The sequence below is a fragment of the Myotis daubentonii genome, chromosome 3, assembly GCF_963259705.1.
Source record: "Myotis daubentonii chromosome 3, mMyoDau2.1, whole genome shotgun sequence".
Taxonomy (NCBI): Eukaryota; Metazoa; Chordata; class Mammalia; order Chiroptera; family Vespertilionidae; genus Myotis; species Myotis daubentonii.
Window position 1 is genome coordinate 207,718,893 of NC_081842.1, and position 265,508 is coordinate 207,984,400.

The window sequence follows — 265,508 nt, forward strand, 5'->3', positions numbered from 1 at the left end:
AAATTCTGGTCACCTAGTGACACTGCAGCAGTCATTAAAGGGAAAAAGTTGCAAAAATCAACAAGTTTGTGACTGAGATGACAAGCAGCTTTAACCTGGGTGTGGTTGATGACATTGAAGCACTCCTAGTGTGGCTCCGGAAGAATGAACTAATGAGGAGTTGTTGGTACTAGAACAGGACACATAGCTGAAGAAGAGGCAAGAGAAAGGAAACCGCAGAAGAAAAAGAAGAACCTCCAAGAAAGTTCACCATGAAGGCTTTAGCAGAAGCATTTGCAGACCTCAACAAGCTCCTTGAAAAGTTTGACAACATGGACCCCAATACTAAAAGGTTTACATTGAATAAAGAGGAATGTGCATGGTGCATTATCTGCTTACAAACAAATCTATAATAAATTTTAAAAAAAGAGCCCTAGCCGGTTTGGCTCAGTGGATAGAGCGTTGACCTGCAGACTGACTGGTCCCAGGTTCGATTCCGGTCAAGGGCACATGCCCAGGTTGTGGGCTCAATCCCCAGTGTGGGGCATGCAGGAGGCAGCCAATCAATGATTCTCTCATCATGTTTCTTTCTCTCCCTTCCCCTTTCTCTCTGAAATCACTAAAAAATATATATTAAAAAATAATAATAAAGAAACCAAGCAAACCACCACAGACATATTTCTGAAGAGTGACACCTCCTCAAGGAGAGCCTCTGTCAGCTCCTTCAGGAGATATTCCAGAAGGCATTGCTGTCGAAGCTGATGACAGCTCCATCCATTCCTCTTGTTGCCCTTGGAGGCCTTCCAGTGCGACAAAATGTGAAGGTGGAAAACAGTGATATTGATAATCCTGACCCAGTGTAGGCCTGGACTGATATGTTTGTGTTTCAGGTTTTAACAAGAAAAGTTTAAAAAGTTAAAAAAATGTTAAAAGTAGAAAAAGATTAACAGATAATGATATAAAGAAAATACTTTTGTACAGCTATACAATATGTATTTTAAGCTAATTGTTAATATAACAGAGTCAAAATGGCTAGTTTGTTTTTTAATGCTCACCTGAGGATATGTTTTTATTGGTCTCTAGAGAGAGAGGATGGAAGTGAGAGAGAGAAACATCAATGTGAGAGATAAACATTGATCAGTGGCCTTCGTGTGTACCCCAATCAGGAAGCGAATCCACAACCTTTTGGAATATGGGATGATGCTCTAACCAACTGAGCCACCTGGTCAGGGCAAAAAAGTTTTTAAAAATTAAAGTTTACAAAGTAAAAATGTTACAGTAAGCTAAGGTTTATTTATTATTGAAGAAAGAAAGATATTTTTGTAAGTTTAGTGTAGTCTAAGTATAGAATGTTTATAAAGTTTACAGTAATGTACAGTAAGTTGTAGACCTTCAAATTCACTCATTGACTCACCCAGAGCAACTTTTGGCCCCGCAAGCTCCATTCATAATAAGTACATATAAGTGGATCTATGCAATTCAAACCTATATTATTCAAGGACAACTGTATTATACCTTTTCTATATTTATATACTAGAGGCCCGGTGCACAAAAATTTGTGCACTCGGGGTTGGGAGAGGAGGTCCCTCAGCCTGGCCTGTGCCCTCTCACAGTCTGGGACCCATCAGGAGATAATGACCTGCTGGCTTAGGCCTGCTCCCGGGTGGCAGAGGGCAGGCCCAATCCCTAGGTGCAGCCCCTGGTTGGGCTCAGAGCAGGGCCAATTGGGGAGTTGGGGCACCGCCCCCTGTCATGCACAGAGCACGGCGGATTGGGAGGTTGCGATGCCACCCTCAGTCACGCTCAGGGTAGGGCCGATTGGGGGGTTGGGGCACCGCCCCCTGTCACACTCAAGGCAGGGTCCATAGGGAGGTTGCAGCGCCACTCCTGTCATGCACAGAGTAGGGCCCATCAGGGGGGTTGGGGCTCTGTACCCTGTCACACACAGAGCAGGGCCGATCAGAGGGTTAGGGCTCCGCACCCTGTCACACTGATCCCGGTGCTGGGAGGCCTCGCTGCTCTGCTGATCCCAGGGCCAGGACACCTCTAGGCTCCCCTGATCCCTGGCCTGGAGGCCTCTCGGCTGCTGATAACCATGGCCTGTAGGCCTCTTGGCTCCGCTGATAACTGGGGCCTGGAGGCCTCTCGGCTCCGCTGATCTCTAGCCAGGAGGACTCTCGGCTGCTGATAACCTGGCTGGGAGGCCTCTCGGCTCCGCTGATCATGGGTCCGGGAGGCCTCTGGGCTCCGCTGATCACGGGCCTGGAGCGGGCCGGGAGGCCTCTTGGCTGATCACCAGGGCCGGGAGGCCTCTGGACTCCGCTGATCACCAGGGCTGGGAGGCCTCTCGGCTCCGCTGATCACCGGGGCTGGGAGGCCTCTTCGCTCCGCTGATCGCAGGGCCTCCGACTCCTCTGATCGCGGGGCCAGGAGCGGGCCGGGAGGCCTCTCGGCTGATCACCGGGCCGGGAGGCCTCTGGACTCCGCTGATCACCGGGGCTGGGAGGCCTCTCGGCTCCGCTGATCACCTGGGCTGGGAGGCCTCTCGACTCCGCTGATCACCGGGGCTGGGAGGCCTCTCGGCTCCGCTGATCACCTGGACTCCGCTGATCACCTGGGCTGGGAGGCCTCTCGGATCCGCTGATCACCGGGGCTGGGAGGCCTCTCGGCTCCGCTGATCTCGGGGCCTCCGACTCCGCTGATCGCGGGCTGGGAGGCCTCTCGGCTCTGCTGATCACCTGGGCTGGGAGGCCTCTCGACTCCGCTGATCACCTGGGCTGGGAGGCCTCTCGGCTCCGCTGATCACCGGGGCTGGGAGGCCTCTCGGCTCTGCTGATCACCTGGACTCCGCTGATCACCTGGGCTGGGAGGCCTCTCGGCTCCGCTGATCACCTGGGCTGGGAGGCCTCTCGGCTCCGCTGATCACCAGGGCTGGGAGGCCTCTCGGCTCCACTGATCACCTGGGCTGGGAGGCCTCTCGGATCCACTGATCACCGGGGCCGGGAGGCCTCTGACTCCGCTGATCACCTGGGCTGGGAGGCCTCTCGGATCCACTGATCACCGGGGCCGGGAGGCCTCCGACTCCGCTGATCACCTGGGCTGGGAGGCCTCTCGGATCCGCTGATCACTGGGGCCGGCAGGCCTCTCGGATCCGCTGATCACGGGGCCGGGAGGCCTCTCGGCTCGGATGATAACCGGGGCTGGGGGGCCTCTAGGCTCTGCTGATCACAGGGCTGGGCCGACTCTCGCCTCCCTGATTGCGGGGCTGGGCCGACTCTGGCCTCCGCTGATCTCGGGCCGGGAGGCCTCTCGGCTCCGCTGATCGTGGGGCCGGGAGGCCTCTCGACTCTGCTGATCCCAGGCCCTGAGGCCTCTCTGCCCTGCTGCTTCAGGGCTGTTTGGCTTCGCTCTTCTTGGAGCCTGAGTATGCAAATTAACCGCCATCTTTTAGCTTCTATAATTGAAACATTGTATCTTTTGGAGTTGTTGCTTCAGGAGCTCAGAGCCCCGCAGCTGCGGGGATCCTTGACTTTCTCCATCGCTGGGGCAACCAAGCCTCCTATTCTCAGCTGCCTGGCTGCCAGCTGCCCTCTTGGCTGACAGTTAATTTGCATATCTCACTGATTAGCCAATGAAAAAGGTATCAGTCGTATGCCAATTACCATTTTTCTCTTTTATTAGTATAGGATACTTAGATACACAAATACCTACCACTGAGTTAGAATTACCTATCGTACAGTAGCATGCTGTACAACTTGGTAGCCTAGAAGCAGTTGGCTTTACCATATAGTCTAGGTGTGTAGTAGACTATACCATCTAGGTTTGTGTAAGGGCATTCTGTGATTGCACAGTGAAATTGCCTAATGACGCATTTCTCAGAATGTATCCCTGTTGTTAAGCAACACATTACTGTAAAGGGGTTCAACAACAGATTTGAGCAGGCAGAAGAAAAACTCAGCGAACTTGAAAATAGGGCAATTGAAATTGTTCAGTCAGGAGACACTGATTTAGACTAATCTACTCCCATGAAAATTCATCCTTAATTTTTGCAAAAGATACATTATTTTATTAATTGTTTTACTAATGAAGTTTCTGGTATTGTTCTATGAAACTGAATATCATTGAATTTTATAAATTAAAAAGTCCCTGTATCAATATATGTTACTATAATTTAAATTTTTAAAATTATAATAACATATATTGGAAAATTAACTCACTAAACATATGAAAATGCTTTATAAGAAGAAATTGCTGAGTTTGAGGAGCAGAAAGAAAAATGAATTTTAAAAACTTAACGAAGCCCTAAGGCCCTGTTGGATATGCTAAGAGCAAGACAAACCCATAATGATTGGAAGGTAAGCGTACGCAGAGAGATTGTTCTAGGGGTTTTGTTTGTTTGCTTGTTTATAAATAGAATCAAAAATACAGAGTAGAAAAAATTGGAGAAATATTCAGAAGGATAGTGCGGATCATTTTGATCCCATGTAAAATAGAAGATACACCCATGACTTTGTTTTCCTCTCAGGATGATAACACTGAATTATATCAATGTGTTTAACATTTTATGTTTCAGAAGTTGGACTTTATAGAATCTGACAGTTCCTGTTCCTCCGAAGCACTTTCAAAGAAAGAACTCTCTGCTGAAGAGCTCTATAATCGACTTGAGAAGCTTATTATTGAGGAGAAAGCAAATGATGAGCAGATCTTTGACTGGGTAGAGGTATAATGACTGTGTCACCTTCCCTGGAAGCTCTGCCAGAAAGATTCCTGAGGGCTCTCCTTAATTCACACATTACCCCTTCCCTTCATGGGAGTTTTTAACTTCAGTGAAGTTTATTTTTATTCTTACATGTATTTGAATTTTAAACAGTAAGGCTGTTTTTCTATTTTTATGAAATTCATAGTTTTATAATGACAGCTTTAATTTTTCCTGGGCAATCATTTTTAGCCTGACCCTTTCAGGGGAAAATACTATACTGGGCTCCAGGGAACACGTCCATGCCATTCCCTTCCCTCTGTCCTTCATCCGACAGGCACGTATCCTCTCAACTCTAAGGGACCCCTGAGACTGTAACCAGGGGAGCAATGGACGGCAGCAGCTCATTCCAGGCAAACCTCCTGAACTTGTCTCCAGGACCCACTTTTCCCCTTTTTCTCTGGCTTCCCAGTGAGCCCACGCAGCCCAGCCTCGACCCTCCTGTTGCTTTTTCTATGCCTTCCCTTGTTTCACTGCCCTAAGTATATTTTGTTGTGGTCAAATTCTTTCTTGCTTTTCTAAAAAAAAAAAGAAAGAAAGAAAATACCTGCCTAGGAGAAAATACCTGTCATTTTCTTTTGCTGCTCCTCTGGTTTAGGACAGTGTTTTATAGCAAGAAGATATTAAGAAAAATAAGATCTTAAGAGAAATAAACTAAGCAACAAATTGAGGGCCCATTTATTTAGCATATTTCAAAATACATTTTTTTGGCATCCTTAGAAAAGAGTAACAATTTTGTCACCACCACCTGAAGAATCTGTTTCAGGCAATACTTGAGATTTATCTCTAACTCAACATTAAAATTAAGGTAAAAAGCAGTGTTAGCACACCGAGAAAGAGTTGCACACTACTGAAAAAAGTAGTCTTTAAAATACAATGTGGTGGTGGTATAGTTCTTTCAAATTTATAGATTTGGGTAAATCATCTTAATATGGGTTATATTTTGAGGAAGAAAAATGTTTTTAAATCATTGCACTTCCAAATGTATACAGTACACAACATTGTATAATGGAATGAGCAAAGGTAGGCAGTGACACCCCTGAAAACTAAACACTGCTACTCAGAACATTTTCAGACAGAACTGGCAGTAGCCTAAGTATTTTCCAGTGAATCAGAAGATTAATTTTTGCAAGAAGGTTGAATGTGACCCCATCTGCCCTTAGTGCCAGATGGGACCTAGTTTAGGGGAAATAATTTCTCTGGTGTGTGAGGGTACCTTTAAACTGTTCCATTTACTTTTGATATCAGGCTAATCTAGATGAAAGCCAGATGAGTTCACCTACATTCCTTAGAGCTTTAATGACAGCCGTTTGTAAAGCAGCTATTATAATAGGTAAGTAACATTTCTAAAGGCAAAGTTTAACGTCTGAAATCCCCACTATGTCAAATACTACTGATTTGGGCCCGAGTTTATATTGTCTTTAACACTTGTCCTATATAGCTCAGTTTCTGTGCAGATGCATATCTTTCTGTCTACAGTGCCTGGCTGTTTCAAGCAGGGGTCAACTAGCTGCCCTGCCTGCAAAGATCCCAGATATGAACAGCTTACTGCATGCCTTCGGTTGTTTTATACTATGTAGCATGTGGCTTTTCTAATTCACACTCAAATTTATGAATTTACTTTTCATTTCCAACACTCAAAGCCTCCTCCTTCCTTTCAAGAGTTAAAATGAACAAGTTGAATATTCCTTTTTTTTTAATATATATATATTTTTTTATTGATTTCAGAGAGGAAGGGGGGGAGAGAGAGAGAGAGAGAGAGAGAGAGAGAGAGAGAGAGAGAGAGAGAGAGAGAGAGAAACATCAGTGATGAGTGATGAGAATCATTGATTGGTTGCCTTCTGCACGCCCCCACTGGGGATCAAGCCTGCAACCCAGGTGTGTGCCCTGACCAGGAATCGAACCCCAACCTAGTTCATATGTCAGTGCTCAGCCACTAAGGCACACCGGCTATGCCAGGTTGAATATTCTTAACCTACTAATATCAACCAAGGACTAATCTCAACAGGAAAGCCGTTTTATATAAATTCATATATGAGGAAAGAAATACCAGTTGCTGCTTCTGCTTTATGTTTATTTTATATAAGCCAATTTCATTGAATGTTGATGAATTTCATAGATGGATAGGATTAGGATTGGTAGAAACCCTAAATACTCCAAGCTGCCTGTAATATTTAACAGTATTTAACAAGATCATCCTGTTAGCCTTAGGTAGAAATCCACATTTCTATCACTGAAATAGGAAAACAAAATTCAACTCCAAAGTTTTTCAGAATTTTAGGTTTCTCTTTATCATTTTGGAAGACAGCTTCAGGATTCTAATTTAAGATTTCCTGTCAATTAATGTTTTTTCGATGTTAGTTTAACGAATAAACAACAAGCTAAATAGAAAGTCTTGATTAAAAATTTTTAAATAATTTCCATTATCTATGGAAATAAGACTTTGGCACTATAAAATCAGTTGGAAAATATATAAGGTGCTTTTAAAACCAATATTGTGTCCTTGTGCCAACTCACAGAGGAAATAAAACCTATGCTTCTTGGTTCTGGGGATGCGTTCCTCAGCCCTTGTATTGTGCCTTCCCCCAAAAGGCCCAGGTCAGATATGTTGTCTGCCACTGTCACAGTTAGTTCTCACCCTCCTATAATTAATAATAAAGTGGTTCTAATTCTTTTACACTTCTGAAAAGATTTACATGAACTGTCACTCTAATTTCCTTTCTAATGTTTCTAGTTTGGAAAGTCACAAAACCACTGTACCTGTTTCATTGTGATTAAAGATAAAGAATTGGGTGCACAACTGTTGAGGGAACCCAGCACTCAGAATACATCAGCCCTCCACGTTCTTTTATTATTTTGGAAAGAATGTCCCATTAAGAATTTCGGAACATTTTGAATTTCAGAATATTTGCCTTGGACCTCCTTGCTTCCTCTTTTCTTATAGAGTCACATGTGTCTTAACGACTCAGAAATTGAAAATGGCTGTGTGTTCATTCCTTAAATGTAACGCTTAGTTCTTCTATCACCTCTAGCTGACTGTTCCACCTTCCGAGTGGACACTGCTGTTATCAAGCAGAGAGTGCCGATCTTACTCAAGTACCTAGACTCGGATACAGAGAAGGAACTGCAAGCACTTTATGCACTACAAGCATCAATAGTCAAACTTGATCAACCTGCCAGTAAGTTTATGTCTTGCTACAATTAACCCAACCAGTGGTTGAGTTTTATCCAGGCCAAGATTTTAGTGATGGTATGATGGGTTTGAACAGGGATAATAGAGGAATTCCTGGTAACAAAACTCAGATAACCAACAATTTTAATGAACCTACATTTTTTATGTACTTGACTTTCGTGAGTAAATAATAACTAGTTTAAATTAGATATTTAATCCTCACTCTAGAGAGGTCTAATAAATTTTTCTGCAATGATGGAAATATATCTGTTTCTTTCATTGTGGCAATCATGAGCCACGTGTCGGTTAAGCACTTGAATGTGGCTATTGTGACTAAGGAACTAAATTTTAAAAAAAAATTTTTTAATATATTTTTATTGATTTCAGAGAGGAAGGGAGAGGGAAAGGGAGAGAGAGGTAGAAACATCAATGATGAGAGAGAATCATTGACTGGCTGCGTCCTGCACGCCCCCTACTGGGGATCGAGCCCCCAACCCGTGCATGTGCCCTTGACCAGAATTGAACCCTGGACCTTTCAGTCCGCAGGCTGACACTCTATCCACTGAGCCAAACTGACTAGGGCTTAAATCTTATATAAATGTAAATAGCCACTGTGGTTAGTGGTTACCCTATTAGACGATGCAGGTCTAGGACATCTCCATATTACCATGCGTTTTATATAAATTTCACTTTTTTAAAAACAGGTCTTTTTTTCATATTTTTATTGATTTCAGAGAGGAAGAGAGAGGGAGAAATAGAAACATCAAAGATGAGAGAGAATCACTGATTGGTTGCCTCCTGTACGCCCCCTACTGGGGATCAAGCCCACAACCTGGCATATGCCCTTGACCAGAATTGAACCTGGGACCCTTCATTCCGCTGAGCCAAGCTGGCTAGGGCAACATAGGTCTTAATAATGAAAGAGAATGATACTCTTCAGAATCCTCAGAATCCTGCAAAGTCATTAAGGCATTTTAGACTAGTTTTCAGTTAAGGGTTATGATTAATTCTGGCTAATCAGACAAATAAGGTAACCTGACAGCTAAGACTTGGTGATATTGGTAAGTTAAGTTAATTGAATTGTATTAAAGCTTGAAAATTTAGTTGAAACTTGTGAAAGTAGATATTATGTGGCTATTTTAGAGATAAAGTAGATCTTTGGCACTTCCTTGGGTTATAGCTTTTGCAAAGTTTTCCTTCTTTGCTAGTGCTAATGAATCCCTCTAGGACAGAGATTTCAACCGGTGTGCTGAAAGAATTTTGTTGTTGTTAACCCTCACTCAAGGATATTTTTTTCATTGATTGCTAAAGAGAGTGAGAGGGAGAGAGAGATCGATTGGTTGCCTCCTGCACGGTGCCCTGACTGGGGCTGGGGATCGAACCTACAACCCAGTCACTCACCCTTGACTGGGAATTGAACCCGTGACCCTTTGGTGAGAGGGCCGGCACTGTAACCACTGAGCAACCAGCCAGGGCAATGCAAGAATTTTGTGCAATATTCAATTCCTGACTATTTAGTCAGGGACACTGACCTCTTTCCCCTTAGATTGTCAAATTAAAAAATGACAACCGCCAACACAACAATAGCCATCGGGTGTGAATGAATCAAAATTATACCTTTTTTTGTCAAATCAGCAAAAAAATACTTTTTTGAGTGTACTACAGAATTTTTAGTAATTACTTTATGTGCGCCATAAGATGAAAAAGATTGAAAATCACTGTTCTAGGAGATAAAGGAGAAGATTGAAACAAATCATTCTCAGGGTATAACTGGAGAGACGTCTAAGTGTGAATAAGAGAATGAATCTGACTTTCTCTCTCTCCAGACCTTTGAAAGGTTGTTTAACATATGGCTTCCTTTTCCTATTATAGGATGAGGACACTAACTTTTCAAGAGATGGTTATAAATAGATGAAATTGATTATCAACTTTAATAATCCCCGGAGAGATGTTTAATTCTAGACTTACCAATAACATAATCAGCCACTTGCTTCCATTTCCCCATAGACCAACTGGGGTTTAGAGAAAAAAGTGACTTCAATATTAGTTGGACTAATAAAATTCCAAAATAAATCTAAAGAAAAATTTTAATATAACTCATTCTAAACTAATATTTAGTAGCAATTATTGCTTATTCCATTGCATCCCTCCATTAATATGAATGATTAGCAAGCTAACTTTAAATGAATTTTTTTTATTAATTAAATCTTTACTGTTCAGATTATTACATTTGTTCCTCTTCCCCCCCACCATAACTCCCCTCCACCCAGTTCCCATCCCACCCACCTCCCTCACTCCCCATCCACTGTCCTCATCCATAGGTGCACGATTGTTGTCCAGTCTCTTCCCGCATCCCCCTCACCCCTTTCCCGGCCAAGAATAGCCAGTCCACTCCCTTTCTATGCCCCTGATTCTATTATAATCACCAGTTCATTCTGTTCATCAGATTATTCACTTGATTTTCAGATTCACTTGTTGATAGATGTGTATTTGTTGTTCATAATTTGTATCTTTACCTTTTTCTTCTTCTTCCTCTTCTTAAAGGATACCTTTCAGCATTTCATATAATACTGGTTTGGTGGTTGTGAACTCCTTTATCTTTTTCTTATCTGTGAAGCTCTTTATCTGACCTTCAATTCTGAATGATAGCTTTGCTGGATAAAGTAATCTTGGTTGTAGGTTCTTGGCATTCATCACTTTGAATATTTCTTGCCACTCCCTTTTGGCCTGCAAAGTTTCTGTTGAGAAATCAGCTGACATTCGTATGGGTATGCCCTTGTAGGTAACTGACTTTCTTTCTCTTGCCGCTTTTAAGATTCTCTCTGTCTTTTGTTCTTGGCATTTTAATTATGATGTGTCTTGGTGTGGTCCTCTTTGGATTCCTTTTGTTTGGGGTTCTCTGTGCTTCCTGGACTTGTAAGTTCATTCCTTTCACCAGGTAGGGGCAGTTTTCTGTCATTATTTCTTCAGATAGGTTTTCAATGTCTTGCTCTCTCTCCTCTTCTGGCACCCCTATAATTCAGATGTTGGTACGCTTGAAGCTGTCCCAGAGGCTCCTTACACTATCTTTGTATTTTTGGATTCTTTTATTTTGCTTTTCTGGTTGGGTGTTTTTTGCTTCTTCGTATTTCAAATCGTTGACTTGATTCTTGCAATCCTCTAGTCTGCTATTAGGAGTCTGTATAATATTCTTTATTTCAGTCAGTGTATGCTTAATTTCTAGTTGGTCCTTTATCACAACGTCGAGGGTCTCATTAGATTTCTTGTAGATCTCATTAAGTTTATCGGCAGTTTCTAGAAAATTCTTGAAAAACCTTAAAAGTGTGGTCTTGAACTCTATATCCAGTAGTTTGCTTTCCTCCATTTCTGTCATTTGTGTCCTTTTTCTTGGTCTCCATATTTTTTATGCTTCCCTGTGTTGATAAAGTGGTTTTCTGTGCTGAGTGTCCTCTAGGGCCCAGTGGTTCAGCCTCCCCAGTTACCTGAGGAGGACACTCTTGGTGCACCCCCTTGTGGGCTTTGTGTACAGTCTTGTTGTAGTTAAGCCTTGATTGTTGTAGGTATCACTGGGAGGAATTGACCTCCAGGCCAATTGGCTGTGAGAATCAGCTGTGTCTGCAGTGGGAGAACTTCTGTGCTGGAGACACCCCTCTGGGGCAAGATTTGCTTCAATGGGGCTTTGGTGCTCACTGAATCTGCCCCCTGAGTGTGTCCTTTATGGTTCCACGGAGCTGCAAACTCTTAAATGAATTTTAAATGCCTGCAAGGAAGGAATTTTTTTTCAAGAATATATAAAGACCCTCTGTTGGATTTTATATCCTTACCAACTTTCTCCCTTTTTTGAACAATAATATAAATTGGGTTTCCATTGTGAGAGCAAAACAGAGAATTAATATTGACCAGATTATCTGAGCATTGAAAACAGTTGACAGATAAGAAAGTTTTACCCAGGTTTTTCATGTAAATTATTACTTTTTATTTTGAAAATAATATTAGAAGGGGGGGAGTACATCCTGCCTTTTCCTCCCAAATATTGTAAAATAATATATTGTTATTGTAAAATTTCAAATAATAGAGATGCATAAAATTAAGAAAAAAAATTTTTATTATTTTAATCCTCACCTAAGGTTATATTAGAGAGAGAACATTGATGTGAGAGAGAAACATCAATCAGTTGCCTCTCACACCCACCGCTACGTGGGATCGAGCCCGCAAACTAGTTATGTGCCCTGACCGGGAATTGAACCAGCGACCTTTCAGTGCACAGGACAGTGCTTCAACCAACTGAGCCACCCAGCCAGGGCTAAAAAAATTATTTTCTATTTAAGTTTTAAAGTGTTTAAGTTGACAACTACATAATATTAAACAGCTCAGCCCTGGCTGGTCTGGCTCAGTGGATAGAGTCGGCCTGTGGACTGAAGGTTCCCAGGTTTGATTCCGGTCGGGGGCACATCCCTGGGTTGTGGGCTCGATCCCTAGCGAGGGGCATGCAGGAGGCAGCCGCTGAGTGATTCACTCTCATCATTGATGTTTCTGTCTCTCTCTCCCTCTCCCTTTCTGAAATCAATAAAAATATATTTAATTAAAAAAAACAACTCAGCATTATCAGAAAATAGTTCAAATTGAACAAAACAGGAATAAGAAATAATTTAGACTGCTTACATCTTCTTTTCCTATTCTTTAGACAGTTGTTCTGCTATTTACACTATCAAGAGGGAGTATAATGAATTGTCATGGATGCTCTTTTCTTGGGGAATTAATGTGCATTCATTCATTACTTGGAAATACATTCTTTCCTTCACAACTACAGTGCCCCAAAACAGATGGTTTATTTTCACTTCCTTACAGATTTGCTACGGATGTTTTTTGACTGCCTGTATGACGAAGAGGTAATCTCCGAGGATGCCTTCTACAAATGGGAAAGCAGCAAGGACCCCGCAGAGCAGAATGGGAAGGGTGTGGCCCTCAAATCTGTCACAGCATTCTTCACGTGGCTCCGGGAAGCGGAAGAGGAATCGGAGGATAACTAAAACTTCAAATACACACAAAGAAACAAAAGAAACAATTTAAGTATTTTTTTAAAAAGTTTCACGTCTTCGCCAATCACAGTGCAGCAAGGCCAATTCTCGCAGAAACCCCCACGTGTGCACGAGTGGGAGAGGGGAAAGAGAAAAAAAGGTGATCATGGAGGAAAAAGGTACTGGAAAAAAGTAAACTTCATCCTGAGGGCGGGAGCACTAAAACCAAAATACATGTATTATTTATAGAAAATATTTTCTGTTATAATCTTTTCTTTTTAAACGAGGACTCATACTTTTAAAAAACACATCTGTTTAGCAAAAAAAAAAAAGTTGAGTACTTTTAATTTATTTTAAGGACTGCAAATGCCAGTGTAATTTTTTAATTTGCAGTTTCTGTAAACAACTTGTATAATAGAAAAGCAGAGAAATAAATTTCCCTCCCCTTCAGACGCACCTCACGTTTGTTTTAATGCAGAGTAGTTAGTCCAGATTTAAGAAGGTTTGGGGTGAACAAGGTAAGAAAGATTTTTTTTAATTTTAATTTTATTTTATTTCTTGGTATCAAATCTTTCTGCCTGCCTCTCAGCTTGCTTCAGAAAAAAAAAAAAAATCACAATAGTAATTGAAACATACATAACCTTGGAACAGAAGGAAATGCTGTGGACCAGAGAACTCCAAGAATTGTTTAAAAAAAAAAAAAAAAAGTGCTACCCTTGGAAAAGTACTCTTAATACTTTTGAAATCTTTAGAGCAACTATAAGGCTTGTAAATACATAGAAAAAATATTTAAAAAAACAAAAAGAAATTGACTCAATACTATTTCTTTTCACTTTCAAAATATAAAGAACAAAATAAAGGCAAACATTGCAAGTTTAAAAGAAAGTAAACTGACTTCTCCTTTTGACAGCTGCTGCATGTGTGCCCATCTGGGATGTGCTGTTTGTTGTCTAATCCAGATCACTCCTGGGAGAGGAGGTGGGGGTGGAGGGGGAGGACTAAGAGAGTGTGTGTCTACAGGTGGGAAATGCAAGAGCTTTGGGTAAGGAGGGCATCTGTGGGAGAGCCCCTCTGGGAGTCCAGGGAAGTTTCTTTCCAACACCAACTAGAAATGCCTTCTGGGTGGGAGCAAACCTAAGGGCAATTTTTTAAGTAACTGAGTGTTCCACTCTATGAATTGGGACTAGGAACACGGGGTCACTTTGAGACTTCCACTACTGATTTTTAAATCATCAATTGCCTCCAGAGATGTCTTCTAAAGAACGAAAGAAACCAAAGCTAAATTACACTTTTAAAAAAGTGGGCATGGGTTTTAAAAACAAACCAATACCATGTGTGAATATCACATTGTTCCCCAACTTCATCTTCACTCAAGCCATTCTGGTGAGTATAAAACCCAACTGTGGTTTGGGCTTCTCTTTCTCCTACAGATATTGGCGTGCTGTGCTTTTTGTTGGTTTTTTGTTTATTCTCTTCTTTCATGAAGCTGTAGTCTCCGTAGATGGTTTTCCATCTCCATTGTTTATAGGCCATCACTCTACAAAAAGTATTTATGAAGAAAGACAGGCTGCTCCCAAATAAACAGTCTCTGTATTTTGTATCTGGATAACCAAAGAGTTCTTCTGGCTTTCATCTCTGAAGAAATATTCATATTAAGAGACTTGGCAAGATTTGTGAAGCACAAGAACAAAATTTTCCATAGCAATAACACATTTTCTTCAGAGTATAGTTGAACACAATACAGGACTCCCACTACATGAGCCCACAGAGCCCATTCCTCAGTCACAGAAACCTGTTCTCAAAGAACCAAGCACTAAAAGTCTTGTGGCAGCATCTGTCATGAAACATGGGTCCTGAGAAGCCATTTGGGGTCTGGCTGCAGGCTCTTCCTGGGATTCCTCAGTTGGAAGAAGCAACCTGATTCTCTGGTATACTGAGTAGTAACAGCTGCCAGGTTCGAAGTGCACAGGGTTCCAATCCAGGAATCTCTTAAGTGATGTAGGTTTTTAGGTGTTGGCAGCACTCACAAGAGGAGAAGGGTAGGGAGTTTGGGGAAAGCAGGGAGGTGACTGCCTCCTGGAAATCAGTGGCTTTTGTTTGCAGGGGTCTGGCCAGGAAGCACTTTCAGGTGGTAGTGATTGCCTGGTCATCAGTATTTATATTGATTTCAGAGAGGAAGAGAGAGGGAGAAAGAGATAGAAACATCAATGATGAGAGAGACTCATTGATCAGCTGCCTCCTGCATGCCCCACACTGGGGATCGATCCCACAACCCAGGCATGTGCCCTTACTGGGAATCAAACTGACCTCCTGATTCACAACGCTCAACCATGAGCCACATCGGCCAGATTTCATCAGTATTTTAGATGCAGACATTCATAAGGAATGGAGGAGAAAAGATAATATTTTTAGGAAAAAAAAAATCCCAGGGTTGAAAAAAGATTCAGAAATAAATACCTATAGTACAATAACAGAAATAATGTTTAAAATATCAGCTATTGCATGAAGTGTAATGACACTACAAACTTACTGCTGGCTATCTTTTTGCTTCATACATGGAATGTTAGAATTACATTATCAACTACTAAAATCAACTATTAATATCAACTGTCCTGCAAAATGTGTCATGGTTCTTACCCTCTTCACAGTCATCTTGGGTTATGGCTTTGGGGTAGAAAACAGGGTTTGGGTGGTTTTGGCTTAAAGTAATAGGTGACATGGCCGCATTGACATGCCTGTACTTCAAGCTATCACAAAAGCTTTCACCCATTGGAACTTTGAGAACAGGTTCATTAATTAAGGTTTAGTCCATTCATTCAGATGCTTTGCTTTACGCCTGTATTCAAACCAATTAACTTACAGCTATTCAGTAAGTTACATGGGAGTTTTTCCTTTTCTAGCAAAAGAACAGGATGCCAGTTTTTAAAATAAACTCATTTGAGATTCTTGCATAGACCAGTAAGCCAGTTCGCAGCTGCATCATGAACTTGGTTTATTCATTAAATATTTACTGAGCATCTAGTCTGTCCTAAGTGCAGGGAGTATAACTGAACAAACCATCTCTGCATTCAAAGCTCAGATTCTTCATGCAGAAAACAGCCAGAGGTTCACACGCTACCTCAGCATCCTGTCCCAGTGAGTGTGCCCCTTGTTACTCCAATAGATCTTTCATCTGTTTTTTGTTTTATGTTTATATTTCAAAATGTATTCTAGATTATTTGCAGCAATTAAATCTCTCCAAACAGGTTATCATTCTGGGGATTTTGATACATATATTTTGTTTCAAACGGCTCCATTCAAATCAAAAGAATTCTAAGGTAGAAAAAAATAGTCTTTGACTTTTGGACCTGATTCTGTGTTTTTATTATTCAAGTTTTGTTCTTAAAAAAAAAAAAAAGTATAGGGATTCACGTTTTCTATTTTGACCATGCCATTGCCACTTACACGCTCCTGCAGTCCCCATTTTGTAGAGCGGAACATTTTGCATTTTCTCTTTGTTTGCATTGCTTTTTTCTTATTGGGATAAAACTCACATAAAATTCATCCTTGTAGAGTGAATTTTAGTATATTCCCCGTTGTGCAGCTATCACCACTATCTAATTTCAGAACATTTTTATCATGCCAAAAAGAAAACCCATACCCTTTAGCAGTCTGTTATCATTCTCCACTTCTCAGCCTCCTGGGAACCACTAATCCACTTTTTGTTTCCATGAATCTGTGTAAATGAAATCATACATTGCATTGCTTTTTGTTTTGATCTCCAATATTTAGCAAATGATCAAACCCCACATATTCTCAACATCAAGGACCTGATAGATGGGGTAGACCCTAATTTTCTATCTTTGATTTAATTTTTGTTCTTCAAATGTAACTTCTTTTGATATAATGGCAATATGTTTGCAACCATCAACTAATTCTGAACACATTTCTGAGAATTCGTGTGTTTTTTTCTTTGTCACCTCGTGGACTTGATGTATATGACCTGGGGTGTCTGACATCCTAGCACTGGTATGTAGGGTATGGTCATTTTGACCTCTCATTTATTGCTACCTGAGTAGTCTTCCTTGGGAATAGAATCCCTGCGTTAATTAGGCCACTAGAGTGTACCCTAGAAAAGTTCAGATGTCGTTTGACTTGGAGTCTGACTTTTGACTTGTCGTTTGACTTGACTTTTCATTGAGGCACTTTTGGACATAGTATTTATTGTGTAGCTTGAGGCAGCCTACTTGTAGAGTAAAATTGCTTAGTAAAGAATATAATGCGCTTGCCCTGGCCGGTTTGGCTCAGTGGATAGAGTGTCGGCCTGCGGACTGAAGGGTCCCGGGTTCGAGTCTGGTCAAGGGCATGTACCTTGGCTGTGGGCACATCCCCAGTGGGGAATGTGCAGGAGGCAGCTGATCGATGTTTCTCTCTCATCGATGTTTCTAACTCTCTACCCCTCTCCCTTCCTCTCTGTAAAAAAATCAATAAAATATATTTTTTTTAAAAAAAATTTTTTTAAAAAGAATGCCCAATGAAAAATTTTTTTTAAAATGCCTTGAGACAGAACCTCTACCACTGGTTAGTCCCAGTTCACTAGTCTTAAAGATCACCTTTCCTATTCAAGAAGAGTGAGTTGTAGATCTCCATATCTTTCAGTAGTTTAGGAAGAAATACTCTTATGTACTGGCTTCAAGTATCACATGTACCCCCCAGAGGGGAAAATGATAATCTATTAGTGTTGGAACTACCAAAAAAAAAGACATTGTATTGCCAAATCCTGAAATGATTTAAACATCAAAGAAACAAGCTAAAGAGAATCATATGCCAAATGTTTTTAAATAAGTGTTTCATTTTGAAATAATTTTAGACTTTTAGAAATTTTTCAGAGAAAAGTATGGCGTTCCATATGCCCCTCTTCTAGTTTCCCCTATTATTAGCATCTTATATTACCATTGGACATTTGTCCAAACTAAGAAATCAGCATTGCTACATTGCTATTATCTCCAGGCTTTATTTGGGATTCACAAATGTGCTCTTTCTAGTCCTAGATGCAATCCAGGATCCCATGATACATTTAGTCATCATGTATCCTTAGTGTCCTTAGTCTTGGACTTTTTTTTTAATCTTTCTTGTTTGTCATGACAGTTTTGAGGAGTCCTGATTAGGTACTTTGTATAACGTCTCTCAATTTGGTTTGTTTTCTCATGGTTAAAGTAGGATTATGGCTTTGGGGTAGAAATACCCTATATTGCCTTAGCCAGTGTAGCTCAGTTGGATGTCATCCCATGCACCATGAGGTCACCAGTTCGCTTTCCGATCAGGGCACATGCCTGGTTTCAGGCTCAAACCCCAGGAAGTGGGTGTGCAGGAGGCAGCCGATCAGTGTTTCTCTCTCATCAGTGTTTCTATCTCTCTTTCCCTCTCCCTTCCTCTCTCTAAAATCAATTTTAAAAAAATACCATATAAGAGCCCTTTCCATCTCATTATATCAGGAAGTCCATGGTGTATACATGACGTCATTGGTGATGTTTAACCTTAAGCTGGTCTCCATTCTAAAGTTACTTTCCCTTCTTTCTTACTCTGTTAGAAAGGTAGGAATAGAGGAGAATTAAGCTCCACTTCCTTCCTGGAGTGGGACAGTGTATAGTAGTATCCCATTATCTGGGGATATGTTCCAAGATCCCCAATGGGTGCCTAAAACCGAGGGTAGTACTGAACTCTATATATACTATTTTTTTCCTATACATACATACATATGATAAACTTTAATTTATAAATTAGGCACAGTAAGAGATTAACATCAATAACGATAAGTAGAAGAGTTGTAACAATATGTGTAAAAAAAGTTATGTAAATGTGGTCACTTGTTTCAGGAGATCCCTTGCTGAAGTCTTACAGACTTAATGCTTTCTGATCCAACACGTTGCTGTCAGTCAGAACACATTTTTTGTTCATGTTTTCCACCCACAAATGTCATGCCTTTTGCATCTTATGTGAGCTTTTACCATGCATTGTGGCTGTAACTTTTGCAGTTTGAGGTGCAACAGCAAAACTATCATGAATTTCTTTTTCCCTCTGCACAATTTCACAGATTTGTTCTTATTGTAAATCTTAGCAGCCTCAGCATAAGGTTTTTCTCTTTTCTTATTTCTAGAATGTTCACCTTTTCACTTAAGGGAGCACTTTACAAAGGTTTCTCTTTGGCATATATCTGAATTGCCAGCATCACTACTGTTGAGGTTTGGGGTCATTATTAAATAAAATAAGGGCTACTTGAGCACAAACACTGCAATACCATGCAGTCGATCTGATAACAGAGACAGCTACAAAGTGACTAATGATCGGGTAGCGTGGACAGCATGGAGATGCTGGACAAAGGGATGAATCACGTCCTGGCGGGATGGAGTGGGACAGTGAGATTTATCACGCTACTCAGAACAGCATGCAATTTAAAACATGATTGTTTATTTTTGGAATTTTCTATTTAATATTTTTGGTCCACAGTTGACCGTGGGTAACTAAAACCACAGATAAGAGGGTAGTCTACGTAAGTTATTTGAAAAAATTCTCTTGCAAGGAAGGTTTGTCTCTTCTGTTTCCTTATCAGTCATACATGTCTGTATGTACATATGTATATAAAATTAGAGTTTACATATATATCATCACAGACTTGCATGTTTATTTATACTTTGAGTTACAACTCAATACCACATTATTTTGTTGCTCAGATTGTTCTAGCTTTTGCTTCGGGAGCTCTTTCAAGTTATCTCAAATGTCCCTTTGGCTTTCCTGCATCCTTTTCATTTTATATCATTTGTGATATTACAAGATGCCACAGGCATGTCTTGTATTTTCCCTGCCCTAGCCCTAGAATCAGCCTTTCTGTTTAGAAACCAAGATCTGAGCACTAAGTGAACTCACTGCTGCTAGCATCTGCTTCTTGGTCTTCCAGCATTTTAAACTCTGATTTTTAACTGAAGGTGAGATCTTGCCAGGTGAGTAATCCACTGTCACAGGAACACTATGACTTTTAGAAAATATGCTTTTTTTTTTTAATGTGTCCCAAGCATGAATCAGCTCTGGCTACAAACACAGACATCATGAACTAAGGACTGTATGTCTGCTTACCCCCTGACAGATATAAGAGCAGCACTACCAATCAGGTGTCTTCTTGCCCCACTGCCAAGAGGTTTATGCTTCATTTACTATAACTCTGGTACCCAAAACACAACCCTAAAGATGTTCCAATCATGCTTTTGTTCATCCTATTAACAAGAAGATTGGAACTATTCCCTCTCTCTCGTTAGTACAATTTGTGTTTTTTTTTTTCCTGTAGCTAACATAGAGTCTACGAAGGTACCAGAAGTTAACTAACCATGGGAGTACTGCATATCAAAACCAGCTAAATTAGTACTTTGAGGTAAATGGGCCACTGGAGAAGCCAAGTGGGGAAAAATCATTACCTGAGTGATCAGAGTTCATCCAGGAAGAAGTATGCTGTAGTGGAAAAGAGGTCTTGACTAGAGTTGGGAGATTTGTGTTCTAATGCTGGTGCTACTGCTTACTGGTCATTTGACCATTCTCACTCGTTATGGACCTTCCTGTCCTCTCTAAGAAGAGTTGGCTCGTGCCAACCGTATGAGTACATCCAGAGTCACTTTAAATACTGCTTACCAAGCTTAACCAAGAAGTCAGTCTTGGTGATAATGGGATATTAAACTTTTAAAGAAGTAAGAATATCCATCTTTTCAGAGATTTTCAAACCAACCACCTGCAGTTGAACTTGTGCTACCTGTGATTCCTTTCTGACTCTTCTGACATATTTACGTTTTGTTCATAAATATATGTCTTCTGGCCTAGGAAACTATCTTTGCCTGAGCTCAAATAGCTGTTCTACCTTAACTGCTTTTTGGGACAGAATAATAGTGCTCAGCATTGCTCATGTTAGAGTCACCTGACAGTTTTTAAAAATACAAACCTGGCCGAAACCGGTTTGGCTCAGTGGATAGAGCGTCGGCCTGCGGACTGAGGGGTCCCAGGTTCGATTCCGGTCAAGGGCATGTACCTGGGTTGCGGGCGCATCCCCAGTGGGGGATGTGCAGGAGGCGGCTGATCGATGTTTCTCTCTCATTGATGTTTCTGACTCTCTATCTCTATCCCTTCCTCTCTGTAAAAAATCAATAAAATATATTTTTAAAAAAAAAGAATTAAAAATACAAACCTGGACCCTACCCAGACCAGTTATTCCATAAACATGGAATTAGGCCTGCTCTCCACCTCTCCTCCCCCACCCCACACCCCCACACACACAAACTTTTTTTTTTTTTTTTTTACGTTCTCTAGGTGATCCTAATATGACCCAGGGTTGAGACCTCTGGAATAGTAACAATAACCTGATTTACCTAACAGTTTACCAAACAATTTCTATTTTCAGATATTTGTAATTACAATAGGTGTTGGGCGCACAAATATGGCACATGTTTTGAAAAGATAGTGCTATGAGAGGACACTAAACTAAGAGATTAATAAATGCTTTCCTCAGCAAGAGAATTTTATTTTTTTCTTTATTGTGGAAAGTATTATAAATGTCCCCTTTTCTCCCCAATGGCCCCCCTCCAGCCTGCCCCCCTACCCCCATCCCAGGCCCTCTCCACCCCACTGTCAGTGTCCATGGGTTATGCATATATGCATACAAGGTCTTTTGGTTGATTATCTCTGAGATTCCACACACTCTGTTCCAGTCAGCAAGAGAATTTTAAACTGAGAAATATAAAGAAATAGTTAAGGCAATACATTCCAACAGAAGGCTATAGGAGTGCAAAGGCCCTGGGGTAGGGGAACGCGTGGTGATTTGAAGAAAGCCTCCTGCACACCCCACACTGGGGATTGAGCCCACAACCGGGCATATGCCCCGACCGGGAATCGAACCCTGACTTCCTGATTCATAGGTCAATGCTCAACCACTGAACCACACCACACCTGCTGGGTCTAAGTTGGTGTTTTTTTAATTAGTTCCCGGCAAAAAGATGGCAGTACTTTTCATCATTTCCAGTTCCCAATATAACCACACAGTACATTGGAATAATTAGCCTCTTTGAAGTGAACAGTTAAAGTTACAGTATCAACAGTGAGCTTATTAGAAAGACAAATTCAGGGACTCCCATCTACTAAATCAGAATCTGAAGTCCAAGAAACACTTTAACAAGCTCTTCAAGTGATCCTCAGGCGCAGTGAAGTTAGAGAACCACTGCCTAGGAGTACTTAACATTCCCACCGCCATTTATAGTGCTCTTCACCAAAAGCTAACTAAAAACAAGTACTGTTTTTAAAACATTTAGGGTTTTGTTTCCTCCTTTAATGCAAAACAAACTCTCCCTACATCCCATTATAAATGAGATAATAAATGCTACAACACATTGTAAGCTGTAATCTGCCAAGCATTGCAGGCTGTCATCTAACTCAGTCTTCATACCAACTGTGTGATATATGTAAGACAGTACTGCTTCCTTTTTTTTATTTTGTTTTTATTTTTATTGATTTCAGAGAGGAAGGGAGGGAGAGAAAGAGAGAAAGATCAGTGATGACAGAGAATCACTGATCGGCTGTCTCCTGCACTGCACGCCCCACAATGGGGATGGAGCCTGCAACCCAGGCGTGTGCCCTGACCTGGAATCGAACTGTGACTTCCTGGTTCATAGGTTGAGGCCTAACTACTGAGCAACACCAGCCGGGCAGTACTGCTTCCTTTCAACGGGTAGGGAACTATGGCACAGGAGTTATATACTTAACAAGTATCAGAGCTGAGACTGGCACTTGTTTTCCAGAAGACAGTGATTTCCAAACAATATTATTTCTCACTATAGTGGATATACTTTGGGGCATTGGAATTGGAAAAATAGGGGCTTTACTATAACCCTACTTGGGTTATTTACACCTCAGTTTCTTCATCTATAAAATAAGGATAACACCGTCCACCTTATAGGGTTGTTGTGAGAATTAAAGGAGATCAGATAAAGCATCCAGCATTCTGCCTAGAATACTTGGAGTTGGGCCTGTCTATGTCCAATGTTTGTTTTCTACCCATTTCATCGACTTTAGTCATACTCGACAACGTACAATTACAACTACACTATCTTCAGAACTATGGGATACTATGCTTTGCCTATCCACATTTCTTTAATATTCTTTGTATAGTTCAGACTTAAAAAATATTTTTATTGATTTCAGAAAGGAAGGGGGAGGGAGAGAGAAACATCAATGATGAGAGAGAATCATTGACCCACTGCCTCCTGCACACCCCCTGGGGATTGAGCCCTCAACCTAGGCATGTGCCCTGACCGGGAATCTAACCATGACTTCCTGGTTCATATAGGTCAATGCTCAACCACTGAGCCACACCAGCTGGGCTCAGGATTTTTTTTTTTCCCTAACACACACTGAAGTCTCAGACTTACCCTTTGATAACAAACCTGAGGAGTAGAAGCTTCTAGCTCCCACTTTTCCCAGGATTCGATAAGGCATTGCAAAACCTTTTTTTACACAGGAGCTAATGGATAGGTTCCTTTACAAGTACTGCCCCGCCTAGGAAGAAAGAAAATTTTCACTAGTTTTTTGCAACAAAACCATAATGAATTCCTAAAAATGCCAGGTACTAAAAAATGCACATTCTGCCACATCTGGCTCTGTTCCTAATGTAGGAGTTGCTAATTACTTTGATGTTAACAAGCTTACCGGATGGTTAAACTAAATTTCAGTTTTTTCTTAAGATAGGCTCAACCAACTAGAATGTAAAGCAGAGACACAAATATTATGTTAAATTTGAGATTTGTAGGGCCTTTTTAGTAAACATGTTTGATCTGTTGGAAAGATCAAACATTTGATCTTTAATAGGGGCATCATTAATAAAATGTGAATTGTAAAAACTGAACTAACAATCTTGCATCTTGAAACATATAGTTCTCAAGAACTATGCTACTTTTTCCAGACTTTGGGTTGAAACTTTTACAACCTTGCTGCAAGTAGTTGAAGAATACTCAAAGCCGCCCTAGCTGATTTGGCTCAGTGGATAGAGTGACAGCCTGCAACTGAAGGGTCCTGGGTTCAATTCCAGTCAGGGGCACATGCCCGGGTTGCAGACTCAATTCCCAGTGGGGGGCATGTAGGAGGCAGCCAATCAATGATTCTCTCTCATCATTGATGTTTCTATCTCTCCCTCTCTGAAATCAATAAAAAGATTATAAGCCAATATTTTCTGGTTTTCCCTTTTGCAAAGATTCCATTTCCTCATCACCATGCAGTTTCACTTTTTTTTGTAAAGAAAGAATCCTTTTGGAGCTTTATTTTCTTTTTTAAAAAACTAATCCAATTTTATAATTTTTAGTTTTAAAATTCTATCTTGTTTCCAGCCACAGATCTGACTCATGTTTTCCTTTAAATTACTGGGTTTTATTGGGGGTGGGGGGAATCTTCCCCTTTAAACTTAAAAGAGCCCGGCTAGCATGGCTCAATGGTTGAGCATCAACCTATGGACTGGTCATGGTTCGATTCCCAGACAGGGCACATGCCGGGTTGTGAGCTCAATTGCCAGTATGGGGCGTGCAGGGGGCAGCTGATCAGTGATTCTCTCTCATCATTGATGTTTCTATCTCTCTCTCCTTCTCCCTTCCTCTCTGAAATCAATAAAAAGAACTTTTATATTTTTTTATTTTTTTTAATATATTTTATTGATTTTTTACAGAGAGGAAGGGAGAGAGATAGAGAGTTAGAAACATTGATGAGAGAGAAACATCGATCAGCTGCCTCCTGCACATCTCCTACTGGGGATGTGCCCACAACCCAGGTACATGCCCTTGATCGGAATTGAACCTGGGACCCTTCAGTCTGCAAGCCCACGCTCTATCCACTGAGCCAAACCGGTATCGGCAATTTTTTTTAAAAGAACTTTTTAAAAAGAACTTTTTAAATACTTCCCCATAACCACAAAGAAAAGCTGTCTTAAAGTGATCAACTCATTTTGCTGGGACTTCCCTGAATTAAAAATTGCAAGTCCTATCCCCCACTAACTCTCAACCTCCCTGCATTAAGTAAACCAGGACAATCGGTCACCCGAGGTGTCACTGACCTGACTTTCACTCATCTCTGGCCATCATCACAGGCCTGGTTGCCCTGCAGGCATCTTCCTGAAATAAGATTTGCCCTTAAAGCCACAAAGTAGGACTGGAGGGAGAACAGTCCTGTGGGCAGATTTTCTTCATATTACACAGTCCAAACAAAACTGGACATGTTTTGCTTTTTAGTGATTCAGCAAATAATGTCAAGTCTATCTAAAATGCACTTGTCTTCAAGTCTTCTCCATCCTTGTGAGTGTTGTTAAAATCATTCCTTGATTCTTTTTATCATAATTGAGAGCGCAGAACCTTTTGTGTAGCTTATTAAAAATTAAAAAAAAAAATTCAGATTCCTGGACCCCAGCCCCTGAGATTTTAATTCAATATATTAGGTCTGGGTGAGATCAGAAAAAATGCAGAATAAACTGTTTAGTTTATAAAAAAGTAAAATGCAGTTGTCTTGCCTCTGGTGTTTAAAAAAGGGAAAAACGGTTCAACACATACAATTCCCAGGACCTAATATGAAAACAGGCCTGACAGCAAATCCTGTTGTTTTCTCTAGAGATGATAGGACTAAGCACTTAGTTACCTTGTTCTAAATTCTATTCCCACTGAAAGACACTTGTAATAACATTCCCAAATGTTTATGTTCTCTGGAGGGGCTGAATTGTAGCTCCATCCAATATATCAGATGCTTCAAACTAAAGGACAACTGTTGTCCTTTACTACCTTCAAAATGATAGTAAACTCTTGGCACTAACATTTTTCAGACCCACTCAGATAGCTAGAAATGTTGGCTCCAGTGGGACACCAAAGGGCTAATGACATCAAGGACAGAGGTCCTCAAATTAAATGGCAAAATTAATGGACTGCAACCAACATTATATACATAACTGGAGTAGAACAAATGAGGGTAAGTGTTATTGTATAAAAAGTATTGGGCTTTTAGATACTGGCCCACAATCCTTTATCCAAAACCACTGGGACCCGACATGTTTCAGATTCAGGATTTTTCAGAATTTAGGGAAAAATTTTAGAGTTCCATGACTGCTAAGATGAATGAGATAAAATTACTGCCATCTGTGAGCAGAGGAAAGTGCAACATTGGCAGAGAAGAATCCAGGGACGCTGCTTATCTCTAAACCAGGGTCTTGGTAACAAAAAGGGAGAAAACCATTATGGGGGTGGTGGTGAAAAAGTAATATTTTTTTATCAGCCTACATTTTTTGCCTGATAGTTTTTTAAAAATATTTTTTTTATTGATTTCAGAGAGGGAGGGAGAGGGAGAGGGAGAAACATCAATGATGAGAGAATCACTGAACAGCTGCTTGTGCCATACTGGGGACTGAGCCCACAACCCAGGCATGTGCCCTGACTGGGAATTGAACTGTGACCTCCTGGTTCATAGATCGAAGCTCAACCACTGAACCACACCAACTGGGCTGCCTAATAGTCTAAATTGTTCCTTTTTTAAAAAATACCTTTTTATTGATTTCAGAGAGGAAGGGAGAAGAAGAGAGAGATAGAAATATCAATGATGTTTCTGTTGAAGTTAGGAAGCGAAACTTTGTAAACTGTTACTCACATTCCCAACTAAACTATAGGCTGAAACAAGAAGTTGAAAATGGACTTAACAGGTAAAACAAGATAAAAAACTTGATTTTCACATTGATTTGCTGAAGGAAATACTCAAAAAATTTGAAGTTCTTATTTGACTAAGTAAAAACAATGCACTAAAAACAAACAAAAAAACAAATAAAAGCCATAAAATTCAAACCCAGAAAAAAAAGAAATATCAATGATGATAGAGAATCATTGATTAGCTGCCTCCCGCACTGGGGATCGAGCCTGCAACCTGGGCATGTGCCCTTGATGGGAATCGAGCCTGGGACCCTTCAGTCCACAGGCAGATGCTCTATCCACTGAGCCAAACCGGCTAGGGCTAAATTGTTCATTTTCTTGCCATGCCTTTCCAAGATAAGCTACGTTGAGAGCCCATCTTTCTGGCTGGAAACCAGACAAGTCAAGTGACATACATTCTTAAGGAATCCAAGCCCTGGCCCGACTTTGGGTTCCTTCTGCATGAAATCACAATCCCAAAGCCTGGATTCATGGGAAGAATAATAATGATAAGCCTCACTAGCAACAGAAATCTTCTCACCAGGCAATCAAGAATTATTCTTCAAACCTCTCCGTTTTAACATGAGATGGGAGGTAAGTAGGTAAATCTTTCAGTGCTCAACCCGGTGACTGCAGTGTCATAGCTTTGGTCTGGAACACTCTTGGAACTTGCAATTGCTTCAACTTCCTCTATCCTTAAGCCTAAAATCCCAAAGTTACCTGTTTTGCTTTTCTATACAAAACAAGACCTTTTAGCCTAACAGACTCGTCACCTAGTTTTAAGTCTGAGGAATAGCAACAAAACAAAACAAAACAAAACAAAAAAACCCGAATCTATTGCATTGACAACAGACCATGAAGTCTGCAAAGCTTGCTGTATACTAAAGCTTTAAGAGGGACGTGGCTTCTAAAAAGGGTGTTTTTGTTAAAAACTAGAGATGATGCAGTTGCCTTACAGGGACTTAATAACAGTTGCTTTTCTAACTCACAAACCCTACATTTCCTCCTGATTCTGGGACTCCCAAGTCAGTCCTGTAAGCTGGGGCTCTGGGGCAGAATTGTGAAGTCATGTACTCCTTTTCTCTCTCCTGGGAGCTCCTCTAGCCTGAAACAGAATTCTTATTCTGATCCCTGACTGTAGAATGGAAAGCTTTAGATTCTCAAATCTCAAGATGAAAACAATGCATTCTCAATGCTCAGTTTGAGGCCTGTGTGTTAGCTCTCCTTGGTATTAGCACTTTAAAACTGCTTTAGAAGAGAGTAAAGTTTAAACCAAAGGAATGAGTCTCTGAAGGGTGGAGCTTCAGGAACTTTGGTGTCAGTGTGAGAGGTCTCTGATGGTGACCCCCATACACTGGATAAGAGCTGAGCAGATGCTAAAGTTGTCAAAGTGCATGTCCTCTCCAGTGCAGAAAGTGAAGCAACCTAACAGTTTAAGTCAAGGATACAAAAATTATCATATAATTGTTTAACAAACACAATTTAATATTTTTATTAGTATAGCTCAAAGAAAGCCAAGTGAGATAAACCATAAAACCATACCCTCATAGAGTTTTAATTCATATGCAGCTATTTACGAAAAACAAAATTGGTCAGTTGTATTTAGCAGAGGTAAAATGCCTCAATCAATATACATGTACAATAAAAATTTCAGACCCCTTTAGAAGTAGAAACTTACAGCTTCAGACTTCAGCAAGTGGTAGCCTTAGTGCATGGTTGTGTGTGTTTGTGTGCACGCGCGCACACGCATACATCACACAAACTCTTCAAAAATTTTGTTTCAGGGTTTTTTCTTCTTGGGTGTATATATTGTGAACAAGAAAATAAACTGTGTTTAAGCAAAAATCTGCAGAGAAAGTACAATCTAGTTGGGTGCTTTCTCTTTTTTATATATTTTTAAATTGATTTTAGAGAGAGGGGAAGGGAGAGGAGAGGTGCCGGGGTCCAACCCCAGCAGGTCCAGGGGTTCCCAAAGGTGTGGACGGAGTTGGTGAAGAAGGAATGACACGGAGACAGCGTTCAGTTGATCAGCAGCCTAGCCAGGATCTCCAGCCAAGTTCTGGTCTAGATCTCCAGAGAGGTTCTGCTTCAGATCTCCAGCCAGGTTCAGTCACCAGGTTCTAGTCAGGTTCTCTTGCCATGTTCTATAGTCAGGTTCAGTCCAGGATCTATTGGCATGCTCTCGCCAGCGAAGTTCTTCTGTCTCTAGAGAACGTTCTGTGTAGGTTCTGTGCCTAGGCTCTGTCTCTCTTGGTCCTGTCTTCCAAGCCCTGTGTCCTTAGTTCTGTGTTCTGAGTTCTGTCTGCTAAGTTCTGTCTCCTGAGTTCTGTCTCTTTCTGTCTTGTTACAACTGTATTTATACCAGTTGATTCAATCCTATCAATCTCTATTACAAAGGTTAGGGCGTTTCTTATCTCCATTCCAGGGAGTAAAGATTATGTAGCTTAAGCATGATTGTTCATAGTTAAAGTGATTAATTACCCACCTGGCACTTAGTTAAGGGGTTTTATTCCCTCCCTAACTTCAGGGGAAAATCCCTACCTGGGGAAGCAACCTTTCTCAGAGAGGAGGCCTTGGTTAAAACACATAGTGCCAAGAAGGTGAGCAAACATATTAAGAACAGTATGCCATATATGCCAGGTCCCTTGAAACAGCAAGCATGGGCCGGCTCCGGGCAGAGAGGTAAACATTGAAGTGAGAGCGAAACATCTATCTGCTGCCTCCTGCACACCCCCTACAGGGGATCAAGCCCCAACCCCAGGCATGTGCCCTGACCAGGAATCAAACCAGCAACCTTTTGGTGCCCCAGAGGACATCTAGCCAACTGAGCCACACTGCAACAGCTAGTTGGGGAATTTCTTGAATGAGATGGGGCTAAAGCCATTTTAAGGAAAAAGAAAGGTTGAATATTTTAAGCATTTGAATACATAAAAATGAAAATGGGCCTTTAAAATGGGAGACAAAGGATAGAAACGTTGATAAAGTACAAGGGCGTGAGCAGGATGACGAAATGGCCCAAATCTTTTGTGAACAGGTAATGCCATCAAAACATTTATAATGCCCCGCTCATAAGGAATTTTTGGTGGTGGTGGTTTTGGATAGGTATGGCTGGGAAAGCTTGTGATGTGCAAATGTTAACGGCAGACTGAGCAGTGGGCTAGCAAGTGTTTAAAGGATTTTAAAATCTTTAGTGATTTGCACATGCATTTGAGTGTTGGTCACAATGCTGTGAGCCGTGGGGCAATTCTAGTGTTTATTTCCCTATATTCATTACCGGCACTCCCTCTAACCGCCCCCCCCCCCAAAAAAACCCAAAAAACCCCACCTGCTACTTTAAATACATCGTATTTTTCCAAATCGGCTTTGAAAAACTACATTTTCCACAGTGTGTACATTGCCTACGAACGCAGATACCAACGTAATATGACAATCCCAAAGAGATTCCTGCTTTTCTAATCCCAGGGTTTCCTTTTGGAGACCTCTCCTGGTGTATGCTAATTAGGGAGTCCAGGAAGACCGCTTCGTAGATTAGGAAAACAGCTTTTCCAGTTCTTTCCTGAGCCCCTACTCTGCCCTGTACTGTGTGCACACTTTACGGGAACGCATGTGAGGTGCCGAGTTCTCCGCTACCTGGTTTTCCAGTTCTTCCACGTCTGCCAAGTTGGGTGCCGCAGCTTGGTCTTGTGCTGAGCCTGAGCAGAGAGGCGGGCAATGCCTACCCCTCCAGAGGCAGCGGGTCGCCTAAGCGGAAACCCGGTTAGGAGTAGGGGCCGAACTAGAGAGGAGAGGACGGGTAAGGAGTGCAAAGTGCCCTGCTGCGCCAAGCGACACCCGCCTCCGAAGCCAACCGGCGCCGCCAGGGCAGTGCGCGCAGCCTTGGGTCCCCGAGCGCCCTCTCGCGCCCACGCGCGCCCCACCGGGAGGAACGTCTCCGCGCTCCCTCCACTCCCGCGGGCTGGGGCCGTGGCCGCTGGCGCGCAGGGGGCGGGGCCGACGCGGGAGCGCGCGCGCGGGGCCGCGGGCAGGGGGGCGGGGCGGCAGAGCTCGGCGGCTGGGCCTGGAGGACAGCGGCGGCGCAGGCGACGAGTGGCAGCGGGAGTGGCACCGAGAGGCCGTGCGGGACGCGGGCACCAGGAAGGGGAAAGCGCAGAGGTAACAGAGGACGGAACGGGCGGGTGGTGAGTGGGCACGGCCTCGCTAGACCCCGAAGGCGAGTGGCGGAGGCCGCTTGCCCGGGGTGCCGACGCCGCTTCCCGAGAAAAGGGGGCGGGGCGCTCGGGTCCCCGGAGGTGGCGCCTTTTGTCTGCCTTCCCCGGCCGCTCCGCCCCTACTTCCCCTCCCCCCTGCGTCCAAGCCCCCTGCCCCTCTCGACGCTTCCTCGGGGGCCCTCTGGCGCGCGCTCCCGCCCTTGTTTTGTTTGTACCAGGGTGAGGGGGGTGGAGGAGGGGAGAGTGCTTCCCTGGTCTGGGGCCTTGCGTCCCAGCGCGCCTGCGCCAGGGTCCGCCCGCCGCGCTCTTATTGGCTGAGGCGTTTGCGCATGCTCTGAGGCCGCGCCGGGCCTGGCGCTCAGGTCCCGCCCTCCCCCTCACTCCCCACTCCCTCAGCGGTTTTCTTAGCCGGTTCGAAAGATGCCGGTGGCCGTGACTGGCTGCGGCGGGCCCGCCTCCCGGGTCCTTCGCCACTGCCGCCGCCATTACGGAGCTTCCTGTGGTGAGTGCGCGGACCGTTGGTGATCACGGTCTGGCGTCCCGCGGGCGGGCGCTGCCGGGTGGTGGCGTCGCCCTCGGCCGCGTGCATGCCCGAGCGCAAGCCCGGCGCTGCAGCCTCGCCGCTGCATCCTCCCGTCACTTGCCTCGCTGCCTTCATCTTGGCTCCGCTCTCCCCCCGCCTTCTGCTCGCGCACCGCACCGGCCGCTGCCCGCCTCTTTGTCTCTGCTGTTCTTTCCTTCGTGTTGGTCTCTGCGGTCTGGGCGCGTGTCGCGAGCTGTGGGCGCTGCTGGCCAGGCCCCGCCGCCGCCGCCGCGACCGGACCTAAGCTTTCCTTTTCCCGTATGGCGTTCCTAGAGCTTGGAACTCGCCGCAGCTTAGATGACGTAGTTCTAGCGAACACAGTCAGTCTTGTGAATGTGAGCGTCTGTGAAGAGACGGAGGCGAGAGTGGTGACCCGAGAGCCCCAGGTGCGAGTTCTGACACCTAGCGGACCTTTGTCTGGCACCGAGGGAGAGTCGGCCCAGCGCGGAGGACCGGCCGCGGGGAACTCACGGCCCTTCCGCGCATAAACATTCCCGGTCTCACTTCCTGTGCTTCCTAACGTTTCGTTACACTGAGGAGTGGGGGTGCAGTTAGAAATGCACGAAGGCTTCGCCTGGGGCGTTAGAGTGAGGTTAGACCAGTCATCTGTGTGGTTGGGGAAGATCCTTCAGTTTTGTTGTATCTGGCATAGGTGTTACTAGGAACTTACTAATTTTTAAATTTTATTGCTCCTTTCAAAAGTTTAATGTGTTGTGTTTCAAAGAAGAAGCAATGTCATAAAGGGTTTTTTGGCTTTGCTTTTAATGTTAGTTGGAAGGTTGAGGAGGACGTGTCCAGAACTCTTCCTGTAAAGGTGAAGATCCTGTGTAGACAGCGATTGCCTTTTGAGGGAGGGCATGTAGGGTTCATCGTGTCTGTTCCCACGATGGACACGAATTAAGTACACACTGATTTACCAGAGTGTGAAAGTGAAACAGTACGTTGCCAGCAGTCAAATTATAGGCATCCTTTTTCTGACAGGACCCAGTAAGTCTAAATATAGGGAAAGACTTGAGATTGGGAAATTTTGATCTATTTCTTGCTTAGCTGATGACATTAGAATGTATTGCATACTTTGTGGTAAAATATGAAATAATAATACTTTCCCTAGAAATCAAGGGTATCAGTAAACCGAAATATATTGTAAAGCTCCTATTTGTTGCTTTCTTTTAATATAGATAAAATTATCTAAAACGCTGAAATTCTGGACTTTTTTCTTTTGCAATTTTTTCTTTATTGCAGGTATTAAAATAACTTGCATTTCCCTTGACAAAAGCAAATTTTTGTATTGTTAATCTAACATTAAATTTAAAGAAACAAATCAGATGATTGACTAGAGAAGGACCACAGGTAAACTCAGGTTGTTTTTGGCACATAGAGGAACCCAGGTGAAAACTATAATAAGTTTCATCTTTTTTTTCGTTCAACAAATATTTTTTGAACACATTCTGTGCCTGAATGTTCTTAGACACAGGTATGCAGCAGTGAATCAGCTAGATAAGATCTCTGGCAGGGAATAAGTGATGAGGCAGCCCAAAAGTCTGATCACTCAGAGCTGCAGCAACAAACATTAAATTAATAGGTACATGATAGTGTTAGGGCAGAGTGAATTAACCATTCATATGGTTTCCTTAGCTCTCTGATGAACAGTGATGCTAAAGAAAGTACTATAAAGGAAAGCTTTAAATTCCGTCTTTACAAAGAAAAGTCAGAGCCGAGACAAACATTTCTTAATATTTATCTCAAATAACACGTTCTTTACATATATTGGATATAGTATTAAGCACTATCAGATGTCATTGTTCATTCAACTTTTCCCCCCAATATTGATCCAGCACCAACTATGTTTGGACACTTCTAGGTGCTGAGAATACAGTGGTGAATTTAAGTCTTAGCCCTTTTAGTGCTTACATTCCATTGGAGAGATACATACTAAACAAGTAAACAGACATATATTGAATTTTAGGTGGTGTAAAATGCTGTAAAGAAACCTGAAGAAGACTAAGAGCGGCGGGAGATTTTTCTGATGGGGGATAACATTGAGTAGAAACCTGATTGAAGCCTCTAGGAAAAGTGTTCCAGTTTAAGAGAACGTCAAGTGCAAACACTGATACAGGGATGGTCAAGGAACCGTCCAGAGGCCAAAAGAAGACCTGTTTTGGGGTTGACAGAGCAGAGTGATCCATATAGCAGTGGGATGTGAGATTAGTGAAATAAAAGAGGGGGTGCTAATTGGGAGGTCTTAAGAAGGTCAGGATAGGGGTGGGGGCAAATCAACTATTTCTCACTCTGCTTATTTCTGAGATTATTCCAACCTGGGCATACTTTTTTGTTTTGTTTTTTTAAATCCTCACCTGAGGATATGTTTTCATTGATTTTTAGAGAGAGGGGGAGAGAGAGAGACATTGATCACTTGCCAACTCTGGATGGAACCCCCACAGCCTTTTGATGTAGGAGAGGACACTCCAACAAACTAAGCCACCTGGCCAGGGCTGAGAATGCTTCTTATCTGATCTAATTTAAACTGTCATTCTGTCCTTAGAATAGTAGTGTCTGATGTCTTTATGGACCATGTGCCTGTTGTTGCCCTGATTTTAGTCAATTTTATCACTTTGACAGGTGTAACTTCCTGTGCCCGCCTCCCTTTTTTAACCTGTTTGTTCTAATTTTTTAGTAATTAGTAAGTACAGAGTTGACTGGAAAGACTTTGACACTTTTTTCAGTATTTTGTTTACAGAGAAAATATTTTTAAAGATATCCTGTGAATTAGAGATGACTGAAGGTTTTGTTGACTTCACAATAGCATTTTCAATCTAGCTAGTGGGTTAAGAAAGATGAATTCATCGGCGATATCATTTTACCAAAATAACCTGATTATATTTTATTTCTATATAGTGTTCACATAATAAAAGCAGTTTTGTTTAGTTTTTTTGTTTTGTTTTTATGTATGCAAATATATTACTGTCTAACTGCTAGTGGATGAATGAGCAGATCTATATATTGAAAGTATTACAAGATAGACTTTTAGGTTTCAGAAAACTAAATAATGCCCGTAAACCCAGTCTGGCCCTCTGTTTACTATCTTGAATTCTTTCAGCTTTCCTTACAGCTGATTGGTAATTCACAAGTCTGGTATTGCTCCTGATGTTTCCATAAAAAGATTCGCCCTGTACATGTGGAAACATTCTCTATGTTTGAATGTTTTGGATTTGTCCCAGTTTTAGCTTGGGACTGTTACCTGACAAATGGAAAGCTCTTAAATTCCTAGATAGGGTTAGAATTTCAAGTAGACCAGCCTACCGACTCTATGTTAATGTTCATTAGCACAGAGATATAAACACTTAACTGATCACTTTCTCATGTTGTGGAAGGATTATAAAGTGTCATTGAGTCCCAGATGAGATTTTTGGCGGGGGCAGATGATGTTAATGATCAGGTAAATTTTAGTGACATGGATTTTATCTTTGAATATTTAATTATATTCTGTGCTAGATTTGCTTACATTAAAAATATGACAAAGTCTTAGAAGCATACTTCTGTTTTTATAGGTGATGGTCTAAATTTGCTTCTCTGGGTCTGGAGACTTCTAGTATGTTACATTCTTCAGTAGTTTTTTTTTTTGCCCCTTGTATTCTTTAGTGAAGATGGAATTAAGGTTACAGGTAATTTTCCTGACCCTTTTGAGAACAATAACGATAAGTCTTTCCCCTTTAGTTAGCTGATCTTTGAGTAAAATTTGACTAAACTGTTCCTTAATCTTACTCTATTCTTTCTAAGTTCCTGATGGTAGAGGATGGGGTGGCACTTGGTTCCTTATGAGCTTTCTTGTCCTTGTCGCCTGTGTTCATGTGGAAGGTGCAACAGCTGCTGTGGCTTGTGCGTTTGTTAGTCGCTGCTTTACATAGTCTGTATTTTGATAGAGATTTTATCTTTCTGAATGATAACTGACCAGATCATCTATCATTTAACTCTTAAGTATTATAAATTTTTGTTTCCTTTGCATGTGTATTAAATGTAGACGTTTTAGTTTAGTTTTGTTTCTGTTAATCTTCACACAAGGTTTTTTCTGTGCTTTAGGTTGACTTTTCACCATACTGAAACCATTAGGAAAAAATCCTTGTGGTTAACAGCAGAGGCTTCAGAGTGTAACCTGTACTGGGGCCTAGAAATTATTTTAAATGGCGACTGATATGTCTCAAGGTGAACTCGTCCATCCTAAGGCACTCCCACTTATAGTAGGAGCTCAGCTGATCCACGCGGACAAGTTAGGTGAGGTAGGGGCTGACATATTCTTGAAGCTCACTCTCGGATCAGTCCTTGACTTCAGGCTCTACTGGGTCCTTCTTGGTATATGTTCCTTCCCCTACTTTGGGGAATCTGGATTGTGAATCTGAAAAAAATAAAATCTACAGAATTCTTTTCATCTCTCCTTTCCCTTCAAATTTCTAAGAAAACTTCCAACCTTCTATATTTATTCTCAATCACGTATAATTAGTTGTTTCCCTTTGAAATTCTTGCTAAAAGAAAATATTTTGAAAAATACTTCTTTCAAATCATATTTCACTTCAAAAAAACTTGTTAAAATTAATTTGCATCAGATTTGGGAGTAGACTTAGAATTCACCATCTTCTGATACCCAGTTAGGCCCCTTGGGAAAGAGGGAACAAAGAATTTTTTAATGCTGTCTCTTTTCTTAGAAGGTAGAAGATAGCGCCATGCCTATTCGAAGAACTGTGAATTCTACCCGGGAAACTCCTCCCAAAAGCAAGCCTGCTGAAGGGGAAGAAGGAAAGCCAGGTAAAGTAAAGCAGTGAACAACTTCAAAAGCCAAAAGTTTTAACTCCAATTTGGAGTGTCCTGTAAATTTCCTTGAACTTAATATTTTTTTTCATAGCTAAGTGTTTTGGAGGAACAATTGAAAAGAGAAGTGGTACCTGTCGGTATGTCATGTCCAGACCATATGGGCAAAATAAGGGTTTCATCTTAACTCTAAAGATTTTTGGAAGGTGAAAAATCTCATGTTCTTGGAATTAAAAACAGATAAATTGTTGGAGAGTACAGAAACAGTCAAAAAATAGCTTCTGGGCATAGTGTCATGGGAATGAAGATTCTGGAAGAATGGAGGACTTGGGTCTTCAGGATGGACAGTGGAAAACCCACCCAGAAATCCGGGAGGCCTTAAGGGAGCAAATGGGTGACCGAAACACTGGTTTATTACTTTGGTATTGGTGGAGAGTAGATTGGCCAGACAGAGGTGGGAATGTAATGAATTGAGAAAAATGTAGAGCCATCAACCTGCTCCTTCCTTTGTGGCATCTCTGACCACCTCTTCTCCTTTCCCCTTTTTCTTTTTTTTATCCTTTAAAAAAATTTTTCATTCATTTTAGAGAGGGGTGGAGAGAGAATGTGAAACATCAATTTGACATTCCACTTATTCATGCATTAATTGGTTGATTCTTGTATGTACCCTGGCCTGGAATCGACCTGCAATCTTGGCTAATCAGAATGATGCTCTAACCCAGTGGTCACCAACTGGTGGTCTGCAGACCACTGGTGGTTCATGAAGTCCGAAAGGTTGGCGACGGCTGCTCTAACCAACTGAGTTACCCAACCAGGGCCCTTATCCTTTTCCTTCTCTCCTCTCTCCCTTGCACTTTATCTCAGGTTTTCCAGGATGAACACATGGGGCTGTCCCTGTCATGACTGTTAGAACCAAGAACTGATAGAAAAGGAATTAAAAATATATGCACCCTTGTTCTTGTTGTCTTTATCCCTTGGTTCACCAGGGGTACAATCTTTTCAATCTGAGCCAGCCTTTTGTCTCAAAATCCTCAGGTAAATATTATAAGCAGCAATTTGTGTACCCTGGCGTAAGGCATTAGGTGACATGGGAATCAGCATATTAAAATAAGTGCTGGTGAGTTGAAGATGAGTTATGTTGTCTAGCACTGAGATAAGCCCCTTGGTGGCCCATCTTTTTGGTTTTTTTGTTAATCCTCACCCCAGGATATTTTTCCCATTGATTTTTTATTTTTTTTAAAATATATTTTATTGATTTTTTACAGAGAGGAAGGGAGAGAGATAGAGAGTTAGAAACATCAATGAGAGAGAAACATTGGTCAGCTGCCTCTTGCACATCTCCTACTGGGGATGTGCCCACAACCCAAGTACATGCCCTTGACCGAAATCGAACCCGGGACCTTTCAGTCCGCAGGCCGAAGCTCTATCCACTGAGCCAAACCGGTTTCGGCCCCATTGATTCTTTAAAATATATTTTTATTGATTTCAAAGAGGAAGGGAGAGGGAGAGATAGAAACATTAATGATGAGTGAGAATCATTGATCGGCCGCCTCCTGCACGCTCCCCACTGGGGATCGAGCCCACAACCTGGGCATGTGCCCTTGACTGGAATTGAACCCGGGACCCTTTCATCTGCAGGCCGACGCTCTATCCACTGAGCCAAACCAGCTAGGACTCCCATTGATTTTTTGAGTGAGTGAAAGGAAGGGGGAGAGACAAAGAGAGGGAAACATCAATGTAAGAGAGACATTGGTTGCCTCCCACATGTGCTCCAATTGGGGCCAGGGATTTAACCTGCAACCGGGTTATGTGCCCTTGACCAGAATTGAACCTGAGACCCTTCAGTCCGAGGGCCAACACTATACCCACTAGGTAGATGAGCCAAACGAGCTAGGGCCTGGTGGCCCATCTTGATCCATATTTGTTTAATAGCTAGATGAAGCCACTAAGTTACTAGTAACATCAATTTTCAGAATATATGCTAGAGGGCTCCAGGTATAACGTATCAGAAAGGTCAACCAAGAATTTATAAAGAACCAGTAAGTCACTTCACAAATTGTATGTTTGTATAATAATCTCTCTACCCCATTATAGTATTTTTATTTTGTACATGGAAATAATTAGATTTATATTTTAAATTTTATAAATCCTACATTTTACACTGAGGCACACATAATAGTATGAGTTGGAAACAATATCTAATACATAATCCATACTCAATATTGTTGAATGAACCTTTATTAAGCCATCAACCATTAAGCAATTATTCTTGAGAAAAGAATGTGAAATTAAATTTATAGCTCTATTAATCCAGTAAAACCCAATAAACCATTCTTAGCTTTTCATCCTTTTTGGAGTAAGGAAATCTATAATAATAAAAGCGTAATATGCAAATCGACCAGACAACTGTCTGGATGACCATGCTATGACACCCACTGGCTCTAGGCCAGCCAAGGTGAGTGTGATGCAATTGGTAGGGGGCCCAGCCATCGCCCCATGATCACCTTCAGAGGGAGGCTCAGGCCACCAACCAGTAGGTGGGCAGGGCCTCCCTCTGCAGGGGCAATCCATCTGGGAGCCCCAGCTGGGTGGGTGGGGTCTACCTCTTTGGAACAATCGATTGTGGAGCCCTGCTATTGATTGCCCCAAAGAGGGAAGCCCAGGCTACCTGGCCAGCGATGCTGCGGAAGGTAGGCGGGGCTATTGATTGCAAGGCTCCCAGACTGAGAAGGTGCAGGCCTGGTTGAAGGACCCTCCCCCACCCCCAAGTGCATGAATTTTGTGCACTGGGTCTCTAGTATATAAATTAATATACATATGACTAATAGTGATTTTTTAAAAAAATATATTTTTATTGTTTTCTTATGGAGAGGAAGGGAGAGGGAGAGTTAGAAATATTGATGAGAGAGAAACATTGACCAGCTGCCTCCTGCACACTCCCCACTGGGGATGTGCCCGCAACCCAGGTACATGCCCTTGACCGGAATCGAACCTGGGACCTTTCAGTCCCCAGTCCGACGCTCTATCCACTGAGCCAAACCGGTTAGGGCAATAGTGATTTTGTTTCTATTCTCGCAGCCAATTAGGTTGAAACATAGGGGAAAGGGGCAGTAAAAGGTAATCGTGATTAAGTGCATCTTGCACTTATCTGTATCACCAGATACCATCCTATCTAATAAAGAGGGAATATGCTAATTGACCCTCACGCCATCTCAAAGATGGCGGCGCCCATAGCCAATAAGGAGGGAATATGCTAATCGACTGCCACACCCTCAAAGATGGTGGCGCCCACAGCCACGAGAGGGCAGCACACAGTCCTCTCAGCCCCACCAGGGCGGCAGGTGCATAGCAAGGCCGGGTCCACCCCCAGGCGAGCCCAGCTGCTCTGCGCACCTGCCTTCAGAGTCTCCCAGTCCCCTAAGCCCCCCAGCCACCCAGGGCTGGCATGAGGCACAGGCAAGCCTCATATGGTGGCTGCCCAGCCACCCAGGGGCGCCCAAGGCTCAGGTAACCAGGACCGGCCAAGGCTTGCGCTGCCAGCAGTGGCAGCAGCAGAGGTGATGGGGGTGTTGCCTTCCCCTGATCGCCGGGTCACCTCCTGCCCCTGAAGGCTCCTGGACTGTGAGAGGGGTCAGCCTGGGCTGAGGAACCCCCCCCTTCAGTGTATGAATTTTCATGCACCAGGCCTCTAGTCCTATACAATAGAAGCCTAATATGCTAAGTGTCTGGTCGTCCGGTCGGCCGTTCAACCAACCAAAGCATAATATACTAATAATATGCTAAGACTGCTCAACCACTCGCTATGACATGCACTGACCACCAGGGGGCAGTCAGTCAACCGGTCGACCAGTCACTATGACATGCACTGACCACCGGGCCACAGATGCTCTAACCAGTAGGCTAACACATTGTTTTCGGGTAGTTTTTATTGCACGCTAACAGGTGGCGCGGGCCATTTTTGCAGTTGAATAGATTGATTACCGTTATACCTGGAAGTACATACATAATTCACCATTGTATGTGTTAGAGACCCAAATTTTGTCCTTTGGAATTCGTGTATCTGCATGTTAGCATCCCTTTAGAGCAATAAAAAAGTATAAAAATAAACGTATTTATACGTTACCCGCATTCTACCACTAGTCTATAAAAAACGTATTAATACGTGTCCCGCACTCTACTACCAGTCAACGTAAAACGTATAAATACGTTTCCCGCATACAATGTGTTAATTGGCTGCTGGGATTCGGCTGATTGGGACTGAGTGAGAGAGCCAGACATGCCCTGGAGCCCTCCCTCTACCCTCCCCGGCCCTGATTGTGCACCAATGGGATCCCTGGGCCTGGCCTGCGCCCTCTCGCAATCTGGGACCCCTTGGAGAAAGTTGGTGAGCTGGTTTTGGCCCGATCCCGCAGGCCAGGCCGAGGGACCCCACTGTGCCCGAATTCGTGCACTGGGCCTCTAGTTATAATGAAGTTCAAGCCTTACTACTTTGTGAAACAGTTCCAGAAGCAGCAGAGGAGCCCAAAGGAGGATGGGAATCACCCATGTAAGAATACAAGTGCTAGTGTACAGACTTCCCCTAAAACATTTTATTTAGTCCTTATAACTCTTCGAAGTAAGGTTACTGAGACTTGGAGATGTGGAAGAACTTGCCCTAAGATATTAAACTGGCAAGTTATAAACACTGAACTTGAATCCAGGTGTGTTTCTATCTTAAGACCCTCAATTTTGGCTAAACATATATCAGAGGATTTTCAATTTACATGCAAGTCTAGTTGAAGAGCATAATCCCAAGATGAGATTTACAAATGTTAGTTGACCATCCTGAAATTTATGGTTTAGAAATTTAACTTGAGAAACTAGAAACTCCTTTAGAATTGTATATATATGATTTGGTTATAAGAAGGAAGTGGCATTTTAAAAAGTTCTCTTATTTATATTGAAGGCCATAAGGAAGCCTTCATCATTATGCAATAATTTGTATAATTTAAGTGATCAAACTTTTCAAATATATATTTTTTGCCACGAGTCCTTTTCTTAAAAAAAAAAAAATATTTTAACTTATTTTTAGAGGGAGAGAGAAGAGAAGAAGAAACATCGATGTGAGAGCGGAACACCAATAGGCTGCCTCTTGTACACCCCCTACCAGGGACTGAGCCGAAACCTGGACATGTGCCCTGTGACCTTTTGGTGGTTTAGGTGTATGAGATGATGCCTAAACAACTGAGCCACACCAGCCAGGGTTTGAGTCCTTTTCTTTGAAGTCCCTGCTAACCATTTCTTGGGGCTCTGTATTTTATAGTAGTTCCTCAAAGACATGCTAACAAAAGACACAAACAACTGCAGACCTCAGTATTCCCGCTCAGGTTTCTACTCTTGCCTCAGTCATTTTACTTGGAAAGCACATGTTAAAAGTAGCCTTAACATGCATTAAGTCATGGCTCAGTGGGTGAGCGTCAGCCTATGAACCAGGAGTTTATGGTTTGATTCCTGGTCAGGGCACATGCCTGGGTTGCAGGCTCAATCCCCAGTGTGGGGCATGCAGAAGGCGGTTGGCTGATCAATGATTCTCTTTTATCAATGTTTCTGTCTCTCCCTCTTCCTTCCTCTCTAAAAACATGTTTTAAAAAAAGAAGAAGAAAATGGCCCAGCCAGCATGGCTCAGTAGTTGAGCATCAGCCTATGAACCAGGAAGTCACGGTTCAATGACCATTCAGAGCACATGCCCCAGTTGGGGGCTCAATCCCCAGAGGGGGACTAGCAGGAGTCAGCTGATCAATAATTCTCTCTTATCGTTGATGTTTTTATCTCTCCCTCTCTATAATCAGTATATTTTAAAAAAGAGAAAGAAAATACATGTTAATTTTCTGTTACTTATTCCCTTACTAGACATTATCTGTTAAGTGATGAAATGGCTAATCTTTTAATTCTGGGTCTCATCATTAATATTGTAGATATTTGATTTGAGGTAAAATAAGTTTCTCTTTTATGTAATTTCCTGGTCTGTATCCACTTCTCGCACAATTGTCTGGATAAACACCTTGCATAGTCAACTTGAATGACATCAATAGGGAAAGAAAACTGTACTCATAAGTCACTTGTTCATTTTAGAATCTATTGGTTAATTGGGACATTTGTCTTACATGTTTAATAAGATAAACCTTTACCCTTTTATTGACTCAAGCTCTAATATGTCTACTTGGTGCAATTCTGCTCACCTGATTTTTAGAACCAGACATAAGTTCAGAGGAATCTGTCTCTACTGTAGAAGAACAAGAGAATGAAACTCCACCTGCTACATCTAGTGAGACAGAGCAGCCAAAGGGGGAACCTGAGAATGCAGAGAAGGAAGAAAACAAGTCCTCTGAGGAAACCAAAAAGGAGTAAGGAGTTACGCCTTGTTGCTATATGTAATTAAAGTATGTAAAAAGACTGTAGACAAGATTGTTTGGGTTTGTTTTTAAATATGTTTTTATTGATTTCAGAGAGAGGAAAGGGGAGAGAGAGGGGGATAGAAACATCAATAATGAGAGAGAATCATCGATCGACTGTCTCCTGCATGCTCCCTACTGGGGATTGAGCCTGCAACCTGGGATGTACCCTGACTGGGAATAGAACCACGACCTCCTGGTTCATGGGTTGATTGATGCTCAACCACTGAGCCACACCAGCCGATCTGTAGACAAAATTGTTTTAAAGTGTCATAACATTGGTTTATGCTAGATACTTGCTTTTTTGTTTTATGTTTTAGAATTACCATTTGAAATAGGTTTATTATGTAGATGTATGGCCTATTAGAATATGTAGTGGTTGTCAAAACAATGGTTTAGATCAGGGGTCCTCAAACTTTTTAAACGGGGGGCCAGTTCACTGTCCCTCAACTGTTGGAGGGCCGGACTATAGTTTTAAAAAAACGATGAACAAATTCCTATGCACACTGCACATATCTTATTTTGAAGTAAAAAAACAAAATGGGAACAAATACAATATTTGTATTTGCATGTGACCCGCAGGCCGTAGTTTGAGGACCCCTGGTTTAGATAATCCAAAATTCATTCCTTTTGGCTTTGGAATGTGTTTTTGTGCTTATAATTCATTGTGGGAGTGTCTGATATTTTAAGCATTGACATAATTTCAAATGAAACATTATTATAAAAATCTGACCTTGCCCTGGCCCATGTCCTCATTGGTTAGAGGTATCGGCCTTCGCACCAAAGGGTTCCAGGTTTAATTCCTGGTAGGTGCAGGTTCTATCCCTGGCCCTGTCGGGGTGTATGTGGGAGGAAACCAATTGATGTGTCTCTGTCATATCAATGTTTCTCTCCCTTCCTCTCTCCCCTATTCCCTTCTTCCCTTCCACTCTTTCCAAAAAATCAATGGCAAAAAAATATCCTTGGGTGAGGTTTAACAACAACAACAAAATCAGTTGGATTGGTGTCATCACGTGCCCCAGAAGGTTGCTGGTTTTATTCTGGGTCAGGGCACATGGCCCAGGTTGCAGGCTTGATCCCCAGTAGGAGACGTGTAGGAGGCAGCTGAACAATGTTTTGTTCTCACATTGTTTCTCTCTCCCTTCCTGTCTAAAATCAGTTAAAAAAAAAAAAAAGATAATTTAGTAATAACTATACCTTTTAGATGTAATCCTCAGGGAATCCTTTATCCCAGTTACATGGGTATACATAAAATCTAGAAATTTTTGTTGTTAATCCTCACCCAAGGATATTTTCCCATTGATTTTTAGAGGACGTGGAAAGGAGAGCAGCACCACTTAGCAACACCAGCCAGGGCAGCACCCTATTTTTTTTTTTTTAATGTTTTATTTAGTAAAATTTTGTTAAAATACGTGTCACCTTAGTGTGGAAGTAAAATAAAGCATTAATTTTTATCCTGCCTCCTTTTTCTCTTTCTGACGTTATGCCCCTTTCTGGAAAGTTTATTTTGCACAATAACAATTCTTTATTTTAAAGAGAGAAAGACCAGTCTAAAGAAAAGGAGAAGAAAGTGAAAAAAACAATACCTTCTTGGGCTACTCTTTCTGCCAGCCAGCTCGCCAGGGCCCAGAGACAAACACCGATGGCCTCCTCCCCACGTCCTAAGATGGATGCGATCCTAACTGAGGCCATTAAGGCAAGTTTTTACTTCCAGAAATTTATTGTAGGTTTATTCTGTTCTTCTTTTGCTTATTTGGAAATGATATACTCCTGTCCGTCCAGACATCAGAAATGTTGCTCTGCTTCCTAAAAGAGAATAGAAGTAAGCCATTTTGAAGTTTGTTTCTTATAATGTAATTATATTTGATGAGCACTTGTTTATTTTTTTTAAATTCAGATTTCCCATAGCAAGTTATTTTAAATATCTTTAGATTTTTCTTTTCGTTTACTGGTTGAGTATTGTTTTATTTGAAGGCTTAACGTGTTAATTCATTCAACAAATATTTAAGGGCTAACTTCTCTGTGTCAGGCAACTCTACATATGATATAGTATAGAATAGGACAAAACGGCCCTTGCCCTTATGAAATCTAATGGTGGTTCAGGGTAACTAAATAATGTTGAGAACTTTGATCTTAAAAAAATATACCATCTATCCTTAATTCCATTTTCAAAGATGAGTGTCTAATATTTAGTGGTTATCTTTCGAACCTGAGTTATAAGAAATTCTCTTACTACTATGCCTCATCACCTAGCCATTCCAAGATACTTGCAAAATGCTGTAATCCATTGACTTTAATTACTCATGTGATCATCATATACGGTTTTATTTTAAATTTTTAAAAATATATTTTTCTTGCCCTGACCGGTTTGGCTCAGTGGATGGAGCGTCGGCCTGCTGACTGAGGGGTCCCAGGTTTGAGTCCAGTCAAGGGCATGTGCCCAGTGTGGGGTGTGCAGGAGGCAGCTGATCCATGTTTCTCTCCCATCGATGTTTCTGACTATCCCTCTCCCTTCTTCTCTGTAAAAAATCAATATATAAAAAAAGAAAAAGAAAAAAAATAGATATTTTTTTATTCTTGATTTCAGAGAGAGAGGGAAAGGGAGATAGAAAGAAACATCAGTGATGAGAGAGAATCATTGATCGCTGCCTTCTGCACGCCCCACACTGGGGATCGAGCCTGCAACCCGGGCATGTGCCCTGACCAAGAATCGAACCGTGACCTGTTGGTTCCTAGGTCGATGCTCAACCACTGAGCCACGCCAGCTGGGCCTTATTTTAATTTTTTTTTATTTGTATTTTAGAGAGGAAGGGAGAGGAAGAGAGATAGAAACATCAGTGATGAGAGAGAATCATTGATTGGCTGCCTTTTGCACGCCCCCAACTGGGGATCGAGCCCGCAACCCGGGCATGTGCCCTTGACTGGAATGGAACCTGGGACCCTCCAGTCCGCAGTCCGACGCTCTATCCACTGAGCTAAACCAGCTAGGGCCTTATTTTAATTTTTAAGGTTATCTTTTAACCTGATCTTGCCATTTTTTGTGTAAACTTTTCTAGTTAATTTTGCTTTGTTTGTTTTATATGAGCCATAAACGTCTTCATTTTAGGTACCTTGTCCTTAGAGCTGAGCTAGAAATGGGGGGAGAGAGAGAGATCAATTTAACTAAGGGTGGTGTTTATAGGAAAGAGCAACGTGGAGGTCATTCTCAGAATTTGAGAAGACTGCACTGACACAAACTGGAAAAGGCTTTGTTTTCAGACTTCTCCCTGCACTCTTTCAAGAGTGCTCTCAACTCAGTAAGAAGTTTCTTATTTTAGATAGCTTCACTATAGAGATCTCTTTTCTTTTTTTTTTTTCTTTTTTTTTTAAAATATATTTTATTGATTTTTTACAGAGAGGAAGGGAGAGAGATAGTTAGAAACATCGATGAGAGAGAAACATCGGTCAGCTGCCTCCTGCACATCTCCTACTGGGGATGTGCCCACAACCAAGGTACATGCCCTTGACCGGAATCGAACCTGGGACCTTTCAGTTCGCAGGCCGACGCTCTATCCACTGAGCCAAACCGGTTTCGGCGAGATCTCTTTTCTTTATGTTGCCTTTCTTCAAGGATTTCCCTTCAAGACCTCTCAGCCTAGGATTGGAGGAGTAGACTAGAATTACAGTGAGGACAGAGAAGGGTCTGAAATTTTAAAATATTATAACAGTATAATTAGACCTAAAGAATGGTTTGGATATGAGTATGCATATTCCATGCAGTGTAATAAATCATGGTTTTAGACCACTGGTAATATTTTCTGGATCAAACAAGATTCCTGATGTCTACTTCCATCTCATTGTCAGTCTGGAGAAGCAAGGGATTGTTTTAACATTAAAGAGTTCTTTTTTGGGCTATTTTCTTTCCTTTGTTTTTTAATAAGATCAGGAGTCAACAATAGGTTGTAATAGGTCAGAGACATTAACTTCAAGTAAGTGGACTCATATTAACAGAATTTCTTTTGTGTTGCACAATCTTTTCTTGTCTGGGTTGTTTTTCTTTATTGTCAAAGTGTTTAAGATAACACTCAACCAAGTCTTTACCCAATGAGAATGAGTATGCACTACATTTAGTTTATAGACAGTGGCAACACAAAATTGTTAGACTAGCCCATGAGAGAAATAACAGGTGCTATTTAAGTGTGCTTCAAAATGTAAAGCATTTGAAAATATTTGCTGCCTTAAGTGACACAATGACCTGCTTAAGTCTTCCATGGGCATTAGTCAAATGAAATATAGATAAATAGAATGGAAATGGAGGAGGGCACGTTAAATTGCAATTTAATGCCCTGTTGTTATCTAAAATGCCCCTTATGCTTTGCCACCTATAAATCCAGTTTTATGCCATTTATTCAGATTATCTTCACTTAGGTTCTCTGCCGACACTCACAGAAAGCCTGCAGAGAAATACTGGTCTGGTGTGCCAAAACTTATTCCATAAAATAGGTGAGATCTGTGATCCAGTGTTCTGCTTTCCTTGTTTTAATGCTAACAATTGTATTCTAAATATAAAATAGAATTAAAATGGAATGAGGTTCTTCATTAACACAAAATATTGTTCACATGTTGTATCTTCTCTGGTATTTTGAACAATTTAATTTTAAAATATTGTTGCAGAAATATTTTAATTCTTCATTTCTCCACAGCCGTGATGAACTGAACTTACCTGAGATTCTGTTCATTCGTTCCTGCCATTTTTTTCATCCATTATTAAGTTCACTTCCAAAATAATTTATTTTGAAAACCTGTGTAAGCTGCTCTGTTTAAAGAAAAGCAGTGAGTTGAAAGTAATGTGTATGGTTTGGTAAATCGTTTTCTAGGCATGCTTCCAGAAGAGTGGTGCATCAGTTGTTGCTATTCGAAAATATATCATCCATAAGTACCCTTCACTGGAGTTGGAGAGAAGGGGCTACCTCCTTAAACAAGCACTGAAAAGAGAATTAAATAGAGGTGTCATCAAACAGGTATTACACAGTTGTTGGTAATAAGATCATTCCAACATATAAGTCCATATTTAGTAACATTTAGGCTTTTTATAACTTTTTTGTTAAGAATAAGTTAACTTGATGAAATGCTTAAGCTTAACCTAGTTTTACTATCTGAGACTAGGTTTCCAAATCACTGCCAGTTAACTAGTCTAGAGAGCAGAAGCAGTAGGATAGTGTAATTATTTTCTAGCTGCTTGTACATTTAATTGGATTTTCTTTGGATGCTTTGTGCTGTAGATGAGAAGCAAGGTTAAGGAATCCTTTTATTACTGCAGCAAAATGATAATTGCTTTTGTCTTGGATTTGTTAGATTTAAAGTCTTGCTAAACTAATATTGATTTCAAGCATAAATCTGTGATAATTTGCATAGTACATCAAAACATTGCTTAGAATCATGCAAATATAAAGCGAGAATGGACTTTACACCTTCTTCAGAGGGATGAAATAACTACCGAGGTCCCATGGGAGTGGCGAAGGTGGTTATCTAAGGACCCAGTTCACTGCATTCCCAGAGTCCTCTTGCCTTTTTATCTTTCTGCCTAGATTGATTAATACAGAGTTCTGTGCCACTCCGGCATTTAAACTCTTTGGGAACTTTCAACCAGTACTTAATTCCACCAGAATATATAGGTGTCTCCTGTGTGCCAGGTGCTTGTGGGACCCATCAGGGAAGAAAACAGATTTCTGCTGTGTGGAGCTTACATTCTAGCTTTCTCAAAATGTCAAACTGATATATAAATGGGTCTTTAAAATAATCATCAATTAAAAGATATTATCTAACCAATATAATCAGAACCAAAGACCTGTCCTATATCACAGTGTATGTTAGCACAGTTTGTGATCTGGCTTTGTGTTTTTCTTTATGAAAATAATGGTTTGTGACTTATTCTTGCCTTGTAGCCTGACCCTCTGCTTGATGTTTATAAGCTGGAAACATTTCAGCTAGATTGCTATGTTCATAGCAGTGTGGGTAAAGCTAAAGTGTGGAGGACTCAGGGTAATGTAAATCAACTTTAAAGTTCTATGAAAGTGCTTTGTAAACTATGGAAAGGAAATATGTAGCATGACTTACATAACCTTTCCCATATATAGGAAAAATCTATAATGGGCAAACTGGGAGGCATTATGGCCTGAGATGAAGTAGGCTGTAAACTTTTGCCAAGTAGCTATCGCCCTTTCAAGACAGAAGATTTTTCATTTTCCCCAGCAGATTGTCCCTTCTTTCCATGGGACTTTTTTTTTTTTTTTTGGACCGAGAGAGTTTATAATAGACAATCTGTATCACAATAGCATTCTTCCCCAAATTTGTAGATGAGGAAACAAAAGCTGAGGGTTTACAGGGTTGTTCAATATTGAATAGCTAGATAGTACCATAAATAGAATTCAGTCCGTCTTTTGACTAATCCATTGTTTGTTTGTTTCTCTCTGACAAGTTGAACAGCATTTTACATTAGTTCTTGTATTACTGTTCCCTGTAATTTGCTTATTAATCCGATATAAAGTTATAAATGTGAATGCTAGAATAATTTAAAAATGTTGGTTATTACAATTAAATTTAATTTACTTTAGGTAAAAGGGAAGGGTGCTTCTGGGAGTTTTGTTGTGGTCCAGAAATCAAGAAAAACCCCTCAAAAATCCAGAAACAGAAAGGTAAGAAGACTATACCATAGTTTGATTGTACATGGGATATTGTTACTACTACTCAAAATAGCAACTTTGTGCCGTGCCCTGTGCCATGTTTGCCTTTTTATTAAGTCCTAGAAAGGTTACAAGTAATTTACTCACTCTTGCCCGCCTAGTGAACAGAATAGACAGTGTGCAAATCCAAGCACTCCAACCCCAGAGTCTGTGGACTCAACTGCCCTGTTAAGTTATGGGAAGCTGTATGAAATTATCCTACTTTTTGTGAAATATAAACTATAAGAGGCACACACAAAAACACCCCCCAAAAAAACACACCCTAAAAAATAAATAAACTACAAGAGGCAAACAAGCATATTTCTACTCATTATATCCCAAAACTATTTTCAGAGCCAGTTTTTCTTCTCTTTCCTCCTCTCCAACATACATAATTTCATTTATGGAAAATATTCAGTAATAAAGTGAAATAACTATTCATGCCCTGGCTGGTTTGGCTCAGTGGATGGAGCATCGGCCTGTGGACTGAAGGGTCCTGGGTTGTATTCCGGTCAAGGGCATGTACCTTGGTTGTAGGCACATCCCCAGTAGGGGGTGTGCAGGAGGCAGCTGATCGATGTTTCTCTCGCATCGATGTTTCTAACTCTATATCCCTCTCCCTTCCTCTCTGTAAAAAATCAATAAAATATATTTTAAAAAATAAGTAACTGAGTTGGGGGGGGGATAACTATCCAGTATTTCCTCTATGTTAGTTGAAATAATGAATATTCCTCTATATCTTTATTTTCACAACTCTGAAAATTTTTGTACTTTTTTCATAAACCTGGCAAGCACTTTCAAAATGAACTGTGCAGTGCTTTTTGGTGCTCCATGATACTTTTTCATTGTTAATGAATTAAGGCCTTGGAATTCTTTTTTTTTTAATTTATTTTTAATATATTTTTATTGATTTCAGAGAGAAAGGGGGAGAGAGAGAAACATTAATGTTGAGAAAGAATCATTGATCGTCTTCCCCCTGCAGGCCCCCTACTGGGGATCAAGCCCACAACCCAGGCTGTGCCCCGACAGGGAGTAAAACCAGGGAATCAAACCATCACCACCTGGTTCATAGGCCAACTCTCAACCACTGAACAACACAGGCCAGGCCCGGTTTTTATTTTTATACTAGGGGCCCGGTGCACGAAATTCGTGCACTGGGTGTGTGTGGGCGGGGGAGTGTCCCTCAGCCCAGCCTGCCCCCTCTCACATACTGGGAGCCCTCAGGCGTTGACACCCATCACCCTCCAATCGCAGGATCGGCCCCTTGCCCAGGCCTGATGCCTCTGACAGAGGTGTCAGGCCTGGGCGGGGGACCCTTATTTCCCCCCATCACTGGTTCTGCCCCCAGCCCAGGCCTGATGCCTCTGGCCCAGGTGTCAGGCCTGGGCAGGGGACCCCCAGACCCCTCAGATTGTTGGCTCTGCCCCTTGCCCAGGCCTGACGCCTCCGCCAGAGATGTCAGGCTTGGACAGGGGACCCCCATCTCCCCCTGATCACTGGCTCTGACCCCCGCCCAGGCCTGAGGCCTCTGGCCCAGGAATCATGCCTGGGCAGGGGACCTCCATCTCCCTCTTATCACTTGCTCCACCCCCTGCCCAAGCCTGATGCCTCTGACCCAGGCTTCAGGCCTGGGCAAGGGGACCATCATATCCCTCCAATCTCTGGCTCCGCCCCCCACCTAGGCCTGATGCCTCTGGCCCAGGCATCAGGCCTGGGCAGGGGACCCCCAGCCCCCCGCCCAGGCCTGATGCCTCAGCCAGAGGAGTTGACCCTCATCACCCTCCGATCACCAATCACCGGATCAGCCCCTTGACCAGGCCTGAGGCCTCCGGCAGAGGTGTCAGGCCTGGGCAGGGGATCCCCAGCTCCCCGCGGTTGCAGGCTCCGCCCCTGCCCGCGATCTCCCGCTCTGCCCCTGCCCAGGCCTAACACCTCTGGCCGAAGCATTAGGCCTGGGCAGGGGACCCCCAGCTCCCGCGGTTGCAGGCTCTGCCCCTGCCCAGGCCTAACGCCTCTGGCCTAAGCGTCCGGCCCGGGCAGCAGGGACCCACAGTGGCAGCGGGGGGCGCCGCGATCGCGCGGGCTCCACCCCTGCCCCTGCAGGACGCCTCTGGCTGAGGCGTCCGGCTCGGGCAGCGGGGATCCGCAGCTGCAGCGGCCCCGCGATCATGGGCTCCGCTTTAGGCCCAGGCAAGGGACCCCTAGCTCCCGGGACTGCCAGCTTCGACCGTGCCCAGTTCCCATCGCTGGCTCCACCCCTACTTCCTGCTATCATTGGCCAGGGCAGCAAAGGCACCTGATTCTCCTATCATGGCTGGGGGGCGGGGCAAAGGCGGCCCCTGGGCTGCCTTTGCCCTGCCCCCCACCTCTTAGCTCCCCCCTGGGTTTCCGATCATTGTCAGTGGCAGGGGGCTTCTTCCTGCTTTTCCTTTCGCCTCCCTGCATTGTGCCTACATATGCAAATTAGCCGCCATTTTTGTTGGCAGTTAACTGCCATCTTAGTTGGCAGTTAATTTGCATATAGCCCTGATTAGCCAATGAAAAGGGTAGCGCCGTACGCCAATTACCATTTTTCTCTTTTATTAGTGTAGATGTATTTTTAACTCGCTTAATCTAAAATTTGAATCTTACATTGCCACACAAGTAAAATTACAGCACTGTGATATGATTTCTTTGAATGTGAAAAGAATGATAATTTTGAATTGGTTGGTTGATTTGGCAGCCAACTTAGAAAAAGCCTTTGAGTTGAATATAGAAGCATTTGTATCAAAAGCTCTACATTCTGTAATGATAATTTTTGATATTATATTTCAGAACAGGAGCTCTGCAGTGGATCCAGAACCACAAGTAAAATTGGAGGATATCCTCCCACTGGCCTTTACTCGCCTTTGTGAACCTAAAGAAGCTTCCTACAGTCTCATCAGAAAATATGTGTCTCAGTATTACCCTAAACTTAGAGTGGATATCAGGTATGACCTGTTGGCCTGGATTTTAAAGCATAGATATTTGTTATTCCCTTAGCCCCTTTTCATGAGAAAGGAGAAAGATTAAATGTTCAAAGGATTATTGTTAGCTAGGAATAAAATTTTTTTTGTGGATTTTTTAATTTTTTCTCTCATTATGTGTTCTTTTTCATATCTCCATATGTAGTTTGGTTTTTTTTGGAAACCCAAACTGCATGTTAACTTTTATAAGGCACTCATAGAGTAACTTTTTTTAAAAATTGATTTCAGAGAGGAAGGGAGAGAGAGAAACATCAGTGATGAGCGAGAATCATTGATCAGCTGCCTCCTGCATGCCACACACTGAGGACCGAACCTGAAACCCGGGCATGTGCCCTTGATCGGAATCAAAACCAGGACCCTCAGTCCCAGGCTGAAGCTCTACCCACTGAGTCATACTGGCTAGGGCAGCATTAAACTTTTTTTTTTTTCTTTTTTAAATATATTTTTATTGATTTTTTACAGAGAGGAAGGGAGAGAGATAGAGAGTTAGAAACATCGATGAGAGAGAGAAACATCGATCAGCTGCCTCCTGCACATCTCCTACTGGGGATGTGCCCGCAACCAAGGTACATGCCCTTGACCGGAATCGAACCTGGGACCTTTCAGTCCGCAGGCTGACGCTCTATCCACTGAGCCAAACCGGTTTCGGCAAATGTACAGTTTTTAATGGTATTAAATCCTATGTAATAGAAGCCTAATATGCTAAGTGTCTGATTGTCGTTCAACCAATCAAAGCATAATATGCTAATGATATGCAAAGGCCGTTCAACTGCTTGCTATGACATGCACTGACCACAAGGGGGTAGGTAGTTGACTGATAGGCTAGCTTGCTGCTGGGGTCCGGCCAATCGTGACTGAGTGAGATCGTGACTGAGTGAGACGATGGTGACTGGGCTGGACATGCCCTGGAGCCCTCCCAGCTGACCAACCACCCATGTTCCTCCCCCAATCATACACCGGTGGGGTCCCTCGGCTTGGCCTGCGTTCTCTTGCAATCTGGGACCCCTTCAGAGATGTCAGAGAGCCGGTTTAGGCCCCATCCCACAGGCCAGGCTAAGGGACCCCACTGGTGCACGAATTTGTGCACTGGGCCTCTAGTCTATTCATAATGTGCTACCAACAGCACCATCCATCTGTAGAATTCTTTTTATCTTGTAAAATTGCAGCTTGGTACCTATTAGCAAGAACTGCTCATTTTCTTTTCCTCCAGACCCTGGTACCACCATTCTACCTTCTGTCTCTGATTTTGTAACCTGGTTCTTCCACTGCCTTGTTATGTGACTTTTGAGAAATGACTTGAGTTTTCTATGTCACTTAATTTCCCCTTCAGTAAAGTATGGGAAATACTAGTACCTGTTTCTTGGGGTTGTTGAGTTATCTTATTTATTTAGAACAGCACTTGGCACCATAGTACATGCAAAATGGTGTGTTATAGATTAGAGAATTTTTCAGAAAAGAGCTGTGCCTAGGAGTTAGTAGTAAGTTAAAAACATGGGCATTGATTATGTCTAGACCAGGGGTCCTCAAACTACGGCCCGCGGGCCACATGCAAATACAAATATTGTATTTGCTCCCATTTTGTTTTTTTTACTTCAAAATAAGATATGTGCAGTGTGCATAGGAATTTGTTTATAGTTTTTTTTTAAACTATAGTCCGGACCTCCAATGGTCTGAGGGACAGTGAACTGGCCCCCTGTTTAAAAAGTTTGAGGACCCCCTGGTCTAGACCAACGGTTCTCAACCTGTGGGTCGCGACCCCTTTGGGGGTCGAACGACCCTTTCACAGGGGTCGACCAAGACCATCGGAAAACACATATATAATTACATATTGTTTTTGTGATTAATCACTATGCTTTAATTATGTTCAATTTGTAACAATGAAAATACATCTTGCATATCAGGTATTTACATGACGATTCATAACAGTAGCAAAATTATAGTTATGAAGTAGCAACGAAAATAATTTTATGTTTGGGGGTCACCACAACATGAGGAACTGTATTAAAGGGTCATGGCATTAGGAAGGTTGAGAACCACTGGTCTAGACGAATGTGTAGAATTAAGTGGGATGACAAAGGAGAAAAGGATGGGAAAGGAGCTTCATTAGAAAATGTCAGAGGCAGGGGTTGGCATTCTTTTTGGGGAACTGAAAGAAGCCTGGGTCTGACTGGATCTAGCTTAACAAGGGGTGGGAACCATATCACCAAAGGCTTTGGAGCTGGATTGAGGCATTTACACCTGACACCTGTTTTGTTGAGTAACATTAATAAAGATATATCTTGCCCTAGCCAGTTGTTCAGTGGTTAGAGCATCGGACTGCAGGGTCCTGGGTTCCATTCCGGTCAAGGGCATGTACCTCGGTTGCAGGCTTCTCCCCTGCCAGGGCTCATGCAGGAGGCAACCAATGGATGTGTTTCTCTCACATCGATATTTCTCTGTCTTTCCCTCTTCTACTCTCTCTAAAAATCAATGGAAAAATATCCTCAGGTAACGATTTTTTTAAATAAATAATAAAATAAAAATCTATGAAAAAAATACTCTCGGGTGAGGAGTAACAAAAATAAACAAATATCTTCATAGGCATTTTGACCTTAGAATGGAGTGCAGTGTGAAGACAGCAGCACAGTGCCCAGAAAGGAGGGCATGGTGGCTTGTGTTAAGGTTATGGCTGTGATTAGAGAGAGCCAATCTGAGAATCATTAAAGCAGTTGGTAAATAAGTTTTATCTGAAGATAGGAATGATAGAACTCTGAGTGAATGATGGGATTCTTGCCTAGGACAAGGTATATGCTAACATAATTTGTGCTGAAGGGAACTAATGTAACTGATACTCATTCCTGGAGCATTTGAACCCAGGTTAGGAAGATTCTTTTCAGACCAGTTATTTAATTTAATAAGAGTCAGGGTTTCAGTGTTTTACTTAAGCTGTGATTGCCCCCATTAGAAATCAGCCTTTAAGCAATCTAACTTATAAAGCAAGTAAGAGAAAAATTTTCACAGTTAAATTATTCCCTCAGTTATGTTCCCAAAGCTCTTTGCCCATACTTTAACCCTAACTGTTATCATTCTCTACCATAATTATGTATTCATTATCTTCTAACTTCCTTGAGTTTAATGACCAGATCTATGTGTTTATTCTTGCATAACCATACTAAGTACCTAGTAAATGTTTGTGGAATGAACGACTTAAGAGAGTGTGTATGTTTTGGGTCTTAGCATAAATCATATTTCTCCTGAATGGAACCACACTGGCTTAGAAATTTTTTCATTGGGAGTTGTTTTTATTGGGAGTATTTTTCATTTCAATTGTCAGGGGGTGTATAAGATTTGATGGTATAGTTCCTACTCTATAGCATCCTGTTAGAACATGGGGGATCCCCTCTACTCTTCTTCCCCAAGCATATGGATGATGCCATTAATGACTCTATTGCAACTCAGCTTGTAATACTTAATGATTATAAAAATTCAAAATTGCCCAGCCAGTGTTGCTCAGTGGTTGAGCGTCAACCCATGCACCAAGAGGTCACCAGGTCAGTTCCCTTTCAGGGCACATGCTGGGGTTTTAGGCTCGATCCCTAGTGGGGGACATGCAAAAGGTGGCCAATTGATGTTGATGTTTCTCTCTCATTGCTATTTCTCTCACTTTCCCTCTCTACAAATGAATAAAAACACTTTTTAACAAAAGATTCAGCCTTAACCAGTTTGGCTTAGTGGATAGAGCTTCAGCCTGTGGGCTGAAGGGTCCCAGGTTCGAATCCAGTCAAGGGCACGTACCTCAGTTGCAGGCTGACCCCAGCAGCCACATAGGGGAGGCAATCAAATCAATGTTTCTCTCTCACTTCGTTTCTCTCTTTGTCTCTTCCCCTCCCTCCCACTCTCTAAAAATCAATGGAAAAGTGTCCTCAGGTGAGAATTAACAAAAAACAAAAATAAAATAAAAATTTTAAAAAGATTCAAAGTTTCTTCTCCAAAGAAAATGATCAAAGCTCAGTGATGCACCTCAAATAATAATAGTGGGGCCCTCATTATTTTGCACCACTGATCTTTTCTGTCTAACGAGCAGCTAACCAGTTTCAAATAAGTTGCTTGATACTCTGTTCATTTGGGGACTGTTCTAGTAATTCTTGAAAGGTGTGGCAAAACATGTCACCAAACCTTTGTATTGTGATTAAGCCTTGCTTCCTGTTGTTGGCCCAGATGTAAAGTGTTCCATTTGACTCTATCTTGTTCCATACCACATACCCTTTAGGTCCAAAGTAAACTTGTTTTCTCTCTGCACCTAAGGTTCCCCAGCTGCCATTCAGGCTTCTGCCCCTTGACAGAACAGCTCTTGCTTCAACACTTTGTTCTTCTGTTACTTTTCTTTTCTTTTTTTTTTTTTTTTAATATATTTTATTGATTTTTTACAGAGAGGAAGGGAGAAGGATAGAGAGTTAGAAACATCGATGAGAGAGAAACATCAACCAGCTGCCTCCTGCACACCCCCCACTGGGGATGTGCCCTGCAACCAAGGTACATGCCCTTGGCCGGAATCGAACCTGGGACCCTTCAGTCCGCAGGCCGACGCTCTATCCACTGAGCCAAACCGGTTAGGGCTTCTGTTACTTTTCTTATGTTTTTAATGACACTCCATTTCTTCTTGCCTGCCATTTGGTTTTGACAACGTTTGTTTGTTTTTTAATGACAAGTCTCTTAGGACAGAGATACACTATGTTAAAAACAACCTATTTTGTTTCTCGGGGACTTGTATTTTACTAAGCTGATGTTTAGATACTGGTTTGTAAAAAGTGACTCAGTTGTTTTTTGTTAATGTATATATATATATACATTTTTAAAACCAGTTAGGAATTTGCCCCAGTGAATTCTAGAGTTGGATAGAACTTTAAAGATACCCGTTCTTTGCTTGATTACACAATGTGATTGCTGTTATGATTGGATAATAAATGATAGGTTTTTGGAATGCCCTGAGATTTGGAAACTGGTCTGTATGTACAGGTAATGACTTAGCATCCTTGCTGGAAGAAAAAGAATGCCACTTGCTAAAGTAATTTATTACTTTATTGTCCATTTTAACAAAGTAATACATGTAATAGAAATCTGAACTTTAGTTCAAGGAATAACCCTGGATCTATTTCTTCAAATCTTTCCTTCATCTATATATTTATCATTATTTTTTGTTTTCTCTGCAGGCCTCAGCTGTTGAAGAATGCTCTGCAGAGAGCAGTAGAAAGAGGACAGTTAGAACAAATAACTGGTAAAGGTGCTTCTGGAACATTCCAGGTTAGAGGCCAAAAACACTTGGTTATAACAAAGTGGTTCTTGAAAGTTTTGGTTTCAGCCCTGGCCAGTGTGGCTTGGTTGAGTGTCTTCCCATGCACTAAGAGGTTGCTGGTTCAATTTCCTGGTCAGGGCACATGCCCAGGTTTCAGGCTTGATCCTCATTTGGGGATGTGCAGGAGGTAGCTGATCAATGATTCTCTCTCATCATTGATGTTTCTCTCTCCCCCTCTCTCTTCCTTTCTAAAAACCAATTTTTAAAATAGTAAATAAAAAACTGTGTTAATTAAAAATGACCTTTTCAGAAAGAAAATTTTAAACATTTAATTCATAAAAAAATAAACCCACTACAAGCTAACATAACATTTTCATGAAAAATGATTATATATATATATATACACTAGAGGCCCAGTACACAAAATTCATGCACGGAGGAGGCGGGCGTGGTGTCCCGCAGCCCAGCCTGTACCCTCTCCAACCTGAGACCCCTCTAGGGATGTCCAACTGTGCCCGTATAGACCTGATCCCACCTAAACAGGCAGTCAGACATCCCTCTCACAATCCAGTACTGCTGGCTCCCAACCGCTCACCTGCCTGCCTGATTTCCCCTAACCGCTTCTGCCTGTCAGCCTGATCGATGCCTAACTGCTCCCCTACCAACCCGATTGCCCCTAACTGTCCTCCCCTGCCAGTCTGGTCGCCCCTAACTGCCCTCCCCTGCCTGCCCAATTGCCTCTAACTGCCCTCCCTTGCAGGCCTGGTTCCTCTCAACTGCCCTCCCCTGCCAGCCATCTTGTGGTGGCCACCTTTGACCACATGGGGGCGGCCATCTTTGTGTGTTGGAGTGATGGTCAATTTGCATATTACCTCTTTATTAGATAGGATTTTTTAAAATTAGTGAGCCCTAATTAATATTGTGTGGCTTGGTTGGTTAAGCATAGACCTATGCATTAAAAGGTGTCCGGTTCAGTTCTGGATCAGGGTACATACCCAGGTTGCAGTTTTGGTCCCATGTTCTCTCACATCATAGTTTCTCTTTCTTCCTCTCCCTTCCTCTCTTTAAAATCAGTGTGTGTGTGTGTGTGTGTGTGTGTGTGTGTGTGTGTGTGTGTGTGTGTGTGTGTGTTTGAAAAGAGGAAGCACTGTTTAATAGATTTTTGCAAAGTCTTTAATATCTAACTGAATAGAAGACAACTAATACTTATTTTCAGTATATTTTGGATTAGGTCTATGAAGAAAATCTAACAAATAGTTTTGGAAGGAGGAAGGATTTTAAGATAATTTTCAAATAGTTGTAGATATTATTCTTTGGTACTATACCCAAACTCAACAAATGATAGTGGTTGGTTTTTTTTAATAGTTTTTTTGAGGTATGATGTACAAACCATAAGATATGCTTATTTTAACTTAAATGTTATAATTCAGTCATGTTTAGTAAATTTATAGAGTTATACAACCATTACTACAATCCAGTTTTAGCATTTGCTTCACCCTAAAAAGACCCCTTGTGCCCATTTGAAGTCACTCCCATTCCCATCTCCAGCCAACCTAATCCATTCTCTCATGAATAGATTTGCCTTTCTGCAAGTTTCATATAGGTAGGATGACACAATATGTGGTCTTTTGTGACTGGCTACTTTTATTTAATATACACTTTTTTTAGTTCATGTTGCAGCATGAAGAAGTACTTATATTCCTTGTTCTTTTAATATATTTTTTATTGATTTCAGAGAGGGAGAGAGAAATAGAAACATCAGTGATGAGAGAATCATTGGTCAGCTGCCTCCTGCATGTCCCACACTGGGGATCGAGCCCGCCACCCAGGCATGTGCCCTTGATCAGAATCGAACCCAGGACCCTTTGATCCACAGGCCCACACACTATCCACTGAGCCAAACCGGGTAGGGCACGTTCAAATCTTTGTGTGGGTGTGTTTTTATTTCACTTGGGTATATAACTAAGAGTGTGGACTTGGTGAACTATATAGTAAATTTATGTTTTAAGAAACTGCCAGAATGGTTGCATCATTTTACAGTGTATAAGGGTTCTGGCTTGTCCCTATCTTTGTCTCATTTATTATAGCCATACTAGTGGTTGCCACGGGGCATCTCATTGTGGTTTGGGCTGGCATTTTCCTGATTAGTACTAATGTTGACCATCTTCTCATGTGCTTAATGGACTTTTGTTTATCTTCTTTGGTAAAATGTCTGTTCAGATCCTATGCCTGTTTTTAAAATTAGGTTATTTGTCTTATTGAATTAGGAGAGTTATATAACTAGATACAAGTTCCTCAAAGATACCTGATTTGCAAATATTTTCTCCTAGTCTGCGGCCTCTGCTTTCACTGTACTTAATGTCTTTTGAAGGGTAAAAGTGTTGAATTTTGATAAAGTTAATTTTATCATTTTTTTAGGTTGCTTGTGCTATTGTATCTAATACATCATTGCCTAGCTTAAGGTCACAAAAATATACTCCTATGTTTTTTATTAAGAGTTTTATAGTTTTAGTGCTTACATTTAGGTCTGTGATAAATTTTAAATTAAATTTTGTTAATGGTGTGAGGTAAGGCTATAAATCATGTTTTTTTTGCATGTGGATATCCAAATGTCCCAGTGCCATTTATTGAAAAACTGTCCTTTCCTCATTGAATTGCTACAGCACCTTTACCAAAAATCAGTTGACACCCTGCTGATACTGCTCAATAATTTGAGTGTCAACCCGTGAACCAGGAGGTCAGGGTTCATTCAATTCCTAGTCAGGGCACATGCCCAAGTTGAGGACTCGATTCCCCCAGAAGGAGTTATGCAGGAGGCAGTGGATCAATGATTCTCTCTTATTGATGTTTCTATCTCTTTCTCCCTCTCCCTTCCTTTCTGAAATCAATAAAAAATATATTTTTTAAACCAGTTGTAAGGGTTCCATTCTATATTTGAGGCCTTATGCCAGAATCACATTGTCTTGGTGACTACAGTTTTGTAGTTAAATTGTGAAGTTAGAAAATGTAAATTCTCTTTCTCTTTTTCAAAAATATTTTGACTAATCGGTGTCCTGTGCATTGCCTTACGAATTTTAGGATCCACTTCGCAATTTTTACAAAAAGCCAGTTGGGATTTTGGTAGAGGTTGCAGTGAACCTATAGATCAATTTGGGGAGAATCACTATCTTTACAACGTTGTTTTCCAATCCACAATACTGTCTCTTCGTTTATTTAGATTTTTAACTTCTCTCAGCAGTATGTTGTAGTTTTCATATGTCTTATATTCCTTCTGTAAAGTTTTTTCCTAAATATTTTCATACTGTTGTGAATGGAATTTTCTTCACTTCATTTTCAAATTATTCATTGGTAGCCTGTAGAAATACAGTTGATTTATCTAGTGATCTTGTATCTTGCAACCTTGCTGAACTCCTCATTTACTAGTTCTAGTAGTTTTTCTATAGATTCTTTAGGACTCTTTGTGGTTTCCCTAGGATTTTCCTACATATGCAGGATTTTGTCATTGGCAAGTAAAGACCATTTTAGTTCTTCCTTTTCAATCTGAATTGTTACTATCTTTCCTTCCTCATTACACTGGATAGAAACTCTAGTAAAGGTGATGAGAGCAGACGTCCTCATGTATTCAGTCTTGCCATTAATTTAGCTACAGGTTTTTCATATATGCCTATTATCAGGTTGAGAAAGTTCCCTTCTGGTACTAGTTTATTGGAATTTTTATTATGAGTGGTTAATCGCATTTGTCAAATACTTTTACTATGTTTCTTGAGATGATCATGTGGTTTTTGTTCTTATTCTGTTAATATGTAATTCTTACTACATGAATTGATTTTGTGGTCATTCCTTAAAGGTTAGTTGTTATGTGGAATCTGAAACCATATCAGTCAACTTCTTGTTCTTTGTTACCTTAAAATCTTTTGGTCTGTCTTGAACTTTGGATCTTTTAAACATGCATAATTTTATAACATGGTTATTTGGAAAATAGTGGTTGATTGAATTATGCAGATTTTTAAAATGCTGACTCACATTTCATCTATAACAAAAATCCTATTCGTTAATATTACCCACTGATCTCATCAGAACAGTATTAAGTACTAGGAAGTTACCAAGCTCAAAGTGGTAGATACAAGGTTTCTCAATTTAAATATTCTTTCAAAAAGTTTAATTTTATCATTGACAGCAAATACTGTTAGTTATCATCGACAACTCACTTGGTTTATTTTTAAGAAAATGTCTACCCAGGTACCTGAGTCTAAATAACCATAGTTTGCCCTGACTAGTTTGGCTCAGTCGATAGAGTGTCGGCCTGTGGACTGAAGGGTCCCAGGCTCAACTCCGGTCAAAGGCATGTACCTCGGTTGCGGGCACATCCCCAATAGGGGGTGTGCAAGAAGCAGCTGATTGATGTTTCTCCCTCATCGATGTTTCTAGGTCTCTATCCCTCTCCCTTCCTCTCTGTAAAAATATATATATATTTTTTAAATAAATAAATAACCATAGTTTATCTGTTTCTTATAGTAAAAAAGTTATTCCATGAAAAATGTAGCTAGTTTAGCTCACATCTCAAATAACCACTGGTGTTTTTCCTTGAGACCACCATCATATATACATTGCTGACATGCGTTCTTCCCCATTTCATCCAATAAAATATCAAAGACATGCATTGGGATTGAGATTTAATAAAAAAAATTGTACTACTTCATCAAGGACATTCCTAAGTGAAACTGGCTTTTTTTTTTTTTTTTTTTTTTAAACCACAAGTGTGTAGCCCTAAAGAATAAAATAACTGCCCTGGCTGGTGTGGCTCAATTGGTTGGGCGTTGTCCCTTACATGGAAGGGTTGCTGGAATTGTGGGCTTGATCCCCAGTAGGGGGCATGCAGGAGGCAGCCGACAGATGTTATGCTCTCACATGGATGTTTCTCTCTTCCTCTCCCTTTCTCTCTCAAAATCAATAAAAATATACTTTTTAAAAAGAATAACTACTTTGTAATTTGTGTGCCTCTGCCTTGATTTGTGGTAAGGTAGCAACACTTTTATCCATCAATTTTTTAAGCATCTGCAAATATCACCACAGTGAAAAAGGCAGATCACATCTTAGTATTATTATGACAATAGTTTAGACCTTGCCTATCCCTTTAAAGGGTCCCAGGAACCCCATGGGGTATGTGGGCCCGTCTTTGAGAATCACTATTGTGTACCATGCCCCAGTTTGTCCTTTTATGCTAAATTTTTGTTTATTGGTAACTCACTTTTTTTTTAAATATATATTTTATTGATTTTTTACAGAGAGGAAGGGAGAGGGATAGAGAGTTAGAAACATCGATTAGCTGCCTCCTGCACACACCCCCACTGGGGATGTGCCCGCAACCTAGGTACATGCCCTCGACTGGAATCGAACCCAGGACCCTTCAGTCCACAGGCCAACATTCTACCCACCAAGCCAAACCCATTAGGGCGGTAACTCTCTTTTGTTCCCCCACTTTTTGTTCTTGAATTATCCTATGTAATTTTCTATTGTATGATTAAGCTTTTGTTTTGCTATTTTCCTATAGGGTTAAAAAGGCTGTTATTTTTATAACTACTCCATTTTTCAGATTTAGAAAAAGGAAGTATTCTCAAAATCATCCTAAGTTATTGGGAGCCTAACAAGTTAACCTGCTTATTGGGTTAGAGCTGTCCCTCTCCTGGGGTTAGAGTAGCCATTGCTATTTTAAGTTGGATGGAGGCATAGATGGAAAGTGAAAATATTCATAGGAGGGTTGGGACTCCTCGGTTAGATGGAATACCTGATAAGTGGGAAAAGAAAGTCCCTAACCTGACAATTTATTGTAAAACATATCTGTGCTAATGCAGGAACTCCGACCCACCTGGTGCAGAGGAGTCTTGTCTTGACCTGCTTTGGGAGAGTGTTGTCTTGATGCTTTTCTCTTCCTCCTTGGAAAACAGCTGAAGAAATCAGGGGAGAAACCCCTGCTTGGTGGAAGCCTGATGGAATATGCAATCTTGTCTGCCATTGCTGCCATGAATGAGCCGAAGACCTGCTCCACCACTGCTCTGAAGAAGTATGTCCTAGAGAACCACCCAGGGACCAATTCTAACTACCAAAGTAAGACTCGGAATCGTATGCATTTTACCAGGATTAGGGCATTTGTGAAAAATCCCTAGAGATCATGCCACTAATGACAAAACATTAACTGCCAACTGAAAACAAGAGGGAACAACAACTTTACAAATTTAATTTTTTGACCAAAAGAAAAACAGACATAATCAAGGCATATCCTCAATTTACAATGTCTGTTAAAGATCAGAATTTGATTGTGCTTTGCTATAAAGATTTTAAATATATATATATTTATTGATCTCAGAGAAGAAAGAGAGAGAGATAGAAACATCAGTGATGAGAGAGAATCACTGATTGGTTGCCTCCTGCACATCCCTACTGGGGATCCAGCTGCCACCCAGGCATGTGCCCTTGACCGGAATTGAACCCATGACCCTTCAGTCCGCAGGCCAATGCTCTAGACCCTGAGTCAAACCAGTTAGGGCTTTTTCTGATATTTTTATTGTAATTTAGATAAATCTCTAGGATCAAAACATCTCAAGTATACTGTCGTCTTGCTTATTTGTGAATGTTTACCAAAACATCTAATTTTACCTTGAAACCAAACCAGTATTTTAAAATACATTATTTCTTTTAATCCTCACCTGAAGATATGTTTAGAGAGGAGAAGAGAGAGAGAGAATAATCGATGTAAGAGAAACATTGATCAGTTGCCTCCTGTACTCAACCTGACGGGAGATTGAACCCACAACCTAGGTGTGTGCTCTAACTGGGAATCAAACCTGCAACCTTTTGGTGTATGGGACAACACTCCAACCAACTGAGCCTCCCAGCCAGGGCTACTTAGATTATTTTTTATTGACATAAACTCTGTAGCAGAAAGTACTTTTTTGGTAAAGTATATTTACCAAATATATGTCAGGTGGTGATTTGAGACAGGAATCCTTGCTTTAGCAGCATTACCACATATAGATATAGTGCATTTTCTCAGAACTAATAGAATCGGCCACTGGTATAGGGTGAAGAATGTGGAAGTTAAGTAACAGAAAATGCGCGCTAGAATATATTGTTTTAAATAAAAAAGTATGCCAAAACCGGTTTGGCTCAGTGGATAGAGTGTCGGCCTGCGGACTGAAAGGTCCCAGGTTCGATTCCGGTCAAGGGCATGTACCTGGGTTGCGGGTACATCCCCAGTAGGAGATGTGCAGGAGGCAGCTGATCGATATTTCTCTCTCATTGATGTTTCTAACTCTCTATCTCCCTTCTTCTCTGTAAAAAATCAATAAAATATATTTTTTTAAATAAATAAATAATTTTGAAGTCTTAATAATGGCTTTTAACATATGTGCAATATCTGTATTTTAACATTATGAAGGAATGCTTTCTGGTGGTTTTCTTGTGTACTTTGAAAACTGGTTTTTAAAATAAACTTTCCTTACTTAAGATATACACTGTATTTAATTGTGCAGTTGACCCTTATAGACTATTTCACGATTTTCTCTTGGCACAGTGGTAGAAGATGAAATTGGTTATTAACCTTTTCAGTTTCACTGATATTGCTGTCTTTTAGACACTGAATCACTATATTTTTTATGTCTTTGTATGAAAGGTAGCATTAGTGAGGCCTTTAGGAGCCATGGTATTGTGCTAGTACTCTTTGCTGATTGAGGAGAAATTGGTTTTGTTTATCTTTATGGGTAGTCTCCTAGATGATTATTCTTACAGGTACTCAATAAATGTTTGAATGAATGGAAATCCTATATAATAAAACCCTAATATGCAAATTGACTGAATGGTAGAAGGACCAGTCACTATGACACAAGGCGGGGCAGGGCGGGGTGGGGGGGGCCGGCCAGTTGCCCCACAGATGGCCCTGGTCGCTGGCCAGGCCTAGGGACCCTACCCTATATATTGAGAACAGTCTTTTAGATTTAAAAATTAAAACCTGGCAAGGCTACTATAACACTGAAAAAACAGGGTGATGCATTGATGACATGCATGGACACTGGCTTGCACACTTTATGGTCAGCCCTGATTCTGACACTTATAACTGTGTGACAAAACCAATTATTTAACTTCTCTCTGCTTCAGTTTTTCCACCCATAAGATGGGGAAAATGGTACTACTGCCTCAGAAGGATCATGTTATGTACTACTTTTTATAATCAGGGCAAAAAATTGTAGCTGCCCATACAATAGCAAGATGCCTTTCACCTGTATGAAAAGTATGGTCACTGGTGCATGCAGCATCCCAGATTGCGAGAGGGATGTCCGACTGTCAGTTTAGGCCCAACATTCCCTGAGGGGTCCTGGATGGCAAGAGGACGCAGGCCGGTCTGAGGGTGGACACCCGCCCCCCACACACACACACACTCACAAATTTCGTGCACCAGACCTTTAGTAGTCTTATGTCAGCTATTAACCATATACTAGGGTATAAACCTATTTTTGCACACCTCTTTATAGAACTTGGACAAGTCACTAACTACTCTAGACTTCTGTTTCCCTTTCTGTGAAATGAGGAATTTGACTAGGTGGTCTCTAAAATCTTCTTCATTATAATTTAAGTCTTGCCACATTTATGGGCCTTAATGTTCAGTGAATTAGTTAATCCTTTGACCACAAAGGATTCACTTAAAATATGTCAATTACTGTATATGACAAGACATTAAATTGATGTATAACTGATTGTGGTGAAGAGAATTTCCAAGTTGGTATAACTAAAACACTTTCTTCATTTTTGAATTTTTTTCAGTGCATTTGCTGAAGAAAACCCTGCAGAAATGCGAAAAGAATGGATGGATGGAACAGATCTCTGGTAAAGGATTCAGTGGCACCTTCCAACTCTGTTTTCCCTATTATCCGAGGTAAACAAACATCTAGCCCATAATATGAAGTATTGGTCATTGTAAATTTAAAATCTGATTGTAGTTTACAGATTTGCTTAACTTATTTGACCCTTAGTACTATTACACCGAACTGAATATATTTGAAAATAAAGACTACTTAAGGCAATATTGTTTTAGAGAAAAAGTTTTACATGTAAGAACAGAGGAATTTTGGCTATCCTGCTAGAACTTATTGTTAGCCACATGTTTCTGAAATCAAGTACTGAAAATCAAGTACGTGATCCTTGGCAGTAATTTTGATGTTTATTCCTTCTTTAATGAGCAATTGATAATGATAGGAAGCCTATTAGAGGGTTATACATATGTTTTAATTGTCTTGCATCAATCAAGTATGGAAAACATTGGCTGCTTCCAAGAATCCCAATCTGCCTTCTTCATACTGTGGAGATAGGGACATTTACTTGGAAACCTGTGTTATCTCTTCGTTGAGCCAACAATTGTATTGAACACCATTGGGCCAAGCATTGCTCTATGACGCCGTGCTATATAGCCTTCTTTTTTTTTTAAATATATTATATTGATTTTTTACAGAGAGGAAGGGAGAGAGAGAGTTAGAAACATCGATGAGGGAGAAACATCGATCAGCTGCCTCCTGCACATCTCCCACTGGAGATATGCCCACAACCCAGGTACATGCCCTTGACCGGAATCGAACCTGGGACCCTTCAGTCCGCAGGCCGACGCTCTATCCACTGAGCCAAACCGGTTTCGGCTATATAGCCTTCTTATACTTACATTTCTAGTAAGATTTCATGACATGTACCACAAAAGCCTTATTTTAGCAGGAGTATAAAGTGTAGCTTTCTTATTCTTTATGTGCAAGCATAAGTGTTACTGGCTGAATGCATATTATTTGACATTTTCAAATATTAAACTTTCTATTAATTCTTAAAGTCATACACATAAAATGTGATGAATCAATTTATTGCCCTGGCCATTGTGGCACAGTTGGTTGAGCATTGGCCTGTGCACCAAAAGGTCACTGGTTGGATTCCCAGTCAGGGCACATACCCCGATTGTGAGTTCAAGCCCAAGTCGGGATACATACTGGAGGCAGTGATCAATGTTTCTCTTTTACATCATTGTTTCTCTCCCCGCTTCCTCTCTCAAATCAATAAAAATATGGTTTTCTTTTTGTTTGTGTGTTTTTCTTAAAAGGATCAGTTTTATTAAATGTAAGGAGGAAGGGCATGAGGTATGGTCTGGGACTTTTATAGATTTGTCATAACTTTGTGTGTTCAAAATAGGTTCAATTGTGCCGAAACCGGTTTGGCTCAGTGGATAGAGCATCGGCCTGGGGACTGAAGGGTCCTAGGTTCGATTCCGGTCAAGGGCATGTACCTGGGTTGCGGGCACATCCCCAGTGGGAGATGTGCAGGAGGCAGCTGATCGATGTTTCTCTCTCGTCGATGTTTCTAACTCTCTATCTCTCTCCCTTCCTCTCTGTAAAAAATCAATTAAAAATATGTAAAAAACAAACAAACAAACAAGAACAAAATAGGTTCAATTGTAACCTGATACTTGTAACCTAACTTGATATCTTTGGGGAAGCTTGGAGGAAATGGGGGAAAATCAGGAGTATTCAGAGAATATGCATCTAGTTTCACGTTCTTTTTTTCCCCCCCATAGCCCAGGAGTTCTATTTCCAAAGAAAGAGTCAGATGAGTCTCAAGATGAGGATGAGGATGATGAGGATGAAGATGAAGATGACTCATCAGAAGAAGACTCTGAGGATGAAGAGCCTCCTCCACCTAAGAGGTGTGGATATGTGAAAACCCTCTAACTCAGAAGCCTTCTCACATTCTCTGTGTAACATTTGAACTTGTATTCTTGAAAATTCGGGGGCTCTGAACTTAGGAAATCAAGCCTGTGAATGTGTAATTTACTCTTTGGTCAAGCTTGCAAATATATCCATAGTTTGGTTATTCAAAGAAAACAAATTTCTTAGGAAAAACATGATGAAATTATGTGTAGACTTCCATGAATTGGTTGAATTTTATACAATTTGAATAAGGCCTTTAGTTATGAAAACATAATAAATTATATTTACATTCTTTTTTTGTTTTAAGCCCTCACTTGAGGATACATTTATTGATTTTAGAGAGAGAGGACGAGTGACAGAAAGAAACATCAATGTGAGAGAGAAACATCGACAGTTTGCCTCCCTTATGAGCCCTGATGGGATTGAACTGCCAACCTGTGTATATGTCCTGACTGTAAATCAAACCTGCAACCTTTTGGTGTACTGGAGGACACTCCAACCAAAAGAGCCACCTGGCCTTGGCTACATTTCTATTTGTAGCACAAGTGACTTCTACGTAGTCATTTCTTTTTTCGTAAAGTATCTGGTCATCCTGGCAAAGTGGGATCTCTCAGGTGCTAAGTGACTGCCTTTGCTCTTTGTTTCACAGGTTGCATAAGAAAACCCCAGCCAAGTCATCAAGAAAGGCTGCACCCATGAAGCAGAGAGGGTCTAAGCCTGTGCCTAAAGTCCCTGCTGCCCAGCGAGGGAAAGCCAGGCCTCTGCCCAAGAAAGCCTCTCCTAAGGCCAAAACTCCTGCCAAGAAAGCCAGACCCTCACCCTCCGTCATCAAGAAACCCAGTGGTGGCTCTACAAAGAAGCCTGCGGCCAGTGTGCGGAAGGAAGTGAAATTGCCTGGCAAGGGCAAATCCACCATGAAGAAATCTTTCAAAGCAAAAAAGTAAATTTTATAGGAAAAAAGGGTATTGTGATGAAATTTAAAATCTTATTTTCTAAGGTCAGTGTGCATTTATTTTAGTTTTGATGCTTTTAAAATTACATTTGATCCCTCCACTCTGAACTTGTGAGGAGGGAATATAAATAAACCGGTTTAGGTATTTGTTCGCTTTAGGCGCTGTCCTGGGTGCCTGCCCCTTTCTTTAGTCCTTTTAATTTCTGCGATAATTCTGGACTTTCCTGAACTGTATAATCTATACTTGTTCTTTTTTTCCCCTACACCCAACCTTTTTTTTAATGGTCAGTCTTGGCTTTTCTTATCCCTCCTAGTTCTATCTAAACAGTTGCAGTGATTTTTGTATTTGTAGAAGGCATCAAGAAGAGAATGCTGGTCAGGTCCTGGAAGTAGAGGGAGGCAGAACAGCACTGACTGAACAGTAAAGCCCTGCCTGGAGACTCCAGTTACAGCTATAATAGTTAATCTTATTTATACAACCACTCCACTAGCCCTTTCTCTCTAACTATAAACACAGAGATGTCTTAGCTTTGGGAATAAGCCAAAAACATGATCTCATAGATTCTGAAGATGCAGGACTCCTTTGGGCCACTTTTCACTTTGATGATTTCCAGATATCTTTCACTGGCCCAGGGTATTGCATTCCCTTAACAGCAAGCACAAGTTCTCTCCACCACTTGGTTTTGGACTGAAGGGGAATATAAGAATATATTTAATTTGTGATTTCTGGTGTCACCTGTGTTGAAAAAATCAAAACAAAATCAGATGTTTAAATATATTTTTTAATATTTGGAGCATGAATTCTCACTTCTTATTTGCCTTTTTTATAAGGAAATGTTGGAGAGTTACATTGTTGCTAATGTAGAAATGCTAAGTGGAAAAACACAATTTGCGAAAATAAACTAGATTCCAGATTCATGTATGGGTTCTTTTCCCCTTTTTTCCACAGCACTTTCGATATCAAGCAAGTGGCTTCCTTTTTGAGATGTTGTGTTTTGTTTGTTTTTTTTTTAAAGAAATTAAATGAAGCCGAACTACCTAACCTCTTATTTGTATTTGTTTTAGTATTGTGAAGTTGTGTTAAATAGTACTGGCTTTCTACTTGAAAAACATTGATTCGGTTATCATTTATCTTCCCTGTGGCACTTGACATTTTATTGTCTTAAACTTTTCGGTGTACATCTTCTGGCCCCTGAGTGCTGCCAGAAGCAAAGATGTTTGTTTTATCCATTCCACTGGCATTGTCTCCTGGGATCCCTTCTGCAGCCTGAAGTGTGGCTGGGAAATGGACTTGAGAAGGTTGGCTTGAATTAGATTCATAATTATGTGTGATCCCATCATGAGTTCATTGGAATTTGTGTTGCATGTAAGGCAATCTTTCCTGTTGTAAATCTTCCTTTTTTAATGTACATATATTTTGAAAAATATGAATAAACATGAAATTTTAAAAGCTGCTGAATTGTAGCTTATATTTAAAGGTTTCTAGTATAATCTCAGAAATAGCTAAGTATTATCCTTACTTTGAATCTTTTCTACTCTTTGTAATAGCTGCCATCGATTTCCTTTTCTTTTTCTTTTTTTCTTTTTTTTTTTTGAGAGAAAGGGGAAGAGAGAGAAACATTGATGTGAGAGTGAAACATCTATTGGCTCCCTCCTACACATCCCCTACAGGGAATCAAGCCCACAACCCAGGCATGTGCCCTGACTGGGAATAGAACCAGCAACCTTTTGGTGCCTGAATGACGCCCAACCAACTGAGCCATACCGGCCAGGGCCATCTGTTTCCTTTTTAAATACAAGCTCTAGTTGATGTGCCTTTTAATTCTTATATGGATAGTAAATGATTTTTCTAGATATATTGAACTCATTTATAAGAGGCTTAAAATGTTTTTTATTTTATGAAGGCCCTTGTTTTTAAGATCATAGATCCTAGTTTTTAATGCCTAATGTTCAGATATGTCCTTGGATTAATTCCAGAAAATAACCCTAATAAAATAACCCTGTTACATTGTTCGGCAGGTAGTAATTCTAATAGTATGGGTGTTAGGTACCTGTGCTAAGAATTCTCTACTCTTCTGGAATCAAAAGTAGGATTTTGGTTGGTTTCTCTGTTTTATGATGTTACTTTAAAAAAAGGATGTCCTGAACAGGCACCTGGTGACTACATTGTCCATTAGATGCTCAAGATGTGCCATACTTACAGAAATGTTTGGGGAATTTTTTCCTCCGGGCTTTCTAAAGGAGCAGAACGCATAATTTTTTTACTTTCTTGTTATAGAAAGGAAAACAGAAAACCCAAGAGAATCACAGCAATTTCTAGCATGGATCAGTGGCTTCAGTACTCTCCCTTGAGGTTTACTGAGTCAATTACAGTGTTTCATAAACTCTTACACCACCTACAAACTATCTTTGATAAATGCATCTCAGAAAGTGCTGGGAGGAAGATTGGTGGCTTCTTCACCTACTGAGAGACAAGGGATACTTTGCATAAAAACGTAGAGACCTTTCATTAGTAATATAAACGCATTCCACACAGGTAGACCACCTCCCCCATTCTTACCATCCACAGGAATTAAAGGAAGCCTGGTCCAGTGTAAATCTTAAAAAGATGTACATTTTTATGATGTCTACTGGGTATAATTAACAATAAGAGTACATGAAAACAAGAGCTAGGTAATATATTAATACCTTTGACTTTTTTTCATCAATCCTCTTTTACAAAATTCAAACCGGTTTTGGCTAGGTTTGCTAACTTATTCTTACTAGTATACTTTCTTATACCTGCTTTAGAGAACCTGTGAAATTATTCTTCTTTAGGCTCAGATCCTCTTGCCATCCTAATATATCAGAAGAGGTTAAGCCCGACATACTCATGAACTGCATTTAGCCAACTAAGAAACTAAAAATTCAAGAATATGGTTAAGGTTTCCCATTTTTAGAAGCTGCAAAGTCACATCAGTTACTTTATTTCTCTTTTGTTTAAACAAAAACTCTTAATTTTACCCATGAGAGAAATCTTACTGTTAATTAGAAAAAGACCATGATTAAATCCCCCTAGAGCAGTGGTTGGCAAACTGCGGCTCACGAGCCACATGCAGCTCTTTGGCCCCTGGAGTGTGGCTTTTCCACAAATTACCACGTGCAGGCGTGCACGTACAGTGCGATTAAAACTGTGGCCCATGTGCAGAAGTCGGTATTTTGTGGAAGAGCCACACTCAAGGGGCCAAAGAGCTGCATGTGGCTCGTGAGCCGCAGTTTGCCGACCACTGCCCTAGAGCAGTGGTTCTCAACCTTGGCTGCACATTAGAATCACCTGGGAATCTTTAAAATCCTGATTTCTGGGCCTCATCCTCTGGAAATTGTGTGGTTTTTTTTAATATTTTTATTGATTTTTTACAGAGAGGAAGGGAGAGAGAAAGAGAGTTAGAAACATCGATGAGAGAGAAACATCGACCAACTGCTTCCTGCACACCTACTGATGATGTGCCCGCAACTGAGGTATATGCCCTTGACCGGAATCGAACCTGGGACCCTCCAGTCCGCAGGCCGATACTCTATCCGCCGAGCCAAACCGGTTTTGGCCAGAAATTGTTTTTTTGTTACTAAGTTGTGGCCTCAACTCATAACAAAGAAACAGAATTTCCAGTTCAGAGGCTAAAGAACCAGAACTGTTGGACCTCTTGGCTAAGGAACTACATCACAAAAATTGGCTTAGAGGCCGTTAGAGACCAGTCTAAAGTATCCCTCACAGCACTGAGTTTTCTTTTTTTAAAAAAAAAAAAAAATTTTTAATGGATTTCAAAGAGGAAGGGACAGGGAAATAGATAAAAACTTCAATGGTGAGAGAATCATCGATCGACTGCCTCCTGCGTGCCCCCTACTGGGGATCAAGCCTGCAATCGGGCATGTGCACTGACCAGGAATCAGACCTCAACCTCTTGGTTCATAGGTCGACGTTCAATCACTGATCCACAATAGCTGGGCAGTTTTCCTTTTTTAAGAAATTAATCTCTACTATCTTTATTACTATATTTTTCCTTCTATTTCACCCATGGGTCTTAACTTCAATGGCTTTTTTTTTTTCTATTGGAGAAATTTCCTACCTTTGATTATTTAAATTTATTAGCTTAGTTTTAATTGTTCCTGATTTGTTTTATCAATAGCTGGTATGTCAAAGGAGGATTCAAAGGGTACCTTCCCGAGCCATTTTCAAAAATTGCAACTCTCTCTTCATACTATATATGAATGTATAATTAACTATTTCTTGTTAAATCTCTGCTTAGCCAAGAGACCTTTATGGTGCCTTGAATAGTTTGATAAAGTGTAACTAAGTTTTTGTTATAACGGTGGTAACAGCTAACACTGAGTTTCTTCTATATGTCCGGCACTGTACGTATATTAATTACCTTGTTTAACTCAAGCAACCCTATGAAACACATCTCGTCCAGCACAGCCAGAGGTGAACCTGAGGAGGGGGCAGTGAAGTATTAAAGAAGACAGACAAGAGAATATAGTTGGGGCCAGGTGGGACACTGTTCTCAGATGAAGAGACCGTGACACAGCCTGCAAGCCGAGTCTTTATTTTATAGTCAGATCCCACGAGGCAAAGCAGGGCGTGGTCAAGATGTTTACAGTGTTTTGGCGAGTTTCAAATCTAATTACATGCACCTGAGAAGTCTATATCAAGCTTTGCTTTGGCAGCTCTTGCTGCACCTCCCGCAGCCTATATCACTTAGCCACCTGGGACCGCAGGTTCGGACCATAAGGTCAAGCTTACAACCATAGCCTTTGGCTATAATGGTGCTGGGAAGGCTCTGCCATGAGAGGACTGTGCCTTCTCATTAGTCCGAGGCTTGAACCTGTCTAAACTCTCTAGCTGCTCTCCACAACCCTATGAGATGATAATTGTTTATTATTCCTATTTTATAGAAGGGAAAGCAGGCACAGAGTGAGATTCAGAAACTTACCCCAGGTTGTAGTAAGTGACAAAGCCAGAATGAATCCCAGGGACTGACTGCAGAGCCATCTCCAGCTGCTCTGCTCTACTGTCTCCCTTTGGCAGTTTTTCAAGCTCCTGACTTCTCTCCTTGTCCTGCAGCCCAGTGACTCCATGTTCTATTCATGGAAAAGAAAGGGCTGCTTTGGAAGGAGGATTTTGAAATGAGATGAAATTACTGTTTGCTAATAGGAGTCATGACTTTTGTTTTAAGAAGTCTGTTAAGAACTATTATAATTAGATTTTGGATTACTAAGCTGCCCTAAGTTTTTTTGGGGGGACACTGCACAAGTACTTGGCCATTCTCAAACCCTAGCCATGGGACAGGACACTTTCCGGCTTCTTCACAATGGATCACAGGCAAATTCTTTTCATTCACAGGGTGCTGATGCTTGCGAGAGCTTTTCCTCCAGGATCCACAGCTTCTATCAGAACTTCTATGTTGCTAAGTGAGCAGCTTTCTCACTCTTTATAAACCGTGAGCGTGTACTTTAGGAGGCCTACCAAGAGAAATGCCACAGTGGGACTGACAACTGAATTTTTTGGACATGATACCTGTTTAGTAATCATGAGCTGGAATATTTGAAATCCTTGCCCGTATACTGATGATTCTGAAAAAACCTTACTCATCCAGTCTCTCCTGTCTTTGCTTTGTTTGCTCAATACCAAAGGATACTCTCCCTAAAATCCAGAGTTACACAATATTCTTGCTTATCCATTTTACTGATTAAGGACTTCTCGTGTCAAACCTAAATCCCTTATGTCCGTGGCCGGCAAACTGCGGCTCGCGAGCCACGTGCGGCTCTTTGGCCCCTTGAGTGCGGCTCTTTCACAAAATACCACGTGCAGGCGCGCACGTACAGTGCGATTGAAACTTCGCGGCCCATGCGCAGAAGTCGGTATTTTGTGGAAGAGCCACACTCAAGGGGCCAAAGAGCCGCATGTGGCTCGCGAGCCGCAGTTTGCCAACCACTGCCTTATGTTATTTGTGTGATTTAAATTTGCTAGTACAGTGTGTAGAATAAGTTTTAATTCCAAATTGAGATTGAATTCTGGTTCCAGTGTGTCACTCAGCCCAGCCTCCTAACGTGTAGCTGTGGTCCTACCAGTGATCGGTGGCGACTGTCACTAACGCACTCATGGCCTTGGCCAAGCCTCGTCCTCTCCCTGAGCCTTCACTTCCTCATCTGAAAAACAAAGGGGGTTCGAATCCACAATCATGTTTAAGAATAGCCACCCAGAGACTGTGAGATTATTAAATATCAAAGATTGAATCATGTTCTCTACACACTGCTTACCAAGGCATTTTAGGATTTGGGGAGGGGAGGGAGAGGATTTTTTAAAATAAATGAACTAGAATGTCCAATTTTGTAAGAGTTTAGTTTTGTTGTTTAAACTACCATTTATTACAGTTTTCCTATTACTAGGCTCTTTAATCATACTACCTCACATCCTCACAAATAGAAAAGATACCTGGCATTATCCCCACTTTTCAGAAGCAATTAAATTTAGCGGATTTCCCCAAATTGAACATGTAATAAGTGATGGATTTACACCTGCACCTAGACATTCATTCACCTTTCCTCCACACCTTCCTTAGAAGTTTTGTGCACTGACAGCTCAGGTAGCAGGGCATATGGCAACAAGGTACAAGAGAGTCGAACAGAAAGATCAATGGGCCATGGCTAGCAGATTTTTGGGTTATTTTAACAGATTTTAAAATCAGGTTTCAAACTGCTAGGAGTTTGTTTTAAAATGAGCAAGAAAAAGAAGAAATGTATACATTTTAAGTTTCAAGTGCCAGGGAGCAGGAGAGAAGAGAAAGCAGTGGGTAAAAGACAGGAGTGCCTTATAAGCTGGGGCCACTGGGCCTAGGCAACCATTAGTTGTCACCTGGGCCATACCTGGGGCCTTAGCTGGCTCTGGATAAAGAGCGGCTACAGGGAAAACTGGCCACTCCATGTGCAATCTTTGCTTTTTAATCTCTATTGAATATTGTTACCAGTTTATGGTTTGCAACAGGTGTTATTTTAAATAGTATTTGATATTGCCTGCCTTTCTTTACTTTCTGAAATGTATTCCTAGACTCGTGTTTTATTTGTTTCTGGCAACAAGGTCTCTAATTGTTTCTGAGAAGGAGTCCTCTTTATTTTTTATTTATTTTAAATATATTTTTATTGATTTCAGAGAGGAAAGAGATAGAAATACCAATGATGAGAGAGAATCATTGATCGCCTGCCTCCTGCACACCCCCTACTGGGGACTGAGCCAGCAACCCAGGCATGTGCCCTTGACTGAAATCGAACCGGGACCTCCTGGTTCATAGGTCGATGCTCAACCACTGAGCCATGCCGGCCAGGGAAAGGTATCCTCTTTAGACCTGTACTTTTCAGTTAGGAATGTACTAGGATCCATTCCTCGTTCCCCAAATAGGGTACAGGTTGCAACAAGATAACATAGTGCCAGTTTCTGGGGCACCCGTTGTATTCCAAAGTATTTGGCGGGAATGCCGTTATATTAATGGTAATATTGAACCAAATGGAAGGGAGTGCAAAGTCCACAATAGTTAATAAGATAAAAAAGATTTCCTAGAAATAAAGCAGCAGCAGCACTTTCGGCCCCACCAGGCGGCCCCCAGGGAGTGCACATTCACTCGCAAAACAGAATGACTGCCCGACCCATGACCCCCAGCGTCAAGGCGCCTGCAGTCTGTGTCCCCTTTGGAACTAACAGCGCAACCTCAGGCAAGTTGCTTAATCACAGCCTCTCAAGTGGGAAGGTGAGAGTTGAACTGATTACATTTCTTGGATCCTCTAACCTCCACACCTATCCAACCAGAATACCCAGGAAGTAGAATCTGACCCTGCAGTGCTGTGGTCTGCCGTCTGAATGCATGAAAAGGAATCTTACTGTAATCAGTCTGCTCGTGCTGCCGTAACAATTATTTTCTCACAGCTCTGGGGTCTTAAAGTCCAAATTCAAGGTGTCAGCAGGGTTATTTCCTCCGAGGGCTGTGAAGGAGGGACCTGTTCCAGCCACTCTCTGGCTTGTGGATGGCCACCTTCTCCGTGCCTCCCCTCTGTAGGTGTCTCTGTCCAGGTTTCCTCTTCCTGTTAGGACTCCGGTCATACTGGGTTAAGGCCCACTCCAGTAACCTCATTTTAATTTGGCTCTTTACAGACCCTAGCTCCAAACAGAGTCACGTTCTGAGGTACTAGTGGTTATTTCTCAACATATTGATTGCGGAGGTGGAGGCACAATTCCACCCATAACACATCTTGGAATTTTTTAAAATTTCCATTCGAGGTTACTTATTTTGGGGGTGCAACATAGGGGGTAAGTTGCAGAGGCAGCCATAAGGAGAAACCTGAGAGAAGAAAAATGGTGCTCAAGGTTAAAAGTAACTCTCAACACGGGGAGGTGTTACTGAGGAGACGGAGGGAAGCCTGTGCCGTAAAAACCAGGTGTGGGTGATGCTGTGCCCAGGCTTGTTCCAAGCACCCCATCTTAGCTCTAGTTTTCAGTTCTATTGTAGGATATTGGCTTTGAAATGATGTGATGTTACATCCCACTCACATTTGTCAGCTGGCAACCCCAGTGCCAGATTCTGGGATTTCAGAGAAAGGGGTAAATGGGTGATAGCAAGCTCACACCTGTGTGATTTAGTCATTGTCATTGACTCATCCGGAAATACCATGACATGGCCATGTGTCCTAACATGTTCAGAGATCATCACTTCACCCCACCCCACCCCCCAGCTTGCCTTTTTTGTCATTCCCTCCCCAGCTTAATCAAGGTGACTTCTTTGGGCTTCCTGCAAAAGTGAGTCATTAATCTAACGGTTGACATTCTGTACCTAGTGGTGGCTCTTGAGAGCTGTGTTGTCAGGAATGTGGGATTAGATAAATGGGGCAGGTAAGGATGCAGCGATGACTGTTCTAGGCTGCAGTCCTAAGTGGGACTAGGTTGGCTTGCCCAGGAGATGGCTGACACACACTGAAGTATGTTTCCTCTGATGCAAACCTCTGAACTTGTACATCTAATGTATCATTAGTAAGTCTATATGCATGGTAGAAGCTTGGAGTTTCTGTGCTGTTAGTGGAATTAGATCAATTGAATTTGGTAACCTAGGGGAATAGCTCACATGGGCAGTTACATTACTTTGATACAGAAATAAAAATGAAGGAATAAACTTCAAATGTATAAATGCATTTGGTTTTAAAACACTGTATTCCTATGTGGGGGTGAAGACCAATAAAAAAGGAATCCTTGAAGGCTGTAAAGTCAAGAGTGAATGTCACATACCTCTGTCACACATTTATCTTTCCAGGCCTGGTTTCCATAGTGTTTGTTTTTTTTGTAAACCTGTATCCCCAGGACCTAGCACAGTACCTGCCACTCAGATCTTGACCCTCTGCCCCCTTCTCCTGAGAAAGATTTAGAAGGCAGAATTACCCCTTTGGTTTGAACTATTTCACTATCTGAATTTAATTCCTGTCCTTTTTTCCCCCCCTTTTAAAAAAATTTTGACCTGAAACAAATTCCTGTCACTATTTTTTCAAATATATTTTTATTGATTTCAGAGATGAAGGGAGAGGGAGAAGTAGAAACATCAATGAATGATGAGAGAGAATCACTGATCTGCCGCCTGCACAGCCCCTACTGGGGATGGAGCCTGCAACCTGGGCATGTGCCCTTGACCAGAATCAAACCTGGGACCCGTCAGTCTGCAATCTGATGCTCTATCCACTGAGCCAGACCAGCTAGGGCTCTTGTCACTATTTTTAAAATTGTATGCATCAGATCGAATTGTATATATCAGAAACGTGTTAGAGCCAGGAGTTAACAGAATTGTGGCTGTGTTGTTTTCTCTGAATTGTCTCAAAATGGACTGTGGATCTAGTAATTGGCAAGTCCTGTATTTAAAATTTTTAAGAAGCTAGTAAGAATTAACCCTTTAAAAAAAAAGAATTAACCCTTTATCCTTTATGTACCCTGAGCTTCAGAAATTGTGGTTTTTGGAGAGCAGGACCAATTTGTAAACCATCTCGATCCTTCTCATTCCTGGGCTCAAGGCTGTCACATGGCCTCCTCACTGAAGGGTTTCCCAGAGCACCTGGCATGTGGAAGTCAATAAACACTTGCCATTCAATCATGTACAAAAGACACTTAAGAATAAACGCAAAGTCTAATACCAGCTAATATTTACTGAGCACTTCGCTCACTATGGTAGGTGTGGGTCAGGCATTGTGCCAAGAGCTTGGCCCACATTAACTCATTGGAATCCTCCCTCCGGTGTTAGTAACTCCTCCAGAAGAGTCACTCGGGGATCAAAGCCATTAAGGTGTTTGCCTGAGGTCCCATTTGGTGAATGTGAAGTGCCCAGGCTTGGGACCACGCCTGTAGCCATTACACCTCACTGCTGCCTCTGGAAGGCGTTCAGAGGCTCTGGGGAGACAAAAAGGATGCCTGGTACCCAGGCTTGGCTCAACCCTGCCTCCTTCCCGACTCCCCTGAGGTCCTCAGACCCAGGCCAAGTCTCTCTCTGCCAGGGTGCTCACCTCAGCCTTCGGTGCCCCCTGGACCTGAGCACCTGTGTCCTGGCTTTTCTGGGGTGTCACCGGGTTTGCGATTTCAGTTTTGGCACCTGGAGAGTAGAATGCCTGGCCTGATGGGAACAAGAGTGCTCTCTAGCTCAGAGCAGTCAGGGACACTTCTGGCTAGATTGGCGCAGCCCTTTCCCCTGCTGAGTGGATTTCCCCATCGAAGTGGGTTCCTTGTAACGAAAGGGCAGGGTCCCGGCCCATGTGCAATGATCAGTGTTCATGAGGAGACGTCTTGATGCAGGTCCCGAGCTACGCAGCCTCAGATATCCTCTGAGAAGGGTTCGGAGGAAGATGAGCTACCCCCGCCCAACCCCAGGTGAGGGAAGGGAGGGTGAGACTGGCCGGGCTCCCCGGGACGGGACCCTGACCTCGTTCATTTGCTCGCAGGCTCTGCCCTTCGCACTGGGGATGGACTCGCCTCCTGACCAGAACGGCTGGCTCTCTAGTTAGAGGAGTGGGACGACCAGCAAGAGGCGCGAGGGTTCCGCAGTGGGCGGAGGAGTCCGTCCCTGGTGGTCAGGGAAGGCTTCCTGGAGGAGGAGGACCGCTGGAGCAGCTTGGATGGCAGGGGGGGCTAGCCAGGGGGCGGGACGGGAAGGACTCTCCGGGAGGGGGGACCGTCAGCGAGGCTTTGGGCCCCGGGAGACCCCAACCTGGAAGAGGCGCCCTCGGCGGGCGGGGACTCTACCCCCTACCCCCAACCCTCTAAGGCGGAGTGCGAGCTGAAGGGGGCGGTGCCAGGGCCCCTCGCGGCCGCTGATTGGGCGGTGCGACCGAGCGGAGCCGCTCTACGGGCGCTGATTGGTGGGCGAGGGCCGGGCTCCGCCGCCAGGTGATCCGAATGCTGGTTCCTCCGGCCACGTGGGGGCTGCCGGGGGCGGCGGGCGGCTGAGCGGGAGGTGGAGACGCGCGGAGCTGCGGCGACGGGACTGAGACGCGGCGGCCGCGGTGAGTGAGCGCCTGAGAGCCGGGAGCCGGGCCGGGGCAGGGGTCGGCGGGTGCCGGGCTCGGTCCACCCGCGCAGAGATGGGGGAGGGTCTCCGGTGGCGAGGAGCACCTCTGCTCCCTCCCTCCGTCACCCCGCCGCCCATCACCGTCACCCACCTCTGCCCCGGCCTCCAACACCATCACCACCCGTCACCCCCGCCGGCCCCTGCAGCGTCCTGCCTCGCTCGCCCCTCGGTGGGTCCGGGGAGTTCCTCTGCCCCGGGCCGGGGCTGCCCTGGAAGCCCTCGCAGCGCTCCCCAGGAATCAGCCATCGTAGGGATGATCCCCCGCCATGAGCGCTCCGCCCTGCGCCGGCCCCTCCTGAAAACAGCACGTTCCGCGCAGGTCGTGTTTGGAGAGGCCGTCCTCGACCACCTGTGTTAGCACCCCCTTCCCTCCACACACCCTCAGCTCCTCCTCCCCTGCTGCGTTTCTCTCTGAATCATTAACGCCCCCCCCCATGTTGGTTTCCGGCCCCGGCCCCCCACCAGCCTGAGTGCTCCACCAGGCTGGGACTTTGTTTGTTCCCCTGGCCCGGAGTCCCGCTAGGAAATAGTCTCGGAAGAAACCAGTGCCCCCCGGGAGGTAGCTGCCGTTATTTCCCCATTTACAGGTGAGGGAGTGGAGGCTGCGAGGTGCAGTGACTTGCCCAAGGTCACACCAGCCAACCTGGTGGGACTCATAATCCAGGGACTTGGCCCTGGCCCTGGGCTGCGGGGTTTCCGTTTCTCTCCTCCCGGCCTAGGGCAGGTGGGGGGTGGCACTGGAGGGTGTGTTAGGGCGGGCCGGGGGAGGGGGGGGTGCGCATCTGTGCAGCTGAGCCAAGGGCAGTGGGAGTGAAGCAGGTGACTGGGGGGGCCCTGGCAGCCCCAGACCATCTGGCAGTTAGAGAGAGAAAGCTGCTGTTTCGCTGATCCCATCAGCCCCCCAGCCCCTGAGGTGTTGCAGCAGCTGGATAGGCTGGGACCCACCAGACTCTGAAGGTGGACACCCTGCTCAGGGAGGGGAGCCTGAGAGAAGGGCACAGCCGTGGCCTTGAGGAAGATCCCCAGAGACCTGGGTTTGCTTCCACACTTGCCCCCCCGCCCCTGACCTTGGTCAGGTGACTTCACCCCCCTGAGTGACCCTTTGCTAAGCCCAGACTCTGCAGGCTGAGTAGTGTCCCAGAATGCTGGAAAGGGGGCCCTCCATCAGCTGTGGTCCTTGAACCCTCCAGGCAAGTCAGCCCATCCAGCCCTGTCTCCAGGCAGGGCCACCTGGGAAACCTGGGGGCAAGAGCCCCTCCTCCTTCCAAAGGCGTCCCCTCAGAGAGGTGCTGGGCCCACGGGCTCCTGTGCAAAACCTCAGAAAAAACAGGCCTGGTCCAAAGAGATAAGTGGGTGTTTGTGCCTGGAACAGGCATGCAGGTCAGGGTGAGCCTGGAACCCTCCTTGGTCCCCTGGGCAGCCCTCAACTCCAGGCTTGGGGCTGAAGGGCCCCTGTGGCTTGGAAGTGAGGGAGAGGGAGGGAGAAACTTCCAGTTTCCTGGGGGAGTTTCCAGGGGATAATGGATGGAGTGGGGCTCATGAGAGGACCAGTGACCTCCCCATCCCCTCTGTCTGGACCTGGGCATCCCCAAGAGCCACCGCTCTGGACCGCGGGGCGGAGGCTGTGCCCAGCCCTAGACAGCTATCTTGGTGTGCGATGTGCGAGGGAAGGTGTTTGTCGTGACCCACGAGGCTCCTTCCCATCTTGCGTTGTCTGAGGGGCTGCGTCCGCACGGGCAGGAGTGTGCTCCGTATCCCTCCCTCCTCCGTCTCGCCTTCATCCCTCCTTTTGTCTTTCTTACCCCTCACTCTTTCCACTCCTGTAGCGGCCTTTTCATCCCGTTCTCTCTCTCTCTCCCTTTCCCCCGTTTTGTTCCGTCTTTGCCTCCTCCGATCCTCACCACCCGTGGGTGCAGGGCCTCCCAGCCCGTGCTGTGATTAGGAAGTTGAAAGGTCAGTTCACTGGAAGCCCCCACCTCCGCACCTGGAGTGGGAGCCGCGGAGCTTTGGTGCCTGTTACACGTCTAACTTCGCTTTACTTAAACGTAAAAGGTGTAAGAGGTAATGGACATGATGTGAAAGATGACCAGAATCCGTGGAGCACCGGAGGGAGGAGTCGGGAGGCTTCCAGGGGGTGGCGCAGCCTTTGTTTTCTGGCTCTGATTGCTGCTGGTGCCTCCATTCCGGCCTGAGCCCCGGGCTGGAGGTCACGGGCAGGCAGAGGTAGGGGCTGTTCCCCAGCTCCCGGCGCAGTGTCAGTGTCTGTTCCAAAGCACCCAAAGCCTCCTTCTCCAAGGCCCCCTGCAGGCCGGTCGAGCGTACCCAGGACGCACCCATTTCCTGCCCAGCACCCTGTCTGATCCCTCCTTTACCCTGGAATTTGGCCCTCGGGCAGGCCTCGCCTCCTGCCACGCCTCGCCTCCTGCCACGCCTCCCAGACTAGATGATCGGTGCAAGGAGGCACTGCAAGTGGTCCCACCTCACTGTCTCCCGAGCTCCCTCCTGAGCACCAGGCTGTGGGGCCTCCCATCCCATGAGACCCTGTTTGTTGAGCATCGGCTCCGAGCCTGGCTGGCATCGCACTGGGTGCCTGCTCCTCCACTCATTCCTCAGTGACGCCTCACATTATTCCAGGCTTGGGGACGAGGAAACAGCTCAGAGAGGTGAGGAGGCTTGCCCAAAGTCACACAGGATTTGGACCCACCTCGCAGTGATTGCAAGTAGGCCGGTGACACCGCCAGCTGGGGTCGGTCCCAGGAAAAACGGGCTGAGGCCTCAGGGACCCAGGCAGAGGCAGTCAGCCATTCTTTCCTGCGGTGCCTTTATTCCATGCTCACCAGCACCAGCTGTGGCCCTGCGCTCTGGTGGGGAGTGAGCGCTCTCCCTGTCCGAGAGGACAGTCCCCTCCAGGGGGTTTCCTCCTCTCCACTGGTGGATCTGGGAGAGGGACCCCGGAGAGAGCAGAACCCGGGCTGGGTTGGGGGTGGGGCTCCGCAGTCCCCCGGGCATCGTCCACCTTCCCGCCTCCTGCCTCAGCATCAGTGCACTGCGTAGTGGGGGCTCGGGCCAGGGGCTGGAGTCAGGCTGAGCTGATAAGCCAGGGGCCTGTGAGGCAGCTCTAGGCGTCCAGCTCACGGGCCACCCCCGCAGGCTACAGAGCTCCTGTCCTGGAACCTGCTGTGGCTCCCCACTGCCGCAGGACAGAGCCGCCGTTCCCTAGTCCCAGCCTGGCTCCGGCCACCTCAGGGCCCAGCTGCTTTCACTCCGTGCCTTTGCAGACTGGTCTCCCTGCTGCCACACCCCTCCTCTTGGGTGGTACTGCCCCACCCCCCTGCTCTTTGTGGAAGCCCAGCCCAGAGCACAGGGGTCAATGTCTGACCCAGGGCGTGGACTGCTGCACCCCTTCCTTCAGCTGTTTCCCAAACCTCACTCCTTCGGCTGCAGTCAACTCCCAACCTGCATTTCGTATCTTCCTCTCCGCTTTGTCACCACCTAGCATATTCGCTGTCTTATCTAAGGTCTTTCCCCCACGAGAATGTTGGCTGCATGGGGCGGGGAGGGAGGGTTATTCTGTTCAGGTCTCTGTGTCCCCTGTGTCTCTAGTGCCCAGTCCTGGCTTGACACACTGCACATGCTCAGTAAGGGTTTGTCCAGTGGAGGAGCTGACTGGCATCCAATGGGAGCACGGGGTTCGGCTGCCTAGGAACCAGCCCTCTGCCTTGCCCTTTGCAGCCTTCTCTCCCGTGAGGCCTGAGCTGGGCACCCTGGGGGCCATGCAGAAGGCTGGGGCCAGGGGCCGGAGGGCCTCTGACTGCGGCCCTGCCCCTCACCGACCCAGGTGCATCACCAAGTTTGCCCAGGTGGGTTTCTCCCCCTTCTCCCATGGGTGCTCTGGTGGGCGGAGACTGGGTAGCAGGTCCTGGGGGTGGGGAGGACCGATTTCTGTGTCTTCCCTCCCTGACCCAGGCTCGGGAATGTGTGTGTTGGCACAGATGAGATGAGGCCTCTGGGGCGGAGTGGCTTGACAAGGCCACCTGCTGGGAAATAGCAGAGCCCGGACTCCGAGTACAGTGCTCTGCCACAGCTTACCCAGCAGAGCAGTGTATGCTTGAGGGGGATTTGGGGATGGGGGTCAGGAACCATGAGCTTGACTTCCCTGCCTCCCTCCCACCCCCACCCACGCCCAAGCAGTACGTGGGTTCCTTCTCCGTGGATGACCTGGACACCCAGGAGGGCGTGTGGCTGGTGCAACAGCAGCTGTGGGCACTGAAGGTAGGAGAGCTGAGGAGGGCGCTTCGCTGGTGGGGGTCCCGGCCTTGGAATGGCCGCTGGGACCATCCATCTGGTCCCCACCCCCGACCATAGAGAGGGAGCAAGTGAGGCCCACGGAGGGCAGGACCACAGCCATTCCACACCCAGGCTCCTGGAGCCACATGCCCGATGCCCAGGGACTCTCTCCCTTAGTTGTCACAAGCGCCCCCAGGGTGGAAGGCACAGCCGGGAGATGCGGGGGATGGTCCTGGCTGGGGGAGGTCTGCCAGGAGTCAGTCAGCCTTCCCAGGCTCCTGAGGGTCCGTTGTCCAGGGCTCAGTCCCCTGGCAGTGGGGGAGTTGGTTAACCACCCATAGTGACTGGTACTGAGGCTGGGCTGGGCAGGGCAGGGCCTGAGAGGTAATACCTGCCCCCCACCAACTCTCTTCCACCAGGACTGTCCCCGACGCCGAGCCGTCATCCTGAAAATCAGCCTCCAGGGCCTCAAGATCTACAGTGGGGAGGGTGAGGTAGGAGCCCTGGGGTGCAGGTGAGGACTGGGCAGGACAGGTGTCCTCCAAGATGTACTTGCCTCCACGCAGGCCCTGCACTGCCCCTGGAGCCTCCCGGCTTCCCAGCCTGCTCAGGACCTTCGGAGTCCTCTCTCCAGGGAGCCCCCCAAGGCAAGCTCAGCAGGCAGCCGTTTCTCATCCATCTCACCCCTGATCCCGGCCCTCCAAAACCTCCAGGCAGTACCTCCTGGCCTGAGCATCAGGAACGGCCCGTGAGGTTTTGGCAAGTTCCTGGGCCCTTACGTGGCCTGCCCAGCGGGCTGGGGCCAGCCTCTCATGACTATAGAAGGGAGGCCAGACTCAGGCTGGAGGCTAGGGGGCCCCTGTTCCTTCACCCAGCCTCTCCCGGTGCAAGCCAGCGTTTGTTGAACACTAACTGCATGCCAGATGGTACACACTAGGAGGCTGGGTGCCACCTCCTAAGACGGGTGCCCCTGGTGTCCCAGAGGTGTGCACCAAAGGGGCCCTGTGTCACTTGCACAAGGTCTCACCGACCCACCAACAGCCCCATCACGGGGGGCGGGGGAGGGCTTTACTCACCTGCCCAAGGCATACAGAGAGAGACAGTGGCAGAGCCAGGATGCAAACCCAGCTCATCCACCTCCCAGACCAGGAGTGCACCCCAGGGCCTGCCGCCCTGCCTCTCTGCGACCCCCTGCAGGCTGTGAATGCCCCGCGGTTCCAGCAGGGGGCAGAGGGAGCAAGAGATTTAAGCCCAGTAGCCAGGAAGGATGAGGGTTTCGATTTGAAGCAGGGTTTGGGCAGGCCTGGAGGAGGGAAGAATTTTTTTCCCCAGGAGCTGGGTGGGCCCGAAACTGGGCACACAGGCTGGAGAGCAGGCCCAGGAGGCCTGCCAGCAGGTGTGTGGGGCCCGCAGGGCTGGCTCACATGGGCTGGCAGCTGCAGCCCCAGTGGTGGGTCTGACGGAGGCTGTCACGCCCGCTGCCTCCCCAGGTGCTCCTGATGGCACACGCCCTGAGGCGAATACTCTACTCCACCTGGTGCCCAGACGACTGCCAGTTTGCCTTTGTGGCCCGAAACCCACGGAGCCCGGCCAGCAAGCTCTTCTGTCACCTTTTTGTGGGCAGACAGCCTGGAGAGGTACCTGGGGCACAGGCAGGGGACCACCACTGAGGCTGGGGTGGAGGGGTGCTGTGTGTCAGCATGGGGTTCCAGGGACCGAGGGGCCAGGGAGGGCTTGGCCAAGCTGTCCTGAGCCCCCTCCAGACCTGCACCCATTGCCACACAGGCTCCCTCTATGCCTCTGCCCACTGAGGACTCCACAGAAGCAAGTCAATGGCCTCAGTATGCCTTGAAGACTAGGCCGTGCACTTGGGTGTTGGAAGGTCACCCTGCCACACCGTGGCTCCTGCTCTTCTCTCTACCTGGGTGCCCTTCACCTTCTCATCCTGGCAAATCCCAACTGGCCCTTCAAGGCTCAGCCCATGTGCCTGTGCAGCCCACTGTGACTCCCGTAGCCCGCCACTCCCTTGTGGGGACCTGTGACCTAACCCACACCCTGTCATCGTTAGGCCTGTCCCTAATTACAGACACTGGGCCCAGGTTCCAGTGTGCGGCTCCATGGAGCGGGTGGGTGGGCAGGTAGATCCCGGAAGTCAAAGCCAGTGTGGCCGCAGCAAGCACTGGCCATCACCCTGCAGGCCCAGCCCCGTGCTGGCTCCTGGAGAGAGCGTGGCTGAGACATGGCCTTGGGTCTGGAGCTCACAGTTCCAGTGTGTGGGAGTGTGTGTGCTGGGGAGAGTGCTGGGCCTTGGCCCGGGATTTTTGTGCTTCCTTTGGAAGGAGCACAGGGAGGTGGGAATGAGGGAGCACAGGGAGGTGGGAATGAGGAAATGAGGCCAGAGGTGCCGTGCTCTGCCCAGGGTCACACAGCAGCTCCTAAGGGACAGAGCCCGGGTCGGATGCCAGGGTCTGTGACTCCAGGGCCTGGGTTCTTAGCCAGCCCTCTAAGGGGGTGCTGACCCAGTGCATGGGGTGGGGTGCATTTAGCCCAGGTGTTCCCAGCTGCCAGCATGATGCCTGGAGCAGAGTAGATGCTCAGGTAGGGGAGGCTGCATGGTGGTGAGGTTTTGAGGGTAAGTGGGCGTTTTCCCACTTACGGGAAGAGCATCCCAAGCCAAGGAGTGGCATGCCCCTTTGGGGAGTGGGTTGATGCCTAAGGTGTTGGCCGGGAGACCTCCCTCACCGGAGCCCTCCCCGCCCTTCCCCTCCCTAGGTCCAGATCCTGCACCTGCTGCTCTGCCGCTCCTTCCAGCTTGCTTACCTCTCGCAGCACCCTGCGGAGCGGGCACAGCCTGAGCCCTGCCTGGGGCCCGCAGGGGATGTGCCCCTGAAGCCACTGGCCAGCCCTGGGAGGCCCCCTGGCCTAGTCCGGGAGCCCTTCGTCCGTGATCAGCTCTCACAGAACGTGCGTGCACTGGTCTCCTTCCGGCGGCTGTCAGCAGAGGGGCCCATGGGCAGTGGGGTATGCAGCCCCCCAACCCCAGCCAGGGAGTGGGCAGGGAACTGGGTGAGGTTTTGGCATCACGTGGAGGTGGTTGCTGGACTTCAGAGGGAGGGCTCGCCTGATCTGACGTGCTAGACCTGATCTGCCAACCCCGCTGGGCCCTCTCGGTACCCTAGAAGGAGCTGCTGGAGTTGGAAGGCTGTGGGAGTGCCCGCCATTCCCGCCTGGGGAATCCCTACTGCTCCCCGACCCTGGTGCGCAAGAAGGCCATCCGCAGCAAGGTGATCCGCTCCGGGGCCTACCGCGGCTGCACCTACGAGACCCAGCTGCAGCTGTCGGCCCGGGAGGCCTGTGAGTAGCAGGAGCACGCCTGCCCCGTGCGTACCTGGGGCTCGGCCTGTGCACCTGTGTGAGTCGGAGGGAGTGGGCCCCAAAGTCTCTCTGCCAGGCCTTGCCGGCGCCTCCGAGCAGAGGCTGTGCTGTGGGTGATTGTGTGTCGTGCCCACGTGAGTGCATCCGCGTCCGAGTGCCGGGGCTGGCAGCGGTGATGGTGTGGCTGTGGATGTGCTGAGCTGGTGTGGGCTGTGCTTGTGTGCGGATGTGTCTTTTGGAGGCTGGATGTGTGGCTGCTGGTGAGGAGGGGTCATCGGGCCTGTGGGGGTGAGGTGGGCCGGGTTAGGACGAATCGGTCTCTCCCTCTGACTTCTGGATGGTCTCCATAGTTCCTGGCGCATGGGAGGCGTGGCCGCAAGGTCCTGGCGGCCCCGCGAGCCTGGTGGAAAGTGAAGGCAGCCTGACCGAGAACATCTGGGCCTTTGCTGGCATCTCCAGGTAGGAGGGGCCTGGCCTGGCTGAATGCCCAGCCCCTTGGGGTGAGCAGAGAAATAGGCTGTGGGCGCCCTCTGCCCCTCAGGGCCCTGCCATGTAGGTGCATATTCCTGTGCAAGGGCAGGGCGTTCCTGATCTCGGACCAGAGTCTCCAGCATCTTGGGCCTCAGTTTCTCAACTTTAAAGAGGGGATAACAGCAGGACCTTCGTGGCCGGGCTGTGGGAGGACCAAGTGAGGTCATTCCAAGGAGGAAAGACCTCAGCACCAGGCGACAGCTCCCTCAGTGTCAGGTCTTTGAAATGGTCAGTTAAGGACGCCCTAGAAGCCTTCTGAAAGGAAAGCTGAAAGCTCCCTGTCCTGGAGGCCCTGTTTTCGGACAGGTACCTTGTTTAAGATGGTTTGGGCCCAGCCAGCGTGGCTCAGTGGTTGAGCGCCGACCTGTGTATGAATCAGGTCACAGGGCATATGTCTGGGTTGCGGGCTCTGTCTCCCATTGTGGGACGTGCAGGAGGCAGCCCATCAATGATTCTCTCCCCCTCTCCCTTCCTCCTTGAAATCAACAACAACGAAAAATATATACATTTTAAAAGATGCTCTGGGGCTGATACACCATTGCCTGGGATCAGCCTGAAACAGTCCAGACTAGAGGTCCCACCTTCAGCCTCTCCCTCTGCCATCAGGCCCAGTGCCCTCGCCCTGCTCCGGAAAGACGTGCTGGGGGCCTTCCTGCTGTGGCCCGAGCCGGGCGCCTGCGGCCAGTGGTGCCTGTCCGTGCGGACACAGTGTGGCGTGGTGCCCCACCAAGTCTTCCGGAACCAGCTGGGCCGCTACAGCGTGGAGGTAGAGTGCGGGCAGTCAGCCCCCCCACGCGCCCTCAGGCCCCTCACCCTCCTTCTGGTCCCCCTGGGCTCTCTCTGGCCCCATCCCTTATTTACCTCCATCGAGCTCCTTACTCATGGTCCCTGCTGCCCCCGCCCCACTGGCCCACTCAACCCCACTTCTACCTCTGGGCTCGCCCTCGCCCCTCTCTAGAGGCCTTGGGGGGTCCCACTAGCAGAGTCTGGGGCTAGCGCCATGCTTCACATTCTGTGGGAATCCCGGCTTTCAAGTCTGCCTTCCCACACCCTAACCATCTCTTAGCAGAGGAGGAAGCTGACTCAGGGTAGGGGCCTCCTTAGGCTCAGACAGCCTCTGAACTCCAGGTCTGGAGTCTTGGATGATCACAGGTTTCCGGGCCTTTTTAGATGTGCACCCTTCCCTCCATGCTAAGTGCCTCCGTCCTGGCCAGGCTGGGAGGAGAGAGAGGAAATGGTGCCTGGCTGTGCTGTGAGCAGGACGGTGACCTCCCTGAACTTCCTCCTCTCTGAAGTGGGGCAGGATCCCAGGCGAGGGGGTGGTTGGTGCCCGGCACCAGCCATGGGGCAGGGGGAGCTGGGACTGAAGCCCCTCCCTCCCCCAGCACCTGCCTGCCGAATTCCCCAGCCTGGAGGCCCTGGTGGAGCACCACGCTGGGACTGCGCGGAGCCTCTTCTGCTCGCTCGACATGGGCCGCCTGAACCCCGGCTACGAGGAGCAGGACTGTGGGCCCGAGAGCAGGCCTCCCCGGACACTCCGGCCCCTTGGCCATGCCAAGTCCGAGGCAGAGCTGCAGGGCCTGGGCTAGGAGGCCGGGCCCCACACCAACAGGCCTGGCCTCCCCCGGGTCCCTGGGCTCTCTCTGCCCTTCCTCCACCCCCTGGTCAGTTCCTCCAGTCACTCAGCCCCTTGGACCAGCCTTCCATCACTTCACTGACTGGCGGAGCCCTGAGATTGGGGATTCTCCCTCGACGTGTGGCCCCTTGAGACTGCAGGACGGGTAGCAGATCTCCAGGCTTCCGTGAACTTGCTGGGTGGCTTGGGGGCTTGTCCTCTGGGCTTCACGGGAGCAGGAAGAGTTAGTCCCAGTGGAGGGGTAGCCTCCCCTTAGGAGGCCAGGCTCGGGGGCCCTGACTGGGAGTCTCTGGAGAGCTCCTGACAGGCAGCCAGACACGGAGGGTGAGGTGCCTGGGGAGGCGGGAGGAGTGAGGTTTCACTTTGGGCAAAGGCCTGGGAGAGCCGCCCTCTCATGAGAGACACAGAGATGACTCAGTGGAGCTGTGGGCCACGTCCTGGCTGCCTGTTTCTCAAGTCATCTGAGGTAAGGGAGTCTTCCCTGGAGTTCTGAGGAGCAGGGGTAGGAGGGTAGAAAGGCCAGGGTGGAGGAAGAGCCACACCACCCAAAGCCCATGCGCGGGGTGGACACCTGTGTGCAGAGAGGGCCGCGAGCCATCGGGGCAGAGAATCCCCGTGCAGCGCTTGTCTGTACTCAGAACCACAGGGTGGGGATCCCGCTCCCAGGGAAGGGTTGCCCAGCCTCTTCCACTCCCCATGACACACACACGGTGCATTTCCTTTTGCCGCTTGACTGAGGGGATAGCAGTGAGCCACGGGCTTAGAGGGTTGACCAGAGTCCCGCTCAGCCTGCAGGCTGCAGCAGGTTTGGTGGCTGCCTGCGAGTCACCTGATGAGGGGATTGCCCTTCGTGTGGCGCTGACCGGGCTGTCGGGAGCCGCCGTGCCCCCCTTAGGCTAATTCCACTGGGGAGGGGGTCAGAGGAGAGCCATCCACAGTTAGAACTGATGTGGGCTCTGCCAGGGGGGCTTGGCCTCAATGGACAGAGCGAGTCACCGACATGACTGTAGTCTGCGGGACTGATCCCGTGCTGACGGGCAGGTATCCCCCTTCATTGGTACGCTTGACAGACACTAATTACCAAGCGAGGGAGGAAGCTCACTGTGGGTGAACTTCTATTTCTAAGGCAGAGGCCTGGTCATGAATCTGGGGCTGCCCTCTCCCTCCCCTGGGAGTTGGATGTGACTGTTCGGTGCCTTGAAAGTAACAGATCCTGACTCCTCCCATGAATAGCAGCCCCACAGAAGAGAAACGGAGGGAGGGTTCTGGGGAGCTGGTGCTCCCAGCTTACAATCCTGCTGCCAGGATGGTCTTGGCGAGGGACCTTGTCGTCCTTGTCAGAAGAGATGGGGGGAAGCTGCCCTTGGGGGCTCATCTCACTGGAACCACAGCGCTGATTCTGTACTGAACGGGAACGGGAACCCGGAATTCCCTGTGCAGCCATCGCTCCCTGAACCCATCTCCCTGGGCAAAGCCCTGGTCCCTAGTGGGAGTACCCAGCCCTACATTTCCCTGGCAAGGAGAGGGGTTTGCTGACACAGGGCCCAGGATGAGAGCACTGGAGTCGCACATGTAACAGCTGGTAACTGGCCCAGCGTAGGCCAGAGCCTTGCCTCTGTGATGGATGTGTTTTGTGCAAATTATCCATGTGGATAAGGTGTCGGGTGCTCCCAAAGCACTTTAACATTCCTTTTCACAGCATTTATTGTTCACGTGGCACAAATAGGGCGAGGTTTTTGACCCATGTGTGCAAACACGTCAGTGTCTTAATCGTAGATCAGTTTTCTCTCTTTTCCAACCAGCACCACCTGGGTAGCCCAGTTCTCTTTACTGTATGTACTTGAAATAAAACGCATTTCTTCGGATTGTCCGGTACCGACTTTTCCTTTGAAAGGTGATGTCTCTGTTCAGTTTTCCTGTTTTGTTTTTGTTTGCCAACATACCTTCAGATGGTGCTGACCGGCAGAGCGACAGGTCTTGTTCTCAGAGGCAGAGGGTGTCCTGAAGGAATCGGATCAGTATTTTCAAATCCTCTCTCTCCTGCTTAAAGTCTTCAGTGGTTATTTCCTGTGGGAAAAAGACTCAAGTCCTGTGCTCTGGCATCTTGGGCTTTCCTTCTGCTCCTGCAGCACACCACAGGACCTTTGCACAGCCTGGACAGGTCTTGTCCTCCCTGCCTTTTGCCTGGTTAACTCAACCTTCGCATCTCAGCTCCTGTCACTCTGGGGAAGCCTGCGGGGGAGGGGTGCGGGTAGGGTCCCCATGTTGAACTGGTCCTTTAGTTTGTAATGACTAGTTCATTGATGGGGGTTTTGTATGTGGGAGATTTGTTTTTGATGTCAGTCTCCCCCACTCAGACTATGGGCGCCAGGAGGGCAGGGATTGGGCTGTCTCCCAGCGCCTACTAGATGCCTGGCAGGTAGCTGACTATTTCTGTGCAGAGTGGAGCCTAGAGGTGGCTGTTCTGGCTGGAGGGACGTGTGCTGAGCCGGGAGACAGGCCAGGCAGCCTCTACAGCTAAAAAGACCTTGGCTCTCAGAGTGTTTTGTTTATTCATTTGAGGCTTAGAAAAAACGAGGGCGGCGTTGGAAGGACGGTTTGCCTTGTTCCAGGGACTCTGAGTCAGGGATGTGAGAAAAAGTCCCGGTTGCCTGTCTCAGTAGGTCTCTGACCCCCGGGAGAGGCCCCTCCTCTTGTGTCTCAGCGGTGGCGTCAGGCCTGGCCTCCCCGCTTAGCTGGGCAACCTCGGGTCAATGGCTTCACCTCTGCACCGGGGCTGCATCAGAGAAGACAGCGGGCGGGACGGAGCGGGCAGGCCTCGAGCCGGGGCTACACCTGTCCACACTCCGGCGGCGAGTGCAGGCAGCGCGTGGTCGTTCCCGCTGGCCGCCACCTGTGACGCCACGTGCGTTGCTATGCAACCACGAACGCCGCGGTAGCCTGAGGGCAAGCGGGCGGCTGGGAGCTTGGGTCCTGCGGCGCCTGCAGCGCGGATCCCCCACTTCCCCTCCACGAGGACCCGCCCCCTGTGCCGGCCCTGCCCCCTGCGCCCGGCTCTCGCCGCGTCCCCCTCCAGGCGGCCAGGGGTCCCTGCCGGGCGGTTGTCTATCCTGACCGCGTAGTCCGGGTCGGCCCGCGCCCGGGGGAGCCCTGCCGGGGCGCCATGGCCTCGGAGTCGGTGAAGGTGGTGGTGCGCTGCCGCCCCATGAACCAGCGGGAGCGGGAGCTGAACTGCCAGCCCGTGGTGACGGTGGACTCGGCGCGCGGCCAGTGCTTCATCCAGAACCCCAGCGCCACCGACGAGCCGCCCAAGCAGTTCACCTTCGACGGCGCCTACTTCATGGACCACTTCACGGAGCAGATCTACAACGAGATCGCCTACCCGCTGGTGGAGGTGAGCGCGCCGGGAGGCCGCCTCCGAGGACCGGCTGGGCAGGACTTGGGCCGCCCTGAGGGGTCCCGAGGGACGGCACTGCCCCCAGGCCGCCGGAGGCCCCCTGGACACCAGCAGGTTGGTCTGAAGACCTCTGCGGGCAAGAGAGCAGGAACCCGCCCACCAGGTCTGTGCCCAGGTCTCCAGTGCGCCCAGTGCCGAGCCTGCCCGCATCCCCACCCCTGCAGCCCCTCTCCCACCTGAACTCCAGCCTGCCGGACCGCCTGCCCCCACCCTCGCCTGTGAGCTTCAGGGCTTCTCTAAACGCTCCAGCCACTTTCTCCAGCTTCCTTCTCCTTCTCCCTCCCCCTCCCCATCCCTCTGCTTTCTCCCCCTCAGCATTCAGAGCCCTCTCTTAATCCTATGCAGGAGGGAGGAGGATCTCACCAGTCCCTGCTTCTGCTCCTTTGAGCTTCACAGCGGGGAGGGGCACTCACATTTCACAGATGGGGAAACTGAGCTGGGAGGGAGGAGGTAGGCCAGGCCCCCACAGGGAGTCTGATAGAGGTGGGGCTGGATCTGCACCTGCTGTCCGCGGGGAAGGGCTCTTTCATTTCTACCAACATCTCCCCAGCTGCCAGTGCATCACTAGTTGAGATGGGACAGGTGGCTCCAGGTAAAGAGGGGACGTTTGGGAAATGCTTTGTACACGCTCCCTCGCTTGAAGAAACCACTATAGCTTCTTTAACCCAGTGTTTCCAAAATAGATGTGACCACGGAACCTTTTTTGTTTTGGACAGCAGGCCATTAAACATCCCCAGAACACCAGCTTTGGCTGCACCAAGATATCTTCCTCCAAGATAGTCAGAACCCTGGAGGGGCTGCAGTGTTCTGAAGCCCAGAGCGTCCCAGTGGTCAGGCCCTGCCCCAGGACGATGCCCAGAGGACGAGGGCCGCTTTCCCGGGGGGGGGGGGGGGGCGGGGAGGGGTGGCCCCAGGCTCTGGGGATGGCAGGCTGTTCCCCTCTGTCCTGGATTTCCAGGCTGAAGGGACCTGAGGGGTCATCTCGTCCAGTCTTCTCCCCATCAGGTCCTTGTCCTTGGATGTCCCCCCAGTGGGAGGGGCTCACTTTTCCCAAAGCCCCCCTTGGCTGCTTGGCTCCTAGAAGACCATCGTACACTGGAGCACATCTCAGTTCAGATGCGCGAGTGTCCCCGGTAAAAATGCAATGAAGCACACTGAACTGTGTTTAGTGGGAAAATATTTTACGCTGCTTCCATTTTTAAGAGTAAATTAACTAAAATAAAATAAATGCAGTATCTCATTTGCCCGAGGCATGTACTAGCGTGGCTGGTAGCTACCCCCCTGATGGTGCAGGGGTATTTATGTTTATGTGGACTCTGGTCTGGGTTTGGGTGACGTTGATACTCTGGGCGCTGCACCATGTTCCTGGGACTTCGTGTGCCCCTGGCTCTGAGGAGCCTGGCTGTGGCCCCGGTTGGGTGATGGGTCTGCACAGCCTCACCCCTCCTCAAGGGACCCGTGCCTGTGTGCAGCTTACCCAGTGGTCAGGGTTTCCTCAGACAAGGGAGAGGTGACAGTGTCCAGTTCTGCCCATGAAAATGAGGCCTCCCTCCAAGGAACTGTGAACGGTGGCCCGTCTTCCTTCCCCAGCAGTGCCCTGGGACCGGAGCCCCACGCAGTCTACGGGGCGGGCCTTTGCAGTGGAAGCAGGCACAGACCCACATGGGCCCTCAGGGTCCGGGAGCAGCTCTCTGGCCCAGGTTCTGACACTGGGTTCCCCCCTCCTCACACGAGGTTCTAGAATTTGTGTCCTTTTGTGCCAGGGCGGGGACTGGGTGTCCCCCTGATTCATTGCTCTGTCCCCTGCCAGAGCACGGTGCCTGGCACAGGGAAGGAATAAGTGCATCTGAATGAAGAATGACCTCAGGGTGCCACCCGCTTGCCCTGCCTTCCTTCTCAGCTTCTTCTTCCATCCCCCTCGCCCCAGCCTCCCTCCTCTCTGTCTTCGCTCAGCCTGTCCCCTCAGCCTGGAATGCCTTCCTCTTCTGTCACCTGTCAAAATCCAAGCCTCCCCTTCATTTCCCCAGTTCCACTTACCCAGGAGCCTGTGCCTGGATCTCCCCACACCGTCCTGTCCCCTCCCCCACACTCCCTCTCCTTGCCCAGGGCCTGAACTCCCCACATCACACTCGCCTCCACTTGCCTTGTTTGGGAGTCACTCCCCCACGATCCAGGCGGACATTTAGTGAGCACCTCTGTACCCCAGCACCCCCCTGCCAGTGCCTGCAGTACTTCTCAGGTAAACCTCACGCAGCCTTGGAGGAAGTGCTGTTCTGACCCTTCATTTCAGAGGAGGAAACAGAGGCTCAACGTGCCTGCGTACCAACAGGCCAGGGGCACACAGTCACTAGAGGGTGGAGCCCGATTTGAACCCAGGTGGCTAGCCTCCAGGGCACACGCTCTTAACCACACACAGGGACAGTCTCCTACCCCAGCAGGCACTGAGCTTGAGGACAGAGCTGTGCCTCATTCATGTCTACCTGCCCACCCCCAGCCCAGGGACATCCAGGTGGGAGGCCCAGGAGGGGTCCCGGGTCAGCCCCTCAGACCTGGCCCTGGCCCTGGCCCTCCGCCAGGCCGTGCTGGGCCTGCTGAGCACCGGGTTTTGGTCCTCCCACGCAGGGTGTCACCGAGGGCTACAACGGCACCATCTTTGCCTATGGCCAGACGGGCAGCGGGAAGTCCTTCACCATGCAGGGCCTGCCCAACCCACCCACCCAGAGAGGCATCATCCCCAGGGCCTTCGAGCACGTTTTTGAGAGTGTGCAGGTACGGGCCTGGGGGGGGGGGGGCAGGGGCAGGGGCAGGTGCAGGGGCAGGTACGGGCCTGGGGGGGGGGGCAGGGGCAGGGGCAGGGGCAGGGGCAGGGGCAGGGGCAGGGCAGGGGCAGGGGCAGGTGCAGGTACGGGCCTGGGGGGGGGGCGGGGGCAGGGGCAGGGGCAGGGGCAGGGGCAGGGGCAGGGCAGGGGCAGGGGCAGGTGCAGGTACGGGCCTGGGGGGGGGGCGGGGGCAGGGGCAGGGGCAGGGGCACGGGCAGGGGCAGGGCAGGGGCAGGGGCAGGTGCAGGTACGGGCCTGGGGGGGGGGCGGGGGCAGGGGCAGGGGCAGGGGCAGGGGCAGGGGCAGGGCAGGGGCAGGGGCAGGTGCAGGTACGGGCCTGGGGGGGGGGCGGGGGCAGGGGCAGGGGCAGGGGCACGGGCAGGGGCAGGGGCAGGGCAGGGGCAGGTACGGGCCTGGGGGGGGGGGCGGGGGCGGGGGCAGGGGCAGGGGCAGGGGCAGGGGCAGGGCTGGTGCCCGGGCCGCGGGGTCCCAGAGCACTTCTGACTCTGGGATGAATCAGAGCCTCTACAGCACGGATGAGCGGAGGCAGGCCCTGGTTTTCTGAATGTGATGGGAAAACTTAAAACAGACATGACACCTCGCATGTTTTTCTCTTGCCATTTTTGGATTTTTTAAAAAAATTGATTTTAGAGAGAAGGGAGAGGAATAGAGAGAAACATCAATGTGAGAGAGGAACATCCATTGACTGCCTCCTGCATGCCCCCTACTGGGGATCGAGCCCACAACCTGAGCACGTGTCCTTGACCAGGATCAAACCTGGGACCCTTCAGTCCACAGGCTGATATCTACTGAGCCAAACCGGCTAGAGCTAGCTTTCCATTCTATTGAGCAGTTGCTACAAACCAAGCCTTGTGCAAAGGCCTTTATTATCCCACTGAACCCCCACCCTGGCCCAGCAGTAACCATCATCCCCATTTTCAAGAATGGGAAGCTGAGACTTGGAGCCCCTAAGGGCTGGGTCAAAACCAGTCATCCCAGCCCTAGCTGGTTTGGCTCAGTGGATAGAGCGTCAGCCTGTGGACTGAAGGGTCCCAGGTTCGATTCTGGTCAAGGGCACATGCCCAGGTTACAGGCTCGATCCCCAGTAGGGAGTGTGCAGGAGGCAGAAGATCAATGATTCTTTCTCATGATTTGTTGATGTTTCTATCTCTCCCTCTCCCTTCATCTCTGGAATATTAAAAAAACAAAACAAAACAAAAAAACAGTCATCCCAGTGTGTGGGCTGCAGGTGAGAAGTTCAGGTGACATTTGTGGCAATGCACAGAGATTCCTGCATCTGGGGAATGGCAACGTGTGGACAGGGACCCTGGTCAGCTGCAGAGCCCACTGTACCTGCACCCGGGACTCAGCTGGTGAGAGGGCTGCCGGGGATCAGCCCAGGGCCAGTGCTTGGTCCAGGCCTTACCTGTGGCCTCAGTTTCTCTACCTGAACAATGGGGAGGCCTCTCCCATTTCTTTTCCTTTGAGGCCTGTAGAGAGAGCCTTAGACAACAGCAATATGAGAATGATGCGACGCTGTGAAGCCTGGCCTCCCCCATCCCCTCCCCGCCCCACATCGCCGTCATGTCTGGCTGCAGGGGCTCAGGTTGCAGGGCCAGGGGAGGCAGCAGGGGCTCAGGTGTCTGTCTTTGCTCTCTGCCCGCTCCCTGCAGTGTGCGGAGAACACCAAGTTCCTGGTCCGGGCCTCCTACCTGGAGATCTACAACGAAGATGTCCGTGACCTCCTGGGCGCTGACACCAAGCAGAAGCTGGAGGTGGGTGCCGACCTGGCACGGGCAGGTGGGGGCTGGTGGAGAGGGGAGGTTGGCATCAGGTGGTGGTGGGCCCTCAGAGTGCACACACAGGTGCTGGTTCAGACTACAGTGAGGGCTTGTGACCCACAAGGTGGTTGTGAGGTTCAAGAGGGTAACGAGGGCGCGCTGCTTAGCAGAGCTGGCGTATGGCAGGTGTTCCGTGTATGAGCCATGCCATTGCGATTCCCAGAAAGGAAGGTGGGTATGACTGGCGGCCGCGCAGTGGAAACCCAGGGAGGAGGAGTCAGGACAGTCATGTGTTTTGAACATGGTCCTCAGTCTCCTAAAAGGCGAGAACCGGAATGAAAGAACATTCTTTCCCAGCACGTGAAGCCAAATTAGATGCTTCGAGGGTTCTATCAAGATGACAGAACTGCCCTGGCCAGTTTGGCTCAGTGGATAGAGCATCGGTCCGAGGACTGAAGGGTCCCGGGTTCAATTCCGGTCAAGGGCACTTACCTTGGTTGCTGGCTGGATCCCAGGCTTTTGCAGGAGGCAACCAATGGGTGTATGTCTCTCCTCCGCCCTCCCACTCTCTCTAAAAATCAATGGGAAAGAATCCTCAGGTGAGGATTAACAACAACGACAAAAGGAACCTTGCAAGATGACAGAACTGATCCTCTGGGGAGCCGGCGAGGTCAGGCGACCCAGCAGGACTCTGCACAGTTGGTGGCCAGGCTTGATCGGCCCGCGAGCCTTGGGCCTTCGCTTTGGCGCGAGGCTTTGGTCATGTGTCCTCTCTGGGACTCTAACTCTGAGTGGGCCTGGGCAGGTCCAAGGAGGAGAGGCCAGTGTGGGGAGGTGCTGGTGGCTGCCCCCCAAGTCTGGTGCTTCTCCTCTGACCAAGCAGCCAATGGGGTCCCAAAGGCCCACCCCCAGCGTCGGGGATCAGGGGTCGTCCCACCTCCCTCAGAGGCAGAATGTCCGCGTTGGGGGAGTGCCGGTCGTTAATGAGCATCAGGCCTGGGAGGTTGCTATGGAGATTCCCATTTTTCAAGCGAGGAAACTGGGCTGGGAAAGAGGGTCACTCGGGTCCCTGCGTAGGAAGTGGCAGAGTCAGGGTGGGACATTTTCCATGACCCAAACGGCGTCAGTCTCCCCAGGCCACGTGCCTCGACAGCCATGGGCGAGCAGAACCCTCCGGACCCTGCCTGTCCCCTCGTGGCACAGGACACGGGAGCCACCCATGTGGGGCAGCGTGTTTCTCTGCTCGGCCCCAGAGCCTTCTACGTGCCTCCTGACCCCCCACTTGCCCTGGCTTCATTTCCGGGGCTGTGAGTTCCTCTCCAACGGGTGGCCACTCCATGGCCCCGCGGAAGTCAGACTGGGGAGCAGCTGTCTGGGTAAACTTGCTCGTACCTGTCACACCATGGAAACATCCCACGTATCTGAGCCGGAAGGACCCTGAGAGATCTAGTCAGCCTGTCCTGGTACAGATGAGGAAACCGAGTCCCAAGGAGAGGCAGGGCCTTGGCCCAGGTCTCAGCCAACTACTTGTTGTACCTGAACTTGTGGGATGTGTGTGGTCGGGTGCTTTCCTCCCAGTGTTTTGGGGTCAGTGATATAGGAAGCCCCTGGGGCAATAAGAAGCCAGGAATTAGGTTCTAGTGAGGGAGGGACATGTGATTCACTCGTTCAACAAAACCTTACTGGGTGCCGGGTGCCGGGTGCCAGGCCCCACGCCCCGCGCTGCAGCAGGTCCACACAGGCGTGCACTCCCTCCCTCCCTGCCAGTCCCCGTCCAGACCAGGACCCACCCAGCCCCTCCTTCTCCGCTCCTCCAAACACAGCAATGCGTTGCCCTTTCTGTGCAGGAGCTCCAGCCGCCCACCCGGAGTCTTTTACTGTCTTTTCTATCCTGGGCTCGAGCAGCTGAGTCACACCTCAGCCCCCAGACAGGGAAGTGGGGGAGAAGCAGCACAGGGAGTTGCTCCCACTGCTCAGCCCTGAAAGGCCTGCCCTGGGCCTGGGGCAGCAGGGGACCCTCCTCCCCTTTCTGGTACCCTGGCCCCTAGACAGGCCTGAGGGGCAAGGGCTGGCAGCTACATGCGCTTGCTCAGCTGGGCCAGGGGCCTCAGGCTTGGGGAGCCGGGCTCCTGGGGGGCCGCCAGGGACAGATGCGCTCCAGGACACTCCCCAGGGTGCTCTGAGCTTTGACCTGGAGCCTCGCAGAGAAGGCACAGAGGGGTCCTCATGTAACCTCACAACAGCCTTCGGAGGAGGTGCTGCTCGTGTCCTTTATCACAGACGGGAAACTGAGGCTCGGGTGCCTGGGTAAGAGCAGCCACAGGCACATCAGTAAGGGGTGGGGACCGGATACGAACACGGGTGGTCAGGCTCCACCGCACAGCGTGGGGCCGATCATTTTGGTAATTGGGTTATTAGATCAGCGAGGGCCAGCAAGAGATTTTGGGGAGGAGAGTTCTACCTCCTCCTCCCCAAACCATGAACTATCATGGAAACAACCCGGCCCTGGGCGGAGGAGTTCGGCCTTTGGGGCCCTCCGTCAGGACCTTTCCCCGTGGGAGTGTTTCCTGGCTCCAGATCTGTGGTCGACATATCCTGCCTGTGCGCCAGGCCCAGCCATGCCACATCCCAGCTGGTTGTCATGGTGACTGGGTAGCGCTGCAGCTGTGGAGCAGTTACCAAGGAGCAGGGCCCAGCTGGTGGCTGTCACTCAGCCCCTCCCCAGCTCTGTGGTGGGCGGGGCAGGAACATCAGGGGCCGGATGGGGGAGCCCGGGATCAGGAGGTGGGGGAACAAGCCTTCCTGGGTCTAAACACGGGGTGGGGTGACCCCTCCGGGAGGGGGTGCCTCCCTGCCCCCTTTTCTGCTCGTGAGAGACAGTGTCCTCATCCCGCCAAGTTCCCAGAGAACTTGTTATTAGCTCCATCGTCTTCTTAATCCTCCTAATAGTCAGGCAGAAATAGGATTTATTATCCTCATTCTACAGAGGAGGGACCGAGGCCAAGAGAGGCAAAGTGACGTCCCCAACTAGATGCAGGTTTCCATCCCAGGCCTATCTGACTCAATAGGAGCTGCCTTTTCCCTGAAGCCTTGAGCAGCCTCTCACTTAGACCTACTATGTGCCAGGCAGCCTTCTAGGTTCTTCCAGGGAGTGTGGCAGTGATCAAAAAAGGCTGCTCTCCGCGCTCAAGTGGGCGTGAAGGAAGCCACCAGGTGCTGCCTCGGCCTCCTGCTGGCTTCACGCAGGCTCTGTGTGCGGGGTCTCTCCCTTCTGTCCCATAGCCGCCTCCTAGGCCAAGGTCAGCCGGTGTCATTTCAAGCTGCAGTTACTGCAGGATGCCCCAGCCTCTCTCCAGGCCGCCCTTTTGGGTTCTTCCACTGTCTGTCACCCCATTGGCGGCCTGCACACCCTAATGGCTGTGTGACCTTCAGCAAGCCACTGCCCCCCTCTGTGCCTCGCTGTTTCTCCACACTCCGCAGGTCGGCAAGGCTGCGCTTGCCGCCACCCGAGGGCAGCAGGTCCCAATGCCCCCTGGGACCGTGAAGCTGCCCGCGGCAGACGGGCGACTTTTGTCCTAGTTCGCTCTGCTCTTGTCAGAGCGGTTTTGTTTCTTCTCACACTTGAGAAATATTGCGTTTCACAGCTCTGTGTCAGCAACAAAACAACCTGGCTGCCTGGATTGCCAGCAGGGAGCAGTCGGAGAAATTAATTTACTCACTGCCGTCGCGCGGAGAGCCACTTGAGCTGCGGGCCATCGGGGGTTCTGGCAGCAAATGGCACTTCGCCGTCAGGATCCAAGGCTGTGGGAACATTCCTGTTGCCTTGGCGCTGTGGCAGAGGGACACAGAGCCACGTGAATGGGGCAGAGGAGGAGCACTGAGAGCCCTGGGGTGACTCAGTGCCGGCCCTGGGAGCTAGTGCTCTCAGACTGAAAACCTCCTTCACAACCATAGCACTAGCAGCAGCAGGTAGGACGGTGGGGGACGCTTATGGGACACTTGCCATGTGCCAGGCACCGTGCCAAGCGTTGTATGGGCTTTAGTTTGCTGAATCCTCACCATCTCCCTAGGAGAGAGGTATCTCGTACCCATTTTACAGATGCGGAAACTGAGGCTTAGAGAGGTCCCATAAGTAAGAGGCAGGGGTGGGTTTGAGGCTGGCTCCACCTGCAACAAGCCCTCTGGCTAATAGGGTATTTGAGGTGCTAATCGCGTCTTCAGGAGGACAGAGGAGGTCTGAATGGGGCCCTTCCCTCCGGGGTCCCTGGCCCCACCTACTCTGACCCGTGCCTCCCGCCACAGCTGAAGGAGCACCCGGAGAAGGGAGTGTACGTGAAGGGGCTCTCCATGCACACGGTGCACAGCGTGGTCCAGTGCGAGCGCATCATGGAGAGGGGCTGGAAGAACCGCTCGGTCGGCTACACCCTGATGAACAAGGACTCCTCCCGCTCCCACTCCATCTTCACCATCAGCATCGAGATCTACGCTGTGGGTATGTGCAGCGGAGAGGGTGGAGGGGGCCGGGGACCTGAGCTCGAGTCGCCAAGACTCTTCACCTCTAAGCTCCCCCCCCCCCCCCCCACACACACACTGGGAAGGATGCTCAAACTGCTGGAGGGAGCACTGGGGCCCCTCCCGTGCTAGGACCCCTGCTTCCGGATGAACGGAGCATCAACAACAGTCATACTCCCTGCGGCTGCGCATGACTACCCGCCGTGCGCTCTGTGTGCGCGTCTGTGGCCGTGGGTGGGGCTGCCGGAAAGTGCGTTGCTCGTGGCCGCTTCCCGCCAGTCCTCCGCCCGGCGTGCGCAGTCTCCAGGCCTTCAGTCCAAGTAATGCCGTCGGGACCCCTCTGTGAACCAGACATCTGTTCGTAGACCTGTTCGCTCAGATTAGGTTCCTCGGGGTAGACCTGGAGCAGAGGGCATGCACCTGCCCAAGGCTCCGGCACTCCAAGTTCCTCCTTCCTGCTGCGGCCTTTTCTCTCCCCCCCCTTCCTCCTCCCCCTCCTCCTGTAATAGCCCAAAAAATCAAGCCCCTCCCGTGTCCAAGCCTCTCCTGAGCACCAGCTAAACCTTTTCTTTCTTTACTTCAGGTCCCTGTGTTTATGGGCAAAACTAGGCCAATTCTGGTTTGAACCAGCAGGAAACTAAGGAGGAAGGCCCTGCCCCCGCCCCCCACCCCCTCTTATCTCATGTGGAACCATGTATGGTGTCGTCTGCAGACAAAAAAGAATTATTAACAGTAGTAAGAGCAACAGCCACCGGTTAATGAGCGCTTGCGAAGTGCCAGGCACAGCCCTGAGCCCTCCCGCAGGTGCTGCTGGTGCAGGCCTCCCTCCCAGCACCCCCGGGGCCTTTGGTTCCCACTCCACAGAGAGGAAGGCTGAGGCTCGGGGGCAAGTGAAGTTTTCCCCCCAAGTTTCACAGCCACTGAGGGACGGAGTCAAGCTGGAACCCCCACGGGTCTGAGTCCTCAACGTCTGTGCTCCGAGCCCCTGCTGCAGACGGGAGGGCAGGCGGGGTCTGTTCCGCTGGCACAGCCGCCAGTCGCTGCGGAACTGGCTTGTCCTGGGAGGCTAGCGCTCTGCGCCCGGCCTGCAGGGACCCTGGAAAACGTGCTGTCGGTTTACTTCACGCCCCCCCAGCAGCCAGCGTGTGGGGAGCTCTGCTCTGTCTCATTGTGTGGAGAGAACTGAGGATCAGAGAGGCGCCTGGCTCTGCCGGGGTCACACAGCAAGTGGGATGGGAACAGGTCCGAGAGTCTCCAGAGCCGTGCTTCTGCCTTAAGAATACAACTCCCTGGTGACCCAGTCTCCCTCCCTCTCTCTCTCTCTCTCTCTCTCTCTCTCTCTCTCTCTCACACACACACACACACACATACACACACACACCTTTGGCCGCACAGGCATCTGTAGGAGCTGCTGTGATAGCCATAGACGTCTGCTGCTCTCAGAGAATAGTCTACCTCCCAGCCCCTGCTTCCTGGAGTCAGACAGCCCTGGGGGCTGATCCGGGCTCCACCCCTTAGCAGCTGTGGGCCTTGGGCAAGTTAAATGCCCTTTCCAAGCCTCAGTTTCCTCACCTGTAAGAGGGGCATAGTAAGAGCACCTCCTGCAGGGGGCTCCTGTGTGGCTGAAATGAGGCCCTCGGTGGGCGGGGAGCGCTCGGTGGGTGGGGTGCCTGATGGCTAACTGCCCTCATTAATGGGGGGCAGGGTCCCCACCAGAGGCCCTCACCTCTCCGCGCCGGGTCTGTCTGCAGATGAGCGTGGCAAGGACCACCTGCGGGCAGGCAAGCTGAACCTGGTGGACCTGGCGGGCAGCGAGCGGCAGTCCAAGACGGGTGCCACCGGGGATCGGCTCAAGGAGGCCACCAAGATCAACCTGTCGCTGTCCGCGCTGGGCAACGTCATCTCGGCCCTGGTGGACGGGCGCTGCAAGCACATCCCCTACCGCGACTCGAAGCTGACGCGGCTGCTGCAGGACTCCCTGGGCGGCAACACCAAGACGCTGATGGTGGCCTGCCTGTCGCCTGCCGACAACAACTACGACGAGACGCTCAGCACGCTGCGCTACGCCAACCGAGCCAAGAACATCAAGAACAAGCCGCACATCAACGAGGACCCCAAGGACGCCCTGCTGCGCGAGTACCAGGAGGAGATCAAGAAGCTCAAGGCGATCCTGGCCCAGCAGATGAGCCTCAGCAACCTGTCAGGTGGGCAGCTCGGACCAGGTGGCAGGAAGGGGCAGGGGACCCAGGAGAAAGGCTCCGGCCCTTGGTCTGCCTGCCTCCAGCTGAGCTGGAGAGACGGAGGCAACGTGCCATGTCCCCTCAGCTTCATGGAACCTGGCTTTGGATCAGTGAGGGAGAGCCCTGGGGAGTGACAGCGGAGGTGTCTGCTTGCTGATGCCCCCGGAAGAGGCCAGTGTGTCCATCCTGTCCCATCAGCTGGGAGGGGGGCTCTGTCGCCTGCTTTCCCCCCCCCCCCCATCTGTCCACTGCCTCTGAGGCAGCGGCGTCATGCTGTGCTGCTCAGCAGTGGGGTGACTCACTCCACCTCCAAACCCCACTCCCACTGGGCGCCTTGTGATGGCAGCGCTGGCGCAGGCATTGGCTGTCATCTGCTGGTAGAAGTCATACCTGGCAGGTCTGCAAGGTTCTTGCAGCTGCAGGACACCAAGGTTTCTTCTCATCTGGAAACCTCTGGGGAAGGGAGCACAGAGGAGCCTGAGTCCGTCTCTCCATTCATCCAGCTCCCCACCCACCTTCCTCTCTATCCATCCATTCATCTATCCATCCATCCATCCATCCATCCATCCCCCATCCATTCTCTCCACCCACCCCTTCTAGCCTACCATCCACACATCCACCCATTCATTCTCTCTATCCTGTCATCCACCCTTTTATCCATCTTTCCACCCACCCACCCACCCACCCATCCAAAGTTCTCTGAGCACCCCCTCCGTGTGGACCTGTGCTGGGCACTGGGGACACAGCGGTGAATCGGATCCAGGCTCTACCTCCTGGGGACCTCCTCTCCGGGGAGGGGGGGCTCCAGCAGACCATCATGTGGGGTGAGGTGAGTGAGCGTCGTCTGTTCTGTTCCCTGCCACACCCCCAGTGCCTACAGCAGGCGGTGCTCAAGAAATCTTTCTGAAATGACTGAGTAAATTAGCACTTTACATAGAGATGCGCTTCGAATAAGCTCAATACTCTGAAGTCCTTTAGAACTGGCATGTGGTTGTCTTTGCGGATTGCTGCTTAGTTCCTGCAAACGGTGTGCACCCGGGTCACAGCCCCTCATTTCTGTCCCCCTCCCCCCATAGCCCTGCTGTCCAACCAGGTGCTCCCAAACCCTGTCCAGACTGAGGAGAAGCCATCGTCCCCGCCTGCGATCCAGCATGACACGGAGGCTGAGAAGCAGCTGATCCGGGAGGTGAGACCGGGAGCAGGTGGGAGAGGGCGGGCAGGTGGGGCCGGCAGGCGACCACATCCAGAACGATGTCCTTTCACCCCCATCTCCTTGGGGTTGGCACAACAGCCTCCCTTTCGGGGTCACACAGCGGGCAGAGATCCTGGGGCCGTGACTTGCCCAAGGTCACACAGCTAAGGAGAGTCGGAGCTGGGGTTTGAACTCGGGTTCCGGACTCCAGAGTGGGAGAACAGGAAGGGGTGTGGGGGTGTCTGCAGGAGCCCCGTGTCTCCTCACAGCAGGCATGGGGGGCTGTGGGCTGGAGGAAGCCGAGAAGGCCTTCCTGGTAGTGGGAGTGGCCTGTGCAGAGGTGTGGAGGTCAGATGGAAGGAGTTGTTCCCACAGCAGGTGCCAAGAAGCCTGGGCTGAGAGCAGGCCAGCTGGGGTAGGCGGTGGGGAGCCCCCAGGTGCCCATTTGACTGGTGGATAAGTGGGGTGTTAGCCTCCCAGAAAAAGCTGTCACTTGGGTCCTCCTCCCACATGTGGGCTCCTAGGATCCCGGGAACGGCAGGGCAGGTAGCACCATGATTTGCAAATACGGAGCTGATCTCTGGGGTTGGGGGGTGGGGGGCACGTAACATGGCCGGCCCCCAACTCCAGGCTCTGTTAGCTTCCGGAGGTTCCTGCTAAAGGCACCTTCTGAGGCCCGAATGTGGTGGGTTTGGCACTTTTTCTTGGTGGAGAGCCCAGTGCCAGCAGGAACAGCTGCAGGGCCCGGGGCCTGGGGCCTGGACGTGTCTGTTGCTGGGCCTTTGCCACTCAACTATGACCTCAGGTGGGACCAGCCCTGAGGCCCTGGGAGCCTGGTCAGGCTGTGGGGGCCCGGGGCCCAGCCTTGGGGGGCAGACCAGGTAAGGCCTGGGGCCTCCTGTGGACCAGAGGCTGGGGAATGGACTGAGGGTCCCCGAGAGCTGCCCCGGGCAGGCAGAGGCCGTTACCGTTCAGGGAGAGGCCCAGCTGGACACCATCCTGGCCCCGTGAAGGTTTGGGAGCTCAGCGGCTCTGCCTGCCTTTTCCCTGCTGGGAGCTCCGGGGCAGGGCGAGGAGGCAGCCTTTCGCAATGCCGAGCCCAGGCCCACAGAGTGAGAGGTCACACTTTGGGGGCTCAGAGTGGGTCTGGAAGCACAGCAACAGGTGGCCATTGGTCACAAAACAGTGGGGGTGGGATGGAAGCTTCCTTCCCAAGGAGGACCCATTGGGTGGGCAGGCACCGCCCCCTAGTGGTCACCAGGGAGAAGAGACGCTGTGCAGGCTCCAGGGTCCATCGACCTGGGGAATGGGGGTGCCTGCCTCCGCCCCAGGGGGCAGCCCAGTGGAGGCTGCCCCAGAGGCCGCCACCACCAAGTCTGTTTCCTGACCCTAGAGTTTCTTCTGTGAGCCACACTGGGAGGAAGCGTGGAGGGGGTCTGTCCTCTTGCCCTCCCATTCCAGAACCAGTCAGGGCGCCCAGGATTAGGGAGGTGGCCCCTGCGTGCCGTGGAGAGGGTGCCGGGCCAGGGGATGACTCAGCCGTGAGCTGGAGGTGTGACTGTGGGCTTCAGTCTCCTAGGCTTATGGGGCAGGATTTGAGCTAGAAGATTCCTAGGGCCCATGCAGCTTTACAGTCTGCAGGTCCAGTTCTCACGGGCGCGGTGGCCTTGGGCAGGTTGCTGAAGCGCTCGGGCCTGTTTCTCCTCTCTGGAATGGGTGCAGTGGCAGCTTCCCTCTTGCAGGGCTCTCATTGCCGGGGTTTGCACTTGGCCCCCTTTGAATCACGGTTTTCTGAGCACCTTCTGGGCACGGGCACTGTAGCTGGAGGCGCACATGGGATCCAGGAAGAGTTTTACTGCTTTTAATATTGGAAGGAAGAGAGCAGGTTTTGTAAACTGCTGGGAGTGGTCTGGAACGGAGGGAGACGTCGGTGATGTCGGAGGGAGATGGGGATTGAAAGAGTGAAGTCCCCGGTGGGGTGGCTCAGTGTCCGATGGTTCATCCACTGTCACAAGAGAGGACGCAGAGCTTTGGGGCGGGCGGACCTGCAGGTGGATGGAAGGTGTGGGGCTGGGAAGGGAGGAAGTTCATGGCCAGAGGCTTCAGAGTTCCCTGTGAAGTGTGAGACAGGAAGTGGGCGGGGTACGGAGGACTAGAGGGAGGGGAGTGGGAGGACTGGGTTGAGGACCCTTTGGTTAAAACCTATCTGTTGATGCGAAGAGGTGTTCCTGATGTATTGCCGTGTGGGAAAAATAGACGACACACACACACATGCATTATTCACCCGTTAAACATGCACAGGGAGAAGTTGTAGTAGGGCCTTCACCAGCCATTCCAGCGTTGGGTGGGTAATTTTAATTCAGTTCTTTTGGCTTATTTGTTTTTGTTTTATTATTATTATTATTATTAGTTAAGGTATTACAAATGTGTCCTCATCCCCCCCATTAACCCCCAACCTCCCCCCCCCACACAAACTCATGCTCCCATCCCCCTGTTGTCCATGTTCTTTTGGCTTATTTGTATTTTCTGGATCACGGGGGGGGGCGGGGGGGCGGCATACTGAAAGCTGAAATGGTGATAAAGCGCTTGCCCTCCTGTGCTCCTCTCACACACACACCCCCTCCCGCCCCCCAGGAGTACGAGGAGCGCCTGGCCCAGCTGCGGGCCGACTATAAGGTGGAGCAGGAGTCCAGGGCCCGGCTGGAGGAGGACATCACTGCCATGCGCAACTCGTACGACGTGAAGCTGTCCACGCTGGAGGAGAGCCTGCGCAAGGAGACAGGTGCGCGCCTGCCCCGGCTCTGGGGGGAGACCGGGCTGCTTTCCGCCTCGTTTTACCTCCTGGCGTCTATAGAGCGCTCTGTACGCACCAGGGTTCGCTCTGTGTACTCCTCACAGCAGCCAGCGAGGTAGGTGCCACAGTGACTCTCATTTTGTAAATGAGGCAACTGAGGCACAGAGAGGGTAAGTCATACAGCAGGTAGAGTGGAGACAGGATTCGAACCCAGGCCGTCTGGCCCCAGAGCCAGTGTTCTCACCCACAGCACTGCTTGCGTGGTGCCTTGGCCACAGGCTGGGGCCCTCGCCCAAGGCCAACTGAGAGTTGTAACGTATCCCCCATGTGTCATGGATAAGTCCTCTTCTAGAGTTTCTGCATTTTTTACTGTCTCCTCTCATTTTTGAGTCCATCTGTTACCAAAGCAACCATATCCCATAATAAGCATTCAATCATTAGTAAGAACTTGAACCTTCTTGGAAGTTTTTGTGTGTGTGTGTGTGTGTGTGTGTGTGTGTATATATATAAAATCTCCATATATATATATATATCCCCGCGCACAAATCTGTGTGCCAGTAGCTCGCTGCTGCACTCCAGGAGCTCTCCGCCCACTGCCCCGCACTCCTGTAGCTCCCCCCGCCCCCCCATAGCTTGCTGCCCTGCCCCCTCCTGTAGCTCGCTGCCCCACCCTCCTGCTGATCATGATCCAGTCGTGATGCTGTCAGTTGTTATGCTTCATGGCGTAATGACAATTTACATATTACATCTTTATTATATAGGATACACACACACTAGAGGCCCAGTGTTCAAAATTCGTGCACTGGGGAGGGGGGGTCCTTCAGCCTGGCCTATGCCCTCTCACAGTCCAGGAGCCCTTGGGGGGGATTTCTGACTGCCTAAGCCAGCAGCCCGGCATCCTTAGCACCGCCGTGGAGGAGGTAGAGGCTCCTGCCACCACCACTGTGCTTGCCAGCCATGAGCCTGGCTTCTGGCTGAGCGGCGCTTCCCCTGTGGGAGCGCACTGACCACCAGGGGGCAACTCCTGCGTTGAGTGTCTGCCCCCTGGTGGTCACTGCATGTCATAGCAACTGTTTGGTCTATTTGCATATTAGCCTTTTATTATATAGGATATGTATGTATATGTATATATTATATATATTATTATTGATTTCAGAGAGGAAGGGAGAGGAAGAGAGAGAGAAACATCAATGATGAGAGAGAATCATTGATCGGCTGCCTCTTGGACACCCCACACTGGGGATCAAGCCCGTAATGCAGGCATGTGCCCTGACCAGGAATTGAACTGGTGACCTTTTGATCCCTGGGTCAGCGCTCAACTGCTGAGCCACACCCAGGTGGGCATTTTTGTCTTCTTTTTGACATTCTAGAACAGGGGTGGGCAAACTTTTTGACTTGAGGGCCACAATGGGTTCTTAAACTGGACCAGAGGGCCGGAACAAAAGCATGGATGGAGTGTTTGTGTGAACTAATATAAATTCAAAGTAAACATCATTACATAAAAGGGTACGGTCTTTTTTTTTTTTTTTAGTTTTATTCATTTCAAATGGGCCGTAGTTTGCCCACGGCTGTTCTAGAATGTTCCACTTCATCACTATCATCCAAACACCCGTGGTGCCAAGCAGCCCAGGCTTCCTCGTACTCACCCAAACATTGTAAAATCCATCTTGTAATGATGACGATATTGGACACATCATCAGTGCTGTTTATTGGGCATTGCTGTGTGCCAGGCCCTGGGTAGGTGCTCAGGGAGGAGGGACTCACTGGGTCCTCACGTTGCAAGTGTGCAAACTGAGGTTTGGACAGGTTCAGGCCACTGAGCTAGGGAGCGCCCGGGATGTCTCCGGGGAGCCAGGCATCAGCGGCAATGAAGCGGATGGGATGTAGGGGAGGTGGTCTAATGCCCATGGCTGGGAGCGCCAAGGAGGCCTGTGTGATCAGAGTCCGTCCAGGCTGGAAGGAGGATGCCACTCTCTGTGCACACCCAGAGGAAGCAGGAGGCAGGTTCTAGCATTTTCTGCCCCTCAGAGAGCTCCCTCCTGTCCAGTTTGAATGCTCTTCTCTGAGTGATTTTATTTGGTCTTAACACTCATTCACGGTGTTCATTTAACTGCCACAGGTCTAGCAGATCCATCCTGTGGACAAGAGCCTTGAGCTGGGCACTTCAGCGGGGACCCCTGGGGGATTTGGGGGTGAAATCTGCTGTTCATCAGCTCACATGGAGAGGCAGTAAGACCCACAGGCTTGCTTGTTAAAAGCAGTCCCAAGGCAGGTGGTGAGAGCCCAGCACTTAACAGCTGGGGAGGTCAGAGAATGGAGAAACCACGGGCTGGTCAGGGAAGGCTTCCCGGAAGAGGTGGAAGGAGACAGGGTTTGAGTTCTGCTGGCGGGGGAGAGGGCCGGGGCAGAGGTGGGAACCGATATCTGGGGGCGCCTGGGGGCTCTGACTCTTCAGGTGGTCTCTTGGAGATGGTGGGGTTGGACCAGCTTCCAGGGAAGGCCTCCTCATTCCAACCTTTAAGGCGCTAAGGGAAGGTCTCCCTCTGCAGAGGCCGTCCTGAAGGCAGAAGTCCTCTTCAACACTGAAGTCATGTCCAAGGCCGAGTTTGCCAACGTGTCTGAGTGCACACCTGCTTTCCAGTACGAGATGCCGGTGAAGCCCGAGACGCACTCCATCAGCGACCCTCCACCCAGCGAGGGCGTCTCCACGGCTGGGCTCCCTTCCCAGTGTGAGGACCTGCCCAGGGCGGGGACCTCCAAGTCCGAGAGTTCCTTGGGGTCTGATGAGTCGTCCACACTGGAAGGAACCTCCACGCCCGAGGCCTTCCTTGGGCTCCAGGAGCCCCCCACCCTGGAGCTCCCCTCTGTGCCCCAGGTGGAGGCGAAGAGCAAGGACTTCCTGGATGAGCTCAGCCAGGCGGCCCTGCTGGGGGAGGAGCCCTCCCTCCAGGAAGAGGAGCCACAGCTGGTGCCCCTGGAGCTGCTCCCCGGCCTGCATGACCCCTTTGCCGACATGGAAGCCAAGCTGGCCAGGCTTTCGTCCACCATGGCCCTGGCAGACGCATCCCAGACGGACATACCCAAGGTCCCCATGCAGGTAGCTGATGCCATGCAGGACGCCGGGCGGGAATTCAGCAGACAGATCTCAGCCGGGAGGTGGGGGTCACTGGGCGCACAGGGATGGACAGCTCCAGCTGCGGCTCTGACCCCACCATCTTGGTGGTGGCTCTGGCCTGTGGCCGGCTCAGGGCCTCCCGTTCAGGGGTCTGGGAAAGACAGGCTTTGTGTCACGCTCTGTAAATCGGTAGGAAAGTTGGGGTCAAAATACAAGGCTATGCCAGGAGGACACCTGCTCTGCTGATGAAGGGACACCAGCACGGGAGTTTGCCGAGTTGCCATGATTAGACTGAGCTTCCAGGCCTGAGAGAGCCGGGGGAGGCCTTGGTCCACCCTCATGCTCTTGCGGGGTCAGAGCAGCAGGCTGGGCTGGGTCTGCGGGGCTCCAGCTACCATTCAGGGACCCCCCGGGGATCCGGCCGTGCTGCTCCTCCTCCATCCTGCCGCTTTGTCAGTCCTCTCACTTTCCAACTCTCTTTTTTTATGTTGAAACTAGTGGCCCGGTGCACGAAATTCGTGCACATTGAAGAGGAATTAATTAGAAGAAATATTTTAATATTGCTGTTTGCCCTTTCTCTATAATAGTTTTTTGAATATTTTTATTGACTTCAGAGAGGAAGGGAGAGGGAGAGAGAGTTAGAAACATCAGTGATGAGAGGGAATCATTGACCGGCTTCCTCCTGCATGCCCCCTACTGGGGATCAAGTCGGCAACCTGGACATGTGCCCTTGACCAGAATTGAACCCGGGACCCTTTAGTATGCAGGCTGACACTCTATCCACTGAGCCAAACCAGCCAGGGTGAAATGTTTTCTTTTTTGTTTGTTTCTTTCCTTTCCTTGCCTCTTCTTTCCGTGGGTGTATGGGTGTGTGTGTGTGTGTGTGTGTGTGTGTGTGTGTGTAGAGCACAGGCCTTGAGTCAGACAGAAGTGGGTCCAGGTCCTGGCTGTGCCACTCACTTAGTTGTGTGACCTTGGGCAGTTGCTATCTGGGCCTCAGTTTCTTCATCTGTAAAATGGGGCTGATGGGTGCTTCGCAGGGCAGGTAACGCTCCTGGAACACAGCAGGTGCTCAGAGCACGCCCTGTCTCCGCTCTCCTGTTTCCTCTTTCTCTGTTCTCTCCTTTCATCTCATCGCTCTTGTTCCTGCCCCTTCTCTCCTCAGTGACAGTCAGGAGGTGGTGGTGGGGGTGGGGAGCTGCAGGGGAGGCCGGGGTAGGGCAGCAGAGGCTGACTCTGGCCCCACCATCCCTCCTTTTCCCCGACCCGCCCTCCTGCAAGCACCCCTCCCTGACAGATGTCCCTGAGCTCAGTGACTTCGGGGCTGAAGCTGAGGCAGAGGGCGGCCTCCTGCCCGAGACAGTGAGTACCCTGGGCCGGCTGGCTGTGCATGGGGAGGACTTCCAGGGGCCCGGTCCTTCCTGTGGCACTCCACTTGTCCCCTCCCTCTCTGGCCTCAATATTTTCATTCATAAAACAGGGACAACCACCCCAGCTCATCAGATGGCCCATTGCAAAGCCATACACAGCTGCAGGCGCTGTCAGGCCTCTTATTAACCGTTAACAAGAGGCCGCTGTTCAGCAGGGATTTTCCAGCTTTCCTCTGCCTGGAACCCTTGTCTAAGGCAGAGAGGCCAAGTGTGCGTGGAGGCGGCGCTGGGGTGCTATCAGGGACCCCGCTGAGGGCCAGGGGGCATTTTGAACACTGCTGCCCTCAGACCCGCCCTTTTCTGCTTAAGAAAGCACAGCAGGCCCCAGGGAACGAGAGGAAGGCTTTAAATCTACTCACATTTTTGGAGAGAGGAAGCTACCTGCCAACCTCTGGACCTGAGCACTGGGTAGGAGCTGGCAGATGGGTAGCCCAGGGGAGCCCTACTGTAAGGCGACACTGAGAGGGACCCAAGGAGGGACAAGGTGCCAGGGGAGAGCAAAGGCCAAAGTCCTGGGGCTGGAAAGGTCTTGACTTTCTCAGCAACAGAAAATGAAGCTGGAGAAACAGCAGGGTGGACAGGGTAGCAGGGTGGAGGCGGGAGTGGGCCCGGAGGGCCCGGCAGGCCACGGAAGAAACTGGATTTACTGCAGAGGCAGCGGGGACCCCTGAAGAGCTGTAACCAGGAAAGGGCTGTGGTCAATTTGTGCCCACAGAACCCGCCCTGGCTGCCTCGGGAAGCCTGGAGAGGGAGGGAGCGGGTGCTGGGGCAAGGGCAGCAGAGGGCCTCGGTGGCTGCATTTCTGTGTAACTGGTGTCCCTACGCCATGTGAGGGCCGCGATGCCCCGGGTGGGACGTGGGACGGAGGCCACCGTGAGCTGCTGTCGGGGGCTGCCTCCCCCCCTCCACTGAGGTTTCTCTGTTTCTCAGGAGGCTGACCTGGGCCAGGAAGGGGACAAAGACGAGGTGTTGGCAGCAGAGCCTGGCGGGGGGCCTGAGGCCGAGGTCCAGCCCCAGCTGGCCATGACGAGTTCGAGAAGGGACAGTGTGGGCGTAGAGGTGGCAGTGCTGACCGACGACCTGATGCCCATGGTGGACCAGCAGCAGGTGATCGCCCGGTAAGGGACCCCTCACGGGGCGGGAAGGAGCTACGCCTGGGTGTGGGGGTGCCCCTGGATTCTTCCTGACCCCCCACTGAGGCTGCACAGCCCCCCTCTGGCCCTGGAGCACGCCCCGACCTGCTGTGAGGGCGCGGCCTGCTCTGCTGCTGACCATCAGCTCTGGGAGGTGGGTGGTAGTTATGAGCCTGTGTCCCTGTGGAACAAGGCAACGTCTGAAACACTGAGTGGCGCTTTACTGGGCAGCGAGGAGTCCACATGAGCCTTGCCTCATGGCCACTTAAACCTGTTCTTTAAAGAGCAGAACGCGTCCTGGCCGGTTTGGCTCTCCCTCTCCCTTCCTCTCCGAAATCAATAAAATATATTTAAAAAAAAATAAATAAAGGGCAGAACTCTAAACAAATTTGAACATTTGGGATGTAAATATTTTAAAAATGTATTATACATGTCTCCGCCCAATCAAACATTGTGTGCTGGATGTATTTCTTTTGCATTTAAAAAATTGAGGTGTGATGGACAATTATGGAAGTTTCAGGCGTGCCACGTACTGATTCCATATCTGTGTACATGGCGAGAAGACTGCCACTGTGAGTCTAGGTAACATCCGGCCTTATACACAGTCACCACAACGTCTTACTTGTGATGAGGACTCATACAATTCGTTTTCTTTTTTAAAAAAAATATTTTTTATTGATTTTTACAGAGAGGAAGGGAGAGGGATAGAGAGTTTGAAACATCGATGAGAGAGAAACATCCATCAGCTGCCTCCTGCACACCCCCTACTGGGAACATGCCCGCAACCAAGGTACATGCCCTTGACCGGAATCGAACCTGGGACTCCTCAGTCCGCAGGCCGACGCTCTATCCACTGAGCCAAACCGGTTAGGGCATATTTTCTTAACAACTTTCAAATATGCAATACAGTGTGTTTAAGTCTAGTCTCTATGCTGTACGTGACATCCCCAGGACTTGTTTTATTACCGGAGGCCGGTGCCTTTTGACCACCTCCACCATTTGGCCAGCCCCACACCCCAGCCCTCCAGCGGATCTGTTCTGTGTCCAGGAGCTTGGCTGGCTGGTTCTGCTTCTGAGAGTCCACGTGCCAGTGGGAGCAGACGGATTGGTCTTTCTCTGACTGACCGACTGACTGCACTCAGCATGTGCCCGCGGGGCTGGGTGGGGATGATCCCAGCCAGGCAGTGCCCGTCACCAGGCTCCTGGGAGCACAGCGGAGCCTGGGAGGCGGGTGGCGGGTGGGTGAGATTCTCACCCTTCCTGTTGGGCACAGCCATGGCCGTGGTAGAGTCAGGTAGGTCCGGTAGGAACCTCGGTTCTGGCCCTGAACCTGTGGCCTCGCCTCTGGGAGCCTCAGTGGAGGCCTGCGGGAAGCGGGGCTGTTGGGAGCACTCAGTGACGCGTGCTTTCCTCTCCGCGGGCAGCCTGCAGCTGCTGGAGCAACAGGTGGTCGGCGGGGAGCAGGCCAAGAACAAGGACCTGAAGGAGAAGCACAAGCGACGGAAACGCTACGCGGACGAGCGCAGGAAGCAGCTGGTGGCCGCCCTGCAGAATTCGGACGAGGACAGCGGGGAGTGGGTGCTGCTCAACGTCTACGACTCCATCCAGGAGGAAGTGAGGGCCAAGAGCAAGCTGCTGGAGAAGATGCAGAGGAAGGTGAGGCCCGGGAGGCCCTGCCCCGCCCTGCGGCGTCCATCCACCCTGCACACGGCCTGTTAGTGGGAGCAGCCACAGGGCCAGGTGTGTGTCTGCTGTCCTGGGGCTTAATTAAAAATACACACACACACACACACATACATACAGTGGGGCCTTGACTTACGAGTGTCCGGACTAACGAGTTTTTTGAGATACCAGCTGTCTCTCGGCCAATTTTTTGCTTTGAGTTGACAGAGTAATTTGAGTTAACGAGCTCCTTAACGAGCTCGGTCTCAGAACGAATTAAATTCGTAAGTCGAGGCCCCACTGTACATACATACATACATACATACAGATGATTATATTTAATACATAGTTTGATACAACCAAAAAAATAATTTTTATTGATTTCAGAGAGAAGGGAGAGGGAGAGAGAGAGAAACATCAACGATGAGAGAGAAGCATCAGTCGGCTGCCTCCTGCACACCCACACTGGGGATCGAGCCCACAACCTGGGCATGGGCCCTTGACCAGGAATCGAACCATGACCTCCTGGTTCATAGGTCGACGCTCAACCACTGAGCCAGCCGGCCTGAGGCTCACTTTCCAGTGGGAGAGTGTGTGTGTGTAAGAAACAACAACAGAGAAACAAGCAACAGAGTCTGGGTGATGACACTGCAGATACCGGGACGGGCGGCGGCTTTATTTTCCCACTTTCACTGAAGTGCAGACATCCACGTCACAAATGCACAACTTAATCCACTGCCACAGGCCGAGTGCACCAGGACACCGGCCCCCTAGTGGACGTGAGCATTCACCCCAGGAGCTCCTGGGGCCACCTTCATGGGGACAGGAAGTTGTGAGGGAGGTGTGGCTTCTAAGTGGGGCCTGGAAGCTAAGAGGCAGCACCTGAAGGCAGAGGGTTCTGGGCCCAGAGGGGTCAGCGCTGGGAACAGGGAGCGGATCCAGGAACGAAGGAGGCAGCGTGGCCGTGGCTGAGCGCAGGGAGTGAGGCTGGGGCAGAGAATGAGGCCCCGCCTCTGCGCCAGTCACTTCTTCCTCCTCGGGTGGCGCGTCCTCTGCGTGGTCCGGGCCTCCTGGTGTCCCCTGGGCCACCTGTAGGTCCCCCCCTCCCCCCCCCGCCTCGCCCACCAACACTGGCAATCGAGGGTCTTGCCAAAGCAGGAAGGTGGTGACTTTTTCCTCTTTAAACCGCTTTCATTTTATATTTTCTTCGCTATTTTCATGCCTTTTCTTAGTACCTCTTGTTATGCTTTTCAGTCAAATTCATTCTTCCTTGGATATCTCATAACTTGGTTTACATATCTAAGTGTTTTTTATTTATTTATTTTTTTAAAATATATTTTATTGATTTTTTACAGAGAGGAAGGGAGAGGGATAGAGAGTCAGAAACATCGATGAGAGAGAAACATCAACCAGCTGCCTCCTGCACACCCCCCACTGGGGATGTGCCCGCAACCCAGGTACATGCCCTTGACCGGAATCGAACCTGGGATCCTTCAGTCCGCAGGCCGATGACGCTCTATCCACTGAGCCAAACCGGTTAAGGCTAAGTGTTTTCTAAATCCTCACCTAAGGATATGTTTATTGATTTTTATTTATTTTTTTTGAGAGAGGAAGGGAGAGAGTGGGGGAGGGAGAAGAGAGAGAGAGAGAGAGAGAGAGAGAGAGAGAGAGAGAGAGAGAGAAAGAAAGAAAGAAACAAACATCGATTGGTTGCCTCCTGTATGTGCCCTAACTGGGGATCAAGCCCGCGACCTTTTTGGTATATGGGCTAAGACTCCAACCAACTAAGCCACCCAGCCAGGGCGACATACCTAAATTTAAAATAAAAACCACACAAATTCTTCCTGGGTTTGGTGAATGTCCCATCTCACACTGTCTTCATTTTTGTCCATTTCCATGTTAAGTTTTGGACTTCTGACTTGAAGTCTTCATGTCTGTGACTACCTGTTGAAGGGATTTTTATTCACATTGGGGTGCTGTGTTACGTGTTTAATGTCTGGCCCGATGCCCTCGTGCTGTGGGGGGGTTTTCTCCTGAAATGCACTGATCTACATTTCTGTTCCTTGGAGTAGCTCTCCTGTTTATTTCATAACGACACAGCAGTTACACTCAAGAGAAATGAAAATATGTCCACACCCACACAAAGACTTGTACACGAATGTTCAGAGCAGCATCATTCATTACAGCCCAAAGTGAAAACAGGCATAAACGTAAAGAATGTAGCATATTCGCCCAACGGGAGAGTATTCCGCAGTAAAAGGAAGTACTGATACGTGATACATGGTGAACTTGAAAACACCATGTCACGTGAGAGAAGCGAGACACAAAAGGCGACATAGTATATGCTGCCATGATTTCATTCATAAGAAATGTCCAGAATAAGCACATTTACAGGCAGGAAGTAGACTGGTGGTTGCCTAGGGCTGGGGGTTGGAGAAGTGGGGAATGACGTATGAGTATGGGGTCCCTTTTGGGGTGATGAAATGCTCCCACACTGATTGGGACAATGGCCGCACAACTCTGAATGTACTGGAAGCCACTGAATGAACTGTACACTTGAAATGCTTCATTTCCAGCTTCGGGCGGCAGAGGTGGAGATCAAAGACCTGCAGTCGGAGTTTGAGCTCGAGAAGATCGATTACCTGGCCACCATCCGCCGGCAGGAACGCGACTTCCTGCTCTCCCAGCAGCTGCTGGAGCAGGTGCAGCCGCTGATTCGCCGGGACTGTAACTACAGCAACCTGGACCGGGTCCGGCGCGAGGCCTGCTGGGATGAGGACAACGGCTTCTGGAAGATCCCGGAGCCCGTGGTCATCAAAACCAGCCTCCCAGTAGGTCAGGAGCCTGGCTGTCCCTCGGCCCTCCCTCCCCGCCTCCACACTTTGCTTCCCTGTAGACTGTTGGCTGTGGGTGAAACAGACATGTGACCCCGAGATTCCAAAACATGGGGGGCCTGAGAGAACGGTGTGTTCTGAGTCAGTTGGAATTCTGGCTCCATCACTCCCTGTGTGACCTCTTTGGGACTCAGTGTCCTCATCTGTGAAATGGGGATTAATAATAGCACCTTAAAGGGTGCGGGTGGCTTACAATGTGTCAATACACATAAGACCCTCAGAGCCACCCAGGCACATCTTAAGTGCGTGGGACACTGCAGCATCATCGTGATCCTATCATTTCACCCCACAACCATCCTGTGAAGGACAAGGACCACTGCCCCTGGTTTACACGGGAGGAAGTGGACTCTCAGAGAGGGGAGCGCCTGTCAGTCACAGCATGAGGTGCAGGGCCAGGGAGGCAAAGGAGCTGTCCCCTGCAGGCCTGGTTCAACTTCTGCCTTTGCACTGACCTTCCTGTGACCTTCAGAGGGTCACAGTCCCTCTTGGGCTTTGGTGCTCTCATCTTCACAAAGAAGTGGGGGGCGGGGTGGGGGGGGGGGATAAGAGGATCTTCAAGGCGCCTCCATCTTGAAGTGGAGTCTGGCCAGACTGAGTGGCTCTTTCTGCAGCCACGAAGCTGGCTCTGCCCATGCAGAGAGCAGTAGCTGTTACAGCCCACAAGGCCCCCGCCAGTTCTCCCCTTGGTCAGAGGGTCGTCCAGGCCCCATGTCTCCGGTGTTTATGGCCGCTGACCCCATCTCTGCTGACACTCCAGGCAGCTGCAGCCTTCCTCCCCGCCACCAGCCTGCCATCTTCTTTGGGGTCTGAGCCTCCTGTTGTGTTTCCCGGAGGCATCCCTTTGCTTGGCCCGGGAAGGCCTCCCTTGGCTCCAACCAAGCCTGAGCCAGGCCTAACGCGCCCCCCACCCCAGGGGAGAGGGCTGCAGCCCACCCTGTCCTTCTGGCCCCCATAGCGAGCAGCAGGCACTTCAGCTTTTGTTTTCTCACAGCAGTTCCAACAGGGCTGCAGAACAGACCAGCCCGCAAAACCTCCTCGGCAGACAGCGGCGAGCAGGGCATGGTAAGACCCCCGGAGAGGGAGCGAGGGGTGGGCTGAGGGGGCTGGCTCCAGGGTGCATTACCACGGGGAGCTGGACTTCTACTTCCATCCGCCCTGAGGATTCATTCAAGCAGGGGCTGAACCGGGGTCCTTCCTGTGCACCTGTTGGCACCTACACCTTCAACCCCCTCTGGCCCTCATCCAAACCCACGTGTGGTCACAACGACCAGAGGGAAAGGAGACGGTTCAGATCGGCCCAGCTGCGGGGGAAGCACAGAAGCGGCAGCTCGAATCCCAGAGGCCCAGCAGCGCAGTTTGGCTCCCTGGGCCCTCGCTGGTCTAAAGCTCTGATTGGCTGCTTTGGATAGCTTAACTATATAAAAAAGGGAAAGTTCCTGAAAAACACACACACAACATTCTTACCCTGGGACCACTAAGGGGTTCTATTAGTCAGAATGCTTTTACTCCCGGCGAAAGCTACCCAAAGCAGACAATCACAAGCAAAAGGGGAATTTACTGGTGCATGTTAAGAGGACCGGTTTCAGGCATGGCTGGATCTCGGGGCTCAGACAGCCAGGCTTCCCTTCGTATTCTAGCGTTGGACCCAGGCAGGCTTTCTCCAAGTGAGAAAGGCAGGAAAGACGGCTGCTGGCGATTAGTGACCCAACAGAGAGACCGGCCTCTTAGCGTCCTCACACCAGTGCTGGTGTAGATTCTGATCTGTTCTGCCTGGTCCCGGGCCTACTCTTGGACCAATGACTATGTCCAGAACATGGAGTTCTGTGATTGGTCCAGTGTGGGTCACATGTCCAGCTGTGTAGCAAGGGGTGGGTGAGTGGGAGTGGTGGTATTAGGGCACTCTGAATGATCACCCCACCAGGACGATGTTGGGGGGAGAAGGATAGGTCCCCGAAGGAAGAGATTCAGGGTGAAGAAAAGTCCACGAGAGTGAAAAACAATAGTTCTTGGTGATAGAAAGATTGGGGCTCCAGCTCTAACGATCATGAACGCGCCCCTGAGCTGAGCGCTGTATTACTCTTCTGTGATGTGTTTGTGTACTGATGATGGGTTTGGGTGTGTTGTGTTGTCCTTGCCCGGATGGAGCTGGCACAGTGCCCTCTGCTGAGGTTTGCAGGAGGGAATGAGGCACTTCCATTCCCAAGGGAGGGGTGGGGGGGTGTAGGCGCGGCTGGATCCCACCCCAGGAGGCCGGTCTGTAGCCGATACACCCTAGCAGGCAGTGGGGCCAGGGGAGCCCCATCCCCCAGGCTTGTGGAAGCCGCTGAGCCCTGGGTGAGGGCCCACATAAGAGCTGCACGAACAGTGAGGGTCTGGGATCTCAGCAGGAAGAAGACCGCTACAGGCTAATGCTCTGTCGGAGCGACAGTGAGAATATTGCCAGTAACTACTTCCGGCCAAAGCGGGCCAGCCAGATCCTCAGCACAGACCCCAGGAAGAGCCTCGGTGAGTGCCCTGCCCCCTCTTGTCCTCCAGCCTCTTCCCTCGGCCCTCGACCAACAGACAGGAGTCAGACAGGCCTGGTCCTCAGCTACTAAGTGAGGGGGAGAACAGGATTAGGTAAATGAAATGGGGAAACGGCCCAGCCCAGGGCCTGCACATAGTAGGTGCTCAATACAGTCTCCACTTTCCTCCTGGGGGAGACGTGCGATTTGACTCATCTGCTCCCCCGACATGCACTGGGCCCCCTACACTGGTCAGGGCCTGGCGTGGGGCTACATGACCCTGGTCAGTTACCAGCTCCCTCAGCTGCCAGGATATTGGCTTTCCCCTGAGCCAAGGGGGCAGACAGGGTCACAAAAGCAAAACACGTTCAAAAGCAAGAACTGAAAATCACTTCATTCTTCTGCTTTTAAAGACCTCAGGACTTCCAGTAAAATATCCATGAGAAGCACATCTCAGTCCTGTACTGAGGTTATTTAAGAGACAAAGTGGGTGGAGTTGAGGAATAAGGAAAGAAAAGTTGGACAGGAAATAAACTAACATCCGTTGGGAACCTGGCGCAGTGCCCATGGGGCAGATGAGGAAACTGAGGCTGAGAGGCTCAGCCAGGCATCCCTGACAGCTCAGGGTGGCTGCAAGGAATGGCTCCTGCCGGCCTAAATCTCTGACTGGCTGCTTTTGATAGCTTAACGTTGTAAAAAAGGGAACGTTCCTGAAAGAAACACACACACACACACACACACACACAAAACTATTCTTAACCGAGGACCACTGAGGGGTTTTCTTCCAAGTGAGGCCATCCTTCTAGCAAGGGGTGGAGCTGGGCTTTGAACCCAGGCTTGTCTGGCTTGAGATCCCAGGCTGTGTTCCAGCCCAGACCCTTTGGGCGCAGACATAGTGCCGGGTCTGAGGCCCCAACCCGAGCAGCGTCTTAGAACGTGGGGTCCTAGCCGTGGGACCAGGGCTGGGGCCGGGTGGGGGCGGGACAGGGGCTGCACCCACACGCAGTGCTTTCTTTCCCACCCTGCACTCCGGGCTCACCAGCGCCCTCCGCCCTCGGGCCTCTCCTCCACAGCCTATCACAGCTCGCCGCCAGGCCTCAGCTCCCCCCTCGGCAACAGCTCCGCCATGCCACCCTCCCAGGCCCCTGAGATGCCCCAGCCCCGGCCCTTCCGCCTCGAGTCCCTCGACATCCCCTTCACCAAGGCCAAGCGTAAGAAGAGCAGAAGCAGCTTTGGCAGCGAGCCTCTGTGAACACAGCTGCCTGCTGGGGGCAGCCCCAGCCTGGCCTCCTCTCTCCTGCCCCCGCGGTGACGTGACGGGGCGCTGGAGGGGGCCCTCGCCCTGGAGGGCAAATTCCCTTCCCTGTTCCCCAGAGAGCCCACTGCTGCCCGGGCGGGAGCCCCTCGGAGCTAGGCCATCCTTGGAAAGGCCCCTCCAGCTCCCAGTGCCACGTCAGTATTTCCACCTTCTCACCTGCCACGGAGCCGCCATTTGTGCCCACCAGTGTTGTTCGGAGCCCCGATTGGCTCTGCCTCAAGGCCTTTACCGACAGCGTGTCAGCACCTTCCCCGTGGATCGCGCTCAGCATGTCGGTGATGGAAAACTGTGCCTCTGTCCGGTTGGCCCCACTTCCTGGGGGAAGCCGCAGGACGGTTCGAGGCCTGAGCAGCTGCCCCTGCTGCCCGCTCCCGGCCAGTCTGTGGCCCAAGGAGCCCGCTCCGCATTCAGCTGCCCCAATAAACTGTCTTTTACCCACAAGACCCCTCCCTGGTTCTCTGGCCGCGGCACCGGGCCCCTCGCTGCCTGGAAGCTCTCCCTGGAGCCCGGGTCTCAAACAGCCGAGGCTGTTAGGACAAACAGGCTCCCAGGTGTCTGAGACAGTGCCCTGCGGCTATGAGCACCAGTGCTTGTTTCTGGGGAAAGCGTCTGACCTCCCATTAGGCTCTCGAAGCATCTGCGACCAGGAAAGCCGAGCCCTTGTTTAGGAAACAGGCTGCGGCCCAAAGGAGGCCCAGGTTGGGTCTGCCCTCGGGGGCTGTGCTGGAACCGGGTGTCCTGACAGGGCCACCCCAGCAACCTGGCCACACCCCTCCCCTAGTTCCTTGTAGCCCAGGCCTGCCTCACGGGAGGGGCTCCTACTCCCAGGGAGAGGTTTTGGCCTTTGGTGCTGTCCTGAGCCTCATTTCACTCTGAGCCTCATCTGTGAGACGGGGATAAACACCCACCTCCTAGAGTTCATGTGAAGGCAAAACGCGGTGGGATCGAAAGTTCCGGTGCACAGCAGGTGCTCCGGGTCAGCCCAGCCTTCCTCCTCTGTTATTTATTTCTTTATTGATTTCAGAGAGGAAGGGAGACGGGGGGGTGGGGGGGGTGGGGGGGAGAGAAACATCAATAATGAGAATCATTGATCGGCTGCCTCCAGCACGTCCCCTACTGGGGATCGAGCCCACAACACAGGCATGTGCCCTTGGCCGGAACCGAACCTGGGCCCCTTCAGCCCGCAGGGCAACGCTCTATCCATTGAGCCAAACCAGCTAGGGCTCCTCTGTATTTTATATTAGTTGCCGTGGCTCATGCTACAAACCACATGCTGGGCCAAGGAGCTCACCTCCTGGAGAGGCTGGGGTGGGGTGGAGGGTGCTTAGGTACCTACCCAGGCAGCCTGCAGATACACTTCAAATAAGAGGGAGCCAGGTCTTCATGGGAACAAAGTCCCCTGGTGAAGGGAGCAGCAGCAGGTGGTGGGGGAGGGGGTGGGGGGCTCCCATAAAGGATGGGGAATACCTGGGGAGGCTTAAGGTGGGGATGTGGGGAGGGGGAGGGAGCTGCATGAGCGAAAGGCAGGAGGCGGGAAGCTGAGGGTAGGTTAAAGGTCGGAGGAGACCTGTTCCAGGTAAGCCCTGGGTGGGACTAAGGAGCACGAGGCTGCAGACCTGACAGTGGAGGGCCTCTGGGTGTCCGTGGGCTGGGGCAGACTCCTAAGCAACGGTTTAGTTAGAGGTGGACTGAAGTCGTGGAGCTGCTTGTGGTAGCTTTCCCTTAGACCTGTGACGGCCGGAGGCAGGTCGGAGGAGAGCCCTGGCCCTGGTCAGTGTAGAAGGGGTGGGAGCCACCATTACTGAGCGGTTGCTCAGCCTAGCCCTGCACTGGCGCCTCAACCGGCTCCAGTCCCCCCAAGAGCCCAGGGCTGTTCCAAGGGCACACAGACGGGTAGGCGAGCTGCCTCTGGCCATTTTATTTCCAGCCTAGGACAGTGGCCTGGAGAGGAGTGAAATCCCGGGGTAAAGGGGCTAGTGAGGGACCGAGCCTGGGAATGAGCCTAAGTAGGGCTTTTTTGTCGCTAGGCTAGTCCACCGCCCTTTCCTACCTGCAGCGTGGGCCACCAGAGTCTAAAGTGTCCCTGTCCCTGATCTTATTTTTCCAATCGTCTCCTCTCTGGAGATGGTGGAGGAGGGGCCCGGTCCCCAGTCCCGAGACTCTGCTGGACCAGAGAGAAACGAAAAGGTGGTCCAGGGAGGCCCCTATCAAGACCACGCAAGCCGGGGCCACTCAGACTAAGCGTCCTGTTGATTGGCCGGGGCTGCAGAGCTGTCTCTCTAGGATTGAGCCGCTTGCTTTGGGGAGGCGGAGCCTCGTTCCCCTTCCGCCAATAGGATTGAGAGGTTCCGCCTACAACCGAGGCACTTCCGGTGGTGCTCCTGGCTCGGTTCCTATCATCTGAACGGCGGCTCTTGGAGCTCGGCCCCGGCGTACCAGATCACTTCCGGGTGGAACTCCAGGACCCCGAGCCGCGATTGGCTGGCCTTAGATGGGGTACTTCCGGTGTCCAGGTGCTCGGGTTCTTTGGCAGGAGTAGAAAGATGGAACTTGGCGCCGCCGCCCGTGTTTGGTCCCTCTTGTGGCTGCTGCTGCTGCTTGGCCTGGTCGGCGCCAGCGGTCCCCGCACCCTAGTGCTGCTGGACAACCTCAACCTGCGGGAGACGCATTCGCTTTTCTTCCGGAGTCTGAAGGGTGAGACGGGGGTCCGAGGGGGCGGCGGGTGAAAGTCTGAGTTTGGGTAGGCAACGGCCACCCTCCCTCGCACTCGTTCTCCACGAGCGGGCCGCCCAGGTCTGGCCTGCCGCCTGGGGACGAGGGGAGGGCTGTCGCGGTCTCTGCAGCGGCGGTTTCCCGCAGCCTCAGTTGCCTGCTTTCTCCTTGTGCAGATCGGGGCTTTGAACTCACATTCAAGACCGCAGATGACCCCAGCCTGTCCCTTATTAAGTACGGGGAGTTCCTCTATGACAATCTCATCATCTTCTCCCCCTCGGTAGAAGGTAAGGGCCGCGCGTCACCCCCACGACCGGGGTGGTAGGTTCAGGGCTGATCTGTCACTTTTCTGCATCTCGGGCATGTGCTGGGTCATGGGATGGTCACTAGCCCTGGCCACAGCTGCTGCGGGTGAAGAGGAACGTGCTAACCTCTGTCCTGGGCCAATCAGGGCACAGCTTCTGAAAAGACACAGCTGAGGACTGTAGGGTCAGGTGTTGCCACAGACCGTGAGCCTGGGCCCCTGCTAATCTGAGAAGTGAATTTTCCCTGTAAAGCGACTGAGAGGAAAGATGGAGGACCCCCTCGCAGGGCTGGCCTGGGCGGAAGGAGGAAATGGCATGCTGTTAACAGGGTGTGCAGTAAAGAGGCTGTAGCCGTTGAACTTGTGGATTCATAGTTCTCAGGCTGAAAAAAAAGGAATGATCTAGCCTCGCTCCTAGTTGAGGCTGGATGGCTAGTTCTAGAACAGAATGTCTTTACTTCAGTATTCCTGCGACAGAGCTTACGCAGCGATCAACTCCACCGCTGGACAACTCTGTTACTTCTTATATTACACTGGAATTTGCCTCCTATTTCCTACTCTATTTGGGGAGGGGAGAGGAGGAAGGGGTTTCTTACACTCCTCGGCCTTAGAGAGTAGGTCTGATGCTTAGATTACAGGCACAGCCTGCACGTAATCATAGCTGGTTCAGCTGGTTCTCCTCAGACCAAATACCCCTGTTCCTGTGGCTGTTTCTCTTTGCCGAGCTTTTATTGGGCATCTAGTCTCCTCTTCTGTAGTGGCTTCCATTTGTCTTTTTCTCCGAGGACTCAGGTGGCCATTTCCTCCTCCCGCTGATGAAGCTCAGGAAGTCTGTCGCTTCGTTGGCGTCTACTTTATTCTCTGTAGTTCCTGTGAGGCTGGATCCAGCCAGATCCCTGAAGTATTTTTCTCAAGGCTCCAAACAGTTACACGATACCCCCAACTCCCCTGCACAATGGGCCTCTGGTGTTGGCCTTTTGGAGGCAGGTGTAGTGGGTGGAAGTGAGCCCAGGTTGTAGAAATGAAAATCGTCAGGTTGCTTGTGTGTGTGTGTATGTGTGTGTGTGTGCGCGTGAATGAATGTGAATGGAGCCTTCAGCTGGTTAATTGGCTTTGCCCAGTTTCTTCTGTGTTTGGAGCTCTGGAAGAGGTCCTCAGTGACAGAGAGCTTGCCCCTGAGGAGTTCTTTCAGTCCGTCTTTGAGGCGATATGAATAAGGACCTGAAATGAGATGCCAAACCCTGGGTGGAGCGCAGGAGCCGTCTGCGTTGTGCTCAGGAGGTAGAGTGGGAGTGTCGCTGAGAAGGAGGGACACGGTGGGTGAGACAGGGAGAAGGGGTGAAGGTGGGTGGGAGAAAGTAGGTGTCAGAGCCTGACAGTGTTTCCCAAGTGTGAGTCGACTTTCCGTACCTCCTTCATGATCTTCACCGGATTTTATGTCACCTGTGCTAATTGGTGTTTTTCTTTAAACTGACTTGCTTTTTAAAAACTAAAATAGCATTTTAAAAGGAACCCAGGAATGAAGCCAGTATCACCACGGAAATGGAGTCGGTGTCGTCCTTGCCTTCAGTAGAAGGCAACTAGAAATACACTAAGTGCAGTGCTGAGTCCTCTACAGGTTCTGTTCCCTGCAGCCCGAGGCTTCCTCCTGCAAGAGGAGATGAGAAAGTGAGGGAGGGTTACAGCCCGGTATCCAGCTGAGACACTGTCTCTGACAGAGGACTCTGAGATGGGACGTCACTGAAAGCTCTGCCCCACGTCACCTGTCACCTTTCTGTCCCTGGCAGAGTGGGTCCCACACTTTGGGAAACAGGGCCGCAGTTCTTCAGGCACTCCTGGGAGAAGGCTTGTCTCTGCTGCTGGGGGTCAGGGGAAGGGTTTGGCCCCTGCTTCAAGGGCCCGTCTGTGGCCCCGGGACCACCGTTAGCCCGTTCGGGTGTGAGAATGCTGCCGAGTCAGTGGGTTCCTTGCCCTCTCTGGGGTCAGGAAGCTTCCAAGTTGAATTCAGTAGAGTAATGGCTACAGGAGAAGGACCCTCTGTACCCCCAAACTCTGGGTCCCTTTTTGTAGGTAGGGAAATGGGCTTAGAAAGGCGAAGGGATGCCTAGATGTAAGCCCAGGTGTCTCCATTTCAGCAGCGGGACTCTTGACATTTTGGGCGGGAATTCTTCGTTGAGAGGGCTGTCCTGTGTACTACGGGGTGTGTAGCAGCATCCCCGGCCCTCTGCCCACTAGATGGCAGTACACACGCCCCTGGTGACAACCAGAAATGTTAGGACAGTGTCCCTAAGGGGACCACTGTACTGTAGGAGCTGTTACTCAATCTGTAGGAGCGGAGATGGCTTTGTAAATGTCGTAGGAGAGGTTGGGTTTCCAGATACATGTTCTGTCTGAGCCTGAAGGAAAAGTAAGGTACTTTGTTTTTGTTATTTATGTGAAAATTACCAAATTAAACAGGATCATTCTCATATTCAGATCTTTACAGCTAGTTTTGGATGCTTACGGCAGTCACCCGACCAAATTGACCAAAAAGGATGTAATCTCACAATTACAGATGTTGGAAATTAATGACCCTTTTTGGTGATCACTTTTTTTTTTTAAAGCACAGTATATGAAGTGGCTCTGTTATGGCTACAATGGCTATAAACCTGTAGGATTTCTAGAAAAAACCCTACTCATGTTGGGTGAGTACTAGTCTCAGCGACAGACAGCATCATCCTTAGAGTCAAAAGTGCTCTTTCTCAGATAACTTAGAAGTGAAGTTGATGGGCTCTTGCAAACCATGTTAGGTGACCCCCAGAGTGGCTCTAAAGGTGCAGGCAATGAGTATGAATGAAATTGTTTCATGGAGTGGGAGAATGCAGCATTTCTAAACAAATATTTTATACTAGAGGCCTGGTGCATGAAATGTGTGCACGGGGGTGGGGGGGTCCTCCGCCCAACCTGCACCCTCTCGCAGTCTGGGACCCCTCGATGGACATCCCTCTCACAGTCTGGGACCCTTCGCTCCTTACTGCCTACCTGCTCGCTGCTCCTTATCCCTTGGCTCACTGCTCCTTAGTGCAGTCGCTGTGCTTGCCAGCCATGAGCCTGGCTTCTGGCTGAGCAGCACTCCCCCTGTGGGAGCACACTGACCACCAGGGGGCAGCTCCCGCATTGTCTGCCCCCTGGTGGTCAGTGTGCATCATAGTGACTGGTTGTTCTTATTCCGCCGTAACGGTCGCTTAGGCTTTTATTGTATAGAGACCCAATGCACAAAATTTGTGCAAGGGGGCCTGGTCCCCTGCCACTGAGGCGGTTGCCTCTGCCCACCTCAGTTTCATCCGGAAGGTCATCTGGAAGGACGTTCCGTCTAATTAGCATGTATTATGCTTTTATTATTATAGATGTGACTTGAAGGGTGTATAAATAACTTGACAACTATAATTGGTGGGTGTTTGACTATTTAATGTATACTTCTAAAAGTTGAATTCAAGCCATTATGTTTGGATCACATTGAAAAATATGGGAGAATTGCCCTGTATCAGGGCATATATGGTAAACATTCCTCTTGTTTTGGGCCTCCAGAGGGCAATATGTTAATGATTGTGGCTGGTCTGCTTCCTCCCCCCTCCCTCCCCCCAGTGTCAGAGGAGCAGTGAGAAGAACCCTCTGCATCGCTGAGTCTGGTACTTTTTTCAGATTTTGGAGGCAACATCAACGTGGAGACCATCAGTACCTTTATTGACGGTGGAGGCAGTGTCCTGGTAGCTGCCAGCTCAGACATTGGTAGGTCTGATCTCAGAAGTTCTGCTGCTTCCCCCATTTGTCCAGGAAGCGTGGAGAGCTTTACAAATGGAAGCTGCCGAATTGTCCTTCATTGGGTGGTCCTTGCCAGGAAGTGAGTGAGGGAACTACAGAGCCATTTAATCCCTCCTGGCCTCTGACCAGAACCAATGAGATGCGGGTCCTTTTAAGGGCTGGGAACCCTGTTTTTTTCTGTTTTTGCCCCCCCCCCCCCTCTTGTTTTGTGGTGATTCTTTCCTTAAAAAGCGGAGACAAGTAAGGAGAGCCTGATTGGGTAGAACACAAAGCAAATTTTTGTTTTGTTTACTATTTTGGAAAATTTTAAAGATACTTAGAAGTAGGAAGAACCATGAACAACACCTGGCCAATCTTGTTTCACCTTTTTCAGTATTGACAGCTTTTAACACGTTAAGCGCCATGTCAGTCACCGGTGACTGACACTCGACTTTCTGTCCAGACCGGTCAGTCACTGGTGCCGCCAGCATATCAGTGAAATTGGGTATCGCGGGCTAAAAGGAAAGGAAGACAAAACAGGCTTGGCGCTTAACGTGTTAAGAACCACATTGGGTGGTGGTTTGGTGAAGTGGTGATGAGGGAGAGAGAAACCTTATCAGCCGGGGCTCATCCAGGTCAGGTTTGCTGAGGTGGTACTTTGCTTCAAAGGGGGGTTTTGTGCAGAACCAAGGTCACTGTATTTGTGGAGGGAGAAGGCCAGGTGTTTGTTGTTGATTTTTACCACGCTGTTGTCCAGGGATCCAGCTGGTGTCGCTGCAGGGCCCTGGGGATGACTGGGAGAGTGAATCATAAGGATGCCAGGGCAAGTGACATAGCTTGGCCCAGGCCCACCCCTAAGGGCTCAGCCAGGCATCTCTCGGGTCTGTGCAGGTGACCCTCTTCGCGAGCTGGGCAGTGAGTGTGGGATTGAGTTCGATGAGGAGAAAACAGCTGTCATTGACCATCACAACTACGACATCTCCGACCTTGGCCAGGTAATCAGATCGCCACCTTCCAGGTTTCAGTCCCTTGTAGCAAAGCTCACCCTAGTAACCGTGCGGGAGTCGGGAGGGACCCCTGGCTTGGGGGCACCTTCCCGACCACCGGCCTCCCCTCTGCTGTTGCAGCATACGCTCATTGTGGCTGACACTGAGAACCTGCTGAAGGCCCCGACCATTGTTGGGAAGTCGTCTCTAAATCCCATCCTCTTTCGAGGTGTTGGGTGAGTGGGCAAGGAGAGGCCAACGGAAACCTGGGGGAGAGGGGTCACTTTGTTTTGTCAGGAAACCTACCAGACTGTGATTAGTTGGGGCTATTCCTTCCTCCAGAAGATGCAGGTGGGATTAAGTCATAACGTAAGAGTCAAAACTTCGTAGTTACGGCAAGAGGAGAGCTAAGTGTTTGCCAGTTAAGGAAGTAGGATTCACTCCTGTGAAGAGATGGCCCTTAGGGGTCCCCAGGTCCTTGGGGCTCAGTTCTTGGGTCTGAGTTGGGTGGTTCTCTCTTCCTTCCCCAGGATGGTGGCTGATCCTGACAATCCTTTGGTGTTGGACATCCTGACAGGCTCTTCCACCTCGTACTCCTTCTTCCCAGATAAACCTATCACCCAGGTGAGGGGCCTTTGCAGCCTCCAGACCCCATCTCCTGGGCCAGGTACAAGCGCTTTTTTATTGGAGAGGAGACCTGAGCAGGAACGCACACGCGGCCGAGGCTGGTGAAACGAGGAGCGGGGGAGCGGGGAGCGGGCAGAGTGGTGGCTCAGGTAGGGCCTAGGCTGTTCAGGTCTGGCCCGCGGTCCTCTGGCGCTAGGGGCCCAGCGGCTGTCCTTGGCCCTGGCTCTTGGGGATGACAGCCCCCTGTTGCTCCCAGTACCCCCATGCAGTGGGCAAGAACACCCTCCTGATTGCTGGGCTCCAGGCCAGGAACAACGCCCGGGTCATCTTCAGCGGTTCCCTCGACTTCTTCAGCGACGCCTTCTTCAGCGCGGCAGTGCAGAAGGCCGTGCCCGGCTCCCAGAGGTAGACGCCAGGGGACTTGGAGGCCTGTGGCCTGGGCAATGGCGTCTGTGCGGGGGCGGACTCCGATGGGGAGGAAGAAGCCTTTTGGCTAAAAGTGTCAGAGGCTAAGCATCTTGAGGTGCGTTCAAATTATTGAAGGATTGACTTCGTTGCTATACTGGTCGTGCTGGCACTCTAAGCTAGTTATGCCTCTCTGGAGCACTTTGAAAATTGTGTACTTATTGTACAGGTCACACCCAGAGCCGTGCCACCTCCCATCTTTTCATTTCTGTGTTCCCACTGGGAAGGAGTTGGTTCTGGTGCTGCAGCCTCTGCTGTTTCCCCTCCTGCAGGTATTCCCAGACGGGCAACTATGAGCTAGCTCTGGCTCTCTCCCGCTGGGTGTTCAAAGAAGAGGGTGTCCTCCGGGTGGGGCCTGTGTCCCACCATCGGGTGGGCGAGACAGCCCCACCCAATGCCTACACTGTCACTGACCTTGTGGTAAGAGCTTGGAGTGCGGGGGCCTGGAGGTTATAGCCATGTTGACCCAGCTCAAAAGCATTTATGCAACATTTCTGTGTGGGGCCTACGTATGGGTGACCACGTTAACCTCTGCCCTGAAGAAAGTCAGTTTGGGTGCAGAGAATCGGAGATCTTCAGGGCGACCTTGTGGGAAGTGCAGAAGCAGGAGGGGCCTCTCTGACTCACTGCCAAGAGAAGTGCCGTTAGAGTCGGGTGTGAGGCAAGAGAGCAGTGAGTGGAAGCAGGGATGCCCGAGCGCACCCGGCACCCCCGGGTGGAGCGCAGTCTGGGTGCAGGCTTCCACCGGCCTGTGAACAGGTGTGGATGGGAGTTAGAGGGGTTAGCCTGCCAGGGGTATTTCCGTTACTGCCCGGGGGTGGGGCTTGCCCAGGTTTTCACATCTCCTGGGAGTTCCTGCCAGATTTGTGAGTAGCTCTGAGGGTGGCAGCCTCCCTCCAGTCATAGGCCCCCTGGCTAACTGGCCTTTTCTCGCAGGAGTACAGCATTGTGATCGAGCAGCTCTCTAATGGCCGGTGGGTCCCCTTTGATGGTGACGACATTCAGCTGGAGTTTGTCCGCATTGATCCTTTTGTGAGGACCTTCCTGAAGAAGAAAGGTAAAAGCGGTTCTCCCAGGAGCAGCTGCAGGAAGACAGTCCCGCCTGTGGCTCACTCTCGGGAGGCTAACCGAGCGGCGCTCTGGGAACCCCTCCTGGTTATGTGTTGATCTTCCCCAGGTGGCAAGTACAGTGTCCAGTTCAAGTTGCCTGACGTGTACGGTGTGTTCCAGTTTAAAGTGGATTACAACCGGCTGGGCTACACACACCTGTACTCTTCCACTCAGGTAAGCACAGCCCATTTCAGCCAGCGTGTCCCACTGGGCTTCTGAGCGGCCGGGGCCTGTCACTCTGTCCTTTGCAGGTGTCAGTGAGGCCACTGCAGCACACGCAGTATGAGCGCTTCATCCCCTCGGCCTATCCCTATTACGCCAGCGCCTTCTCCATGATGGCAGGACTCTTCATCTTCAGCATCGTCTTCTTACACATGAAGGAGAAGGAGAAGTCTGACTGAGGGCCTTGGGACTCCTCACAGCAATGGAGACACGGAGGGTTTTTAATAGGATTGGATTAATAGGATTTAATAGGATTGGATTTTTCCCCCTTTTTTATTTTTATTTTTTTAAAGCCATGGGACAGTGGCATAACCTTACCTCAATGGGAGATGTAGCACTGAGTACAAAAGGAGTGGGGGTCCAGGGATGATTTTTATGTAAGTTTTTCCATCTCGTGCTGAGTGGTATTTTTCAAATGTGCAGCTACTCTCATTTCTAAAATAAATAGAAACATTACCCTCAAACTTCATCTGGCTCCCATTGTACTTTGCTAAAGAGGTAATGACTGGACACAAAACACTAAGTGGCCTCTCTTAATTTTGCTGAAGACTAGACTGTACTTTATGAAATGATAGTGTTTCCGAACTTCTCAAGGGATAAAATAAGGCTAATACACTGAGGCCAATGGGGAATCGCTGAAATAGGAATCTAAGGTAACAGCACTGCCTTTATAACAGGCACAGAATTGTTTGGTTTTCATAAGAACCTTAAATATGTGTTTACTTGCTTTAGGCCAGCGGTCGCCAACCTTTCGGACTTCATGGACCACCAATGGTCTGTGGACCACCGGTTGGTGACCGCTGCGTTAGGCAATAGCCATATTCCTGAAGAGTATGTGCAAAATTATATGTGAAATCCCTCCCATTGTTGATCTCTACCCACAAAATTCTTTTCTTTATGGTATAAGAATCAGTCTTAAAGCCAAATAGTCCAAGGCACATACATATTCTGCAGTTGTAAATATGCATTTAATTCTTCACAATTCCTGTAAGAAATGCCAGTCAGGAGGAAACCGGCAAGTTTAAAACACCATGCTGTTAATTCCCATTCCATTGGTCATTTTAGCTCTGCTAGACTCAATGCAGTAGCTGGAGTGCACAGGCTCTCTTGTTTTCCAGGCCTGCATGTTTTTCATTCTGGTATCAATATACCGACCTGTGCAAACGCCTGCCTTAGCTCAGGTAGCATGCAGCTGACAGCGATGCCTTGGCCTGGATCCTCTATAAAGTGGCATGCAGGTCCACCCCTCCCCAGCCCAGCCTCATTTAACAGCCCAGCCATCTACTCTTCAGAGGTCTGTGAAGACAGAACATGAGCGTAAGGTAGGGCTTTGTGGTCAGCAGTTAACACCTGAGTGTATCTTCTCACCTTTGTAGGCTAAGATCTTACCACAATTTTAGCATCCATACACATAGGGGCCAAGTGATTAGTGCTTTTTTTTTTTTTTAGAGTTAGGCCCTTTGACTTTATCTAGACCAGGGGGTTGGCAAACTATGGCCTATGGGCCAATCCAGCCTGCTGCCTATTTTTGTATGACCTGCAAGCAAAAAATAATTTTAAGAACCATTTAAAAACATAAAAAACAAGACTATTTAAGTGACACGTGAAATTCAGTGTCCATAAAGCTTTACTATTGGCATGCAGCCACACCTGTTTCCACGTTTCAGACTGCTTTTGTGCCACAACAGCAGAGCTGAGTAGCTGCAGCAGCCTGGGTGTCTCCTATGGGGCCCTCTAGAGGAAAAGTAAGAGAAATGTACGTAGACGCACCACAATCGCACAGCTAGAGTTAATAGCTACAGACCGTGAACCTCACTCAGCTTGCTCCTCCCATTTGCCAAACCAGATGCCTTCTTTTCCACTGACCAGCCCTCTCTGTGCCATCTTTTCTCCTGATTCTCCCCTCACACCTCAGACCCCCCTCCCCCTTCAGCATTCACAGACCATCACGACATAGATGCTGCCAAGTTCTTTTAGTAATTCACCAGCTACAACAGCCTTCACGGGGCTGCCCTCCAGGAGTAGAGGAGGAGGGCTGCTTGGCACAGCGCCTCGTATTCCAGGTTGGCCAGAAATAACATCTTCATTTTTGTTTCCACACAGCTCTTCTCTGTAAGCCTGTCGGCGAGCAGAGTGGCTGCTGATTGTTGGAGGAGCCAGCCAATCATCTTGTCTAGTTTCAGATTCTTCAGGGCTAGAGTATGTTCACCCCAGAGGCTTAAATGAAGCACATTAGCAGCTACTCGGGCAGATGGTCTCTACAACAGGAAGGGAAGCTGAGGCTTAGAACATCTGTGACAAAGTGTTCAGCCCACAACCCTCTTCGGTAAGGAATCCTCATTTCAGGTTCTTCCCTCCCCTGGTCCCAACCAAATTCTTCTCCGCCCGTCTCTCCCCTACCACACCTTTCACTTTCCTGACATATTGGCTGCTTTCTACCCATGCTCCAGGCTTTCCCATGTTTACAAGTTTGCCTGGGGGCAGTGTGCTCCCAGTGGGCCTCCCCATCACGGAGGACCCACAAACTGCCTCCTGCTAGGAGCACTGTCTGGAGTTGTATCTCATTGTAACTGGTAGCAGAAAGCATTACTGTGACCATGACAGCACACTGTGCAAGATGGGAGGTAAGTGGAAGAATAGAATTTGAACCCTGGTCTGCCTCTGCCCTTTTCACTAAGCATGCCACCTGAACCAGACCTGCCACTCCAACCGTGTGGCCTCTCACGTGTTAGCCTTTAGATTCCTTATAGCAGTGGTCGGCAAACTCCTTAGTCAACAGAGCCAAATATCAACAGTACAACGATTGAAATTTCTTTTGAGAGCCAAGTTTTTTAAACTTAAATTATATAGGTAGGTACACTGTTATTGACTTAATTAGGGTACTCCTAAGGCTTAGGAAGAGCCACACTCAAGGGGCCAAAGAGCCGCATGTGGCCCACGAGCCACAGTTTGCCGACCACGGCCTTATAGTAACTTCAAAATGTCCAGCTCTGCTCTCATACATATCTTCACATCTATTGTCTCATTAGATCTCAGCCATTTCCATAAACTACATCTCCAACAGACATTTCTTAAAAATGCATCTTTCTCCCTCTGAGTAATGTAGCAACTAAAGCCAAGAGGAGTTGACTTGCTGGGATTCTAATTTGGTGCTAGTTCCCCTACTCCATTCATACTAAACTCGATTTTGCTCTCCTGTACTTGGTTTTTAAATCTTTGTAAGGCAGGAGAGTTGTTGGTCACTCTACATCAGGGGTGGGGAACCTTTTTTCTTCCAAAGGCCATTTGGATATTTATAACATCATTCTCCGGCTACACAAAATTACCTTAAAAATTAGCCTGCTATATTTATTTGGTCTAACATTTAATGAACTTGGCAGGGACAGTCCAAATGATTTTGCGAGCTGTATGCCCGTGGGGCAGATGTTCCCGACCCCTGCTCTAGTGCTTGCCCAACGCTGATCTTTACTCTGAGGTTTCTACCTGCAAATTCCCTGCAAAACCTGGGGATGGCCTCACCTTGCTGGCCTTCCGCTGCAGCAGTGATCTCACCAGCTGTCTCGCAGCTAGAGGTACCGACTCGGGCAGTGTAGGCAGCTGAGTCTCTTGGTAGCTTCGGCTTTCAAGGTAGACTCCACCCTCGCCGTAAAAAGGATTGGGGAGCCCGAAGATTTCATAGGCGAGTGCTCCCACTGCCCAGGCATCAGCCTTGCTGTAGTCAATCACCACTCTGGGGCCAGGGCAGGCCGTGGACGCCTGCTCAGAAAGCAATGGATGAGCAATCATGTTGCTGGTTTTTCCAAGCTACTCATGCTCCTGCGTGCCACCTGATTCATGGGCTAATCTGAACTCTGTCCTAAGGAACCTAGAATTTAGTGAGTTGTAGCTCAGACCCAGAAGAATCTGTCTGTGCTGACAAAACATGCATCTCCTGGGAACATTGGGGAGATCCAGACTAAAGCAAAGTGGCAGGGAAGGGACTGGTGCCAAATCATGGGTCATGAAAGCTGGAGGAGCTGAGAAAATGATGAGGCATGAAGTCTTGTTCTATCAGTGGAAACACCAGAGTTGCTGATGGCGCATGACATCTCAGCGGGACTCACCTCAGGAGCCATCAGGCAGCCGTTTCCGCCCCGATCCACATCCCAGCTGGTGAACGGCAACTGCAGGCCGATGCGTTCATCAGCCAGGCAGCAACCAAAATCAGAGATTACCAGCCAGGGGCAGCCGTCTGGGGAAGGGACAGAGGGGGTAAGCAACTGCTTCTCCATCTTTCCTCTGAGAGGCCCTCCTAGGAACCTACTAAAGCCACCATCAAGACGTAGGGGAGAGGGGCTAACAGGGACTCAGGGTTGGTACAGGAGAGCAGAGGCTCTCCAGAGAGCCAAATGGGAAGGCCAGCGACACAAATACAGAAATGCCTCTAGAAAATAAAGGCTCCCTGACAAAGCCCTCAAACAAAGAACTGGATAAAAGTTTGGATCAATCTAGGTTGGCCGGTGTTCTCAGTGGTTAGAGTGTTGGCCCATACACCTTTAAAGGGTGCCAGGTTCGATCTCCGGTCAAAGGCAACCAATTGATGTGTCTCTCTCACATCAATGTTTCTCTTTCTCTCTCCCCTCCCCTCTCTCTAAAAATCAGTGGAAAAAATATCCTCAAGTGAGGATTAACAGCAGAAAAGTTTGGATCAGTCTAAATAATGAAGTCATTGGACCTGTCCCAAGGCTGAAGGACTGCTCATAATTTACTCAACAAATGATGCTTAGCTCAAATGACCTCTAAGGGCCCTTATTTGAACCTGAAAACCCAAATCCAAAGCTAAGAATCGGGTGCATTAGGAATTCGTTATTTGTAAAAGTATTCACACAGACTTCCTTTAAGAAGCCAGTTCCTCTAGTAATTTAACTGCATGTTTACTTACTTTAAATCTAGATTGAAAGTGATCAGTTATATGAACTACTTTACAGTATCCCAAACAATTAACCATCCACCTTCTACGTGAATGCTTCCAGTAATGGGAACTCATTATTTCCAGAGGCAACTGGGCTTACATTTGGACAGCTTTCAGTTTGAAAATTCTTTCTTATATTGAGCTAAAGTCTATCTCTTTTACTTTAATCAAGAAAACTTCCATCACTAGGGTTGTTCAGTACATGGGCAACAGAAAGGAACTTGGGAATGTTAATCACTCCACAGATCCCATGGAGAACGAAAGCTTCCACTTTAAAGGACAGATTGCTCATGTCTTGTGTACAGAGCTAAATATAGATACAACTTATAATAGGACATAAAAACCAAAAAGGACCTATGTCCCCAGACCCCTGGAAAGCTCTGCGGTGTGGGTGGGCACCTACCTGCATCCAACTCCACAAGGATGTTGTCAGATTTTAGGTCCCTGTGTGCAACGCCCTGTTGAACCAGATGATCAACTCCTTCCAAGAGCTGCAACATCATCACAGTGGCGAGGCGGGGGCTTGGGGTGTTCTCTCGAAGGTACTGGCGCAGGGTACAGGGGTAGCTGGTGGAGAAGGTGATGGAATCTCTATCATGCAGTGACACTTGCTAGCATCTTATTTATTACTAGGATGATAGGCTTGCCTCTTCTATCTGGAGCTTTTTGATTTCTTTTTGCCCCAAGTATCCTTCGTTGCCACCCACTATCCTGAAATTAGGAAGAGCCAGGCCTCACATGTTAATAGTACAGATCTCATTTCCTTAAAATGTCCATGGCTGCAATGTTAAGGGGTGCAGAGGGGGAGAAGAACTGTGTATGTTAAAAAACAAACAGCCTAGCTGGTTTGGTTCAGTGGATAGAGCGTCAGATTGCTGACTGAAGGGTCCCAGGTTCAATTCCAGTCAAGGGCACATGCCCAGATTGCAGGCTCGATCCCCAGTAGGGAGCGTGCAGGAGGCAGCTAATCAATGCTTATCTCTCATCATTGATGTTTCTCTCCTTCTCCCTTCATCTCTGGGGGGGAAAAAAGTATACACACACTCACACAAAGAACAAAAACAGTTAAGGCAGCCACAGAGAAGGGACAACAGCCAAATGCACTAAAAGCACTAGGTGAACCCAGCCGTGTGGCTCAGTGACCTATGAAGAACCAGAATGGTTAGGTTCCTGGACAGGGCACATGCCCAGGTTGCAGGCTCGATCCCCAGTGTGGGGCATGTGGGAGGCAGCCAACCAATGAATTTTAACTCATCGTTGATGTTTCTATCTCTCTCCTTCCCTCTCTAAAATCAATAAAAACATACATCTATACTAATAATAGAGGGATATGCAAATTACCTGGGATGCTGTCACAGTAACAAGCAAATAGCAGGCTGCGTGGGGCGAGCAGGCCGGCTGGCGGGGGAGGGGCAGTAAGGGGCGGTTAGGGGTGATCAGGCTGGCAAGGGGGGCAGTTAGGGGCGATCAGGCCAGCAGGCAGGTGAGCAGTTAGGAGCCAGCGGTCCCAGATTGTGAGAGGGATGTCTGACTGCCAGTTTAGGCCTGATCCTAAACCGGCAGTTGGACATCCCCCAAGGGGTCCTGGATTGGAGAGGGTGCAGGCTGGGCTGAGGGCCCGCCCCCCCGTGCACAAGTTTCGTACACCGGCCTCAAGTCTATAATAATAATAGCATAATATGCTAATTAGACCAGACGTCCTTCCGGACAAAGCTGGGGCTGCAAGGGAAGCCTGGGTCCTGGGTGCCTGCCAGCAGCCGAAGGAAGCCCGGGTCCTGGGCGCCAAAGGGAAGCCGGCGCCGGCAGCCGGGGAAGGAAGGCTTACTCTTGCACGAATTTCATGCACTGGGCCTCTACTATTTTAAATAAAAGCACAAGGTGAAAAGTCTGATCTAAATGAAGAGATTCTGTTTATGGAAACTTGCCCTTGGCATGGCCTTATCTCCCAAAGGATGAGGATCCTCTTCCCTGTGACCCTGGACTCCAGGTGCACAGAGGAAGGGAACAGCTCCCACTCACTCCAGGTCCTGCCATACTCCTGCCACTTACTTCTTCATAACGAGGAAAAGTGTCCGGCCGTGGCCCACGCCTTCAGGGTAAAGACGTGGGGGCAGCACATCTGGGTAGTCGACCAGGGCCCCTGGCAGCAGTGGGACCGACGATGTGAAGGCGCGGAAGACCCGGATGATGTTAGGGTGAGGAGCCAGTTGCTTCGGACCTCCCTTAGATTTTCTGTTTCAGTCAAAAGGGACAAACGTATGAGGCCAGTAACAGGTAACAAGAGTTGGAAAGATAATCTAAGGCCACAGTAAATACTGCCATTTATTCACCATTTATATCAAACATTTACTACAGATCTGCTATGTTCCAGATGCAGAGCCTGGTGTTGGAGAAAAAAAACCATTAAGATGACGGATCACATCTGATGAGCCCAGAGAAAAGCCAGTCCTTCTGCCCATCCATCCTTTCGTCCATCCATCATCCCATGTGGCAGATAGGGGTTAAGAGCACCTGGAATCAGACTAGGTGCCTGAGTTTGGACTCCAGGTCTGCCACTGTACATCCTTGGCCAACTTACTTAACTTCTCTGGGCTCAGTCTCAAGTGCAGGGAAAAAGGTAGTAACATACCTCATGAGGTTGATAATACTTGTAAAGAAAGGACTAGAATCACTGTGATTCCAAGTTCTTGCAATAACACTTGGTGTGGAGTATGAGCTCAATAAACCTTTGTTGAATGAATGAATGGATTCAGACAGTTGTGAGTAGAGCTGTCACCTGCCTGCCCTCCCCACCCTCTTTCTCCAGAAGCCTCACACTCACAGCCTCAACCAAAGACGACTGGACTAAGGGTAGTAAACCTGGACACATCTGAGATCCAAATGGGTGACAGGAAAAGGGAAGGGGCTAGGTAGAATCTCTCTTTGAGAGTATGAATGCAATGGAGCTGGTGAAAGGATGATATGACATTTGCTTGGGCCACTGGAAGCCAAGGAGGTGTGTAAGCCAAAGGCAGGCAGGAACAGAAGAGCCAAGGGGTAAGAAATAAGGACACTGGGTGGCAGAGGAGAATGGAATAGAAGCCCACAGACATCACAGCTCAAGGCTGTCAGTGCCACATGGGAAAGCTCTCCAGCTGTCACGGGAGTCCAGAGAAGAGTGTGGCTATGCTGGGGAGACATGTGCATGTGGGTGCTGGAGCAGGACAGGAGGCTGTGGGGAGGGCAGCCCAGTATAGCTAACTGCATGCAGAGGCAGAATAGTCATGGAGGAGCTTGGTGTCTTGGGGAGGGCAGAAGGAATGCAGTATGGTGGAGCGTAGTCTGTAAATGGGACAAGATCAGAAATCAGGGGGGTGCTAGCCGATTTGGCTCAGTGGCTAGAGCATTGGCCTGTGGACTCAAGGGTCCCAGGTTCGATTCTGGTCAAGGGCACATGCCAAGGTTGTGGGCATGCAGGAGGCAGCAAATCAATGATTCTCTCTCATCACCGATGTTTCTATCTCCCTCTCTCTCTCCTTTTCTCTCTGAAATCAATACAAGTATATTTAAAAAAACAAAGAAATCGTGGGGAGAGGGGTAGGAGAGGACAATGGGAGAGAGGGGGAAGGAACATATGTAATAACTTTCAACAATAAATATTAAAAAAAAAATCAGGTGGGAGAAGTAAAGAAGAGCAGATGCAAAGGGCCAAATCTGAGATCCCTAGATGAGCAAAGGCTCCGTAGAATACACCCAGGGTGCTCTCAGGGAAGAGTTTCTCCTGAGACCGTGTTAGATGTCACCTGTACTTCAGTAATAGACCTTCGGCCATATTCACCTAACCATTCAACAGACACTCACTGAGCTGTGGGGGAACGCAGGAAACAAAACTTGAAAGTCCTGGCCTCAGAGAGCATCTAACACACCTGAAGAGACTGGGGATAAGTAGACACACTCCTCTATGATTTACAGTCGGATAGTGGTAACTGCGATGAAAAGAAACTAAGGCGCGGTAAAGGACAGAGTGGCAGGGACTATTTCAGACGAGAAGTCTGGGCAGGACTCTGAGGCAGGGACATCTTAGCGCTCACAGCACCGTGACAGCACCCTGTCAGCAGGCTGAAGCTGACACCACAATATTAGCCCCCAAAAGCAGCTGACATTCAGTGGGCCACATTTTCCTACACAGGAGTCAGGAGAGGAGAACAGTGCTGAGCCCACAGACCTGCCGGACCCTCAGTTATACTGGCGCCTTTCAAGCAATGCAAGAGGTTTTCCATGTACATTCCCTTAAGTCCCTATTTCTACCTTCCTGCTTCTGACAGAACTAGATCGATAAATCAATCCTCTAGTACCGTGGTCAGCAAACTGCGGCTCGCGAGCCACATGTGGCTCTTTGACCCTTTGAGTGTGGCTCTTCCACAAAATACCACGTTAAACTTCCTGGCCCATGTGCAGAAGTTGGTTTTCGGTCTGGGCAAGTCTATTTTGAAGAAGTACTGTTGATATTTGGCTCTGTTGACTAATCAGTTTGCCGACCACTGCTCTAGTAAATCACTCAAAATGCAGCAGGCCCACCTCCTCCTGGTGGTCTACGAGTATTACAGTGAGCACAATTCCTGTTGTCACAGCTCAAACCTATGACACGGGACTTACAAGCCACCGTCTGCGAGGCAGCTGTCCACTGCTCCTCCCTAAGGGCAATGCTCTTTTCCTACTGCTTTGCCGAGCTAATGCCTAGTCATCCTTCAAGGCACCACGAACTGTCCCTTCAAGAGGCCTTTCTGAATGGCCCCGCCCTTGCCACGCACACACCACCTCTGGGCTCCCTCTGCACCTGAGCATACACCATTCTAGAACTTACCACACCTGACTGCTCCTGACACATCTGGCTCCTGGGCCTCATGGAGAACTCTCGGGGAACAGGCCACTTTTCTTTTTTTTTAATCTGTCAGCACCATTAGGTGCACTGCAGTTGTTAGAGGAATGAATGCTGCCTCTGCTGGGGGCAGAGTTCAGTTGGTACAGATAGGTGGTGCTCCACTGGGCATGACTTAGGAAGAATCAGAAATCAGATCAATTTCCTACTTTCTGAAATGGGCGTTTTGGGATGGCCCTCTCTCCTCACACCAGTGTGCATCGGCAGGTAATCTACCATCTTTCCCAAGTTAATTACCCACCAACCGAAAATCCATCATTAACTACATCATTCAGTAAGCATTTGCTATCATCTGCATGTTGTGTCAGACGCTGGGCTGAGTGCTGAGGACACAGATGATGGTTTTGCTCTCAAAGAACTCACAGCCAGTCTGGTGGGCAGATGGGTGCTTACCTGTAAGTGATGTCTCCATACTCCCCAGCCAAGGCCACTCGACTCGCTGGGACTAGCTCCTTGCTCATTGTTCTAAAAATGGCTTCGCTGGAGGAACCGGCCTGAAACAAAGCCACAATGAATCCAGGGTTATACAGACCCAAGCGGAATGGCAAGTCCAACCCCTCCTTGTAATCCGGACCAGAACAGCTACTGCTTAGGATTGATTTTGACCTTTAAGATAAGCCCAGCCGGCATGGCTCAGTGGTTGAGTGTCGACCTATGAACCAGGTCACGGTTTGATTCCTGGTCAGGGCATATGCCCAGGTTGTGGGCTTGATCCCTAGTGGGGACCTGTGGGAGGCAGCCAATCAGTGATTCTCTCTGATCATTGATGTTTTTATCTCCCTCTCCCTTCTTCTCTGAAATCAATAAAAATATGGTTTTTTATTGAGCTTTCTTTCCATTGATAAAGCTTCATTTTTGAAGTGTTGAAGCTGTTGCTCCCATTAAACTGTGGCAAGAAAGGAGACTAAGGTAATTACAAACTTAGTTCTATGTTTTATAAGCACTTTGTTTTGTCTCTGCAAGGAAATACCAGTCATTTGCCATGAAATACAGATGTTTCTACCAACATAATATGTTTTGACTGAAGCAGCATTATGCTTTGGGCAGTATTACAAAATAGCTGGCAAGTGCTTTCTGTATTTAAATATTGTAAAAAGAAAAGTTATAATTGTTAAAAAGCAGAACTTTTGTTGCATTTTTTAAAATGTTGAAGTCAATGTATGTTTGGTCAATGTTTCCGCAGTATTTATTAAAACATACTTTTTTTTCTCTCCTTCAAATAAAAAAGTAACCATGTCTTTGTTGAAAAAAATAAAAATATGTGTTTTTTTGGGGGGTGAAAAAAAAAAAGATAAGCCAACCTCTCGAAGTGGCAAGCCAAGGTTAGTCCCTCCTGAGAGATAGGGCGGAGGTGTCATCCATGCCAACTCAGAGGATGCTTCCCTCAATTCTTGGCAGTTCAGATGCCAGGGCAGGAAGAGAGATCAGGATGGTCAGGGCACGGGACCCTTCTTCCTGCCACAGATGCCTCTGGTAACAAGCAGACCTAGCCTCTCGGCTCCCTGCAGCAGACAGGTCAAGCCTGACCAGCCCACTCTAGGTAAGGTTGTGCTGAATCACAGAACAGCTTTCCAATCTCCCAGTAAGAAACAAACAACCAACAATACCAAAGAGGAAGAAAATGACCTTATTCGCCTCTTTTCACTATGAACAGCTCTCAGTCCCCAAGAAACTTGAGCATCAAGAATATCCTGTAAGAATCAAGTCTTTTAGGTTTTCTGAATGCAAGAGCTCTCATGCTTCCACTGGATGTTTTATAGGCAAAGGGTTCAGATGCTTGTTACCATTAACCCAACTTGGAAGGGCAACAGTCTAATAACCTTCCTTCCCCAAATCAAAATGAGAAACTGCACTTCAGGGTCCAGCATGAGCTCATGGCTGTTTTTCATCTTAGACTCAGTATGCTCTGGGCAGGAGAAAGAACATCAGGTCTTGATGAATTTTCTAAGCCAGCCTATGCAATGGCAAGGTAAAGAAATTACTCTCAACAGACAGAAATCTTTGTTTTTGTGGGCGGAATAAACTCAATATCCCAACACCTGGAGTCCTCCCAGAATCGACAGCAGGGAGGTGACAAGCAAGCCTCTGGTCTGGAGGTAAGGTGGAGGGTGAGGTTGGAGATAAGGAGTGTGGCTCCTCCTCTCCAGTGAGGCAGGTCGTAGGAAGGAAAAAAGATGGTGGTAACTGCAGTCCTGAAATGAACTAACTGATCAGTCAGGACTGCCAGGTGAGAAACCAATGGTTAGGCACTTGTTACTCAAACTTTGTTTCACAACCAGCGGCACGGGTGTCACCTGGGAGCTTACTAAAGGCAGAATCTCAGGCCCACCCCAGACCTGACCAGAATCTGTCAATCCAGGTGATTCGTGGACATACTACGTTTTGAGACACACGGCTTCACACTCCTGTGTGAGAGGGTGAAGGAGCCCGACTACATAAGCACCTGGACTGTGGAGAATCTGTCTTTTCCTGTCTACTTCCTGGGAAAGAGCATCATCAGGTCCCCCGAGATCGGCACTCTGAAGATGGAAGGCCCATTCTTACCCGGATGTTCCACATCATCTTGATGGCTAAGGGGAAAGCAGGGGGCTGTGGAGCTCGCGCCTCCTCTTCTCCTGGTGGGATGACATCTGGGGCTCTCCCTGGAAGAAACCGGATGCTCTTTGCCACCTCCAGGTTCCGGGGCAACACAGGCGTGGTGGCTTCATACACAGCAGCGCTGCAGCCCTTGCCAATGAACTGCCCTATCAGATACTCCTCCAGCTGGAAGCCCTGCCAGCGTCTCGTGTCCAGTGGGTCAGGGAGCAGCTTGCTTTTCTGGGTAAAAACGGTCTGTGAGGAAAGACACACACTGTGAGAGAGGGAGACCAGTAAGGCTACGTAATGGGAAATGGGGGAGGGGAAGGATAGCGGGGCAAGGTCTCCAAGTACCAGACTGGCAGCTAGTACAAACACAACCAAAGTAGGTTTCACTGCTCAGCCTGGGCTCAGGCTATCCTGCCTTCCTTGTTACTCAGAATAATTTTTCTCACACTCAGTCACTTCACTGCATCACAGACAACCCAACACTGATCATCATCAGTTAAGAGGTCAGAACTTCCAATTTCTGCAGGTGACACATGCCACTCCTTTGCTGCCTGTCAAGCCCCAGCACAATGTTGGAGGTTTCTGGTGATGGAGACAGCTCTCTCTGCAAAGGCCTTGGCAGGCAGCTAGTGGATGGTTGCCAGGAGCTGTAGATGGGCAGGAGTATGTGGTCAACAGCACCCCTCCACTTGCGAATGACCTCAGGTCACTTTTGCAGACAAGGGGGTAAAATCAGGAGGATCCCTGGAGCTGAGGCATTAAATCCTCTCTCTACCTTTTAGGAATCTGGTGGATTCACTCTGTTTTCAGAAAGGAAACAAAAATATAATAATTCTGATGGAAACAGATGGAAATACAGGTGCTGGTGGGGATGCACTCCCCCATATCAGGGTCCTTCCGTACTGCAGGCAGGTGACATCATTCGAAGTCACCCAAGCTTCACCTCAAATCCTATCTGATCGGCTGATCCCTTCCGTTCCGTGGTTAGTTACCCACCTCTAGACTTTCCTACTCTCACATCATCCCTTCACCTGCTTCTGAGCCAGATCGAACTACACTGCTTTCAATGTCACTCTCTCTTCTGTTCAAAAACCTAGCCAGTAGGTGACCCAGGACCTTGTCCTGGTACTTCATGTATCTGAAAACTGTTTCACCGGCTGGTCTATGCACCACCCATATTTATCTTCCATATGCCTCTCTTTTAACCTTTGCTCACACTGCCCCCCTCCCCTTCTATTTCTATTGTATTATTTTGCCTGGCTCTTCTCTACTCTTCCATTAAGTCCCAACTCAATCACTTCCTCCCAGTACAACTAGCCCTGACAAACCAGCCCACAGCAACCATTCCTTCTGGAGGAGTCCCAAAGACTTAGTGTCTGTAACTAATACACCTTGCACCATAAGTTTTACCTAAAAAAAAAAAAGAAAGTCTATCTGGTCTTGTCAACTCAATTCTACTCCATGGAGCAGAAGCAATATTTTGTGGAGTAATCCTTTATCAAGTATCTGTTCAAGTCCTTGCTTTCAATTCTTTTGTATGTACACCAGAAAGTAGAATTGCTGGGTCATATGATAATTCTATTTTTATTTTTGGGGGGAGCTGCCATGCTGTTTTCCACAGCAGCTACTCATGTACTGGTTTTTGTATAAACCTAAGTTTTCATTTCTCTGGGTAAATGCCCAAGACTGCAATGGCGAGGTCATACGGTAATGCATGCTTTTTTTTTGTATTTGTTTTCTTTTGAGAGAAACTGCTGTTTTCCAGAGTGTTTGTACCATTTTATATTCTCGCCAGCAGCCCAGCTTCTCTGCATCCTCACGAGCATTTGGTACTATTAGTATTTTTTATTTTAGCTGTTCTAATAAGTATGCAGTGATGGCACATGGTGTTTTCAACCTGCATTTCCCTAATGGCTAGTGATCTTGAACATCTTTTCATATGCATATTTAACATCTGTATCTCCTCTTGGTGAAATATGCGCGCATGTCTTTTGCCTATTTTGTAACCGAATTTCCCCTTCATATGCCTCCATCTAAATGGAGTAGCCACTATTCTACTGTGACACCATATGGAATTTTAGTATTAGAGATGCCAGATCTGGTCATTTTTTCCCCCCAAAAGAAATCAAACACCTGAATTTTAAAAACTGTCAACTAATTAAACATTTTAAGTGAAGTGTGAGAAAAGGACGTGTAGATGATAAGCTTAGGAGGATCGAGCTCCTCGGTTAAGAAAAGTCTCCGCCGTAACCAGTTTGGCTCAGTGGATAGAGCGTCGGCCTCGGGCTGAAGGGTCCCAGGTTCGATTCCGGTCAAGGGCATGTACCTTGGTTGTGGGCACATCCCCAGTGGGAGGTGTGCAGGAGGCAGCTGATCGATGTTTCTCTCTCGTCGATGTTTCTATCTCTCTGTCCCTCTCCATTCCTCTCTGTAAAAAATCAATAAAAAAATATATATATAAAAAGAAAAGCCTCCATAATTTTAAGCAAGATTATCAAGTTTCCCACCTTGACTCCTGCCAGTTAAGCAATAGCAAAAGGCAAGGACAGTAGCAGGGGACTAGGTCAGATGTCACCTGTCATCCCAAACTAGCCAGAGCTCAAACATGAGACACTCCAGTGCTGAGTAATAAGAACTGGGCTGGGAACCAGGAAACGGGAGAGAGACACTGTGGTCCTTAACCAGCTGTGTCCTTGGGCAAGTCACTCATCTCCCCGCCCCTCAGCCCTCCACTGTAAACTGCAGAGGCAGTACCAACTCAGTCTGTAATCCAAACCCCAGGCAGAAGACGGACTCCCTGGAAGAGGGAGTTCTGCCAGCAGATGACCTTAACACTTGAACTGCCATGATGGCTCTTTCCTGGGTCTGCCTGCCTACCCTTAAGGTTTTGGATTTGCCCGCTTCCAGAACTGCAGAGCCAATTCCTTAAAATAAATCTTTTTCTATAAATATATCCTATTGGTTCTATTTCTCTGGAGAACCCTGACTTACACGGATTTTAGTAGGGTAGAAACAGAGGTCTCTGAACTATTTTAAGTAATTTTTAAAAGCCTAAGAGCCCGGCTGGTGTGTTCAGTGCTGGAGCCATGATCCATGAACCAGGAGGTCATGGTTCAATTCCTGGTCAGGGCACATGCCCAGGTTGCAGGCTCCCTGGGGGGGAGGGGGGCGTGTGAGCAGGAGACAGCCCATCAATGATTCTCTCTCATCATTGATGTTTCTCTCTCCCTTCCTCTCTCAAATCAATAAAAATATATTCCAAAAATAAAAAACCTAACCCCCCCCTACACAGCCACTCACTCTAGACAACTCCATTCCGGTTAACTAAAACCGCCTGGTGTGACGTCGTCTCTTGCTGTTCATGATTTTCCTTTGGCTTCAGCTGTGCCACTCCTTGTCTGGCTAACGTGGAGGCAGCCGGGCTCAGGGCTCGGGCTCGGGCACGGGCTGTGGAGACCCAGACTCTGGGCACCCCTCTTCACCGGCTGCTTGAGTTCAAACAAGTTATTTTGCCTGAGAACGTTTCCTTCTCCATAAATTGGGGACGACAACTACCTCAGGGACAGAATGTTATGACTTGTCATGAAATTTTTAAACACTGACACAAAGCTATGAGCAATGGTGCAACAGGACGTATAATTAGCAGCCTTTCTTCCAAAACATGATGCTTGAGGAAGGGGACACAGTAAAACAAAAGTGGGGTGCTGTCCCCACACCAGAGCCCAGTAACGCTGAAATGGAGCCTTATGTGGTGATTTTCAAGGAATGTCCCAGTCTGAGGAGGGAGGATAAATCTTGCCTAATTCAGGGCTTCGGTCACTAAACGCCTCCTGGCCCCGCCCCCTCCCGGCACCGCCCCCACCACAGCCCCCCTCCTGGCCCCATCCCCACCAGCGCCCGCCCCGCCCCTCCTGGCCCCGCCCCCACCACAGCCCCCCTCCTGGCCCCGCCCCCACCAGCTGAAATCCGCTCCGAGCCTAACTGCGGGCCCCGCCCCTCCCCGTCCCCTGCGGGCGCTCACCTGGATCTCCTGACAAGCCGAGGCCGCCCGCCGGCCCTCCGCCTGCTTCTCCTCAACCAGGCCCAGCCCCAGCCCGAAGGCCAGAAAGACGGCCCGGCCGCAAGGGCCCGCGCCGCCCCGGGCCCGCACGACGAACTGCCGCTGGAGCCGCGCCGCCAGCCCCGCCACCGACTGGCGGAAGAAGCGGTAGCGGTCGGGCAGCCTGAGCCCGAGCCTGCGCGGCTCCGCGCCGGGTCCCGCGGCCTGGCCCGGGCGCTCTCCGCGACCCCGGGCCGCCGCGGGACCCGGCCACTCAGGCCGTCCCCAGCCGTAGGTCGGGCCAGGCTTGGCCGTGAAGCGAAGCAGCAGCGCTCGACCCAGCTGCAGGCCCCGGCCCAGCGCCTGTCGCACCGCCATGGTAGGGAAGTAGGCGTGCGGCACGCGAGTCACAACAACAGCAAACTTCGGGGGCGGCGCCTCCGCGTAGGCGCGTGCGCGTGCAGGGGGCGTCGAGGGGCGGGGTCACGGGTCTGGCAGTTCCAGCGCTGAACGCGCGAGGGCGCTGTGCGCGAACCTGGCGCTGGATGGTTTCTTGCCCTTTTGCACGTTAGACCCGGGGTGGTGGTGGTGCCTGTCAGGCGGGTCCTGAAAGAACATTGCTGGCCCAGGGAATCCGGAGTATCACCCACCAGACTCTTTACTTCTGTTCATTTATTTAATCTTCCCACCAAGGAGATGGGAATATTATTTTTATAGATAAGGAAACAGGCATTTAAAGGGCAGAGACAGTCAGCAGTCACAGTGTCAGAGCTGAGGTTAAAGTTCATGTTGCCTTGCCTACTGAGTCCTTCCCCTCCCCGATGCCCTTCGACGCCTCTCTACAAGCCCGTAGCCCTTGCTAGTTTCTTAGGACCCCAAGAGAACTATCACCCAAAGGCCACATATTTCAGATGAGCGAGCTGAGTCCCCAAGATGTGGGGGTACTTACCCGAGTGATACAGCTTGTTAGCGGCGCATCCCTGTTACCCAAACCAGCTGTTAGGAGTGGCTGATAAAGGGTTTCGTTTTCTTTTTTCATTCTTTCTTTTTTTAATGGGAATTTTCAAGCATACACAAAAATAGAATAGTACAGTGAACTCCATGTACCCATTAACCAGCTTCAACAACTATCAATAAATGGTCATTATTTATTCACCTATACTGTTAAAAAAGACCCCACACAGGCTCAAAATGGCAGCACTCCTGCTAAAAACCCATGATACCAAACCCAGATTTAATACCCGATCTAATTGCAGTTTCAACCTCTCCCAGAAACAACCAGCATGGAATTTTCTGGTCAAGCTCAGTAATCTGTGACTTAGGCCCTCTCCATCTCCCATAGAAAAAGAGGCGTTGTGAGCAAGGGAGCATCTCTGAAAGGAGTCACTCACACACGTTTGTGTCTTTCCACAATGCCAGTTTTATGAGGGGAGACCCCACTAAGCCAACAGTCTCACGCAGGTTACACGCAGAAGAGGGGGAGCTTACATGGCAGGAACCAGCAGACGGAGCATCTGGTAGCAAGTCCCGCGTTCTCAGGTGGAGAGGTGGCGTCGGCCTCAAGCCAGGTGGCTACAGTGGCAGCGTGAGTCTGGTGGCGTGGAAGTCCAGCAGGGCTTCGAGGGTGACCCATCGTACAGCCCAAATTCCTAACCAAAAAGAGAGTCACGGGGCCTGGCCGTCATGGCTCGGTGGTTGAGCGCCGACCTATGAACCAGGTCACAGTTCGATACCTGGTAGGGGAACATGCCCAGGTTGCAGGTTCAATCCCCAGTGTGGGGCGTGCAGGAGGTAGCCGATCAATGAAATCTCTCTTATCATTGATGTTTCTATCTCTTTCTACTTCTCCCTTCCACTATGAAATTAATAAAAAAATATTTATAAATAAAAATAAAAGAGAGTCATGGTAGGTAGTCCCTTCCTAGGCCTGTAGCTTCCTTGACAAAGGTCAATCTCTACCTTAAGTGAGCCTGTGTATTGTCTTTTTGCATCTAGGATAACATGCCTTTGAAATATCAGAGTAATCTCCTTTTTCAGACCCTCAGGGCATAACCAGTGCACCAGAGCAGAGACCACAGACTCCTTCTTGTTACTCTTGTTCCCCGCATGCCATCTCCACGTGCTCTAAATATTAATTTTTAGCTATCCTGTACCCACCAATGTAAAAGAAGTATGTGTCTCTCCGTTTTGCTTTTTATCCAATCACAGAGTTTCCCTCCCCCATTTTGCTTCCTCCTGCCTCCTTAATCTACCACCAATGGATTTCATGTAACCCTTCTATATCTCCTCCTTTTATTTTAATGTATAAAAATAAGCTATAGCCCTAGCCAGTTTGGCTCAGTGGATTGAGCGTCGGCCTGCAGACTGAAGGGTCCAGAGTTTGATTCCAGTCAAGGGCACATGCCTGGGTTGTGGGCTCAATCCCCAGTAGGGGGTGTGCAGGAGGCAGCCTATCTATGATTCTCTCTCATCATTGATGTTTCTATCTCTCTCTCCCTCTCCCTTCCTTTCTGAAATCAATAAAAATATATATTTTAAAAAAATAAAATAAAAAAGCTGCAAAACTGCCATTTTCCAGAGCATTTTCTCAATCCATTGGTATTTTTCTTCCTGGCAATTGTCATTAGTTTGGCTCAAATAAACTCATAAAAATTCTAAATAGGTTTGGATGTTTCTTATGTGGACACAGAGGCACATGGAAATCAGATACTAATTTTCTTTATTGATCTCAGAAAATTTTAAATTACAATTTAAAATGCTCTTGTTGAGCCCTAGCCGGTTTGGCTCAGTGGACAGAGTGTAGGCCTGCGGACTGAAGGGTCCTGGGTTCAATTCCAGTCAAGGGCATGTACTTTGGTTGCAGGTTCCTCCCTGTCCAGGGTCCTGGTTGGGACTCATGCAGGAGGCAACCAATCGATGTGTTTCTCTCATATTGATATTTCTCTCTGTCTTTCCCTCTCTCTTCCACTCTCCAAAAAATCAACGAAAAATATCCTCGGGTGAGGCTTAAAAAAATCCTATATAATAAAGAGCTAATATGCTAAGTAGACCAAACAGCGGAATGACCTTCCGGATGAAGCTGGGGCTGCGAGAGCCGGCTTATGCTGCAAGGGGCCGTTAGGGCCAAGCCCCTTGCACAAATTTTGTGCATTGGGCCTCTAGAAATAAAATAAAATATTCTGTTGAAATGGACTTTTGGAGAAAGAGAACGAAGAGAAGATAGCAGAAACTTCACAGTCCGGTGACCACAGGCTCACTCGTGGAAACTTAGTTGGGACAAAGGTCTCATTTAAAGTTTAAGTCTACTCATCTGCTATGTGTCATTGTCATTACAGCTCTTCTCTTTCAGTGTTTACTGAGTGGGAACAAGAGGTTGTCTGAGATCTTTAGTTTTAAGTACAAGGATCTTCCTTACTCTTCTAGGAAGGTAACATTTTACCGCCAGGCTGGTGAGGAGGACATACGTACTCGTGAAAGGAACGTTGGATGGATTGCTTTGAGTTAAGGAGCGCATTTGTTCTCAGCCTTTGGATTTAGACCCTGCAGGTGCAAATAAACTCGCCAGCCCTGTGACGCTTAACTCACCCACCCCTGAACCGAAATCTCCAGACCCATATCACTTAACCCTCCATGGTAGGCCGTGTCGTTTCTTGTTCAACGGAGAGCACTGGACTTCCGGTCCAGATGGCGCCGAACTGGTTCACCCTGCAGATAAATCTAAATTCCTCTGACGGGTCTGAACCAAGCACAGCATGAGGCTGGATGCTCTGGCAGCCGTAAGGATGGAAAGGGCAAGCAAGTTCATTACTACACAGAGATGCTTCCGGGAGGAATCGCCGGGATTCTGCTCTCCCTTCTGGGGCAGAGATACGGCTTTATCATGGAGGAACACCCAGCTAGCTTTCCTGGGACTTATGGCCCTGACTCCACTCGTCCCCCTCTGTTCTCTGGAAAAGGAAAACCCCACGGTGGCAGCAAGTCTCAGGTCTCGAGATGGCCCCGAGGCTCTCTGATAACATCTTTTGTCTCTTTAGCGCTGTCCCAAGAAGGGGAAGTTGGGATATGGTAAATGGTTTTCTGCTGAGGTATCAGTTTATGCTGAAGATTTAATATTCTACAGGAGAGTGCTGCTCATTCCTAGGCCATTATTAAACATCACCAGGCACCAGGCAGGCTTTGATAGGCTCAGCCACAGAATTAGAGAATGGGGGGGGGGGGGGGGGGGCGCGGGGGAGTGTCTTCCTGCTCTACACTCTGCTCTGTGGGCGCCCTTCTGTCTCCATTGTACCTTCCTTTACTTTCCAGGCAGCGAGACTGTAGTTTTCGTAAAATACATAAGAAGCATCATTTAACCTTCCCCAAAGGACACGGTGTGGGGTTGGGGCGGGGGGGAGCTGATGCTAATGTAAAAATGGAAAAAGACAAGGAAAAACCCACACCTGCCAAGGGCATGTTGACCTTCTCGCCTGGCACCGCTTCAATACCCTTTGTCTCCTCCTGGCAGGAGACAGACAGATTTTCCCAGGGCAGCAACATCCTTTATCCACAGCCCATTGCAGAAACGCTGCCTCTGAATTGCCAGCAGAGGTGGAAGGAGACTTTGCTAAAACTGTTGACAGAGCAAAGCCGCCGCCAGATGAAAATCCGACTGCTCGAAAGGCCGGGAGTCGTGTTTGGAGGTTAGAATCAAACAACAGGGGGCAAAGAGTGAGATTTCACTGGAAGACGTGCCTCTGTTTTGCCTGGACAACATGGATGAAAACGTGCTGGTGGTGGATTAGGGGGATGGGTTGTTGAGAAATTCAGACAGTCTGTGGTTCGTGCAGTCCAATCAATTGGCTGCCCTGCAGCAATTATTCGAAGTAAAAATATGGTTATGTACCTGCTGCATAAAGTCCTTCACAGGCTCTTTGCCCGGCCATGGTCCGTGGGGTAAAGCTAAGCTCCTTAGCTTGGCACAGAAGGTCCTTTACTATTTGGCCCTGGCATCTCTCTTGCTGTCCATCTTCCCTCCCTTCGTGGTCCAGCAATGCTGAATTACTTGCAGTCTTCCCAAGCATCACACTGACTCCCCTGTCTTTTTTTTTTAAATATATTTTTTATTGATTTTTTACAGAGAGAAAGGGAGAGAGATAGAGAGTTAGAAACATCGATGAGAGAGAAACATCGATCAGCTGCCTCCTGCACATCTCCTACTGGGGATGTGCCCGCAACCCAGATACATGCCCTTGACCGGAATCGAACCTGGAACCTTTCAGTCCGCAAGCCGACGCTCTATCCACTGAGCCAAACCGGTTTCGGCATCCCTATCTTTTTTTTGCCTCGCTTTCCCCTTGCTTGTCCACAAGTAACTCATGTCGTTAATATTTTGTGCAGTCTTAATTTCTCTGGGTTATACATGGGGGATAGATAACTTTTGAATTAGAATGTCAGACACCACTATCCCAAATGCTGGAAACAGCTCACAATTCAAAGGAAACTCTTTGAAAACGGTCTATTGATGGTGTTGAGAAGTGAGCAGAGCACATGGGAAGATAACTCATTCTGTCTTGATTTACCTCTTAAAAGAATCCTTTTTTTTTTTTTAATCGTTATGAATTCAGAGAGGAAGGGAGAGGGAGGGAGAGATAGAAACATCAATGATGAGAGAGAATCATTGATTGGCTGCCTCCTGCACATCTCCCACTGGGGATCGAGCCTGCAGCCCAGGCATGTGCCCCTAACTGGAACCGAACCCAGGACCCTTCAGTCCTCAGGCCGACACACTATCCACTGAACCAAACCAGCCAGGGCAAGAGTCCTTATTCATACTTGAGGTCACCTCCTCCAGGAAGCCTTCTTTTTTTTTTTTTTTTTTAAATATATTTTATTGATTTTTTACAGAGAGGAAGGGAGAGAGATAGAGAGTTAGAAACATCGATGAGAGAGAATCATCGATCAGCTGCCTCCTGCACATCTCCTACTGGGGATGTGCCCGCAACCCAGGTACATGCCCTTGACCGGAATCGAACCTGGGACCTCTCAGTCCGCAGGCCGACGCTCTATCCACTGAGCCAAACCGGTTTCGGCAAGGAAGCCTTCTTTAGCCTTTCCTAGACTGAGCGAGATGTTCCTTCTCTGGTTCCCTTTCTAAAGTGTGAGTTTTGTAAGGACAGGGATATGATTTTTAAACCTTTGACACTCCCCCCAGCCCCAGCTCCCAGCACAGGGCCTTCTGAATCCCCAGCCCTTGTTGGGAGCCATCTGGGAACACAGGCCCTCAGTGGGCAGGCTCACTCCTAAGGAGGAGGAGAGAGAAAGGCGCTGGGCTATCCTTCTGAACTCCTAGCCACCAGACTCACACCTCCTTTCCGACAGTGAGCCAGAAGGAGATGGAGGAAAACCATAGGAATGTTGAGTAGCTCACCCCCCCATCCGCAACAGAACACCCATTGCATTTGTGCTCTGGAATTTACACTGTTATTGATAAATGAATTTCCTATGACTTATTTCTTTGTATTCCCTTTGTGTGTGTGTTTTAGATTAAAAAGTCCTTTAAAAAAGGGTTTAAAAAACACTACACACACGCACACACACACACACACACACACACACACTCTAGAGGCCCAGTGCACAAAATTTGTGCACGGGTAGGGTCCCTAGCAGCTGCCGGCTGCTGGCTGGGACCTCCCTTTCCCCTCCCCTCCCAGTCTGTCTGTTGCCGGCCTGGGCTTCCCGTCCCATGGTTGGCTGGCCAGCCCCACCCCCAGGTTGAACTCCTGGTAGAGGGGACAATCATGAAAAGCAACAATCTCCTTTTCTAACTTCTAAGCTCAGAGGCAAAAATATTTTACTCTTTCAGCTATTTTTGCTATGGTTTCCTCCAGGGCTCTAATACCTCTTTATTTGACAGCCTGAGCTATTTGAGGCACAAAGCTGACCACGTCATCCCTGCTGCCGGAGACTGGTGGCTGCCCTTTGGAATAAGGTCAACTCCTTAACAAGGATAATCAGGCCTGCTTCCCCTAGCCCAAGGAATTTCCCAAGGAAATTCCCCTGCTTCCCCTCAACTTTGGCTGCACATTAGAATCACCTGGGAATCCTTTTAAAATCCTGATTTCTGGGCCTCATCCTCTGGAAATTCTGTTTCTTTGTTACTAATGTTTGGCCTCACCCCATAACAAAGAAACAGAATTTCCAGAGGATGAGGCCCAGAAATCAGGATTTTAAAAAGATTCCCAGGTGATTCTAATGTGCAGCCAAGGTTGAGAACCACTGCCCTAGTCCTTCTCCCACCCTTACCTCCTCTTCTGTTTTCTTTGCTGTTCCTTGCCCATGTGCATTTTCGATTTTTACATTTCTAGAGTGCCCAGCCCCTGGTATTCATGCCTTTGTGCAATCCACTCCCCTTGGCTGTGAACTGGACCTTAAGGACTTGCTTCTTAAGGAATAGAATTTGGCAAAAGTGATGGGCTGTCCCCTTCATGGTTAAGTTGCAAAAAGACTCTGGCTTCTGTCTTGCTCACCCTTTCTCACTCTCCTGCTCACTTCATAAGAAAGCCAGCCGCTGTGTGGTCAAGTGCCCTGTGGAGAGGCCCACGTAGCAAGGAAGTGAACAGTCACAGCCACAGCCCACAGGAGCTAAATCCCGCAAACAACCATGAGAGTGAGCTTTGAAGTACATCCTTCCCCAGTCTAGCCCTCGGATGAGACAGCAGCCACCAGATGACCCAGCTCTGCCCAGATCCCTGACCTGCGGAAACTGTGAGATAATAAATTTCTGTCGTCCCAAGCCGCTAACTTTTGGCATAATTTGTTATACAGCAATAGATAACTAAGGTATCATTATGCCATATTTTTTTTCTGTTCAGTCATAGAGTTTTTAATCCCCTCCCCCCCACCTTAACTTCCCCTTTCCATACCCCTCAAAAACAGATAGACTGGGTGTTTCTTCCATGCCTGTTTCTGTGCCCATATAATCATGTACACAATATTATGTGTGTGGGAGACCTACTGGGCCATCCCTTATTCTTGAACAGTGTTTTCTGGCTTCATACCTGACACAGGCACCCAAAGTACCTAGTGTCCATCAGAGTTGTGCCCTCTTCCCTGCCAAAAGGAAATCCTAAAGTAATCTTGTCGTTTTCATAAGCAATTAGCAGCAGCTGGCAAGAGCAGCAGACATATGCAGGCCTCTATTTCTTCCCATGGGAATCTGGGACTCGGCGGTAGGTCCTAAACCCCACAGAAGGCTCTGAACAATAGAGGGTGTGCTGCTCTGAAATCTTAGGTCCTCAGAACACGGGGACCACAAAATTAAAATAAATTTTAAAAATTATATATATCTATAATTTTTAAAATTTATTGTATTGTTGATAGTATTACAGATGCTCCCAATCCTCCACCCCCCCCCCCTTTAGCCTCCCTCCTCCCAGCCTTGCCCCACCCCAGGCCTTGTGCATATCTAATTTAATAAAAGAGAAACATGGTAATTGGCATACGACCGCTACCCTTCCCATTGGCTAATCAGCAAGATATGCAAATTAACTGCCAGCCAAGATGGCGGCCGGCAGCCAGGCAGCTTGAAACTAACATGAGGCTTGCTTGCTTCAGTGATGGAGGAAACCAACGTTCCCTGCCTGCCTTGCCGGCCTCTGAGCCTGCAGTTTGAAACATTTTAACAAATATAGAAGCTAAAAAAAACCACCCAGAAACCAGCTTTCAGTGAGCTGGGATCTCAGAGCTGGAGTCAGAGCTGGAGTTATACATTGTTTCGATTACCTACTTTCAGCAGCGGAGGCCTAAGAGCTGGAGCCTCAGAGCTAAAGCTGGCCCAGAATTAAAAAAGAAAAAGAAAAAAAGGAGCAGTTGGGAGCTTCCGTCACCCGCCAGCCTGAAAACAGCCCTCAGCCCCTCACCCAGACTGGCCAGGCACCCCAGTGGGGACCCCCACCCTGAACGGTGTGTGACCAGCTGCAAACAGCCCTCAGCCCCTCACCCAGGCTGGCCAGGCACCCCAGTGGGGACCCCAACCCTGAAGGGTGTGTGACCAGCTGCAAACAGCCATCATCCCCTCACCCAGGCTGGTCAAGCACCCCAGTGGGGACCCCCACCCTGAATGGTGTGTGACCAGCTGCAAACAGCCATCATCCCCTCACCCAGACTGGCCAGGCACCCCAGTGGGGACCCCCATCCTGATCCAGGACACCCTTCAGGGCAAACCAGCCAGCCCCACCCATGCACCAGGCCTCTATCCTATATAGTAAAAGGGTAATATGCCTCCCAGCACCGGGATCAGCGTGACAGGGGGCAGCGCCCAAACCCCCTGATCGCCCTGCGGCTCTGTGTGTGACAGGGGGCGGGACCACAACCTCCCTATCCGCCCTGCTCTGTTCCTGACAGGGGAAGGCGCCCCAACCTCCTGATCAGCCCTGCTCTGTGCCTGATACGGGGGAGCTCCCCAACCTCTGACCGCCCTGTGGCTCTGTGTGTGACAGGGTGCAGCGCCCCAACCCCCCCCCCCCACGGGCCCTGCTCTGTGTGTGACAGGGTAGAGCCATAACCTCCCCATCGGCCCTGCCCTGAGTGTGAGAGTGGTGGCGTCCCAACCCCCTGATCCACCCTGCTCTGTGTGTGACAGGGGGCGGTGCCCCAACTCCCCTATCGGCCCTACTCTCTGAGTGACAGGGGGGAGCTCCTCAACCCCCTGATGGGCCCTGCTCTGTGCATGACAGTGGGCAGCGCCCCAACCCCTGGATTGGCCCTGCTCTGTGCGTGACAGGGGGTGGCGCCGCAACCTCCCCATCGACCCTGCCTTGAGTGTGACAGGGGGCAGTGCCCCAACCCCCGAATCGGCCCTACCCTGAGCGTGACTGGGGGTGGCATCGCAACCTCCCGATCCGCCCTGCTCTGTGCATGACAGGGGGCGGTGCCCCAACTCCCCAATCGGCCCTGCTCTGAGCCCGACCAGGGGCTGCACCTAGGGATTGGGCCTGCCCTCTGCCACCCGGGAGCAGGCCTAAGCCAGCAGGTCGTTATCTCCTGAGGGGTCCCAGACTTCGAGAGGGCACAGGTCAGGCTGAGGGACCCCCTTCCCCCCGAGTGCACAAATTTTTGTGCACCGGGCCTCTAGTATTTTCAATAAGCATCCCAGCCTCTCTCCAGCCAAAGGAGTGGTGTTCTTCCAAGTGGACATTATTCAAACTGTTTCTGGAATTCTCTCTTGCGAATTGCTTGGCAGTCTGTTTCCAAGAAGTATATAAGAACGCTGGGCTTCGTCCGTTAGGCAGTCCTCATTCTCTGCCCCTCCCCAAGCCCTGTTTCCTAACGGGGGACCCTGCTGATGCCCTGGCTGGAACCTCCCCTCCCCAGGACTGCCCTGCCCCTCCGCAGGCAAGCTCCTCTCCTCCTGCGGGTGCTCCCAGAGCCCGCTCTTCCCCTTGGGTGACGTGAAGTTCTAGAACCATTAGCTCTCAGTTCCCACAGCTACCGCCAGAGCCGTGGAGGGCAGGGGTTTCATCTGTCTCATCATTGCTACCTCCCCATTGGCCCCAGCCCCAGGACAGTAGGCACTTAATAAATCATTTGCAAATGAATGAACACATTGGCTATAAAAGACTGCTGCCTGTTTGCAAAACTCAAATCCATGTTCAAAGGACCAAAATGTGTCACCTTTCACGGCTGCCCTGTATCAAGAGCTTACGGAGGGTCCAACACGGTGCTCCTCTTAATGTGCACTATCCCGTTCGATCCGCATAGCAGCTCTCTTTTAGATGATGAGAGTGTCAGAGTAATGAAATCACTTGTGCAAAGCCACAGTTTGGAGGCTGTCCAACTCCAAATATTTAACCATTCTGCAATACCATTTGGTTCTTATGAAATATTAAAAAGTTTTGGAAGTTTAAAAAATACAGATATGAACAAAGGAAAAAATCACCCATCTAGATTCCCACTGAGCAGAATTTGACTGATATTAGCATCGTGGTCTCTTTAATTCCAGCATTCTCTTGTTTTCTCCCCCTCCCCACCCCAACCCCATATCGAGACCACCCAGAAGGGTGTGCAGAAGACCCCAGCAGTGCCGCACCTGCCAGATGGCAGCAGGTGGGCCAGGTGCACTGTGGAGAAGCCAGTCCTCCCAGACACACCTGTAGCTGCTCCGGATCTGGATCGGAGTGGAGGGACCCCCAGGGAAGGGCAACACTTCCTGTGCTCCCAGCAACGTGCTTGCCTAGAAAGAGGAAGCCTGTGCTCTACTCTCACCCTAGTAAGTACTCAGGCTACTCCTGCAGGGATCAGAGCTGTCACCCTTAGCAGGTCAGCCTGGCTCTGTCCCTTTTTCACTTGATCTTAGCCAAAAGGCCGAGAAGTGATGGCTCTGTCCCTTTTTCAGTCCTCACCTGCCTAATTGAGTGTGTGTGTGTGTGAGTGAGTGTGTGTGAGTGTGTGTGTGAGTGAGTGTGTGAGTGTGTGTGTGTATGAGTGTGTGTGTGTGTGAGTGTGTGTGTGTATGAGTGTGTGTGTGTGTGCAGCCAATGTGCCAATGGAACAGACCCTCCTCACACCCCAGGAGGTGGCATAGCCCCCACTATAGCCACCTTGCACTTGGACCTGCCTGAATCACAGTATTTCTGTGCAATAGACCTGTTCCCACCTCTCTCTCGCCTTGTCGGAGTGCAAGTTCCTCAAGGTCAGAGACTTTCTTATACATCTTTATCTCTGCAATATTTGCCATCCAAATGATACTCAGATAAACAAAGGCAGCCAGACATCAGCAGGGGGAGAATGGAAAAACACTTGGAATCAGGCAGACCTGGTTCAAATTCCAGCCTGCTACCTATTAGCTGTGCAACTTTGGGCAAGTGACTTAACCTCTCTGAGCTCAGATTTTGTTCATTGGTAAAGGGAGGGCAGCCTACTCTGAGCTTGGTAAGAGAGGACTAAATGGGTTCATATATGTTGATCGCCTTAGCACAGTGCCCTGCAAAGAGCATGCACTATTTCTAGAGACCATCGTGGGAGTTTGAGGACCTGGATTCCGGTTTGAACTTTGCCATAGTCCTAGAGCAAGTTACTGAACCTGATTGAAGCCCAGCCCCTCATTTGTAAGAAGAAGGAACCCAAAATAGACACCGGAAATGGCCACTATGGAGAGTCAGACCCAGCAGGGGTGGGGGGGGGCTCCCTTCTGGAGACACAGGACCAAGAAGCCTAAGAACCTCATCTCTCCACACCGAGGGGCACACAGTACCAAGGGCCCATTTCCTCTCCCCACAGAAAGCGGCCAGGTGTTTGCACAGAGAGACAAATCACCCGGCCCCGCTAGGAGCTGCGAGCAATGACGGAGACGAGCACATGTGCTCTCCTGAGTCAGGCGGCGCTGTGATGTTTATAATTAGAAAAGTCGCTCCGAACAGGATAGAACCTTGGGAAGGTGAATGGGGAAGCAGTCCACACTTGGCCTGGACTTAAAGAGGGCCCACAGGAAGGAGAGGATGGAATGGGTTTCTCTGGTCTCGGGTGGCAGGTGGGGTGCTCTGGGGTGACAGGGAGGGTCCATGACCCAGGCTGGAGTGAGACCCCTCTATTACTTCAGTAGAAGACCCAAGTGCTTGAGGACCATTTGCAAAAGTCATCTCTGCCCAGCCCCTGTGGGCTTGGGGCCGACTCGGCAGGTGTCCCAGGTCTGTGAGAAGGTCTTCGTGAAGCTCTCCGGACGGCTGGCTCCTTAAGCACCTGTGGGAACCCAGGCTCTCCCAGGCGGTGGGCATTCTCCATCTTTCACTGGACCTTCTGCAGGTCCTCGGGCCCGAAGGAGGCAGGCAGCAGCTCCTGGACTGTCGTGAGAACATAGGTACCATCCGGCTTGGTCAAGTAGACATCCCAGTTGGAGCCAAACTGGAAAAGAGGCAAAGCTAGTGTGAGGGAAGCAGTATGGCCGAGGGGTTAGGGCAGACCTGGGTTTGAGTCTGGTTCTACCTCTTCCTATCTAATGCTCTTCTCTGTGCCTCAGTTTTCTCATCTATAAAATGGGAATGACAATTACACCTGATTCACAGAGCTTGAGGGAAGAGCCAATGAGAGAGGACATGTTAAGCGGTTAGTACAGTGCTTTGCACATTGCTAATGGGCAATAAATGTCATTATGGACTCACCCAGGGCGTTATGAGAACAGTATCGAACCCCCAGGAGGCCTCCTCCTGCCAGGACAAAGAGCAACCAACACCTGCTTCCCTTCCTCCCAGCATCTCGTTCACTCCTCGCAACCAGGAGAAGGTGCACCCCGGATATTGCACCTGAGTGATTTCATCCTTTACCCTTGGAGGCAGGTGCTATTATTACCCCCATTTTACTGATACGAAAACTGAGGCTTAGCAGGGTAATGTCAGCAAAGCAGAATTTTAGCCCAAATCTATTTCCACATGTTTCCTTTACGCTATCAGGAGCTACCCTTGCTCGTGACCTTGGGCAAAGGACTAAGCTCTTTGGGTCTCGTGTCTTATTCTGTGAAATGGTTTCAGAGACAGAATGCAGTAGGCAGGAAGGCAGAGAGTTAAATCGGCTGTGACGTAAAGGAGAGAGACCTGACGTGGGAATCAACAGACCGAGGCCTCCCTGCCAGGTGCTGTGAGAACTACAGGCGATGGGTTTTGTGAAGCTCCTGTCTGCAGTGCCTGACACATAGTGGATGCTCCGTTACTGGAAGCCATTCCTGTGGATTGCTAGCGTTTGCTCATGAGCGCTCAGGTTGGCAGCCTGCTGTTTCCACGCTTCTGTCCGAATCTCCCACTTATTACCAGGCACAATCAGCCTTGTGGCTTTTTAAAATTAATGTGCTCAGCAGGCTGTGCCCGCGGGCATGGGTGAAAGTGAGTTTTATGGATGAAAGTTGAGTGAGTTGAAGTGCCTGGTCCCTAGTCCCCAAGCTTCATCCCTTACTAGGAGCATTTTGTTTTCAGTGTTGCCCGTCTCCCCTGAGGCCTTTTCATTTGCTTTCTCTCGTTTGCCAACAAGCAATTGGACCAACTCAGGCCCCGGGAGCCAGGGAGCTGCCATCCTGATGTGGTTTCCTTATGAGGCCTTGGACTTGCCGGGGAGTTGGGCAGCCATTTCTGCCCCTCCAAAGTGCGATGAAGTCCACATCGTGAAATCAGCGCCTTCACGGTGGCATTCTGCACCTGGACTTGGGAAATGTGTTCTGCTAACCGTGGCTGCTTTGCAGTCCTGGCAAAATCATGGAGCTTGCATGTTTGACAGATGCCTTGAGACCCCAAGGCACAAAGGCAAAACTGAAACAACCCGTCTGCCCCCAAATATAAACAATCTCAACAGCAGAAGCCTGGTGGAGGAGCAGCTCCTATTCTGCAAAGCACCACCATGTCTCCTCCAGGGCTGAGGTGGACTTGTCCCGTTTACCAAACCATAAGGGGAGGAGTCAGCCGCGAGGAGCAGGCTGCGCAGTCGGTCTGCTCCTGATAATGGCTCATCTCTGCTGTGGTCCAGCTCCCCACAACCCGCACTGTCCTTCCCGGGTCATTTCACTTCTCTGAGAAATGGGGATAACGACCCACTCCTCCCGCCTCGGCTGGGGACAGGGATTAACCGAGATGCTGCGTTTAGTGGGGCTGATGATATCACATCAGGGCTCAGGGGTCTGCGGGATTCTTGAAGCTGGTGGCTTTAACCTTCTGGGATTCTAAAGGACACAGACCTTTCTCAGAGGCCATGGAAGATCCTGACACCCCTTTCCCCAAATGCACACGTACATGTCAGAAACTTCCACTGAGCCTGGAGTAAGAATCCAGCCCTTTGCCCTGGCTGGTTTGGTTCAGTGGATAGAGCATTGGCCTGCAGACTGAAGGGTCCTGGTTTCGATTCTGGTCAAGGGCACAAGCCTGGGTTGTGGGCTCAATCCCCATTAGGGGGCATGCAGGAGGCAGCCAATCAATGATTCTCATCATTGATGTTTCTATCTCTCTCTCCCTCTCCCTTACTCTGAAATCAATAAAAATATATTAAACAAAGAAAGAATCCAGCCCTTTGTTTTTAGTGTTGAAGAAATCCAAGCCTTCCGTCAAGATGATCTTTATAAAAACTACATCGGTTTCCTTAAGTCCCTTCTTTATTATTATTTTCTTTTTACCAACTTTTATTTTAATGTCCTAATCCTATATAATAAAAGCCCAGTGACCGAACGGCGGAACGACCAGAATGGCTCAACCAGTCACTATGACGCGCACTGACCACCAGGGGGCAGACTCTTAATGCAGGAGCTGCCCCCTGGTGGTCAGTGCACTCCCACAGCAGGAGCAGCCACTCGGAGAGCAGGTCCACAGCTGCTCAGCTGACTAGGATGAGCAGCACTCGCACATTGGGCCAATCCCCGTGGCCACACACCCCACCAGTGCACGAATCCTGTGCACCGGGCCTCTAGTATATACATATTAGAAAAGGCTAACTGACCGACCATATGTCCATCCAACCGTCTGACTGACTGGCTGGTACATATGATGCGCACTGGAAATTTAAAAATAAACGTTGACTCGCACATGCATGATACACATAAAGCTCTCGCTGGTGCCAATCGCACGTGTGTGTTTAAATCTGTCATTGTTGATCGTGAATTTGGTTGTTTTTGTTGACATTCAACATGAACCACATCGTGATTTATTCATCGACCATCTGACCGACCAACCGGCCGGTACATATGATGCATACTAGCAATTTAAAAATAAATGTTGACTCATGCATGCATGATACATATAAAGCTCTTACTGGCGCCAATCGCACACGTGTTTTAATTTGATAATACTATATTATATATAGTATATTATATATACTATTTTGACGTAATTTTTTGCAGTAATTACCGCACAAATCTTTCTTCTAATTAATTTCCTTTTAATGCATCAGTACAATGAAGTGAATTAGTTATGCAAATAATAATAATAATAATAATAAAACCTTGAGAGTATTTGCTTAGGAAGTTTTCAATATTTAGCATTTTTGGAAGTGTCAATGAAGTACTGATGGAATGGTCATAATAATCTGGCCACTCAGTGTATATACTATGAGATGTATCGCTTTAACCATTTATATTTATTTCTTATTTATTTATTTTAAAAATATATTTCTTTATTGATTTCAGAGAGGAAGGGAGAGGGAGAGATAGAAACATCAATGAAGAGAGAGAATCATTGATCGGCTGTCTCCCACGTCCCCTAGTGAGGACCGAGCCGCAATCTGGGCATGTGCCCTTGGCCAGAACTGAACTCGGGACCCCTCAGTCCGCAGACCAATGCTCTATCCACTGAGCCAAACCAGCCAGGGCACTTTAACCATTTTTAAGTGTACAATTCAGTTCCCTTTATTCTTGGAATAAAATATACCCTCCATCCCATGGCCTACAAGGCCATGTGTGATCTGGCCCTGTCCATCTCTGACTTCATGTCCTACCCCCCCACCCCCCCATTCACTGTGTCCTAGTCTCCTTGACCTTCTCATGACTTGTCAAATTCACCAAGCAATGGGCATTAAGCTTGCTGGTTGCTCCGCTGGGACTCTTCTTCTCTAGACCTCTGTCTGCTCCGTCTTTTCTCATTGTTTGTTCCCCGCTCAAATGTCATCTTCAAAGAGAGGCCCTGCCTGGGCATCGAGAGCAGGGGTTGGCAAACTTTTTTCCATAAATGGCCAGATGTAAGTATCTTGGGCCTTTTGGGTCATAAGGTCTGTGTTGTAATGGCTCATCTCTGCTGTGGTCAGGTCAAAGCAGCCGTGGACCATATATGAATGGATGGGCGTGGCTGTGTGCCAATAAAACTTTATTTAGAATAAATAGCTGTAGGCTGGATTTTCCCCTGGGCTATTGTTTGCTGACCTCTGGCTCTGATCTAGAGTATTACCTGCTGCCCCTTCTGTCCCTCATGACCATTTTTCTGCATTTTTTCCTCCATAGCCATGTCCTCACTCTCAGAGACTCTACTGTTTGTTTATTTTGCTCCTGGTTTATTGTTTGTCTCCCACACTATAAACTCTGTGAGGGCAGGACCTGGCCTATCTATTCACGAGGGGAAGACACCCACTCAGGGAGTATTCGTTTTTTTTTTTTTTTTTTCCTTTTTTTTTTTTTTGTTTTTTTTTTGTTTGTTTGTTTTTTTTTCTTTTTTTTTTTTTAATTAAATCTTTATTGTTCAGATTATTACATTTGTTCCTCTTTTTCCCCCCCCCATAACTCCCCTCCTCCCAGTTCCCGCCCCACCCTCCGCCCTCACTCCCCACCCACTGTCCTCATCCATAGGTGCACGATTTTTGTCCAGTCTCTTCCCACATCTCCCACACCCCTTTCCCCCCCAAGAATAGTCAGTCCATTCCCTTTCCATGTCCCTGATTCTATTATAATCAACAGTTCATTCTGTTCATCAGATTATTTATTCACTTGATTCTTAGATTCACTTGTTGATAGATGCATATTTGTTGTTCATAATTTGTATCTTTACCTTTTTCTTCCTCTTCCTCTTCTTAAAGGATACCTTTCAGCATTTCATATAATCCTGGTTTGGTGGTGATGAACTCCTTTAGCTTTTCCTTATCTGTGAAGCTCTTTATCTGACCTTCAATTCTGAATGATAGCTTTGCTGGATAAAGTAATCTTGGTTGTAGGTTCTTGGTATTCATCACTTTGAATATTTCTTGCCACTCCCTTCTGGCCTGCAAAGTTTCTGTTGAGAAATCAGCTGACAGTCGTATGGGTATTCCCTTGTAGGTAACTGAGTTTCTTTCTCTTGCTGTTTTTAAGATTCTCTCTTTATCTTTTGCTCTTGGCATTTTAATTATGATGTGTCTTGGTGTGGTCCTCTTTGGATTCCTTTTGTTTGGGGTTCTCCGCGCTTCTTGGACCTGTAAGTCCATTTCTTTCACCAGGTGGGGGAAGTTTTCTGTCATTATTTCTTCAAATAGGTTTTCAATATCTTGCTCTCTCTCATCTTCTGGCACCCCTATAATTCTGATGTTGGTACGCTTGAAGCTGTCCCAGAGGCTCCTTACACTATCCTCGCATTTTTGGATTCTTTTTTCATTTTGCTTTTCCGGTTGGATGTTTTTTGCTTCCTCGCATTTCAAATCATTGACTTGATTCTTGCGCTCCTCTGGTCTGCTGTCGGGCGTCTGTATAATATTCGTTATTTCAGTCCGTGTATGCTTAATTTCTAGTTGGTTCCCCAATATAAGATCGAGGGTCTTATTAGTTTTCGTGTAGAGCTCATTAAGTTTATCGGCAGCTTCTAAACAGTTCTTGAGAGACCTTAAAAGTGTGGTTCTGAACTCTATATCTTCCTTTGACAATTTTGTCCTGTTTCTTTGTCTCCGCATTTTGTTATGCTTCCTTGGTGCACCCCCTAGTGGTCTTTGTTCGCAGTCTTATAGTTAAATCTTGATTGTTGTAGTTAATCCCAGGGAGGGTTTGACCTCCAGGCCAAGTGGCTATGACAATCAGCTGTGTCAGCAGTGAGAGAACTTCTGTCCTCTAGGGAGGTGCTAATCTAGCCTTTGCCTGAGGCTATCCGGCAAATGCCTCTGTGCAGGGCTTGGGCAGGGCGGGTCGCACAGGATCAACAGGGTGGGCCGGAGAGAGCAGTTATGGCGGCTCTCAGTCCTGTCCCCAGGGGCTCTGCCTCTCTGAGTCCCAGCACCCGCTGCAAAGCTCGGAGAGAAAGCTGCACTCGCTCTGACTGAAGCCAGACAGTCCTGCTTCTCCCGTTTGAGTATGGGTCCCCAAAGACTCGCCTGTATCTGGAGCTCAGAGTCTGCGACTCCCTCCCGATTGAAAACAACAACCGCGCCCTCCGCCGCCAGCCCGCTCCGCGCACTCCGCACCTCAGAATTTGACTTCAGCACTGCGCCTCCTCTGAGTTTCCGTGTGCGTTTCTCTTTCCTCCTAGTTGTAGGACTTCCACTCAGCCAGCGTTCCTGTGGTTCTGGGTGATGTCCCTTCCGTTTTTTGGTTTCACTTTTGAAGTAGTTGTTCAAAGCAGCAAACTCCGGCGTTAACCTATGCCGCCATCTTGGTTCTCCTCAGGGAGTATTCGTTGAATGAAAGAATTACACCCAGGGATTCACGCTAGCTCAGGAAGGCCTTTGAAATCAGCCAGCCAAGCAAACAGGAGAGAGGAGCTGTCTTCTGGCAGCGTGGCTTCCCTCCCACAGCCTGGGGAAAGCGGGGAGGCATCCGGTTTACATTCCAGAAAGAAAGAGCTGCTTACCTCTCTCATGACTTGCCTGCAGGCCCCGCATGGTGAGATGAAATCATCTTGCACGTCACTGGGGAAGTAGAGAAGCACACATAGGTCAGTTTTTCCTGAGACATGAGGACAACGGCCGAGATTCAGGCCCCCTTCAAGGTAAGTGAGACTCTGACTCACAGAGGTGCTGTGTCCTAGAGCCTGAGATGCAGGGCTGGGAGGCTTCCCAAGTTGCAAAGGCGAGGCCATGGGCAGGACTATTCTTTTCATTAGTGCATTTAATAAACATTTAGTGAGCACTTACTGTCACCCACACCCTAGGACACAAAAGTTAAGGAAAATTTGTCTCTGGCCTTTAAGAGATTGCTCCAGTAGGAGACAGATGCTTTCCCAATACTGTCATAAGAGTGCACCAAGGAACGTGGAAGGCCAATGGACCTTGGGCATTAGCAGGGCTGTGTTGAGATGGTGGTGGCTCAAGGCAGTTCCCTAACCTGATGATCCTTTTACTGTTTACCAAACTTTACCTTTGATTGATATGCCTGTATGCATTGCTAAAGGGCAAATGTGTATGCAAGTGAATAAAAGCAGACGGGACCCAGTTTCGGTGTGCTTTTCACAAAAGAGACACCCTAACCCCCAATGCCTTCTAAATTCATATTTCTTGTATAGCATTTTCATTTGTGCGTCGGCCCCTCCTTCAGATCCTGAACCCTAGCCGTGCAGGCTGCGGCATTCTGGTGCCTGAATAGGAATCTGGAGGAGAAGATTCCCTGAGCGAAAAACAAAGTGAGAAAGGGAAAATGGTTGCCCTGACCAGTTTGGCTCAGTGGCTAGAGCGTCGGCCTGGGGACTGAAGAGTCCCAGGTTCGATTCCGGTCAAGGGCATGTACCTTGGTTGCGGGCACATCCCCAGTGGGGAGTGTGTAGGAGGCAGCTGATGGATGTTTCTCTCTCATGGATGTTTCTAAAATCTCTATCCTTCTCCCTTCTTCTCTGTAAAAAATCAATAAAATATATTAAAAAAAAAAAAAAAAAGAAAGAAAGAAAAAGGGAAAATGGAAATTCACTGTAGAGGTGGGAAGTTCAGCACACACAAAGTCCGTGCCAGCTTTGGAGTTGCGACCCTAAGTGGACGAGGAACGTTTTGATTCAGCCAGGGTTATAATGGAGAAGAATTCGAGTAAAAGGCAAAAACATCATTGTAAATTTTTAGCTTACATGCTCAAGGATAAAGGAATTAAGGTGTCAAAAGGTACTCTCTTAAATCAGGCTCAAGGAAAATGAGTGCCTTTGTCATCTTTAACTATGTGGGCCCTTGTTCGAACTGCATTATGCCCACTTTGTATTGAGGATCAAAAGTCTGTCACACCTAAGGCCCCGGATCCTCCATCTCTAGTGTGGGAAGGCTCGACAGCTAGAGAAAATGGGGATAATGCTTTGTCTGAAAATTACCATTTGACGCCTTATCTTCAGGGATCTTACCAGCTGGAAAGGGAGATAAAATCTGCACATGTAAATCCCATAACATGGACAGACTGGTTAGGACTCTGGGACAGGTGCTCTGAGTGAAATCTCTTCCATGGCCTGTAAGGCCCTGTATGATCTGGCCCTGCTAAGCTCACCACTTCCTTTCTGCAGCCTTGGGACATGCATAGCCAACTGTCCAGTGGGCAGCTGGTTGGACAAGGTGACCTGCATTAGGTTCTTCAAGGGGGGTGGGATAAACATGAATTCCACTGGGAGGCTGGGTTGGGCCTACGGTTCAAAAATCACAAGATGGTGCATCCAGGCAGCATACCTCTGAGGACTGGGAGACAGCCAGATCATAATACTGGCTTACACTTAACATTGCCATTCTCTGTGCCAGTCACTCATTTAACCCGCTATCAACCTTATAATAGAGGGGCCACGTAGGCACTTTTATTATCCACATGCTCCAGATCATGAAGCCCAGGGTCACAGAGCTGGTAAGTAGCAGAACCAGGATTTGAACCGGGATCTGTGGTTCCTACCTTTGGTAGTTTTGTACCTTGTAGAAGACATAATGATAATGTTAAAACAATAGTTTTAATTTATTGCACACTCTGTGCCAGGAACTTTACTGAAGTCCTTTCCTGAGTCCTCACAACAGCCCCATGGGCAGGTGTTCTCCACTTTATAGAGGAAAAGCCAGGCTCAGACTGTGGAAGAGAGAAGGAAAGACAGAGAGAAATATCGATGTGCGAGAAAATATCGATGTTGGTGGCCTCCTGCACGTGCCCCGACCAGGGCCTGGGCCAGGGAGGAGCCTGCAACCTTGGTATGTGCCGTTGATCGGAATTGAACCAGGGACCCTTCAGTCTGCAGGTCAACGCTCTATCCACTGAGCCAAACCAGCTAAGACCCCAAGCCTGGGTTTTTAACCATTACCCAACATTCCTGCCAGGAGTAAGAACTGAAAGCTTGGAAGGGATCTCAGAACATTCCCTCCATGCTTTCCCAAACTCTCTCCCTCGCCTGCCTGTGCTGGCATCGAGGGTTTCCTCTGGTTTATGCTGACCTTGGTCACACACGGAGGCCAGGCTTATCAGACTCGACAGGCTGGAAACTTACTGACTTTGATGACTGCAGCGGGACCCCAGTGGAACAGGCTTATCTCCTCATTAGCAAAATTCCATTCTGGGCTCCGCTCTCTCTATCTTACAGGCCTCACAGGGGTCATAAATGCTAACGGGGGAGCTTCCATTCATCCTCTAAGTCCATGCTCTCAATTTAACAAATCATTCATGCAATAATGACTATTTCTGGCTTGGGGATGCTCTGTAGGCTGAATACCCAGAGCGGAGCAGTTGGGTACCGGGAAAATGCAGGTTTTATGTAAATAAGGATATTTACTAATTGTCTCTAGCAATACCCAGTCATGTTTAAAAGCAGATAATGACCAAGAGAAAAAGCCTTTCTCTGGTAACAGTCTAAACCAGTGATGGCGAAACTATGACACGCGTGTCAGAAGTGACACGCGAACTCATTTTTTTGGTTGATTATTCTTTGTTAAATGGCATTTAAATATATGAAATAAATATCAAAAATATAAGTCTTTGTTTTACTATGGTTGCAAATATCAAAAAATGTCTATATGTGACACGGCACCAGAGTTAAGTTAGGGCTTTTCAAAATGCTGACACGCTGAGCTCAAAAGGTTCGCCATCACTGCTCTAGGTCCTTACATTTCTGCCAGAAAGGTCCGGCAGCTTCACCACGATGGAGAGATAATTCACTCCTGCGCATGACCCACGGAGCCAGATGTCCTGAAAGACCAGCACTCGCTCAGCCATGCAGTCTTCCATGCCATTTTCCGGGCACATGAGCAATTTGCCATTAAATCAGAAGCAAAATGGCGTCCACATTCGTAAAAGAGCCCACTCATATGCTCAAGTTCCAAAGCCACCGAGTCTGGGTCCAGGGCTGAGAAGAACTGAGCGAGCTGCCCTGGAGGGAATGTGTGTGGGAGCTGGAAATGTATGTCTAGGGCAGCGGTTCTCAGCCTGTGGGTCGCGACCCCTTTGGGGGTCGAACGACCCTTTCACAGGGGTCGCCTAAGACCATCGGAAAACACATATATATAATTACCTATTGTTTTTGTGATGAATCACTATGCTTTAATTATGTTCAATTTGTAACAATGAAATTGGGGGTCACCACAACATGAGGAACTGCATTAAAGGGTTGCGGCATTAGGAAGGTTGAGAACCACTGGTCTGGGGCATGTGGAGGGTGTTGATCAGTGCTTTTGTTAGCCAGAATCTGCGCTGGAATCTGACTAGTTTGGAACCATACCCGGTTATATCTTGCTGCCACCCCACCAGCTGGTTTTGGCACTGAGAGATGAGTGTTGTCAAGGGCAAGAGTCAACTTGCACCGTGACAGGTCCCAGTGTCAGATCAAGGAGAGCAGGGAACAGTGTTTGACCTCCTGGCACAGCATGGCGCAGTGGAATGAGCCCTGGGGCGAGACTCTGAAGATCGGGTTTTGTCCCGGCTCTGCCACTAATTCCCAGGAAAGTTGTTCACTCTCCCTGGGCCTCAGTTTCTTCAGCTGTGAAATGGGGGTAAGTGACAGGTCTAGGCAGCCAGGTAATTTTTAGGTTCCTCTAGCTTTAGGTTTCTCTGCTGCTTTTCTATTCATCTTGGAGAGATTCTGTTGTACTTTGTGCTGAAATTAGAACACAATGACACCTGCCCTTGTCTTAGTTGCCTTGGTTGTACACCTGCTCTGCAGACTCACCGAGGCCAGAGTCCATTTCTTATTTACCTCCTTGCCCTCAGCACTCAGCCCACAGTCCTCTACAGTGCCTGGCACATAGGGAGTATAGACTAAACATATGTCAGATGAATGAATGGATGGATAACAGGTGCACGTTGGGTGAATAGATGAATGAATATGGCTGTGACCCAGATTTCCCACTCACGCGGCAACAGCAATTGCCCTGAAATCTTTGTATCCTTCTGAGATGGCCTTCTGGATAGCCGTTCGTTCAGCACAGATGCCCAGCGGGTAGCAGGCGTTTTCTACGTTGCACCCTGAGGAGAGAGGAGAGCCCAGTGATATTTCTGGCAGAGTCACTTTCTATTGCACGTGCTGAGTAAGAGGCTCGCCCCATTCCAGTGCAGGCAGGGACCGGTTACTCCAAACAAGGTGGGGAGAAGAAGAGGGCAATTTGACTCAAACCACTGGGAGACTCTGTGACTGACTGGTACAGCATCCTTTCCCAAGAACCTCCCACTCTCATCACTTTACAGAGCCCCCACCTTGAAGCACAGCCAAGGAGCAGGATAACAGAGCAGGTTAGCCCTAGCTGGTTTGGCTCAGTGGATAGAGCGTCAGCCTGCAGACTGAAGGGTCTGGGTTCAATTCCAGTCAAGGGCACATGTCGGGTTGCAGGCTCGATCCCCAATTCGGGGTATGCAGGGGGCAGCCAATCAATAGTTCTCTCTCATCATTAATGTTTCTATCTTTCTCTCTCTCTCCCTTCCTGTCTAAAATCAATAAAAATATATTAAAAACAAAAACAAAACAGAGCAGTTAAGCCAGTCTCATCTCCCCGGCAGATGTCAAGGCCAAGGGTGTCTGTGATTGCACAAGTCTTAAGATAATCCCCAGTTCTCCAGTGGGTGATGGGTGCGAAGGTGGCCCAAAGGGATGAAACTTCTGGATCACAGTTTTTGTCAGGAGATAGCTTATCCTTTACTTCCTTTTCCCCTTCACAAGCTGGCCAGGGGTGGGACACCTTCGACCATGTGGTTTATTGTCATAGGGATGGAAAAGCAACAAGACAGAAGGACTTTGGAGCAGAGTTGAGTTGCCTCTTGACTCTGGACCAACTGCCTACTCTGAATTGTTATGTGAGAGAAAAGGAAACTTGTCATGTTGGAGTCACTGTACTTTGGCATTTTTGTTACAGCAGCTTAACCTATACCCAATGCAGAAATTTATGTTGAAAGTGAGATGCAGTTAAACATCTAAATATGGGGCCTTGGCTTAGCAGGTGGGCAATGTGAAAGAACTACAGACAGCCAGGTGGGAAGCGGCTGCACTTGCTACTCTGTGACCAATTATTTGAAAAGCTCACCCTGTGATAACCTGGAAGGCAGACCATATAATCTGCCACTAGGATTTCTCCCCTTGGCAATGGGAATCAGCCGTGTGGCAAAGTTCTGATTTAGGGGATCATCTTCTCATCTGTTCCCAGTGCCTCGGGGTAACTACCAGGAAGGTGAGGCAGCAGGGGTGGGCCAGGCAGGGAAACCAGCTAGAAAAAGAAAAAAAAAGTTGACAGGCTTAAAAACTATGCCCAGAAAGGATTGTTGGGTGTGGAACTACTGTATGAAAGTGATAGGATGCAGGAAGTGACAGGAAAGAGGCCAGGAGGTTTCTAAGACTTTGATAGACGTAGATAGCCAGAGAAGGAAGCTACGGGTCTGGTCTCCAAAAGCCTGTGATTGTTCAGTTCCTAAGAAATACCCCTGGCCCCCAAACTCCACCCTCGGAAGTGAGCTGAAAGCTGTGTGCCCCCCAGGAGGGGGTATTCTTTCTAACACTCATTTCAGATGTGCAGCCAAGAATGATAATGGTCAAGAAGGAAGTTCTCAGGGGGCCACAGGGGTGTTCCCAGTGTTCACGCTCCCAATAGAATCCACTGGAGGTTAGCTGGGCAAGTGGCTACCCAGCTGGAGACTACATTTCCCAGCCTCCTTGGAGCTATATATAGTCCAGTAGTCTTAGCCAATGGGATGTGAGCGGGTGTGCGACTTCTAGATGATGTTTTTATGGGAACATTGCTTGCTGCCCACTTCATCTTCCCTTTCCCAGGGATAGAAACATGGATGTGGTATGTGCCAGCTCTGAACATGTGGATTAAGACACCACTCTAGAGATGGCAGGACAAGACAGAAGGACTCTGATCTCCTGAACAACCTTGCAGAGCAGAGCAGAACAGCCCATATGTCCTGGGCTCCAGCCCAGCCTGGTCTGTTACATGAGAGAGAAACAAGCAGCCATCTTGTTCTAGTCACTGTATTTGTTTCATTGACTCATTCTGTTCTTTCTCTAGCACACTCCCTTTTTAAAAAAAAAAATGTTTTTTGCCCTATCTGGTTTGGCTCAGCGGATAGAGCATTGGCCTGCGGACTCAAGGATCCCGGGTTCGATTCCGGTCAAGGGCATGTACCTTGGTTGCGGGCACATCCCCAGTGGGGAGTGTGCAGGAGGCAGCTGATCGATGTTTCTCTCTCATTGATGTTTCTAACTCTCTATCCCTCTCCCTTCCTCTCTGTAAAAAATCAATAAAATATATTTAAATAAATAAAAGCATGTTTTTATTGTGCTTATTTATTTATTTAAATATATTTTTATTGATTTCAGAGAGGAAGGGAGAGGGAGAGAGAAATAGCAACATCAATGATGAGAGAGAATCATTGACTGGCTGCCTCCTGCACACACCACACTGGGGATCGAGCCTGCAACACGGACATGTGCCCTGATCGGGAATCGAATGGTGACCTCCTGGTTCATAGGTCGATGCTCAAGAACGGGCCACACTGCCCGAGCTCACACTCCCTTTTTCTAAGTCTGAGTCTTCATTGTGATTAGGCAACGTTTTTCTCTTCCTGTATTCATCAAATTTGAAAATTGTTTGGTCATTATCTCTGCAGATATTTTCCTCCTATAATTTTCATTATTTACTTGAAAAGTTAGGAGGAGTTAAATTAATCATGTAACTCATTAACCATTATCATGATTCTCAGGATCAGGGGCTGGAAGGGAATGGCTGTCATTAGGCAGCCTGCCCCCCGGGGGAGTGTGTGCACTAACAGTTGTGTAGGGCAGTGGTCGGCAAACTCATTAGTCAACAGAGCCAAATATCAACAGTACAACGATTGAAATTTCTTTTGAGAGCCAAATGTTTTCAACTTAAACTATATAGGTAGGTGCATTGTTATTAACTTAATTAGGGTACTCCTAAGCTGGCCTTTGCTAAAAACGTCCTCAATCTGAGGGGTCGACCTCAGCAAATGTACCCCCACTTCTTCAAAATAGACTCACCCAGGCCGAAAACCGACTTCTGCACATGGGCCACGAAGTTTCAATCGCACCGTACGTGCACACCGGCACATGGTATTTTGTGGAAGAGCCACACTCAAGGGGCCAAAGAGCCACATGTGGCTCGCGAGCCGCGGTTTGCTGGCCACTGGTGTAGGGAAAAACAATATGTAATTATATATGTGTTTTCTGATGATCTTAGGCGACCCCTATGAAAGGTTGCTTTTGGGGGTCGAACGACCCTTTCACAGGGTCACCTAAGACCATAGGAAAACACATATATAATTACATATTGTTTTTGTGATTAATCACTATGCTTTAATTATGTTCAATTTGTAACAATGAAAATACATCCTGCATATCAGATATTTACATTATGATTCATAACAGTAGCAAAATTACAGTGATGAAGTAGCCACGAAAATAATGTTATGGTTGGGGGTCACCACAACATGAGGAACTGTATTAAAGGGTTGCGGCATGCCCTAAACGGTTTGGCTCAATGGATAGAGCTGAAAGGTCCCAGGTTCGATTCCAGTCAAGGGCATGTACCTTGGTTGGGGGCACATTCCCAGTAGGAGGTGTGTAGGAGGCAGCTGATTGATGTTTCTCTCATCGATGTTTCTAACTCTCTATCTCGCTCCCTTCCTCTCTGTAAAAAAATCAATAAAATATATTTTAAAAAATAAAATAAATAAAGGGTCACGGCATTAGGAAGTTTAAGAACCACCGCTCTAAAAGATCAATGGAAAAATATCTTCTGGTGAGGATTAACAAAAACAAACAAACAAACAAAAAAGACAGCTCTTGGCCATATACTACAATCCTGAAAAGCTAGATAATTTTGTTTTGTTTCCTTAAGCCCAGAAAACACATCAGTGACCTATCCAGTCAAACCAGCTTTATTCCTGGCATTGCCTTTGCTTAATCTTAAACACACAAGGGAGGCTGGGATGGTGCCAACTGAGAAATCCATAAGATGGAGCTAAATAATATATGATGACGGTGCTACTGTGACTAATTGCTTTCCTTCGTTTTTGTCTTTTATTGTTTTTCTTTTGAAATGCAGTGAACTGTTTCTCTTGCTCCCCACCTAGTTTTCCCAGCCAGCTTCCTGATACTCACCTGAAATGATTGTCCTAAAAAATGCCCTCCCACCTTTGCTGACTTTGACCAGCACTCCCTAGAGCACTTTATCAGCATTATGCCATCAATCCTTTCAACAACTCTGACAGGCAGATACTATTACAATCCCATTTTACAGAAGGTAAAGACAGGCTGGTGGCAGGGAGCCAGGACTCACATCCGAGCCTGTCAGAGACAAGAACCGTTCTTTTTCTCTGGCATTTCAGTGAGGCCTTGTTTCAAGGTGGTTTGGTGCTTAAGGCAGGGCTGGGGTCAGATCTCATCAAGACATCAGCAAGAGCCGAAACCGGTTTGGCTCAGTGGATAGAGCATCGGCTTGCGGACTGAAGGGTCCCAGGTTCGATTCCGGTCAAGGGCATGTACCTGGGTTGCGGGCACATCCCCAGTGGGAGATGTGTAGGAGGCAGCTGATCGATGTTTCTCTCTCATCGATGTTTCTAACTCTCTATCTCTCTCCCTCTCTGTAAAAAATCAATAAAATATATTAAAAAAAAAAAAAAGACATCAGCAAGGAAGGAAGGTCACCAACAGCGAGGTGGTCCTGACCCAGTCACCCAGAGAAGAGAGAGGCCCAGAGAGCGCGGTGCCCACTCCCTCTGCTGAGATTAGCGTGGTGGTTCTCACATGCAAGCATGTGGGCATCAGCGTCTTCTGAAGGGCTTCTCGAAGCAGATTTCCGAGCCCCACTCCTGGAGTTTCCACTTCACTAGGTCTGGTTGGAGCCCAAGGATTTAGAATTGCCTACAAATTCACAGGAGGTGCTGAGTCTCTGGGGCCACATCTGAGAATCAGTGGACTAGAGAAATGTCATGTGACTCAACACTGTCAGTGACTGAGGCAGACGGGCACCCACAATCAGGGAAGGTCTTGGCTGCCACACCAGGCCATGCAAGCCAGCTCTGATCACAGCCATCCTGAAAAGCAGCCACTATGACCCCCGGTGTCCATGCATTGAAGAAATACTACACTCTCTCCGTGTTCCTGCCTCCCTCTACACCACAAATGTGTCATGCAGTTTTATGTAGGAATTATATTCTAACTCAATTATAGAGTTAGGGTGGGAGGTTAGAGAAGCTCTTCTTTGTAATGAGGTACTTTTGAGTGACAGTGGAGAGGGCCAAGGAATGAGCCTGTAAGGTGAGGCAGTACTTTCACAGTCTGGGAGTGTTATAGTAATCATTATGGTACTTAATGTTAGGACCTTAGAATGTAAGACTTAAAGCATGTAACCCTGTGTGGACTGTTATAGTAATTATTATAGTACCTAATCCTATCTAATAATATACAAACATGGTAATTGACCGTACCTTTGCTACACCTCCCATTGGCTAATCAGCGAGATATGCAAATTAACCCAATCAAGATGGCGGCCGGTGGCCATGCAGCTGAAGCGAGCAGGAGGCTTGCTTGCTTCAGTGATGGAGGAAGCCAAGGTTCCCCACCTGCCGCGGCCCGGCTCTGAGCTCCAAAAGCAACAAAGTTTCAATTATAGAAGCTAAACAAACCCCAGATACCTGCTTTCAGGAGGCCGTGGCCACAGAGCTGGAGCGAGCAGGAGCCTGGCTCTCAGCTCCAGTGACAACAACAAAGTTTCAATTATAGAAGGTAAATAAATCCCATAATAATAAATAAAAGAAAAAAAGGAGAGGCTGGGAGCTTCAGTCGCCGGCCAGCCTGAAAAAAGCCATCAGCCCCTCATCCAGGCTGGCCAGGCACCCCAGTGGGGACCCCCACCCTAAAGGAGGTGTGACCAGCTGCAAACAGCCATCATCCCCTCACCCAGGCTGGCCAGCACCCCAAAGGGACCCCCACCCTGATCCGGGACACCCTTCAGGGCAAACCAGCCGGCCCCCACCCGTGCACCAGGCCTCTATCCTATATAGTAAAAGGGTAATATGCAAACTGACCCTAACAGCAGAAAGACTGGGAATGACTGGTCACTATGACACACACTGACCACCAGGGGGCAGACGCTCAATGCAGGAGCTGCCCTCTGGTGGTCAGTGTGCTCCCACATGGGGGAGCTCTGCTCAGCCACAAGCCAGGCTGATGGCTGCCAGTACAGCAGTGGTGGTGGGAGCCTCCCCTGCCTCCTCAGCAGCGCTAAGGATGTCCGACTGCAGCTTAGGTCTGCTCCCCGCTGGCAACTGGACATACCCCGAGGGCTGCCGGGCTGCCAGAGGGATGTCTGATTGCCAACTTAGGCCCAATCCCCCTGGGGAACAGGCCTAAGCCAGCAGGTGGTCATCCCCTGAGGGGTCCCAGACTGCGAGAGGGCACAGGCCGGGCTGAGGGATACCGCCCCCAGTGCACAAATTTTTGTGCACCGGGCCTCTAGTGTTAAGATATAGAAATACTGTGAGACCCAAGAATGCACCCTTGTAACCCAACTAGTACTGGTAAACAACCTATCTGATAGGAACGCCCAAAGCCTGTACACACCCATAGATTAACAGACCCCGGGTGGATTCACACATGGCAGCCACTGATAACACACACACCAATGAAGACCATGCCTACAGAGGGGTATATAACCAGACAGTCTGATTGACCCAGCAGCGCATAGCTCTCCTGTCGCTAGAGTGTGAGGACCTGTGTGTGCTCACGCCTCGGTTCCCAACACGAAACTCTGCCCAATTAACTGTCGATCAATGAAAGAGCCAACAGCCAACGGCGCCATCTACCCCTTCGTGTGTGTTATCAGCAGCTGCCATGTGGATCCACCTGGAGCCTGTTAATCTATGGGTGTGTACAGGCTTTGGTCGTTCCCATCAGATAGGTTGTTTACCAGTACTAGTTGGGTTACAAGGGTGCATTCTTGGGTATCACACAGTATTCTTATATCTAACATTAGGTACTATAAAAATTACTATAACAGTCCACACAGGGTTACATGCTTTAAGTCTTACATTCTAAGGTCTTAACATTAAGTACCATAATGATTACTATAACAGGGAGTCCTCGGGGGATATCCAACTGACAGCTTAGGCCTGCTCCCAGAGCCGTGAGCCTGGCTTCTGGCTGAGTGGTGCTCCCCCTGTGGGAGTGCACTGACCACCAGGGGGCAGCTCCTGCATTGAGCGTCTGCCCCCTGGTGATCAGTGTGCATCATAACGACCTGTCATTCCACCATTTGGTCAATTTGCATATTACCCTTTTATTATATAGGATATGGCCCAACCCAGGCCTGGTCCATTTATCCCTTACAATAGCTCTCAGATCTTTTCTTCCTCTTCATTCTACCTGATACTGTTCCAGTCTGAGCCATTCATTCATGCATTCATTGAACCTTAAATGAGGACTTATTTTATTTATTTATTTAGGAGAGAGGGAAAGAGAGAGAGAGAGAGAGAGAGAGAGAGATCAATTTATTGTTCTACTTATTTATGCATTTATCAGTATGTGCCCTGCCTGAGGATCGAACCTGGAACCTTGGCATATAGGGACGATGCTCTAACCAACTGAGCTACCCAACCAGGACTGAGGACCTGTTTTATTTAGATCAGGTGCCAGAAGCCAATTCCAGCAGTGCAGCAGGGCTGAATCATCTGGAGATGGCTGAGGGCATTTCCCCAAATCTGAAAAGGATGCATAAGTGATTGCTTGCTGCTGAGGGCATTTCAATCTACATGTTATTGCCTCCTACTGGCCAAACACCTGAACAGCTGAGGCAGTTCTCCAAATCTGACAATGGATTCTGTATACCAAACCTTACCCTTTGATATGTATATCTACCTTGCTTTAGGACAATTTGTGTTAATAAAAAGCAAGGGGTCCAGAGAGACGGAAGAACTTGGTTTCTTTGGCTAAGTTTTCTCTGGCTCCCCAAAAGGCCTTCCAAAATTATGTTTCGTCTCTGGACTCTGATTAATTTACACACAGCGCCTTCTCCAGATTCCTGTACCTTTCTAGATGCCGAGAAACACACACCGGTATTGGTCAGGAATATTCTGGCACTGTGGACAGATGAGCAAACAAGATTGACATGGTCCCCTGACACTCTTTTCTCTGGCCCAACCCTCCTTGAGTACCTGTCAGACTAATTGTCCACAAACACCAGTTTCATGCTACTCTTCTCCTTAATAACATTCCTTGACTCCCTATGTCCTACCTCATCAAATCTCAATATCTCTACTTGGCCTTCAAAAGTCCTCCACAATCCTCCAAGTCATCATATCGTCATTTTATTATTATTGTCCCAGGAAGGCGAGTGGCAGCTGCAGGCATTATGCTGACCTGTGCTGTCAAAGTCCACCTGTGCTGTCAAAGTCTCTCCAGGTTGCTTGCACATGCAGTACCATATCGTCACTTTCATCACACTGTCAACAGCAGCGGTAGAAATGGCCACCATTGTGACCTTCTTAATGCCAGCCAGAAACTGCCAATCACGTTATGGGCATTAGCTCCTTTAAAGCCTCACAATCAGGGGAGAGATTCAACACTGTCAGTGACGGAGGCAGACGGGCACCCACAATCAGGGAAGACCTTGGCTGCCACACCGGGCCAAGCAAGCCAGCTCTGATCACAGCCATCCTGAAACGCGGCCATTATGACCCCCAGTGTACAAATGTAAGCGGAGACTCAGAAGGCTCAAGGGTCTTTCCCCGGGGCACACAGCTGATAAACAGAAGCACCAGGATTCAAATGCAGGAGCCTCTAACTTCAGAGCCTTCAGCCTATCGGAGGACCTCCCTCCATCCCCAGGGCACAGCCCCTTCTCTAGGGATACCAGGTCCTTCCCTGCAATTTAAATAGTCTACCACGTTCCGCTCCCCTCATTCATTCACTCCTACAATCATTGGTTGTGGCTGTACAAGAGGAGGGGACCTCCCTGGATGCAAGGACTATGCCGTTTCTGCTCACAGTGCTATTCCCGGCTCCCGGTACATTACCTAGCACATAACTGGTGCTTGGCAAATGTTTGTTGAATAAATCAACCAATGAAAGGATGAAGAGAAACTGTGGAGGCACTGGGAAGGATCAGTGGCCGATTCCATGTTCAAGGCCCTGGTGCCATGGGGCAGTGTGGGTTGCAATGTTGCTGGTGGTGGTGGTTAATGTTTAGTACTCATCTGAGTCACCAGGCCAGCCTGAATTTCCACACGATTCTTTATTCCCTATGGAGTAGCAGGCGTGGGAGTCAGGGGAACTCTGAGTTCCAATCCCAGCTCTGTGGTCTTGAGCTTCTGTTCCCTGCTCTGCGGTGCTGTAATAGCTGCCTTGAAGAGTTGTAAGGGTGAGATGGATAACACTAGCCTCCGGCCTTTCACCTACCAGCCCTCACGCAAGGTTACTTTTCCTGTTCAAAGATGTTTAAGACCCAAGTGACTCATGAATCCCACACAGAACCTCAAAAGATAAGAAATAACAGGAGAACGGCGCTACAGAAGGGGAGGTGTGGGCCCCGGCTGGACGCAGAGCTGAGCAGTAGAGGGAGGAGTGGCTCACACCTGCCCTGGGGCTGTTTCAGGGGTCGTCAAGCTACGGCCCTCGGGCCACAAGCAAATACAAATATTGTATTTGTTCCCGTTTTGTTTTTTTACTTCAAAATAAGATATGTGCAGTGTGCACAGGAATTTGATCATAGTTTTTTTTTAAACTATCGTCCGGCCCTCCGACGGTCTGAGGGACAGTGAACTGGCCCCCTGTTTAAAAAGTTTGAGGACCCCTGGCTCAGACAGATGTACAAGTGTGGGCCTCCGGTCCTTTAAATAGCTGTCGCCAAGCGGGAGGGGGATTCCAGGCAGCAGGGTGGGGCAGTCCCTTGTCCCTCTGTGCCAACTGTCACCTGCCCTCTGAGTGGTGGTGGAAATGGCACGGGTGGAGGGGGCATGGCTTCTCTGCCACCTCCACACCACCTTCCCCACTGCCCTAAAGGAGAATGCCCCTCGCTTAGCAAAAACAAGTTTGAATTTTTGCTCAAGTGAGCTTTTCTATCCAACCAACAAGCCAAAGAAAAGAGCTTAGTGCTAACTAACTCAGATTCCGGTGCCCACCTCCCCAGGCTGGCATTCATTGCTGGTCACTCAACACCCCCCCACCCCCCCACCCCCGGCCCCGCTTCTTTCCTCCAAGACCCTCTGCACCCCATTCATTAACAAGTCGCCCCATCCGGGTTGCTTGCTTTGCCTACAGCCATCTCCCAGCACGGAGGGTGGCAGGAAGAAATCAGGATTTGGGGAATCCCAGCCCTGGCTTCCACCTCCAGCGCCCCGGGTGACCTTGAACAAGTCATGTCACCTCCCTGGGCCTCAGTTTCTCCCCTGAGAAGTGGGCATACCACCTATGTGCTGATGTAACTTGTGGAAGCCCTAGCAGGTGCGGGGCCCAGAGGAGGGCTCAGACAGTTACCCTCCCTCCCAGCACCCACGACGGCTGATGCTCTTGATTCTCGCCTTCCCTTCCAGCTTCCTTCCCTGTGGAGAGCGGCTACAGTGTTTGGACAGGTTCAAGCCTCGGACTCATGAGAGGGCACGGTCCTCTCAGGGCCACGTGCAAGTCCCAGCTCGGAGGGCAGAGCCCTCCCAGCACAATTATAGCCAGCGGCTACAGTTGTAAGCTTGAACCTGTTCTCAGGACACCACATGCTTGAGTGATGTGGACTTGATAGAGTTCAGATGCATGTAGTTGAGTAGAATCGAAACCAATGAGACTGTGGCAAACATCTTGACCACGCCCTTACTTTGCCTGGTGAAATCTGCTATTAAATAAAGACACGGTGGCGGGGTCTCTCCATCCGGGAGCAGCACCACACCCAGACCCAGCTTTTATTCTCTTGTCTGTCCTTTCTCACTCCTTCACCGGCCCCTCTCAGGGTCGCTGAACCAGGCGGAGCTGGCGTGGCACACAAGGCGCCCTGGCGCGGAGCGTGCCACGGCCGGGCCAGCTGGCCGCACCTCCCCCTCCCGCTTCCTCCTTCCGGTCTCCCAGGCACTGAAAGCCCCTAGATTTGAGCAGCACCTTCACGCCCACCGTCTGGGACACTGGGCAGGGCAGGGCGAGTGGCACCACAGGGGAGACTCAGCCAAGAGGGGGGCAGAGCTGGGCTCTTACCGTCTGGAGCGTCCCACCGCTTCCCGCTTTCCCTCCTCTCACCCCCAGAGGCCGTCTCGGGGGGTCCCCCGGGGGCCATCTCCCTGGCCCTTACCTAAGAAGATCTTGCCGTCGCGGGTGAGGAGGGCGGCCCCCACGGGGAAGTGGCTGTAAGGACAGTACGCGGACTTCTTGGCCTCCTGGGAGCAGAGCACCAGCAGCTGGATGTCCTCGGGGTCCAGGGCGCAGGCAGGACGCTTCTGGGCCATGTCGGTCCCCGGGGGCTAGCGGAGCGGACAGGGGAGGTGGCGGCTGGGCTGCGTCCCCACTTCCCCGGGCGGCTCCTCCCCCCCCGGGTGGATCCCCGCCCAGAGGCTCCCGGACGCTCCTCCGGAGAAGCGGGCGGGGCCCGCGCAGGGGACGGAGCCGCCCCGCCCCCGGGTGTGGAGCGCGGTGTGGGGGGGGGGGTGCGGAGGGGGAGGGGGAGGGGGAGGGGAGGGGATGGGGGCCGGGTAGGAGAGGGGGGAGGGGCGGGGGGGTGTCCGGGCGTGGAAGGACGTGACTGCCCGCGCGTGGCTCACACTCTTCGGGGACCCGTTCGCTGCTGACACAGGGACGGGCGGTGGGCCAGGGGACACACTCCTTAGAGAAGTCGCCGCGGGGTGGGTCGGAGGGAGGGCTCGGAAGTCCTGCTGGGGTGGGGGGGGGACAGGGTGTCGCCTTCGCTGAGGGAAGGGATGGAGCTGAAAGGGCAGGGCCGGGGCAGCTACACTGGTTTCCTGAGCGAGGGCGTGAGACCAAGCTACTTCTTCATTTTCACCTGGGGCGACCTCTGAACGTGTTCCTGTCTCAACCCAGAATTGAAAAGCACCCCAGCTGGCCCCCGCCGGTTTGGCTCCGTGCACAGAGCTTCGGCCTAGGAACCGAAAGGCCCTGTGTTCGATTCCTGTCTGGGGTGCGGGTGGGGGCCGTACCCGTGCTGCCGGCTTGATCCCCACCCAGTAGGTTCTCTCTCATCAATGGTTCTCTCTCATCATTGATGTTTCTCTCTCCCTCTCCCTTCCTCTCCGAGATCAATAGGAATACATATACCTTTTAAAAGTATCTCAGCTGGAGGGAACCTCTGAGATCATCTCTCAGGCAAAACAAATATCGGGGTGGTGGTGAAAGAAATGGGTTTGCATCCTGGCTTCACCACGTTCCACATGGACAACTGTAGGCGGGTTCTTGACCTCTCAGCCAGTTTCCTCCTCTCTGCGGCGGGGATGATAAGCCGAACGGTGAGCCGAAGCGTTTGCGATGCTAAAGAATGAGCTATCATGCCGAACTGGGTCCTGGGTTCGATTCCGGTCAAGGGCACGTACCTTGGTTGCGGGCACATCCCCAGTGGGGGGGCTGATCGATCTCTCTCATTGATGTTTCTAGCTCTCTATCCCTCTCCCTTCTTCTCTGTAAAAAATCAAATATATATATATATATATATATATATATATATATATATATATATATGAGCTATCGGACCAGAAGATTTAAGCCAAGTGTGGAAAATTTATTACAAGCAGATTCAGACTCCCCGCAAGGGGAGGGTGACCCGATCGTGGGCTGCCGTGAAAGCCCTGTGGTCCAGGGGTATATATTCGCCACAAGCCTGCTTCTATGTTGTGTGTCGTCACCCGATTGATTCCCTCAATTGTTCTGGCTCAGCAACGGACCTAAATTTTCCCTGTTTCTATGTGTTCTTTCTCTGTTCCTGCGCTGAACTTCTTCTGTTTCTATGTGTTTGTACATTTGTTTACTGCGAGCCCCCCCTTGGTTTCCCACGCCTCCCGCTTTGAGTCCAGAAACATTTTATGATTTCTGCTTGTTTGGTTCCTGTGGTTAGGCTGCTCAAGCTCCCATGTCTGTCCCTGCCTGTGATTCACCTGCCTTTGTTTTCCACTGGAGCCCTGCCCTATCTGCCTGCATTTCTTTTTTCTCTCTCTTTTTTAAAAAATATATTTTATTGCTCCGCAGAGATGGCAGCGGTCTCAGTACCCGGCGTTTGGAGAAAAGGCCTCACGTGGATCATCGCAGGCGTCCCACGTCGAGAATTTTGGTCTCGATTCAGAGAACAGAAAAAGCCAGTGGTGGCTGAGGCGGAAGAGGAGGTGAAGACAGAACCCGTCCTGGCGTGCCCGCCCTTACGCAGCTGAACGAACGTACATACCTCCTGAAGATCTCCAGAGCCGTTTGCAATAGAGCGTCCAAGACATTTTTGGCTCATCTGCTCCTAGCAATTGGCGGGACATCTCCCTGGAAGACGGGCGCCTGACGTTCAGTTTCTTGGCACGTTTAGCTGACGACTTGGGCCACGCAGTGCCTAACTCCAGGCTCCATGAGATGTGCAGGGTCAGGGATGTTCTCGTTCTATAACGTGCCTGTTCAGGATGGATCTAAATTTGATGACCTGTGACCAGCAATCTGCCTCCCAATATAAAAATCACGTGGGGCTACTGAGCAATTCAGAAGAGAAATTGAAATTATTGTAATCATCTCCCCGCCCCCCTCCCCCCAAACAAGGAGGCCGCCTATCAGACCTTTTGATACTTTGAAATACTATCAGAACTGTTCTCCAAAACCACTTGTTCTGTGGAAGAGCGCATTTTTTTTTCCCTGATAACATCATGAATTGATAATTAACAAGACGTCAAGATGTTCTTTTTTTTTTTTTTTTTTTTTTTTTTACATTTGCTGAAACTTTAAGAAATAGAATCAGGTCATGTATAATTTATGAAAACTTTCTCCTCCAGACACTAACTTGGGTTTAAAATATAAGGCTATGGTGTGTTCAGAAGTGGCTGTATTCTTCATAGGCAAGAAAATGTTTTCATATTGCCACTGCTCTTAAATCTAGGGTAGTATTATGTGCAGTGTATACACAGTTGAGGAAAGAGATTAGACATGTGTGATAGAAATATAAAAGTCTGTGGAGGATGTTATGGAAAGATGTTTCACTGTTTGGTTTCCTGCACAACTGCAAATAGTACAGAATGATTCTGTTCACTCTGAAGTAATCTCTATTGAGATGAAAGTAGATTTCTTGAATTGTGTTGTGTTTTTAATTTTTTTAAAGGTGAAATTTGTTTTTCTGCCTTGTCATTTCCTTAGTGTAAGTATTATAAATGAAAAAATTAAAAAATATATATATTTTATTGATTTTTTTACAGAGAGGAAGGGAGAGAGATAGAGAGTTAGAAACATCAATGAGAGAGAAACATCAATCAGCTGCCTCCTGCACATCTCCTACTGGGGATGTGCCCGCAACCCAGGTACATGCCCTTGACCGGATCTGCCTGCATTTCAGGTTAACCCTCTCAGGGGGCAGTGATGCCTTTAGCAGACCCTAGTTTGAGTTGCAGATATGCCATTAACCTTGGGAAGCCATATCACCTTGGGAAGTTAATACCACCTCTCTAAGTTCAGTTTTTCCATCTGTAAAATGGATTCACTAATGGTATCTGGCAGAGTTAGGATTGAATGAGATAATGTGTGTAGAGCAAACATGGTTGGAGGATCCTGGGACATCATGATGTGACCACTCTTTGTGGCTCCATGAAAATTGGGTTATTGTCATTGAGTGACGTAGGGAGGGCAGAACACCAGCTAGGGTGTCCAGAGGCATCCAAATGTCCCCAGACCCTCAGCGAGGATAGAATCAGTGGCTTCTCTAAGGGTTTGGGTGGGGTGGGGGAGGGGAAGTGGGAGGAGCAGGGGGTGGGAGGAAGTGAGGCAACATCTCCACGTCCTGTATGCTGACATCTCTGCGTTCTGCTGCCTGGCTCCTGTGTCCTGAGCTCTTAATCACAGAGGCTGAGCTGGGCCTCCGTAGAGCTGGGCAGGTTTGCCTCATTTCCTCCTCCCTTCCCAAAACCCATGTCCTTCAGATTTCTTCACCTTCTTCCCAAACATCCAGCCCTCAGAGAAGCAGCTGGTTCCACCCCCGGCTTTGGCGTGTTTCTCCCGGATCTGTATCTTCTACATCTAGACCAGTTTCCTGATCTGAGCCAGGGCTGGTGAAGAACCAGGGGGAATGCCCCCTGCCTCTATCCCTGCACTGCCCAGGCATCCTGACGGCCCCTCCCCACCCAGACCTAGCAAAGAAAGTGAAGGATGTCCTGGCTCCATGTGTGCCCACTCGACATGGGAATAATTCTAATAATCTCAGCTAAGTATAATTACAACTGGGAAGAGGATTGTAGGGCCCTGCTGGCCGGCCAAGCCTGTCAGATACCTCAACATGCAGTCCTGTTCCTGTCCCCTGCCCTGTCTTGACTCATGCCTTCTCAGCCCAGCCCTATCCAGGCTCCCTATGCCAGGGGAACTTTGATCACCTTCAGGCTAATAGTGGCCTTTGGCACCTTCAGAGCTCATTACCTTCACAAGGTCATACATGGGGACAGTGCCCATTGCAAACCCAGCGATATGTACCTTTACAGACAGCGGTGGTTCCAGAATCCTTACAGAAGGGGCTGGGCCATCTGGATGGAAGGGGAGAGTGGGCCTGGAAACTTGCTTAGAGCTAAGTCAGGGGTCTTCAAACTACAGCCCGCGGGCCACATGCAAATACAAATAGTGTATTTGTTCCCGTTTTGTTTTTTTACTTCAAAATAAGATATGTGCAGTGTGCATAGGAATTTGTTCATAGTTTTTTTTTAAACTATCGTCCGGCCCTCCAACGGTCTGAGGGACAGTGAACTGGCCCCCTGTTTAAAAAGTTTGAGGACCCCTGAGCTAAGTTATAGACCAATAATACTAACAATTTTCTAAACATTTCTTTAATCTCCTGCCTACAGAAAATTAAGACATTCATTATCCAGCCCAAAGAATAGGAATATCCAAGGAAGATGTTTTGAGTGGTGGAGATTGTCAAGGCTCTAAAACCCTCCCCATGCCCACCCCCAGGCCTTTCCTCTGTGAGAAGAACCACCCAGAGTCTCCGTGTTAGAGCTCAGATACCACTCATTTGCTTACTCATTCAAGGAACAGTTATTCATGATAGCAGCTCACTCTGATTTAGAGCTTTCCATGTGCCAGGGCCTATGCTAAATGCATGATTTGAATGTTTTCATGTAATCTTCACCCTAAGATAGATACTGAAGAAGTTTGTTAAAATCTCCAACTCAACTATTCATTTTATATGTCTGTGTGTATTGTCATATATATATATGTGAATACAATATTTTCATGTATTCCTATCAGTTGTTGCTTTATATTTTTGAAGCACTATATATTGTTAGATGCATTTATGTGATTGATCATTATATACTTTTTTAAAAATCCTCACCTGAGGGTATTTTTTTCCATTGATTTCTAGAGAGAATGGAAGGGAGGGAGGAGGGGGATAGGAGTAAAATATATTTTGGGATGATGCAATAAAGTGACATGAAAATATTTATGATTTTATGGGTGACAAAATCACAGGTACTGCTTATATTTCTGTAACTTGTTGTCAACACTTATAACTGACAGGAATGCTAAATTTTAATTAGAGGTTAGTGAAAATAAAGACATTTTTTCCTTCCAAGTTCATGGACACTAGGAATTTTATCCAATGGCTCAACGTAAGAGGCCTTGTCATATTTTTATTTTTTTAAATATATTTTTTTATTGATTTCAGAGAGGGAGAGGGAGAGAGAGATAGAAATATCAATGATGAGAGAGACTCATTGATTGGCTGCCTTCTGCATGCCCCATACCAAGAATCCAGCCCACAACCCAGGCATATGTCCTGACCGGGAATTGAACTGTGACTTCCTGGTACATAGGTTGACACTCAATCACTGAGTCATGCTGACTGGGTGGCCTTGCCTTATTTTTAATCTTTTGGTCCTTTGTTGTAAGTGAGCCTATTATAAATGACATATTACTGGCTTATAAAATCTTTTCTGAAAGTCTTTGTCTTTCACACTTATTGTAAAACTGTCCCATTTATACTTATTGTAATTATTGTTATATTTTAGCTTGTCTCCTGCCATCTTATTTATCAATATATCAGTTAGAATTAGGTTTGACTTATAGAAAACTCCAAATATAGTGGTTTAAATAAGATATACCTCTCTTTTAGACTAAGACTCCACAGTCATCAGGGACCCGTTTCCACCTTCTTAGCTTGTAACTTCCACCTTCAAGTTCATCTCATGACCCTAGATGGCTATTGGAGCTTTAGCCTTCACAAACTTATTCCAAGCAGCAAGATGGAAGCATGGTGGAAGAATATAAAGGATGTGCCTCTACTTAACATGTCATTAGCTAGAACTTAATTATGTAGTCTCACCTAGCAGCAAAGGAAGCTGGGAAATGTCTTCTTTTGGCTGGGTACCTCAATGACCTGAGTAAAATCAGGGTTAGTTTATTAAGGGAAAAAAGGACAGTGCATTTTGAGTGACTATGAGCAGTCTTTGTTTTAGTCTAAGTGCCCGACTGTCAACTGCAGTGGCTCCGAACCTTCAATAGGGCACCTGATCTGGAGAGGACTAGCCTGCCACCTGGTGGCAGGTTGGTGACACTGGCTTCCTTTCATTATGGGGGCAGCATGAATTTGTCCTCACTGGAACAGGCATTTTTTTTCTCGCTAAGGGTTTGCATTCTCGGCCTGTCATGCTTCTGCCAGCAACATCATTAGCAGATTTACTGAGTAACTTATTCACAGTCATGGTAGTCCAAATAGCATTGCTTTTGACCGGAGACTTCATTTTTCAGCCAAAGAAGTAAGTAAATTGGCAGGTGAGCTTGAGATTTACTGGTCTTGCCACATGTTCTTATCACCAGAATCATCTATCTTTGTGGGCTGGTGACATGGCCTACTGGGACTCAGTTAGCATCATCTAGAAGACAACCTTGTATGAACCTGAAGTGTTGGTCTAAAGTTGGCATCTGTTCTGAACCAGCAACCAATGCAAGGTGCTGTTTCTCTCTTTTCTAGAATCCATGGACCAGGGAATCTTGGGTTGGATAACTTACAACATTTCTGCTTCCCTCCCCCAGACTTTGGGTTCTGCTAATTTAGAGGTCTTCATATGTAAAGGAAGACTATTTCCACCAGGCACAGCACAGAGTCCCACTAAATGGAAATTGAGGCAGACATATGGCCATTTCCGACTCATCATGCCCACAACAGGGGGAAAAGGAGGAGTGTGGTTCAGGGTTGGCTGAAGTGAGTGATTCTGGTGATCAAGGGCAAGTCCGTTTGCACAATGGGAACAGGGAGAAGTGTGTCTCTGGATCCCATGAAATCCTCTGGGTTCCTTTCTAATTTCACAGCAGCCCAGTATGAGCAGGACAACCAGGGTTCAGTTTCCTCTTGAATGAAGCTCAGGTGATCCCACTGGGCTAAAACCTCTGACCATGTGAGGCTCTTACTGAAGGCAGAGGGAAAATGGAATGGCTAGTTGAGGAAAGCTCTGATAAATGCCTCATGACCCACGGCAGAAACGATAATTTATAGCCCTTATTTTGCTGTGTCATCCATATTTGTATTGATGGTGCTAACTGTCCTTTCTTTCTCTACCATTTATATGGGTGGCTTGTTGCTGGTAAACTTTACATTTTTAGTGCATGGAATACAGAATATCAGCCAGACTCCTGGAGGTAGGAGCTGGATGCAGTAACTGTGGGACTTTGGATTTTCTTTTCTTTTCTTTTCTTTTCTTTGAGAAAGGCTGAGAATGTTCTTGATTGATTGAGATACATTTGCATTAGGTTGGGCGGTAACATGCTGTGGTTGTGGGTGCTTTTGGAAGTTTAAGATGGAAAGTAGGACGGGATGGATGTTGAGGAACTGAAGAGTGAACTGTAGCAAATACTGAAGACTGAGCCTACTCAGTACCCCTCCAAACCTCCTTCCATCATAACTGCTTCTGCGTTAGAGGCTGGATGGCTGCAGAGGACATTCCCAGACTCTCTTGCAGCTAGGCTGTCCATGTCAACTGGCTTCTGCCAGGAAGGTGCAACTGAACCAGAAATGGCAGGTAGAACTGAGTGCTGGGAGGAGGTGGCCACGTGGCTCTTCTGGATGGGTGGTGGTGGAGGTGTTTCTGTTCTCTTGAGGCGGCTGTGGTGGAAGCCCTGGTGCCAGATCTGTTCTGAGTTTCTTGGTTCAGAGCAGGAGTGTCAGCCCCTTCCTACCTTGGCAGCTTTCCCAACTACAAGTTGGACCGGGAGGTTCCTGAGTCAGCAATGGTGGCAGAGGTTTCCCTGCAGGCTAGTTTTGCAATGACATTGCGGGGTTATTCCTGGAATAGCGTGTGCTTCTCACCCCTTCTGAAACCTACCGAATCACCTTTTAAATCTGGTGGGTGGAATATTTTGTCTGCAATGGAACCCTGACTAATTCATTGTACTTAAGTTTTGTGTCTTTTCCCCTTCTTTTTAAAATTCAGATACTCTGGACATATAGTGTTATTTTAGTCTCAGGTGTACAACATAGTGATGTGATTTTGTATATATTGGGAAAGGATCACCACAATAAGTCTAGCTAACATCTGTTACCACACATTGTTACAAATGTGTGTGTGTGTGATGAGAACTTTTCAGATCTACTCTCTTAGCAACTGTCAAAAATGCAATAGTTTTATGAACTCTAGTCATCATGCTGTATATCACGCCCCCAGGACTTATTTTATAACTAGGAGTGTGTACCTTTGGACTCCTTTTGCCCATTTTGCACACCTCAACCCCCAACCATATCTGGCAACCACCAATCTGTTCTCTGTCTATGAGCTCACGATGCCTGGCTTTCCCTCAGCCCCACATTCACTCTGTCACCATGCTCTGGTGAGAGCATCAATATATTTAAAAAGTTTTGAATTCAGCTACTCCTCCCCACCTTCACCCCTATAACCCTTGCCCAAGGCACCACCAGTTCCTGGCTGGACCTCTAACTGGGTCTCCTGCTTCCTCTCTTACTCTCTCTTCCAATTATGTTCTTTAAAAAGTGGCCTGAGTGAGCTTTCGAAAACACAAACACTCCAGAAGTTTCCACTATGTAGAAGGGAAGCCAAGGTCTTCACCAGGATCTATGGGGCCCCGCCCACCTCTCCAGCCTCCCGCCCTGCTTGCCTCCCATCACCCTCCAGACACATGGAACCTGCGAGGTTGTTCTCACCGATGGGTCTTTGCACAGGCTGCTGTCTCTCCTGGGCCTCTCTTCCCTGGCAGCCTCCGATGGCACCTCCTCTGAGAGCCTTTCCTGGCTGCATCTCCCCCATCCTCTCCCCTCACTCCCTTCACTTTCCTTCAGAGCGCTCATCCCGATCTGATAGCACTAGTTATCGGCTTCCTGTTTGTCTGTCCAGAATGGCAGGTGGAAGTCTATCTTGTATCCTGGGCACTAGACCAGTGCCTGGTACACAGTGGAGGTTAAAAACAAAAACCCAAAACAGGTGGGAGGTAGGGAGGAAGCCCCCGAAGTACAGTTCAGGGCAAAGTCAGGGGCCCCAGAAAAGACCTGAGTTGCTCTATTGGGTACTTGACCTTAAATAGCTCCCTGTTGGGGTCACCTGGCCTCTGCCAGAACTTCCTTTCTCCCCCATTTTAGAGTAGTCAGGCTGAAGCCCACCCAGGCAGCCCTTACCCTCCCCTCTGCAGCCCCCACAGGCCATTAAGGCGACCTCCCCGAACCCTCTAGCACCAATTCACTTTACACTGGAATTACTAAAGAAGCCAACAGGGAGGGCTCCCAAAACAAAGAAACTTGGCTCCAAATCATCGGATAATAATAATAACTAGATTCTAGTCAGCTATTATTTTGTACCAAACAAGATTTTAAGTGCCTTCTGTGCATTTTCTCATTCAGTGTTCAGAAACACCCCTTGAGGTCATCGTATGGGTCATTGATTGCTGCGTTACAAACCACCTTAAACTGAGCGGTTTAAAAGAACAACCATTTTATTTGCACACCATTCTTGTGAGCAATTTGGGCTGGACTCAGCTGGACAGCCCCTTACCACCACCCCCCCACCTCCATGACAATAAGAGGTTTTCTCCTCTGGACAAGAGGCCATTGTGGCCACATCACTCACACCCTGTGCCACCCTTGTGCACAGAGCAGCTGACACCAATCCCGTTTCCCACCCAAAACTTGATTTTTTTTCATGTAAAACACAGAAGGGAGCCGGGGTCCTCTTTCCCGATTTTGAGGGGCACGCACGATGGTCAGGTAAGGACTTCAGTGTCCAAGCCGTAGAGCTGCCCCACTCCTAGAACCTTCCTGTCCTTTCGAGAGGAGGAGACGGAGCCCAGAAAAGGAAAGAGACTTGGCCACGGTTGCACAGTGTTCTGGTGACCAAGGACTTCTGGACAGCGCTCCACACCGCAGTCCCAGAGGAGAAGGGGTGAAGGGCGCTCCCTGGGCAAGGCCAGGAATGCCTGCGGCAGGAGAACGGGCAGCCAGGGCACACTTGGAGAAGAGGCGAGTTGGGGCAGGGAGGAGAGATGAGGGGAGACCACTCTGAGCTCCAGCTGGGAGCACAGAGTGGGGGTCAAGCGGAGAGGAAGGTGAAGGCAGCAGAGAGAGGCGGTGGCCTGAGGGGTCTGAGAGAGGATTCAGACAGGGGCTCGGGCCCTGGCTTTGAGGGTGGAAAATAAGAGCATCCTCCTGCCTGGTCCCACCTGAGTCCTTTTAATTCTACGGGACCCCTACCCTCTCCCCAGCCTCTAGGAAGCTGGCAGCCAGCACCCTTCAGGAGCCAGAGCCACCGGCCTCTGCAGCCCTGATGTAGCAGAGACACCCCTTGGCATCGAGGGCGCATCACTGGACCAGCAGTCAGGAGACTTGGGCTCCATCAAGTCAAACCTTTTTTTTTTTTTTAATATATATTTTTATTGATTTCAGAGAAGAAGAGAGAGGGAGAGAGAGAGAGGAACATCAATGGTGAGAGAGAAATATTGATTGGCTGTCTCCGGCATGCCCCCCACTGGGGATCGAGCCCGAAATCCAGGCATGTGTCCTGATCCAGAATTGAACTGTGACCTCCTGGTTCACAGCTCCACGGCTCAACCACTGAGCCACGCCGGCTGGCTTTACTAAGCACCTACTATGTGCCAGGCACTGCCCTCAACAGACAAAAGTGTCTGCCTCATGGAGCCTCTGTTGTAATGGGGGAGATTGCTATTGGACAAGTAAACAATCACATGCTCAAGATCACTTCCGATAATGACAAGCACTGTGAAGTCAGCAGGTGGAGTAATGGGACCGATGACGCCTGGATGGGCCAACATTAGTTTGAGTTGTGTGTGTGTTGGGGGGTGGGGGTTGGGGGGTGAGGGGTGGAAACAAGGAGGGCCTCTCTGAAGAGGTGACATGTGAGCTGAGGTCTATGTGTGAGAGGGAGGCAGCCATACACAAATCGGAGGGAGGTGTGGTCCCTACATAGGAAATGGCGAGTCAAAGGCCCTGAGACAGGAATGAGATTGAAGTGTTTGGGGAATCTGACTGGGGAGGGGGCAGGAGGCAGAGTCTAAAAAGAGGCTCCTTTCCTTCGCCACTCATTCTCTGTGGCACTTGACTACATCTCATTTCCTTGTTTCACCCCCAAAATTTGGACATCTGGGAGCTGAAAGGAACCTTTTTTGGACCTATTTTTATTTTAACAGCTTTGCCCCTCCCTACCCTCCCTGTTGTTAATCCTAATTAATCTTAACCTGAGGGTATTTTTTTCCCATCGCTTTTTAGAGAGTGGAAGGGAAGTAGGGAGAGGGAGAGAGAAAAACATCGATGTGAGAGAGACACATCGACTTGTTGCCTCCCACATGTGCCCCAAGTGAACACCTGCACCCAGGTACGTACCCTTGACTGGGAATCGAACCTGCAACCCTTCAGTGCATGGGCAGATGCTCTAACACTGAAAACATGAGCCAGGGCTATTTTAATGGCTTTTGTCCAGAGGAGAGGACATCAGTCTGGGAGTCAGAAGACCTAAATTATGGCCCCAGATTTCTCAGTAGCGAGCTGTGTGACCTTGGACAAATCCCCTTTCTTCTCTGTAAACCAGGGATTGGGCCACAAATTCTAAGGGCCTTTCCAGCTCAGCCTTCCCAGCACCAGGAATTCAGGTAAACTCTTCTAGATCCTATTGAGTTCCAGCCCACACGTGGCTGTGCTCAACATACGTCTGCTCCTTCTTCTAGGACAGTAGTTCTCAACCTGTGGGTCGTGACCACCGGAAAACACATATAGCATATCAGATATTTACATTATGATTCATAACAGTAGCAAAATTACAGTTAGGAAGTAGCAACGAAAATAATTTTATGGTTGGGGGTCACCACAACATGAGGAACTGTATTAAAGGGTCGCGGCATTAGGAAGGTTGAGAACCACTGTTCTAGGCAGTGCGGTCTGGAGATCTGCATACAGCAGATAAAGACACAAGACAGCCCAACACGCATTAGCAGGGCACCGTCAAAGACACGGTGCAGCTATTAAAAGGAGAACGAGCTCAATTTCCATCCACAGAGCTGGAGGGAGGCTCATGATGTAAGTGAGAATAAAGCCAGTTGCAGAATGTGTTCGAGAATGACTCCATTTCTGCAAAACCAAAAGGCAAACTCCCTGTATGTGTATATGTGGGTTGTTTATTTCGCACCTAAGGAGACTGGAGGGAGAGAATCATCCCCAGTCTGTAGCATTAGTTACCCGTGTGAGGGCCGAGGGCCTGGGGGATGGAGAACAGAGGGGGCAAGAGAAGAGTATTTGTTTTTCTTATATGTCTGCTGTTTCCCTGATTGCAAGTCAAAATGTGTTGCTTTTATAATCTTGGAGGAAGAATTAAATACATCTCTAAGGAGTCAAACCACCAGGGGATCCATCCTTGCAGACATGTCCTGTCACGGACAGCAGGCCCTGCTCCGTGGGCAATGCTCAACCCCATCGTAAGCCAGCCCCGTGTGTGCGCGCGTCCCCTAAGGGCCTGCCCTGTGTCCAGGCCTGCGTATCAGTGGGCTTGGGCAGAGGGGTTGATGTGAAGCAAACCTTGAGTCTTCTGCCCTTTGGGGACTGTGTGAGTGAGTGTCCCCTGTGATCGTATTGGACGGACCCTCTCCCCTGTTTCAGAGGCTGCCAGAGATCCCCTCTGAGGCCAGCTTCGGTGGCCGGAGATGTGGGGGAGCTGTCCAGGGCCTGTGACATACGACATCACAAGCGTGATTCCCACACGGGAAGCAGGTCCTCCAGGCAGCTCTTCCCCAGTCCTGCGCTAGAGCTGCAGAGACGCTCCGGCTGCAAGAGTCTCCGGGGCCTCCCTGGCCATGTCTCTGACTGCAGACATGGATGCGCCACTCAGCCCTCAGGTCCACCTGGGGCAGGGGTGTGTGTGTGTGTGGGGGGTGGGAAGGGTGGGTGGGAAGGGGCTTATTGTTTGAGCTCCACAAGCTGTTTCCTGGTCAGGCCATCCTCCCCTCCAGGAAATCCCCGCAGATGTCTATTTAAAACCTCCCTCACTGCTGTCTGTGCTCATTTCCGGGCAGTGGGCTCCTGCCTCTAAATCAGTGGCTCTCAACCTTCTGGCCCTTTAAATACAGTTCCTCAAGTTGTGACCCAACCATAACGTTATTTTCGTTGCTACTTCATAACTGTAATGTTGCTACTGTTATGAATCGTCATGTAAATATCTGATATGCAGGATGGTCTCAGGCGACCCCTGTGAAAGGGTTGTTCGACCCCCAAAGGGGTCGAGACCCGCAGGTTGAGAACTGCTGCTCTAAATGGAGCCTTAGAGCTGGATCTCACTGAGCCGCCTCCCTCCAGCTTTCTTGTCTTAGTGCCAATAAGGAAGCACCCTGCCCCTGGCTCTTGTATGATTTTTTGGTGCTTTTCAAAGTCCCCACAAATTCTATTCCATTTGAATGGTCCCTTAGGAGAACCCCCTGAGGCAGGAATGCAGGGACTATTACATCCATATAACAGAGAAAATGGAGAATAGAGCACTTTAGTGACTTGCCCACATCCCAGAATAAAGAAAGGGCCCTGGCTGGGTAGCTCAGTTGATTGGAGTGTCATCCTGATACACCAAGGTTGTGGGTTCAATCCCTGACCAGGGCACATACGAGAATCAACCAATGAATACATAAATAAGTGGAACAACAAATCAATGTTTCTCCCTCTCTAAAATCAATAAATAGCCCAGCCAGTGTTCTCAGTGGTTGAACATTGACCTATGAATCAGGGGTCACAGTTCAATGCCCAGTCAGGGCACATGCCAGGGTTGCAGGCTGGATCCTCAATAGAGGACATGCAATAGGCAGCTGATCAATGATTCTCTCTCATCGTTGATGTTTCCATCTCTCTCCCTCTCCCATCCTCTCTGAAATCAATAAAAATATGTTAAAAAATAATAAAATCAATCAATAAACTTTTTTTTTTAAAAAGAAAGACATGGTAATTCCAGGCCTTTGCCTCTGAGATCAGCTCACCCATCATCAGCGGTCTCCCCTCCCCACTGCAGGTCCCCCGAGAAATGGGCGTAGTGGACCAAATTCCATCTAGTGAGCCCACTGCCAATTGCAGCTGAGTGACCAGTGTGGATTCATGATCTGGGGTGACACCCAGAGGTTGGGCCGACCCATCAGCCTCAGGTTCTAGCACTTGAAGGAAGGCCTGAGGCTTTGGTCAGACTGAGGAGGAGGCGTGTGGAGTGGGCGCAGAGCCATGTGCTGATGGAAGGCATAGAGGGACAGGTGCTATGAACAGGGAAGGAGGCTGCTCCATGGAGAGGAGACTGGGAAGGTGGGTGAGAGGCAGCCAGGATGGAACACGGGGTGGCCCCAGGGAGGGAAAGGGCCTGGGGACTGCTGGCTCTCATGAGCAGGCTGGATGGCCCTCTGCCAGGCCCTGTAACAGACCTCGGAGCTTTTTCAGTGACCCCTCCTCCCTTGTCTAGAGCTGGGGACCTGATGAGAACAGCGACAGCAGGGCCAGGGCTTTCTCAGATTCAATGGACAGGAAGCCAAACTGACTTAAGCTAAAAGTACATCTTATTGGCTCAGTGAACTGAAAACTCCAGACACAGATATGGGCAGGCCTGTTGGGATTCAGGGGCTCAAGCAATGTCATGGGACTCGTCTTGCTCTCCATGTCCTGCTCTGCTGTCCACGGTGAGGCCCCCTTTCCTCATGGGGGCAAGATAGCTACCGGTGACACCAGGCATATTCCCCCCCTCCCAGCAGCTCCAGCAGAAAGTGAGTGTCTCCCTTCGCAACAGTTTCAACAACGTCCCAGAATTCAGTTCCATTGGTTCTGGTCATGTCACACGCTCGTCCTGGAGCCGATCTCTGGGGCTGAGGAGGTGGAATATTCTGATTGCTCAGGCCTGGATCACATGTCCTCCCCTGGAGCCCATGTGTGTAAGGTCATCTCTGCTAGAACCCCAGGAACCAAGAGTGGGGAACTGTGGTTTCACCAGGGGCATCAGGGCAGTGGGTCACAAGAAGAGTGTGTTGGTCAAGGTGAGCTCTGTGCTGCTACAAGCAACCCTGACTTGTCAGTAGCCAGCACAATCACATTTTATTTCTTGCTCCCATTGGTGGCAGGGGTGGGGCTCAACTTCATGTGGCCATTCAGCGACCCAGGCTAGTGGAGGTTGTTGTCATCTTCAACATGAAGGACATCTAGCAGGCAGGCAGGAGGATAAAGCGGAAGTTATGTTTTGCACAGTCCAGGCCTGGCAGTGACAGTCACGTGACCACACCTCAGTGCAGGGGGGAACAGGAGAGTTTAGATCTGTGCCAGGAGGGAGAGGAGGCAATCTCTACCCTGAAGTGGGGGAGGGATGGGTACTGGGTAGGCAAAAACAAGGTCTACCTGAGCATTCCAGCACAGCAACTCCTCTAGCCTCCTTGTCAAGGGTTCCAGCATGCAGCAGTACTGGCCCAGTCTTCCCAGCGGAGGTCTCCTTTAGGATGGCCTGAGCTCCAGCTTCCCTTTAATTCCTTGCCTGCCCAACGTCCTTCCCACTTTCGAGCGGTGATTAAACTCAGTCATTCCGGATCAGTCAACAAACCCATGTGTGCCTCATGGACAGGCAGGCAGTGAGGCAAAGGGAGAGAGAGGACAATCCTGGCTCAGAGACTGGCCAGATTTGCATGTTAGCCTCTTCCGTCCTTTTCAGCTGTCCTTTACTGGGGACCAGCTGGTCCCTAAGCCAGTAGCATCTTCCTCTTCCCCATAGCCTATAGTTAAGGGCAAACAGGGCTGGGGGCGAGGCGAAAGCTGACTCATCCTCACAAAGGAATGACATCCTGCTTTCTGAAGACCTTGGCTGTGGAGGCTACCTGCCAACACTGCAGCTAACAGCGGCTTTTCACTCACTCATCCATCCATCTATCTATCCGTTCATCCATCCGCCTCCAGGTGCTTTACTATGTGCCTGGCATTGTGCTGGGTGCTACGGTGAAAAGGATATAAAGAAAGCATAAGATATTGGGTCGAATCCAGCGTTAAGGCAATCAGGTTTATATCAGCTGAACAACTAGAGACTGAAATAAGCCAACCTGTGGTTGAATCTGTTACCATGATTTAGAGATGAATGGGACTGTGGGCATGTGGCCACCCCGGGGCAGGAACAAGCAACATATTTAGTGTCTCAGAGACCAGGCACCTGACCTCCTCATCCCAGAGTTGTCAGTTAGGGGAGCTCCAGGTAAGATGATAATAACAAACAACAGTAGCACCTATCACTTATTGAGTGCATCAAGCCTTGTTATAAATCAGTTACTCAAATGCACCACCTTACTTCTTTCTCCCAATAACTGAATAAGGTCTGACTCACCTATCCCTGTTTTTACAGATGGAAAACCAAGGCCTTCAGATGTTATACAGCCATCAGGTGGCAGAGCTGGGACCAGCATCCAGGTCTGGCTGAGGCCCAATTCCAGGTTGGACCGCCTGTGTGTTAGAGCCTGCAGCTGTCTGGCTGGTCCTTCGCTGCCCAGCTGCACATCTGGAGGGTGGTTGGCCGCCGCCAGGAGCTGCTCTGTATTTTGAGCTTCAGCCAGTTCAGGGAGTGGGAAGGCCCATCCTACGGACAGAGGCCTCAGTTTCCCACCCTGGACTCATCTCTTAGGCTGCCGATTTCCCCCCTAAGAATAGCCATTTGTCTGAGCAGGGCGTCTGAGGATAGTTCTTCAGCATCTCAGGGCAGAAGCTTGGCAGCGGGAACGCTTCTCTACCCACTTACTTCCCTGTTTCATGACGGCCCTCCCATCTGACTCATTCATTCATGTATTCATTCAACAGACTATCGTCATTGAGCACCGACTCGCTGCCCTGCCGTGGTCAAGGCACTGGAGGGGACGGGAAAATGAAGATGGATCAGTGTGAGAGACAAGACACTTACACAGCAACAGTCAACCCAGGTGTAACACGAGGGCCACGAGGAAGCACAGGCCACGTCCTGAGTGAGTTTGAGAGGAATCACCCCCAGGTTTGGCAGGAGTGGACGAGGGGTGTGCATTAAGGAAAGATTCAAGGAGGTGGAATTTGAGCTGGGGCTTGAAGAGACGTAGGATTTGCATAGCCCGAGGGAAGGATGTTCCAGGTCACGAGAATAGCGTGGGCACAAGCCTAGCGGTGGGAGCACATGGCTCCGTCTGGGGAATGGGGACAGGTCCACGCGTGGAGGAGAAGCAGTGGACAGGATGGCACTGGTGGGTGGGCCGGCCCACTGATCTGTGAGCTGTGAGCTGTGTGCTGTGGCATAAATCACATCAGTCACAGCCTAGCCCCCTGGAGTCGGTTAGAGAGCTGGAAATCAGGCCCCAGAGGTCCCGGGAAGCGTCTTGACTCCAAGTGGCTGGCCTAGCCGGGGTCACACTTCCCACATTGCCCTGGGCTGCCTGTTCTCGGCAAGCCCTCCATTGCCAACCTGTCACCCTCCAACATTACATCTCAGGCCTATCAGCCCTTAGACACATAGGGCATCGGGGCTGGAAGGGAAGTTTAGAGAGCATGTCACCCAGTGATTTAAACTTAAAAGGAAATATCTACAGGATCCCATTATTCAGAGAATCACAGGGACCCCAAGGAAAAGACAGAGAGGCTGCTCCAGTTCGAGCAGGTTGGGGGACTCCCCGCTCCATCTCCCATGGGTCCCACAGCAGCTCCAAGGGCACCCCGGGGAAATCTAGGACTCGGATTTGAAAACCATTGTCCACCGCCTCCCAATCTTCATTTTACAGGTGGGGAAGCTGAAGCCAGGAGAAGAGACGAAGGGGCATCAGACCGCTTGACCAGTGGTTCAGGCTCTTCTCCATTTTGGTCTAAGATCAGGGAAGATGGCAGTGGGCCTGGTTTTCCAGGTTTTGTCTCCCTCTCTTGGTAGCAATGACGCCTGGGGCCTGGGGCTGAAGCACCAAACACCCCACCCTGCCACCCGGTGGCAGTTGGCACTGTATTGGTTCATTGGTGGCTTATCTCATCATTCATCCCAGGTCTACTGCTGCCAGGGAAAGGGGAGTTGGGGGAAGGCACAATGAAATATCCTTTACAGAGAAGGGCCCTCTGGGTAAAATGGCTGTTCTCCACATGTGCTGGGCATTTTATTATTTACCAAAGCATTTTCAAAGAGGCGATTCTATTTCATTCTTACAGTCAGCCCGCAAGGTAGATAGTCTCCCCCTTTACCACTGATAAAGCTGAGGCTCAGAGAGGCTGCAGGAGTTGCTCAATGTCACCCAGGAGGTCTTGGGCCTTCTAACTCTGGGTCTACAGGGCAGAGGGTGAGCAGGAGAAGGAAGGAGGTGGCTGTGTGTGTGTGTGTGTGTGTGTGTGTGTGTGTGTGTGTGTGTGTCTGTGCTTTGGAGGCTGCCAGAGAAAAGTGGAGAACAGGCACTGAGGCTGAGAGCATGCCTGTGAACGATTACATAGCAACTGCTCCTTTAATCATGTGCATCTCACTTGAGACTGCAGAAGCCACAAGGGAGGGACTCCTGGACTCCAGAGCCTAGTTCGGTGCCTGTCCCAAGGCAGGCGCCGAGTAAAGATCTGCAGCAGGAACCTGATTAAAGAGGGCATGCTCGTGACCTGTTTCTGGGTGAGGTCTCACACCCCAGAGGCTGCCTTGCCCACAGCCCATCCTCCTCTCCCAGGTCTGACACCTCCTACTTCCTTTTCTCCTCCTGCCAACTGGAGAAACACCAACAAACCTCCTGTCGCGACATAAGCGGGAAGCAACGACCATGCAGGGCCTCCTTGTCACCCCTCCCTGCCCTGAACGTGTGGAGCCAACCCCAGCTGTCCCCTTCAAAGTGCCCTGGCCACGCCTGGGATCCCCAGGGCGAAGTGGCAGTGGCACCCTCTGTTCCCGCAGCTCCAGGAAACAGAACAATCATGCTCACTGGCGATTGCAGAGGCCACTCGTCTGGGCTCTGGATAACTCTGGGATCAGTGCCCAGATCAGCATGAACTAAAGAAGCTATCATCCCAGCTCAAGGCGCGCACAGCCACAAAGGTCCAGACAGATTTCTCCAGCTCCTCTGAAAAAAGATTGGGTGGCCCACCCTCTCCTATTTTTGTTGTTAATCCTCACCTCAGTATATTTTTCCATTGATTTTTAGAGAGCATGGAAGTGGGTGGGAGAGGATGAGGGAGAGAGAGACAGGGAGGATGAGAGAGAGAGAGAGAGAGAGAGAGAGAGAGAGAGAGAGAGAGAGACGAGGAAGATGAGAGATGTGAAAGAGACACATCGATTGGTGGCCTCCCCCAGGGCTGGGGATCAAACCTGCCACCTGGTACAAGCCCTTGACTGGGAATCGAACCTGAGACTCTGGTACCCAGGTGCACCACTGAGCCATGCCAGCCAGGCTACCCCCCCCCCCCCCCCCGCCCCTTAGTCTGCCTCCTTTCTCAGCCCCGAGGAGACAGTGTAAATAACACCTTTTGATAGACACAGGAATCTTCTCAAAGACACACAGCTGACGAGAAGCCCCCTGCCCAGTGCTCTCTTCCTGCCGAATGTCCCAGAGACACTTGCATCCGAGCACCAGGAGGAGACACACTCTGGGAGGCTGAAACAGACAGTGGGCACTCCTCCAGGGCCTGACACATGTGATCTGCAGACGAGGCACCTGCTACCGTCTCCTTCCCTGACATCCAGGGAACAGCTTCCTGGCATAGCCCTCCTACCTCCCCAACCCTGAGAGTTGGTTCCAGCTGCTAAAGGGGCCTCTTTCTGGGGTCTTTCCTTTCCTTTAGGCTTCTGATGAGAAGCTTTTCACGCCCCCCCCCCCCCCCGCCCCCGCAGGCCTGGCATCCAGCACAACACAGGAATGATGACAAGGCTGAAAAAGCAAATCCACTTTATTTACAATGATCAGTTGGTGACACACAGATCTTTGGGCTTTTTGTGACCTTGCTGACAGACGCCTGGGCAGGGGCCCACTCCCTCTGTTGGGGTAACGCACCCTCCTTCCTCACCCTGCTTTGAGAATCTAGCTGCTGGCAGGTCCCTCCTGCTCTGACAAACCTCCACTTGGGGCCATCCCACCTACATCCACTTTCTGGGTAGTCAGTGTCCCCAGACCCCGGCCAAAGGTTCTCCTTACCTCCTCTGGAGGCCCTGTCTTGGTCCTGGTTGTGGGGCACCTAGCGGGGAACCACACACATCTGTCTGCAGAGAGATGGGGTGGATGAGGAGTCCTGTGGGGATGCCAGGTGCCGGCACAGGCTTGGTGCAAACAGCTGTTACCGGCCTAATCTGCTGTTTGGGTTGGTAGAACCATCCCAGTCTTCTCCAGGGGGTAGCGAGGCCAGGCAGAGGGCCTGCGAAGTTCAACTTTTGTGTAGGCAGCACACTCAGTTCCCATCTTGGGGCCCGGCCTCCATTCCCCAGAGCCACTATTCTTCCCCTACAAGAATGCCTCACCTGGGTCATCCTCATCCCAGGGAGAAAGGCGAGGCTGCCAAGGGCAGGGCCGCTGGCTCCACCTGGCCAAGGTCCAAGCCACCCTCCAGGATTTCTGGAAACTTCTCCCCCCTTATCTTGAGGTTTTAAAAAAATTTTTTTTGTCTCTCTCAAAGAGACTTGGTGTAAAGCGTAGGAGGCAATTCCACAATGGAGGGCGCCCAGAAACTCCGGATAGGGGTGGGGGGAGAGGTGAACATTGGCTACTCCTCCCCCCAACTTGTCCCCAAATAATCAAGGGCATATCAGGCGTCACCCCGAGGCAGGATGAGGCGCAGAACAGACAACGGAGACCACGAGGCAGGCAGGGGCCAGGGGCCAGGGAGGAGCCAAGCGGGTAGGGCCGGGGTTGGAGGCTGTGTCAGGCCGGCCGGGTCTGGGGCCGGGAGTCCTGCCGGGTCCGCTCTCAGCGCGCCTGGCCCGCCCGCTCCCGCAGGCAGGCCTTCCAGCGGCGGGGCTCTGGGGGCAGCGGAGGCGCTGGGGCGCCCCGCAGGCTGCACGTCCTCAGCTCCCGGGTCAGGCTGAGCACCTCGGCCCGCTCGGGCTGGGGGGCTCCCTCCGGGCGCTCCTCCGCGTCCGGGTCCTCCTCCTCGTCCTCCTCCTGGATGCTGCTGAGGCGCGGCACCCCGCGGCCGCGCTCGGCGGCGGGCGGCCGGTAGGCGCACTTGGCGTTGAGCTGCCGGCGCAGCGGCGCGCGGGGCACCGAGGCGGCGGCGCCCCCGGCGCGGAGGTGCTGCTGGCGCACGTGGCGCGCGTCGCTCTGGCGCTGCAGGCGCTTGAAGTCGCTGAAGGCCGCCAGCGCGGTCTGGCGGAGCAGGCGGGCCAGGGCGCGCGCCTTGTGCGCCCGCGCCAGCAGCACGGCGTGGCAGCGCAGCACCACGGCCTTGTGGCGCGCCTGGTGGCGGTAGACCCAGGCGAAGACGCGCGGGTGGCGCCCGTCCGCCGCGCAGTAGGTGATGCGCGGCAGCAGGTAGGTGTGCGCCGGCCGCCGGCCCCCGGGGCCCCCCGCGGCGCTGCGCTCGCCCGGCTGCATGCGGATGCCGTGCGGCCCCAGCGTCAGCTTCATCTTCGTGCCCCCGCCCGGCCCGCAGCGCGCCCAGATCTTGCTCACGGCGTCGTCGGTGCAGCCCTCGCCCTTGGCGTGCAGGGTGACGGCGTTGCCCAGGTACCACACGGTGTAGGTCGGGTCCTCCCGGTTGAGCTCCACTTTCTGCCGCCGGCTGCGGAACACGCGGCCCAGGCGCTCCAGCGGCCAGTCGGGCAGCAGGTCCGGGCAGGAGCGGAGGAAGCTGGAGAGCAGCGACGTGTAGGTGAGCCCCGGGCTCAGGCTCTTCGCCTTGCACTTGGCCTCATCCTCCACCAGCACGAATTTGTTCCGTCTCCAGGGCAGCATCGCGGCGGCGCCGAAGGGGCTGGGGTCGCGGGAAGCTCACGGGCGTCCTGCCCAGCGGCCGGGGTCGGGGAGGGCAAGAAGTCCACGGCCCGGGAGTCGCAAGAAGCTGGGCGGCGCCCGAGACGGTAGGTGCCCGGAGATGGCCAGTGCCAAACAGGACTAGCTTCGCAGATGCCCGGTGCCCAGTCGGGCTGGCAGCCGAGATGGTCGGGCGGCGGCCGAGCGTCCGGGAGCCGCTTCCCCCGGGAGTCGCTCAGCCGTCCGGGAAGCTAGGAGGGGTGGGGGCTGGGCGTGGCGGAGGCGCCCCCAGGCCTGAACAGGGTGGATCCCGCGGTCCCTGACGCTTCAATGTGAGGTCTCCGGAGCTGGGGCTGGCGGCTGCTGCTCGGAGGGGTAGACAGAGCGCGACTGCGGTGGGGACTCCTCAGGCGCGGGGCTCCACCTCCCAGGGCTGTCTGCCTGCATCACCGGGCGGGACCGCTAGCTTTCTTGTCCCCTCCCCTCGCCCTCCACCCTCTCCTCCCCCTCGCAAGCTAGCGCTGCTCCCAGCCCGAGACCCAGCACAGGCGCGCTAGAACGGATTTAATCATTATTACTGGAGCGGTGGGGGTGGGAGGGGCGGGTAGGGAGTAGGAACCGCCTGCAGCGGAGGGAGGGCTTTGCCAATGCAGATTTCTCGGGCCTCACTGGTGGTCTCCAAGCTCCCAGAGCCGCATTAGCGACCCCCCTCCTCTCTTTCTAGGATTCCCCCTGCCGCTCCGCACAGCGTGTTCTTACCCCCAGGTCTCAGCGTGGTTTTGGGTGGGTTCCTGATGGGGCGGCCTGGCTCCCTTTGCCTCCTGTCTGCACAGCAGAAAGCCAGCTGAGGTGGCCTGAGCGGTGCAGTGGAAAAGTACTGTCGCCTGGTGAAGCTCTCTCCCAGGTTCTTCCAAGGTCGTGGGCCAGGCGCTTCGTCTGAGCTGGGAGGCCCGGGCACTGCTCCAGTGGCTGCTAGTGCCCCTCGCTTGGCACGAAGCAGGGAGGGTATCCTTTGAGGGTGCAGGAAACTTCCAGAGCATTTTGGGGGCCTGTGGGCCCAGCAGATGAAAAGCTCCTTCTTTCTGGCCAAAGGACCGCCTCTGGCTTCTCCAGAGCATTAAACAGAGAAAAAGGACAGTGACTTCGCCCAGCATTGCCCAGCGCCCCTGAGGGTTTGCACTGGGTATTCCATTGGACCCTCAGGACAGCCCAGGCCAATTAAGTGACTTGCCCAAGGTCACAAGGCTGGTAGGAGGTGGAACTAGGGCCCACTCATGCTTAAGTGACCCTCATGAGCGGGCCCTCACTCTTCTGCATCCATATGCTGCATGTGGATGGGGCATTTCCCATCCTCCCCTGGTACTCTCCAGTGGGGGCTCCTAGGGAGGGGTTCTGATGTGCTGGGAAGGAGACAGTTGTCCCTGAGTGTGGGGACACACCTCCCCTTTCAGGATTTGTTAAGACACAAGCTCCCTAGATTCCCAGGTCTGCGCTGATGGGGGCCCAGGAGCTACCACAGGAGGCTCTCACCTGAGCCCTTTCCTTGGCTGCAGAACAGGTCATCTGGGGAGTCCGCCAGGTCAGATATGAGCCTAGACCTAGACTTTTGGGCCTGGCCAGACGGAAGCAAGTCCTCTGAGAGTGGGGGGCAGTGATGTTCTTCACAGTGGGGGCAACATTCAGGGTAGAGGGCAGGAGTAGTGAGTGGCTGAGTTCAGAATCCTTAGGGCAGTGGTTCTCAACCTTCCTCATGCCGCGACCCTTTCATACAGCTCCTCATGTTGTGGCGACCCCCAATTTCATTGTTACAAGTTGAACATAATTAAAGCATAGTGATTAATCACAAAAACAATATGTAATTATATATGTGTTTTCCGATGGTCTTAGGCGACCCCTGTGAAAGGGTCGTTCGACCCCAAAGGGGTCGCGACCCACAGGTTGAGAACCGCTGCCTTAGGGGAATAAAAGCAAAAAATCCACAACAAGGCCGCATTTCTGAATGCTCTAAAATGACATGCAAATAAAGAACAAGAATTACTTAGAATTACAGAATCATAGCTTTGGAGGGGCCGCACAGATTTCTGGTCTACTGCAGCCTTACTTTATTTTATTTACAATATGGAAATGTCTTTACTGCCTTTGGCTGATTATAAAAATAATCCGTGCTTGTGGTAAAAATTGCACCGGAAGGACATGGAAGTCTCCCTCTGTTCTCACCCCGGAGATGTAGACGTGACCTCATTTCCCCACAAGAGAACAGGCTCTGAGAAGCCCGGTGATCATCCGAGTGCTTTTCATGGTGCCGGGTTAGCCCTGGGATCTAATGAAGACATGAACTCAACCAGCCCCCTTTTTAGAAGGGACTTTGGTGGTTTTGGACGTGAAGGACATTAAAAAATCCTGCTGTAGCTCCCGCCTTGGGTCTCCTAAACAAACCCTCTGGACCTTACTGCCCTGAGGCTCCCCTCCCCCCAAAACGGCAGGGGCTGGTGGGAGTGGCCAACAGCGAAGTCTCAATTTGCAAGGCTGAGATGCCTCCAAGCTTTTGTCCAAGGCTAGCCTCCTGAGATTGCTGGGGTTAACACATAAAGACAGAGGACACCAGTTAAATTTGTTTCAGACAAACAACAATTGTTAGTATATTTCTGGTGTTGCACGCATTTTACCTGGTAACGAAGCCTTCTGCCTACCAGAGAATAAGAAAGAGCAAGAAGCCACAGACAGGTGGCTTGCTCACCTAGACCTGGTTCTGTGCTGTTCCCACTGCTTTTGGCAAATCCTCTCTGGGGGTGAGGACCCAGGGCCGTGTGAGATCGCAGTGTACAATAGTCTGTTTTTATGTTAAGTCCTTGGACCTCAAAGCAGTATTTGACATTGTCAGCCCTTGTTAGCCACTCACCTGGGCTTCCTTGGCAGGGATTCCCATACCCCGCCCACCCCAGGACCACTCCTCCCTTCAGAGGCTCCTCCAAACATCCCCAGGCGTGGCCTTCTGCTTTTCTTCCTCCAGACTTGTTCCTTTACTCTAAAGTTTAGAGGGCTCAACTGTCCTCCCAGCTTCCATGGTCCTTTCTATTTCCTCAGTGGGCACCCTTCAGGGCCCAGCTTTGAATATTTCCATAGTCCTACTAATTAAACGCTGAGTAATGACGCCACAACAACAAAATATTCTAACTAAACCGGGAGGGAGGTTACAAAATGTGTTCGATGGGAGTAGGTAAAAGAGCATTAAATCTTCATCTTCCATAGCAGGAAGGTCATGTCTTAAAAATTGGGAAATCTGAATTAGAAGTGTTATTTAAGAACACATATGACTTTTTTAGAACGTGCCATCTAAAATGTGTAGAAAATAGTCTTTGGAAATGAGAATTGAGACTGGAGAAGGGTGGGGCAGAGGATTAATGTATTTTATTTATTTATTTTTTAAAAAATATTTCTGTTGATTTCAGAGAGGAAAGGAGAGGGCGAGAGAGATAGAAACATCAGTGATGAGAGGGAATCATTGATAGGCTGCCTCCTGCACACCCCTTACTGGGGAACGAGACCAAACCTGGGTGTGTGCCCTTGACCTGTATCGAACCTGGGACCCTTCAGTCCGCAGGCTGACACTCTATCCACTGAGCCAAACCAGCTAGGGCGGATTAATGTATTTTATTAGTAAATAGTGTCTCCTATAAACCAGCTGTGTGACTTTTTAAACTAATACAAAGAAATAAAAATCAAATTGAAAAAAAGAAAAAAATTCCACTGCATGCCAATCTATGAAGTAGTGATGGTTGAGGCAAAGTTGGGAGCTTTTTTCATGGGCAACTTTTTTACTTTTCTGGAAGTACCTGGTATGTAATCAAAGAAACCAAAAGCTTCCCTGCATACCTATCACTAATTCATCTCCCAACTGTCAGCCTGGTCGAACTCACCGGGTGATCTTTAGGTCTACGTGTTTCTTAGAGACACACCCCTCTTGGAGGCCTCCTCTCTGAGCTCGATCTGGACTACTCTATAGACCTGTGTGGCTATTGTCCTGGGATTTTGCTCTGCTACCATCCTAGGAATTTCCTCTGCCTTTTTCCTGTACTGGGTCCAGTTTTCTGGATCGCTTGCCCCACCCCCTCCACCCTGCCCTGATTTATTTCCTTGTTTTGGCAAAGCATATAGTCCAGTAGCTTTGACTGATGGTTCTGCTGGGTGTAGAATTCTGGGTTGGAAATAAATTTCCCTCAGAATTCTGAGGACATGATTCACTGCTGCTGTTGAAAAGTCAAATGACATTCAGATACCTAATCATGTAAGTGTGAGCCAATTTTTCTCTCTGGCAGTTTCTAGAATTTTCCAGAGGTCTAAAGTTTCATGATGATGTGCATTTACTCTGAGCACTTGGTGGGTCTTTTAGTCTGTAAATCAATATCTTTTAATATGGAAATCAATTTTGGGGACATTTCTTTGGGCTAATTTCCTCCACTCTGTTTTCTGGATTTGTTTATTTTCTAATATAGTTGGATATTGGGCCTCTTGGATTGATACTCTAATTTTTCAAAATGTTCTTTCCAATTTTTCATTTAAAAAAATGTTTGTTCTATTTTCTGGGCCATTACCTCAACTTAACCTTCCAACTTTTCTATTAGATTTTTTTCATATCTCTTCTCATAATTTTTCACTTCTAAGAGCAATTTCTTCTTTTTTTTATAGCATCCTATTCTTGTTCATGGACATAACATTATCTCTAAGAATGTTACTTATAATTGCTTTGATTTGTAATTGTGATAAAATACACACATAAAGTTTACCACCGTAATTATTCTTAAGTGTATTCTTAAGTTCATATTAAGTATATGCAATTGTTGTGCAACCCGTCTTCAGAACTTTTTCTCTTGTAAAATCAAAACTCTGCATCCATTAAACAATAACTCCCAGTTTCTCCCTGTTCCTTGTTCCTAGCAACCACTATTCAACCCTGTCTCTATGCATTTAACCACTGTAGATACCTCATATAAGTGGGATTGTAGAGTATTTGTCTTTTTATGACTGGCTTATGTCACGTAGCATAATGTCCTCAATGTTTCTCCATGTTGTAGCATATGTCAGAATTTCCTTCCTTTTTAAGGATGAATAATATTTCATTGTATGTATATAACACATTTTGTTTATCCACTCAGCCGTTGATGGACACTTGGGCTGTTTCCACCTTTTGGCTATTGTGAGTAATGCTGCGATGACATGGGTGTACAAATATCTCTGCGAGACTCTGATTTCAATTGTTTTTTTGATATGTAACCAGAAGTGGAATTACTGGATCATATGGTAATTCTATTGTATATTTTTTGAGGAGCCACCATACTGTTTTTCATAGCTGCTGCACTATTTTACATTGTACAAGATTTCCCATTTCCGTATACCCGTGCCAGCACTAGTTATTTTGTTTGTTTGGTTTTTTTTAATAGCTATCCTGTGGGTTGTGATTGTGGTTTTGATTTGCATTTCCCTAATTAGTGATGTTAAACATTTTAAAAAATATATATACTTTTTTTTTTATTGGTTTCTGAGAGGAAGGGAGAGGGAGATAGAAACACCAGTGATGAGAGAGAATCATGGATCGGCCGACTCCTGCACACCCCTCACTGGGGATCAAGCCCACAACCCGGGCATGTGCCCTGACGGGAAATTGAACCGTGACGTCCTGGTTCATAGGTCGATGCTCCACCACTGAGCCAGGCCTGCTGGGCTGTTGCACATTTTTTTAATATGCTTGTTGGCTATTTGTATATCTTCTTTAGAAAGAAGGGCCATTTAAGTCCTTTGCCCATTTTTAGATTGGGCTATTTCTTTTTTGTCATTGAATTGTAAGAGTTCTTTATATATTCTGAATATTAACTACTGATCAGATTTATGATTTGCAAAAATTTTGTCCTGTTCCTTATGTTGCCTTTTTTATTCTGTTGATTGTGTCCTTTGATGCACAGAAATTTTCAATTTTGATGTGGCCCAATTTATCTATTTCTACTTTTGTTGTTTGCGTTTTGGTGTCAAATTCAAGAAATCCCTGCCAAATCCAATGCCATGAATATTTCCCCCATATTTTTTCCTCTAAGAGTTTATAGTTTTGGGGCTTACTTTTATGTCTTTGATCCATTTTGGGTTTATTTTGGTACGTGGTGTAAGGTAAGGGTCCACCATCCTTCTTTTGAATGTGACACAGTATTTGTTGAAAAGACAGTCTCTTCCCTAAAGAGTGGTTTTGGCACCCTTGTCAAAAATCACTTACCTTAGCTAGTTTGGCTCAGTGGATAGAGCGTTGGCCTGTGGATCAAAGGGTCCCGGATTTGATTCCGGTCAAGGGCACATACCTCTGTTGCAGACTCCTCCCTGCCCCGACCCTGGTCAGGGCGCATGCATAAGGCAACCAATTGATGTGTTTTTCTCACATCGATGTTTCTCTCTGTCTTTCCCTCTCTCTTCCACTCTCTCTGGAAGGTCAATAAAAACATATCCTCAGGTGGGAATTAACAACAACAACAAAATCATCTGATCGTATATGCAAGTACATGTTTCTGTCTCTATTCTATTCCATTGGTTTGTATGTCTTTTTATGTCACTACCACACTGTTTTGATTACTGTAGCTTTGTAATATGTTTTGAAACCAGGAAGTATGAGAACGCCATCTTTGTTCTTTTTCAAGATTATTTTGGCTATTCAGGGTCCCTTGAGATGCCATCTGAATTTTAGGATGGATTTTTCTATTTGTGCAACAATGCCATTGAAATTTTGATAGGATTGCATTAAGTCTGTACATGACTTTGGGTACTACTGACATCTTAAGAATATGAAGTCTTCCAATCCATGAACACAGATGTCTTGCCATCTATTTGTTGCTTCTTTAATTTCTTTCAGCAACATTTTGTAGTTTTCAGTGTATAAATCTTTTGCCTAGACTGCAACCTCATGGGAGACCCTATGCTGATCCCAAATTCTTGACTTATCAAAACTGTGAGATAATAAATATTTATTGTTGTCTGAAGTCACAGAGCTTTAGGAGAATTTGTATTAGGTAACTAGTGTGGTCTCTAATCTCACTGGCCCTAAAAGCACTGTATGACCAGCCCCCTGTGCTAGCCTCCTTCCAGGTCCTCTAACTACTGAGCACCTTCCCGCCTCAGGTCCTTTCCACATGCTGCTCCCTCTTGTCCCCACCCTTCCTCCTCTAGCCTGTTCATCTTTCAGGCTAATGCTTAAATGTCCCTGCTCTAGGGAAATAGTTCCCTGACCTCTCCTGCCTTCCCTGGGTTCTGCCCTTCACAGCAGTGATCAGAATTGTAAACAATTCATTATTTGTGTAATCCTTTATTTAATGCCTGTCTCCTCTTCTCCTAAGGCTCCGAGCACTCTGAGGGAAGCGTTGCATCTATCTTTTACACTGTCGACTCCATGTGCCCTGAGCAACATCTGGAACTTAGTAGGTGTGCAGCTGAATGAGATGTGTCCCCACCATCTGACTCCATCTTCATCCTTTCCACTGCAGGAAAGACAGCTCAGAGCAGATCCCTCATTGAGGACAGGTCAGTACATTATTCTTAAAGGACAGCACATACACTTTTATTTTTATGTATTTTTTAAAGTCTCACTTCCGACAGTGACTCATCTTGTGACCTTGGGCTGCCTGCCTTTCCTCTCTGAAAAATGTAGATAGCAATTGGTATGATGCTTCTCTTGAAGGCTGGGAACTGTTTCTTTTAGAGAGATTTTGGCAAGGTTTTCAATGCTCTTAAAGTACAATTTTCTTAATCCCCAGATGGTTGTAAGTGATTATATAGGTGATGAATAGAAATGAACTATGATTGATCGTGTGGCTATATCTCAGTTACAGGTGTGTGCGTATGCCTTTTGGTGCTAGATTGGTATACTTTGTGTGTGCATATTTTTTTAATGAAGAGTCTCTGCTTTAGAATGCTCATGAACATCCAAAATTCTGCTGCAGATTTGTTTGAAGCTGTATTTATTTCTAATTCACTTGGCTCTCTGTTCATTTCTAACAATAACAAACAATATTTACTTAAAGCTTGCTATGTGTCAGGCATTATGCAAAACCTTTTCCTTTCTTGTAGCCAGTCCTCCCAATTACCTTTAATATATATAAATATATATATATTCATTTATTTATTGATTGATTTCAGAGAGGAAGGGAGAGGGAGAGGGAGAAACATAAATAATGAGAGAGAATCATGGATCGTCTGCCTCCTGCACGCCCCCCACCGGGGATTGAGCCCGAAACCCGGGCATGTGCCCTGACTGGCAATCGAACCGTGACCTCTTGGTTCATAGGTCGACGCTCAACTGCTGAGCCACGCCAGCCAGGCCCGATTACCTTTGCAAAGAAGGAACTATTAATTCTTATTTTACAGATGGGGGAACTGAGGTGAGGCTCAGAGAGGTTAAATGACTTCCCGAAGGCCACTCAGCGAGTGACTGGCAGAGCAGTAACTAAAGTCAGTTTGGCATGCTCTTACCTGTTGGAAAAATTGTGTATTCATGACGAAGGAATAAAGAGAAAGAGGAATGCGACAAAAACGACGATTCATTCTGAAGTATATTACGCATCAAGGAGACTTCAGAATAGCATTAGTCTGCCGTCAGATGGCCAGCTACTGAGTGGTATGGATGCAGGAGACGAGAAAGGTGATGGATGGAGATTTTCCTTTCAGTGCGCCTTGCCTGTATTTGAAAGATAAGCTCCTGGTGCATCCATCAACTCACAGTCTAGCTCAGAGCAAAACCATGTTCGCATAACAAGCAGAACAGGCTAAACTGAGGCCAGTACTAGGATCTGCTGGGTCTCAGGATGGGACGGGTAAGAGGAGACAGCTACAGCCCACCAGGCCTTGAGCCAGAGCAGCTGGGAGCAGAGACAGGGCCAGAGGAGGGGATTTCCAGGTTGGCTCCCTTTCGTACTGACCCTGATGGCCACACGAATCCCTTTACCTGACTCCCTAATGCAACCACCTATGGTTGCTCTTCATTCACCCAGTCAGCCATTCAACAAATGATTGCTGCACACTTGCTCTGTGGCAGGCGCAGGGCACAGAGGAGATCGAGGCAAATGAGGCCCCGCTCCTCTGGGGCCTCAGTTTCTCCTCCTGGGACGGCTGGACTGTCTTCGTGGCTCGGTGGCTGGTTTTCCCCAGCGTGAAAGAGCCAAGAGGCCAGAATGGAAGCTGCGGAGCCCTTGATGCTTTGTCCCAGGGTCATGGAATGTTTCTCTGCCACATTCCATTGGTCACGCAGGGCCAGCCCCATCCAGTGTGCGTGGGAGGGTGTGCGTGCTTGGCGATGGGGGCATCGGGAGGCATTGGGAGGCTGGATAAAAAGGGGTTAAATGGCGGCCCCTCTATGCAATGTTTTCCTGCAGCCCACTCAAGAGATGGCTGGTCCCGTCCCACACCCCTCAAACCGCTGGGCCTGCAGTGGGGCAGGCGTCCTTTTTGTTCTCCTTTGTGGCTCACAAATCAAAATCCCCTTTCCTCCTAGATTTCCCTTATCCTCCGAGGATCCTGTCCTCCACGCCATCTCAGCACGCATCCCCACTCTCATATCCTTGACCTAGCTATTACCAATAACAGCAGCCCTTTGGAATGTCAGTTGAAAGCATCCCACAGTATAAGAATTTTTCCTTCTGGTGTTCCCTCTCCAACAACTCTTTGACTCCACCTGGCCCTCCAGTTCACTGATCTGACTACCTTTTCATCCTTCTCAGAGCTCATTTCCCTCCTCACTCTCCTTCAATCCATGACTTCCTCACATATTCCTATGTTAGTTTCTTATTGCTGCTATAACACATGGCCACAAACTTAATTGTTCTCTTACAGTCCTGCAGGTCAGAGTCTGAAGTGGGACTCATGTCCCTTCTGCTTGAGGGGGAGATCTGTGTCCTTGCCTTTCCGGCTCCTAGAGGCCACCCCTGTCCCTTAGCTCATAGACTCTTCCTCCCTCTTCAAGTCAGCAACACTGGGCTGAGTCTTCCTCATGCTTCTGTCTCTACTGCCTTCCTCTGTCTCTTATAAGGGCCTCTGGGTGACATTGACCTACCTGGACAATACACGGTAACCTCCCCGTTTCATGGTTAACTGATTCCCAACCTTAATTCTATCTGCAACCTTAATTCTACTTCCAGCTGTGCACCTACTCCACATCTGCACCCGTGCAGCTCAGCCTGGCTGGAGAAAGACAGAAATCACAGGCCACGCTACATTGATGGCCATGCGTCGTCAGTAAACTCTTACACGGCCAGGCAAGCCAACTATACTTCCCCAGTCCATTCACTCTCCTCTTTCCTACATGATGATGCCACACCTCCTCCTCTCTCTTCAGACCTCCGTGCCTCCTTCCTCGTTCTTGTTCTCAGCGGAGGCTCTTGCTTCCTACTTTTCCAAGGAAATGGAGACAATAGGAGAGAACTTCCCCAGACTCAGCGACGCACCTGCATCTGTGCTCATACATGGCATCCCGTGTGCTGCGTGGATGAAATGCCTGCAGCCAGCCCCTCCACAGTCCCTGGTCACTTCCTCCAGGTCTCACTGCAGAGAGCTCCTGCCCTTCTGTGTTATCTCTCCCCCTCTCCTCTCTTTTGGCTCATCAGCATACAAACACGCAGTCATTTCTTTCATCATATAAGACAAATACAAACACAAACAAAAGAACACTCTTTTTTTAAATGTATTTTTATTGATTTCAGAGAGGAAGGGAGAGAGAAATAGAAATATCAGTGATGACAGAGAATCATTGATCAGCTGCCTCCTGCACATCCCCTACTAGGGACCAAGCCTGAAACACAGGCATGTGCTCTTGACCAGAATTGAACCCGGGACTCTTCAGTCTGCAGACCGATGCTCTAGCCACTGGGCCAAACTGGCTAGGGCAAAATAACATTCTCTTGATCTTACACCTCTCTTCAGCCGATGCTTATTTCTCTGTCTTTCTGTATAGTAAACCTTGGAAAGTGTTCTCTGCCTCTTGAGTCCAATTCCTTCTCTCTTACTCCCTTGGATCCCCTCACGTCTGTCCTTGGCTTCTACCGCACTTCTCAAGGTCACCGATGACCTCCAAGGTTTTAAATCCCGTGGCAGAGTCTCACCTTCCTGAGGTCCAACCAACATTTGGTACAACGGACCACCCTTTCCTTCTCAACACTCTTCCTTTACATCCTCACTTGGTGTCCTTCTCGCTCAGTGACCACTCACCTGAGCTCCTTTGGTGAGTTCTCCTTATCTCCTTGACACGTGGGCATACCCACATTCTCTTGGTGATCTCATCCACGCTTTTAGCTTGAAGTACCATCTTAGAAGCTAACAACCTCCCAATTCTATCTACAGACGATCTCTCCTCTGAACTCCAGACTCTTTCCTACCCTCCACTTGGAGGTCAAATAAACATCTCAAAATTAAAATGACCAAACTAGCCTCCCCAGTTGCTCAGGCCAAGAACGTTAGCATTAATCTCGACTCCTCTAGTGCCCTCACATCCTTAATCAATCGGAACCCATTCCCATCAGCTCCGTCTGCGGGAGGGTCTGACCGCTTCTCAACATGTTCATGGCTCCCACCCTGGTCCAATCACTTTCACCTGAGCTGAGGCAGTAGCCTCCTCACTGCTCTTCCCACCTATGTCCTAGGCCCGACTCAGCCTATTCTCATCACAGGGCCCCTTTTAGTAGGTAAGCCCAGTCATGTCTCTCCCATATTCAAACCCCTTCTGTGGCTCCTGTCTGTTCCGGCTGCTGTAACAAAGTTACTGTAGACTAGGTGGTTTATGAGTAACACACATTTATTTCTCACAGTTCTGGAGGCTGGGAAGCACAGGCAGGTTCGGTGTCTGGTGAGAACCTGCTTCCTGGCTCATAAGTGGTCATCTCACGGTGTCCTCGCGTGGCGGAAGGAGCGAGGGAGCTCTCTGCGGTCTCTTATACGAGGCACTAATCTTATTCACAGGGCTTACTCTCGTGACGTAATCACCCACAAAGGCCTCACATGACTTTTTTGGGCGATGCACACATTCAGCCTGTAGCATTCCTCATGGCCTACCAGGCCTCAGAGCAGCTGCTCCTTGGCCTGGCTGACCTCCTCCCCTATTATTCTCATCCCCTATGGATGTGATCCTTCCACACTGGCCTCCTTGGTGTCCCCCTAGCAGGCCAGGCCCACTCCCACCTAAGAGTCCTCACACCGGCTGTCCCCTCAGCCAGGAATGTTCTTCAGACGCCAACAGGTCTCCTCATCACTTTCTTCACATCTTGCTGAAAAAAAAAAAAAAATTCTACCTTCTCAGAGCAGTTTGCTAACCACCCCATTTCAAAGGGCCACCTCCACACCCTGGTACCAGCTCTCTCTGCACTCATTCTCTGCTGTATTTTTTTTCCATCAGCACTTGTCACCATCTGGATTAATTTCCCGGTGTCACTGTAACAGATGATCAAAAACAGTGGCTTAAAACAACACACATTTCTTACCTTACAGTTCTGGAGGTCGGAAGTCTAAAATAGGGCCACAGGGCTGCATCCTTGGCAAAGGCTCCAGGGGAGAAGCTGTTTCCTTGCCTTCTCCACCTTCTAGAGGCAAAATTCGAGGCTCGCGCCCTCTTCCTCCATCTTTAATGCCCACAGTGTAGCATCTTCTCTGGTTGCCATGTGAGGAGACATAGTCACATGATTCACAGGGATCCGGAAGTGAACATCAACCCACCACATCTTCCGATAAACCATATTTTCCTTGTTTATTTGCTTATCATCTGCCTTTTTGAGGGCAGGGTTTAGTCTCCTCCTGGAGGATTTTTATCTGTATCCCAGTGGCTACAACAATCCATGGCTAGTAGGAGATGCTCAGTACATACCATTGACCCTTGAACAACATGGGTGTGAGGGATGCCAACCCTCAGTGCAGTTGAAAATCCATATATAACTGAAGTTGGCCCTCCACCGTGGGATTCCCCACTGAAGATGGAAAATACTGTTTTCGATTGATTGACTCCTCTAAAGTGAAACCTGGGTGAGGCAGGGGGTCCCGTGGGGGTGAGGCCGACGGAGTCCTAACGGCCGACTCCGGAGACCGGTTCAAGACGCAGATCTGATTTTATTGTTTAAGTGCAGCAACATATATAACATTCCAGACCAATCAGAAGTTTACACCATCCTTAGGGCAACCAATGATAGGAAAGATAGGGTACTATGTAGGGGCTCTAGGGGGCTTACTCAGGCGGGCGCTGCCACTTCCCGGTGTGCCGAGGAAGCTTGTATAGGCGGAGTGTGCTCACGCCATTGCATCTGCCACTGCACTGAGATAAATCTCCTGAGCTCTTCCCACACCTGGGGATCCAGAGGGCCAACTGTATATTGAAAAAAATCCGTGTTAAGTGGATCTGCGCAGTTCAAACTCATGTTGTTCAAGGGTCAATTATATATTTTTGAATGAATGGGCTCTGGCTGTGTTTGTCTGTTCTCAAGCTGTGTGGCACCAGCAACAGTGACTGGCACCAGGCACCCGTACCTATGTGACAGGCGGTGTCGACAGTGCCTGGGGTGGCTTTGAGGAGGACGTTGGGCAGCCCTCCACCCCAGGCAGGCAGATGGGAGCTGAACTCCCTTCCCATCAACCATTTTTTCCCCCCAACCATTTTTTTCAAGGCTGCTTCCGTGCAATTTGATTGAATTCTTTGATGTTTATTGAGTTCGGAGGTAGAAGGCTTGGTCCCGCCCTGCCACTCCAGGAGATGTCTAGAAAGAGCCTCATCTCCCTCAGATTTAAGCCAGAGATTCATCTTCAGTCTGGCAAACAGTATTTTGTTACCATGGCAACTGAACTTCTAAAAAAACGAATGTCAAGTAACATGAGGATCCTAGTGCTCATGGCAACCGCCATTGCTGCATATTTTTGGGAGAAAATGTGTCTGGCCTCCTTCCTGCCTGTGAGCTGGGAGGGTGAAGGTGAGGTTAGCAGCACCAGGTGTCCTCCCAGATTTGATGAGACACTGAGGTTTGGCCATAACAGGGTCAGAGGCTGGTCCTTTCCCCCAGGTAAAAGCAGCTCTTTTCTACAAGATCACATAACCAAGTCCTTCCCCCCCAATGCCTAGAAGGAATTCTGTATTTTGCTCCCTCTCTCTTCTTTGGTGCTCTAATCCCTGGAGAATTGTGTGGGTTCTACCAGGGATGTGGCCATACACGGGAACACACACACACACACACACACACACACACCTGTGGGCTGAGGATCTGACAGGTGTAGGCATCACCATTCACCCACTCTACCATGTATTTGCTCATTGATTCATTCATGCATTCCTTTAGTAAATATTCACTAAGAGCCTGTAATGGGCCAGACCCTTTGTCGGGATCTGGGAGGCAAATAGGACAGGATTCAGGATGTGCTCCGGGCTCTCCAACCCAGACTCTTGCAGAGGAGGTATGTAAACACATAAATTACACTGCAGCTTGAAAGAAAGAGGAGTGCAGAAGGCACAGGAAGGAAGGGAGTGATTAACTCTGGCAGAGATGTAGGTGGGGGGTGGAAATCAAACAACCCAGCCTTGTTTTAGGTTCTTTTACAGAAAACATTGGCCAAACTACATCCATGCAAGGAAGACTTAAGAAAAGGTCTCCAGCAAGTTTCTCAAAGGAAGGTGGGCTACTCCATGGCCTCATTGGAGATGCACATTGTCCCCATTATAATGTTTCTGAAATCAGGATGTGTCTGATGATCAATGGATATATTTATTGAAGTGTTTATTGCCTCACTCCCAATGAAATGTAAGGTGTGTCTTAGAATCCAGGAAACACGAGGCTTTCCTTTTTTCATCCCCAATACTTGTTAGTAACAGCCTCAGAGAACCCTCTTGGCCTAACACCCCTGCTCACATTTCCTCCATGAACTTCAGCCTTTCTCATTAGAGTTAGGGTCTGGGCCCAGTGAGCGGGAGTTCAGGGGGCTTCTCTGCACTGGGTGGCAGCTCAGTGTCTAAGAGCCAGTCTTCCTGGGTTCCCTTCACATCCAGACGCCATCACTTCCTAGTTGTGTGGTCCACCCTGAGCTTTAGCATCTTCATAAGTGAAATCATAACGTTGCATACCTTTAGGGTTGGTTGTCCTTCAGCTCATGCATTCAACAAATATGTATGGAGCATCTACTGTGTATCAGGCACGATTGAAGAGCTGGGGTGTGGAAGTAGACAAAACAGAAAACCTCTGCCCTTGTGAACTTATATTCTATGGCAGACCAATTACAAACATGCAAATTATCAAAACAAAGCAGGGGAGTGGGTAGGGAGAGCCGGTACAGGTGAGTCAGGATTCCAGTTGAGATTAGGTACAGTTGGGAATAACCGAAAAGTCAAAACGACGGTGGCTTAAATCGACAAAAGTTCACTTCTCTATTAAAGGTGTGGGAAGTGCTTCATAGCCACTGGGGACCCAGGCCCTGTTTATCTTGTTGCCCTGCCATCCTCACCATCTGGCTTCTTACCTCAGAATCCGCAATCACAGCTATGTTGACCGAATTCCAGCCAGCAGGAAGAATGGAGGACAGGAAGATATGCCTCCTTTCCTTTAAGAACACTCCCTGGAAATTTGATGGGACACTTCCCTTTCCTCTCCTTTGTCTAGAACAGTAATGGCGAACCTATGACATGCGTGTCAGAGGTGACACGCGAACTCATTTTTTTGGTTGATTTTTCTTTGTTAAATGGCATTTAAATATATAAAATAAATATCAAAAATATAAGTCTTTGTTTTACTATGGTTGCAAATATCAAAAAGTTTGTATATGTGACACGGCACTAGAATTAAGTTAGGGTTTTTCAAAATGCTGACATGCTGAGCTCAAAAGGTTCACCATCACTAGTCTAGAACTTAGTCCCATGGTTGTACCTCTGCAAGGAGAGCTTGGAAATGTAGTTTTTTATGTGCCCCGTTAAACAGAAGAGGTTTGATTACCAAGAAAGAGTGGATGGGACAAATATTGGGGTGTAAGTAGCTGTCTCTGCCACAGGTTATCGCAGGGATTTGATTAGATAAAGCTTACAAAGGATTTGGTACAGAAAAAGCACTCAGCAAATATTAGCTTCATTTCAACACAAAGTTTTCTTAATGTGTGTGCTCTGGGGAGCTATTGGTACACGGTAAACAGTGAGCAGATGGGGAAATGGGCCTCAAGGGTCTTTAGTGACTGACCACAGAACTGAAAGGCAGCAGGTCCTGGTGGTGGGTGTCACATGGGTCTGCCTGGAAAAGAGCAGGGTGTGTCAGGGATGACTGAGGAGCCCTTGAGATCCTGGGGACCATGCCCCTCTTGATTTGAGCCTCTGGATCCAGCCAACCCTGAACTTTTCAGTTATTTGGACCAGCACATTCCACGTTTTGCTTCAGGTGTTACAATCGGGCTTCTGCACCCGTCACTGAAAGAGCCCTCATTAGTGCAGTTCTGTTTTTATCTGTGTATCTGCTAGGATGCTCTTGGTGGTGGTACTTACCAATGGCCAATTCACTGGGCTTACACAATGAGATTTATCATCTCACTGACAAGAAGTTCAAGACTATGTATTGGTCTTGGTGGCAGCAACATGGCTTCAACAGTTATGTCACCTCCAGATACACTGGTTAGAGGCAGAACAGGGACTATCTCTTTCAGCTGTGCTTCTAAAAATATTTTTATTGATTTTAGGGAGGGAGAGGGAGAGAGAAACATCAAAGATGAGAGAGAAGCATTGATCGGCTGCTTCTTGCACGCCCCTGCTGGGGATTGATCCTGCAAACCCAGGCTTGTGCTCTGACCGGGAATCAAACTGTGAGTCATAGGTCAACTGAGTATTGGTTCATAGGTCAGCTCTCATCCACTGAGCCAGGCCAGTTTGTGCTTCTTAAGAGACTTCCCTGAAGTTCCTCAGCAGACCTTCCCCTGTAGCTCATTGGCCTGAACTGGGTCACATGCTCGTTCCTAAGCCAATCCCCGGCAATGGAAACAGGACCACCATGATTGGCTGGGGCCCAGGCCAAGGTCCGCCTCTCTGCAGCACAAGGTCCCACAGAGCGTCCCACACTTATCCTTTCCGCTCTAGTACCAACAGTCTGTTTTCTCTTCAAGTTCCATTCCATTTGCCTCACACATAGACAGTTCCCTCCCATCTTGAGGAAAAATGACCTTGCACCCTTTGTAGCCATCATTATATTTTTTCCTTCCATCAGCGGTAGGTGGGCTCTTGATTGGCAGAACTCAAAGGAAGTTACTGAGATGTGCAGAAGGGCTCCATATCCAGCGTTTTCCTCTCAATGGACAAAGGCTCAGGGCCAGAACCAGGGCCCAGGAGGCGAAGTGCCAGAGATATAAGATAATTGACAGTAGACTCTTTGTGAGGTAGTGAGTTCTCCACCAAGAGAATTGTTTAGGCAAAGACTGATGTCCCTCTCTGAGTCCATGCAGAAGGGCTTCTCCTGTTGGGAGTCAGTTTGGAATGGGGTTGTTGATCCATTCATTCATTTAGTCAACAAATATTTATTGAGCACCTATTATATACCAGGTACTGGGCTAAATACTGAGAATGCAGCAGTTAACAAGATAGGTGCAACTCGGGCTCATTCAAGTTGTACTTGTCTTGTTAACGGCTGCATTCTAATAGCTTAGAATTTAGCAGGGGAGAGGGAACCTAAATGAGTAATTATACATGTAAGTGTATAATTACATGTGTGGTAGAATGATCCCTGAAGTTGCTTCAAATAAAAGATTTATGATTCTGCATATAAAATGCTTGGCTTAGTGCCTGGCACATAGTAGGTGTTCAGTATATGTTACTATTGTTGTTATTTCCTAACCATAGAAGCCTATGGCAATGTGTTTTTCTCCTCTGAACTTCTGTATTATTTGTGTCTCTGTATTACTCATTTGCCATTCAGCTATAGTTTTATCATTAAACTTTTATTTATCTTGTGACTACAATACACTTAAAAAAATTACAATATTACCCACCCAAATGATGTTGAATGGATTTAATTGGTTTAAAAACAATTGTTCAGATTCACCCACTTCCTTGCCCATGTTTTGCAAATCAAGAACACAAATAATAAAAGGAGAGGAATTCCTAACATGCCTACCCACACCTCAACTTCTCTGCGCCAACAGCAGTCAGAGCAGAAACAGGGATATTACCCCCTTCCTTCTCTGCCCGAGAAAAGGAACGCTCAGACCAGTAAAGTGGTTTGCCCAGGACCTGGGCAGGAGGTGTAGCTTGACTTGAATCCCAGCTGGAATACAGATAGGAAGCTGAGACTCAGGAAGGTGCTGGGACTTGCCAGAGGTCACATGGCTAATAGAGGGCAGAGCTGATAGAGGACTCAGGGCGCCTGACTCCCAAGCCTGTCCTGAATCATCCTTTCCCAATACCCAGGGTGCCAGGTGCCTCCCGCTGACCAACAGGTGCTATTAATACAGTAACTAAGGGGAGGGGCGGGGTCCTGCACATCACAGGGATGATGGTCACCGGGCCTGTTGGCGGGTCTGAGAACTAACTGGGCCCCTAGATACAGCCCAGCGTGGGTCCACAGGGAGTTCCAATGGTCCCTTTAAATCTCCAGACCCTCATCCGCCATTCCTTTATCTCCCTTCTTTAGGCCACAGGCGGGTCTACTCTCCCTCCCCCTTATTTTTGCCTTAGGCATCCTGTGCTCATTGCGCCTCCTTGTGGCTAATAGTATCCACTGCAGCCTTGACAGCATCTTCTGGGAAAATCCGAGATTATAGAATGTGGAAATGGAAGGACCCTTGGAGATTATTTTACAAATAATTTCCATTCCCTCCCCGCCCCCCGCAGTGGAATTCTGGCTTCCAGACGAGTTTTGCAAATTGGCTGTCATTGAGTATATCTTTGAGTAGGAGGGACACGTCAGGTTCAGGGTAGGAAATGACCCCCATCTGTTTACAGAACTCAAATCTCTTCCCTTGGGTGGAAAGTAAACTGCACCCCTCTTGCTTGCCCTAATTTCACTGGGCCTGGGACGGTAGATTCCCTGCCCCTGTCTGCTTCTTCACAAAACCCTAACCATCCAGAGAGCAGAGCCTGGCTCCTTAACAACTTACGGCTACTCCCGTAGCTGAGATGCAGTTTGTAATTGTTGGTTATGGAGTGACTGGCATGTTCTTCCTCTCTTTTCAAATTCAAGTTTGATTAATTCAAAATATGATGTACATTCACACTCAAGAAGTACAAAAGATTAAAAAGTGGCTCTGTTCTCTAGCCACCCAATTCCCCTTTAGGGAAGCAACCAACATTTCAGCTTTTATGAATCCTTCTAGAGATATGAAACATAATGTATTTCTCTCTTCTTTTTAAAGTAAATGGACTCATCTTCAAACAGGTTTTCAGTCTGCCTTTTCACTTTACTATGCTCATATACACATATTAAAAAATTTATGTAACCAATTCACTAGTTATAACATTTAGATTGTTTTCACTCTTTTGTCATGAAAAGTGATGCTGCAGTGAATAATCTTGTAAATTGACCATGTTCACATGTGTACCTATGTAGGAAGAATTTCTAGAAGGGGAATTGCTAGGTCAAAAAGGAGTCGATGTCCCCACACCTTTGCCAACACAATGTGCTATCAAACTTTTTGACAAGTTCCATTACAAAATTAAATATAGATCTCATTTTAAGTGTGTGTGTGTAAAAATTTATGATAACCTCTTGGATTGAAAATCAGCAAAGGTATCTGGTGGTGTTGGCAATCTGCAGATTCTAGCCTCATATTCATAGAATGTAACTCTTGTTTGACTCCAAGAATAATTAAGGAATGGGGTAGAAAAATGTCAGGGGTAGCCAGCTGCTGTACTAAAGAGATTTTACTTGTTGGGAGCAATTTACCTGCAGTCTTTAAATGCATTTTATATACATTGAGTTGGGCCAATGGGTACATTCCTATATTTTCAAGAATTTAAAGCATAACCCGTAGGACAAATGCTTTGTAGGTTGATGTTCTGGATACGATTTTGGGTGTCTCTTGATTATTTTAGGGAGATCACTATAGAGGTCAGAACACAGTCTCTGAAATCTGCTTCACAGCCGTGCTGTGAGGAGTAAATGGTATGATGTCTGTGAAGCTTTTTGTCATATACTTGACACGTAATAGGCATTCAATAAAAGTAGCTGTAAGTATTAGTTAATAAACAATAATTGTTATATGTCGTGATGGCAGGTTAAGGGGCTACTTTGGTGATATAATCTGCCTTCTTGGAGTAAGGGCTCTGGAGTCCAGTAAATGCCGCGCTAGCACTCAGTGGCTGTGTGATTTTGAGCACATCCCCACCTCTTCGGCCTGTTCTCTCATCTGTCAAGTGTAATAATAAAACCCAAGTCCCAAGGTTTTCCCGGAAGCTTAAATGTGTAATACTCATAAATGCTTATTACCCATCCTCTTCTTTCCTTCTAAGCTAATGGTGGAGACATCGAACAACATTAAACAGCCCCCAAACCCTACGAGATCAACGGGACCGCGATGAGGTAGACGCGGGCCAATCCATTGTGGTCGGTGCGCCGCGAGCGGAAGGCGAAAGGATCTAGGAGGGCGGAGGCCCGGCTCGGGAGGCCCCGCCCCTGGGGACGCCGTGGCTGCGCGGCCATCACCCTGGCAACACCACCTTCCGGTCTGCTCTTTCCCCGCCCCCACTTCCGGTGTGGATTACGAAATCGCTTGGCGACCCGATAAGGGTTTCCGGGAAAGGTCTCCTGGGCGGGGGGTGCGGTCCCGGGTGGGAGCGAGGTGGAGGGAGAGTTTCGGGCCGGGGTCGCGGGGCCTGACCTCGCTGTCCCCCCGCCGCACTCGGGGTTCGGCGCAGCCATGGAGAACGGAGGGCGGCCCTCGCTGGGCCAGTTCATCCTCCTGGGCACCAGCTCCGTCGTCACCGCCGTCCTGTACTCCGTGTACCGGCAGAAGGCCCAGGTCGCCCAAGAGCTCAAGGTCAGTGCTGTCCCCCGCCGGTCCTCTCTGGCTCCGGTAATGGTGAGCCCGCAGTTCGCCTGGGGCCGGTCCACCGGCGGAAACTACCCCAAAGAGGAAATAGGCCCAGGAGCGTGTCCCCCGGGGCAGGCAATGGAGGACCGAGGACCAGAATTCGGGTATTGGGGTGACTGCTTCACGACTCCTTCTCTGCCAAGTCCCTCCCATGATTCAGAATATGCATCTTGACTTAAATACTTGATTCAAAATATTTATTGAGCAGCTAAGTGCAGGCTCTGGGGATAGCGCTTGGGTAGAACAGACCAAAGCCCCTGCCCTCATGGAGGCTCCATTCTACTGCAACCGAGACAGACAGTGGACACGCAGATCAGGCGGTGTGACAGGTGGGGATGCTGGAGACACGGAGGTTTGCTGTTTTAAATAGGTGACATTTGAACAGAGCCGGGAGGAGGTGAGGGGGACCTGCAGATGTCTTGGGGAAGCGCGGCTCAGGCAGAGGGAACAGCAAGTGCAGAAGCCGCAGCTCCTCAGCTCCTTGCTTCTACAGACGCCTCCCTTTTTAATATTTTAAGCTACTTTAAAAGTAACACTCTTCAGCCGCACCTTGCAGCTTACATAAGACATTCCCATCTTGTTATTTTTTTTTTCTGCACAGTAATTTTTGAGATAAAGTGAAAATTGCTTCCAGGTTGCAAATCAGGAAGTTGGGCGTACAGGAAAGGTCTTACAGTTAGTCAGGCTGAAACTGAAACTTAGATCTTTTAGTTCCACTTGTGGGATTTTTTTTTTTTTTTTCTGATTGAGGACATTGCTGTACTGTGAATGGCCCACGAGAAAGAGATGGACCTCATTAGGTTGGAAACAGGGCCCTTATCTTCTGATTCAGTGCTTGATTAGATGCTCAATAAGTGTGGATTCGTTTTGGCTGACATTTTCACACTACAACAGTTAGGGTTTAATTGGACATTTATTTGAAAGCTGGATTCCTAAACCTACCAACTTCACTATCAGATTGTTTCCTGATAGTGTTAATTGTGTTAGAAACAAATGTGTGAAATTCCCGCTGTGAGAGGAGTTTTGGAATCTATCTGCAGGGAACCAAGTTACCAAACAATTGAGTCTGTGGTGTGAATGGGGTCCTAGTGAGATTCCAGCTCTCCTGTTCTTCGCCTAATTAAATAACCAAATTACTTTGGAAGTGATTGGCTGTGAGTGTAACTGATACTTCACTTCCTGACTCAGAAATCAGGAATGGGCCTGATGTGGGATTCTTTGAAACATTGAACTCCCCAGCACCCATTTTTGGATGACCTTCAAAGCTTTGCCAATTAGTTCCTAAATGAGGATGAAATGGCCCCTTTTTGTAAAAAGATTTGGGACTCCTAATATTTTAGATTCTATTTTTTGATTAGATTACAGGACTTGTATAGTCAGGTTTGTGTGTTATCACTGTGTCTTTCTTATAGTGATGGGAATGCATGTTTATTGCATGCCTACTATGTGCCAGCCTCTGGGCTAGATTCTTTACATCTTAAGATTCATATAATCCACATAAAAATTCTGTGAGATCATTCTCCCCATCTTTTACACTTTTGAAAACCGAGACTTAGGTAAATTAAGTTGCTCAAAGCCACAGGAGATGCATTGAAGCTTGATTGAGTCCCACGTCTTTCTGAGCATACTCCTCTTCCAGCCCTTTAAAAAAATTCTAACTGGCCATCTCCTGGTGGATACTTCACCAGCTGTGTGACTTGGGACAAGTCACTTCCCCTCTCTGAGCCTCAGTGTTCTTATCTGTAATTGAGGTTAATAATGTCTACTGTATAAGGATAGTGTATGCATTAAACGGATTTATAGATTTAAAGTGCTTAGCAAAGTGCTATGGCATATGTAAGAGCGTGTGTATTCATCAAATACGAATTGAGTGCCTGCTATGTGTCAGGCTCGGTTCTCAGCACTAGGGTGACAGCAGTGAACACGACAAGCAGGGCCCTAACTTTCCTAGAGTCTAATAGTCCAGTGGAGGAAGACAAATAATAAAACGAGCAAATACACCGTGTTAGCTGTTACGGTATCATTTTAAAAATTTTCTCACAGTGTAGGTGGTTAATAAGTGTGTGCTGACCTTGCTCATTTACTGCGTAGCAGTAGCTTAATCTTAGAGTGACCTTAATATGTATGCAGTATCTCCTCTCCTCTGTAGAGGTAACTTATCTGACATCCTTAAGATTTGTTGATGGGAATACTGTGAAAGTGGAAATTGTCCTTCATTCATCCCTGAATCCCTAGCGCCCAGCACTGTGCCTGGCACATAGGTGCTCAGGAAATGTTTATTGATTTGATAACTTTTTTCATAGTTTTGCTAGAGCAGTAACAGGCTTGCTTGGTTCCCAAGCACAGCAGGTGGGAAACTGAATTGGAAGGGGTGGGAGAACTAGTGGTTGTCAGAGGAAGACAGCGGCAGATGTCGCTATGCGCACCTGATTGTGAAAGGGAAGAGACAAACTGAAATAGAACAGTGTTTGGCACCAGGTAACAGATCCTTGCCTGTAGAGCAAAGGCATCCCTTTATGATGGTGTACGATGCAGGGCGTGAGTTCATAAAGGCCTGGTGGTAATGGTGCCTACCAGTGCTCCAGCCCCTACCATGTACTTTAGATGCTTTACACATGAACCTTTGGATGTATGGTTCTGTATTGTCAAGAAGAGATTCAGGTATTTTCAGCCTATGGTATACAGATTGATTCATAAGTTTCATTTAAAAACGAAGATGAAAAGGAGTGTATATTTCCATTAACTGGAGAAAGGATATGCCCAGCTGGTGTGGCTCAATGGTTGAGCATCGACCTAGGAACTAAGAGGTCATGGTTCAGTTCCCTGTCAGGGTACATGCCCGGGTTGTGGGCTAGATCCCCAGTAGGGAGTGTGCAGGAGGCAGCTGATCAATGATGTTTCTCTCTCATCAATGTTTCTATCTGTCTATTCCCCTCTCTTTTCTCTAAAAAATCAATAAACATATTAAAAAAAAAAGAATATATGTGACACCCCGTTCTGCAGATGGTGGAGGGAGGCAGGGCCCCATGCCTGTTTGTATGATGAAACTTCTCAGACACAGCTTTGGAGTCTGAATCTACTATAGTCTCCTTCCTGCCTGATTTTCTCATTCTTTCAACATGAAAAAAGTAAATAGTCTTTCTTTTTTTGCCCTTTAAGTTTGATTGAACATGTCGGTATTCAGTAGTCAATTTAATATGTTGTTTGCATTTAGGGAGCTAAAAGGATCCACTTGGGTGAAGACTTAAAGAGTATCCTTTCAGAAGCTCCAGGAAAATGTGTGCCTTACGCTGTTATTGAAGGTATGTTTGTTTATTGGTAAAATGAAAAGTAACTTCCACTTCTGAAAGTTTGTTCTTGGCTGATATGTGTATATTTGGGGCAGTAGTCCAGAACTTGGACTTGGGGCTCAGAAAGACCTGGAGTATTGCAGTGACCTTGGGGTTGCCCAGCCTCTCTGAACCTCTGTTGTCCATCTCTAAGAGAATGTCTACCTTACAGGGTTGTTGTTGTGCTTGGAAGAGCACCCACAAAGCATAACTTACGTTGATAATATGGTCACCATTTTGTTAAGTGAAATGAACTCAAACTAAAAACAAAATTTAAATGACCTAAAGGGAAGGGCAGAGCAGTGCTTCAGAAATAAAATAATTGGTTTCCATGTAGGAGCTGTTCGGTCTGTTAAAGAAACGCTCAACAGCCAGTTTGTGGAAAATTGCAAGGGGGTGATTCAGCGGCTGACGCTTCAGGAGCACAAGATGGTGTGGAACCGAACAACCCACCTCTGGTACGTACGTAGCCTCTCTCCGCTGCTGAAACCTGACGTCAGCTTCTCCTGAGACAGGTGTAGGCCCGTTTCCTAATGTTGTTAATATTCTGTGTGTGGTCTGAGGTCCCCTTAGCTTCGAGTCACCTGGGCATCTTGTTCAAATGCAGGCTCCTGGGCCCTGTTCCAGACTTGCTGGACCAGGGTCTCCAGGACAGGGGCTGGATTTGTTGATATGACCGCCCAAGTTTGAAACTACTCACTTATGTCATGGACTAATGATTTCAGTATTTATTAAAATGAATTTGTGGGTTATTTTGCTTTTAAATGGAGTACCATTTTCCCAAATGACCCTAGTGGGTTTCTGTTTTGTACTTTATTATATTTTTTTACTGTAGTAAGAACACTTCACAAGATCTACCCTTTTCACAAACTTAAAAAAAGTATTTTTATTGATCTCAGAGAGAAAAGGAGAGAAAGAGAGAAAGAGAAACATCAATGATGAGAGAGAATCACCAATTGGCTGCCTCCTGCACGCCCCCACTGGGGATCGAGCCCGCAACCCAGGCATGTGCCCTCACCAGGAATTGAACTGCGACCTCCCAGCCCACAGGTCTAGGCTCAACCACTAGAGCAGCCGTGGGCAAACTATGTTGAAAAAAAAGACCGTACCCTTTTATGTAATGATGTTTACTTTGAATTTATATTAGTTCACACAAACACTCCATCCATGCTTTTGTTCTGGCCCTCTGGTCCAGTTTAAGAACCCATTGTGGCCCTTGAGTCAGAAAGTTTGCCCACCCCTGCACTAGAGCCATGCTGGCCTGGGCCCCTTTTAACAAACTTTTCAGTGTAACGGTACAGTTTTGTTAATTAGAGGCATACAGCTGTATAGCAGATCTCTAGAATTGGTCCATCTTGTGTAACTGAAACTTTGTACCCATTCAATAGCAGCGTCCCTTTTCTTCCCCTGCCCCTAGCCCTTGGCAGCCACCGTTCTGCTTTCTGCTTCTGTAAGTGTGACTGTTTGAGATGCCTCAGATAAATGGAATTACGCGTGTTGGACCTTCTGTGAGTCGCCTCGTTTGCTTAGCATGGTGCTCCCCAGGTTTATCCATCTTGTTGTGTGTGGCAGGATTTCCTTCTTTACAAAAAAAGTTTATTGATTTCAGAGAGGAAGGGAGAGGGGGAGAGATACAGCAACATCAGTGATGAGAGAGAATCATTGATTGGCTGCCTCCTGCACACCCCACACTGGGGATCAAGCCCTCAACCTGGGCATGTGCCCTGACTGGGAATCGAACCGTGACCTTCTGGTTCATAGGTCGGTGCTCAACCACTGAGCCACTCTGGTGGGCAGGATTTCCTTCTTTTTATGCTGAATAATATTCCTCTGTGTGTGTGTGTGGCATTCTTTCTCCATGCATCCGTCGATGGACACGTAGGCTGCCTCCATGTTTGGCTGTTGTGAACAATGCTGTCGTGAGCATGGGCGAGTAGATCTCTCTTCGAGATCCTGATTTCAGTTCACTACCCAGAAGTGAGATTACTGGATCATCTGGTAGTTCTGTTTTTAATTTAAAAAAAAAAATATATTTTATTGATTTTTTACAGAGAGGAAGGGAGAGGGATAGAGAGTTAGAAACATTCATGAGAGAGAAACATCAATCAGTTGCTTCCTGCACACCCCCTACTGGGGATGTGCTTGCAACCAAGGTACATGCCCTTGACTGGAATCAAACCTGGGACCCTTGAGTCTGCAGGCTGACGCTCTATCCACTGAGCCAAACCGGTTAGGGCTGTTTTTAATTTTTTAAAGAATTGGATATTTGTTTTAAAGTGGCTAAAGGAAATAGATGGTAGAGGTGATCTATGATGGTATTTGTTGCCCACTGATCGCCTGAGAACCTAACAAATTGAGGCACTTGGGTAATACTGATTTCTGTTGTCCTCTTCTAGCTGCGTCAGATTTTACCGTCCTCTGGCATGTATGCGACCTCCATCTCTTCCTGGGTGTGAGGTGTTTGCTTGTCCTTTGTTTTATCTTGAGTTCTCTTATTGTTTTAGGAATGACTATTCAAAGATCATTCACCAGAGGACCAACACGGTGCCCTTTGACCTGGTCCCCCACGAGGAGGGCGTGGGTGTGGCCGTGCGGGTGCTGAAGCCGCTGGACTCCGTGGATCTGGGCCTGGAGACGGTGTATGAGAAGTTCCACCCCTCGATCCAGTCCTTCACTGACGCCATCGGCCACTACATCAGCGGGGAGCGGCCCAAGGGCGTCCAGGAGACCGAGGAGATGCTGAAGGTTGGGGCCACCCTCACGGGGGTGGGTGAACTGGTCCTGGACAACAACTCGGTCCGCCTGCAGCCCCCCAAGCAGGGCATGCAGTACTACCTGAGCAGCCAGGACTTCGACAGCCTGCTGCAGAGGCAGGAGTCGAGCGTCAGGCTCTGGAAGGTCCTGACGCTGGTGTTTGGCTTTGCCGCGTGCGCGGCCCTCTTCTTCATCCTCCGGAAGCAGTACCTGCAGTGGCAGGAGCGCCTGCGCCTCAAGCAGATGGAGAAGGAGTTCCGGGAGCACGAGGCGCAGCTGCTGAGCCAAGCCAAGCCCGAGGACAGGGAGAGTCTGAAGAGCACCTGTGTCGTGTGTCTGAGCAACTTCAAGTCTTGCGTGTTCCTGGAGTGTGGGCACGTGTGTGCCTGCACCGAGTGCTACCAGGCGTTGCCAGAGCCCAAGAAGTGCCCCATCTGCCGGCAGGAGATCACCCGGGTGATTCCCTTGTACAACAGCTGACAGTCTCGAAGCCCCACGGTTACACATGAAAGGAAGCTCTCCCCTTTCAGGGGTTTTATCTCAAGGCCTTACAAGAGTATGGGGGGGCGGGGGGGCAGGGGCAGCTGCTATCTCCAGGTATGACTGAGGGAGGGAGGTGGGGAACCGTCCAGACCTCACACTCCAACCTGAGAGGGAAGCTTCCCAGCACAGGAGAGTCCAAGCCCAGCCTGGGGGGTGTGCTGGCCTGCCCTCCCTCCCCGGAGCCCGCCAAGTGCGACTGTGAGCACCTCATCGCTCCGGCGTCGGAGCCGGTGATCTTCAGCTCGTGCCCCCGTGTCTTCGGGTCCTTGCTGGTGACTCTGATTCTTGTGGACTTGAGCCTTAAGTGACTCAGAGGCGGGCTCAGTGTGACGCACGCCTCTCGGAGCTGCCTCTGGAGAGACCGTCCGGGTCTCTCTCCCTTTTGCTCACACCCCAGGAGAAAATGGTAAGGCTGGACACGTCACTGTGGCCCTTTCCCCTCCCTGCTTGCCTCCTAAATGCGTGCACCTGTGCGTCAGGACAGGCGACGGAAGTCCAGCGTCTACTTCTCCCGAACAGGACACGACTCTGAGCAGCAGACGGAGAGCGGTCACCTGGGGGTGGGAGTGGTGGGCTCAGTGGTGGGCTCGGGGACCTCAGCAGGGGTGAGGACGGCCAGCTGGCTGACCCCCTCCTGGTGTCTCTGCTGTCCCCACCTGGCGGGGACTGGCTTTCCCTGCCCGAGGGGAGCTGCAAGGCCTCACCTCCCACAGGAAGCAATGAGGGCGCTGCTGCCCCGCCTCTGGCTGTCAGCTTTCCCCCCAGCCTCACCAGCCAGCACCCTGAGCACAACCTTGTCCCGGCTCCCTTTCCCCCAGTGAAAAGTCGACATGCCTCGGGTGTAATCACATCGTCCCCCTCTTCGTTGCCTTCACCCCCCACGTGCCCCTCCTGTTTGTGAATGGAAGAGAAGTGGTCAGAGGTCTTGTACACAGCTCTTTTCTCCCTTCCCTGCGCCCAATGTTCATTCTCTCCCGATCCTCCCTTTGCGGGGGAGGAGGGGTGCTCTCAGGGGCTGGCACCACTTCGGTGTCCAGCGTGGACAGCACAAATTAAACATCTTCCAACCAAGTGTCAGCCTGTTGCTTTGTCAGTAAGGCTCATTGGTTAGGCCCAGACTCCCCCGGTGGAAGGGAATCCCACCGTGATGGAATGAACTAGAGACCTGGAGGCCTGGGTTTGGGGCTCCCACAGATTGCGGGCCTGAAGAGTGGCCAGCTCAGGAGGGCCATCCTGGAGGGCATCCCGGCCCTCCACGCCTGAAGAACTCCATTCTGACATCCTGAAAGCTGAGCAGTGGGAGAGGGTTGGGGTGGGTGTTGAACAGCAGGGAGGAGACTCACATTCAGCGAGTAAGAGTCCTGTACTAGTGTGTGGTCTTGAACTTTGAGTTAGCCCTCACAGAACCCTTGCAGGCTCATGGGATCTGCGTTTTCCGGATGAGGGAGTAACCCCAGATCTGTTTGCTGGGCTGAGGGCACAATCCTAGCAAGTCCTGGGTCTGAAGTTGTTTCCAAAGCTCCCCATCCATCATCCTCACCAGCAGTGGGGCTCATCCCCTCAGTGCGCCCGGAGCACCCCACAAGACACTTGTGCCCCAAGTTATGAAGAGGCGGCTACTCTGAAGGAGCAGGCGTGAGTGGTGAGAGCCCACTTAGCAGGGCTGGTGTCCAGTGAGGTGTTAGGGCCCTGGTTTCATACAGAGCAGCGGTTCTCAACCTGTGGGTCGTGACCCCTTTGGGGGTCGAACGACCCTTTCACAGGGGTCGCCTAAGACCATAGGAAAACACATATATAATTACATATTGTTTTTGTGATTAATCACTATGCTTTAATTATGTTCAATTTGTAACAATGAAAATACATCCTGCAGATCAGATATTTACATGACGATTCATCACAGTAGCAAAATTACAGTTATGAAGTAGCAACAAAAATAATGTTATGGTTGGGGGTCACCACAACATGAGGAACTGTATGAAAGGGTCGCGGCATTAGGAAGGTTGAGAACCACTGACATAGGGCGGGGCAGGTGTTTGGGGGGAGAGGTGGCCCAAGGGAATGTCCTCTGAGCGCCTTGAACGCCCCCGCCCTCATGTCCTTGTCTTTTCTGGTGTGTAATTGGGTCCAGGTTTCAGTAGAGAATGAACTGCCTGGGTGAGGGGTGTTCAGTGGGAATGTATCAAAGTTCAGTCCTTGGCATAGATTTCATGAATAAATCTGGTCAAAGTGTTGGAAAAGGAGGGAAGCCAGCCTGCGCTACCCCAGCCCAACTCCCGGGCAGACTTCGGCCTCCAGTACCCCAGCCAGCCAGCCAGGGAGATGCAGGAGCAGCCACGGTCCCTGCCTCCGGAGCAGCTGGTTGGGAACGCTGACGTGCACGTCCCCAGTTCTGCGTGTGAGGTCCATGCTCAGTCAGCCTGGCTGGGACAGACCGTCCCGGGCGCTCATCCACCGTGGCAGTTCCCACTTTCCATTTGAGGGGCCTTATCTGCAGGGGGTTGGATGGACTGATAGTTGGGGCCCAGGTTGGGAGTGGGAGGTGACAGAGACAGGAAATTGGAAGTTAGTTCCCAACTGACGTTGGGATTGTTGTTGAGTTTTGATTCTTTGCCAAGTTGACCCTGATGCTCAGTCACTTCAATGCTAGGAGACAGCGGCAGGCAGGGGTCATCTTGAAGAACTGCCCCTGGTGTGAATGTCTGCGCTCGGCATTTTGAATGCATTAATGCTTGGCGACCTATAAAGTGGGTATTGTTATCCCTCCTCACTTTACAAGCGCGCGAGAGCAGCTCAGCGGGCTTATGTTTTGCCTATAGCCTCACATCATCGAGAGCCAGGCGATGTTACGTTCTTTATTTTTTTAAAAAAATATATTTTATTGATTTTTTTACAGAGGGGAAGGGAGAGGGATAGAGAGTTAGAAACATCGATGAGAGAGAAACATCGATCAGCTGCCTCCTGCACACCTCCTACTGGGGATGTGCCCGCAACCAAGGTACCTGCCCTTGACCGGAATCGAACCTGGGACCCTTCAGTCCCCAGGCCGACGCTCTATCCACTGAGCCAAACCGGCTAGTTATGTTCTTTATAGGCTTTGCTGAGCAATCAGGGCAGGCCGAATTACCCCTTTTTATAGGTGATGCGATTTTCCCACAGCTACAAGGGCTGACTATGAAGCCTACGCCCTTGGGCTTTCATCACATCAAACCTGAGAGGCTAAGGGGAGAGCCGTTCCGTAGACGAGGGATCACAGACACAGAGTTTTTCAAGCCAGTCCACGGCAAGTCAGCAGCCACACCCTAGGGCCTAGGCCAGTGGCTCTCAACCTTCTGGCCCTTTAAATACCGTTCCTCACGTGGTGACCCAACCATAAAGTTATTCTCGTTGCTACTTCACAACTGTCATGTTGCTACTGTGATGAATCGTCATGTAAATCTCTGATATGCAGGATGGTCTCAGGCGACCCCTGTGAAAGGGTCGTTCGGCCGCCAAAGGGGTCGCGACCCACAGGTTGAGAACCGCTGCCCTAGGCTCATGTACTGCAGCTGGAGGCTCTGAGGTTCCCCAGCTCACCCTGGCGGAGGAGGAGCTGGAAGGCTGGTCTTTGGAATCCTAATTCATCCAGTTATGTTCAACAATTCAAGAAGCAGCCCCAGCCAGTTTGGCTCAGTGGATAGAGCGTCGGCCTTCGGACCAAAGCATCCTGGGTTCGATTCCAGTCAAGGGCACGTACCTTGTTTGCAGACTCCTCCTCAGCCCGGGCCCTGGTCGGGGCTCATGCAGGAGGCAACCAATTGATGTGTTTCTCTCACATCGATGTTTCTGTCTTTCCCTCTCTCTCCCTAAAAATCAATGGAAAAATATCCTCGGGTGAGGATTAACAACAACGACAAATAACAAACAAAAAACAAAAAGAAAAATTCAAGAAGCAAACAACAATATGTGGAAAAAACTAAAAAGCAAAGAACAACATGACAAACTCGGCCAATCTGACCCCCTTTCTTTACAACCCTGGGCCTGGGCCGTGCACACCCCAGCTGGGTGCTGGATCCGGGGCTCGTGGTCCCACAAGGGCCTCAGGCATGCGCAGAGAAGTTTCAGATCATGGATGGTCATTCATCTAACATTTGCTACCTGTGCATTCTGCGCCTAGAGGTGCCCAGTCTGCCGTCGCAGGGTTCAGCGTTGTCTCTGAGCGTATCCTATGGTACGGGTAGGCGCCTCTCAGTGGTTGGCAATACTTGTGGTTCACAGGATATGGTCGCTGGGAATGGCTTTTGGCACTGGCCTGGTTAGAGCAGATTCCCTGACTATTCAAGATAGAGCAACCCAGGGCTCCTTGCTGAGGGAGAGCCAGGCAAACAGTCCACAGAACCTTGCCTGGTCTAATCACACTCACCTGACCGTGCCCCTGGCTGACAGCCCTTCCCCAGGCTCCCTTTTCTCTCAGGCCCAACCCCGGCTCCTCCTGCGTGTCCTGCCCTGGCCCCTCCCCACCCCTCTCTGTATCACACCTGTGGCTCCAGCAACACGGCCAGCCGTTGTTGAGGCTCCTTAGACGCACCGTGCTGGTTCGTCCCCGCGCTCCCGTCTCTCTCACACTCAGCCGCAGCTCCCACAGAAAACCGTTCCCGACCCTCCCCACCCATGTTAGGGGCCCCGCCTCTGAGGTCCCATCATACAGACTTCCTATTCCTGCTCTTAACCACACTGCCCAGGTCTCCGGCAGGAACTGTATCTTATTTCTTCTCCAGGACAAATTGTAAGTTGTTACTATACGCGAACTGGCTAACGTCAGTGCTTGCTCTTGGCTAGGTACCGCTCAGTGCTGCACAGGTATTCACTCCTCACTCTGAGGCACGTGTGTGTATCATTCTTACTTTAAAGAAAAGGAGATCAAGGCCCAGAGGCCAAGTGTTGCCCAGGCACATGAGAGGGACAACGTTTAAGCCCAGGAGCGGGAGAGAGAGAGAGAGAATCATTGATTGGCTGCCTCCTGCATGCCCTCTACTGGGGATCAAGCACACAACCCAAGCATGTGCTCTTGACCGGAATCAAACCTGAGACCCTTCAGTCCGCAGGCTGATGTTCTATCCACTGAGCCAAACAGGCTAGGGCCAGAGCCTGAGGTCTTAACCATGGAATTCAGTCTTCGGACATGGAATTAATGAGTAAACTAGCAAATGAAATGGATGAGGTAAAACGATCCTGGAAGGCTGCCTGTGGGAGTTGGCTCTTGGACCAGAGATGAGGGCCATGCCTTGACTCTAAGGAGTGAGGGAAGGACCTCTCTTAGGGCCTGAGGTATAGATAGATAGAACATGTAGAGAAACCTCATGCCCAGTGGCCTCATGAGAGCTAGAGGAGTCCACAGAGGAGAGTCTGGACAATGTCATTGTGTGGTGGTAAATGGTCTGGCCTGGGAAGTCCAAAGGCTGGCTGCTTTCTCTGGTCCTGGCTCTGTTGCTGTGTGATCGTAACGGAGGGACTTAACTTCTCTGGGCCTCAGTTCTGTCTATAAAGGGAGCCATTTGAATGGGAAGCTTTCCCAGGCGCATTCAGCTCTGATGTTTTGCATGTCTGTGAGCTAGCAGGTGGACGCGAGACCAGGGAGGGCAGGTTCTCAGCCCGCCTTGGGGCTGCTGGTCCGAAAGATGCCATGTCTCCAAGTTAGCTACCTGCCACACCTCAGAACCACCTTCCCAGAAACCAGGGAGCCCAGCACATTCTCTCTAATTAGATAGTGTTAACTTATTAATTTTGAGTGAGATAAGTTTCTTTTCTTTTCTTTTTTTTTTTGAGAGAAGTTTCCTTGTATGATGTCCTGAATTGCTCCCGGGAGGGCTCATTAGTCACTTCCTCGGCAGCTGCTACACTGTCTTCCAGATGCCAGCGGAGGGACCTGGCATTTCCCTTACCCAAGAAGGGGGGCGGGAGCACATGAGGCTGAGCCAGAGACACTGGCATTGGTCAGAGGGGCCAACCAGACCTGGATGAAGGCCTGCTTGGTGATACAACCTTTGGCCTCTGACCCTGACAGAGCTGTTGCCTCACATCCAGATTCTTCCAGGATTGGACCATGACTCTGGAAGGCCACAGCTGAATGCAACAAGCATTTATTAAGACCCTAGCGTCCTAGGCACTGTGGCTCTCTAACCTGAATGTTCTCTGGGCTGGGGGAAGAGGGGTACAAATGAGGTCATACTAATATTAATGTCCAAATTGCCAAAGCTGCAGGCCTCCCACTTCTTCAGTCTTCCCTAATATTTAAGGTGCTTCATAGAATGGGGCTTCATGCATGCTTGCCATAAGTTGGCTCATAATTTTTATTTCTTTCTACTGCCACGCAGGACTGTGGATAGAATCCCTCCTAGTCCTGCATTCTCCATTATGGCCTCCAGGTGGCGCTGTGCCCCTATGGTTGAGGCGGGCCGGAGGCCTGGGAGGAGAAACAGGTTGTGCCTGAGTCATGTTCTCTTTCCCAAGGAATGGGGAAAAGGCCTGGAAGGCCTGAGAGCAGAGGCAGAAGCGGACCCTGGGCTGCTGATCCCGGGCCCACCTGGGCACAGCCTGCCAAGAGGAGAAGCAGGAAGCAGGAATTTTCTCTCCAGTTCCTTCCTTTCTCTGCCCAACTCACCAGGAAGCTGGGTGCAGATGTGAACGTTTCGAGAAACCCAGAAAATTCAGGGGGAAAAAAAATATCCCACATTTCTCCCCCTATAATTTTCTAGGCATTCACATCTTTAAATACACTAACCATGATTTCCTTCAACAAAAACGAGATATGCATAATGCATCACATGTTCTTAAAATACCCAAATGACTTCACGCTGGGGAAGGGTGCTTAAAAAAACTGTACGGCACGGATTTTGCTCTCTCCCCAGAAGCGTTTTCTCAGTGGAGAAACCCTGCTTCTCCCAGCCCAGCTGCTCTCCTCTTCTCCGTCCTGTCTCTGCCTTTGGCTCTGTCTCCCGTGGGATCAAGCTCCTCTGTCCCCTTCTCTGCCACCTCTGGGAGCTGACGTCACCTTTCCTGGCAGTTCTGCTGCTGGTCTGGCCTGTTTGTCTCTTGCCCCTGAGTGTGGGAAAGGGTTTCTTCCTCTGCACATGGATCTGTCTTCCTCTCGAAGCTCTTCTGTCTATTTCTGGGAGCCTGTTTCTCCTCACATCTTTCTCACCTGTGCCTGGCACCTACTCTTCCAGACCGATTCTCCTCCTCCCCAGCCCGTGCTCAGCCCAGGGGCTGGCAGGGCACAGGGGAGGGCGTCTGTGGCCAGGCAGTGACTGCTCCTCAGTTTTCTACGCTTGCTGTTATAGGGCAGTTCCCCTCCTGGGAAGAAAAGGCCCTCTGTCCACCCCTGCAGGCCACCCCTCTCCACTCATATCGTAGTGACCCGATCAGCACCTCATCTGATCTTCACAGTATCCCTTTGAGGTGCAGCTGGTCACCCCCTGAAGGGAATTCTGGCTCACAGAATGAAGTGCCTGCCTCCAGGTCACACAGGTAGGAAGGGATGGAACTGGGGTAGAAATGGGTCTTCTGATTTACCCTCACTGGACCTGCCGTTGGCATGATCCTGGGGCACGGGGAGCTCTTAATAGTGGGTGTGAGAGTTTGGGATATGGGAGTGGTGGACCCCTTTCTGAGCTGTTGGGGTCAGCTCCTCTGTCCCCTTTAGGGGTAACAACGTGGCTCAGCGGATTGCTCTGGTGAAGTCAGGACTCTTTAGTCAGGGGACCTCAGGCCTCTCGAGAGCCCTGGACAGGAGAGGGTGGCCCGGCCCGGCTGGGTGCAGTGTTCAGGGCCAGGCTGGGACTAAGCTCACACCCCTTGTCTGCCCCCAGGATCACGTGGCCACGGAAGAGTGTTGTGGTGCCAGGCCTCTCTGGGGCTGAGAGGAACAATTGTTTTCCGGGGTGACATGGGGCCCAGCGCCTCCCACCTGCTCATCCTGGGCGGGGCGGGGGGTGGGGTTGTATTGTAAGCAGAGCTACTGTCTCAGAGTTCCGAGCGGTCCTCACTCGTTCTTAAGTTTTCTTGAAGAGCGTGGGACTCTCACTTTGTGGGTTGCCGGTACAATAAAATTTAAAAAAAATTACCCCGTCATCTTTGTAATTTTTTTTTTTTTAAATTTTAGAGAAATACAGCAACTTCATGGTTGGGGGAAAAACCCCCCACACCAAACCCTTTTCTTTTCTGACTGTGCATTGCTGGAGCTGCCCCACCCCTACTCCCCATAGAACCCAAGTGTGCAAGTGGGTCCAGTGGGATCCAGACTGGGAGCAGAGGCCTGGGTTCCAGCACGCCCCACCTGGGCCTCAGTTTCCACATCTGTACCAGGAGGGCTTGGTTGGCCTGGATGACTCTAGATGTGGTTTTACGTTGAGCTGTGTGACATTCTGGGCATTCTTTGGAGACCCCTTGGGGGCCAACTGGAATATGGGGGACCCAAAGGATGCGGTCTTGAGCCCCTATCTCCCCAGAAGCTTGCCCTTTATATTGAGGTTTCTTGTAAGATATTTAAAATATATATATTTTTATTGATTTCAGAGAGGGAGAGAGAGAGAGAGAAACATCAATGATGAGAGAGAACCGTTGATTGGCTGCCTCCTGCATGCCCCACACTGGGGATCAAGCCTGCAACCATGACCTCCTGGTTCATAGGTCGACACTCAACCACTGAGTTACACTGGCCAGGCTAAGATTTTTTGAAGAAAGGGTGTTGGTGGTTAAACAAATAAAGAAAAGAAGCTCATATTCCTTGAGTTGTACTGGGAGAAGGTCTGTGCCTGCCACGAAAGTCCCCAGCAGATGTTTGCTGAATGAAGGGAAGATGAATGAATCTTCTCCTGCTGTTTCTTGACCCTACGCACACGTTGCCGCTAGTCAGGTAACACGCTTGCTCTCGCTGGGCGTGCCTGGGCACCTGACCTGTGGCTGCCCTTCCAGGTGGCTGGGGAATTGGCTGCACCCAGGTCCCAGTCACTGAGCTGAGAAGGGTGGTGATGCTGTGGGTTTTATCCTGCCGTGGCTCAGCGTGGTGCATGCCTGCTGGGCGGCCACTTCGCCCCTGGAGGTGACAGCTGGCCACTGATGCTGCAGCGCACCGGCCTTCCCTGCGGACCGACGGTGGGAGCCATCCCTGAGCAGGCTCAGCACTCCCAGGCCTCCTCCTCGGTGGGACCCGGGGCGGAGCTGCCAGCTGGAGCCCTGTGTCAGGGCTGAGATAGCCAACGCTTTCCTCTCATGCTGCTGCCTGTGCCTCTGTTTCCCCGTGTGGACAGTGCGAGGGGAAGGAAACCAGGGAGCTAATGTGTGCTGGGCACCTGCTCTATGCCGGGCATGCTGGGGCTGAGTCTCCCTTTTCTACCCCCCAGCACCGTGCTGAAGGAGCCCATGGATGAGGTCCGGTCCCGTGGTTCTCAGCTCCACAGCATCCTAGGGCCAGTGGTTCTCAACCTTCCGGCCCTTTAAATGCAGTTCCTCATGTGACCCAACCATAAAATTATTCTCGCTGCTACTTCATAACTGTAATGTTGCTACTGTTATGAATCGAAATGTAAACATCTGATATGCAGGATGGTCTTAGGCGACCCCTGTGAAAGGGTCGTTCGACCGCCAAAGGGGTCGCTACCCACAGGTTGAGAACCGCTGTCCTAGGGTTAGGTGAAGGAACTTCCAGGTGAGGTTTGCGGGGGGTAAGACAGCTCCCCACCTTTGCCTCAAGCAGGTTTTAACTAGATTTGGGAGAACTGGCTAATTTTGCAGCTGAAAATAAAAAGGGGATTTTTTTCCAAGTTTCCCATTTTATGAAATAGAGTCAGAGGCCTAGAGGAGAGAATCAATTTATTCAAGGCCACAAAGAGAGTCAATAGCTAATAATAGTCCATTTATTGGGGACTTACTGTGTGTCAGCATATGATACATGTATGATCTCCCTCCTCGGAACAAACCACCAAGTGGGAACAAGTATTATCCCCATTTGGCAGATGAGAAACTGAGGAACAAAGAGGTGAAATGATCACAGATTCAGGAAATGACAGAGTGGGAATTTGAAAGCGGGGGTGGGGGAGGGGGTCGGGGGCTGCCCCCTTCACCCTGAGCTATGGCACCAGACTGTGTCTTGCCAGGCTGCCTTGCTGAGTGGTTGGGCTGGGCCATCCCCACTCCTACCTTAGTTGGTCCATTCCTCCATCTGGACCTGGCTTCTTCTGACCTAACATAGCCTTGGTCATCTGAGCCAGCCTCCTTTGGGGAAGGCAGAATGGAGCCTGAGGGTGTGCCTGTATCCAGGCCTAGGGCTCCAGGACGAAGGGATCCTCCATTGAAGGCCAGGGGCAGTGGGGGGCCGAGCGAGGCCTTTGTAAAGGAGCTGGTTGGGAGTGATGGAGGTGGAGGAACGCCACTCTGACTCAGACGTGCCCGTGCAGAACTTGTGTGTGACCTTGGCGACATCACTTTCAACCTTCAGGTACCTTATCTGTAAAATGGGCCTGACTGCCCCAGTCTTGTTGCTTCTGAGCGGAAGGTTCTAAGGAGGTAGGGGTCATGAACATGCTCTTATAACTGGAAAGTGCCATGTGCCTGGGAGGGCGGTGTGGTTCGCTAAGCCGGTGGGTGCTGAGTTGGGAAGGTGGGTGCTGCCACCTTGAACCTTGCTGGAACAAGGCAAGGCAAACCTAAAAGCAAACGGGCTGTAAAACCCGGCTTCTCGCCTTACTCTGACTTGCTGTGTGCAGGGATTGCCAATCCTCTCTGTGGCTCTCCGCTTGCTTCTGCACAGTTGGCGCTATGGTAGGTGCCCAACGTGTAAATTGCTTCATCACTCAGCAGCAAGGAGGGAGCGAGGTGAGTATGAGATGAGTGTGGTGGTTCCAGCCCGGCACGCTGTCACCACTGTGGGGTTTCCCCTACAAGGACCTGGCACCACAGCTGGGAAGAGGGGCGGCTCCAGGTCCCATCACTAGCCCGTGACCTTGGCGAGTCCCTTATCCTCTCGGTGCTACATCCGTTACACAGGGATGCAACATCTCCTCTTTCTACCTCCAAAGGTGTTTATTTTGAGAAGCAAGGCCAATGACGGATGTGAAAATGCTTTGGGGGAAAAATAGAAAGCATGATACAAATGTATGAGCTTCTTGTTGTAACCTTGACCATCCTGCCTGTTATGCTTCTGTTTTCTCTGCCAGCACTTGGCCTGGTGCTAACCTCAAAGCAGGCATGTAAAGCCTTAATGAATGGAGACAGGCAGCTAGCAGTGTGAAGCAAAGGCAGGCTTCAGACCTGTTGCTTCTGCCAACTGGGGAGTGAGGGAAACCCCTGACCCGGTAGGGGCTTTAGTTTCCGTTTAAATGAGGGGTCTGGCTGGGTCATCTCTATGGATCCGTCCAGCTCTGATGGCTCTGGAAAGGGAATGGACAAAGTGCTACTGTTCTTTCTCGCTCATTTCCGAGGCATTTCTCAAATGTTTAGTACATACCCACTCTTAGGCACCGGGAGCCTGATGCGTTTTTTAAAAATATATATATATTTTTATTGATTTCGGAGAGGAAGAGATAGAAATGTCACTGATGAGAATCATTGATTGGCTGCCTCCTGCCTGCCCCCCACTGGGGACGGAGCCTGAAACCCAGGCATGTGCCCTTGACTGGAATCAAACCTGGGAGCCTTCAGTCCACAGGCCCGGGCTCTATCCACTGAGCCAAATCGGCCAGGGCCTGATGCATTGTTTTCATAACAGTCCTCTGAGGGACACAGGCAGATCGCTGGTTTCAACCACCGCTTCAGAGCTGAAATTATGAGGCCCAGGCCTAATCCAGAGGTCACCCTCATTCCACCTGCCACATTTCTTAGCCCCCCTTCTTCCTTTTCCCCCCAAGGTGTCTGGTCCCCGGAGGCCAGGTGGCTTTTTAAAACAGTTGGGGAGGGGACTGGGCAGGCTCCTGTCTGGCAGCTTCTCTACCAGATGTTATATCACGACCCCCCCTTTTCCCTCCAGCCCCCCAACACCCAAAGTCCTAGAATTACGGGGGTGAGTGAACAGGTTGAGCCAGCGGCCACCTCCCACGGTGACTAGATGTGTTTCCTAACCTTGCCCTCAGCATTACATGACCTTGGGATGGCTGCCCCGCTCTGTGGTCAGGCTGGTCCTGCCGAGCCAACGCGGTCGCCAGGGGGAGAGCAGGTGCTGTTGGCTCCGGACGAGGACAACAGGACGAGGACAACAAGCTCTCCCCGTGCACCTAGCCCCCTCCGAGGTACTGCGGTACCATCTGCCTGGCAGATGCGCCTCCCAGGCCTCCGGGGCTGCCCCAGTTTCCCTCCCGGGATCAGGGAGCCCGCTCCTCCGCTCAGCAGCCACAGTCTCTCCCCAGGGCTCATGGCTGTTGCTGGAAGGGAGGTCCCGAGGGCAAAGGGCTGCAGGCCCCGACGTCTCGGGCGGACGCAGCCTAGAGCCGGGTATCCCGGGTGAGCCCGGCGTAACGAGGCGCTCCCCTCTCCTCCGGGCGTGGGGCTGCCCCTTTCCTCCCCGCACCGCCTCCGAAGGCCGGCCGGGCCTTCCTGGGAGAGCAGAGAAGGGGGGAGGGAGAGTGTGAGGCCCAAGGGGACGCGTCCTGAGATTCCGAAGTTGGCCGAAGTGCGGTGGTGGGGGGTAGGGCCGCCTTGGTTTGAGGCTGGCAGGAGAGGTCGTGTCCGCGGGTCACCTGGTTGCCCTCGGACCTTGCGCCCCCGCGTCGGGCCTCTGGGAGGAGAGAGCGCGGCTTCCACCTGTCCTTCCCGGAGTGCGGGGTCCGCCCGCGCCCCTCCCGCTCCCGGAAGCCCCGGTCCCCCCGGCTCCCCGCAGGCGGCGGGGCTGGCGGGTCCGCGCGGGTCCGCCGCGTCAGTCCCGGCTCGGGGCCGGGTAAACACCCGCGGGAGGGAGCGCGGGGGGGAGGGGGTGCCGGAGGCCGCGGGGCCGGGCGGGGCTCCCGGGGGGGCCCCTCCGCGCGGGCGGACGCCGGGTGCTGGGGGCGGGGGCAGGAAGCCAGCCGCGGCCCGGGCCGGCCGGCGCGGCCCCGTGACGTCGCTCGGCTTCCAGGGATCTCTCCCCGCGGCCCCGGCCCCCTCCCCTCGCTCCCCCGGCTTCCTCCCGGCCTCGCCTCCCCGGCCGGCATTGCTGGCTCGCAGCGGGCTCCGCAGCCCCAGCGCCCTCTCCGCTCGCTCGCTCCCCACCTTCCCTCCGCGTCCTCCCTTCCTCCCCCCGGTTCCTCTCCCTTCCCAGCTCCTCCCTGGCCGCGGCCTCTCGGATGCTGACCTAGTCGCTCCTCTCGCCTCTCTTCTCCCCTCTTTCTCTCTCTCCTCCCTCCCTCCCGGTCTCTGTTTTTCTCCGCGTCTCCCTTTCGGTTGCTCTCTCCCCGCCCCCTCCCTCCGGGTACCCCCCCTCGTGTCCTCCCTCCTCCCTCCCTTCTCTCCACCTCCCCCTCCGCCCCTCACCAACCCGCTGCTCTCAGCTCCCCAGTCAGCCTCCCGGACCTGCCCGCCGCCGCCCGCACGCAGGACCAGCCCGCCGGCTCCGGAGTGCGCCCCGCTCGGCCCCGCGCCCTCGGGGCTCGCCGGGACCCCCCTTCCTCCCGGCTCCCGCCCCGCCCGCCGGCTCCAGCCCCGCGCCCGAGCGAGCGCGCCGGCCGAGGATGTGAGTCCGGCTCTGCTCCGCCCGAGCAGCAGCCCCTCGCGCGCCCATCGGAGCGCAGCGCAGCGGCGGGCGCTCGCCGGGTCGCTCCGGCGGGCCACGCGCTCCTGCCCTAGCGGCGCCCCCCTGCCTCCCGCCGGCGCCGCCGCCGCAGCCCGCGGGCCGTCCCCGGCCGGCCGCCCCCGGCCCCAGCGCCGCTGACCCTGTCCGCCGCGGGCGGGGACGCGGGCGGAGGAGGCGCCGCCGCCGCCGCAGAGCCCCCGGACGCAGCCATGTCGGAGGTGCTGCCCTACGGCGACGAGAAGCTGAGCCGCCTGCAGGACACCAACAACTTCTTCGCCGCCGGGCAGAACAAGCGGCCGCCCAAGCTGGGCCAGATCGGCCGGAGCAAGCGGGGTGAGTGGCGGCCCCCTCCCCCCGGCACCCCCTTTCTCGGGCACGGGGGCCTGGCGGCGGTGTGCGAGGATCTCCCGCACCCGGGAGCCCGTTCCGACCCAGTGGAACCCCCTTCGTGCGGAACTGGGGGAGCCCGCACTGCGGTTCGGCTCCAGCTGCCGCGGGCTCCCTCCACCTCCGCCGGATTCCCGGTGGGGTCACCCAGGGGGCGTGGCGCTTCTGGCTGCAGCGGGGGCTGGAGGCTATCCCGGGACCCCACCCGCACCGAAGTTTGCTGTTTGACCCCCCCCCCCTCTTTTGCGCAGTGTAGTCGCTCTGCACCTGGGCGGTGGTGTCCCAGGACTCCCCAGGGGACGCGTGGGGAAGTGCGGAGAGAGGACCCTATTCCTGCGGGGAAGTCTAGGCGCTTTCGGGTTTCCATTGTGACTCTGGGGGAGGGAGTTGGCGGAGCCTGGGCGCTGGGCGCGAGAGCTGGGAAAGCCCGGGAGACACTGGGACACCGAGTGGCTCCGAGAGGAGGTCCCGAGGCGTGTACACAACGAGGATGCAGGCAGCAGCCGGGAGACACCGAGGCGCGGAGACAGGGAGGGAGCCGGCCGGTGGGGTGGGGGTGGGGACCGGGATGGGTGAGACCGAGACAAAGCTCGGGAGAGGGAGCCAGAGCGGGAGAGACTGTGCGCGGGGACGCTGGCTCCGGGGAGGGCAGAGAAGCCGCTGAAACAAGGAGGGCGGCCGGCACCCCAGATGCAGAGAGCGCCCCAGAGATCCCGACAGGTGACTGGTGCGCGGAGAGACTGAGAAAGGGAATGGGGAAGGCGAGGCCGGGTCGGGATGGAGAGAGAGGCGGGGGACGCAGCGAGAGGCAGGCTCGGAGAGGCGGGCGAGACCCGGGAGGCAGCGGCGGGGGAAGTGGAGGGGCCGAGTACGCTCCAGAGCGGGTCCCGGGATCCCTGGACCCGCCGCGCGCCGTGGGAACCGGCCCCCAGCGTCCGCTCTCCCTCCCAGCACCGCCTCGCCCAGTCTGGGCTACCCGCGCCGCGCTTGGAGCGTCCCCGAGGGTCCCAGACCCGGAGACCTTGGCTTCCCCTCCCCTCCCTCTTCTGACCTGGAGCCTTCCTTCTAAATTAATGTCCCCCCTCCCCCCCGCGGGTGAGGTGGGTGGGGTGGAAGCAGAAGGGGCTGCGGGATTTGCGTCCTCTCTCTGATTCCTTTTCTTAGAACTGAGCTGGGACACAGCCAGGGGGTGGGGTGGGGGGAGGGGTTCAGAGGAAAGCCACAGAGGGACCCTGGGCGGAGGCCCGGGAGGAGAGGGCTGTGTCTGCTCGCGAGGAACCCTCCCCCTGCCCTCCTCCAATCCCCCCTCCCCCGCTCGAGTAACCGAGACCCCTGGCGAGGCCCAGCGCGCTCACTCTTCCTCTTCTCCCCCCCGTTTTTTGCAGTTGTTATTGAAGATGATAGGATTGATGACGTGCTGAAAACTATGACAGACAAGGCACCTCCTGGTATTTAACTCCCCCAAAGACAATGGGTTAAGGGTGAGGATAAGAATAAGAACGGCGCTAACAGTTATTGGCAAAAAGCGTGTGAAGAGAGGAAGCACTTTGAAATTTATTACTAGCTTGCTACCTGCGATGGAATCAACAGCCTGTATGTCGAGTCAGGCCGGGAGACAGATGATGAGGCGGGAGAAGGAGGAGGAGGAGGAGGAGGAGAAGGCTCTGGGCTCCTCTGCAAAAAATAAAATTAAAAAAATAAATAACAAAATCACTATATACACACACACATATAAAGAAATAAAGTCTCAGTTGCAGCTATTTGTCAAAATTAATATCCATTTCTTTTTATATACAGTGAATGTTGCGCAATTATAGATCCGGATTTTGAACCACTTTAATAGTGAAGCGGCAGCGCCGGGTGTTTGAGGTGGTGGCAATCTTCGCTGATTTGGCTGTTCCCAATGTTTACATTATTTAGTCTTGCAAAAATTATTCTGTGCACTTGGATGTGAAATGCTGTTCAGTTTTATTTTTTTATGTTGTTATCCTTGGATGTACAAAAAAAAATACCGGAAAATGATCTGTATAGATATTGTTTTATTTTGGTCCTCTTTCAAAGTTAATCAAGAATGTGTTGAAGATAAGAGAACTTTTCTAAGAAATGATGGCTACCTAGAAAGAATCCCTGTTTTATTTTAAAATGAATTGTAAAGCTGTGTTTCTTTCTTGCTGCAAGCTATTTGCCCAAGTTAATGCAAATGGATACATTTTTCTATGTCAGGAAAGAAAAACCATAAAAAAACAAAAAACAAAAACAAAGAAAAAAAATGCTTGAGCTTTTTCTAATCTCTCTCTGCAGTCTGTTGGGTGAGCAGCCTGTTTTTTTCTCTGATATTGTGTCAGTTTATTTTCTTTAATGGACTGTAAAAAACAAAATGTAATCACAAGAGTGCCAAATATCTTGAAATGCCAAACGGCATTTTGGTTTCTTTTCTTTTTCTTTGTGCTCTGAGTCCACGTAAAGGAATGCTTAGAGTGTCTTTTCTGTTATTTATAGGGGTTCTCTTAAGGCACACCAGCTGCCTGTTTTGCATGGTATTTGCAAAAATGCCTCTTGCGTGAGGAAATCTTTTACCATCTTTTTGTTTGCAACTTTGGACCTCAAGAGGTTTCTTCCCTTCCCTTCCCTGGTCCTCTTTTCTTAATTCGATATTCTGTATGTTGCACCTTGAACCAGCACACAGGGCTATTTCTCCGATGTACAATAAAAGAACTGTTCCTGTGTCTCACTCCTCTCTTTTCTCTGCTTTGGTTCTGGGGGACTTGCTTTTTGCCTGTGAAGCAAAAAGGCAAAGTGGGAGGCACTGTGGACTGGGCTCCGATGGTAGGGAAGACAAGCTGGACAGCAAGTTCAAAGAGCAAGTTCATTCACTGTGTGGATTTTCACTGGGCCTCCCTGCTTCCCTGAGGTTCCTGCCGTCGCCGGTGGGTGTGCAGAGAAGGAGGGCTGGTGTGTAGGGCGGCAGTCTTGTTAAGAACAGCGTTTGGAGGCTGGCAGACTGGGACTCAAATCCCAGCTCCTTCACTTCCTAACTGTATGGATTTGAGCAAGACCTTTCACTTCTTTAAGCCTTTCGAAATCTGTAACGTGGGGATAATGCAGCTCCCACCGCACAGGTTGTTGGGAGGGTTAACACAATACCTAGCCCTCAGGATCGTATGCCATATAATCCTTCACCGAGGGCCACCTGTCCGAAAATGCAGGGCCGAGGAAGAGCTAGGCCCCCCTCACCCCTCTCCTCTCCTTCCTGAGTTCACTGGTCCTGGCGTGAGGGACGAGTCGGTCCTCTGGGGTCCACGGCCTGGGGTGTCTCAGGCTTCCTCACTCAGAAGCTTCCCTGCAACCACCGCTCAAAAAGGCTCCTTATGAAAAAACTTCTGGGCCCCTCATGTTCAGGGCAGTTAATGGCGGTGGAGCAGGCCCCTGGGGAAGGAGGGGTTGGGAGAAGGATTTTGGCTGAAGAAAGTCTGTTCCACATCCAGGAGCCCCAGTGCCGGGAGCTTTTAATGTGTTTGTTGTAAAACTGTCAGCCTGGGAGTCACAACACAGCTCACAGTGACGGGAGCCTGCCTGTGACTCAGACATCAGGTAAGACAGGCCTTGGGGTGGGGTTGGGGATGGGGGAGGAAGGGGGGCTTCAGAGAGCCTGTGGGGGAGGGGGGATGTCTCATTCCCCCTTCCCAGGCGGTGGAGGCCCAGAGCCCAGGAGGGCCCCCCAGAGAGCTGGTCCTCCCATCAGCGGTAGTGAGGAATGACGACGGGCAAGCTGGTATTATTGGCAGTGCCCGCAGGGTGACTTGGGAAGGCGAGATTGATTTTCCCAGATGCATGCCCCTGTTCCTGAACCTGCCTCTGCTCCCTGCTGATCTCAGAGAATCCCAGCATTTTGGAGCTAATGGGACCTGAGCCCAGCTTTTCCCGTGAGAGAAGGCCCAGGGTGCCTCACAGAGAGCCAGGGACAGGGTGCACCTTCTGTGTGCCATCCATCTGCCAAGATGGGTAGGAGCCATATGGAAAGCTTCTCTCAGAAGGCACACATATTCGCACCCCGGAGTAATTACCACTTACCTGAGCCGAGCACTGCAATTCCAAAGTGCTTGCCCTTCCATCCTTTCACATAATCGGCCCAGCAACCCTGGAAACCCACCACCATGAACTCTCTTTAGTCAGGGAGGAAATGGACACACCAAAAGGTTTTGCTAAAAGGACCACACGGCAGCCACATGAATTAAGCTTTGGCTGTCTACCCCACTCACAACAGCCCTATGAAGTAGGCATTATTATCCTGGTTGTGCAGGAGCAGCCAGGGCTCAGAGACATGAAGTAGCTTGTATGAGGCCACTCAGCTGGTTAAGTCGCTGGGACAGAACTCGAACCCAGAGCCCAAGCTCCAGGATGGAGATGCAGAGTCATCCGCTGCAGCCACTGTCCGTCAGCTGTAAAGATCCTCTTGTGGGTTTGTTGTTTTGAGGCTGGGCTCTCCTGCTATGCTGCACAGCAGACAACTGCAGAAGGGATCCGAGGAGGCAGGGCTTGATGTGGCCAGCGAAGGCCCTGAGCTGCCCTCTGCTGGGAAGGGGGGAGCGTGGGAGCCCTTGGCCGAGGCTCCAGGTCCATTTTAATAAGTGATGTATTAAAATGTTCCTGCTGGAGGCCACCCCGTCAGCCAAAGCAGGAATCTCGGCCTGGGAAGTCAGTCCGCCTTTCCGGAGGACTCCACTCAGCAAAAGAGAACATAAATCTTCCACATCCACTCGAACATCAGGGTGAGCATTTGTTGAGAAGGCACTTTGGGGACTGGGCAGATATCAAATTATACCAAGTGCAGGATATCTGGTTAGGTAGCAATACATATGGCAAGGGCCATCACCAGTCCGAGGTGGGGGAGGGTGTCTCCACGCCTCCATGCGTGGATGGAGCATCTGTGGCTGCATCATTCAAACACCACTAATTGAATGCTTGTAATAAGCATCCATCTCTTCGGATTCTGCTTGTGGCCTGTCCAGGCTGACAGTCTGAAGGAATATCAGAAAGCACCTCCAAGAGGGAAATTGGCAAATTAAGTGTTAAAAGAAAGAGACTTAAAAATTACTGCTGTCTGGAGGCCCCAGATGAATGAGTGAGTTCTGCAGACAGCAGGCAGCAAAATCCGGGGCCCTGAGGACCCAGCGGGAGGGGCAGACTTTAAGGAGGCTGCTGCAAGAGTAAAGGGCTCGAATTTAGGACTTAGGTGACTTGGATTGGAAACTTCTCTGGTATGCTTTCTAGTTGTGCCTTGGGGCCAGTTTCTCAAGCTCTTTGGGCTTCTGTAAAACGGGGGTGACAAATGCCTACCACACAAATAAACAGAACCCCCTTTCTCCTTCCCAGCACAGGACCTGGTGCATAATAAATGGTAGCCATCAATATGAACATACTACAGGCCTGGTGCATGAAATTCGTGCAAGGGAGGGGGGATGTCCCTCAGTCTGGCCTGCACCCTCTCTAATCTGGAACCCCTCGGGGGACATCCCTCTTGCAACCCTGGACCGCTGGCTCCTAACCTCTCGCCTGCCTGCCAGCCTGATCCTCCTAACCGCTCTCCCCTGCTGTCCTGATCACCCCTAACTGCCTCTGTCTTGGCCCTGCCACCATGGCTTTGTCCAGAAGGACATCCAGTCTAATTAGCATATGACCCTTTTATTAGTATGGATGTGAAGTGCCTACTATGTGCTAAGTGATGGACTTTCAAGACCTAGCAAACAGTTCTGGCTGCCAAAGCTTCTTTGCAGATGTTTTTTGGCAGTCCAGAGCTGACACCCAGGGTACTAAGGGGCAGTGGTGGCATCACCGTAGGGTTGGGGAGGAGGGAGGAGTCAGCTTGCTTCTCATTATCTCCATCAGCTCCCCAAAGCACCCAACAAATCCAATCCTAAGTAAATCTGTGTGCTTGCTCCCCAAAGCAGTGTCAAGAGAAGTCTCCACCCCCTTCTAACCAGATTGTCTGAAGTCTTCGCTCTATGGATGGAGATGAGCAGGTAGGACTTTTTGCCTAGGAAGGAAAGAGCTTGGCTTTCTGCTTGGATCCCCTCCTACAGATCCTCCTCAAGCATTTTATTCATTTGACAGATGTTAACTTAGCACCTACTGTGGGCCAGGCCCTGTGCCAGGCTCATTGGGTATGAAATGGTGAGGAAGTGAGTTTTCCCCGGCTTGAAAATGATGATAGTTGCCATGAAAATGAGGTGGGAGCTAGTGGCTTGGATACTCCGGAAGGCAGAGGCTCAGATCCTTAATTCTGGCAAAAAGAGGGAACCAAAGGGAACTGGGTCTTGGGATTGCCTGAAATGTAAACGTGAGAGCCACTTAAAAAAAACTAAACTTTTACTTCAGAATAGTTTCAGGTTTGCAGAAAAGTTGTGAAGATAGTGCATCTACCCCTGACCCAGTTTCCTCCATTGTTCACATCTGTCATTACTACGGTACATTTTTCACAATGGAGGAGCCGACATTGGTCCTTTATGATGAACTGAACTCCACATTTCATTCAGATTCATTCATTTTGACCTGTCCCAGGATTCCATCCAGAATACAGCATTACTTTTAGTCACCGTGTCTCCTTAGGCAGCCCTTGGCTGGACAGTTTATGAGACTTTCCTTGTTTTTTTTTTTCTTTTAAAAAATATTTTTATTGATTTCACAGATGAAGGGAGAGGGAAAGAGAGAGAGAGAGAGAAACATCAATGATGAGAGAGAATCATGGATCGCCTGCCTCTTGCATACCCCACACTGGAGATTGAGCCCACAACCTGGCTGGGCATGTGCCCTGACCTGGAATAGAACCCTGACCTCCTGCTTCATAGGTCGACGCTCAACCACTGAGCCACACCGGCCGGGCTTTCCTTGATGTTGATGGTCAGGTGTTTTGTAGACTGTCCTCAACTGGGGTCAGTCTGATGTTTCTCTCATAGTTCAACTGGGGTTATGGGTTTTGGGAGGAAGACCGTGGGGGTAAAGGATCATTCTCATCACATCAGGTCAAGGATGCATGCTGTCAACGTGGCCTATCACTACGGACGCTGACCTTGGCTTGGGATTCTTCTGTCCAGGCGAGGCAAGTGACCCACTTATCTGCGGTTCAACTCTGCCTCCGTGTTGAGCAAGCCACTGTGGTCTAGATGTAATCGTGGGTTCCAGGCAAACCGGGGAAAAACAGAAATGCCACAAGGCCCAAGGTACCGCCTGATGACCGATAGATGGAACCTTACAAAAGAGAAAGAGAAAAAAAGAGAGAGATGAAAAAAACAACCAGCACCCTAATAAAAGCAACTTCCTGTGGAGGGGAGCTGTCACTCTGCTTAGAAACTGTGCAGAATTTTCTCTTGGAAACCTTCAGGCAGCTGCTCTAGTTTATAAAATCTGCCTATTGGAAGGAAGGAGAAGGGGGAAAACGGTTGTCGTTATTCCAGCAACAGAGATTCTCCCAAACCATGTGCAAAAATAAATCCCTGGAGACCGAGCTGTCTCCGGGGAAACCTGGCCTCGGGGCAGGAGCCTGTGTCCTCCGGCCCCAGACCCTTCTCCAGGGGGACCAAGAACCCAGAAAGAGAGCCCCACCTTGCCGGCACCGCCCCCCCCTCCCCCACTTTCCCCCTTTTCTGGAATGAAGATTGGTGTCTGGCGTCACCTCTCACATGGGAGGGTTTGTTCTTACCCGGGGCAGTGCACACCCATGGGCCTGCAGGAAGGCCTTTGACCCAGAAACAGCTGTTTGAGGACAAAAGGTCACTAAAGGGGAAGGGAGGTCAGGAAGAACAGGCTGAAGGGGAGAGCTGGACCCGGGAAATGTGCCATGGGAAACCCTAACGGAGTGGTGATGGGGGTGGGGTGGGTGGGGGGCCGACAGTGAGGACAGGAAGTCGCTAAGGAAAGGGGTGTCCTGTAAGGCAGAAAGTGGGTGGCTAAGGTATGAAAGAGTTTGGTTGGGAAGGGTGTTTGGGAAGAGGAAATCAGCTAAGTAATCAATGAATTAAATAAATCCATATTCATTCACGGACTTGTCTGTCAGGTGTGGGGTGGGGTGGGCACTGGGGAGACAGGGCTTGCTAAAGCAAGGCCTTTTCGGGCTTTGGGGGACCTCACTGCCTGGTCATTGGCCGTTCAGTGACAGGGAAGCTTCCAGAGGTCAGGAAGAGGGGTGCCCAGGAAGCTTAGGAAGCCCTTGGGGAGCCCTAATAGGTGGCACCAGCATCCCGGTGGGTGTCTCCGAACGGATGGGCCAGTGCGTTCCGCTCCCAACTGTGCCTAACACCTCATGTGCGTGTCACCCCGCAAGTATTTTGCCTCCCTGGGGCTCCACTTCCCAAAGTGGAAAATACTATTTATGAGGTGCTCGCTCTAGGCTGGTAAGTGTTCTACACCCTGCATTTATTTCATGCAATTTTCACAACAGCCCGATGAGGGGGTTCCTGTCATTATCACCCCCATTTTACAGGTAAGGGACACAGGGGCACAGAGCAGCCAAGTCACCTGCCTCAGGTCGCACAGCTCGAGAGTGGAGCTGGGCTCGGCACCACGGGTTGCTGACCCCAAGGGCCCCAGGTTCCAACGGCTCCCACGTAGGGAGGGGGCGTGGGACTGGACAGCTTTCCACCGCCTCTGGCAGCTCAGCGCGCAGCGTGCAGAGCCCAAAACGCCCATCCTCCCGTGGGGGCGGGGAGGCTGAGGATCCGGTTGGCCGTGAACCCTGGACCGGGCCAGCGGTTGCTATGGGGACGGCTGGGCGGAGGCGGCGCGCCGAGGCCGGTGGCCCCGCGGGGCAGTTCCGGGGAGCTCCCGCCAATGACAGGGAGTGGCCGCGAGCTGGCACCTGGGGCCGCGTTTCCCAGGCGGGCGGAGCCGCGTTCATTCCCCGTCCCAGCCCGGGAGGCCGCCGTCCCCCGCAGCGCCGCGCCGCCTCCGACCCGAACTCGATCCCCCGCGGAGCCGCACTGATCTCCAGCTCATCCGCGTGAATTATTTACTGGGTCTGGCGGCCTCCCCGGCGGCCTCCCCGCCCGCCTCCGCCCTCCCTGCCCCCCGGGGCCTTTCACATCCTGGTTTGCGGCGGCCCCTGGGTCCTCCCTGAAGTTCCCACGCCAGCACCCCCCCACTCCCCCCCCCCACCCCCCCGGAACTTGGGCAGGAGCGTCCTGATCCCAGGGAGCACTGCATTAGGAGTCAGGAGCACTTGTTAATTCTCACAGCGATCTACCAACCAGGGACACTATATGTTATACCATTGCACATATGAAGAAACTGAGGCCTACAGGGTTTGAGTAAAGCTGGAAGTGAAAGCAGCCCAAGTCTGGCTCACACTCTTTATGAACCCGCCTGAACCCCAGCCTTGTTCCCAAGCCTGAGGGCCTTTTCCCCGCACCCCAGAGGCTGCGCGGGCACCGGTCACATCTGTGATATGCCACATGCACAGAGCAATGAGCCAGCCCTGTGTGCCTGGCCCTGTGCTGGGTGCTGGGGGCACAAGGATGAGTTAGGCACAGCCCCTGCCTTCAAATTGCTTCTGTCTGGGGTCAGGGTGGACGTTAGGGACAAGGAAGCAGGCAAGGACAGACGAGTTCATGACTAATTGTGATACAAAATGAAGGGCTAGGCACCAAACAGTGAGTTCTGGGGCAGAGAGACCATTTAGTGAGCAGGAGGGACTTCGGCTGGGCCCCGGAGATGGGGGTGGGGTGAAAGGGGCAGTCTCCGTGTAGGGGAGACCACGAGCAGAGGCTGGCCAGTTTGGGGGTTGCTTGCGAAAGGGCAGGTCCTTGGGGGTGGCTGGAATAGGGGGTTTATGGTGCTGCTGGGGTTGCAGGGGGGGAGGCTGCAGGTCAGATTCTGGAAGTTCTCGAAATAGAAGCTCCAGGGGCCGTGTAGAGCAGTGCTTTCAACAGGGGGCAACTTTGCCCTCCAGGGGACATTTGGCAATGCCTGGGGACATTTCTGGCTGTCACAATGTGGGAGGGGACGGAGTTGTGGACATCTAGTGGGTAGAGGTCAGGGATGCTGCTAGCCCCACAACTCAGAATGGTCCAGCCCCACGTGTGCCGAGGCTGAGAAATCCCGGTTAAGAGTGGCCTCAAGAGCCTTCCCCACTAGCCAGGGTGAGACTTGGGGAGGTCACTTAACTTCTCAGCCTCAATTCCCTGCTCCCTAAAACGGGGTGGTTATGTTGACTAACCTTAGAGGAGACAGCTGTCATTCTTTCCATGCTTGCTGAGGGCCAGGCACACCCGGTGCTTTACCTGTCTGACCTCACCTAATCCTTATAACCCGGAGAAGGGCAATGCGACTGCTCAGAACAATAGAGATTTGTGGGGCTTCTTCTTCTTCTTCTTCTTCCTCCTCCTCCTCCTCCTCCTCCTCCTCCTCCTCCTCCTCCTCCTCCTCCTCCTCCTCCTCCTCTTCTTCTTCTTCTTCTTCTTCTTCTTCTTCTTCTTCTCCTTCTCCTTCTCCTTCTCCTTCTCCTTCTCCTTCTCCTTCTCCTTCTCCTTCTCCTTCTCCTTCTCCTTCTCCTTCTCCTTCTCCTTCTCCTTCTTCTCCTTCTCCTTCTCCTTCTCCTTCTCCTCCTCCTTCTTCTTCTCCTTCTTCTTCTTCTTCTTCTTCTTCTTCTTCTTCTTCTTCTTCTTCTTCTTCTTCTTCTTCTTCTTCTTCTTCTTCTTCTCCTTCTTCTTTTTCTTCTTCTAAATATATTTTTATTGCTTTCAGAGAGGAAGGGAGAGAGAGATAGAATCATCCATGATGAGAGAGAATCACGGATCAGCTGCCTCCTGCAAGTCCCCTACTGGGGATTGAGCCCACAACCCAGGCATGTGCCCTTGACCGGAATTGAACCTGGGACCCTTCAGTTCGCAGGCCGATGCTCTATCCCCTGAGCCAAACCTGCTAGGGCTGTGGGGCCACTTCTTAAGTGCCAGCCCCCGTTCTAAGCGCTTTACATATTTTCATTAATTTAATTCTTACAGCCTTCTGATGGGACTATGATAATTGCCATTTAATAAATGGGGAAACAGAGGCACCAGAGGATGGAAGCTTCGCAGGGCAATGTCTTGTTTTCCGCTCTCTCTCCAGCATCTAGCACAGTGTCTAAATACAGGGTGGGGCAAAAGTAGGTTTACAATCCTGAGTACACAAAACAGAGTTTATTCTTGTATTATTATTTATTGTGTTATTTTCCGGGTGAACAACTGTAAACCTGCCTTTGCCCTGCCCTGTATTTGTTGAGGAGGAAATAGATCACCCCCACCCCCTGTGGACTTCATGGGCCAATGAAGCTCCTGCCACTGTGAAGAAACGGGGGCGCAGGAAAGTTGGGGATCTCGCTTGGAGACACAGCAGGACTTTCAATCCCTTGCTTTTCGGCCGGGGCCTCTGGAAGCCCCGGTGGTCTCTCTGGGCCCATCACTAGCAGAAAGGGACCTCATGGGGGGCATTTCTGAGATGCGCAGAGGGCAACGGGGCTGTGGGTCTCCCTGGAGTCCCTGCGGAGCTGGAGAGGACGGTCATCTTGGACTCTGACCAAACCCAGCGCTCAGGCAGCACAAGCCCGTGCCTGGGACTTGAGTGCAGTGAGAGTTCACATTCAATCCAACCTCAGTCCCGGCCTCGGGCAGTGGGTACTGGCAGGGTGTGTGGGGAGAGCCCGGCTCGTGTTTGATGACCACTGAGCTGCTGTGTAGTCTCCATGCTCCGTGCTTCAGGCTCATGTCTCAGCCAGGCCTCCCCGCAGCCGAGGGAGCAGCACCATTGCACCCACAGATGCGTGTGAAATGGAGGGTGAAAGAAGTGCTAATTGTCCAAGATCACCAGTCCAGAGGCTTCAAGCTCAGCCTCTCTGATGCCTACATGAACCTGAACCCTAAACACGCATTCCACCGGTGACCTGGGGCCCAATAATTACTTCACTTTCCTGGCCCTCATCTGTGAAATGGGACCATGAGCCCAGGCCTCAGAAGATTGTTGGGAGGATTTAAAGGTGATAACAATGATAGAATACCCAGTGCCTAGTAGGTTCTTTCCCTGAGCTTCTTGGAGATCCATAAATGTGAGCTTTGGGGTAGCCCTACTGGGGTGCAATGGAGCCAAATTCGAGGAAGGGGGGTCAAGGTGGGCAGAGGCTCGGGAGGAGGCCTCTAAAGACTATACTGCTCTATGGAGCATGGCCCACCCACCCATCACTGTGGGTTCCTTCCCACAATGCTGTGTGCCTTCAGGCTGTAAAGTGGGGGATGCTGCTCCATCATCTACAAGTGTGCTGGTGAAGTCACCTTCCCAGGAGTGAATTGTGCAGCACTCCTCCCCCCCCTCCCCCCCCCCGCCCCCTTCCCTACATAGTTACTGGATCAGTGGCAATGACAGAGCTGATGGAGGTGTGGTCTACACTGCAGGCCTCCTCTCTTTCCAATTCTCTGTAAACCTGCTAGGCCCTGGCCATGCTTTCCTTCCAGGATGTTCTTCTTTGTAAGCCTCTCCGCTTTTGCATATGCTATTCTCTCAGCCTTTCAACCCTCCCCATCCGGCCAAATCCTACTCTTCCTCCAGGTTTCAGCTGACATGTCACCTCCTCCAGGAAGCCTTCCCCGAGTCTCCTCCACCTGAATTAGCTGCCTCACTTAGGCTCCTGCAGCCCTGATGCTTCCTTCTGTCCAAGCAGCCATCCCACTGTGTGTCACTGCTGATCTGCCCTCCTCCAACTGACTGTGTCGGCTTCTGGGACAGCACTGGGCCTCTCTGGCTGGTCTCCATGTCCTCAGGGCTTCACACAAATGCCTGGCAGGCAGCAGGCCTCAGGGAATGCCCTTGAATTAATATAATCATAACAATCTCTTGCATATGGAGAGCTCTTTTCCAGTTTCAAAAGCCTTTTTATGACAGTTATGTCATCGGATCCTAACGGAGAACTTTCTACTGGGGGTAGGCAGGGTTTGCATCGGTGCTTCCGTTTTGCAAGGAAGAAAACGAGGCTGGGAGAGATTAGCTGTGTTGCCCAGGTGGCCAGGGGACAGGTGCTGTGCTCCCACTGTCTTGCCGGAGGCAGGCGTGGATATATTTGGTTCAGGGTGGGAGTCTCCTGAGAGTTCTGGTTCCGGGTTTTCTGTCTTGTGGTGGGGTGGGGTGGGGGAGGAGGGCAATGTGGAGAGTTGGGCGCTAGGAGCCATTGCTTTCAAGTCGTATTGAGGAGCTGGGTCACTTTGTGTTGCCGCAGAGGGGTGGGTCGGGGTAAACTTATTCCCAGGAAGGAAACAGTGGGAGGCAGTGGCTTTCTTCTGTGAAGCTTTGCTCACCACTGTCTGGTGATGGCATAGAACGCAGAAAATTAGGGAAAACAATATCCCAAATAGGGGAGTGCCTAAGTAAACTGTAGTGCACCCCTCAGAGCATTTAGCAACCATTCAAAATGTTGTGTCTGCAGTTTGTGCATTGACATGGGAAAGTGCATAGGTCATAGCTCAAGGCGTAAAAGAGAATGTAAGTTGGACCTATGATAGGAGAACAGTGCTGTGGAATGGTTTGAACCTGGATCTGTTCCTCAGTGGCTGTGAACTTAGGCGAGCTAACCTCTCTGCACCTCAGTTTTCTCATCTGTAAAACAGGCATAATAATAGTCCTACCTCGTAGAGCTGCTGGGAGGCTTAAATGAATTAATACATGTAAGGCACTTAGAACAATGCCTAGCATATATATGTGTTAAGATTTAGTTATTATCAATTATTATCATCATCTTGGCTTTTACAAATATATATATATGAAATAAAAAAAATGTAAAATAAAACGATGGAAGAGAAAGTCAATGGTGTTTTCTTTGGGATGAGGATTAATGGATGCTTTTTATTTTTTTCTACTTCCCGGAATTCTCTAAATATTTTACAGTGGAGATGTATTACTTTTATCATGATGGGAGGATAAATTATTTCCTGTAGGCCACAATAGTGGGGGACACACTCAGGAACACTTTTCTCTTGGATTCAAGAGGGTGACCAGAGGGAGTCAGCCCTGTCATTAACCCTGGGGACACCCTGAGGACACACCCATGTCAATATTTTTCTTTTCCCCGGGTCAGCAGCTCCCAAGTAATCTTTCCCCAAACAGATCAGACTGTCCCTTTCGCCTCTCAGCTGCTTGTTTACCATTTTATATGATGCCCGTGGAAACATATAGCCGAGCTGTTTAAATAGCCCCAGCCATAAGCTGTCACCACCTGATGACAGCGAGCATTCCCCAGGCTGGGCGCATCACAGTTGAGACTAAATCATTCTGACCACCCCTGTCATCATCACACCCTCCCTCCATCCAGGGAGACAAGGGCATTTACAGGGAAGGAAGCCCAGCTGCTGTGTAAGCTGATATGGATTCTGTCAGTCGGCGGGCCAGGCCGGCAGCCGGCCAGAGGAAGCCAGCCAGCCGGCCAGCTGGTCAGCAAACGACTGTGCTGGGCACACAGTAGGTGCTCAGTAATTACTCCTCGTCAAGTTCAATGCAGTAAAGGCCGGTGGATGCCCTTCTACTGATAATGCATGAACTGGGCTTTTGGGATGGTGGCCCCTGACCTGGGGTCTATGCTAGACTTTAATGTTTCTCCTAAACCTTCTTGGGATATGGGTTTATATGACCACAATAATCATCATTGCAACATCTGACCTCCCCTCACCTCCTCATCCTCCTATTTCCCCATCCATCCATCCATCCATCCATCCATCCATCCATCATCCATCCATCCATCCATCCATCCATCCATCCATCCATCCATCCATCCATTAGACCCGAGGATCAGACTGCCTCGTTTTAAATCATTTTGTGATCTGGGGGGCAGACAGATGACCAGACACTGAGGCAAGTTCAGGGTTCTGTGGGTACAGGGAAGAGGGATCTAATGCAACTGGAGGAGGCTGCACATTGGGTACCATTCTCGCCATCACCACGACGACTGGGATCCCTTTGACCAATGGTGGGGCCTTTGTCAAACGGAGTCATTGAAAAGCTGGCCTGTAAACCGTGGCCTGGTCCCTGGCATGGCTTCTCGTCCCTGGCACCCTCATCCTCCCACCCCTGGCCTGTATTCTCTACTCTGCTGCCTTCCCTGGCCCAGTTCTCCACTCTCCCCGACACCCTCATCTCCATCCACTACCTGTCAAATGTACCTGCCCCCAGAGCCCTGCTTCTTGCTAGGTGACAACTAATTGGGTTGATAATCCAACTATGTGTTAACATGCCCCTGTGATACCCTCCCTGGTAACATTTGTCATCGCCATCCATATCTAGTAGGTGCGTCTACTGGGCACTGGGAAACGACCTCTCTCAATAATGACTGCGTATTACTCAGCACGGGTTGGTGCCATTATCCTGTATTTTGAACACCGAATATGTGCATTGACTGCATTATCAAACATCTCATGTGTGCCTTCTTCTGTGAATTTCAGTTGGGTCTAGATTCTTCGAAAGACATCTTATTTGAGTGGGGATAGTAAGGTCCCAGTCAGACAGGCCTGGGTTCAAATCTCACCAAAACCTCTTGCTAGCTCTTAGGTAAGTCATGTGACATCTCTGAGCCTCAGTTTCCTTATCTGTTATCTGTGATACCTACCTGGATGATGTGCAAAGGGTCATTGCAAACTGTCAAGCACCATGTCAATGCAGTTATTCCAGGAGCTTTAAGTTCTCCACAGATGTTCCCCCTGCAGAAGCAGAGGCCCAGGTGACTAGAGATGCCCAGGGAGCAATTGGAATGGGCTGGGACCCCTGGGGTGGCAGTTCTGAGCTGGCTGTGACATGGTGCCCAGGGAGATGTCATGTCACCACTGGGTGACCTAAGATTGGTTAGTATATGATTGCCCTCCCCTGAGTCTCATTGTACAAGTCTTACAAGCTGGAGATGAAGATTTCACCCACGCCAATGTCTCCCAGGATCTCAGTCACCACTGCTGGGTGCCCTCCCTTACTTTTCTCCCTTGTGGATTCATCTCATTCACCCCTGGATCTCTGTGTTCTTTGCCTGGAGGAGTGCTCTGGCCTCCCACTAAGTACTTCAACCCCCCATCCTTGGTATTGAATCAGCACTTATCTCCCCTCCCATGGCACT

General features: G+C 49.3%; 10 protein-coding genes, 1 long non-coding RNA gene, 1 other non-coding gene and 1 pseudogene across 37 annotated transcripts in view; 9 read left to right on the forward strand and 4 right to left on the reverse strand.

Annotated features, from left to right (window-relative positions):
* EIF4G3 (eukaryotic translation initiation factor 4 gamma 3) overlaps positions 1-13,670 on the forward strand; it is a 311,606-nt gene extending 297,936 nt beyond the window's left edge. For all 18 annotated transcript variants that reach the window (XM_059690920.1, XM_059690914.1, XM_059690919.1 and 15 more), the window contains 4 exons: positions 4,553-4,699; positions 5,984-6,068; positions 7,768-7,914; positions 12,756-13,670. In XM_059690920.1, the coding sequence (XP_059546903.1) occupies positions 4,553-4,699; positions 5,984-6,068; positions 7,768-7,914; positions 12,756-12,937 (561 nt within the window). In that variant the 3' untranslated portion in view covers positions 12,938-13,670. The remainder of the gene's footprint in view (positions 1-4,552; positions 4,700-5,983; positions 6,069-7,767; positions 7,915-12,755) is intronic.
* A 6,290-nt stretch (positions 13,671-19,960) lies between these two features.
* LOC132232236 (small nucleolar RNA SNORA48) lies at positions 19,961-20,098 on the reverse strand. The gene has a single exon (XR_009452359.1). It is a non-coding gene; the product is annotated as a small nucleolar RNA SNORA48 (small nucleolar RNA).
* A 10,550-nt stretch (positions 20,099-30,648) lies between these two features.
* On the forward strand, positions 30,649-70,769 carry HP1BP3 (heterochromatin protein 1 binding protein 3). 6 transcript variants are annotated; one of them, XM_059690941.1, is made up of 13 exons: positions 30,649-30,786; positions 35,503-35,699; positions 36,123-36,222; positions 42,455-42,608; positions 44,193-44,352; positions 47,513-47,656; positions 49,250-49,330; positions 52,172-52,326; positions 57,552-57,642; positions 63,580-63,739; positions 66,449-66,560; positions 68,232-68,360; positions 69,014-70,769. In XM_059690941.1, the coding sequence occupies exons 2-13, from the start codon at positions 35,604-35,606 to the stop codon at positions 69,306-69,308; spliced, it is 1,677 nt and encodes a 558-aa protein (XP_059546924.1). In that variant the 5' UTR covers positions 30,649-30,786; positions 35,503-35,603; the 3' UTR covers positions 69,309-70,769. The 6 variants fall into 6 exon arrangements, with proteins under 6 accessions (XP_059546924.1, XP_059546925.1, XP_059546930.1 ...); XM_059690942.1 differs by having other exon boundaries at positions 36,126-36,222; XM_059690945.1 differs by lacking the exon at positions 35,503-35,699 and having other exon boundaries at positions 30,660-30,786.
* Positions 70,770-80,600: 9,831 nt separating this feature from the next.
* Positions 80,601-90,756, forward strand: SH2D5 (SH2 domain containing 5). 2 transcript variants are annotated; one of them, XM_059686124.1, is made up of 10 exons: positions 80,601-80,866; positions 84,664-84,791; positions 85,123-85,203; positions 85,638-85,712; positions 86,709-86,855; positions 87,991-88,239; positions 88,398-88,572; positions 88,944-89,052; positions 89,731-89,890; positions 90,510-90,756. In XM_059686124.1, the coding sequence occupies exons 2-10, from the start codon at positions 84,705-84,707 to the stop codon at positions 90,711-90,713; spliced, it is 1,287 nt and encodes a 428-aa protein (XP_059542107.1). In that variant the 5' UTR covers positions 80,601-80,866; positions 84,664-84,704; the 3' UTR covers positions 90,714-90,756. The 2 variants fall into 2 exon arrangements, with proteins under 2 accessions (XP_059542107.1, XP_059542108.1); XM_059686125.1 differs by lacking the exon at positions 80,601-80,866 and having other exon boundaries at positions 84,517-84,791.
* A 3,115-nt stretch (positions 90,757-93,871) lies between these two features.
* Positions 93,872-123,560, forward strand: KIF17 (kinesin family member 17). Of its 2 annotated transcripts, XM_059690911.1 has the most exons (16): positions 93,872-94,154; positions 96,840-96,986; positions 98,710-98,811; positions 103,120-103,309; positions 105,081-105,533; positions 106,646-106,755; positions 109,396-109,543; positions 112,105-112,652; positions 113,952-114,032; positions 114,410-114,508; positions 115,031-115,218; positions 116,658-116,889; positions 119,472-119,730; positions 120,781-120,851; positions 122,177-122,294; positions 123,367-123,560. In XM_059690911.1, the coding sequence occupies exons 1-16, from the start codon at positions 93,924-93,926 to the stop codon at positions 123,543-123,545; spliced, it is 3,156 nt and encodes a 1,051-aa protein (XP_059546894.1). In that variant the 5' UTR covers positions 93,872-93,923; the 3' UTR covers positions 123,546-123,560. The 2 variants fall into 2 exon arrangements, with proteins under 2 accessions (XP_059546894.1, XP_059546893.1); XM_059690910.1 differs by lacking the exon at positions 114,410-114,508.
* Positions 123,561-126,070: 2,510 nt separating this feature from the next.
* Positions 126,071-134,286, forward strand: DDOST (dolichyl-diphosphooligosaccharide--protein glycosyltransferase non-catalytic subunit). The gene is made up of 11 exons (XM_059690948.1): positions 126,071-126,305; positions 126,500-126,610; positions 130,309-130,395; positions 131,299-131,402; positions 131,535-131,629; positions 131,924-132,017; positions 132,277-132,425; positions 132,758-132,905; positions 133,422-133,542; positions 133,663-133,769; positions 133,847-134,286. Exons 1-11 carry the CDS (start codon positions 126,155-126,157, stop codon positions 133,994-133,996), a joined length of 1,317 nt encoding a protein of 438 aa, XP_059546931.1. The 5' UTR covers positions 126,071-126,154; the 3' UTR covers positions 133,997-134,286.
* Positions 134,287-134,763: 477 nt separating this feature from the next.
* PINK1 (PTEN induced kinase 1) lies at positions 134,764-150,742 on the reverse strand. The gene is made up of 8 exons (XM_059690940.1): positions 150,294-150,742; positions 146,231-146,518; positions 144,080-144,180; positions 140,818-141,000; positions 139,172-139,335; positions 137,921-138,048; positions 137,337-137,573; positions 134,764-136,075 (listed from the first exon to the last, which is right to left on the reverse strand). Exons 1-8 carry the CDS (start codon positions 150,687-150,689, stop codon positions 135,818-135,820), a joined length of 1,755 nt encoding a protein of 584 aa, XP_059546923.1. The 5' UTR covers positions 150,690-150,742; the 3' UTR covers positions 134,764-135,817.
* An 11,908-nt stretch (positions 150,743-162,650) lies between these two features.
* On the reverse strand, positions 162,651-185,652 carry CDA (cytidine deaminase). Its single transcript, XM_059690953.1, has 4 exons — positions 185,400-185,652; positions 173,976-174,087; positions 169,547-169,604; positions 162,651-163,187 (listed from the first exon to the last, which is right to left on the reverse strand). The coding sequence occupies exons 1-4, from the start codon at positions 185,551-185,553 to the stop codon at positions 163,071-163,073; spliced, it is 441 nt and encodes a 146-aa protein (XP_059546936.1). The 5' UTR covers positions 185,554-185,652; the 3' UTR covers positions 162,651-163,070.
* A 1,618-nt stretch (positions 185,653-187,270) lies between these two features.
* Positions 187,271-188,368, forward strand: LOC132231578 (large ribosomal subunit protein mL50-like; annotated as a pseudogene).
* A 17,227-nt stretch (positions 188,369-205,595) lies between these two features.
* On the reverse strand, positions 205,596-208,077 carry FAM43B (family with sequence similarity 43 member B). The gene has a single exon (XM_059690950.1). It carries the CDS (start codon positions 207,608-207,610, stop codon positions 206,624-206,626), a length of 987 nt encoding a protein of 328 aa, XP_059546933.1. The 5' UTR covers positions 207,611-208,077; the 3' UTR covers positions 205,596-206,623.
* A 20,235-nt stretch (positions 208,078-228,312) lies between these two features.
* MUL1 (mitochondrial E3 ubiquitin protein ligase 1) lies at positions 228,313-236,356 on the forward strand. 2 transcript variants are annotated; one of them, XM_059690951.1, is made up of 4 exons: positions 228,313-228,604; positions 231,873-231,960; positions 232,325-232,445; positions 234,492-236,356. In XM_059690951.1, the coding sequence occupies exons 1-4, from the start codon at positions 228,485-228,487 to the stop codon at positions 235,219-235,221; spliced, it is 1,059 nt and encodes a 352-aa protein (XP_059546934.1). In that variant the 5' UTR covers positions 228,313-228,484; the 3' UTR covers positions 235,222-236,356. The 2 variants fall into 2 exon arrangements, with proteins under 2 accessions (XP_059546934.1, XP_059546935.1); XM_059690952.1 differs by lacking the exon at positions 228,313-228,604 and adding an exon at positions 231,727-231,786.
* A 12,382-nt stretch (positions 236,357-248,738) lies between these two features.
* Positions 248,739-252,137, forward strand: CAMK2N1 (calcium/calmodulin dependent protein kinase II inhibitor 1). The gene is made up of 2 exons (XM_059690954.1): positions 248,739-249,352; positions 250,792-252,137. Exons 1-2 carry the CDS (start codon positions 249,229-249,231, stop codon positions 250,860-250,862), a joined length of 195 nt encoding a protein of 64 aa, XP_059546937.1. The 5' UTR covers positions 248,739-249,228; the 3' UTR covers positions 250,863-252,137.
* Positions 252,138-252,883: 746 nt separating this feature from the next.
* LOC132229544 (uncharacterized) lies at positions 252,884-257,396 on the forward strand. The gene is made up of 3 exons (XR_009451707.1): positions 252,884-252,997; positions 255,352-255,426; positions 256,426-257,396. It is a non-coding gene; the product is annotated as an uncharacterized LOC132229544 (long non-coding RNA).
* Positions 257,397-265,508: the final 8,112 nt, after the last annotated feature.

Excerpts from the sequence above, each read along its gene's own strand:
- CAMK2N1 (XM_059690954.1), top strand. The coding sequence starts at position 249,229 with ATGTCGGAGGTGCTGCCCTACGGCGACGAGAAGCTGAGCCGCCTGCAG. Across the intron at positions 249,353-250,791 it reads GATCGGCCGGAGCAAGCGGG|TTGTTATTGAAGATGATAGG; the intron begins GTGAGTGGCGGC and ends CGTTTTTTGCAG.
- CDA (XM_059690953.1), bottom strand. The coding sequence starts at position 185,553 with ATGGCCCAGAAGCGTCCTGCCTGCGCCCTGGACCCCGAGGACATCCAG. Across the intron at positions 174,088-185,399 it reads CGACGGCAAGATCTTCTTAG|GGTGCAACGTAGAAAACGCC; the intron begins GTAAGGGCCAGG and ends CTCTCTCCTCAG. Across the intron at positions 163,188-169,546 it reads GCAGGCAAGTCATGAGAGAG|TTTGGCTCCAACTGGGATGT; the intron begins GTAAGCAGCTCT and ends CCTCTTTTCCAG.
- DDOST (XM_059690948.1), top strand. The coding sequence starts at position 126,155 with ATGGAACTTGGCGCCGCCGCCCGTGTTTGGTCCCTCTTGTGGCTGCTG. Across the intron at positions 131,630-131,923 it reads ATCCTCTTTCGAGGTGTTGG|GATGGTGGCTGATCCTGACA; the intron begins GTGAGTGGGCAA and ends TTCCTTCCCCAG. Across the intron at positions 133,770-133,846 it reads ACCTGTACTCTTCCACTCAG|GTGTCAGTGAGGCCACTGCA; the intron begins GTAAGCACAGCC and ends TGTCCTTTGCAG.
- SH2D5 (XM_059686124.1), top strand. The coding sequence starts at position 84,705 with ATGCAGAAGGCTGGGGCCAGGGGCCGGAGGGCCTCTGACTGCGGCCCT. Across the intron at positions 88,573-88,943 it reads GCTGTCGGCCCGGGAGGCCT|TTCCTGGCGCATGGGAGGCG; the intron begins GTGAGTAGCAGG and ends TGGTCTCCATAG. Across the intron at positions 89,053-89,730 it reads GCCTTTGCTGGCATCTCCAG|GCCCAGTGCCCTCGCCCTGC; the intron begins GTAGGAGGGGCC and ends CTCTGCCATCAG.
- PINK1 (XM_059690940.1), bottom strand. The coding sequence starts at position 150,689 with ATGGCGGTGCGACAGGCGCTGGGCCGGGGCCTGCAGCTGGGTCGAGCG. Across the intron at positions 146,519-150,293 it reads CGGCTTGTCAGGAGATCCAG|ACCGTTTTTACCCAGAAAAG; the intron begins GTGAGCGCCCGC and ends CTTTCCTCACAG. Across the intron at positions 139,336-140,817 it reads CTTTTCCTCGTTATGAAGAA|CTACCCCTGTACCCTGCGCC; the intron begins GTAAGTGGCAGG and ends CTTCTCCACCAG.
- KIF17 (XM_059690911.1), top strand. The coding sequence starts at position 93,924 with ATGGCCTCGGAGTCGGTGAAGGTGGTGGTGCGCTGCCGCCCCATGAAC. Across the intron at positions 114,033-114,409 it reads GCGGCCTCCTGCCCGAGACA|AAAGCACAGCAGGCCCCAGG; the intron begins GTGAGTACCCTG and ends TTTCTGCTTAAG. Across the intron at positions 116,890-119,471 it reads TGGAGAAGATGCAGAGGAAG|CTTCGGGCGGCAGAGGTGGA; the intron begins GTGAGGCCCGGG and ends CTTCATTTCCAG.
- FAM43B (XM_059690950.1), bottom strand. The coding sequence starts at position 207,610 with ATGCTGCCCTGGAGACGGAACAAATTCGTGCTGGTGGAGGATGAGGCC.
- HP1BP3 (XM_059690941.1), top strand. The coding sequence starts at position 35,604 with ATGGCGACTGATATGTCTCAAGGTGAACTCGTCCATCCTAAGGCACTC. Across the intron at positions 42,609-44,192 it reads TCTGAGGAAACCAAAAAGGA|AGAGAAAGACCAGTCTAAAG; the intron begins GTAAGGAGTTAC and ends TTTATTTTAAAG. Across the intron at positions 52,327-57,551 it reads AAACTTAGAGTGGATATCAG|GCCTCAGCTGTTGAAGAATG; the intron begins GTATGACCTGTT and ends TTTTCTCTGCAG.
- MUL1 (XM_059690951.1), top strand. The coding sequence starts at position 228,485 with ATGGAGAACGGAGGGCGGCCCTCGCTGGGCCAGTTCATCCTCCTGGGC. Across the intron at positions 228,605-231,872 it reads AGGTCGCCCAAGAGCTCAAG|GGAGCTAAAAGGATCCACTT; the intron begins GTCAGTGCTGTC and ends GTTTGCATTTAG. Across the intron at positions 231,961-232,324 it reads GCCTTACGCTGTTATTGAAG|GAGCTGTTCGGTCTGTTAAA; the intron begins GTATGTTTGTTT and ends GTTTCCATGTAG.